General features: G+C 32.1%; 32 protein-coding genes and 1 long non-coding RNA gene across 50 annotated transcripts; 15 read left to right on the top strand and 18 right to left on the bottom strand.

Annotated features, from left to right (window-relative positions):
* Positions 1-15,444: 15,444 nt before the first annotated feature.
* On the bottom strand, positions 15,445-17,125 carry LOC114185836 (galactolipase DONGLE, chloroplastic). Its single transcript, XM_028073769.1, has one exon. The coding sequence runs from the start codon at positions 17,074-17,076 to the stop codon at positions 15,607-15,609; it is 1,470 nt and encodes a 489-aa protein (XP_027929570.1). The 5' UTR covers positions 17,077-17,125; the 3' UTR covers positions 15,445-15,606.
* A 16,223-nt stretch (positions 17,126-33,348) lies between these two features.
* LOC114183787 (vesicle transport protein GOT1) lies at positions 33,349-36,551 on the bottom strand. Its single transcript, XM_028070919.1, has 7 exons — positions 36,371-36,551; positions 36,151-36,212; positions 35,939-36,030; positions 35,766-35,846; positions 34,626-34,723; positions 34,466-34,539; positions 33,349-33,770 (listed from the first exon to the last, which is right to left on the bottom strand). The coding sequence occupies exons 2-7, from the start codon at positions 36,176-36,178 to the stop codon at positions 33,763-33,765; spliced, it is 381 nt and encodes a 126-aa protein (XP_027926720.1). The 5' UTR covers positions 36,179-36,212; positions 36,371-36,551; the 3' UTR covers positions 33,349-33,762.
* A 9,789-nt stretch (positions 36,552-46,340) lies between these two features.
* LOC114185665 (extensin-2-like) lies at positions 46,341-49,915 on the top strand. Its single transcript, XM_028073530.1, has 3 exons — positions 46,341-47,636; positions 48,036-49,456; positions 49,548-49,915. Exons 1-2 carry the CDS (start codon positions 46,418-46,420, stop codon positions 49,421-49,423), a joined length of 2,607 nt encoding a protein of 868 aa, XP_027929331.1. The 5' UTR covers positions 46,341-46,417; the 3' UTR covers positions 49,424-49,456; positions 49,548-49,915.
* A 5,379-nt stretch (positions 49,916-55,294) lies between these two features.
* Positions 55,295-62,817, top strand: LOC114185664 (clathrin interactor EPSIN 2-like). Its single transcript, XM_028073529.1, has 14 exons — positions 55,295-55,554; positions 56,227-56,309; positions 56,393-56,444; positions 56,656-56,735; positions 56,816-56,894; positions 57,148-57,231; positions 57,358-57,503; positions 57,864-58,205; positions 58,900-58,941; positions 59,036-59,131; positions 59,203-59,396; positions 60,262-60,467; positions 60,740-61,826; positions 61,952-62,817. Exons 2-14 carry the CDS (start codon positions 56,275-56,277, stop codon positions 62,461-62,463), a joined length of 2,955 nt encoding a protein of 984 aa, XP_027929330.1. The 5' UTR covers positions 55,295-55,554; positions 56,227-56,274; the 3' UTR covers positions 62,464-62,817.
* Positions 62,818-63,473: 656 nt separating this feature from the next.
* LOC114185666 (2,3-dimethylmalate lyase-like) lies at positions 63,474-68,645 on the bottom strand. 3 transcript variants are annotated; one of them, XM_028073533.1, is made up of 8 exons: positions 67,973-68,645; positions 67,548-67,829; positions 67,348-67,470; positions 66,867-67,020; positions 66,170-66,267; positions 65,445-65,481; positions 65,194-65,340; positions 63,474-63,865 (listed from the first exon to the last, which is right to left on the bottom strand). In XM_028073533.1, exons 1-7 carry the CDS (start codon positions 68,486-68,488, stop codon positions 65,222-65,224), a joined length of 1,329 nt encoding a protein of 442 aa, XP_027929334.1. In that variant the 5' UTR covers positions 68,489-68,645; the 3' UTR covers positions 63,474-63,865; positions 65,194-65,221. The 3 variants fall into 3 exon arrangements, with proteins under 3 accessions (XP_027929334.1, XP_027929332.1, XP_027929333.1); XM_028073531.1 differs by having other exon boundaries at positions 66,170-66,393; positions 67,973-68,642; XM_028073532.1 differs by having other exon boundaries at positions 63,474-63,837; positions 66,170-66,393; positions 67,973-68,642.
* A 993-nt stretch (positions 68,646-69,638) lies between these two features.
* Positions 69,639-71,653, bottom strand: LOC114185315 (carboxyvinyl-carboxyphosphonate phosphorylmutase-like). 2 transcript variants are annotated; one of them, XM_028072975.1, is made up of 4 exons: positions 71,172-71,643; positions 70,811-71,092; positions 70,264-70,386; positions 69,639-69,994 (listed from the first exon to the last, which is right to left on the bottom strand). In XM_028072975.1, the coding sequence occupies exons 1-4, from the start codon at positions 71,508-71,510 to the stop codon at positions 69,851-69,853; spliced, it is 888 nt and encodes a 295-aa protein (XP_027928776.1). In that variant the 5' UTR covers positions 71,511-71,643; the 3' UTR covers positions 69,639-69,850. The 2 variants fall into 2 exon arrangements, with proteins under 2 accessions (XP_027928776.1, XP_027928777.1); XM_028072976.1 differs by having other exon boundaries at positions 69,707-70,051; positions 71,172-71,653.
* A 223-nt stretch (positions 71,654-71,876) lies between these two features.
* On the bottom strand, positions 71,877-75,133 carry LOC114185314 (solute carrier family 35 member F1-like). 2 transcript variants are annotated; one of them, XM_028072974.1, is made up of 12 exons: positions 74,983-75,133; positions 74,507-74,667; positions 74,318-74,412; positions 74,081-74,138; positions 73,724-73,918; positions 73,494-73,570; positions 73,317-73,399; positions 73,032-73,083; positions 72,804-72,872; positions 72,489-72,575; positions 72,344-72,405; positions 71,877-72,196 (listed from the first exon to the last, which is right to left on the bottom strand). In XM_028072974.1, the coding sequence occupies exons 2-12, from the start codon at positions 74,625-74,627 to the stop codon at positions 72,058-72,060; spliced, it is 1,038 nt and encodes a 345-aa protein (XP_027928775.1). In that variant the 5' UTR covers positions 74,628-74,667; positions 74,983-75,133; the 3' UTR covers positions 71,877-72,057. The 2 variants fall into 2 exon arrangements, with proteins under 2 accessions (XP_027928775.1, XP_027928774.1); XM_028072973.1 differs by lacking the exon at positions 74,983-75,133 and having other exon boundaries at positions 74,507-74,864.
* A 3,995-nt stretch (positions 75,134-79,128) lies between these two features.
* LOC114185168 (probable methyltransferase PMT19) lies at positions 79,129-83,784 on the top strand. Of its 3 annotated transcripts, XM_028072733.1 has the most exons (8): positions 79,129-79,864; positions 80,535-80,745; positions 81,084-81,387; positions 81,475-81,882; positions 82,049-82,126; positions 82,217-83,389; positions 83,513-83,554; positions 83,650-83,784. In XM_028072733.1, the coding sequence occupies exons 1-6, from the start codon at positions 79,301-79,303 to the stop codon at positions 82,422-82,424; spliced, it is 1,773 nt and encodes a 590-aa protein (XP_027928534.1). In that variant the 5' UTR covers positions 79,129-79,300; the 3' UTR covers positions 82,425-83,389; positions 83,513-83,554; positions 83,650-83,784. The 3 variants fall into 3 exon arrangements, with proteins under 3 accessions (XP_027928534.1, XP_027928533.1, XP_027928535.1); XM_028072732.1 differs by having other exon boundaries at positions 82,217-83,554; positions 83,650-83,757; XM_028072734.1 differs by having other exon boundaries at positions 79,134-79,864; positions 81,493-81,882; positions 82,217-83,554; positions 83,650-83,757.
* Positions 83,538-86,667, bottom strand: LOC114185170 (putative S-adenosyl-L-methionine-dependent methyltransferase MSMEG_1480/MSMEI_1444). 2 transcript variants are annotated; one of them, XM_028072735.1, is made up of 7 exons: positions 86,221-86,667; positions 85,503-85,654; positions 85,261-85,381; positions 84,665-84,795; positions 84,414-84,542; positions 84,155-84,319; positions 83,538-84,073 (listed from the first exon to the last, which is right to left on the bottom strand). In XM_028072735.1, the coding sequence occupies exons 1-7, from the start codon at positions 86,393-86,395 to the stop codon at positions 84,002-84,004; spliced, it is 945 nt and encodes a 314-aa protein (XP_027928536.1). In that variant the 5' UTR covers positions 86,396-86,667; the 3' UTR covers positions 83,538-84,001. The 2 variants fall into 2 exon arrangements, with proteins under 2 accessions (XP_027928536.1, XP_027928537.1); XM_028072736.1 differs by having other exon boundaries at positions 84,665-84,789.
* Positions 86,668-90,663: 3,996 nt separating this feature from the next.
* On the top strand, positions 90,664-100,747 carry LOC114185025 (DExH-box ATP-dependent RNA helicase DExH9). 3 transcript variants are annotated; one of them, XM_028072510.1, is made up of 15 exons: positions 90,664-90,815; positions 90,887-91,153; positions 91,256-91,456; positions 91,665-91,883; positions 91,955-92,293; positions 92,395-92,499; positions 93,772-93,882; positions 94,391-94,641; positions 95,821-95,944; positions 96,846-97,128; positions 97,224-97,378; positions 97,874-98,023; positions 98,107-98,339; positions 98,876-99,140; positions 100,061-100,747. In XM_028072510.1, the coding sequence occupies exons 2-15, from the start codon at positions 90,899-90,901 to the stop codon at positions 100,337-100,339; spliced, it is 2,970 nt and encodes a 989-aa protein (XP_027928311.1). In that variant the 5' UTR covers positions 90,664-90,815; positions 90,887-90,898; the 3' UTR covers positions 100,340-100,747. The 3 variants fall into 3 exon arrangements, with proteins under 3 accessions (XP_027928311.1, XP_027928310.1, XP_027928312.1); XM_028072509.1 differs by having other exon boundaries at positions 97,206-97,378; XM_028072511.1 differs by lacking the exons at positions 90,664-90,815; positions 90,887-91,153 and having other exon boundaries at positions 91,256-91,460; positions 97,206-97,378.
* A 635-nt stretch (positions 100,748-101,382) lies between these two features.
* Positions 101,383-111,252, bottom strand: LOC114184918 (casein kinase 1-like protein HD16). Its single transcript, XM_028072318.1, has 16 exons — positions 110,713-111,252; positions 110,489-110,617; positions 110,321-110,394; positions 110,123-110,192; positions 109,985-110,040; positions 108,838-108,909; positions 108,607-108,701; positions 108,450-108,516; positions 108,188-108,317; positions 107,077-107,295; positions 106,454-106,584; positions 104,731-104,905; positions 104,543-104,633; positions 102,654-102,811; positions 101,890-102,078; positions 101,383-101,818 (listed from the first exon to the last, which is right to left on the bottom strand). The coding sequence occupies exons 1-16, from the start codon at positions 111,028-111,030 to the stop codon at positions 101,759-101,761; spliced, it is 2,034 nt and encodes a 677-aa protein (XP_027928119.1). The 5' UTR covers positions 111,031-111,252; the 3' UTR covers positions 101,383-101,758.
* Positions 111,253-118,293: 7,041 nt separating this feature from the next.
* Positions 118,294-121,923, bottom strand: LOC114183555 (transcription initiation factor TFIID subunit 10-like). Of its 3 annotated transcripts, none has more exons than XM_028070624.1 (7): positions 121,813-121,923; positions 121,591-121,720; positions 121,455-121,519; positions 120,222-120,284; positions 119,302-119,359; positions 119,171-119,221; positions 118,294-118,591 (listed from the first exon to the last, which is right to left on the bottom strand). In XM_028070624.1, exons 2-7 carry the CDS (start codon positions 121,681-121,683, stop codon positions 118,511-118,513), a joined length of 411 nt encoding a protein of 136 aa, XP_027926425.1. In that variant the 5' UTR covers positions 121,684-121,720; positions 121,813-121,923; the 3' UTR covers positions 118,294-118,510. The 3 variants fall into 3 exon arrangements, with proteins under 3 accessions (XP_027926425.1, XP_027926426.1, XP_027926424.1); XM_028070625.1 differs by having other exon boundaries at positions 121,823-121,887; XM_028070623.1 differs by having other exon boundaries at positions 121,591-121,852.
* A 4,368-nt stretch (positions 121,924-126,291) lies between these two features.
* Positions 126,292-143,520, top strand: LOC114185614 (callose synthase 3-like). The gene is given in 44 exon segments (XM_028073453.1): positions 126,292-126,428; positions 126,508-126,716; positions 126,807-126,907; positions 127,436-127,563; positions 127,636-127,729; positions 127,860-127,970; positions 128,050-128,166; positions 128,252-128,344; positions 129,134-129,225; positions 129,368-129,494; positions 130,251-130,388; positions 130,519-130,595; positions 130,675-130,771; positions 130,918-131,040; positions 131,153-131,273; positions 132,437-132,774; positions 132,893-132,945; positions 133,043-133,103; positions 133,546-133,627; positions 133,708-133,757; positions 133,836-133,922; positions 134,355-134,489; positions 134,579-134,673; positions 134,799-134,883; positions 134,974-135,134; positions 135,398-135,521; positions 135,625-135,731; positions 135,962-136,100; positions 136,181-136,332; positions 137,370-137,479; positions 137,580-137,708; positions 138,279-138,347; positions 138,502-138,688; positions 139,056-139,206; positions 139,812-139,931; positions 140,005-140,123; positions 140,199-140,282; positions 140,665-140,777; positions 140,866-141,095; positions 141,593-142,202; positions 142,205-142,392; positions 142,496-142,546; positions 142,722-142,907; positions 142,997-143,520. Coding segments are annotated over 43 exon segments (5,883 nt in total). The 5' UTR covers positions 126,292-126,428; positions 126,508-126,517; the 3' UTR covers positions 143,246-143,520.
* A 1,382-nt stretch (positions 143,521-144,902) lies between these two features.
* Positions 144,903-151,988, top strand: LOC114183279 (putative E3 ubiquitin-protein ligase LIN-1). Of its 3 annotated transcripts, none has more exons than XM_028070234.1 (9): positions 144,905-145,280; positions 145,414-147,087; positions 147,571-147,720; positions 147,847-147,874; positions 147,965-148,580; positions 149,106-149,250; positions 150,149-150,367; positions 150,568-150,874; positions 151,449-151,988. In XM_028070234.1, exons 2-9 carry the CDS (start codon positions 145,435-145,437, stop codon positions 151,565-151,567), a joined length of 3,237 nt encoding a protein of 1,078 aa, XP_027926035.1. In that variant the 5' UTR covers positions 144,905-145,280; positions 145,414-145,434; the 3' UTR covers positions 151,568-151,988. The 3 variants fall into 3 exon arrangements, with proteins under 3 accessions (XP_027926036.1, XP_027926035.1, XP_027926034.1); XM_028070233.1 differs by having other exon boundaries at positions 147,568-147,720; XM_028070235.1 differs by lacking the exon at positions 151,449-151,988 and having other exon boundaries at positions 144,903-145,280; positions 147,568-147,720; positions 150,149-150,332; positions 150,568-150,661.
* A 212-nt stretch (positions 151,989-152,200) lies between these two features.
* On the bottom strand, positions 152,201-155,125 carry LOC114185832 (protein NRT1/ PTR FAMILY 7.1-like). The gene is made up of 7 exons (XM_028073766.1): positions 154,992-155,125; positions 154,823-154,826; positions 154,577-154,639; positions 154,185-154,275; positions 153,841-154,058; positions 153,187-153,746; positions 152,201-153,077 (listed from the first exon to the last, which is right to left on the bottom strand). The coding sequence occupies exons 1-7, from the start codon at positions 155,123-155,125 to the stop codon at positions 152,225-152,227; spliced, it is 1,923 nt and encodes a 640-aa protein (XP_027929567.1). The 3' UTR covers positions 152,201-152,224.
* Positions 155,126-156,991: 1,866 nt separating this feature from the next.
* On the bottom strand, positions 156,992-160,196 carry LOC114185753 (inositol transporter 1-like). The gene is made up of 6 exons (XM_028073654.1): positions 159,861-160,196; positions 159,707-159,777; positions 159,242-159,577; positions 158,970-159,077; positions 158,671-158,856; positions 156,992-157,923 (listed from the first exon to the last, which is right to left on the bottom strand). Exons 1-6 carry the CDS (start codon positions 160,006-160,008, stop codon positions 157,276-157,278), a joined length of 1,497 nt encoding a protein of 498 aa, XP_027929455.1. The 5' UTR covers positions 160,009-160,196; the 3' UTR covers positions 156,992-157,275.
* A 2,084-nt stretch (positions 160,197-162,280) lies between these two features.
* On the bottom strand, positions 162,281-164,760 carry LOC114185456 (inositol transporter 1-like). Its single transcript, XM_028073184.1, has 6 exons — positions 164,453-164,760; positions 164,299-164,369; positions 163,863-164,198; positions 163,636-163,743; positions 163,337-163,522; positions 162,281-163,058 (listed from the first exon to the last, which is right to left on the bottom strand). Exons 1-6 carry the CDS (start codon positions 164,598-164,600, stop codon positions 162,411-162,413), a joined length of 1,497 nt encoding a protein of 498 aa, XP_027928985.1. The 5' UTR covers positions 164,601-164,760; the 3' UTR covers positions 162,281-162,410.
* A 9,640-nt stretch (positions 164,761-174,400) lies between these two features.
* LOC114183293 (pirin-like protein) lies at positions 174,401-176,228 on the top strand. 2 transcript variants are annotated; one of them, XM_028070263.1, is made up of 6 exons: positions 174,401-174,684; positions 174,766-174,815; positions 174,986-175,038; positions 175,126-175,188; positions 175,287-175,387; positions 175,473-176,228. In XM_028070263.1, the coding sequence occupies exons 1-6, from the start codon at positions 174,482-174,484 to the stop codon at positions 175,954-175,956; spliced, it is 954 nt and encodes a 317-aa protein (XP_027926064.1). In that variant the 5' UTR covers positions 174,401-174,481; the 3' UTR covers positions 175,957-176,228. The 2 variants fall into 2 exon arrangements, with proteins under 2 accessions (XP_027926064.1, XP_027926063.1); XM_028070262.1 differs by having other exon boundaries at positions 174,402-174,684; positions 174,971-175,038.
* Positions 176,229-180,122: 3,894 nt separating this feature from the next.
* Positions 180,123-181,782, bottom strand: LOC114185603 (ras-related protein RABA5e-like). The gene is made up of 2 exons (XM_028073436.1): positions 181,263-181,782; positions 180,123-180,779 (listed from the first exon to the last, which is right to left on the bottom strand). The coding sequence occupies exons 1-2, from the start codon at positions 181,597-181,599 to the stop codon at positions 180,457-180,459; spliced, it is 660 nt and encodes a 219-aa protein (XP_027929237.1). The 5' UTR covers positions 181,600-181,782; the 3' UTR covers positions 180,123-180,456.
* A 946-nt stretch (positions 181,783-182,728) lies between these two features.
* On the top strand, positions 182,729-190,356 carry LOC114185252 (signal peptide peptidase-like 2). Its single transcript, XM_028072873.1, has 14 exons — positions 182,729-183,041; positions 183,178-183,336; positions 183,589-183,700; positions 184,091-184,207; positions 185,136-185,293; positions 186,321-186,500; positions 186,873-186,907; positions 187,013-187,169; positions 187,901-187,954; positions 188,041-188,133; positions 188,577-188,719; positions 189,363-189,433; positions 189,753-189,836; positions 189,926-190,356. The coding sequence occupies exons 1-14, from the start codon at positions 182,886-182,888 to the stop codon at positions 190,021-190,023; spliced, it is 1,617 nt and encodes a 538-aa protein (XP_027928674.1). The 5' UTR covers positions 182,729-182,885; the 3' UTR covers positions 190,024-190,356.
* Positions 190,357-191,657: 1,301 nt separating this feature from the next.
* LOC114183551 (sulfated surface glycoprotein 185) lies at positions 191,658-193,165 on the top strand. Its single transcript, XM_028070609.1, has 2 exons — positions 191,658-191,924; positions 192,029-193,165. The coding sequence occupies exons 1-2, from the start codon at positions 191,753-191,755 to the stop codon at positions 192,640-192,642; spliced, it is 786 nt and encodes a 261-aa protein (XP_027926410.1). The 5' UTR covers positions 191,658-191,752; the 3' UTR covers positions 192,643-193,165.
* Positions 193,166-198,896: 5,731 nt separating this feature from the next.
* On the bottom strand, positions 198,897-199,825 carry LOC114183914 (auxin-responsive protein SAUR41). Its single transcript, XM_028071095.1, has one exon. The coding sequence runs from the start codon at positions 199,511-199,513 to the stop codon at positions 199,016-199,018; it is 498 nt and encodes a 165-aa protein (XP_027926896.1). The 5' UTR covers positions 199,514-199,825; the 3' UTR covers positions 198,897-199,015.
* A 1,551-nt stretch (positions 199,826-201,376) lies between these two features.
* LOC114185243 (serine/threonine-protein kinase PBS1) lies at positions 201,377-205,385 on the top strand. Its single transcript, XM_028072861.1, is given in 6 exon segments — positions 201,377-201,852; positions 202,043-202,260; positions 203,011-203,200; positions 204,177-204,568; positions 204,663-204,948; positions 204,951-205,385. Coding segments are annotated over 6 exon segments (1,398 nt in total). The 5' UTR covers positions 201,377-201,713; the 3' UTR covers positions 205,124-205,385.
* A 1,499-nt stretch (positions 205,386-206,884) lies between these two features.
* On the bottom strand, positions 206,885-208,599 carry LOC114185829 (bidirectional sugar transporter N3-like). The gene is made up of 6 exons (XM_028073761.1): positions 208,476-208,599; positions 208,177-208,213; positions 207,875-208,085; positions 207,622-207,783; positions 207,411-207,530; positions 206,885-207,319 (listed from the first exon to the last, which is right to left on the bottom strand). Exons 1-6 carry the CDS (start codon positions 208,519-208,521, stop codon positions 207,062-207,064), a joined length of 834 nt encoding a protein of 277 aa, XP_027929562.1. The 5' UTR covers positions 208,522-208,599; the 3' UTR covers positions 206,885-207,061.
* A 3,111-nt stretch (positions 208,600-211,710) lies between these two features.
* Positions 211,711-214,492, bottom strand: LOC114185890 (bidirectional sugar transporter N3-like). The gene is made up of 6 exons (XM_028073830.1): positions 214,342-214,492; positions 213,095-213,131; positions 212,792-213,002; positions 212,530-212,691; positions 212,326-212,445; positions 211,711-212,228 (listed from the first exon to the last, which is right to left on the bottom strand). The coding sequence occupies exons 1-6, from the start codon at positions 214,385-214,387 to the stop codon at positions 211,989-211,991; spliced, it is 816 nt and encodes a 271-aa protein (XP_027929631.1). The 5' UTR covers positions 214,388-214,492; the 3' UTR covers positions 211,711-211,988.
* A 5,598-nt stretch (positions 214,493-220,090) lies between these two features.
* Positions 220,091-221,421, top strand: LOC114186324 (NAC domain-containing protein 83-like). The gene is made up of 3 exons (XM_028074385.1): positions 220,091-220,528; positions 220,601-220,851; positions 220,945-221,421. Exons 1-3 carry the CDS (start codon positions 220,348-220,350, stop codon positions 221,209-221,211), a joined length of 699 nt encoding a protein of 232 aa, XP_027930186.1. The 5' UTR covers positions 220,091-220,347; the 3' UTR covers positions 221,212-221,421.
* Positions 221,422-226,345: 4,924 nt separating this feature from the next.
* On the bottom strand, positions 226,346-233,705 carry LOC114185251. The gene is made up of 2 exons (XR_003604777.1): positions 233,425-233,705; positions 226,346-226,610 (listed from the first exon to the last, which is right to left on the bottom strand). It is a non-coding gene; the product is annotated as an uncharacterized LOC114185251 (long non-coding RNA).
* Positions 226,985-228,345, top strand: LOC114185250 (NAC domain-containing protein 83-like). Its single transcript, XM_028072872.1, has 3 exons — positions 226,985-227,454; positions 227,527-227,777; positions 227,871-228,345. Exons 1-3 carry the CDS (start codon positions 227,274-227,276, stop codon positions 228,135-228,137), a joined length of 699 nt encoding a protein of 232 aa, XP_027928673.1. The 5' UTR covers positions 226,985-227,273; the 3' UTR covers positions 228,138-228,345.
* Positions 233,706-237,786: 4,081 nt separating the features above from the next.
* On the top strand, positions 237,787-243,242 carry LOC114185513 (pyruvate dehydrogenase E1 component subunit beta, mitochondrial). Its single transcript, XM_028073272.1, has 15 exons — positions 237,787-237,928; positions 238,157-238,194; positions 238,276-238,335; positions 238,418-238,498; positions 238,616-238,642; positions 238,732-238,794; positions 239,991-240,077; positions 241,143-241,268; positions 241,419-241,552; positions 241,679-241,751; positions 241,880-241,945; positions 242,077-242,115; positions 242,211-242,335; positions 242,418-242,532; positions 242,764-243,242. Exons 2-15 carry the CDS (start codon positions 238,171-238,173, stop codon positions 242,830-242,832), a joined length of 1,089 nt encoding a protein of 362 aa, XP_027929073.1. The 5' UTR covers positions 237,787-237,928; positions 238,157-238,170; the 3' UTR covers positions 242,833-243,242.
* Positions 243,243-244,841: 1,599 nt separating this feature from the next.
* LOC114183484 (uncharacterized protein At2g33490-like) lies at positions 244,842-249,887 on the top strand. 3 transcript variants are annotated; one of them, XM_028070515.1, is made up of 12 exons: positions 244,842-245,191; positions 245,319-245,391; positions 245,488-245,565; positions 245,680-245,741; positions 245,829-245,897; positions 246,087-246,115; positions 246,201-246,408; positions 246,501-246,743; positions 246,831-246,869; positions 247,338-247,391; positions 247,488-248,479; positions 249,594-249,887. In XM_028070515.1, exons 1-11 carry the CDS (start codon positions 245,036-245,038, stop codon positions 248,451-248,453), a joined length of 1,977 nt encoding a protein of 658 aa, XP_027926316.1. In that variant the 5' UTR covers positions 244,842-245,035; the 3' UTR covers positions 248,454-248,479; positions 249,594-249,887. The 3 variants fall into 3 exon arrangements, with proteins under 3 accessions (XP_027926316.1, XP_027926314.1, XP_027926315.1); XM_028070513.1 differs by having other exon boundaries at positions 245,488-245,741; XM_028070514.1 differs by lacking the exon at positions 246,831-246,869 and having other exon boundaries at positions 245,488-245,741.
* Positions 249,888-250,316: 429 nt separating this feature from the next.
* On the bottom strand, positions 250,317-252,470 carry LOC114183485 (leucine-rich repeat protein 1-like). 2 transcript variants are annotated; one of them, XM_028070518.1, is made up of 7 exons: positions 252,202-252,470; positions 251,967-252,099; positions 251,684-251,755; positions 251,418-251,561; positions 251,257-251,328; positions 251,082-251,153; positions 250,317-250,729 (listed from the first exon to the last, which is right to left on the bottom strand). In XM_028070518.1, the coding sequence occupies exons 1-7, from the start codon at positions 252,290-252,292 to the stop codon at positions 250,687-250,689; spliced, it is 627 nt and encodes a 208-aa protein (XP_027926319.1). In that variant the 5' UTR covers positions 252,293-252,470; the 3' UTR covers positions 250,317-250,686. The 2 variants fall into 2 exon arrangements, with proteins under 2 accessions (XP_027926319.1, XP_027926318.1); XM_028070517.1 differs by having other exon boundaries at positions 250,317-250,668; positions 252,202-252,465.
* A 4,896-nt stretch (positions 252,471-257,366) lies between these two features.
* Positions 257,367-258,510, bottom strand: LOC114185265 (GSH-induced LITAF domain protein). The gene is made up of 3 exons (XM_028072892.1): positions 258,241-258,510; positions 257,787-257,913; positions 257,367-257,681 (listed from the first exon to the last, which is right to left on the bottom strand). The coding sequence occupies exons 1-3, from the start codon at positions 258,480-258,482 to the stop codon at positions 257,598-257,600; spliced, it is 453 nt and encodes a 150-aa protein (XP_027928693.1). The 5' UTR covers positions 258,483-258,510; the 3' UTR covers positions 257,367-257,597.
* A 5,966-nt stretch (positions 258,511-264,476) lies between these two features.
* Positions 264,477-266,108, top strand: LOC114185263. The gene is made up of 3 exons (XM_028072891.1): positions 264,477-264,587; positions 264,701-264,964; positions 265,520-266,108. Exons 2-3 carry the CDS (start codon positions 264,716-264,718, stop codon positions 265,847-265,849), a joined length of 579 nt encoding a protein of 192 aa, XP_027928692.1. The 5' UTR covers positions 264,477-264,587; positions 264,701-264,715; the 3' UTR covers positions 265,850-266,108.
* Positions 266,109-277,461: the final 11,353 nt, after the last annotated feature.

The raw sequence follows: 277,461 nt of genomic DNA, 5'->3' as shown, positions 1-277,461 counted from the left end.
CTAGGTACAGGAATGTTAGCTGGGGTAATGTATAGTGCAGTTCGTGGCCCAATTATCTGAAGGTGTTTTGGATCATCTAATTAACAGTATCGTAAGTTTTTAACTAAATTGGTTTAGTTAACAATTGGATCAATATTGTAGGTTTTTTGAAATTTCGTAATTAAAATCGCGAAAAGAAATAGATCGAACAAACTGCATGTTTTCTAATATTTACGAATTAAAAAAATAGAAAAACTAAATTATTGATTAGAAAGTAAAAAGATATATAGAAAGTATAACTTTAAATTTATTTTTTACTCTTAAAATCAAATAAAAAAGTTTCATTCATCTGATTAATAAATTTTTTGTTTCTTATATTATACGTTTAAATAGAAAAAAAATGAAAAAGTGTTATACTAGGAGGGCGGTAAATACAAAAGAAATACCTAATCAGTACTTTGTTATATGCAATAAAATAAAATAAAAAGATTTGCATACATTGACATTTATTTTAATATTTGAATTTATATGAATAGTTAAGATTAAGAGCTACAAGATGTAATTGTTCTCTATAAAGAGGTTAATTAAAATAGGAAGGTGAGTCACACATTCAATCAAATGGTTTACATTTCTCTAATGGATAACATGATTTTTGTGTTACAATTTTGAAGAAAAAGTCAATAAGAATCAAAGGGTCAATTGAAGGGCCAGGACTATTTTACTGTAAGGAGCACTACATTCTTTTTTTAATACAATTATTAGATAATCTATAACACTATTTACTATATTCTTTTTTATACAATCAAGTTTTTTTTATTTGTAAAAAAGGTTAATAAAATATGACTACATATCACTTTAACATTTCAAAGATGCAATAATTTGTTCGAAAGGAGAATTATTATGTTTTGGTTGTTATGATATATTAGGTTGACCTCACTATTCCAATTCAACCACACTTACAAATGAAGTTAGATTAGATTTGGTTAATAGATTTCATTAGATTTTGGACACATTGCTTACAATTTGACCTAACTATATATATTAAAATATAAAGTATAATTCATATTAGTTTTATTATTAGATTAGTCGCTATGAGCTTTTGAGTTGAAATTGTAAAAAAATTCATCTCGTCAACCAACATAAACGACTCATTATATTCATTATATTCATCATGCTTCAGGACCCATCTTACAAATCTTAACTATATGGACCCTCACAAGCACCTCAATAAAATTTACATTTTTCTTTTAAATTCTAAAGCAAATTCAAACTTTGCTTCATTTTAGAACATCTTCATAAATTACTTAAATTCATTTCCAAAGTATTCGACCTCATGAAGTCTTTTAAAAGAAATTATATGAAGTCAAAATAAATGAAGTGCGTCAAGATCAATTTTATTTAAGTTTTACGCAACCTTTATAATTTAAGTAAATTTCATCAGTTAATATAAGTGTACGACATAAACTAAAAATTCGTAATTAAATTTAATATATTTTAAGTTTAAATTTATTTAATTACGAAGATAAAGTTTGTGATATATATGAATTATTTTCATATTTAATTTGTATGTGACATTTGTATTTAAGTCGAGGGGGTGAGGACATTAATTTGAGGATGGATTATAGTAAACATTGTGGGGCTTTTGTGTTTTCGACTGAAACAAATATAAACACAAAGTAGGAGTGGGCTTAGTAAGTGTGTTGGGTGCCCATAGTAATCTAAACATTTATTTTCTTACTTTCACACAAAAATTAAACCAAATTCATGTTTGGTTTAAGATTTATTGGTTGTAAGAAGTTTTTTATTTACGAATTATCTTGATATTATTAATATTATATGTTAATTGTTGATATAAATAGTATAAAAAATAATTTTAATACAAATTTTAAAAAATACTTAATTATATGGTATTGTATTATAAAATATAATTAATAAATTTATTTAAAACATTAATTATGAATACTATTTTTATAAAATATAATGTATCAGGGTTAGTTGTTTTTATTTAAAAGAATTATCCAATTTGAGTGAAGAAGAGATGGTGTATAGATGATGAATAATTCAGGACAAAAAGCTTCGTAAGATTAATGATGTGTTTATAATGGATAGTTCTGTCATAACTATTTAAAAAAATTCTAATTAGTTTATATATTTCAATTTTATTTATAATAAACTGATATGCTTTTGTTTTATCTATATTTAGTGATAATGTATTAACATCGTGAAATGATTATATTTCGCGTTTTATAAGTGCATGTCTAATTATTGCTTATTGAAATTTCATTGACATCTTGAATAAAACAATATCAGGTTCTTCATGTAGTTTCTTATAGTATATTTTTCACTTGTTTTTTATTTGTAATTTAATAATTAAAAATTAATTTAAATTAAAATATATATTCTTATTATTTACAAATTTAAATTAAACAGTACTTTTAATGAATAAAAATAAATTTGAATATTTAAAATTAAAGCAATAATTATTATTGAATTTCATATATTAAATTGTAACTTATCATATTTTTAAATTTTTTGCTTCTAAGTTTATTAGAATTCTTAAAATTTTACTACAATTAGTTTTATGAACTCTTATATTATTGTTTTACTTCCAAACTCAAAAATAAGTAAATATAAACACTCCTACAAATGTTAGACATAAAATAAACTTTTATTCAATGGATGTGATATTTCATTAAATTTTTTTTCTTTTATTGGTCAGTCAAAAAATCTTATACTATATCCTACAAAATGTATCCTTATCAAACACTAATTATCTCAACAATTTAGGGCTCAACAATCGCATAAATCCTAGCACAATTACCCTCCAACCAATTTTATATCTAGTTTACATGAATTATAAATAAAATACTTCTTTTATACTCTTAATTTAATTTTACATAATTTCCAAAGAGAGGACAAATAAATACTTTAGAAATCATCATAACCTACTTATGTTTTAATTGTATCAATCAAAATATAAGAATATATTGTCCTAAAAAAGAACAATCATTTGTTCCAAGCTAGTTTCAATCTTAAAAGGAAAATACATATACATGAACATTTATATGTAAAGTAAATATGACAACAAAGTAGATTTGTTGTGAGAGATTAGATTCTCTTTGTCTACATCCCATGAAGAATGAAAAAACCTTGAATTAAAAAGTGTCAACTTTATTATTTTTATATTCATCCTTATTCAGGTGTTATAGGATTCAAATGATAACTGAAGAGTCCATTTTAATTTAATTGTAATATACTTTTTTAAATGTATATTTTAAGTTTATTTTTTAAATTGTAATATATTAATACATTTTAATAATATATCACATTTTAATTTCCACAAGAACAGACATGGAACTATATATGAATAATGTAAAAAAAGAAAAAAATCATTATATGATTATCGATTTTCTTAAAAAGAATTAATCCTTGTCTATCCACGTGCTTTACCAGTTTTGTCATTCACCACTAACACCAAATATATAACTTTAAAAAATTAGAAAAGATAGTGAGCAAAAAACAGTGGTTACTCAGTATCTGACCCACAAAAGGATATATCATATATTATTATTAACTGCTCCTTTTGGACAGTACTGAAAAATAATTAGAATGTTTAGTCAAATCTTATACAACAAATTATTGAAAAATATTTATGTCCCAACTATGAAGAACAAAATATATTTTCAATCGAAAGTAATCAACCAATATATGATAACTCTTTGAAATATTGAGAGAGTCGTAATATAAAGAACAAACACGCAAGACAAATCAATTTAAACTAATGTAAGTTTGTTAAAAAATTATGAAGAAAAATTAAACTTGTTTAAATAATTGTTTTTACTTGAAAAAAGAAAAGAAAATCAAGCGGGAGGGTACTATAAGATGAATAAAAGAAAACATATTTTGTATTATATTAAAGTTTTTACTGTTTCACTTTAACATCAGCTTAATGTAGCAAAGTGTTTAGTCACCGATTTGACGTATTAGTCATCGTTTGCTGCGATAAAATATTGATTACAGCTAAATTCTTAAAAAGTTAAGGTTTAATGAAAATGAGGTTGAAAGGAAAAACATGTGCTTGATGTTCCTACCCTAATTTTCGACACATTTTGTTTTTTTTTTCTTTCAATTCTGATCGAAATTTTCTAATTCTTCGTGCATAAATAAAGTTGTTACTGATGAAAAAGGACATGTTACATTATAGTGCCAGCAACTAGATTTAGAAGATATATTTGGATTTGTTATAGCATGGAAAGAAATGATTTTTCGAGATGATTGATTAAAGAAACACAATATGAAACATAATTTATTATTTTCATCTCAAGTTTGAGTCTCATGAGATAATATTGTTAAGATCAATAATAATATTTATTTTAGTATAATTTTATTATAATTTTATCTTAAAAAGATATAATAGAAAGTTGAAGAAAATTGGATGAGAAATGTGTATTTAAACTCAAATATTAATAAAAAATGTGTATTTAAACTGAAATATTAAGATGAATTTTTAAGCAAATTGAGACGATCAAATGTATCCAAATATTTAAAATTTAAATGTGAGTATAAATTTTATATTGGATAAAAATAAGAAAGTTGAACATCATATAAAAATAAAGACTCATAAATTTATTGTCTTAAGATTTTGAGTTAGAGGTTATGTCAATCTTTTATATGTGAGTTAGACTAATGTTTCATTGGTATTAAATCTCTCTAATAATATTCTTTATGAAAGATCTAAAAGTGGTATGAGAGTCAAAGGTTTATATGATGATCGGCTCAAACGAGCCCCTAACATCAAAGTCTTAAATCAGGTAAGTGTATTCCTTTAAAAAAAAAAACAACGATAAAAGAAATGAGTACTCAATATAAATTTAACTCATATCTTATTAATATTAAATCTCCTCAATTTTCTTTCTAAAGATTCAACACACAAAAAATACACAATTAAATATTCTAACTTGAAGTGGCTTGAGATAATATTATTAGGATTCATTACCATATTTCTAAAATATTATCTAATCTAAACTTCTGTATCAATTTTATTTTTGAAAAACATCTTAAAAATGAAAGAAGAAAAATAGATTTAAAACAATGTTAATTTATAAATAATATAAAATTATTAGATTTGTGGAAATAATATTAGAAACAATAAAAAGAATAGATTAAATATTTGAATTGTTGAGTATTAGTTTATTTAGGAGAAAAAAAAGGGAACAGGTAATGAGTGGATTTTATGCACCAGCTCACTAATGTAAATCATGACGTCTCCCAATATAAAGCAATGATGTGACAACATTGATATACTATTTCTGTATCTCTATTATGCCTAATAATTTAACTTCTCTGTCACACTCATTTTTTCTTCCAATCATTTATATGCCTTCAGTTTTTCATTTACCCTCTCTAAGTTTTTAACATCTTCAACAGAGCTTCCATGATTAAATTATAGATCAAATTAGTATAAATAAAATATGAAGCAAAATTTCATCTCTCCCCACACTACATTTTTTAATGCTGAATATGACTTATTTTAAATGTCAAAGATTCCGGATTATGAAAAAAAAAGAAGCAAATATTGCACGATTTAGACATATCTGTTACTAAATCACTAACATCACATCACAATGATATGTTTTTTAGAGACTGATACGGTGGCAACACAAGAAAATGTCTAATTTGTCGATATTCTGGTACTGTTAATTTCAGAATGAGCTTAAACTCACCCCATTCTTTTCTATAAAATGTCAAAATTCTAAATTTTTAAATTCTGTTTGAAATATTTTTTTTAAATAATTATGAAAAATGGTTACTTCAGTGTATCTGTGTATTGTATTTATGGTTCCAAAATTGTATATATAGATCGAAAATAACGGAATATATACGGTCTTCATAAAGTGATAAAACTGAATTAATTTATTACTCTTTTAGCAGCTGCAAATAATTATTAATATCGCATAAGTGAATAGGGTAAGCATTAATATTATAGTTGTTTATACCAAATTACATTAACCACTCCTACAATTAATTGTGAAATTACACCATTTTTTTTTCTTGTTTTTGAACATTTACATCAACCTCTCCAATAGAAAAATTAGTACAGTATATAGAAAGTATCAGTAATGTTTTTCAGATAATTCAAAAAGGTTACTATTTGTGAAATTGATTTAAGATTTTATATTTTATCCTACTGTAAATTATTTCTTAAGTTTAGAATAATTGTTATATAAAATATTTTATGGAGAAACCAAAACATAGTCGTATGATTGTTTCTAGAAAAATGTGTTGTCTCTTAAGAAAAACTTATAGAAAAAATAAAGTGTATTTTAATATAATTGTGTTAGTTAATTATTGGGCATGGGGCACACACAGCCACCGGGTGAACAGTGTTAAGATTAAAAAATTGAATATATTTTGATTGCTTTTGGGTGTCTTTAAGGTTTGTGGAAGTCAAGTCAAGCAAAAGATTTGTGCAATGGAGGCATGTATTACGTACACAACAGTTTTCAATAAATGCTCAATTTTTATTTTTATTTTAATTATAAAGTTTCAATTTGACAATGATATGTTAGAGTTCATAAATGAGGCCACAAATTAAAACAAAAAAAAAGAAAGAAAAAAATGGTAGTAGACATCGTAATCAACCTAGAGTTCCGCTTTTAATGGAATCTAATAATTGAATGCTGTGTTTACACCACAAAATATCCTTCAAAAACTCATTTCTCTTTTATTCAATTATAATAATTCCCAAATCAAAATCATTGATTGTGATCCAAACAGTGATTAGTATCTCTAATAAAGTCATAATTGAGATTTTGGATGTTAATCAATGTTTTCTTCTTTTTTTTTTAATTAGAGATGAAACTAAACTTTTTCTCAGCAAAAGAAAAATATCTTACATTAAAAAGGTAATGCATATTTGATTTTGCATTAAAGTATTATAAAATTGATTAGAATTAATTTTCTAACATCGAATATATGTTTGATTTTTAAAATTAATTAAAAAGTAAAAAATTCACATCAAATAAAAAATAACTAAATTTTACTTTTAAGATCATTCTGAACCAAATACACCCATAATTACAGAATTAAATTGATTTTTTTATTTTGTCTTGCAAAAGTTTACCTCGATTTATTTTTAACCCTATTTTGATTTCTAGTATGACCATCCATTAATCTTGTTTTTGATTCCTTCATTTTTTTTTATTTGTCTTAATGTCTTAATTATCCACATACTACTAAAACAGAAAATGTGTTAAAATATTAATTGTAATAATAATTACTGATAGGATTTTATCTATACGTAAATTTATAATTAAATTATTTTTTGAGTAATGAAGTCTATACCGAACTGGTGAACAAATTAATATGTTGCTAGTTTATATACATATAAAAGTTATCCTTAAAATAATACGTTACTAAAATTATTCAGACAAATTTTATAAGTGATTTAAAAGAAAATCATTCAGATTTTTTACTTGACCCATTAATCACTAAATTATCTACCTTTTTATCGAAATTAATATGGAATTATTATTATTATTATTATTATATGTTGTGTTTTTCTATGCGTTCGATTACATAAAAAAATATTTGAAGACCTATTTTCTTAACTTGTATAATATTTTAGAATAAATATGTCATATTAGATTTTTTTTAAGGTTAAATATGTTTTGTCCCTCAACTTTTAGTGAATTTTGAAATTAGTCCATTTTGAAACTTTGAACCAATTTAATCATTTATCTTTCAAACTACGTAGATTTAGTTCTTTTAATTAAATTTTGTTAAATTTATTTGATATATCAAATGCGTTTCATAATAGTATTTGACTTAACATTAAAGCAAAAATGTGTCAAATATTATAAACAACTCAAATACAATATTGAAATGCGTACAAAACATTAAATAAACTTACCAAAATTTGATTAAAATGACTAAATCCACGTATTTCAAAAGATGAAAGACTAAACTGATCCAAAATTTTAAAATGAACTAATTCCAAAATTCAATTAAAATTAAGAGAACAAAAACATATTTAACTTTTTTTTATTCCACCGGTACATATTATAATTGGTTTTGTACTTCATTCCTAACGAATAATTATTGAATATTAAAAGTTTTGTTCTTTTTCTTGTAACCTCATTTGCATCCTTATTGGCCAATAAGCAATGTAAGATGTTTCTCCCGTGCCAAGAATGTACTTTGTGATTAGTTAATTAATTCCAACAACACTTTTTTTTAGTCTCTAAGCCAATATTTTTTATTTTGTTTTTCTTTTCTTCTTTTTTTTGTAAATTTTTATACGTGCAACCCACAAAGTATATTGGTTTGTACTCCTTAGTTTATTTTCACTTGACACTATAGTAATGAATAACCACTTGCGAATTTTCCCTTAGTTATGATTTTTCTTATAAGTGTTTTTCTTATATGTACCGAGTTTAGTTTTTAGTTATTTTGTATTTCTAATATTTCATGTATAAATACATTATAACCAACTATTAACTTTTATATATATATATATATATATATATATGTATATATATATATATATGTATATATATATATATATATATATGTATATATATATATATGTATATATATATATGTATATATATATATGTATATATATATATATGTATATATATATATATATATATATATATATATATATATATATATATATATATCGTTTTATCGATGGTTTGACCAATGTTATTTAAGTCGATTTTTCATATCCTCAAAAAATTCACGAGTCACTCTAATTAGAAGTGAGTCACACACTTACACAAACCCGATAATTAAATAGTGCCATAAAATTTTAGTACATTTTAATTATTATTTTTTTAACAAATAAACCTCTTTCTTCGTGTATAAAATTGAAATTTGAAACATGGATCACTTTATTTAAACATAATTAAATTTTTTGAATTTTTATGCACCAGTTGTGCTCTGGTGACAGGTGGTTCACCACAAATGAGGATTCTAGTCTAATTTATTATCATCATCATTATTATTTTCAAAAGGAAAACTTTCCAATCTCAGTGCTAAATAAAAACTTGATCTGAATATGCTGAATCGAATGAACTGAATAGAAAAGATAGAAAGAACAATACATGATGACGTTAACATGATTAATTAATTTGAAATAATCCCATTATCCACTTTTGGCAAAACAACAACCTTAATGGCAATATTATAACACGTCAATATTATGATAACTTTTTATAATGCATTGTGGAAATGCCTAAATACTAGTCCTATGAATGGGTCAAATCTAAATCACCGTCACAAATTTTAACTCTAAGATTGTATTATTAATTTTTATCACAATTTTCCTTAAAAACATTTTATTTTTTCAATAACACAAAAAATGTCTATAACATCATCCAATTAATGTCTGCCGAAAAAACACAAGACGTTAAAAATATCAATGATATTTGTAATTTTAACGTTGTCCAAAAAATTTTTGACGTTCCTTAATGTCTATTATTGACACGTCTGATGTCTCTCTAATTTGATGTTTGTTTCCCACGCGCTCGACGTCCGATAACGTCAGTTTCTTCACTAATCTGACGTCCCTTAACATCGGATAATACCAGAACCGATGTCTCCCTTCACATCACCAAAAATAACAGACATTATATGCACTTTTTGTGTTAGTGTTTATTGTTTGCAATTGTTTTAAATGTATTTTATTGTTTAATTATTTAAAAGATTCAAAAAATAAACTTAATATAAAAGTATGATAACAAAAGAAGTAGTATATGAAGAAATATTATATATGTTTACCACATCTCTAACACGTTTGTGCACATCGCTCTCATAAAAAAGTACATTGGTAGGTTTCTCACCAACCCATTAATTTCTTCATGCATGCTTACTATCTCATGTACAACTTAATACCATTGACTTGGTATTTTTCATATGCATTAGAGATATAAATTACTATCACACTCATTTCTTGTATGGATATTTCAAAGCATTTAAAATATGAAACCAAAACAGGAATTTTTAGAACAAAAAGAATGAGTCAATATTTATGTGTTAGACTTATATCTTTTGATTTATATTTTTAAAATGGATTAAATATGTTTTTAGTGTTTAAATTTGGAGGTGAAATTGAAATTTGTTTATATCTTAAATTTTAATATATTTGGTCTCTAAACTTAAAAAGGAATAAATATATTAATCCAATATCATCAACTTTTCTACATGCTAAATAATGTTTTATACTGAAATTTGAATCGAAATGTGTCAAATGATATAAACGATTCAAAAGTCAACATTAAATGTTATTTAACATTTCAAAATAATTTCATATAATTCAGTTAAAAGGACAATATTTATTTATTTTTAAAGTTTGAGAACCAAACTTTATCAATGTTTGTGATATAAACGTATTTCAATTGTATCTCTAAATTTTTCTAAATTTATGAACTAAAATTATATTTAACCCTTTTAAAAATGATGTTTTTTTTTTGTTAGCACGTTAAAAAGAAGATTCATCTTTACTTAAATTCTATATTTTCTGCTTTTAAATTAAAATCAACTTCTATTTTAATAAATTTGTTCAAAAGTAGATTATCTGATTACACAAAAAGTTCTTCAGTAATAATTATACCTTACCAGTCTTACATTGAATTAACATTTATTGTATTATTTATTTATTTTGAGAAAGATATAAAGGAAAAAAAATATCATAAAAAGTGGAAGGGTTAATCTTTTGATGTGGCAAACCAATGTTGAAAACTCATTAAAAGAAGTCACCACCTCATATTTTTGTTCAATTCTTTCTCGAACAAGATTATTTTCAAAGAACTAACAAATATATAACTCATTATTATTATTTTTGAATAAATTTAAATATTTTTTCTAGAATCGAATAATTTATATTAGTTTGTGATGTAACATTTTGAAACCGATCCAAACTAAATCAAATAATAATTATGTATTTAAATATTATTATATTATTTATTATTTTACTGATATATAAGCGATGTGTGTGGAAAAGAAAATATAATTAATATATTTTAGTTTATGCTTATAATTTTGTAGGAAGAGTAACAGAGTATATATAACACAAGACATGCAACATTTATGGAAGAATGGTTAAGTTTAAGGGGAGAAAACAAGGTTAATATTAACACAATTGAAAGTGTTTAATATTTAATGACTCTAAATCAGAACTAAAAAATTAATTAAAAGCTGAAACTGTTTTAGATTTTTTGAATCTGTTTTTTTTTTTCTTAATTGCAGTGTTATTTTCGAGTTTAAGATTGAAAATTATTTACATTTTTTTTATATTCGTTGGAATGACTATTCAAGTAAAAAGGTTCAAGTTTAAGATTGTATTTTCATTTTTTTATTGTATTCGTTGGAGTGACTATAATTAAAAAATATATAAATATGTAAATATACAATGAATTATAACAAGAAGTCACGAGTTTTATTATTCCATGTATATTCTAAAGGTAAAAATTCATTTTTATCTTCATATCTATATTTATATTTTTGTCTCACCCTTAGTCTTATTCTTATATATGTGTCTATATCCGTTTTTTTACTATTTTAATGTCAAACATTTTTTATGAAAAACTAAAAATTGCATAGAAAAAAAAAATAACATTATCAAATATTTAATACAAAAAATACATTCTCATATCTTCAATGCTGTCAAATATTTATAAAGAAATTATAATAATAATAATTATAAGTGAGAATACAAAAATAACAATTGTATAAAAGTGAAAGAATTAATAAAGTATTTCACAATTAACATAAATAAATTTTAACAACCAAAAAATATATAAATTTTGTAAACATGAATGAAACAAAGTTGATAAAGTTAAAAAACAATTTATAAAAAAATACAAATATTCAACACTAAAAATATTTTAAATGCCTCTTTAGTAATATCCTCTCTTATGCATCGATAAATATTATATGGAACGAACCATGTAGAGAAAAAATATTAAACCAATAATAATTTAGACATACATTTTTCATTTTTTCAACTTCAATCTATATGTTGAATGGTGTAAACAAAATTTATGACAATAACAACAATTTCTTATATTATAGGAATCTTTATGCAATTGTGATGGTGAAATTACACTCACAAAAAAGAATTAGAAAATATAAATAGTTATATAAAATTCATCAAAACAATATTCTACATAATAAAAACACAAATAAAAATATTAAAAAAATAAAAAGATAAAACAATTCGATGAATAAAATTGCACAAACAAAAAAAGATATATAATTAACGATATAAGAAGATAAAAAATACCTTGAAGGTCCGATAAAATTTTTCAAATATCAAAATAGTCAAAATGTTAAGAAATAACAAGAGTTGTTTCAACAAAACAAAATATTTTTAAATAAAACAAAAGTTAAGTACAAGAGAGAATAAAAAATAAAAGAAAAGAAAATTTTATATTATCTTATAAATGAATGACTTATGCGAATTCAAAACTGAGAATCAAACTTTTTTATAAAAAGATAAATAAACAATAAATGAAAATATTAAAAAGGTTGAAAATAATCAAATACAAAACTTAAATTCTATTTTATTCACTAAAGTTATAATACATCATATAATACATAATACAAAAAATGAAAAAAATCATAATCAAAGTTATGAGAAGAGAAAAAATACCTTTTAAATATTAAATTTTGTAAAGAAAAAAATATTAAATTATCTAATAAATAATAATAATTTTAATAATTTAAATAAATACTATATATATATATAAATAAAAGTAAGAAGAACGGATATGTATATGTTCATCCATCTCAATATCATAATAAAAATTCTAATAGTATATATATTCATATCTATTTGTCGGCTCTATATTTTTGCACACAGAAGTATCGGAAAAAGAACCAAAAGTGTCTGGCTCAAAGAATAACCCCATCGTACCCGGCAATTCTAATATTTCTGAGTTTTACCCCACTAAACATTTTTCTCAAGTACATAATCTACGCATGTTGGAGCAATACCCTGCATGGAAAATGCATAGCTATTTTCCGACCAATCTTGCCCAGAAATGTTGAGCAATCTAATTTTCAAATTTAGTGGCTTTTATCTCATTTTCGTTGGCTCTTCCCAACATGCAAACAAGCATGTTTTTTTCGACAAATAGTTTGTCAAACAATCAACTGTGGTCGTGTAACCGTCCATTGCTGGACTGTGACATTGCTGCTGCCACATGTAACCAGACGTACAACATTCAAACTATACCACCTTCCGTATGCTTCTTTAAATGCACCAAAATCAAACTCCCAATAAATCATTTTAAATCATTTCTAATCTTTATTCATGAATTCCTTCATTCTATCATGCATTGGTCCGTAAAATGTTGAATGGTGGTGGGTTAGTTTGTACCCTTCTTCCCCCTCATTAATGTTGATGATAAACAAGATGAAGAAGAAATGTTAGTTTCAATTTTATCATTTTTTTATATACACTCCAGGATATGTTTTAAAATACAGTTGTTTATAAAAAAAATAAGTAAAACTATTACTAAACATTTTAAGTCATAACATTTGACGTTTATGGCTGCAATAATTTGAAAAAAAATTCAAAACACACTGCGAGGACGAAAGGTAGACAGATAATGACTTATATTATTAAGCTTTCTATCAAATAAACAGTAAAAAAATAGTTATTAAAAGTTTTTCAGCAAGTATAATTAGTATTCGGTATCTTTTACACTCGTCATGTTTATTGGCTCTTTTTTTCTTATAAAACCCTACCCCATTATATTTTTCTTTCTAATTTTTTTATCACATAATTTATTTTTTATATGACATTTTTGCTTTTTCTATGTCCCTCTTAATTTGCTTGGTGATTTGATATACATTAAAAGGATAAGGAAAAAAAGGGGTGTAAAAACTTTTACTTTTCCACTTTTTATTTCTCATGTATTTTCACATTTTACAAGATAATTTTGATGTTCTCACACTCCTTTTTGTTTATCCACCTTTTCAACATCATTCTTTTAATTTCTCTCTTTCTTGTTAAATCAATCTTCATATCCCTTTCGTAGTTTTTCTTTCTCTACAGTCAAGGTGCATACACCCTAATTAGTTCATGTTCTTTTGAATATTTTATCTTACCACATTCTAATTGCTTACTTCCTAATCTTTTCTAGTTACGAGTTTCTTACAAGTAAAAAAAAAATATTTTAATGAATATTTCACAAATATAAATTACTTAAAACTGAAAAAGGTTACTTCTTTAAGAAATTCTTTAAAATAAAACACACATGCTAGTAGGATCTACGCTAGAATATTATTATTATTTTTTACTCTTATTAAAAGTATTCTTAGTATATATATTTATTTTTATTTGGGATAGAAATGAAATGAAAAGAAGAATAGATGTGATGAATGATAAAACTGAAAAGGAAAGAAAGACGGAAAGAGTAATTAAATAAAAAGAGTCTCACAATATCATAATTGATTACGAAATGTGTCAAAAAGCTCAAGCCTTTAGGGTGCAGATCGAAGGAGTAGTTTTCCATCTAGAAAACATGTTCGCATGAAAGTCATTTGACATGAAACATGTGATGTGAGTAAGTACGAAGTTCAGATTGAGACGAATAACTTCTGGGTCAAAACTGAAAAAATAAAAATAAATTAAAGTTACTGGAAGTAATTAAGAAAAAGTGCATGAAAAAGCAAAAAAAGCATAGAACAATGGAAAGACAAGTAACTTTACATGACACAATCTCAATTACAGTTGTAAAATTATGATATTGTGTTGTGGTGTTTGAAATTATTTGGTGTCTAATCATCCTTACAAAGAGCGAAAGTGGCTAAGTGGGGCAAGAGATTATCATTATATTTTTTTTTTTCTTGTTTGGAGTATCTATTTTCTACTGGTGGAACTTTTAGTGTTATCATCTGTTCTGTAAATTTTAGTGTCATCGTCAATGTATTTTGAAATCACGATAAAAAAATAACACGTATAATTCTTAGTGTTGTCATCCATGTATTTTGAAGTAACACAGAAAATTTCATTAAGGAATCAAATTCATTTGTTTTTTATTAACCTACTGTAATTTTGGCAAGAAAAATTAACTTCGGAAAACTTCATCCATTATTATATGATGCCCTACGGACAGTAATTCAAGTTTCGGTCTAAGTTTTACATTGATTAGAAACGAAAAAGTTCACATTAATTAGAAATGAAAAAGTACAGTATTATACAAAGACAAAGATTCATAAACCCGTTATCTTAAGGTTTTAGGTTGAGAGTGATGTTAATGCTTTATGTAATTGGGTTAAAGGTCTCATCAGTACTGTATCTCCCTCCCCGTTCCTACTTCTGCTTGTTTGTGAGAAAGATTGTTAGGAGAAGACAAAAATTGAGTGAACTGCACAGAGTTCAGTTGCTGAAAACTCAGTGTAGAACAAATATGGCGAAGATGATTATGTTATAAACTATGTACGTGCAAGTTAGAGGAACAAGGATTTGAAAGCTCCATGAATTTACAAGGATTTACATACATATATATTCAGAGAGAGATACCTAGCCGTCTTCAATCTTCATGTGACAATTTCTAGCTAGCTACTTCTACAACAGCATGTTAACTAATTACCTAGTTTCATTACTTCTACTTACAACAACAAAAGAACCAGGCCAAAAAGCAATTCATCGCTCCAAGAACACACTATGTCTCTTGAAACTGAATTCAGAAGATCATGGTAGTTACATGCAGTTACCACACCGGGTAAAATTTTCATGGTTTGCGAGCCAGAGAGAAACTCTCTCGCCTTCTCCAACAAAGAGTTCACTCCATCAAATTGCTGCTTCAGCACTTCATCGTTCTTTGGACGCCTGAGAAGGCCGATATAAGTGTCCAAATCGTGAACACAGGAAGGGTTTTGCACGTTGAAGAAGTCAAGCATTAGTTCAACCCCCACATGTGCATAACACGAGCAACTCCAAGGGAACTCGTATTTCCCTCCCAACAAAACCCTAAAATTCTCGTTGAACACCACACCCGGTAGTTTCGTGATGGGGTCGTTCACGTTCGCTATTCTCAGCACCTTCACACCCAACTCCTCGCACCGGTTTTTGAATTCCGAGTTTCCGACTCTTGGTCCCCCAAAGGAGAACACTGTCACTGGAACCACCTCAGTGGCGGTTTTTTTGTTGCTTTTTTTTTTGTTCAATCCAAGCTCCGCTATGTCGTAGGCGAGCAAAATGGCCAGGGCACTCCCCATGCTGTGACCAGCCAAGGATATGCTCAGCCTCTCGTTCTCCCCTCTGTACTTGTTCATCAACCTCGACACCTCAGAGAGAAGCTGTTCTCTGCAACTCTCGAGTCCAAACTTTGAAGAGCTTTCATCGGAGGTGTAAAGAGAGAGAAACCCTGACTCCACCTTCACTTCGGGTAGGGGATTATAAGGATCAAGCATGGCGGGTCTCAAGGAACTCATCAGGTTTGAAATCCATTCTTGATTCGTAACAGTTCCTCGAAAAGTTATCAGTATGTCTCTCCTCCCAAGTCTCTTCACTGCTTCATCCGAAGACACAGCCACGTAACCAATCCACCGACCAGAGGACGAGGAAAACGAAGGGTTCGACATGTTGGGAAGGTTTATGTCGGGTGTGGCGTAGATGTACTTGGTGACTTCGTAACCGGAGTTGGACATTCCCACCTCGCTCAACATTCTCTTCTTCCCGAACTTGCAGTTCAAGTAGCGTTTGGAGGTGGGGTCGAGGTCGAAGGCTTTGTAAGAGGCGGTTACGAACTCGCCGTAGCGAATGATCTCTTGCCGGAGAAGAGGGTGCAAGGGGTCCAAGAGGTTTTCCCAGTTGTTGCACCCTTGAACCTCTCTCCAAAAATTGGCAAGCGAGGGTCTTGCAGTGATGTTGGAAACATTATTATTAACGTTGTTGGCGGCGGTGATTCCTAGGGCGGAACCAGAAATAACGATTGAGTGGTTTAGAGGAGACAAGTGGTTTTTTCTGGTGGGAAGTGAAACCTGGCCGAAAGGATGAGACTTTGTGGGGTGAAAGGTTCGGGAGAATGTGATTTGGTCGGTGTTGGGTGTGGTGGGTGGGTGAGTGACAGAAGCCATAGAAAAACAAAGAAGAAGATGAAGAAGAATTTGAAGCAGTGAGGGAGAGAGAGGGTTGTTCGTGAATGAAAGGAGAGACACACAGTGTAGTTTTATATGAAGTGGAGAAGGGAATTGTGCGTGAAAGGAGACCAAAAAAGCATGTTAGGCGAGGATTTGACCGAGAACTTCAAAATCCTATTTTTCGATTAGTTTTTTTTGTTTATGTGGTCGGTTGGAAATTATGCCACGAGCTGGGTCGGGTTTTTTTTTTTTTTTTTTTTTTCTGTTGCGGCTGGGTGAGTGGAGTGAAGAACAAGAGAATGCTTTAATTAATGATGAACATGATCAAGTGGACCCTATATATTTTTTTCCCTTGATTGAGGTTGACTTCAACTCTATATGCCAAAGAAACAGTTTCATTCCTCTGCCACGAGTGAACAAAAATATAGAAAATTATTTCTGTAGTAATTCAATGAAACCGATATCCAATGCAGCTGTATCCATATTCATATTTCACGTATAGATCCTTGACTTTCTTCTACATATTTATTATTTTTTTTCTATTCATCTATTACCTCGTATTACTAATATACTTAATTTTTATTTTTCGTATTTTCTGTAATTTTTCCTTCAAATATTTTGTAAAATTTTATAAAACCCACAGAAAATTCGCTTTTCACAGATTTAAAAAAAAAAAGTGTTGCGTCAAGTAAATTTGCCGTGTCATCGAATCGTTAATTTTTGTTTTCTCCGAGAGTCAATACTTTGTTATTTGGTTTTACGTGCAAACATATAAGGACATGTAGTTACAGCTTGGAGGTTTTTTTTTTTTTTAATTGACTTAAACTAACATCTCTCATTTTCACACACTCGTTAAAATAGAAATAAGATAAGATATAAATAAACTTTAAATGGTTTTAAATTATATTTAAAAACTTAGTATAACAATTGTATAAATATATTTCTTTAACGAGTATATATAAATATGTGATATTGATGTGGAAGTGAGAATAGCTACAAAATTAGGCGAAATTAATATTAATAAATATTCATTTTCAGCACGTATACCTATATTTAGTTTTAGGCTGCGTGGCACTCTTGTTATCTCTAATGTTCATGGTAATTGATGGTCCTAAGCCCAATCTCTATAATTATGACACCTTATTTATTATAAGGAAAAAGGGAAAGAAATAAATATTGTTAGTTGTGTTTAATCATTATAAATTTATCTCTTTCTTAATAAGAAAAGTGTTATTTATTTTCAGGTGACAAAAGGTTATGGCAGCAGTGTGCTGCTCAACTACATATTAATTTTCTACTACCAAAGAGTTTCCTGAAGAGTTAATTTCCAGTGGGAATTTGGGTTAAATGAAATGGGAGCTAGGGTTAGGAACTTTTGTTTCTTGTATACAATAGTCTTCTTTGGAATCAATTGTATTGTAGACTATTTATGAATAAAATTGCATATAAAGTCAATGTTAGATTGAGCTTATTCATTTCATCAAATGTTTATGTAATTGGAAATCTATATTTTGAGTTATTAAAAGAAGATAATAGAGTGACCTATTTAAATAAATGCAAAACATAATTGTGTTCGGAAACAATCAGTCATAAATATATAATACCAATGAAACATGAGTTCAACATACATATAAAATATTAATACCATTCTTAATTGAAAACTTGATGACAATAATTTTATGACTTTTTATTCTTACATGTACTCAACCTCTTTATTTTTATTTAATGTGGGACTTTGATTTAAGTTTGGATTCCCAACCTACATTAATAATGTATTACACTTCTTATAAATTTTCTGGTATGATTAATGTGAACTATTTTAAAGGATTTAAAGTTTCTTGTTGTTTATTTAGATATAAAGTTTGAACTTATTTAATTTATAGATAAATTTGTAGTTAATTAAAAACCTGTTCTATGTACATAAACAAAACCTTTAAAAAAACTTTAAAGTTGTGTCAGTTATTTAAAAAAGTAAGACTACAAAGACTTAAAGAAAAAGAGAGACATGTATAAGGTAAATAAGTCAAATTGTTTCTGATATTGAGTACAGTATTGTGACATGGTGCATCTTTACTTACAATAATAATACAATTTTCAAAAATATATTCCTTTAACAGGGTTGAAAATTAATATCCTTGAAGAGTGCAATTCACACGATAAGAGTCAAATTTTGTTCAGCTAACAACAATAGTTCAATTATTTATCAATTACATCTGTTGAACTTTCTAGGCCTGTATTATATCAGATTTAAACTTCTTATCTTGAAGTTTTCATATTTAAAAATAACCCCGTTATCACACTGTTCGTAATCTAGAAAGGTCGCGATTATATAAGAATTAATTTTTTTATATTAAATTAAGAATAAATGAGGTTGTTGTTTTTTTTATCCCAAGAGTAAATATTGAACAGAGCACAAAAAGTACATGCAGCAGCAGCAGCAGCCCATAAATTGTTGAAAATGTTGAACGTTGCAGATGGGGTCTTATAAAGTTATTATTCCAATTACGAATCATTTACGAAGTATTTTTATAATCAAGAAGGGGGGCAATTGGAAATAGTAGAAAGAAGAGGGGGTAAGAGATGAATATTGAAGCGCCGACAATTTATTTATGTGGGGCTGAAGTATTGGGTAATTAGTGAGGAGTGGCAGTTGTTGTTTGACGCAGAGTTGATTATAATTGGGTTAGTGAGTAATGGGAACAGAGAAAGTGAAGCACACACGTACAATGGAATGAATGGACTTTCAACACGTACAATCTCACACACAACGCACACGTACACGTACACGCACACACTTATGACCGTAACATACGTGCTTCTCTCTCTCCATTGCTACGTATCATTCATTCATCATCTTGATGCTTCACACACACTTCCATCAACCACCTTTATCAATGTTCATATGCACTAACTTCTAATGGTTTGAATTCCGGATAAAATTCCGGATTAGACGAGGTATATAAATTAATGTAAATTTTATTTTATAATTAAAAATTAATGCAAATTTAAATGACCAAAATATAAATCTTTAAAAATTGATATTTTTAAAAATAACTTCAATTTTATAGGTTTAAATAAAGTCAAATTTTAAACCTTTCTTTAATAATTAATATTTCTTTACTAATAATTCTATTTTTATCACTTGATTTAAAAAAATACTAAAATAAAACTCAATAATAATTATTATCCAAGAAAAAAATTATAAAAAAAAATGATTATAAACTAATATCAGATATCCATAATTCAAATACTATGATATCTATACTCCTCCTATAAAAAAAGATAATTAAATATTCGTATTCATTACTTTACAAGTACCTGTGTTTTGAATACTATAATATTTATATTTGTCCCATAAAAAATGGATAATTAAATATTCATACTCATTACTCTATAAATATTCAGTAAATATATAAATTTTGAATCGGTTATAAATTTTACTTATGAATATCCGAATACAAATATTTTTGCCATTTTTAATTGTTCTTAACTGTATCTTTCACTATAGACCATTAATAATTTCTTGTTTCACACTTGAAATATGAAATATACATGATTCAACTTAAGAAAGTTGTGATGGAAATGATGCATCAGTTGAAAATAGTACGAGTCATAAGTAAGTAAATGAATTGTGTGAAACCATTTTCAGGAATACATGCTTCTAAAATGTACATATCCAGAAGTGAAGACTCACATTAATTTTGCAGCTGGTCCATAAACTGTGGATAGATAAAGACCAGAAGAGGGTTGGAAAATTATAATATGGATGATTGCTAGAAGAAATATAAGATAAGTTATACTCCACATAAACACTTTCACACGTAAACATAATGATATCATAATTTGAGAAAAAAGTAGCTCTTCTTAGTTATAATAATACGTAATTTTAGTTTTTAAATGATAGAATAATGAAGTACTGATGTTGAATTAAATTGCTTGCAAGTTATGTTTGTACATTTGTTTGACACGTTATAAAGAGTTTTTAATATTTTTAATTAGATTCAAATTTAAATCAGGGGTAGTAACACCTTGTTTTTTGGAAAAAATTAAGGACATTATAATTATAATTATAAACAAGAGATTAGCTTCGAACAAGTGTTTGTTCAAGTACTTGTGATGTTCTGTAACCGATGTTATCCAAATTCTGTGTTTTACTTAACATATATTTAAAGGTTTCTTTTTAAGGTAAGAGTTTTAATTCGTTTTATAAAAAGTCAACCAGTAGACTTTCCATATATGATGTTATTTGTAGTTATTAACAATGTACTCTTCCCAAACATGGTATTATTCTAATTTATCATATTTTTTATATATTTCTTTAATATCTGTTTGAAATATAATAAGATACAATTTATTTAAAAAAATGAACATGCTGAATCCATGTGAATCCTATCATTGACCATTTTCTATTTTTTTTAGATTTGCGACAATGCAAATTAAAATTAAGACGTCATATAAAGTATTAAAAACTCTATTACTAAATTCATTCGAGAGTTATCACATTGACAAATCTATGAAAACTATATATAAAGCATTGATGTTAAATAATGCTTTGTAAACTGTTGAACAGGCTGCTAAATTTGTTGAGGAACTTGTCAATTTTTAATGTGCTTGAAGTTAACTAGGCACGAATAAAAACTTGCCTTATAACATTTGATTCGGCATAAGCATAGAATATTCACTAAAAAAATACATCGCAAAACTCACTCATAAATTTTCTCTATTTTTTTAGGGGTAATTTATAATATTTATTGTTTCTTCTTATACATTTTAATCTATTTCTTTATTGCCATGTTATGCATAACACAATTTTATATAACTCCGTATATGTGAAACTAAAAGAAATAGACATTTTGCATTAATAAAAAATCTACGTTGATGTAAGAAAAGTTGATGTTAAATTTGCGTTACATTTAAAATAAACTATAGAATTATGAAAATTAGTTGACGTAACTTACTTTTAAGTTGTTTTTTTATTAAATCAATTGATTTCTACCAATTTGATATTAATGTGTTTTATTTTAAATTTTATTTAGTTTAGGTTTCTTATCCAATATAAAATGAAATTTCTTATCAATAATTTTAATTTGTATAAATGTGACTGACACTATAATTTAAAAAAAAAAATTATTTCTTCATTCATGGAATAACATCCTAATCAATGCCGTATACCGATTCTAATTAGCGTGATTTTATTGACACGGCCTTTTCTTGTTTTTAACGAAAAAAAATTCATATAAAAAAAAAACTTGGAGTACTTCATAACAAGCAAAAGTTTATATTCATCAACCCTACATTTTTTTATATACTCCCTTTCTCTCAACCCTACATTTATTATACATAAAGAGAACATTCTCCTTTCCTCTCATCTTAGAGAGCCTACAATCACAAGAAATTCGTAATTGCCGTCAAATTTTACTGAAAAAAACAAAGTTATCAATTTTAGCGACAATTTTAAATTTTTTATTACGAATAGATAATTATTGATAGGATTTATTAATGGAATTTATAAAAAAAATTGTAAAAAAAAATTAATCATTTTTCCCCAAGTTATATTTTACCAACGAAATGATGTATAGATTTTATTTATTAATAATTCTATTTTTTTATAATGTATATCAATATTCCTAATTTGTCTATTTCATCAAATTAAAATATTGTGGGTATCTAGTTAATATGTTCATGACAAATATATAATCAAATCACTTTAATAAATTATCTAATGAAATATGATGACCATAATATATTTAATTATTTATCGTATACATGTGTAACCCAAATTGTTAACACAAAATTGTGTAATGAATAGATCTAGCACAACAATATAATTTATTGTTAACAACCAATTTTAGTCATCCAAAATTGTTGATTACTACAGTGACCAATTTAGATCATAATTAAAAAAATAAAAATTAATGATTACTAAAATAATCACTATTATTATGATTAAAAATATAATTGGTTTGTAAATTGGTTTCTAAAATTTAGCTATAAAGATTTTGACTACCAAAGAAATTAGTTTATAAATTGGTCACTAAACATTAACTACCAAGGTTTTGATTACCAAAAGAGTTAGCTTCTAATTTAGTCTCTAATTAATTAATGACAAATTTAACAATTAATTATAATTTTTTATTCATAATAATGATTATTTTAGCAACAAATAATTTTTAATTTTATAAATTATTATATGAATTTATCACTATAATGAATAATAAATTTTTGTCATTAAAATTGATTATTAATACAAGTCTCATGGAACTAGGATAAAAATTGTATCAGGTTTAAAATTTAAATTTTGTGTAAATGTATCGGCATTCTAGATTGATGTATGGTAGTGGAAAACAAAAAAGATATATAAAGTGTTAAGTCTGAAATTTAAAAGATCACTAGGAATCTACATTCGAGATATGTATATATATCTTTATTACAATTTGGTATGCAATTAGTATATCTTGTTCCATTTATGAGATATCCAATATTGGAATATGAACTACTGCTTTTTTCGCTTTAAGAACGTTCAATTCCCAACTTTTTGAAGATGTGCTTACCAAAGCATGCAAAGAATATAGAAGCTTCCACAATCATACTAAAACGACTCACTCATACGATTCATTGAACTTTGTATTCACTGCTAAAATTTTCCAAGTAAAAGAACCAACAACAGTTATTCCATTCCTCCGACACCGAAACAAGACATTAATTAAGATTTGTATATTCATGACAGAACCAAGAAATTCAACACTTTGAATTTGCCAATAACGGAATAATCAGTGTTTCTGGTGTCTATCATGAGAGGTCTCAGCAATGATGAGATTGAATTCAATTACCAACTTTTTAGTATGCCGCCCACGATTGCATGCATATTAACCACTTTCTTACTTTACATTCAACCACATTCATCCTCTTCAAACCTCCATACATATTTATTAATAATAATAATAATAATAATAATAAAGAAATCTCGTTAGAATAATTTTTTTTTAAAATAATGATTTTGATATTATGTTAGAAGTAAGTTTAAAAATTCAATTTCACAAAATCAACTTGTAAAGTGAAGTTTGAATTTTACTTATATACTATGAAATTGTCTAGTCGATGTGGGATTTTCAACATTCATGTGATTGGTTTGCGATGGATTTCTGATAAATGTTTGGATTGTCTATGATAAATCTGAATATGATATTTATGAATAGATGCAGCTTATTATAAATGAATTAATGCGTGAGTAAAAAAATTAGAGCATGAAAATCGTTTTTCAATTATTGAAACCAAGATCACAAAATTAAAAATATCATATGTTAATTTATTAAGTGTGGGTTAGTGTGTGGCAGGCCAAGTTTAGTTTAAATTAGTTTTGATGTGCACATGTGCGAGGTTGCTGCTGTTAACTTTAGTAACAAAAGATTAGGTATCTAATTTATTTCTAACTACGTGACAGTGTAGTGTTTTCTTTTATGTGTGTAGAGTTATATTATATTCATCACGTACATTTTTACAACTATATCACATATTATTATTCCTTTTATATCTCACTTTTTTGTTTCTTCTTTTCTTACTTTTCTTTTGGTTGTAAAAAAATAAACAAAATTTGTCGTGTGAATGTGGTTGGTTCTGAGCGCATGCAAAGATTTCCTGATTCTTGGTTTGTTTTTAATAAACTATTAGCATGTGTTGTTCTTATTTAATGATGTTATTAACTCTTAAACACAACAATTTATAATGAAGACGGTGATGCATATGCAATAGGCTTTCACCTTCTTTATTCATTTAATGATACTAACAACTATTTCTAAAATTAATTTTACTAATATAGAAGATACATGTGTGAGATATATATTTGAATAATAATAATAATAATAATAATAAATAATTTGAAATATTATATTTTTGCGAGACAAATGAATAATATGTCTCACATTTTTGGCTTGTAAAAGTAGATGTAAACTGACATGAATTTCTACACTCATCATATTAAATTTGTTTTATGCGATTCAATATATAAGAGTTACACAATATTTTTACTAAGAAAATGACTTTTAGGTTGTTTTTTTAGGAGGAACAATGATAGTTTTTCTTCCTTTTTAAAGTTTTTTAAAATTAATTATTTATAGATTTACACTTAACATTTTTCATATATATAACGAAAATATTTTTGAGTATTTTTTTTTCTTCCTAAAGACCTAAAAAACAAAGATGGAAAAATGTTGTTATCATTATAATTAGATACTTTTCCACTTATAAAGATATTAATTAACTATCTTCAAATTGCAATATTTGATCATATATAATTGGGAAAGCTTCTGAAGCATAATTATAGATAATCTTTCTTCCTCATATCAGCACTCTTTATTATTAAGTTATTATTAGGCATTATAGTGTAAACTTTTACAAGTACATCTCCACTATGGTTGATTGCGTAATATTAAAAATTGTGATTAGATCAACCCTACGTCAAGTTTATAACAACACCTCAGACGAATAAATCATTAAAAACCAGAATATATTTTTCTCCTTATCTTTCTATTAAAATTATTTGAATTTTATTTATAAATGAAAATTTAAAAAGAAAATCTTAAAAATAAGAAAAGAGAATATTAAAGACAATGTTAAAAATAAAAGATAAAATTAATACTAAAGATAAACCCGTATTTGGTATCATAATAAATAAAAATTAGTTCAAAAATAATTTGATTAATTTTGCTACATGTATTAATGTTGCCTTCTCCAAATCAATAGTTTTCGATCTTAGAAAGTATTTTGAATATTCTAGTGTTTAATTCAATTCAAAGAGTGAAATCTACTCCATTAAATATTTCTACATGAAAACTGTGAAACCCGGTGAAAATAGTAAAAAAGAAAAAATCACTCCCTGGAAAAGGATCAAATGTTAGATTTTTCAGTTTTCTAGTTGTCACCGGTTTAACTTAGGTAAGACTTTTTTTTTTTCGGATATTAGTTTTATATAATTTTCATGTAGGTAAATCTGATAAGATAAATTTTAAACTCTAAAACAATAATAAAAAAATGGTTTAAAAATATTCTCCAGAGTAAAGAATTATCACCATTTCAAAATATCAACATTGATAAAGTGTAACATATAAAATACCTAAATAAATATAAAAGATAAAGTGTGAAATTTTTGTTAAAATAAATGACCATATTGAACCAAAAAAAGGTAATAAATTATTAATATTTTATTTTAGCCAAAAAAGTTTGTAATTAAACCTTCAACCCAGTTATAAGATTTAAGAGATCAGCAGTCAGTAAATTGTAATATTATAATTCATTGCAAGAGTATAGAGTTAGTTAAAGTTACACAATAAATTAATACAAAGTTTTTTTCTTAATGAGAATTAGTTATTAGAAAAAAGTTATGTTTTTATACATACCAAACGGGTACTCCTCGTATAATATACTCTTTTCATAAGCTAGCTAATAAAATAATAAAGTGATGAAGATGTCACCATTTTTCCTTTGAATTTGTTTATTGTTAGCATATCCACTATCTTATCCAACAATTATCAAATGATTTTTAAAACAGAAGATAAAAAATATATATATAATTTTTTTTTTCAGGAAAATGTTCTCACTACAGAAAAATAGATATTTAATGTCAATCAGAAGTTCACACTAACAAGTAAATGTAGTATCAAATTTGTGTTATACTCGAAAATCATTTACACTAACTTGTTAACGTTTATTTTTGAAAAAAAAAATTAAATAAAGAAATGAAAAGAAGATTGCAACAAAGGGAGAAGATAGTATGAACTAAAGAAATTAGTATGAATTAAGAATATGAGCAGAAGAAGACAATTATATAAAAGTGAAAGGGAGAAATAATGAGAATAAAGATATTTGCCTTTTTATATTAAAAATAATTTACGATTTTTATTTGTTCTAGCAAAGATATATAGATTTATAATATATAAATTAGTGTTGGTTGCATTAACTTTAATAAATATAAACATTAAAAAGTTAATCATTTGTGTTACATTAGAGTTAACTGAGTTAAATACATTCGATTAGCGTCTAAAATTAACCAAACTCTATTAGCATAGGTTAAAATGATGGTAATCCAAGAATTACATCATTATTTATTTACTAAAAAAAGATTTTTTTTTTCAGTTTTTAACTTTTGTAATAAAAATTATCTTTCTGCATTTTTTTTAACCAACTCTAATATAATTACAATTTACTCGATACTAATATTGAGGTAATATTTGAGTTAATTTTTTGTTTTCTTGTAGAATCTCTAGATTCCAATGTATGAAAACAATGAGTAGCATACATATTCCCTATTGTTTACATAATTTTTTGACGCATTCTCTCTTGAAGACACCCACCATAGATTAATTTAAAGGTAAGAACGAAAGAGTTCATTTAAGATGTAAGCATTGGAATAATTAAAAAGAGAATATACTCCAACACCCAATTTTGTGTAAAATGTTTTTTCTAAGCTTGCTTAATGATTTAGGTGATTCTTTTTTATTAATAAAAAAATTAATATTTTTTGTCAATTTTATTTTAAAAAAAATGTAACAAATATTTACAAATTTCAATTATAAAATAATTACAATAAATTGTTACCAATTTTTTTGCAAAATATTTTGTATAAGATACATTTTATAAAAAAACTTTAAAAAATACTTGTGAATTTTATAATTTTATAAAAAATAATTATCTACAAAACAATTAACTGTCAATTAAAATTTTTAGAAAAATGATAAAAAAATGTTTCTTTTTTGTTAAACTTTTTTTAGTAGTAGTGTTTGTTTTGTCATTTACATAAACATAACATTATTGTAGAGCATCATCTATGTCATTTGGTTGGCCTAATAGCACCAAAAAACCCACAACACTTTTTCACACTTGTCATATGCATCTTTCCTATTAAATAAGATCCCTCTTTCTTCAAACTTTATTATATACCACTCCATCTTCATTTTTCTAATTCTATTCTTAAATATATTTAATATTTAATATAGAATTATGCTATATTATTCACACTTTATGCTTATGCTATAAGGGCATGGTCCCATAGGTAGGACCTTATAGGGCTCTTTAAAAGCTTCTTAGCTTCACCCAACTTCGTATAGGCTTTTCTTTTAGAGGCTAAAGCATGAAATAGGTTTTCAACATTTTAACATTTTTTTATTATCAGTTGGTAAAATTATTTAAGATTTTAACTGTCTTTTATGGCAATGTACATAGATAATAATGTACCAATGTGCAATATACACACATATTAATTTATGTGTGAAACAAAGCAAGAGTATTTAATTTGACGCCAATAATTAAAACCTTCATTATCTTGTTATTATATGGTCAACACTCTTTTTTCTATGAATACCATCACTTGGAGAGAGAGATTATAAGAAGTTAAATAATAGTGCGATTTTCTACCAAGAAATTAATGAAACTATCATTATCAAACTCTATTGTAACTAATTTTTTAAGGACAGTTGTGTACATATTTATATTATGATATCTTAAATAAATTCTTTTATATATATTTATATATAGAAGGGCCATGTCATTCCAAGTTTTAGGAATGAGAATGGGTATAAACCCGATGAATACTAGTTTGAATAGTACTGAAATTATGATTCAAGCAAACATAAGTTTGAATACGTATTTATTAAGAAATTAATTTAAAGGCATTGACAACGACAAAATCTATATTATCATCCTATAATTACGCAATGATACGTGTGATAGGTTTATTAAGTTTATAATAATTACTTTATTTAGTTATTTTTTTCATACATAAAATAATAGAGTTAAATATGTTTTCAGTCATTGAACTTTGATGATAAATTGAAATTCGTCCATATATGAAACTTGGATATATTTTAGTTCCCAAACTTTAAAATCATGAATATTGTCATTTTAACTTAATTATGTTATATTGTTTTGATATATCATATGCGTTTTATATTAGAATTTGAGTTGTTTATATTATTTGATATATTTCTGCTTCAATATCAACTGGAAAACATACTTGACATGTCAAAAAAATAATATATTTCAGTTAAAATGACTATATCCATTCATTTTTAAAGTTTAAAATTAAAATATATCAAAATTTTGAACCTGGAAAAATTCAAATTTAGTGGTTGGCATGTGAATATGGCAAAATTTGAAGGTTTTAACGTAATGTGGACCAAAATGAATGAAAGTTTTAGCATGAGATGATAATGAAAGGAAAAGAGTAAGAATTCTGTATTTGAAACCGAGTAAAGCACTTATTTGAAAAAGGAGAAGCTGTTGAAAGTGAGCTTCCACGTTTGCCATTAATTTGATTTATTTAGCTTTTTTTGTTCCTTGGTCGCAAGAAGATGAAAACATTCTATTTAATTGGCCCACTTGACACTAATTTACGCGACAATGCACAGTTTAAGTACTTTTAAAATCTCAAATTATAGCTACTTAAGCATCTCATTATCAATTCTAAACTAATTTCCTTCTCATTCACAACACTTCTAAAATCATTTCAATCTCACAAAAAAGGACATAAAACTTTAAATACACACATGGGTGCGTGGCCACCACCATAGTCTTCAACAAAAATTAACAACCTTGTTATATATATTTATATTTTTTTCTCTAATACGAAATTAAAAACCCTAAACCAGTACATAACTTTTAATGAATATGGTGCTCTGTATTGTTGAAAGCAGCTTTGTGTTTGTAAGGCAACAAAGCATTACTCAGAAAAGTGGAATCTCCTTAAAAAAATAAGAAAAATATTATAGAAAATGTAGTGATTTTGGAAGGTGGTGGAGTTGGAAGTGCAAGGTTACAATTTTGTGTCTTTTTCTTCTTCTTTTTGCAGTTGTTTAAGTGAAAACTAAAAATGCATGTGAAACAGGAAATGCCAATGTTGACCTAAAAGGAAATGAATTGTGTTGTGTCTCCTAAAACAGGTACATGATGGGAATGTGAGACAAATGAAATGAGGGTCCCTTAGATGTTTAAAACATTAGTGGAGGTTATCGAAAATGGAACGCTCAGTGTAACTGTATTGTGCAATAAACTTGAAGTGTGTCGGATATCGAAAACAAGGGTTCCATCATAATCGGAACAAATCTTTTGCTAAGAAGATAGTGTAGTCACTTCAAGTGTGAATCATTGGTGGATCGACGGAGAAAAAAAAAAGATAACCGAAATGAAATCAAGAAGTATAAGTTGAAAGTTTTACGTAAAAGAAACAAATTTAGTAATATTAGTAATATTATTAAATTTTAGTAGATGATTATAATGTAATGTTATTAAGTTAATGTATAAAATAAAATTATATTTATTAAAAATGAAGTGAAATATATCAAAAAAGAGTATTAAAAATAAAGTGAAATATATTAGAAAAGAGTAAAGAATAATTGTTTATAGATCGAGAAAAAGAGAAGAACAGATAAACAATTTTATAAGAAAATTTATAAAAGTATTGATCAATTTTCAAAAATTTAATAAATAAAGAATAAAATTAATATTTTAAAATGTGGACACAAAAGAGAAAATTCTCTTTATATATTGTTATAGATGAAAAAATATATAATTTATGAATATTTTATTTTCTCATATTTTGTACATACATAATAAGAAAATCCAACACGAGTTGATGATTCAGTACGGCTGGATCACCTCCTTTTCAGGGAGAGCTAATGTTTGTTGGGTAGTTTGACACTGCTTCACACCCAAAAAGAAGCGAGTTATGTCTGAATCAAATTTGGAGATGGAAGTCTTGTTTCGTTTCTCGCTAGTGAAGTAAGACTAAAACCATGAGCTTATTATCCTAGGTCGGAACAAGTTGATAGGAGCTCCTTTTTTCACCCTCACCCATGTCACCATGATCACAACTGTAATTAAGATCAACAAAAGTATATTGAGATAACTTATTTCGATAAAAACCTATGATAAAATTCAATTCATATAAGTGAAAAAGTTTAATTGGTATTTAAAAAAAATCACAAATATTAAATCTTAAAATCTTATGTTAATATTCCAATTTTCAATTGGTACTTATAAATAGTGAAAATAATAATGAAAAAAAAAATTGTAATGAAGGATGAGACACAATGAATGTTGGAGTGATATCTTATAATTTGAACGAGTGATTGATGGTTGGTATCTTATTTTCCTAAAAAAGTTTTACATAATGATATCTAATTTTAACCAACACATTCTGAATGATTATTATGTACCCTCCTCAACATTTCTAATAAGGGATGAAAGTTATTATAATGTTATTCATTAAAAAAAATTGTGGTCCTCTAAAAATTTAAAATTGTGAATAAGTATTATAAAATTCAATATATGGTTTATGATTAAAATTCAATATTCTCAAAGAATAACTTTTATAAAAAAGTAGTTGTGTTTTGTAATTATGTACCTAATAATGTCTTATCATTTTACAAATATAAATTAGTTTTATAATCATCAGTGATGGAAATAAATGATAAGTTTGTGAATTTTTATAATAACTATCTTGACTAAAAAGTGAGACATGACATTCGTATTGATAGTCATGAGGATGTCACATGACACTAAAATTAGGTTATACTAAATCTTTTAGATCAAAAGGCATGTTTTACTCTTTTTCTCATTTATCGTTTAAAATGTTTAGTTACTATAACTATTAACTTACATATTTAATAAATATAAGAAATAAAGAGAAAATGAGGAAACTATATAATAATTAGTTGATGCATTAAGAAATGCTATTTTTAAATTATGTCAATACGCACAAGGTCGGTCCTGAAGTTAGTCTATAGGTGCTTTGACACCAAACTTATCAATGGAAGTGACACAATAAAAATGATAGCTTTAATATTTTTAATATTTTTTAATTTATTTTTCTTATATTAAAATTAAATTGTGTACATATGAAGTTTGTATCTATTATTTTTTATATTTTCTTTCGAAGGGATGTTTACGTGTTAAAATATATGCTAAAAGAAATGTTAAAATTAAGATTTTTATACGTAAAATACCAGTATTTATTATTTTTCCATAAAATAATGTAGGGATCAATTCCTTCTATATAGCTTATAACAAATTCAGACAAAAAAGCTTCAAAATAGAGTACATCACTCAACATCTTAAGAAGTATATCATTAAAAACATAAATGTTTTCAGAAGAAAAAATGGTTTTTGATTAACCAAACTGTTTAAGACGATTTGATTGGGTACATTATTAATAAAAAAGAAAAAGAAAAAGAAAACACCGACCCACGAGTATGAAATAGATAGTCGCACTGAAATACATCCAAAAGATTTTCTCAGATAAATCAGAAACATTTTCTTAAATAATTTGATTAATTTCGATACGACTTTTTAGAAAATCCAAAAAGAGCAAGAAACTCCATTTTACCATTTGCTGCCACAGTTTCTTCCTGAACTTTCGTAACTCTCTTCCTGCATTTTTATAACTTTTATTTATTTTGCTCTTTCTGATTTCTGAAAGTTGAAAATAATTTTTAAATCGCACAGAATTTTTTTAAAGTTATTTTTAAATTATTTCAAAAGAAAAAGATAACTTGTATAATTTGAAAATTAAAAATAATTTTCATATGTAATTTAAAAGTTATTTTTGAATTTTAGATTTTGCAAGTCACTTTTACTTTACAATTTATATCTGTTTAATAAAAAATATAATTTAAAATTCAAAATAATACTTTTAAATTATATAATCCAAAATATAGTGCAGAAATGGGTTCACATTCCTACTCCATAAATTTGATCAACGTACATTAACCTCACAAATCACAAATTTCTTCCTGCACATCCAAAATTTTCTATATCCCTAAATTACCCCTAACAGGCTTCGACTACAATCTTTTGGGTTCAAACCCCATCTCACCGTCTTCAAGAAAGCCTTATTATATAGTAAGCCCAAATCTTCCTTCATTCGTGGGCCAACGTATATTCCAAACAACCATGTCAAGATGCTTCTGGAGCAAATTCTATACTATTTCAAAATAATTATGCAATTATTTTTTTCCCCTTTAGATAAATGTTAACCACAATCATCTGTGAGTGTGTACTTCATTCTTGACCTAGAGTGGTAGACAAATTAACTTACAAAACTTTCAAACTTAAAGCCTATTTCATTTTTTACTTTGTATTATGTAAATTAAAAGTTGTCAAAAAAAGTTTTTAAACAGAATCTTTCTATTAAAATTACTTTTAAGAAAACCATACGTGGGCTATTGCATTGGGCGAAAATAATTTGCAATGTTAATCTATACATAACATCAACACTTAATAGGTCAAAAGATAATATCAAATTTTGCTAAAATTTAGAAGCACATATCTGATTTAGGTTAAATTCAGTTCAGAATTACCATGCTAAAAGCATGGTCGTTTACTGGGATTTTTCACTCTACGGTGATTATCCTAGTATAAAAATGGTTATTCACATTGGTTAATCCTGCACTTCGGCCTTTGGCCTAACATTAACAATCTTCCTATGTTCGGTCCGACATCAGTAACGAGCCTTCATGGTAGTAGAACTTAGAGGATAACTAGCTTGCCTCTTGTTTACATTGAAAGTTAAAACAAAATCTAAGGGCACCATGATCCTTGAATCAACAAAATATCCTTACCAAGTACGACTTTTTTACATAAATTACATGCTGCTTACATCTCACTAAGCTAATCAATCATGTCGCCATGTGACAATCAAGGAGCTGCAACACAGTAGAAACAGATATTAAGCACTAACAAAATCAATGTTTGTAGCAAACTCATTCATGCCATATAGACAAGAGGTAAAATATGTACTTAAAAAGTCCCAGAGCAAGAATATCAGTTATTTCAAATTTGATTAAATGCAAATCCTTATATTTTTAATATATTATTGGCCATCATACATCAATATGCATTTTGATTTTAGAATTACTAGACTGTTGATATTTGTTTTTAAGGGGTTTCCCCATATGTGGTACTTGTCATTGTCCCCTTGTCACAGTCTTGCTCATCATGAGTCAACCCTTGCGGGTAGCCAATACGAGACTGGCAATTAGGGCCGAAAAAAATTATGAACACCACAATCATTCAGGCCATACCAAAAATGCTACGGCCCTTTAACGCAATAGGATGTCCACTATTCCAAATTTTAACATCAGCTATATATATATATATATATATATATATATATATATATATATATATATATATATATATATATATATATATATATATATAGATTGTGAACTGATAGACACGCTTAGAGGACCAATACCATCATATCTTCATTTGAATTAGTAGTTAGAAGCCCTCATAAAGTTATAATATCTGTATTTAATCAAATTAACTATTTTGCTGACAAATATATTAATACTACCATGGAATCTTGATAATGAATTTTCAAAGGGAAACTTACGAGATATAAACTGTATAATCCATCCAACAACAGGGATGTGATAGAGGAACACTTTGATAGAAGACCAGAAACCACTGCAACCAAAAGCATCAATGTTACGTGTAGAATAAGCTTTGAAATCATGTAAAGTTCAAGAAGGATGTCAATGTCATGTACTAACCTGAAGAGAAAAAAACAACCGTATATTTGAAGTATTATACCAACTATTGGCCACCTCACAAAAATGAAAAATAGACCCAAAAGAAATGATGCAGTACCCTGAAAAAAAAAAGGCAAAGCAAACCAGTTATTCCTATTCTAATTTTTTTTATAGAGAATCTGGAAATTTCACATCAAGGTGGAGAAAATTACTACAGAACTAAATGAGTTACATCAGACAAGCATCTATTCAAAAGCATATGTTGGGCCTAATGTTTCATCACAGAAAGAGTTGCGGGAAGTCCAAAGAAAATAGTTCTTTAATTCATCGTGTTAGTATTGAATTAGAACAGATACTGACCAAACCTAACAGAATCGTGATTTTAGTAAGAATTACATTGGTTTCTGAAGACAACTGGAACTGGGAAACAATCTCTGACAGGCAAGTGGACAAGCAGGAACTAACTGGAGAAAAATTCCATTCTTTTGTTCCAGACTATCATTGTCCACAAACAGAAGACAAAACAATATGTTGCAAATCAACTGTGAACAGGCCCTCAATCCTTAAGGCATCAGAAAAAGTGGAAACTTTCAAGGATACAGTGCGGCAAAAATAAATGAGTTATTTCATAAATCTCAATTAGCACACGCATTTTCTTGTGGTGCAGGAAAAGAAGTTCTGAACATGATTTTGAATTGGACAACAGTATTCTTCCATTGTGCAATACACAAATATTGTTTGGAAACAAGAATGGTTGGGGGAGAAATTTATGCAGACTTTGTACAGAAATTTTACTTGGGTATCAACTATCAAACAGATAAATGTATTTGTGAAAGACAAATAAGGGTAACAACTGAAGACCTTCTTGTACAATGAATATATGCAACTATTCGTTACTATTAATACCAAACTATCACTGCTAAACTTTCACTGCTAAACTTTCACACTTATATGATAGGCGAGGTAATATATCTCGTTTAGCAGATTAACAATTAAATTTCAAGTTTAGGAATGACAAATAAATATGCTCTTTGATCTAAAACAAAGAGCTGAAAAGCCAAGAAGCAGCTATGTCCCTTGTGCATAACACTAAAAACAACTGTGTAACATGTGAGTGACATTCTAATACTGTACAAATGAGAGAAATGGATAGAAAAATGCCTTATAGTTCGCTCTATTAGTGAAAAGTGTCCAAGTAGAACGCCAGCCAAGCAAAATGGCTATCCCTGTCAAGAAAAATATCTGATTCCACAAAAATAGATTCCAAAACAAAAATTAGGGAAATACGAACGTCTCTATTCGAAGGAAATTTAGATTGTAAAAGTAAGTCTCACATTTCCCAGAGCAAGCAAACCACGGTCAAAGAAGAGAACTACGCCAAGAAATGTGAAGAAAATGCCGAAACCAATTAGTCCTATACCAGCCTCTGCGAGATCATGAAAAATTCCATTGTCAAACAAAAACACACGCAGTATGAGTCGTGTCGTGTTCCGACACTTGAAATACAATAAATTATACACAGAACGTGCATTGCAATGCTTCTTACTCTTTATCTCAGTTAACTCGTAAGCCATAATTGATTAGAAAAGCAACACCAGATGAACAAACCTTCACAAAAAAAAAAAAAAGGAAAGTAATCAGATCATGAATTAAGATACACTCACCCTAACCCTGATTTCTAGGGATAACTTTTAAGACTAGATATGTAAGAAATAACTTCAAGAATTAGAGAGAAAAAAAAAAAAAGAAAAACAGTAAAAATTCACCTCTATATCAATACATGAGTTGACGCAGAAAAAAGAACGTTGTTGCCTTATGAGAATCGAGATTGAGAGAGGGAGAGAGGGAGGGGAAATACATGGGCTTCAAAATTTTGGGCTGTGTGTTCAAGCCGAAATACACTCTACTAAGCCCAGCATTTTGAAATGAAGATTATTTTGAAAATGGAATGGTAACCCAATGCGGTATATATAGAAAGCAAAAAAAAATGGACGGGTGAGATTAAATTATCATAACGGTAAATTCCTGATACTCCTAACGGTAATATAAGAACGGTAATAAAACGGTAATATGCTAATGGGAAAGTGGTGAAAGAAGGTGCGCCGACGATCCCTTTGCTTTTGGGTTCGGATCCGTTTTTTTTTATAATTAATTAGGGGTGGGCATGGATTGGATTTTTAATGATCCAATCCACATCCATTCTAGATCCAAATAATTGGATTATATTTTCGACCCAAATCCATATTTTTAGCAAAAGTTGTTTGGATTTTTTAAAATCCAGATCCAAATATTTGGATTAAGATTTAAATCCAATCGAAATATTTGGATCAAGTTTAAAATCCAGAATCTATTTTTTATAAAAGAAATTTAAATTGAATTTTTTAAAACTTGTGTCATTAAGGCCAACATGACTCAGATCGTACAGGTTGTCAGGCACAACCTGTTTGAGTCGTCAAGCCGACCCATAGAGGTGTCAATTTGGCCCAGCCCACAGGGCTTAGCCCTGACCAATGTGGGCTAGGGCCAAAAAAGCCCACATTAAAAAAAAGCCACCATCAAAGAAGTCCACAAGGCCAAAAACCCTACAAAAGCCATGTGGGTCAAGGCCAACCCATGGGCTTTCATCTTCAACATGAAAAATATATTATTTTTTAAAATAGATCCAGATAAGCACGACGACCCAAATAGTTCAGACGACTTAGACGGGCCTTACGAACCGGACGGGCCCGACGACTCAAACGTGCCCAACAACCTGAACGGGATCGACAATCCGTCCGGGATCCGATGACTCGAACGACCTAGACGGGCCCGACGACCCAGACGACAAGGACATGCCTGACGACCTGGACAGGCCTGACGACCTACATGGGCTCGACAACATGAACGAGTCGGATGACCTGGATGAGGCCGATGACAAGAACAGGCACGACGACATCAACGGGCCCAACGACATTAACGGGTCATCGGGCCCGCTTGACCCATTCGAGTGTTCGTGCCCGCCTGACCCGTTCGGTTCTTTGAGCCCGCTTGACCCATTGGGGTCATCGGGCTCGCCTGGCCCATTCGGGTCTTCGAGCCCGCTTGGCCCGTTCGGATCTTCGAACCTGCCTGGCTCGTTCGAATCTTCGAACCTGCCTAACCCGTTCGGGTCTTCGAGCCCACTTGGCCCGTTCGGGTCTTCGGGCCCGTTTGGCCCGTTCGGGTCGTTGGGCCCACTTGGCTCGTCGAGTCAATGGGGTTGCCTGGCCCGTTCGGGTCATCGGACTCACTCAAATTTTATGGATTGTTGGGCCCGATCGACTCGTTTAGTTTGTCGGGCCCGCCTAGCCCGTTCATATCTTTAGGCTCGACCAACCTCTTATGGTCGTTAGGCCTGCCCGATCCATATAGATCGTCGAGCAAGGCTCGTCCTAATCTGAATTTAGCCTAGTCTATCTCAATCTTTAGTCTAACCCAACTAAAAATTTAAATTAAAAATTTGGATTGGATGTTTTGGATTATCCATATATAAAAATCTTTATTTATAAAATAGATATCCAATCCATAAAATATATAAAATGTAGATTAGATTGAAATCCAGATCCATTAAATGGATTTTAAATGGAGTGGATTTTTAATAAAATGGATCATAAATGGACTGGATTGGAGCAAAAGTGGATTGGATCACGAAAATTAGATTTTTTGCCCACCCCTATAACTAATCTCATATGAAGGCCCAATTAATAGCGGAAAACAATCTTCAATATATTATTTAGTTTTTCAATTTTATTTTTTAGTTATTATTTTAACTTTTACATTTTTTATAAGATGAAAGTTTAATACATGATTAAATTCATAATGATTATTTTAGTTGAAAAATAAAGTTAGATTTATCTATAACAATTTAAGTAATTTGTTAAAACTACACGCACATATTTTTTGTAAAAAATATTGAAATAAATTATGTTCAATAAAAAATTATTATTGTTACTAGCGTACATACAGGCGTTGTCGCGCATGTATGTACGCATTTTTTAAATATGTGTGATATTATATTATAATAGGTGATGATAATATAATGTTATTATGTTAATATATAAAATAAAATTATATTTATTAAAAATAAAGTGGAATATATAAGAAAATATGAGAGAATAATTATTGATAAATAGAAAAAAAGTTTGTAAAAATAACGGTCAATTTTCAAAATTTAATAAATAATTATATTTTAAAGGATAAAATTGGTATTTTGAAATGTGGACACAAAAGAGGAAATCCTCTTTATATATTGTTATAGATATCTATCTTATCAATTTTAAAATAATTATTTTTTAAATTAATTTAAAAAATATTTTTCAGGTTAATTTTAATATTGTATGATTAATTTTTAAAATAATAACTAAAGATAATACTGAAATAATAAAATGTGTAAAAAAAAGTATTCTTTATATATATATATATATATATATATATATATATATATTGATTATTATTGAAATTCATTTATTCCATATAAGGGTTGAAAATATTTCTATTGCTTTTGGTTTAATACATTAGTTTGCTTAAATTCCCCCAGTTTGAAAGAATATCTTTTTTATTATTAATTTAAAATAAATTATGGCAAAAAAATAATAATTATTTTAAAGTCGAAAAGGAACTTTGAAACTACAAAATAATTAAGATTGGAGGAACTTTTCAACACTTAAATAGAAGGAAAAAAATTAACACATTATATTTAAATAGAGTTCGTGATTATAACACGTGTATAACAAAAATTTTGTTCTTTTAGAGTTGAAGGTGTATTGGAGTTCTTTTAATAGTTATACAGAGAATTGAATTATACTTACTCTATTCAGTAAATGTGTTTTTCATCATTGTTGAGTTTTATTTCTTGCTTATTTTTGTTTTATCTTACATTGTAATTTTTTTTTTTTTCAAATGTTCTTTCCGTCTAAGTATGGTTAAGTGCACTTATGCCTTCAGTATGCTCATTTTGAATTAAATGACGATAGTTTTCATTGAGGTGTTTGTATGCTCACTTTATTTTAAATTTATGTTCAATAATATTGTCATTTGTGTTACAAGGTTTGTGCATTTACCTTCATTTTTGTCACATTATTTTTCATTTTGCGTCTCTTTGTTTTTTAACTACAAGCTTACCAGCCGAATAGAATGTCCTTTTTTTTTTTAAATACAATTTACAACAAATTAACTTTGATTTATGTGGTACAATTTTGTGTATGTTTACCTTCCCTTTTGTGACAATATTTTCTCTTGAATTGTTTATATGCTCACTCTATTTTAAACATAAGTATAAATTGTTCTTATTATGCTTTAAATACATCAAGTAATAGATTTTGTGATGGTGTTGATATTAACTTGTTTTTGTGATTGAGGTGAAGCAAATATAAGAGTTAACTTTACAAACTCTTTTTGAATAGAATTTTTTATTTTAACATTCTTTTGAAATACGATGACTATTATTATTATTATTATTATTATTATTATTATTATTATTATTATTGTTGTTGTTGTTTTTAAAATATCTCAATATTGTCTTTACTAAAATTTTAGTGATAGTATTTGTATTAACCTACTTTTGTGAATTTGGAAATAAACAATACATAGAAAAGGTATTAATGCAATTTGTATTTGTATTTCTTACATTTGTTTGAGATTGGATGTTCTAAAAACTTTTTTGCTATAGATTTTTAGAAAGAATGTTTTAGTAGTGTATTTGGATTGAAGTTGCCTTTGTTATGATTTTTGTGGTTGGATTTATATTAGTTTTTTTTTTTTTTTTTTTGCTTTTAAGATTGAAGTAAATGTAAGAGTATGTAGTCTTTGTAAGGCTAAAGCAAAACGTAAGAGGAAACTTATTAATTATCTTTGAATACAATTTATGATTCCAGTATTTTATAAATTTCTTGGTTTTGAATAAATTCATTACTATATAAGTTTTTTTTTTAATATGTTAGTCAAATCGTTATGTTGTTGTTGTTTCTTTTACTTGGACTCTATGGTGATGTTTAAATTAATCTACGTTTGTAAATCTGAATTTGAAACAAATGAAAGGATTTAGAATTATGTATGTTTGAAAGTTTAAATTAATCTACTGAAATTAAGTTAATTAAGTTATTGTATACTCTTCGTTAAGATCTTAATTTATGATTCATGTGTTTATATGTTATTTATCTCTTTTTATTCCTCTGTTAGATTATAGGCTTCAAATATTTTATATCAAATTTATCTCCCATATTTCTTCTTATGGAAGTCAAAACAGGTTGAACCAAAGTTGAAATGGGTTTCAGAAGATTTAAATCGATTTGATTTAGCTCTAATCCATGTTAGATTAAGTGGTATAAGGTTCATATTAAGTCAAATGGGTATAAGTCCAAGTTGGGATGAGACAATTATAGTCTTTGTTGACCTTAACCATGGGCATTAAGTCAAATGGGTATAAGTCCAAATTGAGGTATGTTTGAGCGAGTTTGGTGAGACCCAAACTAAGTAATGTTTGGTGGGTTCCAAAATGGGTTGAGCTGAAAAGGGATTACGTTGGATTGAGTAAGAAGTGTCTCGGGTTAGGCTTATTTAGTCGGATCCAATTAAATTGGGCACAGGTGGAAGGAAACAAGTTCAGTTAGGTTGTGTTAAGTTGAGTTGGATTAGGTTAGGTCAAGTCATGTTGGATTTGTGTTTTTGTGTCAAAATGGTTGTGCCTACATCATGTCAGACAAATCGAATCAAATTCATTTTGAGAGACTATTAAGCTCATACTAGGTCAAAACCATGTCAAACTGAGTTGGATCGACTTCATGTTAGATTAATGGAATCGAGCCTAGTTCAGATCAAACTTATGACAAATAGAGTCTAATCAAACTCAAATCAAGTCCACTTATATTAGACCCATATGAGACCAAAACCAGTAAATACAAGGTTAACCAACACAAATTAGGTTCGTATTTATTAAAACGAGTCAAATTAATACTACAACATAATCTTGATTTAAAACGTAAGGTTTATTGTAAATCTTAAATGAGTCAAATCAATATTATAACATTTTTTTGTTGAATTTGTTAAGTTATATCAAATGAGATTGAATTTAATTTAAGTCAAATCAATTTTAATCCACATAAAGTTAAATTTAAATTGATTGAAATTTCATAAAATAAAAAACTATATATGCATAAAAATTTAAATTCAATCTATTTCATTAAATCAATATTAAATTTTAATTTTGAAAAATCTAATTCGTAATCACCCTACATGGATACCACACACATTTGAAGAAACACAAAAATGAATTAAACAGCGGTTGAATGCTCATTCTTCAACTAGCCGTTGTATGCTCATTCTCTTCTCGCTAGTGTAACGTTTTTTTTTTTTTTCAGATTTTAAAATGCTATCGGATCTCAGATTTTAAAACTTGTATCAAACCCTTAAAATACTAAAACTAATCCCATTTTTTCTATGATTTCCCTGTTCATCCCTACCATTCCTCCACGTTGATCGCTAATCACGTGCCATATAAAGTGTTTGTCGTTTTATTGGAATTTTTCGAAAAGATCAACTCAATGATTATATACCAAAATATACAATGACTGTGTGCACATGAATAAAAATTATCTTAATCGTAATCAATTAATATAAGTGGAATACACTTGCGTGTTTTAATAGGTAAAAAAATTATAACTTTTTAAAAAATAATTATCTATAGAAAAATTACTTAACCAAATGCTTGCTGAAGTTTCCAATCATTTACTGCTATATTCTAACACGAGGAATAATGTAACAAAAAGACAAAGAGACCCTATAGAGTACTAAATAAGTTTTCTCTTATGGTATATTTGTTATCGAAGCAAGAAAATAATAAGCAAAAGATGCATCATGCATGGAACACGTATATGTTTACTACACAATAACAAAAATCATATCCTATCCCTATACTAAGTGGATATTTGTCCTTTAATTACATGCTTATTCCGGATTTGTTTATTTGTTTAATTTTTCTTCATTTGTAAGAAACATAACGGGATTAAAATTTGGTCATGACTCGTGATCTCCACCATATTTAAACAAAAACTTTATGACCCAAATGAAGATTTTAAATTATCAAACCTAAAAAATCCATTTTTACAAAATCCAAAAATGGATGTTTTGAGTAATTTGGTTTGGCAAAAAAAAAAAAACTGAGATCACGAAATTCGAACGAACTATATATCATGTGGCTCAAAGAGTGTAGGAATTAACAAGTGATCATAATTGAAATACGAAAAATCACCATGCTGTCTTTTGAAGAGATTGACGATGAAAATATGATATATATATATATATATATATATATATATATATATATATATAATTATAATTAGTAGAGATTTGAATTAGCACGAGATTAGACTTTATGGATAAAGCTTAAGACCTAAACAATATATATATAACGTGATTTGCGTGATTTTTTTTGAAAGTCTAACGCTAAGCAATCTCCAAAAGGTTGTGTAAAACATTGCTTCAAAACGCAAATAAGTGAAGCCAACTTGAATTTTGGATTTTCCTCGTTAACTCTAAATTTAATTTGTTGGATAATAATTAATTTTATTGCAACCATATGGTTAAATCTTTTGGTGCACGGAAACTTGAAGTGAGTGATAATAAATTATTAAGTATTTATTTGAAAACGAGATTGAGGTGTAGGGTGTAGTTTATAATGAAGAGGATCCTCAATTATGTGTGTGATTAATGAAAAGATGCACATGGAGTTTAGCATAATTGGTGGTGTTGAAATATCAACATCTCTACGTGGGAATTCAACATAGGCACCCAAACTATACTCAATTATTAATCTAATTTATGATTTATTACTTTTTCCCCACACGATTAGATCATGACCACAATTTTTTTTTCTTTTTTTTCAGTGCATGTATATTCTATTTTTAATATTTAATTTTACCGTTGTATCACTTTAAATTTAAAATATATTTTCTAATTTGCTCAAGAAGTAGTCAAGATAGCACAACTTTTACTTTTTAACAGTCTGGTAAAAAATTGCGGAACTTCAATTTATTTATTTTACTAATGCTCTTTAAATTTACTTTGTATGATTTTTTTTTTCGAGTTATCACTTGTTTTAATCTTTTACTTTTCCATACATTCTAACCAAATTATAAAAAATTTCAAACTTTTGGAGGTGACGTTATGAACCAGTCTCTGGCATAAGTTAATACGCAACATCGAATTCGGATCCTATGTTCGATTTTGTTGTGTTGTTCATCTATTGTGTCTTCATATATACTGATTACCACTAATTTTGATATTTTAAAATATATTAAAAAATATTTAAAATACCAATACAGTGTATTTTTAATGTTCAACAAATAAAAAAAAAACAATAAAAAATCTGATATTGTACACGATAAATGAAATTCAATGCTTATGTAGACAATAAAATGTAACTATCCTCACAAAATTTTAGATTGTTGAATTTTAATGAAATCTTTGTATTATTTATTTCACCCTACAAAATGTTATAGTCAATTCACTAATTGTCTTTATTTATGACCCGCCTGCAACCAAACCTAGGTTGTGATTCATGTCCAACTTTTAGCTTCTTTTTTTCTTGGTATTTTTACCTTTTTAAATATCAAATTAGTTCTTTCTATTACAGTCTAAAAAGACCAGAAAAATCATTATATAAGAGACATTTTCGAAACCCATACATCATTTTTCTCTGAAAACCTAATTAATTCTCTTAATACCATACAATTTCACATTAATTTCTCCTTTATGTACACTTTATAGATATCATGACGAACAAAAAATATCATAAATATATATATATATATATATATATATATATATATATATATATCGAAACACAATGATTGACTTTGCAATAATTATGATAAAGTTAGATATTATTATAAACTTTGGCTAACTGCACTATTTTCCTATAGTTAGTTAGGACTTGGGAGTGTTTAAGAAATATTATTATTTCTTACATATATAAAATTCCTCCCACAAAAAAAATGCACTTTATTTAATTTCTGAAATGCAAACTATATGACGAATTTCGAAGCTTTTTTCCTAATGGATCGTATATATATCCCTCATTAAATTAAGAGTAGTTAACTTTAGATTAATGGATTATTCAGTGTTCATATAATTGCAAAAACCTTTTACCAGTATACCTAAACCTGAGAATTGTGCAAAATGGTCCTCTGAATGACTTTAACATAATTACCTCCTCCTAAAGCTAAACTCTTTCTTTGACTTTCTCTAATTTTACCATATAATATAGATCTTGTATATACATACTATAAGCATAAAAAAAGGAGTTATGAATGACACCCCATCCACTTCTGTGCCACTATCACATTATTCTTCTCTGACACATAATATTTAATTATGGGGTTTAATTGAAAAAAAAAATGTCCAAATCAAATATATTGATGGTTCACTTTTCCACGAACAACGATCATTCCATGAAACATCTACACTTTAGGTTAGAGACGTAATGTTACACGCCATTGACTGCAATTAATAACAAAAGAAAGAGGATGAAAGAAAAGCAATAACATGGTTCTTAATTACAACATGCATGGTACAATGGTAGCTAAAAGCACATGGGGGACATATGAAAATTTGAATTCTAACACACTTAAAGTAAGCCTTATCTATATGATTTAGGATAATTAATGTATAAAACAATTATTATTATTTCATTCGCGCATTTCTTTCCCGTTATAATCAGAACTTAACAGGTAAAAATATAGTTTGTTCTGATTAGTTAACACTGCTTAATTGTACAAAGTAGTTTTTAGTATACTTGTTCAATAATAATCCGTGCAAGTGCATCACATGCATTAGAATATCTAATAAAAATTATATTAAGTAAAACTGTTTATTATTTTATTGGATGAATATATACATTCTAACTTCCGTTCCGTGTGATACGTTTCATTTTTGAAAAAGTTGCGTCCCTTTTTCTACAAAGCCGACACTCGAGTATCAAGTACTATATATATATTTATATTGTTCAAATACAATTATTTAAATCTTAATAAAGTTTCCATGTGGATATATAAACAATGAAATATTACAAAGTTATTTATTCATGGACTCTTACAGCTAATTATACACATATATATCCATTGATTGAAAAAAAATATTTGTATTTTATCAAAGATAATAATATCATTCCTATGCAAATTAATTTGTAACGTGTAGTTTTATTATACATTTATCTGCATGTAGCCCCGAACATTGTCAACACATACACATTAGTATGAGAAGGTTGTTAGGGTTTGTTGCCTGCAATATCTTCAACAAATCAAATGATCACGATTCACGTTACTCTATTCACTTTATTACCTTCGCTCTGAACAAAAAGCAATAGAAAACAAGAAGAAAATGAAAAGGATGAAAAAAGCATTTTGAATTTTCTGAGTCAACAGAGGCAGCTGAGTAGTAATATTCGGGAACCTTTTTGCTTATATTGTATAGAGTAGATCAAAAGGGTGATTAAATAGTTAAATGAGTTGTTGAAGTTTATATTTTTTTAAAAATGAGTTAGTTGAAATGGAGCCATATGGAGAAAATTAAGAAAATTGAATTAAGATATTGCCATTAGAAAGTCACAAGGCCAGCTGGGGAAGCTTCATTTATGCATTAAATTATAAAACGGTCTCAACTGGAACGAATTGGTCTCTCATCACATATGAGACATTCCACTATAAATATGCATTTGATGTAGCTTTCTTAATCATCACTGAACCAACCATCAAGGATCATATCTCAACATACACATTGGTTGGAGGCTACTCCTTCTACTCATGACCGCCGGTAGCTACGGCCCTAGTAAGGGTCGATTCAGGCCTCAAATGGCCATTGCATTGGCCATTGTTCTTCTTTCCTTCAATGTAGCATCCGTCGCCGCTGATGCTTACACTCACTCGCCACCGCCGCCACCACCGTATGTTTACAGTTCTCCACCGCCTCCTTCCCCGTCACCTCCACCTCCTTATAAGTACAAGGATCCACATTATGAATACAAGTCTCCTCCACCACCTTCTCCGTCACCTCCACCACCGTATTACTACAAATCTCCACCCCCACCTTCCCCATCTCCTCCTCCACCATACTACTACAAGTCCCCTCCTCCACCTTCTCCTTCACCTCCACCTCCTTACTACTACAAATCTCCCCCTCCACCAGACCCATCCCCTCCACCCCCATACTACTACAAATCTCCTCCACCACCCTCTCCTTCTCCTCCACCTCCATACTACTACAAATCCCCACCACCACCCTCTCCCTCTCCTCCACCTCCTTACTACTATAAATCTCCCCCACCACCCTCTCCCTCACCTCCACCACCTTACTACTACAAGTCACCACCACCACCACCATATGAACACAAGGATCCATACTACCAGTACAAGTCTCCCCCTCCACCTTCTCCTTCACCTCCACCTCCTTATTACTACAAATCTCCTCCACCACCTTCACCGTCACCACCCCCACCATACTACTACAAGTCTCCTCCCCCACCTAAAAAGTCACCACCCTATGATCCTTACTACTACAAGTCCCCACCACCACCTTCACCTTCACCACCCCCACCCTACTACTACAAGTCTCCTCCTCCACCTGAAAAGTCGCCACCCCATGATCCTTACTACTACAAGTCCCCACCACCTCCTTACTACTACAAATCTCCTCCTCCTCCATCTCCCTCACCTCCTCCACCATACTACTACAAGTCTCCTCCTCCTCCTTCACCATACCCTCCACACGTGCCTTACTACTACAAATCTCCTCCTCCACCGTCTCCTAAGCCTTACTACTACAAATCTCCACCTCCACCATCTCCTAAGCCTTACTACTACAGCTCTCCCCCTCCACCGGTCGCATATCCCCCACACTCTCCATACCCTCACCCTCACCCATATCACCACTCATTGATCGTTAAGGTTGTGGGTAAAGTCTACTGTTACAGATGTTATGACTGGAAATACCCTCAGAAATCGCACAACAAGAAACACCTCGAAGGTAATTATCGTTATTATTATTATTTCATTACGAGACTTTGACAATAACAATATTTATATTATTTTCCACTCAAACGTGTCGTTGTTTGGCAATATTTAACTGCATTTTTGTTTTCCTAAATATTTTATTTGGGGACATGAGTTGCTTATGTTCCTTTCATTGACTTTTCTTAGTCAAACTCATTTTCCTACTTTTATAACTCTATCGATATTGATCTCGTTGTGTGTGACTATTTGCATTTTACATGAACCCTACTTTTAAGTCATTAAAAACTCTTTTTTTTCCTAAATTTTTCATATATCTGTGCATTAAAAATACATCACCAAAATTAAAAGAAATAAAATCTTATTCTCTCATTTTATGTTTTAACATGTGAAATTCATGCATTTTTCACCTTAGGTGCCACGGTCGAGGTGACTTGTTCAGTTGGAAGCAAGACCATAACGGCTTACGGTAAAACTAAGAACAACGGAAAATACAGCATCACCGTTGACGGATTTGACTATGTTAAATATGGAAGCACAGTCTGCAAGGCCAAACTCCATGCTCCTCCTAAGGGCTCACGTTGCAACATACCCACCAAGCTTAACGAGGGAACCAAGCTGGAGTTGAAGTCAAAGGATAAGTACGAGGTTGTTCTGAAGGCTAAGCCATTTGCCTATGCCCCAGAAAAGCCATACGATTGTGAGAAGCACAAGCATTCACACAAACCATACTACTACAACTCTCCCCCACCACCTTCACCATCACACTCCTACCCTCCTTATTACTATAAGTCACCACCTCCACCTCCACCATCATACTACTACAAGTCACCACCGCCACCATCATACTACTACAAATCACCACCTCCACCATCATACTACAAGTCCCCTCCTTACTACTACAAGAGCCCACCTCCACCATCACCATCTCCACCTCCACCTTACTACTACAAATCTCCACCTCCTCCACCCAAGGATCCATATTATCCACCCTACTACTACAAATCACCTCCTCCACCATCCCCATCGCCGCCACCTCCTTACTACTACAAGTCTCCTCCACCACCATCTCCATCACCACCACCTCCCTACTACTACAAATCACCTCCACCACCAGATCCTTCACCACCACCTCCTTACTACTACAAGTCACCTCCTCCACCATCTCCCTCACCACCATCACCCTACTACTACAAATCACCTCCACCACCATCTCCATCACCACCACCTCCATACTACTACAAGTCCCCTCCACCACCTTCTCCGTCACCACCACCACCCTACTACTACAAATCACCTCCTCCACCGGACCCATCACCCCCTCCTCCCTACTACTACAAGTCTCCTCCTCCACCATCCCCATCACCACCACCCCCTTACTACTACAAGTCCCCTCCACCACCATCTCCATCACCACCACCACCCTACTACTACAAGTCACCTCCACCACCAGATCCATCACCACCACCTCCCTACTATTACAAGTCTCCTCCTCCACCATCCCCCTCACCACCACCTCCATATTACTACAAGTCACCTCCCCCACCATCCCCATCACCACCACCTCCCTACTATTACAAATCACCTCCACCACCAGATCCTTCACCCCCACCACCCTACTACTACAAGTCACCTCCTCCTCCATCACCTTCTCCACCTCCTCCTTATTACTACAAGTCTCCTCCACCACCATCACCATCTCCCCCACCTCCATATTACTACGTGAGTCCCCCACCGCCAACCAAGTCTCCTCCACCACCGGCATACAGCTATGCTTCCCCTCCACCACCCATCTACCACTAAGCTTTGAATTAAGCAAAACCGACTACAAATCATGTAAGTTACTAATCCAAAAACTGAAAAGTTTTTGTTTGACGTTCATTTATGGATCTTGAAAATATTGAACACTTTTAGTTTTTGCTTTCAGGTTCTAGTATTCATTGTGGAATAAAGTCAAGTTCCATTTGGAGCAGAGTTAAGCATCTAATTTGTTTTACGAGTTCTTTGAATAAGTATCTGAATTTATCGTCTCTAAGCTACAATCTTCACGATTCGGATGAGGCTGCTTCTATTTATTTGGTGGTCATCTTGCACGTCTTGTTCTTACTAAGTTCAAGGGAGCGACAAATGAAAACGAGCCAAGATTCGAAATCTTGATGCTAGTGGAGGCTGCTAGATCTCTTTCATTTGTTTCTTTGTAGATTATCTATCTATATATATATTTGATCGTGTAATGATTGCATTCAAATTATTGTGAAATTCTTTTGATAATATATCATCTTTTGTTGTTTGCAATAAAATTGTCAAAATAATTGACGTAAAATGACCATAAATAATAAATACACGTCCCCTAAACCTCGATCACATTTATTTTCAAAAGCATGTGAATGCAAATTAGACTACAATGATTCCAAAATAATTTCAAATAACTAATATTGTTACAATATATATCTTAGGACATGTTTAAGAGTCAAATATGAGAGTTCCGTTCTCAGTCCCATCTCTTTGACTTTTTCAAACATATCTACACCATTTCGCATCTTCTCCATCTCTTTTATTTAAGGTTGTTCTTCTTAGTTACGAGATACAAACCAAGAAATAAACAAGAATATAATGTAGGAGAAGAATAAGGAAGTGAGAGGGACGACAGGGTGACTTAACAAAGGGCATAGTTGAGATATTCAAATGTACAATGGAGGTGTGAAGAGTATAAACGAGTGCAAACAGCAATTCTTTTGAAATTTAAAAGTCTTCGTTGGGTTCGTAGTTTTTGTAATCATTTATCTTCTTTTTTATTTATTTTTTGTTTAATCTCTTTTATATTTATCTCTAAATTAACCTAAATAGTATTATCAGAATAAAAACAATTTAAAACCTCGTCTCATCATTTTAATAATCTATTTCAAATCTGTAATACAATTGATATATTTAAACATATTTATTTTATATGTGTTATGTAAAAATAAAATGCTAGGTATATTAAAGACAAGTGTCATAACATGTATGTCTGTAATATTAATAAAGAAAATTCTCCTTTTTTTAGTGTACATAACTTTTTACTATTTTATTTTGTAAATAATATTTTTGAATTAAAATAAGTACTTATAATAAGAAAAACTATCTACAAAATTATTTATTTTTATAATTATATTCTATGATTTTTTTATAATTTCATAATATTTTTTTTAATAATTATTATAATAATATTTTGTATCTTTTTTATCATAGAAAATGAAGGCGCGCGTGTTTCTATTCATTTATACTAATATATAAAGAATTATAAAATTTAAAATCTTATTAAAAGATTATTTTAAAATTTTCATTTTAATTTAATTAAATATGTAATTTAAATTTGCACTTGTTTCATATTTCAATTTTTCAAAACTTAAAGTATAACCTATAAAAAATTATGCATCAAATTAAGAGATACAAACAGTAAAACAAAATTGTTTGCTAATAAAACAATCACTATCGAAAATATTCATATTTCCTCCCAATTTTGTTTTAAAATTTTTTTTAGAAAAAACTTACAAATTTTATTAAGAAAAAAAAATTGCAAGAAATTGCTACCAATTTTCTTGCAAAATATTTTGTATAAAACACTTTTTGCAACAAATTTTGTAGGAAATACTTGCAAATTTTATAATTTTGTAGGAAATGATTATCCACGAAGAAATTACCTGTCAATTAAAATTCTTAGAAAAAATGACAAAAAAAATTCTTTTCTTGTAAATTATTTTAACAAATTTGCAAAAAAAATTGTATGTAATATGAAAATTTCTAGTAGTGAATCCACCTAATTGAAGTAAATTTAGGCAGTGTTCAAACTACTTGAAAATTATTAAAATGGAAAAACATGAATCCACGTATATCCAATATTTAACTAAAAGCAAATACGTATTACCATCAATACGTATTACTACAAATACGTATTGATCTAAATGCAAATACGTAAAAAAATATTTAGTTATACGTATTTGTATACAAAATTAATCTACATTCAATAAATTTAACAGTGTTTCAAAAAAATGTTTATTAGCATCATTCAAGTAAAAAAAAAAAAACCATAAAATATAAATAACTAAAACATAAATAAAAATGAATAAGTTAATTACAATAAGTATATATCTACTTACTAAATAACAAGAAAGACTAAGCGATTTTTTTTTCTTGCTAAATAAGTTTTATGTTGATAAGAATTTGAAATTTACATATAGACTTTATAGTAATCGTTAAAATTAATAAAAATAATAAAATATGAATTAATTAAAAAGTAGCTCTACAATATTTGCCATAATCCATCAATTATGGATGATGGTAAAAATAGGTTGAAAGTATATGTGAAATACATATTCCTCATATTAAAATTAAGCTATAATTAATTTCAAACAAATGGACTTAACTATGTCACTAGCCATTGTTGAGAAAAATATGTATCGGTCTTCAATTTATATTTCATCTAATCGTGAGAATATTTTCCACTCCATTTTAAATTGCCAATTTATATTCATCTACTTCATTATATTATATATAGCAATTAGAAATTCAAAACAATTGTTTTGAACAAAAAGACTTGAAAAGACAACACTCGTAACTTTCTCCATCACCTAAAAAAGACTTATTAAATTTCTTCTGTCTACAATCCTCGTACTTAGACAAGATAATTAAGTTAAATTCAAATAAATCGTTTGAACAAATTTTTATTTATTTCAGAATTTCCAATTAAATAACAATTTTTGAAATTAACATGTTAGAGAAATAACAAGTAATAAGTATGAAAATATAAATTTTATGAATTTAGACCAATGATAGGATTTCTGTCTATTGATTATTATCAAATGATATTTTATAGCATAATTGCATATTTTTATTTGTGGAATTTTTTATTATATAGTTTGCAAAAGCTAATTACAATGAGTAATGGTTACGTCTTATTATAATGATATAAGTATGTGTAATTTGTCAAAAATAATACGTTTCCATTATTCTTGCAAAATTTGGTACATTTGTATGATAAGATTTAATTAATTCAACGTGTTCTTCATTACGTCTATTAACCCAAATTTAATAAATAAATATTAACTATTTTTTTATAAATTCAGCTATAAAAAATAAATTATCACGGTCTCATTTTCTCTCGTATTTGAAAAGCTGAAATAAGAAAAACTGATAATTGATCCAAACCCAATCAGAAATTTGATATTATTTTATCGATGAAGTTTATCAACAAATAAATCTTTAGTAACAAAATTTATAAATTTTTTATAAAATTTACAGTTGAATTGTATACATATACATTTTTAAAATAAATATTTATTGATAATACAAATTCTAAATTATTGATATTTTCATTATTAGCTAATATTTTAATTAATAATTGAAATTCTAAAATCTGACAATAAAATTTATCGATAAATTTTATTTTACCGATAAATTCATTTGTTAGTAATTACGATAAATCTTGTAAGCAGAGTTTCCTATTTAATTATTAAGATTATCTTTTGATGATCATTATTTTGTAATTATCATTTATTATCTTTTGAGGCACTGTCAAAACATTCTCTATTTCTAGTCATTTGATAAACTAATAATTTAAAACTATTATTAATGGTTTGCATCGATCCGCTAAAATTAAGATCATTTCATTGAGATAGTATGTTCATAATTTCATAGCTATTATAATCCATTTGTTGTCTAATTGATTTTACAAAATTATTCAATATTTTAATACTCGAATTCTAAAATTTAAATTGCTACACCAAACATATGAAGATATTTATATATGACTAATCAATCGATTTAACTCAATTTCACAGTTTGTTATTTGATATTTGAATGTAGGTTGCCAAAATAACATACATTGTGTATTTAGTGTAGGTTGTTAAAGTGACATTTTCATTTACTTTTGATTGAGTCTCATTGAGTGTCCTATTTTTTTTTTATGAAATTTTAATTAAAAATAGTTTGTTTCAACTAAAAACAAATAAAGATGTTGTATTATTTTTTTTTTGTGGGTGTGCAAACTAATGATATGAAAATATTTTCAACTTAAATGAGTTAAACTAATTTTAATCATCAAAGAAAACCAAGTTTATAACATCACCTGATTCTACTGAAAACATTTTTATAATTATTTTTATGTAACATTAGTTATGTTTAAAGCACACAAAGCATGAAACTCATACATTACATTAAAATTATTAGAACAAATGATAAGAAAGATTATAATCTAGATTTGTGAAGAAAACATACTGGAACTAAATTCTAAATTTATTTTGTAGAAAAACTATATAAAATAAAATTTAAAGACAATGTAATGATAAATAGAAGAAAAAAGAACAACACTAAATTTTGAGAGCATCAACACTAAACAAGATTGAAAAGTAAAAACAAGCCAATAAATTAAATGAATAAGAAAAATAATGGGCAAAGGAAAAATAATTACCAAAATAAAACAAAATTATGCTTAGGAAACTCAAAAACATTGGTGCAGAATAACTTAAATATTAATACTCTCTTTGTCATTTCCATGTTTGACTTTTACAATCTTTTTTGTACACGTTGGTTTTGTCACTCCATAATGACAAATAAAATTCTATAAATAGATTATATTAAAACAATTATTCAGTTATTTCTAAATTTGAAGGGAAAGCTAAAATAAAATACCAAGATGTTAGCGTTCACTGAACTAAGTTTAGATACTCAAATTTCATATTTCAGCGTAACTCAAATGAACTATTTTAAAAATTTTGTCCGTGTGAAAATAAAGAAATGGTAATTCATCCTATAAATAATAAAAAGTAAATTCTTACCATGAAAAAGCAATGCAACTGTAAGAGATCACTTCCATAAGAGTTCATAGAGGTGGACGTATTATCCTTTTTTTTTTCCTTTAAATTTTAAATAATGACTATATTATTTAATATTTTCCTAAATTATTCTCTACCACTTTTGCGGTGGCATAAAAGAAACTAAATATTTCCTACTTTTATGCCAATTTGCGAATTTCTTTTATTAGATTAATATTACCCTACTATCATTCGCCTTTGTTTTTCTATATCTAACAAACGAGGGATAAACAAATAAATAAACCGTGTTACATGGTTACATAGGAAGAAAACACGTATCAAAATTAAACCGTGGCTGTGAAATGTTTACAGAAAACGTTAAAACACTAGTCTTATCCTACACACATAACATATCACAGAGCAATGCTATTTAATTATTATTATTATTACTATTATTACTGAGTTTGTAATGAACAGTGAAGGGTGAAAGTGATTGGATCCTATGCTCCAAAACTTGACAACCAAAAGTAAAAATATAGTTTGTTTTTGGTTATGGTGTCAACAAGGTGGCTTGGTTGCTTTGAACACGCCTAATTATTTTGACAAAAAAGCATAGAAAATAGAAAAAGGAAGATGGAAGAAGAAAAAGAAATAGAGGTAAGAATAAGTTGGCACATTGGTGTCAACAGAGAGAGGGACTTCAACCCATTCACCATCCACCATCATTATATCATTACCATTACTTTTTTCAAAAGTAGATGCCAATACTGAAATTATTTAATGGCGAATAAAAATATGTAAATAAAATAATTTAGAGTGATTATTAATTTGCAAAAAAAAAAAAAAGGAGAGAGAGAGAGAAAAGGTAAATGTTCTTAATTGTTCCCCGCGTGTAAGTTGCGCTGTCTTGCTCGTCCTTTATGCTTCCGTTTGAGATTAACTCCGAAATTGTAGAGAGAGGGAGAGAAGAGAGAGAGAGAGAGAGAGTGCGTTTGTTTTGTGTGTGTTTCTCTGTCGCAACGTAATAATATTATTATTTTCGGGACATAACAACGCAGAGAGTTCTTGCAATTTGCAACCTCTCTCTAACGTTGGCCTTTCGTTTCCCCCTTTCTGCCGACGATCTTGTTTGTCCCCGTGGATCAGGTTCGATCTCTCAGATCTGGATTTCATTCTTTCATTCCAATCGTTAGATTTATTCATTTACCTCTTCTCCGTCGTGCCTCTCTGTGTTGATGTGTTTTTTCTTCCTTCGGATTCGGCCTTGCTTCGATGGTGTTTGGATCTTCTCGTTTATTTTCTTTGATTTCGGTTAAGAGTTTCATTCAATGTGTTGTGGTGCACTTATCTCTGATAGATCACGGGGCCAGATTTGAGATTTGGAACGGGATTATGATCTTATTAGCGTTTCAGATTTTGGATTGTTCTCGGAAAATGTTTGTTCGACTTGTTTTGGATTCCTTTGTAGAGCTTTAAGTTTTCTGTTCGATCTTGTATAGCTGTATATGAATTTTGAGGTTTCAGCCTTGGATTTTCATTCCATTGTCTCGCATCTTAAAGCGTACCGACAATGAATTTTGGTTATTACTGTTGCCTCTCTTATTTATAAATATACCAGGTCTCTGACAAACTGGCATTTCATTTTTTTTTTTAAATTATCTTGAACTGCTCTGCTGAGCTGCAACAAACAGATAATAATGCTTGAAAATGTCCTTCTGGAATTCAATTAACCATGATATTGTTGAGAAACTCTTTGGCTTTTTCTTGAACCGGTGAGTGAATTTATTTTTTATGAGAGCGTTGTTTTGTACATTGCAGTTCGGGCCCTCGGTGCTGGTTTATAGCCTGTGCTGAATACCAGCTACAATGAAGAAAGCTATTGGTCAAACTGTTAGGGACCTGTAAGTATAACTGTTTATTATTTGTTACTATATGATTCTATGTATTGTGTATGAATGTCTTGCTCTTCATTGTGTTCTTGCAGTAAAAGAGAAGTAAATAAGAAAGTGCTGAAAGTTCCTGGGATTGAGCAGAAGGTAATTCCTTTTTTAAGTTCGCTATGAAATTATGGCTGTTTCTACGATCCTGGCAAGACAATTATAGTAATGGCTGTGCCAAGTCTGACTTGTTTTATGGTATTCTTAATCATGAAATAGGTGTTTAATATCGTTAATTTATGCACTATGATATATGATCCCCTTTTTCAAAACCTAAACCAGACTCATTATATTTTCTACCCTCTTCTAGGTTCTTGATGCTACCAGCAACGAACCATGGGGTCCTCATGGAACACTTCTTGCAGATATTTCTCAGGCAACCAGAAACCCGTAAGCTTGGACTCTTAATTGTATGTTTGACGTATTGTGTATTTGAGTACATTGAATCTCATTTTTAAGCATTCATGCAGTCATGAATATCAGATGATCATGTCAGTAATCTGGAAGCGAATTAATGACACTGGCAAGAATTGGCGGCATGTCTACAAGGTTTTGACAAACTATTTTAAGTTTTATATGCAATTGCTAGCGGATGCTGCTGACCTTTTCTTTTTCCACCATCAACACTACAACTTATCAGCCAGTTTGTGAAATCTGTTTTGATACTTGTTTATATCCTCTGCAATAATGATGGATTGTTGTTGCACATTAGCAATAATGTTTTTTGTCTACTGCATTTACTGTTGATCTCACTTTCTTAAATTATTTGTTTCTGTATTTACCATCCTTTCTTCAACTCCAGGCTTTGACAGTACTAGAGTACTTGGTGGCTCATGGGTCAGAGCGAGTCATAGATGAGATCAGAGAACATGCTTATCAAATATCAGTAATTCCCATTTAGTCAATCCTACTTAAAAAAAAAATTATGTACTTATGGGCCATTCAGGTCCCAAGTTTGGTAAGATGATCTAAAATTTATAATGTGACCTGATAACATTGATTATATGAACAGACGTTGTCCGATTTTCAATACATTGACTCCAGTGGAAGGGATCAAGGAAACAATGTCAGGAGGAAATCTCAAGGTCTGGTTATCCTTGTGAATGATAAAGATAGAATCATAGAAGTTAGGCAGAAGGCTGCTGCTAACAGGGACAAGTAAGTTTCCTCTCATTATTCTATTGATATTTTGTACTCTGTTATTTTCCAGTTGAAATGTAAATTTTATATATACCCTCTTGTTTAGCAAGCATAAGGCATTGTATTGTAGAATATGATTCTCCATATCTCCTCTGGGTTTCTGGAATATAGATCTAAAGTACACAGTTGGAGTATTTGAAATTTGTGAACGAATGTGTGTCTGCGAGTATCACAATTTCTAGGAGATATCAACTCTTTTATATGATTTACCAGGTTTCACTAAAATACCGTTCGGTATGTGAATTTTTTGTGAACGTATGTATGTCTGTGTGAATCACAGTGTCTAGGAGATATTAACTGTTTTATATGATTCACCAGGTTTCGCAACAATACAGCTGGTGGAATGCATAGACCGGGTTCATATTCAAGCAGTGGAGCCTATGGTGACAGATATGATGACGATCGTTATGGAAGTAGGGAGGAAGATCGAAATGGCTATGGTTATGGAAAAGAAAGAGAATGGGGATATAAAGATGATGATCGAAATAGTCGTGATGGAGATCGTTATGGCAGAGATTATGAGGATCGTCATGGCAGGGATGGTTACAGAGATGATGACTACAGGGGAAGAAGTCAAAGTGCTGACCATTACCAACATGAATCAAGAAGCAGGAGCTCTGATAGAGACCGTTATGATGATGATGGACAAAACTCATCTCGGTATGTACCTAGGCTTTGATCCTTTTTTGGAGTTTTTTTTTTTTTTTTTTTTGTTGAGTTCTGGCAGAATAATCTTGTATTCATGTTTGTTCCTTAGTGACTGGTGGCTTTCATTTTAGAAAGCAGGATACATTTTTAAGCTTCTCAGTTTGAAAATTTAACAGTTGGTGTGGAGAATCCAAAGTATTTGCCACCTTATTGGTTTTGATCTTTACAGTATTGAAGTAACTTACAAAATAAGAGCTGTATGGAAGGAACAGTCTTATCTTTACTGTATAGAAGTAACTTACAAAAAACGGCATGTGATTTTTAACCTGTTAACATAATTAGAGAAACAAAGTCTTATCTATGCATGATAATTTATAGAAAATGTTTACATTTGTACCAAATTAGAGTGGGGTCTTGTGAGATATTTTCTTGTTTGTCTTGTCTGTGGCCATTAAATTATCAGAATATGAATATGGCTTTAGGTCTATCCTTCTTGTACTCAAGATACCAGAAAGATAGAGTTGTGAACTGAACTTTTAGTTGGTCTTAATATCCTTCGGTAGCAGTCTGCTTGAAGGTGCAAGTTCTTTTCTTCCCATATTTTCTTTCCATTTATCATGAGAATATGGCGATTGATGTGATGTTATTGCTCTGTGTTGTGAATCATTTGCTTCTAATTTCATCTTGTTGTGCAATGATCTCTCAGCGGAAGCAACGCTAAAGCTGAAGACCAATCTCTGGAAGCAAGGTAAATTTGTCATTGAAATACACCTTTTCTGTCATTTGTGTAAATTGCTGCATGGCATTTTTAAGGTTAATAATCCACAATACAAAAATGGCAGGCTTGAGCGGAAAATTTCTGAGCAAAATATCGGTGTTGCTCCTCCTAGCTATGAAGAAGCTGTTGGTGAATCTCGCAGCCCTGTACGCAGTGAAAGGTAAGAACCGTTACACTATAGACAACACTTATTCCCAACAGAATCTATTACTCATGTTGTTTCGATTTCAGAGATGTGGAAACTTCAGCAGCATCTGTTCCAAGAGATTCCCCTCCTCATGTAAATGATAATCCTAGTCAAACATCTGCTCCTACAAGATCTTCTCCTGTAAACAATAATACCACAGAAGCAACTGCTGCTGCATCTGGAGCCCATGCAGCTGAAGCAACTGAAGATTTTTTTGATCCACGTGGTCTTCCATCAGGTGTTTATTACAGTATTATGTTGGTTGGTCTTCTATAATCAGTATTTCTGTAACAGTCCTTTCTTGTTTCTTGTTTTGAAGAGTTCGTACTTGTTTGAGTTGAATTTGTTCTTGTCAAATTACTATTCATGACTCCGCATATGCATATGCATATATCTTACTAATATTGTTTTCTTTGGATCATTGTTAGACATTTCTGAGTATATATGTTAATCTCCCTAGTCCTAGCAAACATGGATTTTGTCTTGAACACAAAATTGTTTAGCAATATGAAAAATTTAAGAAATTTCTGCTTACCACGTATTCTGGTGACCAGGACTCTGTAGTTTTAGATTTTTATCTTTTGAGAAGTTAGTCTTGTACAGACTTTGAAGTGGTACATAGACACTGTTCCAGGCATAAAATTTTGAAATTTGAAACTGAGTTCTAAGATCAATTAATAAGAATAGTTTTACTGCATCCTTTAGTGGGAAAAGGTGCCCATTAACTGATGTGGCTCATAATTGAAATTCTTTTCATTTATACATTGGGTGGGTGATATGAGACAGCTATATGTCATGATTTGTGGTCAATATGTAAACTAGTCAGACTTTGGTCTGATATACTTGTGAAACCTATGGCTGAACTGTAATTGACATTTGATGAATTTACATTGGCAAGATTTGGGAGTTCGATGTTAATATGAGTGCTTGTTTGTATTTGTTTATTTTGGAGAAACAATTAATTTTTTAGCCTGCTTCTTGAGAGAGCTTTTAAAAAAGTTATTATTTCCTTAAAAGTATGTTTAAACAACAATAATTAATGGTCTTTGAAAAATACCATTTAGTAGGTCTTGTACTCATGATATCTTTATATTTCTTCTCAGCATCCTCAGCTGCCCCAGCTGGTCCAGCTGCCCCTGCCACCGCTAATAATGTTGAAATGGACTTGCTTGGTTCCCTCTCAGACTCGTTCTCTTCAAATGCTTTGGCTATTGTACCATCTGAATCAGCAACTGCAGCCCCTGATGCAAATGCGGGATCTACAGCTTCCTTTGCACCACCATCATCTGGGTCGAATAATTTCAATCAGGCATGAATTTGTTCCATTTCTAAAACTCTTTAGTGAAAGCAATCTGACCTGTACTAAAAATAACGGATTTGTATCGGACTTGGAATTCTTATAGTTGTGAACTTGTCAGCTTTATGTCATATTTTTCCTTTTTGGTGTAGCATGTATGCCATCTATCTCATAACATAGCTTTGAATAATCTTTTTAATACATCTGCATCATGTAGTTTAAATCAGTCCCTCTGTCCGTCACATTTTGTTAAAATAATATATTTGTTGGTTGACTTCTTACAGTCTTTTGAGGATCCATTTGGTGACGGGCCATTCAAAGCTTTTACTTCCACTGAAACTGCTCCATCTCAACCCGTGACATATCAGAGTATTGAACCATCCCAATCAAATGCTCGTAATGTAGAAACAAACTTTGGGTTTGGGGACTCATTTTCTGTTGTACCATACACTGCACCTGCCTCTGACACTCAACCTTTTTCTACTAACTCTCAGTTTCTGTCTCAAGATGTGTCATCTGCACAGCTAGAAACTGATATTCTTGCAGATATTCTTCCTCCTGCACCGTTACCTGAGATAAGTTCACAGCAGAACATTTCAGCACCTGGTTTCGGCCATTCTTCATTACCTTCCCTTCCAGCTTCATCTGGTCAAATGGCATCACAACCATTTTCTGAACCAACTGGCCAATTTACCCCAAAAGGTTTCTCGGCTGCTACCAGTCAACCTGCACAAACCTTTCCAGTTCCTACAGATCAATTCTCTCAACAACCCTTTTCTGCTCCCAGTAGCCAACCAGGACCAGTACCATCCTTTTCATCTCCCTCCAGTCAATATGCACAACAACCCTTTTCATCTCACACGGGTCAACATGCATTTTCAACGTCTACTGGCCAACATATTCAGCCACCTTTTGCTTCTCAAGTTGGGCAACCTGCACAATCAGGTGGTATATATGGTGGATTGCACTCCCAAGATGGATCTTCTAATTCCCAAAATGGATATAATGGGCATATGAACAGCGGGAACTTCATGCCAACAGGATCTACAGCAGCTTTTCCTTCAAATGTGACTCCCCAGACTCCAACAGGACAGTTGTCAGCGGTCACCAACTTTTCTCATCCTGGAGGATCTGCTCCAAATATGTCCCAGTCTCCAACTAACCAGGCATCGCAGTTTAACAACAACTTCATTGGACAACAAGGGAACGCAGGACCCTTTAGTTCACCAATTACCAATCAATCACTTGCTTCGAATGCTTCACAATCAATTCCATTAGTTTCTCAACCATCCAAGGACAAGTTTGAGACAAAATCAACAGTGTGGGCTGATACACTAAGCAGGGGGTTGGTTAATTTGAATATATCTGGACGTGAGTGCCTAGACCTCCCTCCCCAAACCCCTCTGTTAACATTTCAGTTTCCACATATACTTGTTAGAATGTTGATCTTATATGGGATATATATTGTTAACTAAAATATTTTTCTTATCATGCAGCTAAAACGAATCCTTTAGCAGATATTGGGGTTGACTTTGAGGCCATTAACAGGAAGGAAAAGAGAATGGAGAAGCCCACTACTGCAGCTGTTACATCAACTATAACTATGGGTAAAGCTATGGGATCAGGTTCAGGTATGGGCCGTGCTGGTGCTGGTGCTCTCAGGGCTCCTTCGAATCCAATGATGGGCTCTGGCATGGGTATGGGTGTGGGCATGGGCAATGGTCCTCCTGGTGTAGGAATGGGTATGGGAGGAGGCTATGGAGGCATGAATCCATCAATGGGTATGGGAATGGGAGGGATGGGTATGGGACAAGGGTACCAAATGCAACCCCCAACTGGAATGCATCCTGGCTCCAACATGCCAGGTAATTATAATAACTCCATGATGGGTCCAGGTAGTTATGGTCAACAACCATATGGTGTTGTTAATGGTCAACCGCCATATGGTGTTAATGGTCAACAGCCATATGGTGGCTACGGTCAACAGCCATATGGCGGCTATAGATGAGATAGTAAGTGCGAGTATTACTGATTGTTTTGCTGCAAGTTGAGAAAAAGAAGTGCCAATACAAGTGCTACTACTAGTAGACTACATCGTGACATTTGGATTTATAGCAGTTAAAGCTGCAATTTTCTGTAAAGTGACCCAGTTATTTGTATTTTTGTTATAAATATGCTGTTACCATTCTTTTTCGGGTCACCCTTCTGTAGGTGCTTTGAGCATCACTGTTGTGTACCAGTGACTGGATGGAATAACCTTACATGGGTTATTACTTTCTTTGCATGTTCCACATTTTTTGAACACCAACAGGTGGTTTGATATCAATATATTTTTTTCATGTGTCAAATTTAAGAATTGAAATTCAAGGACTTTTCTTTAAGCTTTTTAATTTCTTGCTGAAAATTCGTGGAGAATTCATGACACTGGTACGAGGCTGGATGAATATTTTTTTTGGGATGCAGAACGTAGGACTAAGCAACTGAGTGTCTACTGGATAGGATACGTGTAATGGAAACCGCATCCTTACGCGAGTGTTCTTTAACTAGAGATTGGTTCTGGCTTACAACTTTATTTTCTCTGCAGTTATCTCTACAGCCTCCTATTGGATAATTTGAAGCCATTGGTAGACGTGTAACATCACTGACACGGAGCATTGCGAAAAGAAAGCACTAAAAGGTCACGTAAAGATGCATAGTTAATAGATGCTACTGGAGTTGTATGCTTTCTACCTTCGTTTAAAGTTATCTGATTCTTATTACTTTAGATGAATGGTGCTGACACCATGCTTTTGGGGTTGAACATTCGTGACATTGGTGGCGTCGATACCATAAAACACTGGACTTCGAGTGTCGAATCCGATGCTATGCTTTTCATCTTGCGTCCGATATTTCCTTTCACATATTTCCATTCACAAATTATACAAACTTTAATCACCTTTTTCAAAATTATTTAGCTTCCAGAATCGTCCCTAATTTATCCAAATAAATACCAGCCGAAGTTGTTAAAAAATAATTTAGTTCCAAGTCAAAATAAACGATGTAATTGTTGGTCATAACTAGTACCTAAAAACATCAGTCTACTTGTCAAGGCGGATTATAGGACTAAAAACGATGTAATTGTTGGACATTTTTCTCCTTACCAGAACAAGGATATAAAATTGGGTTGACAAATCAACGGAAAAGTTACTCTAGTCGTATTATATTCAAGTAGTTTCGCAAAAATGACTATAGTTGTAACAAAACCTTTTCTTTCCATGTGAATTTGAAACTCTTGGTTCACTTCCCGATGACAGAGCAGAGAGGACCATGTTTGTACCCCATCAACAACCAAGCTGAGCTGTCGATCCTTGTTCAGGTTTAACCCTTGCCTTTCAGTTACCACCTTCATGAATGTAAACCGTCAATATATCCTGAAACATCATTATCGACGAATATAACAAACAAGCCTGTCATGTCATTCAAATGTTCATGACATGATATTGCAGGAATTTGCTTCACCTCATCACTACTGACCTCAGACTTTCCCTACTTTAAATTAGGGTATAATGGCATAGTATTTCAGAATTGAAATTAAACAAGTCAACCTGTTCTAATTTTGTAAATAAAGTACAATTTATAACAAAAAAGATAAGATGCACAAAAAAGGTAAATGGACAAAGATTTAAGGTAGCTCAGATACCCAGAGACAGGAAGTCTTTTATTTCTTTAGGGAACAAATAAATTTTAACCGGGTAACATTGAAAGAGCGGAAAGAAATCAAAATTTTGAAAATGTAACACCGGTAACCCAGGAAGCACCAATGGACATAGTTTTCTTGTTGGATTATGATTTTACATGCATTTTATTAATGTAAAATAAAGAAGGGCGATTTTTAATGGTGGATGTAACATTAATTATGGAAAGGATAGTTGTTGGATAGGCATGATATGTCAGGTAGTTTGAATTGTGGGTCAATAGCAACATGAATAATTTGCAATTATCTTTTCTAATTTGGTCCTCCCGGGTCAAAAAATGTTCCCAACTTTCTATTTGGGTTCTTCATAGGCTAAATATAAGAGACAGTTCGGCTGTCAACCAAAAATCTCTCTTCATTATGGTTTCAGAATAAACTTCCAGATTTGCTTCATAGATTTATGGCCAAAATAAAGATTTTATTGTGTCAACAAATATCAGAGCAATAAAGTGAGCTAGACGATCTATACTCTACTAGCAGGGAAAAATAGGTTTCAGGAAAGGTTAATTTCTAAATCTTTTCATTTGCTCAGTAGACTGATCACAAGTTCAGTTGAAAAACTTAAACTGTGCTATTCATTATCAACTACAAAATGTAGAATACGACTAACAGATCGAAGGAGCTGCCAGACCCACACCCAGCAACCACCACCACCAGAAAAAAAATAATAAAAACTATAAAATCTGGACCATGGTGAATAATAGTGGGTGAGCAAGAATAACATTCAAAAATAGATTCTCATGTCTTTAAAGAAAGCTCTCCGAATGAGCAGCTTCTGCAGGATATAGCATTTTGTTCTATTCGCTGCAAAATCTTAATTTCTCTTTAAAACGAATTCCCTTAACAAATATATGTGTTTAAGGATTGAATATATTTTCTTAACTGACTTTTTTTATGATTTCTTCACAAGGAGAATCTCTTATTCACCAATCTCTAATATCATCGAGATTAATCTCTTTTTCTTTTATATCTCTAATAAAACAATAATGGTCAAAAGCATATTACCATTGGACTTGAGAAAAGCAATGTGGAATCACTCCAAAAATACTTGAATCCTGTCCCCCATGCTGTCTTTAAAATCTAACAAGAGTTTTCCCCCAACTTCCTCAGCTGCATCATCCAACAGTTCTTTGATGTTTACACCACCCAAAGCTGTATAAAGTTATGAAAATTCAATTAACAGAAGCATTGAATTGCACATTTGGAATTAATGTCTATTTATATAATATGTAATAATTTCTAAAGAGTAGTAGTACCAGGAACTATATCCGTGATTCCATCCAGAAATCCAGCCTGTATAACAAATTATATATGTATTATGAGAAAATGGAACAAGAAATTTTAATTGGAGCAACATTCAATTGAACACGCGCATAATTTAAAACAAGGAGAGGGGTTACACAGAAACTATGCATAACCACAATATAAGGAGATAAAGCCTTGGCATGATGCAGTACAGAACAAAATAGTTGCATATATGCATTTATAAAACAAATGTCGCATACTATATTCCATTTCTCTTCTTCCAAATAATAGGAGAAGGAGAAGGGCAAGCACAAAATGGTGGAAGAAAGGTGATTAATTTGGGATATTCGGACATCCAATTATACTACTTACACCACTATTAGGATTCCAAATAGATATGTTCAAATATTAAGTTGAATGCAACATATATTATAGTTCATGAGGTTTCAACTATGGCAGCAGAGAATGGTGACATAGCATAAGGTGCTAGCATAAAAAGTTAGAATAGATAGAAATACATGGATATTTACGTATGTTAGAAATCGTGCTAGAATAAAAAAGAAATAGTGTAATTGGATTTTTAGAGACAAACATGCAGCAACTTATGATAAAATCATTCATATAAAAACTGGAAATCAGTAGGCCCCATTTTTAACTAGTTCTGAGTCTTCTGAACAACTAATATGAATAAATCATTGTTCTTCTTTTAGTGCATCGGGAAGGTATGAGCACTTACAGGAATCCTAACATCGAGTCTCTCAAATCCATCTCTGCTCGTTAATTTTACTCTGATTGTTCGAGACCAGATACCAGAGAAAGGGTTCCTTGAACTATCTGCACCATATTTATTGTACACAGCATCAGGTGTTATAACATCCACAATGGGATCTTTGAAACTTTGACTTGTCTTCTCAGTATCAACTTGATCTCTCCCTCGTATACTGTATACGATACTGCTCTCTGACAAATAACTAATTACTATGAGAATGCAAGAATGGAATGCACAACGTATATTTACAACGTGAAAATCAGCACGAGACCTTTACCTCTGTCTGACTCTCCCTAGAGCTGAAACATTTAGATTTACTTATGAAAAGATAAAGGTCTAATTAAATGGCTTTTGTTTATTTTAAAAAAATAGTAATCAAATATTTAATATGATAGTCTGCATTGAACATCTCCATTTCACATAATAGACCTTGATAAAGTTCGAATGCTTCACTCCACATGCAGATGAATTCATAAGGTTATTCATCACCAATCGACTCCTCCCAAGCCCAGCACATTTATGAAAGTAAATTGCAGGAACCATTAATTATAATGTTAGAGATATTAATTGCTTACGACTCTCCATTACACTACAATGTCCCTTTATAGTAGAAGAAGGGTTAACATCTACTTTTTTTTTTTTCGTTAAGTTCTGTCTATCCTACCTCCTCCCTTCGAAAGCTGCGGATTAGCATTTGTAGCATAACGCTTCTCTTCTTCATAGTAAGCATTGAACCCTAAGATATCCTTAATTTCTTCAAAAGAAGGCATGCTTCCTGGAGGAGGAATACGACCTCCTTTAATGGCTATGAGTGAGTCCTACAAATGCGATCATAGATATTATTTATCAGCAAATAAAAAAAACATAAATGATACTGCAAAAGAAACATCAGAAAAAATAGATATAATATCAAGAATAACGAGTTCAACACTATGGCTTGTTATAATAAAGGAGTTGAAAAGATAAAGGGATATTGCTTCCAAAGTCCTCAGCACGAGCTGCAGTGCAGTGAAGAGCCGGGATTTGGTGGTGAATGTAAAAAATTTACAAACAAGTACTTAGTTAGCGTGTCTCATTTAAAACCTGAACTTATGCAGATATAATGTGAATCAATCAGTTCAAATGGGAAAAAGAAGACGAGTGACCTGCATTGCTCGTATAGAAACCCCGATCAAGGAAAGGGGATATGCAACGATCTTAAAACCAATCTCTTCAAGCTCCATAGGATTAAGTATTGGCGTCTTGCCACCACCTTCAAGCATATTGGCCTGCACAAGAGCACATACCAACAAATAATTCCAAGTACCAATGCATTCATTCATCTCTACAATTGACAGAATCGTACCATTTTGGGAACAAGCGGAGAAACTTCGCAGAAAGCCTTCATCTCTTCTCTGGAAGCAAGCGCGTCTATGAAAAGAACATCAGCTCCGGCATCCGCGAACGCCCTCGACCTAACAAGCGCTTCATCCAACGACACAGCTTGGCGAGCATCCGTACGCGCCACAATCACAATATCGCAACCGCTCTCCCTTCTCGCATCCACGGCCGCCTTAATCTTCATCACTGCCTCTTCTCTCGAGACCACCCTCCTCCCGCGAGTGTGTCCACACGCTTTCGGCGCTACCTAACCAACACCATAACCAACTCAATCATATCGATAAACGGAGTCCATGACAGAAGAAACCTAACTAACCAACTAGATGTGCGAAATGTGCGTCAGAGATTAATTTCTCGAAATACTGGATCCATTGATGAAACCTAACTAACCTGATCTTCGAGAATGATTCCGGCGAAACCAGCGCTGATATATCCCTTGAGAGTTCTCTTGAGGTTCATGGCGTTGCCGTAGCCGTTGTCGGCATCGCCGATGACGGGAATGGAGACGGCCTGGGTGATGAGGCGGCCTTGATCGAGAATTTCGCCGTAAGAGATGAGACCGGCGTCGGGCAAGGCGAGCCTAGAAGCGGAGATGGAGAAGCCGCTGGTGAAGCAGAGTTGGAAGCCGGCGGTCTGAACGAGCTTGGCGCTGAGAGCGTCGAAACATGCAGGGCCTTGGTGAACCCCTGGGGAGTCGAGGATTCGGCGAAGGAGCTTGGCGGGAGAAGAAGGAGAAGAAGCATCGTTCCCAGCCAAAGAACACGCTATGGCGAGCGATGATTTGGATGTTCGGAGGAACGAAACGGAAGAAGATCGGAATGGGAAGGGGCCGCCGCCGCTGCTGCCACCACCACTGAGACTGAGACTAACCGTAACAGAGACACTGCCAACCGCTGAAACCTTCATCGCTCGCTCTACTCTTCACTCCCACTCAATTCATTTCATTTCGATTCCATTTCCTTGCTCGCGCACTTTCATTCTTATCCAAATTAATCAGAAACAATTGTTAATTGAATTTACTTTTAATTGTCATTTATCATTTTTAAACTAGTTAATATGAAAATCACTCTTGTTACGTTTGTGTTAGAAAATGCTTTTTTTTTTCTTATAAGTGATTAAAAACAATAATGTTTCCCAATTTGTCTATTATGTTGGAGAACTTTATTAATCCTACCTAATGGACTTTTCTCTGCCAACCATTCTGTTATGATTCTCAGACTTAAGAGTTAAATATACAAATTGAAAGATTGAAATAACTTTCTCCCAACCTTTTTTCCACACTTTTCAACATATTTTGCTTGCCACGTAATTTGCACCTTGTTATAATCCCACGTGTCTATCCTCACTTTTATTTTCTGTTACGATTTCTGATACCGTATTACATTCATACTGAGATTTTGCCGAAAGAAACCTGGTTTCCTGTCATTATCGCGTTACTGGTTTTAAGTTCTATCTAATATCACACATTCATATTTTAGCATTTACAAAACGAACTTTAATTGGAAGAGATATTTTCCAATTTATTGAAGGATTACTTTGTTTTTTATGTCTTTTCTTACTCTCACTGCTTCAAAAGTTGGTGAGAGAAAATACTATGGATGTTTCAAGAGCTAATATCGGGCATGAGTAGTATTCACACGATTGAAGAAAGTCTATGTTTTAAAAGCTAAAAGAGATCTTCTATACCGATCTTAAATATAAGATTTATTATTTCCATAATCTGATATTAAAGAAACAGATAATAAATTCATCATTAAAAAAAATTTCTTACAAAAATTACAAATATTAAAAAAATCCTAATTAAAAAAATATATTGTAAGACTTGAAAGAATCATTTTGAATCTTTAAAAATAAGATCTATCGTTAGCACAAAATAATGGAAATATTGAAAGATCTTATATATCATCCTAAAAATAAAGGCTTTTACCAAAATTTAGTCAAAAATATTAAAATAGTATCTTGCAAAGTAAACTTTAAACACAAAACGGGTCCTTGTTCCACCATGAAAGTTACCTGAACTTTGTTAGAGCAGGAAACTTGATAAAATTTATGAAAATTATGAACGACTAATTAGACGGGTTTTATTTATTTTTGACAAATTACTAACCAGATGCATACACTGTCTCAAACAAATCCCATAGACATTCAAGAATAACAGTAACAACCCAAATACATGGCTCATAATACAATTACCACTTGGATAAGCACGTCATCGACACTAGAATACCCTTCTTCGTAAAAAAGTGTTCTTGTCTCTAAAATCTCCCTTTAAGCCTGTTTATTGGTGTTTGTAGCATAGCGCTCTTCTTCTTTGTAGTAAGCGTTGAAACCTACAATGTCCTTAATTTCTTCAAAAGATGGCATGCTTCCTGGAGGAGGAACACCGCCTCCTTTAATTGCAGTGAGTGCATCCTACAAATTCAGTCAGATATATATATATATATATATATATATATATATATTTATTATCTGAAAATTAAACTCCACAAAATTAAAACATCAAAAACGAACTCAAATAGGCTTGTTATATGCAAATTTAAAACGGGTAAAGGAAGAACTCCTCCAACAACAATTCAAGGAAGCACCACAAGTATCTCTGCATATCTGATCTAAAGCCTGAACTTACCACGCAACCAGATATCATAAACGTAGTAAAACAATAAATGGGAAAAAAGTTTTACCTGCATTGCTCGTATGCAAACCCCCACCAAGGAAAGTGGATAAACAGCAAGTTTAAAACCAACTTCTTCAAGCTCCTTAGGACTCAGTATAGGCGTTTTGCCTCCTCCTTCAAGCATATTGGCCTATACAACACGAGAGTATGGGTTAACAACCTCAACGAGTTTATACTTCACACCTTGAGTCGTAATAACAAATGATCACCAACTTAGTTACCAAGTTACTACAAACGAATGGAACTAATTCATTCTCAAAAGCTAAGTTAACAGAAGAAGATTGTCCAAATTGTAAGACTAGATATATGGGAAATGGTCCAACATTAAAAGTGAACTGATTTTGATACCGTAGTGTAAAAATTGATAGAAAAGAAATTAAACTTATCTGGTAAATGAAAATCAATTTATGCAGTTCAAGCTGTTAATTGGAACTAGTTAAATGAGAAACAGAGCAAATCAGGCATGCGGAAATCTTGCAAAGAGCATTTTGGGGAACAGTTTGTGTGCAATTGAAGAGGCAAGGCATGCATTGTTAGGAGAACGATGAATATACCAGTTTAGGAACATGGGGAGAAACTTGACAAAGAGCTTTCATTTCTTCAACGGAAGCGAGTGCGTCTATGAAAAGAACATCGGCCCCAGCTTCGGCAAAAGCGTTGCACCTGATGAGCGCTTCCTCCAAGGACACGGCTTGCCGAGCATCGGTGCGCGCCACAATCACAATATCGGAGCCGCTCTCTGCTCGAGCATCCACGGCGGCTCTAATCTTCATCACCGCCTCTTCCCTGGGCAACACCTTCCTTCCGCGCGTGTGCCCACACGCTTTCGGCGCAACCTGTCCAATTCGATTAGGTCATTAAGAACAAGAACAATAATTGAAGGTGTGAGAAAAGAAAGAGGAGCGAGTAAGTGACCTGATCTTCGAGAAGGATTCCTGCGAAGCCGGCGGCAATGAAACCCTTGACGGTCCTCTTGAGGTTCATGGCGTTGCCGTAACCGTTGTCGGCGTCGGCGATGATGGGAATCGAGACGGCGTCGGCGATGAGTTGGCACTGATCGAGCATTTCGCCGTAAGAGATGAAGCCGGTGTCGGGTAAAGCCAGCCTTGAAGCGGCGATGGAGAAGCCGCTGGTGATGCAATAAGGGAAACCGGCGGATTCAATGAGCTTTGCCCCGAGAGCGTCGAAGCACGCCGGGCCCTGGTGAACGCCGGGGGTTTGCAACAGTTCTCTAAGCACCTTCGCCTTCGACATCGTATCGCACTCTCTTCACTTCACTTCACTTCACTTCACTTCTCTACTGACCTAACACCATGCTTTATACTACTATTTTTTTTCTTCCTCTTTTTTCATTTCTTTTTTAAATTTCCATGAAATCACATTTTACCTTCCCCGTGCAACACACTACATTTATTTTTTTTCATCCTTTCCGATTCTTAATTCTCTTCTTTCCATGTTCATCTCCTTTCCAATATTTTCCATGCAACCTTAATTCAGAACACGCACATGCTATTGATTTCTTCACATTATTTTTGTGTTAGTTGTTGAAATGTTAAATAACAGTTTCAAACTAGTGTATGTATACATTTCCATGTTTTATATTTTTCTAATTTAGTCGTATATCTGTATCTTCGTCCGTGTTGTATTCGTATCTTCGTGTCTGTATTCACGTATGATCGAGGGTTTTTCAAAATTCAATGTAACGAAAATTAAAGCATCCTTTAAATTACAAAACATTTGAACAAGAGCAGCATCTGAAGGAACATAGATTAATGTATGAATAATAATATGCAGGTCTATACTAAGCTACCCAGGTCTTTGAGCTTCCAGCCATAGTTCCTTTGCTCCGATTTCCTGAATTGGCTTCCTCATCTTGTTTGAGTGCAGGGTGAAGATCATCGCCAGAATTTGGAGGGTTCTGATCCTCGTCTCTGTCCCCACTGCAATACGATGAAACACCAAACCTTAAAAATAATAATACTAAATGAACAAAACTTAATCTGTTACTGATGTTAAAGCATACACATTCATACTCAATTGTTCTAACAGAAACTATACCAGAAGAAAGTTTGTGCAGTGATACTTACCCTGAATAGATGACAAGCCCAAGGGTAACTGCACCAAATGCCACAAAGTACATCCAATCAACCTGGGAAACATAATTAGCTCTAGAAAAGTTAGCACTTTAAAATGTGGCACACATATAAAAAGGATGCAACATTACTCTCAGACCTTCTCGTGATAAGCAAAAATTCGAATTAAGACAGCCCACATGTCTGAGGTTAACAGAGACAGATTTAGCATGGTAGAACCATTGATCTGTGACAAACCAAGAGAGCTTAGTTTAATAGATTATAGAATCGGGTTAAATTTCTACAATGCTAGGGAATAATTTCAAGAATTTTGATGGCTGATCAATTTTTCACTGTAGTACATAACTGTTAAATTGTTTTGGTGCCTTTATTAGATCATTTTATTCCGAAGTCACAATACAAATATGATTTCTGAAAAAGATATAAACAGAGTAGTTATGGTTTGAATCCATACCTTGAGCAGAACAGGGACTAAAGAGTAAAACATAAACATGGCCACTGCAAATCCAACAAAAGGAAGTGCCTGAAATAAAAAATTGAAAGGAATGAAAATGAATAATAATGCTTGAAGGTGTTACATCACATCGGTTGACATGTTCTGACAACAACAACATGATAACTTGAATCAGACATCCTAGTTAAAGTGAAAGTCTGTCGTTTACTCATAGTGAACAGAGCTTACTGCCTCAGCCGACCAATGAATAGATTTAAGTTCATTGCGCTCAAGTATGCTTCTGTAATAATAATGAAGGATCGCAACAAGAAAAAGAAATGTAAATAGTTCTCGACTTTATTGTTCCTTGATTAAATTACATATCAGAATCGTCATTACTTCAATTCACAAAAAATCTCACCAGACTCTCAGAAAAATAAGTCATTAACTGAGATTTCATAAGTATTATTTGGCACAAATATTCAAGTTAGATGCATAAGTTATGCAACAGAACAGGCATGTGCTGAAGGATACATTTGAATGGCACTAATAATGCCACCAGAGAGACCTAACATTGCCATAAGCTCAACTCTATCAGCATTTTTCACAAGAAATTCCTGCAAAATAGCAGCAACAAAAGGACAATTGTACATAATGTAAAACTGCAAGAGAGTTGAAAAACGCTTTAAAGCAGAAGCAGAATCAGCTTACCTCGCTGACATTACTGATTGCATACAGTGTAGCACCAGCAATAACTAGAAGGTCACCTTTGCGAGGATTACTTCCACCTGTAACAGATGAATAATCAGAGAACTACTACCAATGGAATTCTTCATGTTAATGATGATATTAAACATAAGATAAAAACTTGCTAGCTTTGCAAGATTTCTAAGCATAAAGATAGGGAAGTAACAATACACAGTGCATAAAATCTCACCCACCTGCATGATCACCTGCATGAACATCAGAAAACACAACCAGGACAAGGCCAGAAACACAAACAACTACGCCTGTAATCTTTTTGAATCTATATTTAGTCTTTAAGAAAAGCCATGTAAGAAGCATCACAGACGGAATTGACCAGCAGTCAAGTAGCATCACACTTGTGAGTGAGGTGTATTGGTATGCCTTCACAACTGTTCAGTAGATCAGAACTAGTTTAGATAAAATTGCAAGTAACAAGATCATCTAATTCAACATATCACTTGCTTCATTCGAATACATAAATATATTCATTTCTGCAATGTTTTTTTTATAAATAAGATCATAGTCTTCATCCAGCAACATGAAACACTTACCAAGAAAATTTGCTTCCACATCAACCAATCCGAGAATTACATAATAGTACCATTTTGCCTGTTTCAGAACCATGTGAAGTTAGTGAAGTTGTGATCAACTGTTATTGTTTAGATAACGGAGGAAAATCAGAAATAAATAATATAATTTGTGTTTTGGATAACAGTGTATACCGATCTCAACTGATACTCATTCAAGATTAAGAACAAAATTGTGGAATAAGCATACAGTATTATAACCTTGAGTGGTTTCCTTCGATATAGGAGAATAGTTCCATAGACAAACGTCAAGAACACATAGTTGAGAAAGGATTGTGAAGTGGGAGCATTAATTCCTATGAAGACGAGAAAACAAAAGGGTGAAGAATTGTATTAGTGGTTTAAACATTAGAATAGAAGAAAAGAAAAAAAAAACAAGATGAAGGAAACCTTTTTTAGCCAATTCAGAAGAAGTGAAGCCTGTGGAAGTGATGAGAAGAGACAGAAACTGTCCCAAACCCAGACCAATAAGCGTGTTTGGAGTCCAAAGCCTAGTAAAACTCAACATCATATCTGGGAAGGGAACAAAACTCAACTCACCTCAACTCAATCTGAAACAGTGTGAATAAAAGGTTGTTTTTTTTATTAGAACTGTGTTTGGGAGGGAATGAACATTGAATGGTGTTGGGTGGGTGAGAAAGTGAGAGTGAAAAAGAGAGGTTTCAGCAGAATTTTAAGCAACCACTTTCAGCCGTCAATTATCACTGCATAGTCTACATCACTTCTTGCTTTCTCTTTCTCTCACCCCATCAACCATTCACATAACCACATTAAATAAATAAACCCAATTTAATATACTTTGACTTTCATTTATGAATTAATACTAATGTATGAAATTTAATACAACACTATAAGGTTTCAGATACCTGTATATGTGGCTGAAGGCAAACTTCATCATGATTGCTTCTTTTGTCTTCAGGTAAAACATCGTTGTCAAAACAAAAACATGAACTTCCCTCTTTGTCACACGAAGATCTTTTTCTTTGGTTACATGTATTTGAAATATGCAATCTTAAATTTGAAAAAAATGAGGTTTTATTTTATTATGTGAAAAGGTATTTTTCATATCTTTTTTGACGGAGAGTATCTCAACTCAGCTTTATCCTTCGAAGAAAAAGAGAGTCAAGCTCTTTGAGCCGCGTAAGGTGCTTTCCTTCTTTTTTTTTTCTCTCCCTTTTCGGCTGTTTCACGTCACTTTACTTTTTGGGTTGTTCTTCCTTCCACCTTTTAACGTGCCAAAATGTTAACCAAAAAGAAAAGGTCAATATTCAAAAACATGTTGGACACAATCGAATATGGTTCATTCGCTATTTTTAATACACATTTAAACATTACTTAATTGTTTTTGTCCTTTCATGATTACAAGTTAGAACACAGCATCTGTGAGTCTCTTTTAGTGCTTATTGTCATTCACTCAATGCCAGATCTCAATCTATTTTTCAATTTTTTTTTAGATTTAATTATTCACTTTCGTTGATATTGGTATCTGGTTCTAAAAGTGTGTCAATTTAGTCTCAACTTTTAAAAAAGTGTCTTACTTAGATCCTTTCAGACAAAAATTATTAAATTCGTTAACTTAATTCATGACTTTTATCATTTAATTTTATATAAATATCAATACTTGATTTTGTAAGTCATTTTAAATATCAATATTGGTAACGGTGTTAATGATTTTTTGTTGAAAAAGACCTAATTGAGACATTTTTTCAAAAGTTGAGACTCAATTAACATTCTTTTAAAAGCGAATATCAAATTGACACATCTAAAATAAAAATGAGAATCATCCTACTAATTAAAGATTTTTTTTACAAGTCAAACTTAAATCAAACAAAAACTAAAGGCACGGATTATAGTATCTCATGTTTTAAGAATAAACAATACTAGTGGAGAAATCATTATTCTTACGATGTAATTTTAAGGATTAATTAGTAAATTAATTTTTATATTTATATTTTTTATTTTTGTTAATTATATATATATATATATATATATATATATATATATATATATATATATATATATATATATATATATATATATCGACTAATTGTATCATATTTTAGAAGAAGAAAAAACTTAATCAAGTTCATATTTTCTAAAAAAAGGGACTTTGTCATATTAATGTTAAATTCGAATTTATTACTTATCAAATTTTAAATCATTTTATATTAAAACTTGATTGAGTAAAAAAATAAAAAAATAAAAAATCATAAACTTAAATATAGATGTCAAATTTTTAATTATTAGACGTCCCGTTTTGCCATTATCCGTTAATAACAAACAAAATAAAAACGAGATGAGTTAACTCGTTAAGACAATTTAGGAAGAAAGTTTTAGTAAAATCTATACAAAAGAGAATTTATGAACTTACACACCACTTCACCAACTTTTTTTTCTCTATTTTTAAGATTTATATAAACATATTTAACTATATAAATTTTTCTAAATCTTTAATTAACTAATTAAATATTTTAATCAAATTAATAAAATAATTATTAAATTATTCTATTATAATTAATAACTAAAATTTAATTTAATTTGTATGGCTTAATAATTTACATTATAATAATATTATACATTTGTATAGTATAAATAATATAATTAAGTTATTTTTTATTTTAATTTTTAATCTAAACCAACGGACTGAAATTCATTTTTGTCATCTATAAAATTTACAATAATAGATAAATTTGACATTAATTATAAATTTGGATAAATAATGTTTGGTAAACATAACTTTGTATTAAATAGTTTGAAAAATAAATTGTTTTCTTAATACATTCTGGATGCCACTTCAGCATCTTATAATTTGTTGAGGATCCAAATATTCTTAGGGCTTTTGCTTTTTGACACCTCAGAATATGTATTTCTTTAATTTAGTATGGATATATGATTCTTTCTAAAAGAAAAAATATAATAAATTAATCAAGAAGTTTACATTAAATCACGTCAAAAAAATAAAGAATAAAAAAAATGAGAATAATAATATTATTTTTCTTTTTTTCATCTTAAAGTCATTCCAACTAAGGTTATGTTTTTCCCTTCTGCTATTATGTTACAAATATCCAACGTTTTAAATATAGTTGGATGAAGATAAATTATAGACTTTGTTTGGATACTTGAATATACTCAACGATTTATTTTACAATGCAAACCAACCATGTAAAATTAAATATAATTGAAAGTCCAGTAATTCTAAAATGCATTATAAATTTTTAGGTAATTTGCTTTTAATGATAATCTTTACATTTATTAGATATTACTACATACTTATTTTTTAAAATTAAATATAGAGACAGATACACATTATATATTTTTACTTTTTTTTTGTAATTATTTAACATTTGTTCAATTATTATATAATACTCTTATTTGATATTTATATAATTGTAGTTTATTTTTTATATCTCGATATTTGTTATCGAAGAAAAATATATAATATTTCAATATTGAATAATATTATATTTTTTTCTGTAATTTTTATTTTAATAAAGATATTTAATTAATATTTTAAATGTAAATTAACAAGTACAGATGTAGTTACATTCTATGATAAAAATGAAAATGAAACAAAATTTTCATGTTTATTGAATATGAAGATGGAAATAAATTTTTACTATAAAAATAAATTTAAATAAAATAATCAAATCTACCTCCATCCTATAAATATTCTACCAAATCATTAAATAACATTGGAAATAAAAAATTGCAAATTATGTCATTTATAAGCCTTTTCCATACAACTTGAACCATTCAACATTTTAATGATGTGATATCGTAAAAGGTTATAGATGCTACCATCTAAATCATACTTTAGTTGTGATAAAGCAACTTCAAGTATTATGGATTATCCAATTGAAAATGTTTCCGACCACATAAAGAATTTAGATTTTTCCGCTTTTCATACAAGTTTATGGAGAAACCATAAATGACATAAAATGAAACCAAGATCTAAATATATTTATGTTAATTCTTAAATCGATATTTATTTCATGCCCCAACTATTTACAACTACAACTACTTAATTGCAAATTACAAATGTTACTTGTGTGTTCACATTCTTTTTTTACAATCAAGGATTTTTTTTTTTAATATTTCCTTAAAGTATTCTGATGGGTTAATCTAGTAGAATTTTTAAAATACTTACAGAATATTATATCGTTATCTTTGAAGTTTATAAAATATTAAATGATTTTTTTTAATAAAAATTACAGTTTTAAATTGTTGATAATGTGACATTACTTGCGCTGCTCTGCATGCTTCAGAATCTTGCAGCGCTGCAAGCTCATTGGCCTCCTGCATATATATATATATATATATATATATATATATATATATATATATATATATATATATATATATATATATATATATATATATATATATATATATATATATATAAAGAAATTAATGAAGTTTTATATTTTCATTAAAAAAAACCCATATAAAAATGTAAACGAAAGGTTCTATCTATCTTACCCACTCTAATTATTATTAAAAATTTGGCAATGGCATAATGAGAATTTGATATTTTTTGTCTCCTGACATTTCTTTCAAACTTTAAACTACACCATTAATTATTTAATGTTTTTGTAGAAAGTGGAGTATTTAATTAATGTTACATTTATTACTTCCCAATAACTTTCTTAAAATAGTTATAGGTATGATTCGAGTCATTCTATAATTAAGAAGGGTTTTGATCCAAAAAAGAGAAAAAAACAGGTTTTACACATCTGGTGCCGAGGATAAGTTACTTAGCATGACAGAACAAGCATAAACTTGTGAAAATTTAGGAATTTTGGAACCACAAACTTTGTTTCTCTTCGATCTTTTTTCTGAAACTCATTCGACTATTAACCTAAAATGCAAGTTCAAATCTCCGATGTAATGTTTGGGAGTTCACATGGCATAATATCCAAGGATTCCTTTTCTGGTCAATTTTTATTTTTATCACACAGCGCTTTCCATTGCGTGCATCATGCCGTTTTCTCCACTAAAATATTGATTAGGACTAAGATTCTGCATTAACACTCACTCACAGTAATTAACACCAACACTAGGATAATCTTCTTCTCACATATGTCACCATAAATAGCAGATAAAAAGATAAACTTTGATAGCTAGAAACAGAAACACACACGTTTGAAGAAGCCAACAACTGAAAACCACTGCACCTCGAAGTTGATGACGACGACGATGATGATGATGATAAAGATGAACAACCCGTGTCTCAAAATCTTGTCCACGGTTCTTCTCTTGGTCTCTCTCTTCATCTACGTCCTCGTTGCTCCCTCTTTCTTCGCTTCGCCACACTTCTACAAACACTTGCATTTGCAAGCTGAAGATTTTGAGCTCTGCCCAAGTAACTACACCAATCACTGTCCATGCCAAGACCCCATAAGGGCCAGGAACTTCCCCAAAGCCAAATGGTTCCGTAAAGAACGTCACTGCCCCGAGAGAACTCAAAGGTTGAGGTGCCTCATTCCAACCCCACCGAACTACCAAACCCCGTTTCCTTGGCCTAAGAGCAAGGTCACTGCATGGTTCAGTAACGTGCCTTTTCCCAAGCTAGTGGAGTACAAGAAGTCGCAGAACTGGGTTAGGTTGGAAGGTGACCGTTTTGTGTTTCCAGGAGGTGGCACTTCGTTTACCGAAGGTGCCAATGCTTATATTCATGCTCTAAACCGTCTTCTTCCTGTGTCTTTGAAATCTGGGGATATCAGAACAGTGCTTGATGTTGGTTGTGGGGTGAGCTTAAATATAGCTTAGTTATACATATATGTTGTATCTTGTGCTTTTTCTTTTCTTCCACTATCTTTCTTCAAACTGTTTCACTGCCTTATCTTTATCTTTATCTTCATTTTGTTTTCTCCTCTCTTGTTTGGCTTGTTGTCATAGTGGAAAATATGGTTCTGTCGATGGAGGAGTTCAATTATTTGGAAGAAAACATTGACATTTTAGGATGTCTTTGGTTAATTAAGTACTTATTATCTCGGTAAGCTATTATTGATGAGAGCTTATGTATAGCAGTAACAAACTTTTTCATGAACTGAAGTTTACTAAAGAACATAAGTAATAGGATTTATTGACATGTCTTCTTCGAACTGCACTTTTACTAACATAGGATTTGAATGTTCTATCATGTTTGATTTGCATCGTTTCATACTGAACCTGTTTAGTTCTACTAACCAGTCAAAAACTTGAGGTAACTCAATGTCGGAAAATTTTCACTCTGCCTAATGAAGCTTGGTTCATCTTTTTGGGTTTATTTATCAGCACTTAATTTAAATAAAAAAACTGATTTCTTTTCTAATGAATTAACAGTATGTGTTTCTTATGTTGATAATGTATATATAAAAATTAAACTCCTACTCATCTTTACTGGTATTGAATGTGTTCCAAACATGCATAATTGCAGGTTGCAAGTTTTGGAGCCTCTCTGACTGACTATGATATCTTGACAATGTCACTGGCACCAAGTGATGAGCATCAATCTCAAGTACAGTTTGCCCTAGAAAGAGGGCTCCCTGCAATGCTTGGAGTGCTAAGCACTCACAGGCTAACATTCCCTTCAAGATCATTTGATATGGTTCATTGCTCTAGATGTCTTGTCCCATGGACTGATTATGGTATTACTTTAATGTTTTCACTTTGACACTAAATGTATGCATTACAAAAAGGTTGTCTTTTTTTAATATACTTCTTCCATTCTGAATGTTGGAAAGAAAGTTCTATTTGGCTACCCCATTTATTGGGATGTGGGCATTTTACTTAACATTGATTGATTTACCATGGAATCTCTCACATGACATGGGATTTATATTATATATCTATAGGTCAACTTCATTTAATGCCACAATTAAGTGCTCTAATTTACGAAGCAGCGCTTGATTAATTCAGATAATTTATTGTAGAAAATTTGGTCTGCACTTATGATGCTGCTCTGATATTTCTTTAATTGTTGAAGATGGACTATACCTAAGAGAGATTGACCGGATTTTGCGTCCTGGTGGATTTTGGGTACTGTCTGGGCCACCCATAAATTGGAGGGTAAACTACAAAGCTTGGGAAACAGAGCCTCAGGTGCTAGAAAAGGAGCAAAACGTTTTGGAAAACCTTGCAAAGCAACTGTGTTGGGAAAAAGTTGCTGAGAAAGATCAGATTGCTGTCTGGCAAAAACGCATAGATCGCATCAGCTGCATGAAAAAGTTTCAGACTTTGAGATCCCCCAAGTTCTGCAACTCATCAGAGTCTGACCCAGATGCTGGATGGTAAGTTTGTTTTGCTAAGGTTTCTGTGATCAGTTTTTTTCATGGTTTGTTAATCATTTTTCATCGTATTATATTTATACTTCATAGTTATGAACCATTCAACAGGTATACCAAAATGACTCCATGCATTTTTCCTCTTCCAGACGTGAAAAATGTCCACGAAGTATCTGGTGGCGTTCTTGAGAAATGGCCTACGAGGTTGAAAAGTGTTCCACCAAGGATCAGAAATGAAAATGATGACGACTTCACACTCAAAGCATATACTAAAGATAATCGAACATGGAAAAGAAGAGTGTCCGATTATGGGGTCATGCTAAAATCCATTTCTTCCGGTAAATATAGAAATGTTATGGATATGAATGCTGGCTTTGGGGGATTTGCAGCTGCAATGGTGAAATATCCTATTTGGGTTATGAATGTGGTTCCCTTTGATGCAAAAAGCAGCAATCTTGGCATCATCTATGAACGAGGCCTTATAGGAACTTACATGGATTGGTGCGAATATTCCTTCCCCATTTCCCTTTTTTCTTCAATCTAAAGTTACTTGCAAATTGTCCTCCGAGTCCTTTAGCTACTGTACTATTTCGGGACATATTTACCTTTGTCTCTGTCTGCATCGAAGTGTGTGAATGATGAAGGAAAAACATTGTCTTGGTTGCAGGTGTGAGCCCTTTTCTACATATCCACGAACATATGACTTGATACATGCTAGCGGTATATTCAGCATGTATATGGACAAGTAAGCAAACTACTGAGAAAATTGCATTGTTGATCTTAAAAGTTCTTAATTTACAAGTTTATGATAAAAAATTGAGTTGGTCTGTTGCAGGTGTGACATAAGTGATATTGTTTTGGAGATGCATCGCATTGTTCGTCCGAAAGGAGCTGTGATCATTAGAGATGAAAAAGATGTAATTGTTAAAGTAAAAGAAATAACTGATAAAATAAGATGGAAAGGAACAGTAGTAGCTGGTGACCAAGATGGAACTTTTCATTCTGAAATGATTCTGCTCATTGATCTTAACGATACCGATTAAATTTGTATCTTGTTAAGTGATTTTTTAGTTACCATCAGAAGCTAATTTCTTTTGTTCTTTAAGTCTTTTCTTACAAAAAATCAACGAGTTTCTCACAATATACCTTCCTTAGATTATTTTTCAGTGTATTTTGAAATTTGATTTGAGATCCTCCATCCACGATGAAGCTTACTTATGTCCAAATACAACCAGCTAAGATGTTTTATTATTAATAATTTCAATCAACTCACGGAAGCTATATTACACGTTAGTTCATAACTGCACTCCTTAAAATATATACAAGAACACCATCAATCGTATAGAGGATAATGCCCCGAAAAACCCTTGTAGCAATAGAAGTATCCTTTTAAGGCTAATGAGGGTGAGAGGAAGCTTATATGCTTGTCTATAACTCTTCAAAACCGTCTTCGTCACCTTCATTCTCTATCCTTTGTCCCATTTTTTTATTTTCGCTAAGTTCTGGCAGAATAATCTTGTATTCATGTTTGTTCCTTGGTGACTGGTGGCTTTCATTTTAGAAAGCGGGATACATTTTTAAGCTTCTCAGTTTGAAAATTTAACAGTTGGTGTGGAGAATCCAAAGTATTCACCACCTTAGTGGTTTTGATCTTTACTGTATTGAAGTAACTTACAAAATAAGAGCTGTATAGAAGGAACAGAGTATTATCTTTACTGTATAGAAGTAACTTACAAAAAACGCATGTGATTTTTAACCTGTTAACATAATTAGTGGAACAAAGTCTTGTCTACGCATGATAATTTATAGAAAATATTTACATTTGTACCAAATTAGAGTGTGGTCTTGTGAGATCTTTTCTTGCTTGTCTTGTCCTTGGCCATTAAATTATCAGAATATGAATATTGCTTTAGTTCTATCCTTCTTGTACTCAAGATACTAGAAAAATAGAGTTGTGAACTGAACTTTTACTTGGTCTTGATATCTTTTGGTAGCAGTCTGCTTGAAGGTGCAAGTTCTTTCCTTCCCATATTTTCTTTCCATTTATCATGAGAACATGGCGATTGATGTTATTGCTTTGTGATGTGAATCATTTGCTTCTAACCTATCTTTTTGTGAAATGATCTCTCAGTGGAAGCAACGTTAAAGCTGAAGACTAATCTCTGGAAGCAAGGTAAATTTGTCATTGAAATAAACCTTCTGTGTCATTTGTGCAAATGGCTGCAAGGCATTTTTAAGGTTTATAATGCACAATGCAAAAAATGGCAGGCTTGAGCGGAAAATTTCTGAGAAAAATATGGGTGTTGCTCCTCCTAGCTATGAAGAAGCTGTTGGTGAATCTCGCAGCCCTGTACCCAGTGAAAGGTAAGATCTGTTACACTACAGACAACACTTATTCCCAACAGAATCTATTACTTTTATTGTTTTGATTTCAGAGATGTGGAAACTTCAGCAGCATCTGTTCCAAGAGATTCCCCCTCCTCATGTAAATGATAATCCTAGTCAAACATCTGCTCCTACAAGATCTTCTCCTGTACACAGCATCAGGTGTTATAACTTCCACAGTGGGATCTTTGAAAGTTTTAGGCTAATGAGGGTGAGATGAAGCTTATATGCTTGTCTATAACTCTTCAAAACCGTCTTCATCACCTTCATTCTCTATCCTTTGAAATTCTCGTCTCCATGATTCCATCTGCCATAATATCATTGCCTTGTTATGCTTTATACACACCATTGCGAAATACCATGTAAATCTGAATACAAAGTGCCTCACCTGATCATCAGAATGTAACAGCTGTTCTGCGGCAAACAGTATACTATTATTGTGCCCTGATGCAAAATCTTTACCATAACTCCCTGCAATCTCTTCATAGTTGATCATTTCCACCCGAAATCCCTTGCTCATGAATAGTTTATCCAACCATTGCCTTATATTGGACTATGCAAGAGACAATAAAAGATTTATTTTTGCTCACTTTTGCATGGTGAAGAAAATTATTTTAATGAATTAATTAAATTATTTGTGCACTAACCTTGATTTCTGGGTCTGTCTCAGCTAAGCATGCTGGAAGCTCTCCCAAAAAAAGGGATCCCTTCATGGCCAAACTGCTAATCATTGACAAAACCTCTTCAAAATTTGCCAGTGTCATCATTGGAAATCCCTGAGCAGGAATAAACCTACGTGACTAACCTCTCAAGCAAAGAATCCCTCTTACCCCAAAACCAGCATTGCTTTTGATTTCGAGAGTTTACTAATTGCAGAAAAAATGATAGGATTAATTACCTGCAGGACCCATATGCTTGGTCTACTACCACTGTAGCCCTTAAATTGCATAGCCTGCTCCATGTCAGATGATTCCAGTGGAATATGACAGAATATGCAACCTTTGGGTATCTTAGCCCCAACATCTGAAGCTTTTAAAAAAGACACAATTAGATGTTTTCATCACAGTGAATGCACAACACAAAATAAAAGGACCAACTCTTGCATCCTTTTCTACGGATTTTTGTGACCCCACAACGAACCAAGGAAATGATTTTGTTGAATTTATAATAAGAACGTTGTAGTCTACATAGAACAGTTTCCAATTGGATTTGGATTCTTTCCTAAGCTTTTCCCTAAATGAAAGAGAAATAAACAAATATTCCATTGCACATATTGAGTTACTTTGTGTCTACCTTGCTCTTTGTATGCTGTAATCATTTGAAAATACTTATCTGACTAAGAGAATCCAAATCCTGATCCATCTAGCTTGCATGTGTATTTACAAGGTTTTAGGCTCACACTATTGTCCCTATAATAAACATTGCTCAATGACATTTAGATTTGACAATGATAGTGCTTAAAAGATTATCGTCCACTAGTTCAACAAATGTCACCTTTAAGCTTCTCAGCTGCAAACTTAAATACAATTTCAGGGGATATGTCAAATATTATGGTCGAAGTGGGCCACTGAAGTCTGTATGGGCGTGTATCCATGCCATCAGTCAAAAAAACTAGCTGCGATTAAGGAAAATTCATATCAAACGATGCAATGTCATCCAATAAGTACTTAATGAAAAATAGTAATTTAAGAGGCTACAAGATTATCCTCAGAAGCATACATACACTAAGCAAATACCTGCTTTAGTCCATCAATAAGACTAACTGTATGAAGCAGCTTATCATCAATGAACTTGGCTGCAAGACAGTAGGGATGCAAGTCCGGAATCACATCCTCGGGAGTATTATCAGGGACAAAACAACCAGCATATGGGTCTAGAAACAGAGGCTCTGCACTTGCGAAGAAGTGATACTATGAGACACGTTGATCTTGTACACCACGGTGACATGACAAAATGCAGCATCTAAATAACAATGCTTTATCATTTGCTTCAAAAAAATGTGATATATGCAAACTCACACACATATACTGAGAGAGAGAAAATTAATGATACATTCACACCTTCCTAGATCAGACACTCCATTGCCTATTATTTTGTCTCTTTTTTTTTTTTTCTCAACAGATCATATCACCTATCAGAACTACATTTCTCGTTGCTTTTCTTCTCTCGATGTTAAAAAAACAAATCTTTTTCCAACAGTGAACTCAAACAACCTACTTTGAATGGTGACAATAAAATGCTAGCTTAGCACAATGAACCTACAGCTACCATTTGCTGGACTATTCCATGTAAAGATAAAGGCTTTTGTACTTTGAAGCAAGAAAATTCAACCATACTCATGCATTATTATCATTCATCATCAAGACCCCTGAAATGCCCGATGAAATGTCAAAATGAGATAGAATTTCCTAAAGAGAGTACAGTGGAATGAAAGGCAGAGATGGATTAATTTGCCTGGTCGAAGAGATTCGTGGTACCGAAGAGAAGCAGAAGCAGTGGCAGAAAGGAGTAATGGGTCATTGTCCGGGCTGAGTTTTGCAGTAGAAACACAGAGCTTCCTCTTAGAGATGCATACAATTGAGGGAAGGTTATTAATACAGGCTACAGGGAAAGCTTGTGAAAAACCCATCAAGCATTTCAAAAGGATAAGGGATTTGAGTTGAGAGCCTGTGCAAGAATGGGAGGTGACAACCGATTCTCCCCCATGACAATCGATTCTGCTGGTTCAGATCTGATTGTGGATGCGTTTGGAGGAGGTGCTGGTGGCCGTAGTTTGTTTGTTCACCGGTGCTGTGGTGCGTGGACGCCGGTGGTGGAGGATCCCTGATGATGCGTTTGTGGACACTGGTTCGTTGTCCCGTTTTGTGAGCTGGTGGAAAGAGACGAAGAAGAAGCTGGTTAAACTATTTAAATGAGAAAAGTTATATTATCTGAATTTATTAAGTGATTCCAATTAATTTTAAGAGATTTTTTTTTCCGTGAATTCTTTTATTTGATGTCAGTAACTATCTTTATAGGGTTTTGGTTTCTGGTATAGAAAATTTCAGTTTGTAACGTGCTACACATATATAGGTAGGGCCTGCAATATTTAATAATCATGATTATTTTTTCTAGGTATTTAACTTTTTGCCAAAAAAAAATGTAATCTTTGTAATTTGTAATATATAGTTGGCTATTTTTTTAAAAATAATTGATATTAAATATCCTAAGGTGAAAGCTTTCTTCGATAAGGATAGTTTTAAAATGTTAAAATAAACCAATACCCGTTTAATAAAATTTTTCCTTTTAGAAACATAAAAAAAATATTGAAAAATATTTTTATAAGAAAATATTATGGTTTCTTTAAAAAATTAACAATAATCTATATTTAAATTATTTAGTAAAAATCATCTTATGTAAATTGTTGAAGTTTCTATCTTTCTATTTTTCTGTACAAGTTAATTTTAACTTATAAAAATATTTCGTTTTCAAATTTTGCCTATAACATGAGTAATTGTTCTTAAATAGGCTAGATGTACTAGGAAAAGCCAATTTTCTTGCTCCTTCCATTTTTTCTTTCTTTTGCTTAGTGTTTTTAATAATAATAAAAAACTCTCTTTTTTTTTACAAAATTACTATCACACGTTTTTCAAGTTTTTTATTTATTTACAAAATTTCTCTGTTTAGTTTGGTGCAGTTATTTGCCAATATTGGAAAACATTTTCTATATATACACTAATGTAATAGTAATGTGAATCCATAAAATTTAGGAGCAATAGCTTCTGAATTTGAAAACTGAATTTGAGAAGAAAATAGGTACACTAGTTATGGTAATCAATTGTTGTGTTTTTACCTTGTAATCGGTAACTACATTTTGAAGTTCAATTTTTATTTTCTATACCTAAAAACAAAACCTCACTTTGTCCCTCACACAAGTTAAATTGGAATGAGTGATCTTTAGTTAACTAAAACATATCTCCACATTATTATTAGATTGGAACGATTTTAGTTAATGGTAACATATTTAAAAATTCAGTCTCAACATCATAAGTTAAATTAAAACAAAGTTAGAATTTAATTAAGTGGACCATATCCAAAACTCAATCTCAATCTCATACTTAAATTGAAACCAGTTATCTTTTGGCTAATTGTAACAATGTATGAATTGTGATAGATTTTACTTTATTTATTTACTTTGTTTTACAGAATGAGGAACAAGTTATTGATTCAATTTAAAATAGATAAGATCTTTAAATTCAGCGTCATTTTTTTCACTAAGTTCAGATCACTGAGAACCTGTTACAATACATATTTTTTTTTATTTCAATTTAATCATACAATCTTAAACAAAGCCCATGATAAAATTATTAGCTAATTTCAATTCAAATAACATAAAAAATTAACAGAAGCCTGAAAATAAATTTTAGGAGTAGTTACAATTTTGTTAGTGAATATTTTTAACTTTTTTATTTGTTATTTAATTAATATTATTATCATTTAAACAATTTAATATTAAAAATAGTCATCTTTTAATACACTCGAGATTTTCTTAAGTGCGTATTTTGATTAAAAAATTTGATGCATACTTTTTTAATTTTAGAAGTCACACATAATTACAATATAAAATATTTTGAGTCACATAATTATAAAAAATTTTAAAAACATTTATAGGCTATGAAACTATAAGATATATGATACACAAAATAGATATGGTAAACTTCTTATTTTATTTTATTCATATATCCTTTATACTCTATTATATTATATAAATAAAAACATAAATATTTCCTAAAATTTAATTTAAATAAAAATGTATTAGATAAATATTTTTAATAATGGGTCATATAATAAATCTTATATTTTTTAAAATAGAAGCTAAAAAATAATTTGTTTTTTTATAAAAGAAGATAAAAACACAAAATTCAAGGTTTATATTTGAATGATGATCATCAACGTTGAGATTTTTTTTTTTATTTGTCGTCATCCATGTGAAGTATTGATCATCGGATCAGTTTAATCAAATTAAATGTAATTTTTCACCCTTTGATGCATCTTACAAAATATCAATCAATAATTATATGTGAATGAATTAAAAATAGTTAAAAATGATTTTAATTTTTTTTTAATAAAATTATAAAATTATTGATTTGAGAATTTTTTTAACTTTTCCAATACATATTTACATAGGATATTTATATTAGAGTAGTTTCATAAACATATAAATATGCAAGTATAATTTAGTTTATTTTAATTTTTTTGGGAAATGAAGAAGGTAAGTTTAATTCTTTTTTATATTGTTTTATGTGGATTTTTTCATCCTTGAGTTAGGTGGTGAAGAGCTAAGACATCTAAAGATCAATCTGCAATCCCTAATTCAATTTAAATTCTAATTACAGCAAAATTTATTAAGAAGTAAACTGTAAAACCCATATAAGATGATATTTTATATTAATTTCAACTCAAAACTTTAAAACAGTATGGCACATTTTTTCATACTTTCATGTTTCAACATTTTATATCATCTAAACTCACTTATATTCTCAATAACTTTAAAACGTAAAAATCTACCCAAAGTGCATTTTATAATATAAATTCATATAAATTCAATCTTAAATGTAGAAACTCATCCAATACTCTAATCACAATGTTTATTTATTTTTAATTCTATTAATTAGTGAATTCACATATTCAATTGGCATACATCAATTGACTAAAGCAAATACATTTATTTAATTTGATGCATTCTATATTAACAAATAAAAGAAAAAAAAATCTTTTAAAAAATTGACAGGTTTTTCATTATTTTCCAAATTGGTATTTGAATTTAAGGAACACCTCATTTTTTCAGAAGTTTTATTGACAAAAATATATATTTAACAGAAAAACTATTTGTTTTTCAAATCAAACTTATTCAACCATGTTTAAAATATTTACTTCACACTTTTTAATAAATCATACAAGTCTTTCTACTAATCCTAGATAATTAACATATTTTTTTATATTATTTTTTCAGATTTATGACTTCATTATCTTCTTATTAGTAAAATTATAACTTAAACAATTGCTTCAATTCCATTTCGAAAAAGAAAGAGCAAAATACATATTTACTGTTTTTATTAAATTCTTATATTGAAAAGAAAAAACGCTTTCTCGTTCCATTCGATGATAAAATATTAATTTCATATTATAATACTTTTTATACTAATCTTTATTGTTTTTCATCAATTTTATTTATTTACAATAATGTTTGAAATATAAGAACTTAAATGGTAATATGTTATACCCTTTTTAAAATTTTAGTACAACTAATTTAAGTGTTTTGTTTTCATGCAAATTATGTCGATATGAATTTTATTTTCAGAAACACAAAAGTATCTATTAATTATTATGTGTTTTTTTTTTTATAATCCTATTTAAATATAACACATTTATCACATACTTTCCCTTTAATAATTAGGTCTCTTAAAATTATTCATAAGATCTGTTATTGATCAGTAAAAATGAAAATATTCATAAAATTTAAATATATTATTTTGTGTCTCCAAATTTATCAGTCAAAATCTTTCAAATCATATAACATGGATTCATTTTTTTTAATACGTTAGATAATGTGAGCTAGGAATATATTACCATTTAAAGATAATTATAGATTTGTAGGTACATGGGTGAATTTGACCTTTAATGATTAAATTTGTTAATAATTTATAATTTTAGTAATGTTCTAATTATTCAATCTACAAATTCTTAAAATAATCTTAGTTGATTCGTAAAAAGTAATCTAAAAGAGTAAAATTGCATTAAAGCCTATTTATTTTAAATATAATACTGCAGATTAAACAAGAGAATAAAGTTTCCCACTATATGAACATGGACAATATCAGTAACATTAACCTATTATCTTTAACATGGAAAATAATACTAATTTATTAGAAAAACATTTTAGGGCGTGGTGTTAACATTTTATAACGTAAACACTGTTTCCTCTTTCGCCGCGCATTAGAAGGCATTGAAGCCGTGTTGTGTGGCGGCGCGTAGCATTCCCTCTCCCTGCGGTCTCGTGTCACCGTCAGGTATTGAAATTTCTTTATGTTAGGTTTAGGGTTCATGCTTTCTACTTCCTTATTCTTCTGTACTTGCTCAGAGGCAGAAGCAGATGCAGATTGAAGGCATAGTAACTCAGCAACCAACGATGGGGTCACTGAAGAGAAAGTCGCCGGAAGAGCCTTCAACTTCATCTTCGCGGCCACTGCACGATTGTGTGCACCACGTCTCATATCCACCCGGTTACACCCACCCTTCTTCGCCGCCCACTCAAACGCACGCAGAACCCGCCAAGAAGTTCCCGTTCACTCTCGATCCCTTTCAGTCCCAAGCCATCACTTGCCTTGAAAACGGCGAGTCCGTCATGGTCACTATTCAAATTCAAACGACATTCTGTTTTCTTTTCTGTTTTGGTATTTTGATTATTGATTTTCTCACTTGTTGGAGCTGTTTGTGTAACTTAACTTAGGTGTCTGCACATACCTCTGCTGGCAAAACCGTGGTGGCGTCGTATGCTATTGCTATGTCCCTCAGAGATGGGCAGCGCGTCATCTACACTTCCCCTATCAAGGCTCTCAGCAACCAGAAGTACAGAGAATTCAAAGAAGAATTTTCTGACGTTGGCTTGATGACCGGAGACGTCACCATTGATCCCAATGCTTCTTGTTTGGTAGGTACGCTGCTCCTAGGTTTTAAATTGCGGTTGCCGTAGCTGTTTTGTCACGTGTTGTGGACAAATGCTGAGGTCATGTACACCCGACAAACCTTGTGTTGTGGTGACTGACGGGTTTTTAGAACCTTACGCCCGCTTTTCCGCTTTTAGTTTTCCTTAATATGGACCAATATATTGTCTCTAAATTGAAATTTAATTGATTCAGGTCATGACTACGGAAATCTGGCGTAGCATGCAGTACAGAGGGTCTGAGATCACTAGGGAGGTGGCTTGGATTGTTTTTGATGAGGTGCATTACATGCGTGATCGTGAGAGAGGCGTGGTTTGGGAAGAGAGTATTGTTTTGTCGCCCAAGAATTCGCGTTTTGTGTTCCTGTCTGCCACTGTCCCCAACGCCAAGGAATTTGCTGATTGGGTGGCAAAGGTCGTTGATTGATTTGCTCTCTATTACATTAATTTTGTGCCGTTTCTCTTATGTTTTTTGCTTACATACAGGTGCATAAACAACCTTGTCATGTTGTCTATACTGATTACCGACCAACACCCCTTCAACATTACATTTTTCCTTCTGGGGGTGATGGTCTATATCTGGTTGTGGATGATAAGGGTAAGTTTCGCGAAGACAGCTTTCAGAAATCTTTGAATGCTCTTGTTCCTACCACTGAGGGTGATAAGAGAAAAGGGAACGGCAAGCGGCAAAAGGGTTTGGTGCTGGGTAGAGCTGGTGAAGAAAGTGACATATTCAAGATGGTGAAAATGATCATTCAGCGTCAATATGATCCTGTGATACTGTTCAGCTTTAGCAAAAGGGAGTGTGAGCTTCTTGCAATGCAGGTAAAATTCAACTTGCTGTTCATTGTCAAAAGAACTATTTATTTTCTATTCATTATCTCTTATGTGCCACTGTATCTCTAATGTCCTTTGTGTATCTGTAGATGGCAAAAATGGATCTTAATGGGGATAATGAAAAGGACAACATAGAACAAATATTTAATAGTGCTATGGACATGCTTTCAGATGATGATAAGAAACTACCCCAGGCAAGATACTTCCTTAACTTGGTGTTCTCCTTACTTCTCATGGGCACATTACCACTATATATGCATATTGCTGAGTTTTAGCACTTCTCATTTCTCGAATTATTCAAAAATAAAAATAAAAATTAGAGGTTCTTATTGATTTTAACTCGGGGTCCTTCTTTTGTGAGGAAAAAGTTGAAACAAAGCTCTATTTCCATTTATCAGTTCTATTGCACCCTAAGAAAGCAAGAATGTCAAAAGGCGTAGTGGGCTTAAGATTTATTAGGCCTGGACTATTAGGGAACTTCACAAAATCCCTGTTGGATAAGCTTTGATGTAGTTGTGGTTCAAAACTCAACATTTTCTTTGCTTTGCACAATTGGATATGGCAACACACTTGAAACAATCAGTACATGCTAAGAACATAATCCTGGCCCAGATCAAAATTTCCTTCCAACGATGTTATTCCTTTTAATTTCCATTTATCTGCTCCAACCAAATGCACCAAACAATGTAAAGACTGTATGCTGATATTTTTTAACCTTAGATTTGCCAAAGTATTTAAAACTAGGTAGATAAAAGTAGAACTGCTCAAGGGTAGGCAGGAATATCCACTGTTCATGGAAAATTGAGAAGAGGGTTACTTCACAATAGTTGTTCTTTGTAGCATGTTTGATTTTGCTTAAAGCTAGGGAAATAGTTTCTTATTTCTCGAAATCTCAAAGTCTCAAAATCGTGGTTATTTGTTCAAAAAAATTGAGCCAAACACATGCCTCGTCTTTAGCAAATAATTGTTTCATTCAAGTTAAGCACTGCTGTACATAGAGCACATAATCTTGGAGCTTTGGATTTTTATCTATAGATAATTTTTTCAAGAAGGAATTTTTTGTGGTTAGGGGAGTGGGCTTTGGGGAAGTGTTTAAGAAGAAAGTCAGTGCAGTCCATGAGCTGAATTCTTGTCATGCCAACCATAGCTATCTGTCTGACCAGAGTAAAGTGACTGTAAGTCATTCACCTGTTGTTACTGAAGTGTAAATTCCACTTTTAATGAGGACATTGAAAATTGTTTATGGGGAATTATAGATTTTATGGTTGAGGAAAACCTATAGCAGGAGACGTTACTTGCCGCTGAATCCTCTTAGAACTTGTTTGATATTTAAGCTTGTCCTTTCTTAACACCTTTGCCTTCTGACTAACTGTCTAGAAATACAATAATATCAATGTCGTTGCATGTTGTGTCACTTATAAGGTATCCTTATCCTTTGTTTATTTTTTCTATATATTTATTTTCAGGTTTCAAACATGCTGCCTTTGCTGAAACGTGGAATAGGAGTACATCACTCTGGTTTACTCCCAATTTTGAAGGAAGTGATTGAGATCTTATTTCAAGAAGGGCTAATCAAGGTTTGTGGAAAGAAATCATGAGATACGACACTTTTTTCATCTGTCCATGAACCTCTGATATATCTGTGTGCTCATACCTTAGTTAAAGGCATAAAATTACATACCTCTGCTAAAAACATAACTACATGCTGGTAGACAATTTTATTAGGGGTAATGGTTGATTAGTTAGGAGCAATTATGGCAATTTGTTTGCAGACATCATATCATATCCACCCCTATATTATTTAACTATATAAGTCGAAAAGTGGGTGTTTTAATAAAATGTTATTTTTTGTTGTTAACCCACATGAGTTTAGTTTAAATCTCATACTAGTTGGGGGTTCCCTATCCTCTTTTTTTTTTTTTTCTGAATTGTTTTGTTCATAATTTTTAACCTACTGAGATTACTATTGTATTGCAAATATTTTTCTGTTCTTCTTCTGTCTTATTATTATTGATAGAGTTAACAATCCTTGTTTGGTTGAAACTATGAATTCTTGCAATTCTAACTAAAAATATTTTTCTTTAGTGTTTGTTTGCCACGGAGACATTCAGCATTGGTTTGAACATGCCTGCAAAAACTGTTGTTTTCACAAATGTCCAGAAATTTGATGGTGACAAGTTTAGATGGATATCCAGTGGAGAGTATATTCAAATGAGTGGTCGTGCTGGTCGAAGAGGCATTGATGAACGTGGGATATGTATCCTCATGGTTGATGAAAAGATGGAGCCTTCTACTGCTAAAAACATGGTTAAAGGGGCAGCTGATAGTTTAAATAGGTAAATTGTTGGTTTAATTTAATTTTAAAGAGTTTCATATCTTTCAAGGCTCTGCAAGATAAGGGTTTACCCTTCCATTTTTTTAGAAATATAGTGTCAATGATAGTGAAACTTTGCAAAATGGATTTCTTGTTGGTGCACTTCACTATCCACTACTTATTAGTGGCATAGCCTCTTCAGTGTTTCTGGTGAATGCCAGGTTAGGGAAGAGTCTGGGGCCTTTTATCTTATGCACATAGTTTAAATTAAAGGGACAGTTTATAACAAGACTTAAATTTAAATCTTCTTAAGGTGATGAAAGCGTGCTGTGTTTTTGACAATTCCTGCATCTTGAGATTTATTTTGATGGGTAGTATCTTTGGGGTAGATTAGGCGTCTAACTCCCAGTTGATGTCAAGCTCATGGTGTGTGTGTGAGAGAGAGAGAGAGTTTGTCTTACAAATACTTTGAAGAATCTTTATTGTTTGCTTTATTCTAATTGTTTGTTTCATTATTTCTTTTTTTCAGGAGGATATCATATCCTCTTAATTTTTGTAATCATCTTCTCTGTCTTAGTGATTTTCTTCTTCTTTTATAGAATAAATAAAGCATGCTTTATGCATTTTTAAATTAATGAATGGACATTCTAGAGCTCTTTACTTATTGACCGTGCTGATGCTGTCAGTCATTAGTTTTCCTATTCATTTAAAAAACCTGCTAATTCTACATCTTGGTAAATTCTCTCTTAAAGGAGAGAAAGATAAACCAAAAGGTGAAGAATGGAGTTAACATCTTGTTCTGATAGTTCCTTGAATTGTGGCAAAAGAGCTTGTTTTACAAGCCTTTATTGACATACACAATAATTAAAAGAATATCACTTCAAGTAACAGATGAAAAATCATATAATAATGGAAATATACTTACATATCTTACACTCCCTATTTTTCTATGACAGCTTATTGTGTGAGTGACCTTGATGTTTAGTAACTCAAACCAAGTGCAATATAGGTTTTATTGGTAATTGGAAAATCATGCATTGTATCTGAATGTTATGGTGATGTAACTTGTGGCATAAAAGATAATGCCACCATAATGGAGACTGTTTAAAACCTAAAGCATTTTTTTATTTTTCATATTATAGCTTGCATAAATAAATTATCTTTATTCTGACATTCACATTGGCCTTCATGTGCGTTTCAGTGCCTTTCATTTAAGCTACAACACAATTTTAAATCAAATGCGGTGTGAAGATGGTGATCCTGAAAAGTTGATTCGTAATTCTTTTTTTCAGTTCCAAGCTGATCGTGCCATTCCTGATCTTGAGGTTTGTTTAAATTATGAAGGCTAGAAATATGAGTTGTTATTTTTGCACGGTTGGGTGTTTTGTAGTGTGATGAGGTTATGCAGATCATTTGCTATTTGTAGCACTAACCTAGAACAAAGTTTTTCTTTCTTTTACTATTGGTTACAACAGTGGAGTACTTAGAATTACAAATCATCTCTGTTTTCTACCCATTTGATCACGCATTTGTCTTTACTGATTTCCTATCTTAGGAATAGAATGTGTACACCTTGTTTCATTATGTTAGCTACGGGTTTGGAGATTCGAAAATGGATTTTAAGAACCTGAGATACCACCCACAGTCCAATCTTTCTCAGGGAAGAATGTCGCTGGTCTTCTGTCCCTATCTCTTTATAGTCTCTCTGCCAAATTCTGTGAAATTACTGACTTTGACTCTCCCAACCCAACTAACAGAAATCAGGCCATTGGAATAACACAATGTTCTGCATCTTAGGACGGGATGTGCTCAATGGTTCTAAAGAAGCCCTTGTCAAAAGCGCGGGCTATATGCCATATGAATAAATGAACTTCTCATTTGGCTTCTGTGATAGCAATCTGTACTATATATCCCTTTCCTTCCGTCTTTTAAACCTGTCAGACTCAAACTTTTTGGTTGAGTTGGTCTAAATCCCATTTGGTTGAATTAGTTCTTGATCTATCTTACTCATTGATCACATGGTCTGAACTTTATCCTTCCCTCTTTCAATCTTGAGAAGGTGCTCTCTTTGTCAATGCTTCAGGTCTAAATTGTTGTTCTTGATGTAATACTGTACTAGTACTACTTAATAAAAGTTAACCCAGTGATATGCCTCTATTTTAAGTTGATTTGGGTATGATATCAAGAAAAAAGTATCACTTTTCTTTCTGTTTTTTGTCTGTACAGAAACAAATAAAGTTGCTTGAAAAAGAGAGGGAATCAATTGTTATTGAAGAAGAAAACAGTCTAAAGGATTATTTCAATCTACTGGAGCAGCATAGAAATTTAAATAAGGAGGTCCGTGACATTGTGCTATCTCCAAGGCACTGTTTACCTTTTCTACAGCCTGGGAGGCTTGTTTCTCTTGATTTCACTTCAAGTGATGAAGATCTAACCCCCGTTTTTATTGAGGACCAGTTGACTTGGGGGTTGGTCATTAATTTTGAAAGGGTTAAGAGTGCTTCTGATGGTAAGAATTCTTAATGATTTCTAGTGATTTGTATACACCTTTGTATGTTGAAATTTAGTCTGTTTATATCATAACAGTAATAATAAAAATTTCAGATGATGCAAGCGTGAAACCTGAGGACGCATCTTACAATGTTGATGTTCTCACAAGATGTGTTGTGAAGAAAGATAAAATTGGAAAAAAATCTATTAAGATTGTTCCTCTTAAAGAAGCTGGAGAACCTCTAGTCGTTTCAGTTCCTATCTCTCAGGTAAGTATTTTTAAATTGTTAACAGATATAATATATCTGCAAGCTTGTGACTTCAAAATTTTGATTTTTTTTTTATGAAATTGCACTTCAACAAAATATGATCTTTCCAAATCTATCTGAAGGTTTAGTTATGGTTGAAAAATAGTAATATTGTGAACAAGTGGAAAATGGAAGAAACATGAGATGGAGAGATCATAGTATTTCATATATGACTTGGAATCTCCATGGAGAACAGAATAGCAAACCCACATTAACACATATTTCACTTGAAAAGGAATAGAAAAACCAGAAAATTGCTCCCACCATATTTGTAGTCTGTAGTTGCACTTCAGAACAATGTGAATGCAGAATAGATCGTACTTCTATAAGTGGAATTACCACCAATGACATTTAAAAGTACCAAAAATGTGTCTTAATAAATGTGTGTCATACTGTCCAATCTATACATTATTTTTAATTATGATTAATAAATTATTGATGTTTTATTGTTAACAGATCAATTCGATAAGTAGTCTGCGTTTATTTATACCGAAAGATCTTTTGCCATTGGAAGCACGAGAAAACACACTGAAGAAAGTGTTGGAAACTCTTTCTAGATTTGGTGATAAAGGACTGCCCCTTCTAGATCCTGAAGAAGACATGAAGGTATTGTGATCATCTATTCATTCATTAGATTTTTTTTCCCTTTCTTTCCTGATAACACAATCACCATTTTAATTTTTTTTCAGATTCAAAGCAGCTCATATAAAAAAGCATCTCGTAGGATAGAAGCTTTGGAGAGCCTATTTGAAAAGCATGAAATTGCGAAGTCACCACTTTTAAAACAGAAATTGAAAGTTTTACAGAGAAAGCACGAACTTACTGCAAAGATAAAGTCCATTAAGAAAACATTAAGATCTTCTACTGTTTTAGCTTTCAAGGATGAACTTAAAGCAAGAAAGAGAGTTCTTCGGAGGCTCGGGTAAAGAAACTTCTTTAGTACTTTATTTTTTCCCCACCCTTCCTCTTTCTATTATTATGCTGCTAGACCTAATAGTCCTGAAAAGAATTAATTATTCCCTTGGAATATGATCACAATTTTTGTGCACAAATGCAACAAAAAACTGTTTGTTTTCTTTCTATTTTGTCATTTGAAGGCTTCTATTCCCCCGATAAGTTGGATTAGCCATCCTCTACTCTTTTCTACTATTTTCTTATAGTGTTTCTTATTCCCCTCCCCAAAAGAAATGCCACACATTGGATGTTAGTACATAACCGTTTGCTAATTTGTTTTTTCTTTTGTGCCTGTAATCACTTTTCTTTGCTTTAACCTCGTTAAGTCAAAGACACCAAACCATCTTTACATCAACAGTTCCATATGTGTTTGGCGAATATTTCTTAGAACTTTGAATAGATCTTAATCACTTACAGCCAACTTTTAAAGTCCAATTTGTGAATTTGGAAAATTTTGTATGTTTTGTTGATGAAAATGATATTCACGTCAGATCTTCCTTGCAGATATGTTACAAGTGACAATGTGGTCGAGTTAAAAGGGAAGGTTGCTTGTGAAATTAGTAGTGCAGATGAATTGACTCTAACAGAACTAATGTTCAATGGTGTATTTAAGGACATAAAGGTGGAAGAGATGGTTTCTCTCCTCTCTTGTTTTGTCTGGCAGGAAAAAATTCAGGATGCTGCCAAACCTCGGGAAGAACTTGATCTGCTTTTTATGCAATTACAAGACACGGCACGGAGAGTTGCCCAACTTCAGCTGGAGTGCAAGGTAATGACAGAATAATAATGCATTGCATATCTGGCGTCTAAATGCACACTTTCTTTTTCAGGTTTTATTTTGGAAAATCTAGGTCAATGATTGTATAAACTGAAAATTAGAAAAGTTTTATACAAGTTAGTTCAATTTTGAGGATGGATGACTAGGAAAACCTTATAGACATTTTGATCTCTTCATTTTTTTTTCCAATGCAAATTGATCTGATATTCAGTTATGGTTCCACTTGATTTGACAAAATGGTGGACTTGTCCATACTTACGTAATGGGGTTCCTTTTGGTTAAATGCGCTCTTTCGTCCTTCTTTTGGTACATCCTCTGCCCCATTTTCTCAGTCCTTTTGGAGGGTATCTTTCCTAACCTGGTACAGGATCTGATTTTTCATTTAACTTTTTAACAAATTACTCCCACTGACCGTGACATCTTCAACTAAAAAATCATTGATTTTCATCTTTGATACTCCTAATTTTGAGTTAGGTCCTTAGTTTTCTGTCTGTCTTAGCCATTATGTTTTCTCCCTCCATTCCTTATTGTAAATCATTTTTAATTAATTCGCATACATGAAAATCCTATATTTGAAATACTCTCCAAAATTACCTTTATTTGAAAATCCTATAAATTTTATTAATTTATCTTTTCAATATTAGTGATTGAGGGTAGACTTGGAAAATGATATTTAATGTTTGAATACTTTTATATACTGACTTGTGAAAAGGAATGGGGTATATCCTTTTATCCTTGGTTAATGTCCAATACACACTGCTTTTCCTTGAACACTAGATTTATCTCAACTTTGTAAGCGTCTCAGTGTGTCTGTTCACTATCTTGTAGCTTTCTGAAGTGTCTCTTTATTTTCAGTTGTAAAATGCGTTGACAAGTTCTTTTTCCTTTGACTTTTTTCTGAAAATAAATAGGTGGAAATTGACGTGGAGAGTTTTGTGAAGTCGTTTAGGCCTGACATTATGGAGGCTGTTTATAGTTGGGCGAAAGGTTCAAAGTTTTATGAGATAATGGAAATCACTCAAGTCTTTGAAGGTAGTTTGATTAGAGCAATTAGACGACTTGAGGAAGTCCTTCAGCAATTAATAGCAGCAGCTAACTCAATTGGGGAAACTCAACTTGAGGCAAAGTTTGAAGAGGCTGTGTCCATGATCAAGAGGGACATTGTCTTTGCAGCATCCCTGTATTTGTAGTTCCTTCTTCAAATTATTTATTACAGATTTCGAAAGAACGCACATTGATAGAGGCAAATGCAGAGAATCATGTGGAAGGACACCAACTACATGAAATCACCCTGCTTGGTTTTGATCTCCACTAACACCTGAAAATATATAAACCCATTGTATTAGATTTAACTTCAACGACATATTTGCTCCTCTTCTGTGAAAATGGAAGGGAATACTCTGAAGTGTTCAATTAAGTTAGATGTGAGTTTAGATGAGAGCAAGAAATCAACCTTTAGATTACAGATTGCTTGAACTCGATTGTCCGATATAGATCCATGTAAAATAGAGTCCATTTAAAGCGGGAAATCAATTTAGATGATACATCGAGTTATTAGAGATTGATAATGGAAAATTAAAGATTATTAATGTGCACAACCACGAAATGAGTTAAGTGAAATTTCTTTGTTACGTCATTCTATTCTCCAAATTCTCATCTTAAAATATTTAAACCTGTACCTGCAGATTAAGAAAAGAAGTCATTAAACCTATCAAAGATGCAATACATTTTACATAAGCAGTCATTTAAATATTATCAAGTGAATATGCTATAATTTATATACATGGTTATAATACAATTCGACAAAAGTACCTTACAATGTTACATAAAAGTTGTAACAATTTTAGGAATACATTTTTATTGTTGTACCAACAAACTTAGTTAAATTGGTGTCTAAAAATCACTAATAGGGTGCACTTGAATGAGAATATTAAAATTTCAGAAAATTTGAAAAGCTTGAAATTGAAATGATTAATTTAAAGTTTCTTAAATTACAAATTTTTAGTTCAAAAGAACTAATTCATACTATTTGCTAAAAAAACATACTTAAAAATTGATAACCAAAATTTATAAATATTAATTTTTTACATCAACATTAATAGCGATAAGATAGATACTATCAAGAATTTTAAGTTCCTTTAAAATTGAAATTCTATAACTTCTTCAAATTAAATATTTTCTAAAATTCTTTACATGAATCATAATCACATTTGTTGAGAAGATACACAGGGAATAGCCATACAAAGTTTTATTAAGAGTAGTCAGGTAAACAATCTTGACAAAAAATTTGATAAAAGCCATATACATATATTGGAGTAACATATAAAGCTAAGCTGTATACATTAACTGCCACATTCCCCACCCCAAGAAACTTGTAATAGATACAAGAATTCTCAGCCAAGTTATTACATGATTGGGCCATTACAAAATGTATAATTTTACAGACAACAAAATACTAGATCCAACATCCTAAATCTCTTTTGCCACTTCCTATTTATTTCAGAATGAATGGACTTTTTGGAATGTAAAAAATACATCACAAAAAATCGCTCCCGGAACCAATAGGAAGTGGCGCAAAAAGATTTGTACGCATTTGCCTACAAAGCAAATCAGCATACTGTGCGCCCATAGCACAAACAAGCAAGGTAAAGGTTTTTTGACCATTTTTCCTGTACACAAACAGAACCCAAGTTAAAACATTTTACAAACGACATCAACTACATCATTCAACAACCATTACCTTAACATGTGTGCTTGGAAATTGAGATGTGCGCAGAGTTTCCTGCGTTTCATCACCTGGCCTGCGCCTGGGAATGCTCAGTATGAGAGCAGATTGATCCCATGTAGCAGCAGTTGCTGTAATCCTATAACCATTATCCCATCTTCTGTGGATTCCCTCACTAGGATAGAGAAAATCAAGTTCAATAACCTACATTTGAAAAGTGGATAGTTAGAGAACAAGTATTAGATCCAGTGACAGATTCAATGACTGCATTACAGACTATTTCATCAAAAAAGAGCAGTTGAATTTTGTACATAACCACTAGAAAAAGCAATGAATATATGAGTAAGCAACTTAAATAATTTAATTTCAGAAGAAAAATTCGAGCCAGACTCTCAGAAAGCATGAATGCATATCAGGCCGAACATGAGACAAGTTATCAAATATATATCTTTCCCCTCTAACTTAACCACATAAAATTTAACCAATTGGCTCTTAGAAAATCAGTATCAAGCAAACTTGAGATGTTTAAAATGTACTAGAGTTTCTTAAAGTCGTAGTTTGTCGACAAATCTAAACCTTGGAACTAATGAAACAGGAAAGTGTAAGCTAGCCAGAATTTTCTTGACAAAAATCAACCCATTTCAATGAGAATACTAGCCCTTTGAATTTACAAACAGCTCTGGTTTATTCAATAATATACAAACATTCAGAACGTAGAAAAACAAATAATTAAAGAAAAACTTGGTTACATATACAGAAGTACAATATGAACAACAAACCTGATCAGTGTATCCAGAATTTCGAGACATAACAACACCCCAGCGACTTCCAGCAGTGGCCATTGAGGTCACATGAAAACCTTCTCTCCACTTCTTGTTTATCCATTTGAATGGGAAAGAATCACTTACTTTGTATGATTGTTGTGTATAGTGCGTGCCTGCATAAGTTATACCACACATCACCAAAAATCAGATCTAGCAACAGGAGAAAGCTTGTAAGTAGAGATCTGCAGAAATTCAAATCTTTGTCCACAGAGAACTGTAAGCAAAGCTCACAACGTAAAGACACAATCAATCATTACTAAGAAGTGTTGTTCATCCTTTACAATGTAAGGCTAAATTCTCCCTCTTACTCATAAATTTGCAAATAAAGGAAAAACATTAATGTTGTCGTAATTGAATTAGTTTACGACAGCTCTACTACAAGTATTAAATTGATAATTTGGTTGTAAATACTGTATAAATATTATAGTAAATACTGATTCGCTTATGTTCAGACACAGCAGTTATCTTTCACCCTCTACTTATTCACATCATGTTCTGCTAGCACAAGCAAAGAAACCATGATCTGTCCACAGTAACCTATCAGTTCCCACTTCTCACCAATAGCACCCCCTCTTCCATTGACTAAAGATCATCCGTGCCACCTTTTCTTATGCAACCCCCAACCTTCCCTCAACCTCTTTCTGAAATCCCCAATCTAACCCAGACCACAAACTAGACAACACAGTGTTCACTCCTATCTCACTGTATTAAAACAGACAAACCCAAATGCATGTCATAACAAGTGGAAACTAAATATGCGGTCAAGTTGAAATCATGGTTATTGAATTGAGATTCAAATCGTGAATAACTTTTTATGTATTTTAAAAAAATCCTTAAACTTAAACAATCACTTATTTTTATAAAAAAAAAATAAAGAATATAACAAAAATTGTATATTAAATTTTTTTTTCTATTTCCAAAAAATGAAATAAAAAAACCTTAAATAACAACTACTGAAATATAAAAAATATAATAAATGTACACTGATATAAATAATATTGAGAAATTCTTATAAAAGAAAAAAAAATAGAAAGAAAATATTAAAGCACTAATTTTATATAAAAAATAAAAAATATAATAACACTTTTATATTAATTTAAACAATAATTATCCTTTTCTAAGAGATAATATTAATTTTTTATTGAAAAGAAAATAAAAAATAAAAAATAATATATAAATTATGACTGTATAAAAGTATGTTGGTACCATTAAAGTTGTCAGAGATAAATAAAAAAATAAAAAAGAGATGAAAAAGCATTTTATATTTTAAAATATTACTCTTAAAAGCCTACTCAGAACTCTCTAACGCTTGATCTTCACACTCTTCTTCCTCCTATGTCCATCTTCTGTGGTTCATGGGTTCATCTTCTCCCAAGTTGATTTTCTGTCCCTTATCTGTTCATCTTGTCTCATCCTCTCCCTTCTCACTATTCATCTTCACCTGTTCTCTTTTTACTGTTTGTCTTCTGTGTGGGTTCTATTATCTGATGTTCAGCTTCTCCACCGTTCATCCTCCCTGCTGTTCATCTTCTCCAATGAACTTTCATCTTCACTGAGTTTCTTTTCCTATGTGTTTCTGATTTTTTTCGGTTTTTTGTTTCTTGGGCATGAATAGCATGTAACCAAAACAAATAGTGAATCACACGATTTACATCCGACGATGTGTATCGCTAGGGAGGAATTATGTAACGAATCGAGATTCAAATCATACGATTCTTACAATTCTAACTACACTGATTGAAATTATTCCAAAAAAATCATAGTATTGAATAAGATACATCATCATTTTAAGGGGGTAATAAATAGTCCGTTATCAACCATTCATAAAAACATAAAAAGCATACCTTTTGACATCACAACAAGAGAGCTCCCATTATTAGCTCCTGCAATAGAAGTAATGTAATAGTTTTTTTCCCACTGCTCCATGATCCATTCCTGAAAAGAAAGAGTCGCATTGGTAAGATTCATCATATGAAAACAAATAACAAATTATAGAACATGTCCTGATTTATATTATATCATATAACTTCACCTTATGTAAGAAAAATGGTGACAACTTATAAACTTGACTGGAAAAACCAGTTCCAGCATCCATAATAAGTGCCCAGAGATTGGAACAAGAAGCCACACAACTAATGAGAAGCCCATCTGCAATCCCTCTCTCCACATGTTGCGCTAATCTTGCATCCGCTACATTATAATGGTACCTAATTACAACAAATTCAGAAGTCAAAATCACACTCATGAAAAATGCTCGAGCAGTAGACACCATGGTTATCCAAATCACAAGTCAACTCGACAAGTTTACATTTCTACATCATATTATACAAGTTTGGTTGGATCTTCAGTTGGAAGTTGATTTTGTGGTTCTCATTCATCTCTAACTTGTTGCATAAACGTTTAAAAGAGTCACCCACAGTCGCAGATGTGTGGAGTAGAGAAAAATTCACTCTTGAAGAACCAATTGCATCACGTGTAATCAACAGTGAATATCATGAAGAAATTGCATTACTGAAAGGAGACTTCATGGCTATTACAATTATTTCACTTGACCTTAAAACGCATTAATAGTGTAGTTGCATTAGGTTAAGCTGCACACGAGGAATTGGCAACGAAATTGGTGGGCGAGGCCACAACTAAGGCCCGTGTGATTTTTTTTTAACATTTGTTGGGTCTTGGCTTCATTATTGTCAGGTCATGATTACTTGGTATCGTATTGAAGTCCAATATATTTTTCAGTGGGTCGGTTAAGAAAAGGTTTAAATGAATTCTTTACTTGTTAACTAAGAATTGCTACTTATTATATAATAATAATAATTAAAAAAAACAATAAAAGTATTTAAAAGCATAACATACATAATATAACCAAGCAATTACAAACTAAATAAAGAATAATATATGATATATAAATTAAAAAATAATAAACTTAATAATATAGTATTTTGTTCCTTCAAAATTTGGGTGTAATGTGTTCACTCTATTGAGATGCTTTAGATTACTATTTTGCTTTGTTATGAAATTAAAATATTGAATATTATTTTACTATTGATATTTTAATGATTTTCAAGATTAAATAAACTCTTGACGGTATACGGAAATTAAAATTAAAAATAATATTTTGCTTTACTAAAAAATATATGATATAAAAATTAAATAATAATTAACTTAATAATATAGTATTTTGTTCCTTCAAAATTTGGGTGTAATGTATTGACTCTATTGAGATGTTTTCGTTTACTATTTTGCTTTGTTATGAAATTAAAATATTGAATATTAATTTACTATTGATATTTTAATGATTTTCAAGATTAAATAAACTCTTGCAAATTTACGGAACCTCCAAGGATTCACGTAAACTCCCAATTTTAACAACCTTGGTACATACTTTTGCCTTCAAGGTAAAGCAGAAATTTAGTTCACATAAGTTCAACTACTAGAAGGACTCAACTTATGCATACAAAAAAAAAAAAAAAAAAAAATCTCCAGTACAAAAAGGGTTCCAAAATGCACTTAAAATCGGGCCTGTACATAAATATATGCCAAACTGTGATAAAAAACAAGTGAAATCAAATTAAAGGTTGAGTTGAGCCAACGTAAAACTAAACCAAACATTTGTCTGACTTAGAAAACATTTTGTTTGACTTGGAAAACCATTTTGTTAAAATATTAATTTAAGCAAAGTGCATAAGAAAAAAAAATCAGATATCTATTTACTCAATTAAAAGAAGGCCCTACAAAAGAGACTGCTGCTCTACCTTTGCTTCATTGGCTGTCTTGCATTGTAGACTGAAATCCATTGTGTTGCAGGAACCCCCAAACGGACCTTCTTTTTGGGCTGTGAATCATCTTCTTCTTCAATATTCAATCTACCCCTCTTCTGCCCAACCTGGTACGTTTTGTTTGAGTGAACAAAAGTATCACACCATGAACACAGACCAAAATCATGATAATAAAAATAGTGCCAAAACATAAAAAAAACTCTACACTATGTTATAGGAGAGGCTGCACCACAACAAACAGAGTTGCCACATGCTCTACTACCAGCTGTTTAATAATACAAATTACATAGATGAATGGCTGTCAGCGTGACAGTGGGTGAATTTACTAAAACTTCAGCCAAGCCCATTAAGCCTGATATGGTTTACTAGTAAAATTTGCTTGTGTCACACTGCACCATACAATATAACTTAAATAATTAACTTTTCAAAAGAAGAACATTTATCTTAGAGAGTAAGAGAAATTTCTGTTTGTAGACAGGAAAAATTCCCCAACTTGGTTCCATATAGTTTCCACACATGCGCACACATGTACAAAAAATAATAGAAGACTGATCACTCAGAAAAACAGATAATCTAAAACCAGACAGTAATGATTATACCTTTTGAGCACCTTCAGTATTAATTGGCCTCAATGCGGGATTTGGTCCAAGCATACCATCAAACAAAGAAATTAACTTAGAATAGTTAGGTTCTTCGTCAAATTTCATGTTCACTACAATCTCAAGGAACTGCCTAAAAGGAACAGGGCAGAAACAGCATAGCATCTCAGGTGATGTTCCCATCTTCTTTTTGCAGACAAGGAAGGATTTATTATCACCCTAAAATTAAAGGAAAATCAGATTAAGACAGTATATGTAGAAAAACTCAATCACCACTCTCCATTCTAAAGTGTTTGCAAAAGGATAATGAAAAATCATAAATTCTATATATAAAAATTCGACCATATGACTAAGCATGTTTATGGATAAACACCTTACCTAAACGCTTAGAGTACAACCTCTGATCTCATCTATAACAAGAAAAAACTAACTTCACACAGATTAAGAACAGTTAAGAGCATGATACTTAACTAATCACTTGATAATCTTTCTAAAATGTCCTTTTAGTAAAACAAAAAAAAAAACATTATGATGTTACCAAAAGTCAGACATCAATTAAAGTTAAGGTATTTCAGAAAAGAATCACTAAATAAAATGAAGTAAAAATAGTTCACAATTCCTTATATTCAGGAATATAAAGTACGATTTTTTTTCTTATAAATGAGAAAGGAGGTAGTAACATCTATACAACACTTATTTTTTTAGCTTTTATAAACGAAGAGGACATATGGTTAAATTACTTTTATACAAGTTATAAGCTGTTTTCATAAGCTTGAGAGCTTATGGAAATAATAAGCTGAAAATAACATGCGAACACATTCTAAGTTACTTTCATAAGCTCCTCCATACAAGGTTATCAAATTGAGATTCAAATCTTCATCCTAAATTTTGAATCATGAGTTGTAACTAGTACTGAACTGCAGTATTCAATTCAAGGAAAACAAAATAAAAATAACTTCAGATACACCATACAGATTATTACATAAATAGTGTTCAATATAATAGTTTTCAAAATTGGAGAAATGAAATAAATGTTTCCTCGATATTGTAAATGGAGATGATTGGAATAAAATAAATTGCTAAAACAACACTTATTTCACAATGTATATACCTGATAACCTTGCCAAGGTAACCTGCCTTTATGAAGGAAAATGAGTGTGTAGGCAAGAGATTCAAGATCATCCCTTCTACTAGCAGTTCTTCCCAGATGAGCATGAACACTGGCATAACGAACAGTCCCTCTACAAAAATTACAAATGCAAGTCCGAAGCAGTTTGATAACCATGTCCATGAAACAAGAACCGCTATAATAGAAAATAAGATAAAATAATAATATGAATTCAAGAGAAAAAAATTGAAAGAGAAAAGATAACCTAAACATATCAGGACGTTGATCATATTCAACATGCAGTCCACTGGACGTGTCTCTCCACTTTGTAGCTGCAAAACAAGTGCTAATAAATAAGAAAAGTCAAAAAGGAAAGTGCAGATACGGATGAAGTGTATCATCCTTGAATTGAACCTACTAACCTAATCCAAGGTCCACAAGATACAGTTTCTTTTCTTGTGGTGTAGAAGGCTGACCTAGTAAAAAGTTCTCCGGCTTTACATCACCATGCACATAGCTATAATGAGCAACAGGAACCAAATATCATGTTTGGAAACCAATAATCAATATAACAAATCAAAACACTCAGATTATGGCAAACAAATCAATAAGAAAAGGATTAATATAAAAAATAAATTGCTTTGCGAACATACCCTCTAGAGTGCATCTTCTCCAAGATTGACAGAGACTCCACTGCAATGCAGGAAACCATTTCTGCAGACATCCTACACATTCAAAAGACAGCTGTCAACAAAACTTCAAAGAATAAACAACAATTGACTTAGTCACTCTAGAAAGGAAGGAAGAAGTGAAGAACAATAAAACGAACTGCTTCAACAATAATAATAAAAAGAAAGAATGATTTGGTTCCCCATATTAGTGAATAGCCAGTCTACCTAATGACATTTCGTTATTATTTGTCGGAGAAGTAATAAATTAAAAAATAGTAGGTTCTCTTAAAGGTTAGCTTGAGAATGAAAACATGTATAATATCTAACTTTTTCACTGTTTTGGCATTGAGTATTTTTCTCATGGTTCTAAACAGAACAACGTATGCTAAATACGGATTCCAACTTTTCAAAGTGGGCTTCATGACATGAATACCCATAATTCCAATAATAACTTTTTGTTGCAACCTATAGGTTGAATACTAATAAGTCTTGTAAGTATCACTTGTGATAGAGAGAGTTTATAGGATTTATGGTAACTGCCTTTGCTATTTTTCCATTTGTGTCTCTGTATAGTATTACTCAAAGATTGACCAAGATAAGTGAACTGTGCGCTGGTTGCAGTTCAAGGATGGTTCATAACATAAAAAGAGTGGCACAGCAAGTACGGCAATAGAGATGGCAAAATACATAATGGAAGAGAAAAAATATGCATCATATTACCATATACGTCATTAATAAATGTAATGGATCAAAAGTTAAATTCGGTAAGTATTTACTTAAGTAGTCATTTATATAAAAACAAAAAGGGAATCAAATTTAGCTCAAGACAAAACCAACTTTTTGGATAAAAGAAAACCAAAAGATGACATCACAAAGAATTTAATACAACAAACAGACCATCAACAACTATTGCAACTCCAACTTCTTTCAGTCCATTCCATTAGTATATTTATTTAATATTTAGTAGTATATGCATGTAGAAGAAAATGAAGCTAAAGAAGGGGTCACCTCACTTCCATATAAAAACTTTACAATAAATACACAAGAACAATTACACTAGTTTTTTTTTAAAACACGGCACCAATAAACAACACAGCAGATATAATATGTGAGGTTAGCTTATACTCACGCCTGACTTGAAGAATTCCAAACATCCCACAAGCTGGGACCAAGCATGTCCATAACCTGCATACATAGCCACCCAAAAAAAAGGTTATGTAGGTAAGTTGGTGATGAAAATATGAATTGGCTGTTGTGTAGACCATACCATTACGTAATATTCTCCTTGCCTCCCCTTATAGTGTACTCTAGGTATTCCATGACTGCCACCAAGGGTGCTTTCGACATAAACCATTAAAAGGGTCAAATCCCAGGTCAATTAACTTCGACGCAAACCTTATACATAATCAAAAGCAATTGACAACATATATATTTCTTATAACATAATAATAAACAGTGCACCTACTTGTACACTTGCCACTCATACGGAGGGCCATAGTTACATCCTTTGCTGTTCCTATGCTCAAATTTCAAAGCTACCTGAAACATGAAAGATAACAAACATGCAATCAGCTTAAAGCCATACAGTATTCTTTAATGTATACAACAGCGAGATAACAGGATAAGCTCTTGCCTCAGTGGCACCGGGACCAGCGGTACGGTCGTTACCACCGGTAACTCGCCTGCCAACAAAAACCTGTCCAAATCCTCCTTTGCCAAGTTTTCTCTCCACTTTGTAGACAGGCGACCCTCCCACTTGAACCTGCGGAGTGAAAACAAGTATTATAAGTATTCATATATTAACATCACTAAATAATGGTCAAACAAAAATTTAGTAATTAAAAAGCAATAGAATACCCTATCCGGGAAAGGAGCTGGGTTAGCATCATCTTCTTGCGCAACACCCTTGTTTGCACTCAGGCCACCACTCTCATCCCCCATCGCGCCGCCTTCAACTTCCTTCTTCGTATGATCGGATATGACAATGATCGGCTTCTCCTCTTCTAATTGTTTAGCCGCCAAACGAGTTCTTGGCCTCTCCGCCGCCGCCGCCGCCGCCTCCCTGGCAACTGCAGCGCGAGTCTTCACGTATCTCCCCCCCGAAGACGGTGGTTCCGAGCTTCTACGACCAACCGGAGCACGACGTCGTCGCGGTCCACTACGAAGCTCCGGCATTCTCCAAACCCATGCAATCGATTCGCAACGCTAAGATCATTATATGCTCATGAAAGCTTCGACTGGCTATTCATAGATGGAATTGTTGCAAAGCAAAAGCAGAGAGAACAGAAGAAATGGATGGAGGATTAGGGTTAGGGTTCGGTGGTGGATGAAGAAAGTACAGCATACAAGATTAAGATGAAAAAGGGAAAAAAGAAAAAAGCAATACAACTGATAAAAGAATAAATATTCAAGATAGAAAAAATAAATACAAATGTAGCAAATTTTCATTAAGGAGTACGAAGGTGAAAAACCAATTTACTGGGGACCCCACTTGATCATAGGACATAAAGATTCATAGTATTTAGCAGACATTCACATAAATTCATGGTAAAGATGTACTAAATTAAATTCATAATTCATTGTTCATTTCTTACATAAAAGTAATTGTATCTATCTACTGGATTGTCCTATCAGTATCAATAAATTAATTAGTGGACTCCGTGTGCATTTTTCTGTTACTATTTTAATTTTAATTGTATATATTTGGTAAAATAAAAATGTTATTTGCTATTATTAGTATGTGTTATATGTTTACTTTTATTCTATGATAGTAAAATAATAATTTTAATTGACTCTAGGTAACCGGTCTCTTAAAAACCGGTTTAACAAGTTACAGGTTTCAAAATTTATCTATAAAAGAGTTTTTAAGTCTCTTATGCCGGGAAAGAACTCTCAACCCCTCTCTCACTCTACCTCTGCCTTCTCTCTACTTATCTCTCTTGTCTCTCTTCACCTTTCCTCTATTGTATACTCTGTTTCCAACATAAATAAACGAGGAATTTCAGATCTCTCCCCCCTCCCTCTGGAATCTAAGTAAGTTTTTATGGAGTAGTTTCTTTCTAGGCATTTACGGATGTCTTGAGTAATATTTATTAAAAGATGCGGTAATCATTTAAAGGCTTAAAAACATTTTATGTACAGAAATTTATTTTTTCTGCTTTTACTTTCCTGTTAGCCTAAAAGTAAGTTTATGAGAGAATATCTAACTGGCTCTGCTAGATTTATATTCTCATAAACTTACTTTTAAAGGTTTTATTGAACATTCCCCAATACATTTCCCCAATATATTCTCAATAAAACCTTTAAAAGTAAGTTTATGAGAATATAAATTTGGCAGAGCTAGTTAGATATTCTCTCATAAACTTACTTTTAGGCTAACAGGAAAGTAAAAGCAGAAAAAATAAATTTATGTACATAAAATGTTTTTAAGTCTTTAAATGATTACCGCATCTTTTAATAAATATTACTCAAGGCATCCGTAGATGCCTAGAAAGAAACTACTCCATAAAAACTTACTTAGATTCCAGAGGGAGGGGGGAGAGATTTGAAATTCCTCGTTTATTTATGTTGGAAACAGAGTATACAAGAGAGGAAAGGTGAGGAAAGACAAGAGAGAGATAAGTAGAGAGAAGGCAGAGGTAGAGCGAGATAGGGGTCGAGAGTTCTTGCCCAGCATAAGGGACTTAAAGACTCTTTTATAGAGAAATTTTGAAACCTGTAACTTGTTGAACCGGTTTTTAAGAGACCGGTTACCTAGAGTCTAAGTCATCTGGTGACGTAGTCTATAGTTGAATTGTGTGTTTTTACCCTTCAGTCTATTACTCAGTTATGAGTAAAATTACTGTGTCACAGGAAGAAACATTTTACTATCATCTTTTGGAGACTACCGTAGAAATCAAGTCTTCGGGATCTTCCTCAAGTATTTGGTATGAGTCTTCGTTGTCAGAAGGGAAAGAAGATCCAGGAGTTCCTTGTCCATGGTTTCCTGTTTCTTCATAAATTTCTCTGTATATCCTTTCTTTTTCAAATCTTTTAACCAGTATCGGATTGGCTTCTATAGGGAAAGGATGAAATTTGTTTCCCATAAACTTTTTCCAGTATATTTTGGTGTTTATGGTTTCTTTTAAAATGATATATTCTGTATTATCCTTTCTGGAGAAATTCCAATTTGATCCTTCAATGTAAGCTTTCCATAGTTGGTACTGGTATAGCTTTTCTTTGTTGAGTGACAACCCTTTCAAGGAACCGTGTTCTAGATGGACATGGGCCTCTCGATTTGACTTTGTGAATAGTTTTATGACATGTGTTGCCACACTATCAGGGGTTGTGGCGCTTTTTGGAGAGGAGATGATTTGTAAGCAGATATTGGTCATATATTCTGCCTGTATTTCATTTACTACCGAGTTTATTTCCTGGGTTAGAGAGTTGAATTTTTCGGTTGGTGGGATAAGAAGTGTTTGGAGACATCCTGCCTCTAATAATAGTGAAGGACATATCACTATGTCTCTATATAATTGATTTTTAAAGGTTTTTAAATCAATTTGAGCCTTTCTAAAAAAGAATTTTATTTGGCATGTGCACTTTGTGGTTACTGTTTTGCAATAGTCCGAAGACTCTTGGCATGGTGTTTTAGTGTCAAAATAGGTTTGGGGTTTTACAAATAATCCATTGTAATTTTGTGTTTTCGCATGAACTTCAAACAAGAACTCTTGTATGACCTCGAACTTTGCAAGGAAAATGTTTGGGTTCATTTGTGGTGAGAATCTACAGGAGGTAGCATAGGTATGTGTTTGGGTCCTTGGTTCAAATGTCAACCCTGTTTTTATTTTTTCTTCTTCAATGGTTCCCATCTTTCAGGCCATCTGGGCTTCTTCTAAAGAATTAAAGCCTTTGTAAGTAGACCAAAATTGGTCTTGTTTTGCCTCAGAGAGATATTTGAAGAAAGTATAAACTCCTTTATTTGGCCCTGTAATTAGGGCATAATGTGTAAATCCTTTCCCAGAGGGAGAGGCTGGTGAAGTTAACAGAACTCCTTTGTTATCTGCGTTGCAGAAATTGTATAGTGCGCTAATGATGCTTTGTTTCACCTTAGTAACTTGGTGTTCATTTTGAACTGTATATTTTGGAATATTCCAAATGTTGTCAATTAAAACATTTAATTTGACATTTGTATTATCTCTACCAGGAAAATGGTAGGTATTTGTGAGTATTGGCAATTCTTGTTTGCCATACTTTGTGTATTGTTCCACCACAAAGGGGGACTTTACTGGTTTAGGACCTAAAGATCCTTTCTTTGTGTTTTGTATAAATTCCATTTTGCAATATTTGTACCTACAATATAGAAGCAAACGGGTTAAGCAATAAAATTTTTGAGCCTTTGTAGATGATACTCCAAAACTCTGATGTTAGCTTTGTAGGAGGCAAGTGTAAAATAATATTGGAAAGGATTTTGTTGGCATAATTCTGTTTTTTGTAGCCTTAGGCAGAATATCCTTCTTTTAAACCTTTTTATTTGTTTAGTGATTTTAATGGCAGGGTTAGGACTAAATATAGGACTAATCCCTAATGGTTGTATTTGTATTCTGACCCGAAATCCAGGAGGGATTTCAGGATCTTGGATACGCAAGATATTCATGTATTATGGTTGTATAGAAGACTTGTTGAGTCTCATTTTTGTATGATGTACCTGGAAAGGATATCAGTAAACATATTGTCAAATCCTTTGATATGTTCAAAATTTATAATCTTTCCATAATTTATGTAGTCTCTAAAAAGTAACCATCGTCTGTGAGGTTTTTTGTCATTATTTATTTGGTTTTTTCCATAAGAAATAATTGCTTCACAATCAGTTCTAATGGTTATTTTTGGTTTATTTATCAAAAATAATTTAAATGCTTATAAGGCGTGTATAATTTCATTGACTTCGTAGTCAGTGCTGGTCTGGTAAACCTGTGGTTTAACAGTATATTTTCCAGAAGCATATCTGCATATTTGTTCATTATCTTTTGACAGTTTTTTTTTTTTTTTAGGATAGCTCCCCATCCTGATTCACATCCATCACATTCAACTACTAAGTAATCTGAATCTAATGGTAATTGTAAAGTAGGTAATTTGCTTACCTTTTGTTTTATATCCTAAACCAATTTTATATCTTCAGAATTAAACTTTCTTTCTCCTTTTAGAGAAGTTTTATTGTATAAAGGGACAGTGTATTTTCTCAGATCTGGGATAAAACTTCTAGCATAATTTAAGAGTTCTAAAAAGGATTTTAGGATTTTTATGTCTTCCATTTTATTAGGAAAGTCTTGGATTTTCTTAGAAATGTGAGGTTGAAGTTTTATGGTTCCATTACCTATTTCTGTTCCAAGGAATTCTATGAAATTTTTACAAATCTCCATTTTTGCTTTTGATACAATTAAACCATATTTTTCGAGTTTATATAATACCTGTTTTAAATAAAGGTAATGATCTTCTTTTGTTTTGAAAAAAACTAGTATATCGTCTATATAGACACATGTAAAAGTTTTGCAGTCATTGGGTCTGTACTTGAATTGTGTGTTTTTACCCTTCAGTCTATTACTCAGTTATGAGTAAAATTACTGTGTCACAGATAGAAACATTTTACTGTCCTCTTTTGGAGACTACCGTAGAAATCAAGTCTAAGGATATTTGTTACCATTGTAGTTCTATCATAGATATTTTTATTTATTTTCATAGATATTTGTTATTGTAAATATTTATTTTAATTTTGAAAATAGCTAAACTTTAAAAGTATCACTTAAAAAAATTACAAACAAAATGCGTATATGAAAAAGAAATGTATTTTATGTAGTTGTATAAATGCAAATTTTTGTTTAATTTAATTATATAGGGTCATTAGAGAATTCAATTTTTTTTTCCATAAAGTTGTAATATGTAATAAATTAATAGTTTATCCATTTTATTTGTTTACCACGTATGTTCAAAATTAATAATAGCAAATAAAAATATTTAAAACATTTTTACGATTTTTAAATTACCATTTGAGATTATAATTATTCAATTCAAGTTTTTTTTTGTCGTAAACTAAAATTGGAACATGAAAAAAATTGAAATAGGTTATTGTGATAAATTTTTAAAAAGGTTAAATATATTTTTAATCATTTAATTTTATCTAATTTTATCGTGGAATTAAAATTTGACATGTCTCAACTTTTCTAATTTTAATTTTCAAACATTTTAAAAATTTTACATGGGTGTATTTTGTGATAGTTGAGTATTATTTGTACACTAAATTGTCTATAATATATGTTTTTTAAGCACATGAAAATATGTTATCAAATTGTTTGAAGCGTATCAAACAAGTACATCAAATCGTAAATTACATTAAATTATGAAGTAATCAAATTATTTAAAGCATATAAAAGAAGTACACCAAATCGTGAATTACATTAAATCGTTTATGGTACGTCAGACAACTAGTTTGAAAACCATTAGATCATGAAAGTACATCACATGATTTGAAATTTAGTAATTATTATTTTATTATTGTTAAATTAAAACATGTAATCAAAGTCCTAACCACAAGATGTTTTATAAGATAAAAAGAAAAACATATTTGGTAACAATGAAACTATATGACGTGGTTTAATTGCAATAAGTTTCGTATAAAAGGAATTTATCTTTATTCATGGTATAACATTGAAAAGGAATCAAAATAATCATGATATGTTATTTATATTATGATATGTAATTATATTTTATATTGATTTGTGTTTGAATAGTTTTCTTTCAAAAAAAAAACCTTCAAAGTTTTCAACTTTTTTATTAAGCTTTTAATCAACATTTATTAAGCAATGTAGTGCTGAAATAATATGGTTCACCAAATTGATTGAAGAATGTCATATCATAACAAATTTGATGAAGCAATAATTTAATGAGATTTAGCCTCATGTATGATATGAAGAAACTCATAATGATGAGTAGAGAAAGATCCTCTCTTTGAATTCGAAATTCAATGATAAAGACAAAAACTTATTATGAAACATTTAGATGGAATTGTCACTCTTGGAAAATGATTCAAATCAAAATATAAAAGAAAAAAATTGATTACAATAGTTTAGAAGAAAGTTTATGTATTACAAACCTCGTACTCATAGTCCAAAACATAATTAAGGTTCATCCTACAAGCCTTTTCAAAGTTAAAGTTATCAAATTAAGATAAAAAAAAATAAAAAACACATTCAAAGCCAATACAAACAAATAGGCAAAATAACTAAAGACACGAAACAAAAATTTACACAAAAATTATTATTATAGTTTCAAGTCTACTACACAATCTTTAAGAGGTCTTATTCATAATGTCATCAACAGTCATAATTAAAATCATATATAAAGAAAATAACTTGAAGAAGAAAACACACACAAGTGTAAGACAACCTAAAAGCTTTTATATGATTTTTGTAGGTGAGAAAATTTTTTGTAATATCTCACCACGTGAAAAGCTTAAAGTGTTATCTCTTTCAAATTCTGTTATACTTTGATCTTCCAATGTGTTGTTATGTGTCTTGCATTTTTTCTCTTTGGGCCTAAATTTTCCATCGAGGGACAACATATTAATTATATTTTTGTTATAAAACTCAAAAACACCACCTCATGTTATAGTCAACATCTCGTGCTTCCAAAATGTCAAAATTTGTTTCTTGTGTGACCTTGCATTGTGTAAGTTTTTATAATACTTGTTTGATTATGTGAAAATGATTCATTTAAAACCGTTGACAACTTCATTGATAATTGAGGTAATTGTTTGTTCATGTATTGATTTTTATTGTGCTTTAGGTCTAAAAATAATATCAACGACAAAACTCTATCTATTTACTTGTTAGTTATAATTTGCATAAGAGTGACTTACCTTTTATTTTCATTGCATGTCATTATCACGAGAACATTATATTTAGTCTCATCATCACTTGATGACGTGCATTGAATTAAAACTTGGACATTAGTCTCTCTGTCCCTGTCCTGAAGGTCGAAGCATAAAAAATTCATGAACCAGGAAAGCATTATTACAGTGAGCTATGAGAAGTGACAATAAAAAATGTCGTCATATCTAACCCAAAATTTAGTTGGAAAGAGTTTTACTCACACTCCACGTCTATAAAAATCTAATAAAAATTCCATGGAAATGATATTGTTATTGAAGTAGAATAACTAAAAACAAAACACAATCAAATGAGAAAAGGTTTTATGTGTATATAGCAACTTCTCCTTGATTCAGTCAAAGTTATCCCATGGTTCGCCACTAACGTTAATGGTGCTTGTAGTAATTAATTTCTGAATCTAGTCTATGAAAGTACTCTATCAGCAATGAACTTATCTTAAGTTATCATGTTTTCCTTTGGTTCTCAATTTTCAATGGGTAAGGGTACAATGCATTGGACACTTGTTAAAAACATGGAATTAAACACAAATCCAGGACAGTAAAATAACGTGTATCCAACTACATAAAATAGGCATGCCGCACTATACTTCAGTATACTGAACATAAAATTAGAGGTACAGAACTAGCAACATATCAATAAATAGAATATACTTAATTCAGTTTTGGCATATAAATCAATACTTTCTACACATGAAACTTTAGAAAGCCAGAACACACAAATAAACAAGATAATACTCATTCTTCTCGCGTAGCAGGATCCATTCCAGTAGAAGGGCTGTCGGCAAAATATTCTTGATGCCTTAGATTCACGCCATACTGTTCATAAAAGATAACGAGTGGATTCAATGTGAAGGAATGTTAACATAGCAGCAAAACTAACCAACATGAACGGTATATTATCTTCTATCATAGATCTCAATAAAACACATAATATTGATCTAAGAAGAAGCTTAAAAACATTTATTATACATGGATGGATACACCACCGAAATGGGATAACACGATTATTTGCAGTTTGTTTCTCTTGGCCCAGAAGGGAATGGGATCCGAGAGCTGGCCATGCTTACCCATGGCATGTGTCTGAGACTGACTGCCCCAAACCCTTTGTGAAGATGTGTAAAATGTCATAATTGGGTTAAGACCTTCTGCGCACTATTGAGTATTAGCCAAAATCACCATTTTCTATAAACTTACAACAGAGCAAAAAAAAGATCTAGATATGATAGCAAAGCAAAGGTTTAAAAGATGAGTGATGGGCTATCACAGACTTCAATGGAAGAGAGCGAATTATTCGTATAGATAGTCAGGAGTGTAGAGTGGACATTATATAGTGAGAGTAAACATCCATAATACAACAATGGATTGCAAAATGAGGAGATAGCAAACTATTCTTACCTCACGCAATGCTTTCGATAGGTCTTCCATTGTCAAAACTAAACGTTTATCCTGTTATACATGATGAAATGTAAGTACTACATATACGCATAATGCAAGTATAGAGAAAACCAATTATAAGCTGTCAAAACCTTTTGCTGCTTGTCCCTTTTGTCTTTTGGAATTGTTGCTTGTCTTGCTTTGCAGTGCCTACAGTTAACATCTAGTCAACTCATCATCCAGCATAGACACATAAAAGAAAGACAAGGCAACTACATGACTAATAACAATGCACGTATAACTTAGCCAAAAATAAAAATAGTAATGCACTCGTGGATGACTAAAAAAGGGAGAAATTTGAGGGATTCTACATTGGCAAAATTAAGAAAATCAATAACACTTGGACAAGAACAAGCAATAAAGAAAAAGTTGGCCACTAATATCCCTATGAAGACATTAACACTTATTGTCTGAACTATAGGACACTAGGACTCTGCATACATATGTGAGTAGAGAGTGACATGAAATCAAATGAAATAAAATATAAAAGATCTAAGTTGATAAATAATATTTTTACATCATCTATTCAACTTTACTTATGATGAGTCTAAAAAGGAATGTACGTTGTTTACAAAGAAAGTGTTGGACTTCCTACATGGATAATACCAAATTGCTACAAGCTATGTCCCACGGGGCCAAAAGTTTGTAAACAGCCCTAATATTAAGCTTTTGAATCACATTTGTCCGTTCATTGTAGTTTCTACATTTATGGACATTTACATAAGTAGGGATAAAATCACAAAAAAGTATGTGCATTAGCACAAATAATTCCATACACACTCATTAAAGAAACTAAATTCAGACACACTCCTAAACTCCTCTCGCAAGCATGAACTAACATTTGAAAAAATTTCAATACTTTTAGGAAACCAGAAATCAACTTCAACAGAAGAATATGTCTAAAGGCAACTAACACACACAGAGTTAGTTGTGATGGCGTAATTCAAGGTTAAAAATAAATAAAAGCTAGAAGGTAAAGATTCAACCAAAAACACAAGTAAAATGAACATACTGAAGTGCATCTCCTGCAACTTCAGCAACAAACTTTTGAGTGGCAACAGCTACCAATCTAGTCCTGAAAAAATTATAAGTGTTTCAGGTCAAGCTCACAGTATATGAAGAAGAAATGCAAGGGTCAGGAATCCAATAAATCAGTCAGCAACAGTCAACCAAAATGCCAAAGTGTTGAAAAGCAATTTAGTTTACAACAAGCACTTATTATCCACCGTATTGGAGGTCGAAAACAACAATGCACAACACGAAATCCAAAATTAAGCCAGTAAGAGTAAAAAGAAAAATAAAATAGCTAGCGTATTTCATCATTTTCCCACTTAAATTGATTAACAGTGGGCACTCGTTTCCAATATAATGACTGCACCATGTTAAACAATCCCAATGAAAGAGTGAGACACATTAACAATAAATAAATACAAGAGTTGTGATTTGCACAAAAAACATAAAAGAAATATAAACTATTAATCTTGAATCTTTGTTTGTTAATCCACTTATCTGTAAACATCTTAAAAACTCTAAAATTGACAGCTACAAACCAAAGGGATACAGCAGAGACGGGTCCATGACATATTTGGGTTCCTAGGATGGTGATTTTTTATTTCCTTCTAGAGATCGATTCTGCCTTTGATTTTTTTACAGAAAATATCGACAAGCTATCATAATATGAAACCACGCTAGCCGTAAACATTATGCAAATGAATGGGTATTTTCAATTGAGACCCTATTAAGTTTCTTGGTTGATTGAATACTCAAATTTTTTATATTTTCAATAATTCTTTTCTGTATAACTTTTCTGTTAACTAAGTGATTTGAGTGTTATCTTTTTCTGTCATCTTGATCACTTATATCTTGTGTTAAGAGATATAAAATTTTGTTATTAATATAAAATAATACTGTGATTAGTGTTAACCTACAAACGTTCTACCAACAAAACCTCAAAAAAAAAAATTAAGTAAACAAGAAGATGGGACAAGATAATTAAATAGAAACTCAACCAAAAATACCTAAATTTATTAGGGAATTGAAACATAATTAACCCCGAAATAAATAGATTTCCCAATAACTGCCACAAAAAGGCAAGGGAAACCAGCAGAAACCATGGTAATCGATAATCTGTTTCCTCACCAAAAAAAAAAAAACTTTGCCTAAATCGAATTCCACGGACCCTTATTTTCTGAGGCAGAGCACAAAGAAAAATTGATAGTGAATGGAGATAAGAGGAGGAACCCACAATCGAACGTCAGGACACTGAAACCCGCTCTTGGCCAAGTAATGCTCCACCAATTCATCAGGTATCTAAACAAAGGAAACAGTGATTAAATTGTGCAGAATGGAAAATTAAAAGAACAGAGATAAAGAAAAGTTACAGTGGGAGTGTAATCCATTAAGGAAGCAAGGAAATCAGAGAGAGCAGTGTCATCGTCGCCTCTTCCATCACTCGATTGCGGGTTCTGATTCATCCTTCTTTCTTGCCGATCAATCGCTACTCCAAAAAAGCTTCATAATTTATAACAACAAACTTTATTTGATTCAATAAATTAACAGTGACACATCAAACAACACAGAATGAAGCGCTTCGCAATTCAAACCTCAACTCACTATTCGTGTCTTTCGCTCCTCCCTTTCTCTCTCTCCTTATATCAGCAGAGCCCACATTTTCTTACGGACGAAAAAACTCAACGCATATTTTTTGTTATATGCACCCCCTTTTTCTCTTATTTGAAGAAATGACATACTTTTCGCGAGTTTTTAATTCATTTTCAAAGATACTTTTCACAAAATAAAATATATTTCAATTTTCTTAAAAAATTTTAAAACATGTTTTTTTAAACATTAAAATTAATTAAGTGTATAAGAAAAGTACTTTTTAATAGTACAAATATATATTCTTTAAAAAAATTAAAAAAATTAATTAGATAAATAATATATTAGACATACTTACATAAAAATTAATACAATTTTCAAGTCAACAAAAAATTTATAAGTTTTTGTTTAATACGATGTTTTATTTACTTGTCTCAACTCAACATAAAAACATTTAGATTTGGATTTTCAACCATCGAAAATAAGATGACAAAACACATGACAATAATGTCATTTTATGAACAAATTAAATGATAAAAAAGATATACAAATTTTGAATTCAATCGATCATAGAAATCTAATAAAATTCAATAAAAATGCTCAATTTTATAAATAACTTAAAACTTTATTACACCTTAATTTTAGTATTCAATATTGTAGACATTAAAATACTGTTTATTATGAAAAAAAAAAAACATATCCTTCCACGATTTAATGTTATAAAATTTGAAAGACCGTACATTTCATAAATAGAAACACAATATTTTGAGTTTGGATTCTCTATTTATTTTTATCTGTTGTTCCTTTATTATGTCTTCAAAATACAATGATGGTCATTAATTTTAAAATATTAAAATATATTAAAATTATCTTTACAATATCAATACAATGTATTTTTAATGCTTAATAGAGTACCACACAAAAAACTCAGCAGTCAAATTACACGTATTTTCTATTAAATCCTTGAATATGTTTTTATTTTTCTTTTTATCTTACAAATTACACGTATTTTCTACATGATTATGTCATAACATCACTATAAACCACTACAAAATTCTAGATACTTCATGTTATCTAAATTATAAGAAATTTATTTACTTTTTAAAATTATTAATTTAGTTTAATTAGCATCCGATCATTATACAAAATCTATTAAATAATTTATTTTTTACAACAATTAATATACAAATATACTTGTGTACCTTTCTCACATTATTCATTAGTAAGTGAAACACTTGTACACAATAATCAATCGATTTTAAATGTAGTAAGTGATTTTATAATGATTAGATTAAAAGTGTTAACAATTATGTTATTTTATTTCTTGAAAGAGTAGATTTTACATCTTCAGTACATGCATATTAAATTTATATTTAAATATGGTTAGGTTTTAATTAATTTTAAATTAAATGTAGTGAAGTTGTTCCTATACACTTAAAGAAATGTATTAATATATTGAAAGAGCAAAAATATATTTATAAGTAATATGAATGAATGTAGAAAGAGTATTAATTTAGTATTATCGGTCTTTCATATATATATATATATATATATATATATATATATATATATATTATACACTGTGTTAGGTTATTTTTATGAACAAACATTTAATATGATTAAATAATACGAACTTTGCACCTAATGTAGAAGACATTTAATAATGACAAGTCAAAACATAATTTTGGGAAATAAGTTGATTACTTAAAGGAAAATGATATTTTAACATATTTTTTTACTTATTTTTAACTTAGTATTTCAATTATCATTAAACTATCTATTTTGATTCTTTTAATGATATGATGTGATAATTTAATAGTAATTGAAGTGGTAAGTTAAAAATGGATGAAAAAAGTAGATTAAAATATCTTTATCTTTACTTAAATCAGAAAATGTATAATCAACGACGATTGTTATTTCATATATTTGCATTTTATTTTTTGGAATGTGTTTTGGCACGTTGAACTGTATTTTTTTCTTTATTTTCAATGCACGTATAATTCGATTTAAATACCACCTCTTATGGATATTGTTGCCAGGTTACAAGTTAGTAATGTTCAAAATGTAAAAATACTATTTTTTAAACTATAATAAAGATGATATTAAGGATATTTACATAATTGACAAATAAATATTTAATGATTAAATAATATTTTGGGTTATTCGGAAAAGCGAGCCGATAATTAATCAAAAAAATTTGGACCAATAAATTACGAACTAACCTAACTTAAAAAAAAATCTTTCTCATTACAAGAGGACGAATGTTTGAATATAAAGGAATTCAAGCAAGGTTTAAAGGTATGTTTACAAAAGTCAACACACGAAAATAATGGTTAACAAACAAACATAATACATTGTACGAACAAATGAAAGAAAATATCTCAAAACAATATCTTTACCATTTTAAAAAAATATAGCATATACTCATTAATTAAACAAGCTAACTTAAAAGACAATATTTGATATTGATCACTCTTTAAACATAACTTATTAAAAAACAAACTTTTCAAACTCTAAGATTTTTTTTATTACCCATATCCGCTCATACATACAATAAATATAATTGATTTACTTACTGAATCTATATCTATATATAAGTTAAAAGTTATCTTTTTAAAATATTCTATCAAACAATTGATAATCTACTTTTAGATGTATGATTATTAAAAAATAATTTTTTAAATTTTAAAGAAAAGAGAGGAAGACGGATAAAATGTTGTCTGTAAAGTAACGGTAAACATTTATTAGATGTCAAAATGCTATAAACTTACGCAAATTGTAGTAAAATTATTTTTCCTTTACCTTGAATATTTATCGTAATAATTAATTCTACCGGTTTGTAATAAATTTCAACAAACTTATATTAAAATCAAAGGGATAGATAACCACACGACATTAACCGTTAATGCCAGGTGGATAGAGTTTTTCTTACCGTGGGAGTGCTCGCATTGGATAACTAGTTTTCAATGTTCACGTACCTATATATACGTGGGTTGGGTATCGTTGAATAGCAATTACAAATCCGTGGCGCGTCGACTTAGTGTTGTGTGTGCTTCTCCTCCAAAAGAAGCACCACTCACTCATGCTCGCGCTGCGTGCGGTGTTGGGAGAATCGGAAGAATCCAAAACCGAAACGTACTCGAAGAAGATGAAGTTGAAGATTAACGTCAAGACTCACTCTGTTTTCCGAGTGAATCCTCAAGATACGATACTATTTTTTCCAGAATATTTGATTTTCTTTCAGTTCTTTTGTGTTTCTTGAATATTCTTTTTGTTCCTGATGTGTGGTTGCTTTTGCGTCAAATGCTATCGAGCCTCGAGTTGAGCCTACCCACCCCTCCTTAGTTGAGGGAAGATTCCAATTACCATGTCAAAAGACAATCGCTTAATTCACTCTTCTGGTTTCTGCCATTGAAGCAATCCCGGGATCTTTAAAATTTCTTTTTGTCGGGGTGACCATTTAGCTCATCTTAATAGAGGGGTTAACCCTCTCGGAGCATGTATCAGAAAGAATTTTAGAAAGTGACAGTGAAAAAGGTGATTTTTTGCTATTTCAATGAGTATGGAAGTGGGCTCAAATCAGATGATTTTAGTGCAATATCTATTGATGTGCTAAAGGCTTAAAGCTCTCTTCAAAAAGAGAGATTTGACTGCCATGACATAGGCTTCATACCTAAAATCAAACGAAATGAAAGATTAAATCGAGGAATTATTTTGTGGATTGTTAGTTTTATTGGTTGATTTTTTAGGTTGCTGATATTCGAAGAAGAATATAGAAGCAGCGCAAGGTGCTTAATGATACGTTTTAGTTTGACTTGTTACATTTCTAAACTTTCTTGATGTTGTTCTTTATAAAATTGGGATTCATGTCTTTGCTTCTGTTGAACAGCAAATTCGTGGAAGTGAACAAAGGCTTAATGACGACGGTTATCTCCTTTATGGGGCTACCTCCAAAAGTTGAGCAAAAAAGATTCAAATTTTGTATTTTACAAATTTTGTTAGACTTCACAAAATTATTTTAAAACTTTAAATATATCCGTTACTTAAAAAAAAAAAACTACAGGTTTATAAAATAAACATAAACGTACTAGCATAAATTTTGTTATTGATGTTATAAATATTAGCTTTGAAGTTCATTTTAGTTAAACACGAATTGTTTCCATGCAAAGTTGACTGTTATAAAGTAATTGAAAATAATGTCATACATTTGAAGCACACAATTCAAATGGTATAAAAAAAGTTTTTACGTGATTATATTATTTTATGGGTGGAAGAATATAAGGTTAAGTGTATTTTGGAATCTTTGTCTTTCATGAAAGTTGACGATAATAAAATATGATGCGGTGAAAAGAAAATAAAAGAAGAGAAAAGAAAAGAAAAGAAAAAAAATAGTATCTGTTTGTTTGGCAGTGCAGCACAGCGAAGCATATGTCAGCAACTGGCAATAGTAACTCCTTTCTCTTTTTCATACAAATCTCAATTCCTCACTCACTCTCACTCTCACTCACCTTTTCCTTAGCTTCGAAGCACCTTGGCTTCAACACTCACTCTCCGTGCTAGGGTTTTCCTTCTCCCATTCCCAATCAGAATCCGAATCTCAGCTTTCCCTTCTCTCTGCTCGGTACCTTTTTCTTCTATCGTACGCCTTTATGCTTCTGCATCTTTACTCATCATCACCATTTTCTTCTTTCTCTACACAGTGTGGTCGGAATGTCGGCCTCCAGAGGAGGGGCGGGGCCGTCGTCTGAGGCGCCGCCACCCAGGCGGATCATACGGACGCAGACAGCCGGGAACTTGGGAGAGTCGGTCATTGACAGTGAGGTCGTGCCTTCCTCTCTCGTCGAAATTGCGCCCATTCTTCGTGTCGCTAACGAAGTTGAAAAGACTCATCCCAGGGTTGCTTATCTCTGTATGTTTATTTCTTCACTTTCTTCACTTTCCACTTTCATCATCCTTCCTTCTATTTTTGCGTCAATTTTATGTTGATCTTGCATTGCAGGCCGCTTTTACGCTTTTGAGAAAGCTCACAGGCTGGATCCCAACTCAAGCGGTCGTGGTGTTCGCCAATTCAAGACCGCACTTCTTCAACGCCTTGAAAGAGTACCTAACCATTCTCCTACTTCATTTCTTTCCGCCTCTGCTGCATACACTCTTTCCCACTTGATCTCCTCCAATATATCCTCCGCACTAATTGTCGTTAAATATTTTGGCTAACCTGAAGAAATGTATCTCGTACACATGCTCTGTGCTTGTGTATGCGTGTGTCATTTGCTGTTCTCGTTAAGAAAGTATGGAAATAATCAATGAACTATGGAAATTCTTTAATTAAGAGTGGAAATCGGTCATCATTGATGGTGCCCAGTTCTTTCTTATCCGTGGGACCGTAGAATAAATTTATCAGCACGAGTTGAAAGTTCTGTATATGTTTAAGATTTAATGCTTTCTATCCGCGTAAAAGATGACAGCAGTAGAAATCCAAGCTGTTAAAGTCTCCAGAACGAATCATGTATGAGTAGAACGAGTTGTTTGTTGCCAGTATGAATTTTATGATCCTGTGTGTTAGTTTAAATGACTTCATTCTGAGTCTCTCTATGTTTTATTTTGGTCATTTTGTTCCATAATTGTTAGGAAAATGATCCTACTCTGAAAGGAAGGGTTAAGAAGAGCGATGCTCGGGAGATGCAAAGTTTTTATCAGCATTACTACAAAAAATATATCCAAGCTTTACAAAATAAAGCTGCCGATAAAGCCGACCGGTAGATTCTCTAGATGATTTTCTATTGACATGTTATCCTGCTATTGTGTGACTAATAGTTTGTCTCTTTCAGTGCGCAGCTCACCAAGGCATATAACACAGCTAATGTTCTTTTTGAGGTTTTGAAGGCTGTTAACATGACACAATCTATGGAAGTTGATCGTGAGGTTATTTTCTGTGACTCCTTAGATGTCTTTTTTCTATTGGGGTCCCCTTCTTCCTAGGATTTTACAGGATGGTACATTACTAGTACGCATGATTGATTTGCCATTGCCATTGCCATTGCCATTGTTACAGATTTTGGAGACCCAAGATAAAGTTGCTGAGAAAACTGAGATCTTAGTTCCTTTCAATATTCTTCCTCTTGATCCCGACAGTGCTAACCAGGCTATAATGAGATTTCCCGAGGCATGAAATTCAGTTCCATACGTTGTAATTCTGATCATTTTACTTAGAATGAAACATACTTATTTATTACTCTTTATAGATCCAAGCTGCTGTGTATGCTCTTCGCAACACTAGGGGTCTTCCATGGCCTAAGGACTACAAGAAAAAAAAGGATGAAGACATTTTGGATTGGCTTGGGTCAATGTTTGGATTTCAGGTATAACACAATCAGAAACTATGTAATTGAATTGAACTTGTTTACCTCCTCTTGGTTTTAATATATAGTTTTATACGTACTGCAGAAACACAATGTTGCAAATCAGAGAGAGCATTTGATCTTACTGCTTGCTAATGTTCACATAAGACAATTTCCAAAGCCTGATCAGCAACCAAAGGTCAGTTTTAAATTGAACTTACGGATAGTTCTTTTGTTGTTTCTTTCTTCATGCTACAAATCCTCTGCCTTCCTACTTTATTTCTTTTATTATGAGTCAGAGGTCCCGCACATTTCATAAACATTCCGTTCTGAATCTCTGATGGCAATCAATCTTCATCTGTGAATTATGAACAAAAAAAACTAGGCAGCATTTGACTTGTTTTTTCTTTTTGTGTTGATAATTTTTCCCTTAGAATCTAAGGAAAACTCATCCTTGTTTTCATTGTTTCTTGTTTCTATGATACCGGGAAGGAAATGGTGAAAACTAGGGAGCTGTTGAGTTTGAGAAATTAGAGCATTATTTCGTTTTTCACGTACTGTTTCGTACTTAAATACAAAAATGAACCTTAATTTACTTTTGGTTCTTGCTTTTGACGATTTGTACTGTAAATGGTGAAAAACATGCTCCCTATTTATTTTATCCTGTTTCCACCACATCTTAGTACAAATTTTTGAAATCAGGAAACAAGGTGAAAACAAGGTAACATTTTTGTAATTATTTGTGAAAACAGGAAACAGTCCCTAAATTTTGTTGCTTTCACTCCTCCCTTTGGATATCCTTGATTAGAGGCAACAAAGTGAAAATAAGGTGATATTTTGTTAATTGTTAGTGAAAAAACATCTAGAAAAATTGAAGAAAATAAAACAAACACCATTTAGTATTTTTTTACCTACTTATCATTAATATAAATATAATACTGTAATTTATATTCTATCTACTTGTGACTAGTTTGATTTGTTTGATTAGTTGGATGAACGTGCTCTGACAGAAGTGATGAAGAAACTTTTCAAGAATTACAAAAAATGGTGCAAGTATTTGGGTCGGAAAAGTAGCCTTTGGTGAGTGTTTTTGCTTTATGTTGAGTGATAAATATTATACTGTGTTTTTGCTGACTGGCACCTCATAGCTTTGCTCATCTACAATGAAAAAATATGTATTTTAAGTTCTCCTTGTAACATGTCTTGTGGATGCATTTGGCAGGTTACCTACCATACAGCAAGAAGTACAGCAGCGTAAACTACTATATATGGGACTGTATCTTCTAATATGGGGTGAAGCTGCCAACCTACGATTCATGCCAGAATGCCTTTGTTATATATATCACCATGTATGCATTGTAACTTGAATAGATTTGTGATGATTATCTATTTTTCCCAGCATGTTTGGTTGTTTTTGATGCATTTGCAATGAAAAGCTAATTTGTATACGCAATGACGTGTGAATTCATTATCAAGCATATTGATCCCTACATATATCTGTGTGGGCCTGTTCTTTTTTCGGTAGATTTCACTTAGGAACAAAAATAAAAGTCTTTCTCTGTATCTGTTCTGTGGTTGGTGTGGGTGTGTTTTGCACGAGGGTTTGAGTTTCTAGCTCTAAGAAACCTAACAGATGCTGTTTTAGATGTATATGGAATAAATTTTTGGGAGAGCTGATGTTTATACTTTCTTGATGTTTAACCTAAGCAAGACAGTTATTGAGAGTATTATAATACCGGCATTAGTTGCTGACACTATAAATTTAATGAATGTAAGTTTCATTACCCATGGTTTATATCTTTAATTGTTGTTTCTTCATTATATGTAATGTCTGTCTGTGACTGTTTGCATTGAAACATGTCGTCATCATATAGATGCTTTTTGTCATGTTGTGATTTTGTTATATTTTTTTCCTGGCGTTGCATAATCTAATTTCGTGACTGTTTAGGAGGCCATGTGCATGTGTGTGTTATTCTCCCTATGGTTTTGGGTTTTACTCACGTTCTCACGCATTGTTGGTTGTCAATGAATGAGACTTTGATGGTAACTTGCTACTTTTTGTGAATGTTGACATGAATTGGTTCTTTTCAATATGGTTCCTGTAGATGGCTTTTGAATTGTATGGTATGCTTGCCGGTAATGTCAGTCCAATGACTGGAGAGAATGTGAAGCCAGCTTATGGAGGTGAAGAAGAAGCTTTTTTAGGGAAAGTAGTCAGTCCTATCTACGACGTGATTGCTAAGGTTTTTCTTGCATTGATTGCAGTCTGCATGTCCTTCTTTCATTTTCTGTTTGTGGCTGTCAGATCCATATAAACTTATTTTCATTCATTTTTCACATTGATGAATAAATTGATATTTTCTTGGTCAAAAGGAAGCTGCACGCAGCAAAAAGGGACGGTCAAAGCATTCACAATGGAGGAACTATGATGATTTAAATGAATATTTTTGGTATGGTTAATGTTTTACTTTTTCTCTGTATTGACTGTCGTACCTGTCAATGATTTAATTTTTAAAAACATACTTGTAGGTCTGCTGATTGTTTTCGGTTAGGTTGGCCTATGCGTGCTGATGCTGATTTCTTTTGCCTGCCTTCTTCTGAAAAGTTGTTTTTTGATAAATCTAATGTAAGTATTGTAACTTTAGACTCTGTCCTGATTATATTAGGTTCTTCTGATGATTCTATATACGCAGTAAATGAAATTGTGCATTTGCTCTGTTTTGAATGTTTGTAGCTACATGTTATATTTACTGCTGTAACTTGTATGTACAGGATGACAAACCACCTAGCAGAGACAGATGGGTTGGGAAAGTGAATTTTGTTGAGATAAGATCATTTTGGCATATTTTCAGGAGTTTCGACCGAATGTGGAGTTTTTTCATTCTGTGTTTACAGGTTTTAAATATTCTTTGCATTTTGTTGCTCTCCATCCTTGTCAGTTATTTTTTCCCTTCAATGCTTTGCAGAATAGAGTCTATCTCTGAAAAAGGTTATTTTTTTTTATTAGGCTATGATTATTGTTGCTTGGAATGGACCTGGTGGTGATCCAAGTGTGATCTTTAATGGTGACGTGTTCAAGAAGGTGTTGAGTGTGTTTATAACAGCAGCTATATTGAAGTTTGGGCAAGGTAGGCAAAAATCAATTAGTTGCATTTGCATTCAATTTCCAATAATGGTATTGCGGCTTACCTTGTTTTGATAATATAGCATATGCTTTCTGCATTTAGCTTAATTGTTTCTGTGTGAATTTGTAATCTATTTTGTTACTTTAACCTCCTACGTTTTGCATTGTTCATTATTTACACGTGTCAAAGCTATAAATTCCATAGCAAGATTGAATCAGTGAAAGTCAATAGTTTTTTATTTACTACATAGTGGATGAGTAGTCCGTTCTCAAAAGTTTTAAGATTGATGCAAAGTAGCCAAAGGCTAGCATCTTTCAGCTAAAACTTTATCCAAACATCTTATTTAAGTGCATTACAATTACAACAGAGAGATGAGAAGGCCTCTGGTGCGCAAATGGTTGTTTGGAGGAGTTTCTTTGATTTACTGTGAGGTTGGAAGACTTCTCTTGAGCAAATGTCACATGAAGTGCACTACAGGAGTTTCTTATATTTAACCTGAGGCAGTTTTGTTGTATAGTCTTGTTGTATCAAGCTGTCACATGATCCAATGCCCTTGTTGAGACAATTCAGCTTGAAAACCATTGAGGGCTTCTTTGGTTTTAAGTTGGATAGATTTTGATAGAATTAATTTTGAACTGCTGAGCACTTGAACATAGTTTAGCTGTGCCAAGTTAATCTCAATTATGGATCGTATATTGGTTGTGTTGCTGTAAGAGGAATTGCTTTCATGTGGTAGCCAAATGGGCGCTGTGACTTTGAAATAGTCCATCATTCCCAATGTTCATTGTGTGCTGTCTTGTTTTAGTTTTTTTATCTTTGTCACTCGATAACATCCTGTTCCTGTATAACTGCTCAAGTGTTTTGGAGTATTCATTTACTTAAGTTGTAGTTTCAACATTTCTTTGTTAAATAAATGACCTACTTGTGTAAATACTTTGGCTAATTGAAGGTATGCACATTGTTTCCTTGGCTGAACAGTTTATATAATATGTTGAGTTAAGATTGGGTTTGTCTTGAAAATGAAAACGAGTATTGGGGAGTCAAAATCTATTTCATTTGTTTTTTTCTCTTCGTGTTGAGAATGTATTATAGGAGTGAGTAGGAATGCTTCGTTATTTCATATAGTGTTGTTACTCTTGTTAATATTTTCTCCCCAACTATGACAGCTGTTCTTGATGTGATCCTAAGTTGGAAAGCACAATGGAGTATGTCGCTGTATGTGAAGTTAAGATACGTCCTAAAAGTTGTTTCAGCTGCGGCATGGGTGATTGTTCTGTCAGTTACTTATGCATATACTTGGGATAATCCTCCTGGGTTTGCTCAGACCATTAAAAGTTGGTTTGGAAGTGGTGGTTCAAGTGCTCCTTCATTGTATATTTTGGCTGTTGTTGTTTACCTGTCACCGAATATGCTTGCTGCAATATTCTTTCTGATCCCTTTTATTCGTCGTCATCTCGAGAGGTCAAACTATAGGGTTGTGATGCTAATGTTATGGTGGTCACAGGTAGGCCATAACCATCTTTTTTACTATATTTTCTCTGTTTCTAAGAACTATTGTGTCATTGCTGCTGGGATATTAGTATTGTAATAACTTGGTGTTTCTGATGCTTTATAATTGCCAGCCTCGTTTGTATGTTGGTAGAGGAATGCACGAGAGCGCATTTTCCCTTTTCAAGTAAGAAGTTTAAGTTGAATAGTTTCTGTTATATGTGAATGGTACAATTCGACAAGCCTAGCATATGATATTAATTTATCAACGTTTTTGATGTCAGGTACACAATGTTTTGGGTGCTTCTCATAATTACAAAGTTGGCTTTTAGTTACTATATTGAGGTTATTCATTTTAATCTCTTAGTATAAGCTATCATTTCTTTCAGTTGTCGCAGGAAGTCATTTGAATTTGCATATTTAGCTTCACAATTTCACATAATGATGGTTATGAAATATAGTCAATTCTTTTTGGGTTCTTGGTCTCATTGTTACAACAATTATTGAATTCTAATTTTATATTTTTTGTGAATGATGTTTAGTTGGGATTTTAGCTGCATTTTCTGTAATAGTCAATGAATTTTACTTGTTCTTAATCTGTGCTGCATTAATGAAGCGTCACAGGGAAATACCTTTACATTACATCTTTAGAATAATTAATTATTTTTCTTTTCTTTTCTATTTAGGAGGTTCTCTTATCTTCCAGCTTCAGATCTTTGACTTTTTTTCATAATGGTCTTTAGTCAATTGTTTTTACATGTTTTAACCTTCTTCCATCTGTCCATAGATAAAACCTCTCGTGGGACCTACTAAAGCTATAATGAATGTAAAAATCACAACTTTCCAGTGGCATGAATTCTTTCCTCATGGTTAGTAAGCTTTAATGTTTGTACTTTCATTTTAGTTAATTTTTTCATAGAAATTTTTAAGTTTTTTGTATGTTTTGCAGCAAGGAACAATATTGGTGTTGTAATTGCACTTTGGTCGCCAATTATCCTGGTATGGGTTTATGATGTACTTCATTTATATCCTATTTTAAACATTAGTAGTGTAGTTGTATAATTTCTTTTTTGTCAGGTATACTTCATGGATACCCAAATTTGGTATGCCATATTCTCAACATTATTTGGTGGTATTTATGGTGCCTTCCGTCGGCTTGGGGAGGTTAGCATATTGTCCACACTTCTGTTGTCACTTAGATTGTGGGTTGTTTTGGATAATTAATTTTTCATGTTAATTCATTGTTTTGTCTTTTTTGATATACTTGGGTGGAAAATCTATCTTGAAGGTATTGTTACTCCATTACTTATATCTGGAAACCGCTAGATCTGAATGACTACCCACTAACTTTTAGTTGCTCTTAATTGAGTCAATTGACTTTTAGACTCTTAATTATGGGATTGAACCTTTTTGTTTTGATTAACTTTCGTAATAATTATTGTGCATTACTGCTTATCCTGTATCATGGTATCTGATACAGAAACTAGGAATGCTAAGGTCTCATTTTGAATCATTGCATGGTGCTTGAATATAATATCTATTTCTTTTAAGTAATAATTATTGTGCATTACTGCTTATCCTGTATCCTGATATCAGATACGGACACTAGGAATGCTAAGGTCTCGTTTTGAATCATTGCCTGGTGCCTTCAATGCCAGTTTGATTCCTGAAGAAACAAGTGAGCCAAAGAAAAAAGGACTAAAGGCCACTTTGTCCCGCAGATTTCCCAATGTTAGTTGTTTTACTTTTATCATCACTTAATTTAGCTTTCAGGTTAAATGGCATAACTTTGAATTACAATACTTGATCGATTGATGCAGATCTCATCTAACAAGGGGAAGGAGGCTGCAAGGTTTGCACAACTGTGGAACCAAATAATTACTAGTTTCAGGGAAGAAGATCTTATTAGTGATAGGTAATGTGAGGGATACTTAATATGTTTGTGGTTCTTGATCTTATTTATCTCTTGATCAATCAATCTATCAATGGAGTTGTGTATTTTTTCAACAGTGTACGTGTTAATGTGGTTATGTTTTTCAGGGAAATGGACCTTTTGCTTGTACCATATTGGGCTGATACTCAGTTGGATCTTATACAATGGCCCCCGTTTCTACTTGCTAGCAAGGTTTGTTCATTTTCACTTTGATAGACTTTGCTACTATCATTTCCATGTCTAATCATTCAGTAACTGCGTTTGTGGCCATTTGCCTTTCAGATCCCAATTGCACTAGATATGGCTAAGGACAGCAATGGAAAGGATAGAGAGCTAAAGAAAAGAATTGGTGCTGACAACTACATGTCTTGTGCTGTCCGTGAGTGCTATGCTTCATTTAAGAGCATTATTAAGCAGTTGGTTCAAGGGGAACGGGAAACAGCGTAAGTAGTTGTACTTTGTGAATGATGGTCTATGTAAAATTCCCACCTAGCTCCAAATATATTTATTTCTAGGAAATAGTCAGCTTTATCACCTCTGGTTGATGAATGTTTTCAAGTCTTAACTAAAATCTGAAAGATTCTTTATCTATCTATCTCTTGAAGCTTTATCACCTTGTGGATGTATTTTTTCAAGTTCAACTCACTTCTGAAAGGTTGTGTCCATCTATTTTTTGTTTATAACTTTGTTGTGTTGCTTATTTCAGGGTTATAGAGTACATGTTCAATGAAGTGGATAAACATATAGAATCAGATAAACTGATTGTTGAATTCAGAATGAGTGCACTTCCTAACCTCTATAAACAGTTTGTTCAGCTAATAAATTATTTGGTAATATTTCAGAACTATTTTATGCAATTTTTGTACATTTTGTTTCTCTGTGACAGTTTAGTATATTTGTCAAAATCTTACGAAGTTATTTTAATTATTGTAGCTGGATAATGATCCAAAAGATAGGGACCAAGTTGTGATTCTATTCCAGGACATGCTGGAGGTTGTGACGAGAGATATAATGATGGAGGAGCAGGATCAAATATTCAGGTAATGTACACATAGATTGTTGTCTCTGCTATCTTGTTTCTCATGTGTTCATTTAGAAAATGTGCACGTCATATTCTTACCTTTTAACCTAGAGGCTAGTATTTCTAGCTTTTAATTTTCATGTATTTGGTGTACATGTTGGCTTTCAAACTCAATACCAAACACGTGCCATATCTTTTAGTTGCATCCTTTTCCCTCCCCTGATTTTGATTATAACCATATTATTTCAGTTTGGTGGATTCAACCCATGGTGGTACAGGACATGAGGGGATGCTTCACCTTGAGCCCGAGCCCCATCACCAATTGTTTGCATCTGTAGGAGCTATCAAGTTTCCAATCGAACCAGTTACTGCAGCTTGGACAGAGAAGGTTTGTTGCTAATTAAATTATTCTGCTAAAAGTTGAAATGAAGTGCTTTTTTAATGACATGTTTACACTTTTTGGGGTAGATTAAACGACTTTTCTTGCTGCTTACGACAAAAGAATCTGCCATGGATGTGCCATCTAACTTAGAAGCAAGAAGGCGTATTTCTTTCTTCTCAAATTCTTTGTTTATGGACATGCCTATGGCACCAAAAGTTCGCAACATGCTTTCATTCTCGTAAGGAATCTTTTAGTCCCAAGTACTTTGCAATGCTTTATTGTTGTAATTTATTGTTGCCTGCGCCTCATCACCAATTGTTTGCAATACAGAAATCTCCCCTCTTGATGTGATTTCCATCATCTTAGTCAGTTCCTTCCCCTGCATTATTGACTGGAGAGTCAAAGTTCCTAAATTTTTTAACGTCTAACAGGATGCACAATTAAAGTAACTCTTCACTTTGGTTTGTGATGCCCAGTATTTTAATTTCATAGAGCACTTGCATTTAGATGGTAAAAGCCTATGGACTACTGTAATGTTGTGAATGAAAGACTTGATACAATTGAATGGCTAGTCCAGGTTACTCAAAGATGTTCTCAAGAATTATTCTTTTGGGAGGGGTGTAAGAAACATCCTCTCTTATGGAAAACGAAAAAGCTGGAGATCAAGTCATTAAATAAGTTGTGATACCCATTGAATTTGTGATTTTTAATAAATTAACCCATGACTGAATATGCTCTAAAGGATGTCTTATCCGCATTTCTCTTTTTAGTAGAATTAGTAAGGAAGAAAAAACATCTTTATGTAAGAAACAAATTAGAGTAAATTTTTGGTTCTAATTATAAGAAACATGGTATCACTTTCAAATGAATTAACTGCTAACTTTCTTTTATATTCTTAAATTATTACATAGTCTACTAATGAAATATCCACTCATTTCCCACGAAAGTGGATGAATGTAATCATCACTTAATCTCTTTTTGGAATGAAATCTAAGTTTATGAGTTTATTAATTAAAATGAACTAACTAAACTATTTGTATTCGTGTTGTGAGTTATGTATTTGTTTCTTATATATAGGGCACGAGGTAGTCTTTTCGATGTGTTTGACTAAAGAATGCAGAATTTTATCTTGTAGTATATCTGCTTGAATTATACCCCATATACAAATGTTAGTATATTGATCATGCACTAAACATTGTTTAAAATGGTTTAATTCCTTTGTTTTGGTGTGTTTATATCTTTATTGTTAATTTAGTTATTGGATTTTGGTTATAGGGTTTTGACACCATACTATACAGAAGAAGTTCTATTTTCCTTACTAGATTTGGATTCACCTAATGAGGATGGTGTTTCAATACTGTTCTACTTGCAAAAGATTTTTCCTGGTTTGCCAATACTCCCAAATCTCTTTCGTTCCATAAATATAAAAATTTCTGAGGATATCAAATGTATTCTTTTATACCTTTTTGGTTATCAATGCAACAGATGAGTGGAACAATTTTCTTGAGCGTGTGAAGTGTACTGAGGAGGATATTAAAGCGAGTGAATCTGACGAGTTAGTAGAAGACCTTCGGCTTTGGGCATCATATAGAGGGCAAACATTGACCAGAACTGGTTCTCTCTCTCTCTCTCTCTCTCTCTCTCTTTCACCCCTCCCCTGTGCATACACTTATGATTTCAAGTGGTTAGTGTTAAATAATTTTCATTCATCATGAATACCTAGTTCTCTAGGATCCCAGTCGGAAAATTACGACACCAAATTAATGAGACAATATTCATTATACAAACCTCTTGAAGTCACTGTTCTTCAAGTTGACTTCGAGTCTTGTTAAATGCTGTTTACAACTTCCCTTGGAATGGTCTGTCCTTGCGTAACTTTCAATTATAAGATAATGTGTTCCTACTCAAGTCTTTTCTGTCTGCCCCAAAGACATTATTTATAGAAAGTGAAGAAAAGGGGACCTACCCTTTCACGTACACCATGGCTAACTCATGTCTCGTTATCTAGAGTTATTTTATTGAAACCTATGTACTGAATAAATCAGTGGAAGATTAATACTTTAGAGATACAAATCTCTAATACTAGCATATATTCTATTTACTTATGTGCAGTTACGTTTTAGCCTCCTTGAAGAATGTAATATATCATTGCAATTGACTTACATAAAATTCAAATTAATGCAGTAAGAGGTATGATGTATTATAGAAAGGCTCTGGAACTGCAGGCTTTTCTTGATATGGCGAAAGATGAAGGTAATGCTCCTTCTTTTTTGAATGATTAAGTGAAATTTCTTTATTTATATGTACTGTAGTTGCCGCCCAGTTAATTAGTTATTCAAATATACTGTTTTAAGGTTTTTGGTCTTTTTCTTTTGATTCGTGTGGCTGAATTGTTACCAATGGGCAGATTTGATGGAAGGTTATAAAGCCATAGAAAACTCAGATGACAATTCAAGGGGTGAAAGGTCATTATGGACACAATGTCAAGCAGTAGCTGATATGAAATTCACATACGTGGTATCATGTCAACAATATGGCATTCACAAGCGGTCTGGTTCTCCTCTTGCACAGGGCATATTAAGGCTTATGACAAGGTAAAAAATAGAATTCAGTATTTTATGTTTCTTTCTTAAAAGTAGAATCTCTGTACAGAAGTTCTGAAGTATATAGGTGTTAGTTTTGGGAGCTTTTCCTTTTTCTATTACATTTCCCCAAGACCCATCCCTATGAACATACCAGCCAAGAACTTTTGACTTAGTAGTAGCTTAAAACCCAAACATTCATGAAATTACTGAAATATCGACTTCAATTTTAGCTATATAGCATTTTTTTTAAAACCGGCGCAAGAATCAGTGCAATGCATTGGCTAAAAGAGCTTCCTCATTAATGATCCTTTTGGCAGAGGAGAGAAATATGAGGTAAATAAGAAGGGTGTTTAGTTGATATGTTTACATTTGGCAGATATCCGTCTCTTCGAGTTGCCTATATTGATGAGGTAGAGGAACCTGTCAAAGACAGTAAGAAAAAGATCAACAAGGTTTATTACTCATGCTTGGTTAAGGCAATGCCGAAATCAAATAGTGCTTCAGAGCCTGAACAGAATCTGGACCAGGTATTTGGATTTTGATGAATGTGTTACTTATTTTTTCCCAACTAGTAATGTTTTTGTTTTGATTGGAGAAGTTCTACTAGAAGACGGATGGAAATTTCAACTAGATGGGCGGCAGGAATTCCTGTAGTATTAGGAAACATTCAGACAGAAAGCGAATGTAAAAACTAGGGTTGTAGCAAGGTTGCACAATACCTCTGTATGTCAAACATAAAATCTTGGGTTTTAAGCAAATTGCGAAAGAGTATTGATAATCTTTTGATGCCATGACACGTGTTGGTTGCATAAGGAAAAGAATGTGCGGAGTGTGTGGTGTCAAATGCCTGTTTTGTATATGAATATCTTCTATAAAGGAACACATGTTTCTGTTTTAGTTTATTCAGGACAGGAAGAAACAATGGGGGCCCCCTTTTTCTTTTAACTTACACAAACACTGGAAATAAAATTGAATACGCCCTTACATAAGGAGGCAATTGTTGGGTTATTTAATTTTAAGAAAAAATGGCGGAGCCATTTCTATATAACTAAATGCAATTATTAACCTTGACTATTTTCTAAACTATCATTCACTTTTTTAGTAATATACTTTGTTTGATTGTTTCAATCAGATTATATATAAAATAAAGCTTCCTGGACCAGCAATTTTGGGTGAGGGCAAGCCTGAAAATCAGAATCATGCAATAATTTTCACACGTGGAGAGGGCTTGCAAACAATAGATATGAACCAGGTATGATGATCATATATGTGCTCATCATTGTGAGGTCTCTTAAGGCCATGTGATTAAGTTGCACATTTTATAGGATAACTACATGGAAGAAGCTTTGAAAATGAGAAATTTGCTGCAAGAGTTTCTTAAAAAGCATGATGGTGTTCGGTTTCCTAGTATCCTTGGACTTAGGGAGCATATTTTTACCGGAAGGTAAATCTGTATTGGTCTATTTGCAACCATACAATTTTTTGTGTGTTTCTAACTAGTGTTTGGCTCTGGCTCCAGTGTTTCTTCCCTCGCATGGTTCATGTCAAATCAGGAGACAAGTTTTGTGACAATTGGTCAGAGATTGTTGGCTAATCCTTTGAAGTAAGTTGTTCTGTTCTACTGTTTTTTTTTTTTTTTCTGGGTTCAGGATAATATGGACGGAATTTTGGAAGAAATGCACTTCCAGTTTTTCACGAGAGAATTGCTAACTGCATAGAGAGTGAATTCTTAAACATAAATAGAAAAGGAATGTTAAATGTCTGAAATTGGTAGATAGATTTTATTAGATAATTGTCATTTGTTCTTTGTCAATAGGGTGGAGAGTAACAAATCACTCTCATCTTGGTTTAAGGCATTGCTTTTGACTGGCTTTGGTCTACTGATTAATACATTGGATTTATGTAGGAAGTTAAGCTATTACTCTCTTGGCAGTATGTAAAAATAAATAGCAGTGTCTAAACTGTTTTACTCTCTACTTATGTAGGGTTCGTTTCCATTATGGTCACCCTGATGTCTTTGATAGACTTTTTCACCTCACAAGAGGGGGTGTGAGTAAAGCCTCCAAGGTTATCAATCTAAGTGAAGATATTTTTGCTGGTATTGTGTCTTCCAATTGCTGATTGTTTGCTTACTTTTGTTTGATTGAATGTTTCTTTATTGGTTTGGCTTTTTCTGTTATTTTTAGGCTTCAACTCTACCCTACGAGAAGGAAATGTTACTCACCATGAGTACATACAAGTAGGGAAGGGAAGAGATGTGGGTCTCAATCAGATTTCTATGTTTGAAGCAAAAATAGCTAATGGCAATGGGGAGCAGACACTAAGTCGAGATGTATATCGACTTGGGCACCGTTTCGACTTCTTCAGAATGTTGTCTTGTTATTTCACGACAGTTGGATTTTATTTCAGTACCCTTGTACGTTATCACCAAATTACCTTTCACTTGCATATTATGTAGATTATTATTATTGTTGAAAATCCCACATCAACTAGAGATATGGTCAAATTATAGTATGTAAGAATGAGTTTGACTTAAAGTTCACTTATTTTAAAATGTCTAATTCTCTGTGCGGGAGGGGGTATTGGATATACCAACTAAAATATGACCAAATTTAGTATAATATAAGTAAGTACAAATATTTATAAGTCATTTTATGTGAGATTGAATTAAACTTAAAATTTACTTTCTAAAAGTTATTATTATTATTATTTTTTCAACATGCAAGATCCTTGTTGGAATCCAAAGGGATTGAAAAGTGGCAGTTGCGGGGTTGAACTACCTACCCAACTTGTGCCTCCTAATTTAGGCTGGGGGAGGAGGGGTATATTTTTGATAAAATGAGCTAAATGGTCAAATTTTGAAGTTGTATACCATGGAATTTTGAAAATTTTCCCCTCTTCATTTTTATGCAGATAACTGTTCTCACTGTGTATATATTCCTATATGGTCGCCTTTATCTTGTTCTTAGTGGGCTTGAAGAAGGTCTGAGCACTCAAAAAGCCATTCGAGACAATAAGCCTCTTCAAGTAGCTCTTGCTTCTCAGTCATTTGTTCAGATTGGGGTTTTGATGGCCCTGCCCATGTTGATGGAAATCGGTTTGGAGAGGGGCTTCCGAACTGCTCTCAGCGAGTTCATATTAATGCAACTGCAGCTGGCCCCAGTATTCTTTACATTTTCACTTGGGACAAAAACTCATTATTTTGGAAGAACATTGCTGCATGGAGGTGCTAAATATAGACCAACTGGTCGAGGATTTGTGGTTTTCCATGCTAAATTTGCTGACAACTACAGACTTTACTCTCGTAGCCACTTCGTCAAGGGTATTGAGCTCATGATACTGCTTGTTGTTTATCAAATTTTTGGTCATTCTTACAGAAGTGCTGTAGCATATATCTTGATTACTGCATCAATGTGGTTTATGGTGGGTACCTGGCTGTTTGCTCCTTTTTTGTTCAATCCTTCCGGGTTTGAATGGCAAAAGATCGTTGATGATTGGACTGATTGGAATAAATGGATTAGTAATCGAGGGGTATAGGTGTTCTACCTGAAAAAAGTTGGGAATCTTGGTGGGAAGAGGAACAGGAGCATCTCCAATATTCAGGAATGCGGGGAATCATAGTAGAGATACTGTTATCATTGCGATTTTTTATCTACCAGTATGGTCTGGTATATCACTTGAATATTACGAAGAAAGGCCAAAAAAGTTTTCTGGTAATTCTTAACCTAAGCTGTTATCTTTTCCTGCATTTTTATCTCAGTAATTATAATTTGGTAAGCTGAATGGAATTATCGATAACCTTTCCTTGGCTTACAGGTCTATGGCATTTCGTGGTTGGTGATATTTGTAATATTGTTTGTAATGAAGGTTAGTAACAAGCTCTGGGAGTATATTGTATGGGCATGTTTGTATTTCTATTCTTCCTCAGTATACAATATTGAATCGCACTAATGGGCTTGTTCGCTTCTCTTTCCTGAAAAAAAAAATGCAATTTCTATGGTCTGACACATTTTGGTATTCTGTTTTTCTTGTTGTCTCTCAGACGGTATCTGTTGGGAGGCGTAAATTCAGTGCAAATTTTCAACTCGTCTTCCGACTAATCAAGGGACTGATATTCCTCACTTTTGTCTCGATTCTAGTCATTTTGATTGCGCTTCCGCATATGACAGTGCAGGACATTGTTGTTTGCATTCTTGCTTTCATGCCAACTGGTTGGGGAATGCTGCAGGTATAGTGTATATAATGTTTTAGTATAGTGTGCTTCAGTTGCATTATATATGTTGCCTTCAACTTGTTTGTGGTTTTGATTTCTTGCAGATTGCTCAAGCATTAAAACCTTTAGTACGCCGGGCTGGGTTTTGGGGATCAGTGAAAACTCTTGCTCGAGGTTATGAGATTGTGATGGGTTTGCTTTTGTTCACTCCTGTTGCTTTTCTGGCTTGGTTTCCTTTTGTTTCAGAATTTCAAACCCGTATGCTGTTCAACCAAGCATTCAGCAGAGGTTTGCAAATTTCTCGTATTCTTGGTGGACAAAGAAAGGAGCGCTCTTCTCGCAACAAGGAATAGTTTTCTAACTATGATGGCTTAATATTCGGAGCCCCAACTTCTTGGTCGCGCTATTAGCTGCACCAAGATGATATTCTGTATCAATTGTAAGTAGTTGTAACTATGAATCACACAGATTCTACTCTTCGCTTTCATTACAACCTTAAGTTATCATCATCAATTATTCAAGTTATCAAGTCTTTCACCTACAAAATCGAAAAGATCGATCGATCATACTAGTAATTAGTTTACTATTATAATATAGAATGGTTGAGAGGAGATATGATTTATTAATATCAATTCTTCTGTACAATATACGTTAGTTTAATCATCAGTCCCCGACTTTTTGTAATTAAAAATATTATAGAAATGGAAATGGTTAATCCGGTTGTCTTTGAATCTTTCCTGAAGCGTTGAAAGTGTCAACCTGAGAAATCGAAGAGGGAAGTGTTCTACCGCAAATCGGTAACCTCTGTTGTCGACAAGAGTTATTTCGTACGCTTCGACAATATGCTTGGCAGAAACAGCCTAAAATGGAAGCTTTTTAAAAACCATTAAAACAAACTGTCACCGCTTAACTCATCCTATTGTCCCTTGGCAACTAAATTTAGAGTAGATTACTCATTACTTGGATCCAGTGTAAAACCATAAACTAAATGCATTCTTGTTAATGTTAAAATAAATTGGTAAGACATTGTTAATGTTAAAATAAATTGGTAAGACAATGGCTGATTGGTATTCCTTGATTAATTTAGCATTCAATTATGATATAATGAAGGAAGAGTTGAAACAACTTGCATGACTTTCAGTATAAAAATTCGGTAGCGTATAGCCATGCTCAATTTCAAGATTTATGCATATAACCCTTTTCTTTTAACACATTAGTATATATATGCATGTAAAAAAAAACTTTTCTCATTAGAACTAATATTTGTCCATATAAAAAAAAGATACCAGCCAATGATTAAAAGGTTATTTTATCCAATTAAAAGAGACATATTTAGTAAAAATAAGTTACACTATGATTTCACAATAAATACTTTTTTTCTTTTACTTTTGACATACTTTCCTTAATATTTTTCAAACAATTAAGGAGCTTAATGTAACAAATAAAAGATGTCAATATAATTTAAACCATTGCAAAAGATAGAGTATAAATATTTTTGAAGTAAGCTACTATCGTCACATTATTGCAGCTGGAATAAGTCTCTAGTCCAATGAACTTAGAGAAGCTCATGCCAGAACCAAACATACTAAAACATCTAAGTAAAAAGAACAAGAATCATTCTAGAAAGAAAGATTATAGCTTTGCATGTTTTATAATGACTACTTCCTTTATGGTGTGTATTTGAAATACTTTTTTAACACAATGATTTCCCTTTTTTCGTGAACACTGAGGATTTTGTCTTTGGATAGTAGAAGACAATTGTTGGGAGACGACTGAGCCGTACTTTGTTGGTGTATCATGTTTCTTGTGAGATTGATGTTTCCAATTGGAAAGTAGACAGAGTGTGGAAAGATAAAAGCAGTTTGGTGGGACCGGAAAATGTGGCAGTCCAATTGGAGATAGTGCTTAATATTATGAAAGAATATGATGTTGTCAAGGCAACAAAAAGGCCTGCATTGGTAAAAGGAAAGACAATGTCTACCGTTCTTGAATTGAAACATTCAAATGTCAGACACTCAAAACTCTTCTCATTCTCTCATTTGTCGCCTTTCACTTGTCCACTGGACTCGTGTTGCCAAATGTTGTTCTTTCTTACTTTGTTTTTAATAAATCAACTTGTTTGAACTCTTAATGTCCATGTATATTTATGTTTCATATTCATGGCCTTTCACCAGTCAACATCTCTATCGTTCTCCTTAATTTGTTCGTATTCGTTCATATTTGTCTATTCTTATGAACTTTGTATGCATAGCCGGTTTTAATATGACAAGAACCGGTGGTGTTAGGCTCATTCGTTCAGTTGGTGATGCTTGTTGAAAAAGTCTGATTCTTAAGCTGTTTAAAACCAAAATCAACAAAGGCAAATAACAAAAAAGAGAGAAAACTCAGGTAACCTGTTATTGCTTTGCATGCATATTTAAATGTTTGATGGTTGTTCTGATTATTCTTTTTCAGTTCCTGCTGGTTTTCTAGTTGATAAGCATGATTCGCTTTGAATGTTTCTGATTCTTACCTTTAATAGTGGCGGAGAGGGCATACATAAATGGCTTCATCTTTGGAAGAGCTTCTTGCAGAGGAGGGGTTCAAAGGAATCAGAAGAGTGCCAAGGTCTAGATCCTCCTTCCACTATGGTGCTTCAAGTGAACCTCTTTACTCTATGGAAGGTAGACTTTGTGTATCAAGTGAAAGAATTCGACCGCAGAGACAAAAGTCTGATGCCTCAAGATATCAGATTACAAGTGGGCGTTTGAAAACCGACACTCATACCGCAAAGAACCCAAGATCAAGGGATAATGTTATTTTGAGAGAAGTGGATGAACGGTTGAAGGTTGAAGCCGAGAAAAATTCTTCTGGAGATACTGATTCAAGTGAAGAAGTTCCTACCAAATCGTCAGAATACATGCCAAGGGATGAAATCACTGAGGTGATTGAACAAGACGCTAGCAGATTTGAAGATACTTATTCAAAAGAAGTGTCTTCAAAAGGAGGCAAAGAAAATAATTTCCATGAACTTGTGGAGGAAAAAAAATGGGGGAAAAAGCCTGTCAAGGATGCAAAGGTGCAAAGCAGAAGTTCCAGCATACACACGCGTAGACATTCGAGCGAAACTGGAAAGAAAATAAATCCCCAGAAGAGCTTTGAATACAGCAGCAGGAACAAAAGTAGCAATCTTGCCCTGCAAGTAGCTTCTAGTCTTGCTCTTGATGAAGTAGCTGTTCAAGCCGTAGTTTCCATTCTAAATGGGTATATAAAGCGTTTTCCAAAAGATGAGGATTTTCGGTCTACATTGCATCACAGATGTTTCTCTTCCTTGAATTTTGTTGAACTGAAAGAAGAGAAAATTACTCAGACCAAAGTCATAAGAAGTCTTGAGCAAGCAATTGAGGCCATTGAACAATCCGTGGAGGAACCTGTATCTGCCATGTATCTGAAAAGAACAACGATGCAGCTAAGTATCATTACAGGTTTGAGTTTAAATGATTTGAAATACGAGTGTACGTGTGGGATTCCGAATTATAAGTTGTCAGCATGTGCTCATCTTTACCTCAGTGTGGTATACATGATGCAGAAAAAAAATAAGGTGTCAGCAAAGCATCTCTTGCAAGTGTTTTGTGATTCACCCTTTCAGGCACGGACGATGTTGTTGCCTGAACTGTGGAAACATCTATTTTCTCCACAACTTTCTCATTTGAAGGCATGGTACAAGAAGGAAGAAGGAGTTCTAGTAGACACACCAAACAAAACAAGAAGGCTAAAACTTCTTCAAGAAGTGTATAATGAGCATTTGGATTCTGGAACTCATATATTTGCTGTATATTACAAAGATTGGCTTACTGAAGGAGTGGAATCTCCAACAGTTCCTTCAATTGGCATTCCATCAGTTTCTGTCTCAGGAAGTGAAGAGGGAGGTTCACTTGGTCATTCTTTTGAGTCTGCTAGCTCCATTGACCCATTCTCACCACAGCCAATGGTCAGCAAGAAACTGTATGATTCTATGTTTGGTAGCTTTAGAAGACCAGGAGTTTACCAAGTAAAAGATGTTGAGGATGATGGTAACCAAGACAACTGCGTGAAAGGCTCTTACGGTTCAACATTTGTTAAACAGACATTAACATATGAATCTGAAACTGTTAAATTTACAGATCAAGATATTGAAGGTTTCTCTCAAGGTGTAGCTATTGATACAATCAAACCTGTAAGATATTTCTGTTTTCCGTATATTTTTACCTTGGAAAATCACAAGCAAGGGTTAATTATGTCAGTAGGTAAAGTTATTATTCATTACTATTCTTTGAACAGGGTAAACCAGTTGATTCATTCACTGTTCCTTAACTGAAAACAATTTTACCATAAATTCTTTTAGGTAGTCTCCCTCTCCTGTTTTCATCTCATCCTTTGATCTGCATCACTGTAGTAGATTACTCTTTTATCACGTTACCTCGAGTCCTCTTCAGTACCTTATATACCAAAGTCTGAATAGTATATTTCTGAAATTGTATCATTGGTGTTTTAGTTTGGAATCATTACCTTTGTAGATTTTGAGTCATATAGGTTGAGGAGTGAATCACCGTATATAATTTACAAAAACTGTTTTATTCTTTGAATGGCATTAACATACGTGTTTCTGTTTTTGCTTTACATCTCACTTATGTTATATATCATCGACATGTGACAGCAGAAAGGAAATTCAATGGCAGCTACAGAAGAATGGAGGAAAAGGAATGTCAGTGATGAAATTAATAACTCTTTCCCTATGCAAACTAATTTAAACAATCGCATTGTTGATGCTGTACCATATGAAAAAGCAAATGAACTTGGTCTTAAAAAGGTGAAACATTTGTTTTGGAAATGTGAAGCATAATCTTTCAGTTTTACTACTGTTTCACTGTGTATGTAGTGTTTATGACTTTATACATCTGATCTCCTTCTCTAATTTTTAATCTTTCAAGTGCAGCCAAATAAGACAAGTTATGCTCTTCAAGGTGAGAAAAATCACATGTTTGACTGATGTACCTTCCTTCAGATAGCATATTCTATTAAAAATTGGATTGTACATGAACATATTGGTGCAGGATCAGATTTTCCAAGCACTCCACGGGAATTTATCTGTTCTCTTACTGGAAATCTCTTTGAGGAACCGGTCACCCTAGAGACAGGTCAAACCTTTGAAAGAGAGGCCATCAAAGCATGGTTTGAAAAGGGAAATAGAACATGCCCTGTAACAGGAATTGCTTTGGAATGCATGGCCATTCCATTTACCAACCTTATTTTGAAGCGTTTGATTGATAATTGGAGGTCAGAACGTTTTGATTATCTTCTTGGTCTTGCTTCCCAAAGAGTGGAGAACTCAGAGGATCTCAAGTTGAAAGAAGGGGATGAGGCTGCTGTTTTCAAGTTAGAGAGTCTTTTCTCCTCTTTGAAAGCAGAAGAGAAATCAACTTATGTTAAGCATCTCATGTCTTTAGGATTTCTTCCATTTCTCTTTAGAAGGTTTGAACAGGGAAATGTGGAAGAAAAGTCACAAGTGGTGTCACTCTTGCTAAATTGTATTCAAGTAGACTCTGGTTGCATATATAAGATAGCAAGGAATGTTAACAGAAAGTGTCTTCTTGAGCTTCTTCACAGCACGGAGGTTACCCCAACAACAAATGCAATACTATTCCTTATTGAACTTTTATCAATGAAGAGGTGAACCTTATCAATTTTGTATACTCAATTACATATTTTGATGTAATTGTCTACCATTTCGATGATAGAAACTCCCACTCTTGTCTAAACTTATCTGAATTACAGCAAAAATAGTTTGCAGCAATCTTAAATGTCCAAATTGAGTGTTAAAAATGAATACGTTAAAGGTGTTTAAATTGTTGAACGAAGGTCTAAAATTGGATTTATAACACCTAGCATCATTGTCTTGAGAAGCTAACTGAGTACAAACTTAGAACAACATTGTGCTAAAGGTAAGCAATATTTTACGCTAGAAGTGGTTTAAAAGACTGAAGACAACTAGGATGAATAATTTAAACCACTTGAATAAGAATAATATCGTGCTTTAAATAGTTAAAAAAGAGATTCTATTATGGTTTTGATAACTAATAGGATCATTTTGGCTGGTTATTTATCAGCATATTGTAAATTTCCAGAAAAAAATTGTTAAGGACATTTAATATATACTACCCTTGAAATATTAATTACTCGATTACTTTTTTGTAGGAGAAAGGATGTTACATCATTCATAAGTGGCTTGGCGGGTGAAAAAGTAGTTACTATAATGCATATTCTGCTCATGTACCTCGAGAATTCTTCTCCATTTGAAAAGCCCCTGATTGCTGTCCTTTTGTTACACTTTGATCTGCTGGTATGCTCAAGTAAAGTTACCCCAGTGTTCCTAGTTTAATCCTTTCGTGTCTATTTTCTTGTATAATCATTAGAAATAATCTCAGCTGCTTTAAGATGAAAGGTGAATGAAGTAATCTAACAGAACTAACAAATGACTCCTCTAACTTGACAGGTGAACTTTGGAAGGTAAAGTCAAGAGTTATAACCATTCACTGAAAAATCAACGATTTATATTGATTTTCTTAAATTTTACCTGTGTTTTATCACAATGACTAAATCTTAACAGCTGAATTTCCAATCAAAGATTATAAATCTATGAACTTTACCCTCTAAAGTGCACCCTCTACTTGTCAAAACTTCCCTTATTTCAACACACCTTTTGTATTGAACTAATTGTAGAAATTAAATTAGGAAAAGCAATGAACAGTATTCAGTTTTAGTACATAATTTACTGCCTCTAAATCTGGACATATATAATTGTAGTTGATAACAGCATACTGTAGATTGTGCATTTACATATAAAATGATTACCTTTAATCACTTGTAACGTATAATTTGTGTCTGGAAACTTTTCATTCCATCCTTGTGTTTCAATGCATTTAAGGGATTCTGCTGCATTTGAACTTCTCTGCAACTTCTGTAGGAAAAGATGTAAATAAAGTCAGATATTGGTAATAGAACAATCACTTGGAATATTCATGCTTACTCTCTTCTTATTCAATGTGCTTACCATCACTTGGAATATGCAATCCTAACCTAACCCAAAATCATGCATTTTTCTTCACTATCAACCTTTGCCTCCAATATTTAGCCCTCTTCTGAACTCTTTTGTGCATAATTTTTTCTTAAATTAAGTGATAAAAGAAAATCAGTTTTTGCCTTGCACACTTATAGACTAGAGCAAATTTGCACTGCAGGTTGAGCCGCAAAGGTTTAGCGCATACAGAGAGGTGGCTGTGAATGCCATTGCAGAGGCACTTGATGGCAGCTTAAACGATGAAAAGGCCCGAGAAAAGTGTTGCAGAGCACTTCTAATCTTGTGTGGCCATTTTTCTTCTACCGGAAAGATACCAACCAAGACTAGCATCTTAAAACAAGCAGGTTATAATCATGATGAACGACTCAACATTTCATTGGTAAGACAAAACATTGTTTAACATATGAACGACACAATTAGTATACCTTGTCATTTTCCCAAAAAAATTCAATTGAAACTCAAAAGAACATAGAAAAAGCAAGATGTTACACTTTACACTAGTTAGTCCCCAGTTCAGTGCCTTAATAAACTTTTTGTGCACTGAATGTATCTTGGCTGATAAATCACTGACAATCATAGGAAGATGAAGAGAAAAGGGTTGAAGAGTTGCTAAAGAAGCTGTTAGAGTCGTTGATTGGTGATGGAGAAGGCCCATTTTTGAAGAGCTTATCCAGATGTTTAGATTGTAAGCACATAGATTTGGTGAGGGCGTGTCTAATAACTGTGACATGGTTGAGCTCTTCACTATCTACACTATTTGGTGCTGGATTGCCTCTTCCGTCCTTCTCATTCATCATCTCTCAGTTGAAACGAATCTTGGAAAATGGAGAACTTGAGCTCAGGGCTCTGGCTTCTTTGTCTTTGCTTAATTTCAGTAAAATATCAGGTTCACCATTTTCTGCACCTTTTTTTGTTTAAAATCTTTCCATTTTTGAAATTATTGAAGGCAGTTACGTTTAAGATGTTAAAATGTGATGGAAAAGACATGATAGGCATGGGATGTAATGAAAAATGTTAAATTAGTAAATAGGTCTTTGATTTCCGAATGGATCACTAAAATATTTTTTCATTTGGGTTCTTAAATTAAAAAAATTAGGTTCTAAAAATAACTTTTGTGAAAGCTTTTGCACTTCAAAGTTTTCAAATAACCCTCTGTGTGTGTGGATGCCTATCAAGAATGCCGTTTCTTCTTTCTTAATAATGGAAATGAAATTTCATAAAGTTGTCCTTCTAGGACCTTTCAGTTGAGCTAGACTAGTTAATATTTTACACTACATTTTTGCATAACTATTTGTTGTAGAATCATCTGCCAAGTTCATATCATGCAAGTTCATACCATTTTCCGAATTTCTCATATAATAATTCTTTGTTGTGTTGATTTTAGTTAGATAACCAATTCAACTGCATTGGCGTGCAAATTTGTGTTGTGCTGTTTAAGACATTGTAAATTGTTTTAACAGAATGCAAAACGCTTTTGAAGACTATGGCAGAAGATGTTGCCCCCCTTTTTCATGGACTTGCTGAGATAACATGCACTGCAAAACAACTGCATGCCACTGTTTCTAGAGAGAATTTGTAGTGTTCAAGAAACAGATACTCGTCTCCTCGTTTCTGAAGTTCAAATTTTGATGCAGTTCAGCTTTCTTGTTAGAAAGTTTTTGCTGTATATATGTCTTTGGCAGACTCTTTCCAAAAGAAAATGCCTCCACATGGTTTATTTTTATCTAGAAAAAAATGTAAATGGATCTCCTTAACTTCTTTATGTTTTATCCGACTGGATAACCACATGATTTGTGTTGGTTGTGTAGGGATAGAAAATTTCGAAAATTTGTGAATGAGACATGCTTCACACCATAAAGAATGGTGTCAGAATGATGCATTGTTAAGAGGAGTTGAAAAATGAGTTGGGAATTTATAGTTTGATCCTCTCTCACATGTGGACTGGCTTCAAAGTTCAAAACCATTACATAGAAACAAAGAATGCTTACTATGTTGATTTATATTCTATGAAACATTTTCAGTTGTTCATATTGTAGCTTAAATATAAATGCCAAATGTAAACTGTCTAAACCAAAGCTCTAATATTATCAAGAAAGCACTCATTCCACCTTTATTTTGTGAATTCTTTCCCAAATTGAGATGGTCATGCTTTGTGTCACTCTAAGGAATCATCCTTATTAAAATGACCTAGATAAACAAATGCCTAGAAAAGAAATGAAAAAAATGAAGAACTTAATCAAACTCTACTTATATTTTCCTGCTGGTCCTCTTGGTTTTTATCGTCACCTTCTTCAATCTTGATGCTCTTATACCAGCGAGCACAGAATAAATAGAGCACAAAGTCAAGAGCAGTTAGTATTGCAACGAGGAAGAAAAACCTATCCATGTGTCCCACGTTCAAGTTATTGGGAATCCATCCTGGTTTCTCTCCTCTTTCAGTGACTTCCATGACCATGTACACCAGCATGCTACTCACATAGTTTCCAAGGGAAATTGATGCCATGCAAAGTGAGCTCCCAAAGCTTTTTATGCCATCTGGGGCTTGCCCGTTGAAAAACTCCAACTGACCCACATACATGAAGACTTCTGAAGCACCAACTAGAACATACTGCGGGATTTGCCATAGTATACTCAAAGAACTAGCCTTTTCCCCAGGTATAACTTGCTTCAGTCTTGCAAACTCTGTCACACCAGCTGCAACCATAGAAAGCATTCCAATAATTAGACCAACTCCCATTCTTTGAAGTTCAGTTAGTCCCCCAGGATAGCCACTGAGTTTTCCAACCAGAGGAACTAAGATATAGCGATAAATTCCAGTGCATACAAGGACACTGCAGATATCAAACACTGACATGGTGGCTGCTGGCAAGTGGAATTTTCCAACCTTGTTGTTCATCACATCCCCTTGCTCCACAAAAAGAGAAGCCATTTGTGTAAACACGACCGAATAGATTATAGTACACAGCCAAACTGGTAGCATTCTCATCACACACTTGGCTTCTTCAACTTGAGTTACAGTACAAAGCCGCCAGTGATTCTTGAGATCATCTCTATCTCTCTCCGTTATCGTTGCTGCCTTGTCCATGAATCTGCTCAACATCAACGAACATGAGCCAAGCCAAGGATGTAAAAGTTTCAATTCCACACAACCAAGTACTGAAATGAATACAATAAAAATAGCTGGTTGTTTTCTGTTACCTGAAATCGTTGCTGTGCATAATCTTTCTACTTCCTTTTATGGCAGACTCTGGACCATCAACCTCATAAAGTTGGTCTTCATTGCCTGCTTTAACCTTAAACTTTTTAAAAGCAGCCACAAACACCTGAACTACCCTTATAACCGGATTCCCGTATGCCTTTACATATCTATATTTTCTAAATCCTGCCAAGTATAAAAGAAAAGCAATGATAGCTGAGCCCAAGGATACTAAGAAACCTAGTGTCCACATCCCTGTATCCTCAAAGTATACTAATACAGTGTTGGAGAACAAAGATCCAACGTTGAGGGCAAAGTAAAAATAACCGAAGTAAGCATCTCTGTTTTCCTTGTGGTTTTTCTTCTTCTCATCGAATTGATCTGCGCCAAAGGTTGCTAAGGTGGGTTGGTGCCCTCCATATCCAAATGCCACTAGATATATGGATAAGTAGAACACGCCAACACCCACTGATGATGCTTCCCTGCATTTTGTTTCTTCACTGCCACAACCAGCTGGTTTGATTAAAAATCGCCAAGAAGTCAGGGACAACATCCCCAAGCCCTGTTCATGTTCAACATGCATATTTATAATTTTGTACTATTACTTATTTGTTGGTTATAGTAAGACGTAAGATGAATTCAACACAATACAGTACCAGAATAAAAATGATCTGAAAGATTGAGCAAGTTAAATATCGGCCCCAGTAAGAATCACTGAGAAAAGCTCCAATCAGTGAGAATATGTAAACGGTTCCGGTCCACTTGCTCACATTGTTAGCAGCATCAACAATGTCTTGGCGAAGGACTCGAGTCAGAAACAAAACCAAGTTTACTCCAACTCCAAAGAAAGCTAGTGTGGCCAATGCTTGATTCGCTGCATTCAGTACAATGTCAAACCAAAACATGTTGTATCCAACTTACTTATGTGTTGCCATTCATTTCTGATTTTTCAAAAGTAGAAAGTGGTTTACGAATGAATTAACTCATTATTTTTCAGTACCTAGCAAGATAAATACAGTGTTCCACCCTCCTTTGCTCTCTCTACCATTTGTAGGTGACTGCTCTCTGTGGCCATCATTTTCTCCTGTCACCTGCTTTTAAAAAAAAAAATAAAGAAAGAAAGAAAGCAAGCACATTATACATAAATAAAATAACAAATTTAGTTTACAACTCTTTTTCCATTCAACAAAAGAATTCAGCCTTCCTATCCACCTATCTATGATATTATTGGTATGTGTATTATTTCCCAATTTCAGCTGTGACATGAAATATTTATGCAGATCATAAATTGCTTGTATAATTGCTTTCTACTTAACATCAACACAGAGAACCCATTCACTTTTTTTTTTTAATGAAACCCAAACTAAACCTGATCGACTAAGAATAACTGACCTCGATTGCGTCAACATTGCCGGTGGAGTGCGCAGTGTGTGAATCGGTGATTTCCGGTTCCATCTGCGGCATGAAAAACTCTGTTTAAAACAAGTGAGCACCATTATTGGCATGGACAATGACGGAGGGAGAGAAAACATAATGATTCAAGTCTAGAATATAGGAACAGGTAACACTGAAATGTTGAAACACGTTAAGTTCTACATATAATACAACACACTGCCACAAATTTCTCCCTCAGCTTACTGAGCTGATCAATCAGAATAATACTTATCAACAGTAATAACATAACAAGAAAAAGGTATCATGGATGATAATTTCTGATACAGTGTTACGAGATAGTAATAAAAAGAAAAAGTTGTTGTTGTGCTGTGATGAATAGTAAATAAATAAACAAATAAATAGAAAGTGTAACCTTTTGCGGAACTTGGTGACAGAAATAACGAACTCTTCAGGAATAGTGTCAAATTCCGGTGAAGGGGAAGAGCAAGTAGAAGCTACTAAGGCAAATGTTCCCGGAAAGTCTGCCAGGTTAAAACTTTTTGTCATTTATGGTTCAGAATCAAGGATGTCACTACTTCTTTCTGTATATCTAAACTCTCATGCATACAACTAATACAATCTTTTTTCTTTTCCTAAAATCTCACACTCAAAAGCTGCCTAACAATGATTACCAATACTGCAATGCAGTGACCATGAGGTTGAATGAGCACTGCACTAACCACTTCTTTGTATGCTCAATATATATAAGGAATGAACGAGCGTACTGAAGGTTTAAGATGTAAAATATGATGAATTTGTTGCTGTAAGTAAATCACTATAACTTAGTGATGTTTATCTTAATAACGATTGTAATAACAGTTTTCACTTAAGAACCGGTCTTGTAATATGATTTGATTTCATGTGATTTCGGATTGTGCTTTGCTCACAGCCAAACCTTCACCCTTCTTTTTGTGATTCATTTTCATTAAATAGATTCATAAAATTAAAATACACAATAATTCATGTATTTATTTTTAAATCAGATTGCTTTTCTGTTTTCTTTGTGCAGACTAGTCCTTTTTTCACATTAAAATAATTACTTTTGAGATTTTAAATTCAAATTTATATCTTTTAAGACTAGTACTTTACTAACTTTTGCCACTATCCCAAATTCGCACTTTGTGAAATAAATTTTTAATTTAAATGTCAAACCCTGAAATACTAGCAGAGTAGTTGTGTATAAAGAAATGTTTATATCTTAATTTAGGTTTTAAATAATAAAAGATGAAGTAGAAAGAAAAAATAAAACCATAACACAAAAGAAGTTGTGTTTGTTGTTGTAACTGAAAGGTGGTCTCCTCCTAAATCGCCTTATTCTCGTACACTTAATGCTATTCTTTTCATAGACTTTTTCTCCACTTCTTATTCATTCATTGACTACATCCACTTCGTGGCAACTCCTCCCTTCAAACCCACATTACTCTAATATATTGTCTAATATCTAGAATAAATATTTATTTTATCTAGCTTAAATTTATAATATATGAACTCTTTTTAGTGTATAAAATAGAACTCAATATATAAACACTTTTCAACAAGTAAAGTATACTTTAGATACATCTTATATAATTTATATTATAGTATCATAAAAAATATTGAAAAGAGTAAACACTAAATCTTCAATAATAAGACAATGTTGTGGTTATAGTTTTCATTTGAGAACCGGTCTTGTAATTGTTTTGGTTGAGTTGAGAATGATTTTTCCAGAAAGGAAAATTAATTAGGTTGCATTCTAAGGAATTTTCGAAAGGTGTTCGGAATTAAAGTTAGTTTGTTGTTGAGAATGAAGTTTATCTCCAGAGTTGAGAGTGGTGATTACTGTAATCTTTATATTCCGCATTTGCAGATGCTTTTGTCCATGGTTGTCACCTTCCCTTCCACCCGTCGCAGTGCAATGAATGAATCGTGGTCCCATAATTCTAATGTCTGTCACAATCAATAATTCTACAGTCCAGGTATGTATGCATGTCTATGATTCTACTCAATTTTCATGCAAATTGTAGAAATAGTTCTTGGATATGTTTATCCTTGTAATATCTAGCTTCATCACACAAACAAATGTAAAGGGTCGGTAACAGAGATATTGTGGTACGGATCAGGGATGGCAAATATCTGTGCCGGAAAAGGTTACAATTTCAGGTATATTACCCATTCATTCAAGTTAGCTACTATTGTGCCTGTGAAAATAAATCACCATAATTTCGACAAAGACATCTGATGGAAGGAAAGAGTTATTATATCTCTAAAATGCTGCAACAGAGAAAATATTAAATGACTGAGGATTAACATAAGTACATAACACATTAAGATAACCATGTAAAGGTATTAATCTTCTCACACCTATCACCCAACAATATCCTGTAAGCCAAGGTATAAGATCAGATAAGAACAAGGCTGCAATCTTATTTTACGACTGAATAAGATCGGCCACCATATTCATGAAATTAACTCACTGCTATCGAATAAAAGTGAAACTCTAGAAAATGATGATATGATATTCCGTTCAGGTAAGGCAAGAGAAGATTAGACACATGAATACACACAAATAATATAACAAAATATAATATAAAAAGACATAATTTGTTTATGTGAACTGTACTCAAAATGCTTTACGATACATCATGTATTTAGGCCAAGAGGCTGTCTCCCAAGCACACCTAGGATTGACTTCCCTGCTCAAGAAGGCTGTGTGTGTTGGGGTTCTTTCCCCAAGCCCTCTCCCTCCATATTACTTCCACTTCATCAAATGTCAATCCTTTGGTCTCAGGAACATACACAACCACAAATATAAAAGCAGCCACAGTTATACCACATATGATCAGGAAGGTAGGACCAATCCCTATGCCGTCCGCAATTGAAAGAAATGTCTCGGAGACGATCAAATTTGAAACCCAACACACAGTAGCTGACATGCCACCACAGATGCCTCGATATTCTTCTGGATATATCTCAGAACTCAGAGTCCACGGCACAGGCCCCATTCCTGGCGAGAAAAAGCCGATATACAAGGCTAAGCCTACAACTGCAAGCCATCCATACAACCCATTCGAAGATGTTGATTGCTTATAAAATGCAAAGGCCAGGACTATCAATGATACAGCCACTCCTGCCAGGCTACAAAGAGCTAATTTTTTTCGCCCTGCATGGTCGATAAGGTAAATGCCAAGAACGGTTCCAGCAGCGTTCATGCCAGCAACTATCAGGGATAGGAGAAGGGCCAGTTGATTGGCCTGGAACCCAGCCATTTGGACAATTGTAGGGCTGTAATACATGACTGTGTTTATACCTGTGAACTGCTGAAAAGCCTGCAGAACCATTGGATGCCATAAGAATACATTTTATACATATATAATCTAATGTTACTTATACTCAATTTCAAAAAAAAAAAAAACAATTCCAAAATGCACTTAGTCGCCACTAAAAACAGAGTACATGGGAAGATGGGGGGTTGGGGTTTTCTTTTATCAATCATAAAACCAGAAAATTCAAGCCAAATCAGGGCCACACAATAATTGGAAACAAGAAAACAACCACCAGTGTGAAAACCTAATTCAAAGCTGAAATTAAAAAAATAAATAAACTGAAACTTAATTTATTTATGCTTATTTTCTACAGTTACATTACAGAAAGTAGTGAAAAGAGTCAGCATGATAGAGATCAATGAGTGTATTATTATCTTAACCATGAAATGAAAGTAGTTTCATCAATACAAATTCAACTCTTCAAATGCCTCAAACCTTATGATTCTGAACTTTAGTGCTAAACATTTCAAATTCAATACTAAATTTTCAATCAAGTGCAGACCATAAAGTACTTTGATGCTAACTTGTGTCACAAGGATCGTTGCATATGCAATCCCTACAGTAATGTGAGCAAGACATGCTCATATAACTTCAAAGTTTTGAGCAAGACATTCGAATTCTATAATTATTTGTAAATATGTTTACCAAAGAAAAATTGTTCTAATTTTCTAGCTTATATAATGGCAGAAAAGAGCATTTGTGTCCTTTAGGAAGTTTGCATGAAAAGTCTCTTTGAAAACATTTTATTACCAGAAGTCCGCCACCAACAAGGAATGCTAGTCGGATTTCTTTTGATTTGAAAACATCCCAGAATTTGATATTGCTCCTCCTTTGGCGCTCTTGCTCTGACTGAGCAGTTAGGAAATCGACTTCGTCTTCTAACCGAGCAACATCATAGATCTTAGAAAGCACATCAACGGCTTCACTTTTCCTATTCTGTACATGAAGATAGAATTATATGCTGGCATCATAAACTAGTAGCTTGTGAAGGTAAGGTGACTTCTTAGGTATAATTCTAGACAAGAGCAATCAATCACACAACCATTTACCTTAATAAATAGCCATCTTGGGGATTCAGGAAGGAAGAGCATGAGAACAAACTGAATAACAGCTGGCACACCTGAAACACCAAGCATCCATCGCCATGTCCCAGGAACCTGCTCATAATTCGATAAGGTGGTTAGTGAGAAATAACACCCAAAAGCAAGCATATGGATAGATCGAAGGACGTTTTCAGAACACTTTTGGGAGAAAAACCGAAGATGGGAGAACTATATCCTTCATTGTTAATAGTAACAACAACAGAGAAAAGAATACTGACCCCTGTAAAAGCAAGGTTTACAAGATAGGAAAGAAATTGTCCACCAGTTATCATGAGCACATTTGTGCTTACTAACGATCCCCTTATTTCGGAGGGTGATGCCTCTGCAATATATACAGGAGCAGTGACCGAAGCTGTACCAACACCCAAACCAACGAGAAGACGTCCCAGTATGAGAACGTAAGGATCTGGGGCAGCAGCCATGATAATTGCTCCTAAGCCAAAAATAACATCAGCAAAGAGGGTGGCCTTCTTCCGTCCATAAGCGTCATTAACCCAACCACCCGCTGCTGCTCCAACAATTGCTCCGGCAATCGCCATGCTCACAATTGTTTCCTGGGATGATCCAACACAAGACAGTAAGCAAAAAGTTGACTCAAGCTTGGTTGAGATGAAATCCATTTAGAAAAGGATTGAAGTTGAGAAGCCATTTAGAAAAGGATTGAAGTTGAGAAGAGAAGATACCTGGAGAAAATAACTGTCCCTAACTTCCTGAAAATCATCTTTAATGTACAAAAGTGCGCCCGATATGACACCTGGAAGAAAAAGAGTGAAGATGAGATGAAAAGGAAGAAAAAATGGGGGAAATGGTGCGGAGAGAAGAGGAAGTGAAGGAAACCAGTGTCGTAGCCGAAGAGAAGACCACCGATGCCGGCGACGGTAGCGAGGCCGAGAATGTAGGGATTTTTGAAGAATGACATTTTCCGCTCCGGATACAAATCCAAATATCCAGAGCTCCCAGGTGTCGACTGCATGGTTATCGTCATCTCAGCTTCACCCACCACCAACAACTCACTCTGCTTAGTTTCTTCTTCTTCTTTTTGCTCTGTTTCTTCTTCTTCTTTTTGCTCTGTTTTTCTTCTTATTCTTCTGCAATTCACTCTTTCTTCCCCCAATTCTTCATCACCCGCCAACTCACACTGATCCAGCTGGCGATATTTTAGTACTCTTATTTTCCTACAGACAAAAAAAAAACCCTAGTAATTGTTTTGTTGATAATTGAATAATATTATTGGCATGCGTTTGTGAGCAAAAGTATTATTGGGACAGGTGTAGGGTTGGGATGAATGGAAGCGAAGAAAGAGAAATGCGTGCCATGTAAGACCATCCCACGTCGTACGCCAAACCTGGTCCCACCCAAACCTTACCATTATTATTACAATTATTATTTTCTCTTCTTTGTTTCTTTACACTTATAATAAATATATTCACTTCATTTTATTACGCTGAAAAACTTTGAAAAATGTTAACAGCTATGAATTTCGTATAGGGTTAAGTTGGGGAAATGAAATTGTGGTTAAAATTACGCCACGTGTGTGTTTCGTTACGTATTTTGTTTTGATTTCATTTCATTTCAGGTGTTTCTTGTGCTTTGCTCACGGGCACGCCATCAGTCCCTCGCTATTACCACACCTTTACCTCTTCATTTTCACAAAATAAATTCATAAAATCAAAATACACAATAAATAAATTTGCTTATTATTATTAATAATGTATTTACTTTTGAATCAAGCTGCTTTTCTATTTTTTGTTGATCCAGAATAGTATTTTGTCACATTAAAATAACCAACTACCGATTAATTTTAAGATTATAAAAGAAATTTTTAATTTAAATATTAAATCCTGTAATATTAGCACAGTAGTCGTGTATAAAGAAATGTTTATGTTTTAGTTTGGGTTTTAAATAATAAAAGATAAAGAAGTAAAAAGAAAAAATAAAACCATACAAGTGATACCAAAATAAAGAGATATAAAATAATAAAAAATAAGGAGATGTACTCCCAAAAAAAGTTGTTGAGTGTTCTAGAAGCGTTATTATAAGATGAAGGAAAATTATGTTTTGGTATATAAAACATTAAAATTGAGTTCTACAAAAGTGCAAACAACATTAAAACTTATCCTCATCTTAATAAATGTTGATTGTATAATTTATTTATATCTTAAATCTAAAGTAATTAGACTTAAATTAATTAATTATAATCTCAATTACTTCACAGTGTAGATCAGGAATTCAAAACAGGCTTGATTAGAATTAGCATACTGTAAGGTTAAAACAAAAATAAACCAGGTTTGTAGTTTTAATTAAGTATATAAACAATTATTACTTTTTCTTTTAAATATAGCTAAATCATCGATGTTAAAAAGTTAAATGTATAGATTTTTGTTCCATGGACACCCATAGAAATATTTTTAAAGCTTATCTGAATATTATCTGCATATTATTTGTCCTTTACTATCTATTAGTAATTAATGCTTTGGTTTTTCTTTCTTAAATAAGGAATATTTTTGAAAAGATAATATATATATATATATATAAATAAGAAAGTTTAAAATATATTCCAAAATTTTTATATTAAAAGATATTTTAAAATATAAGTATGTATTTCTTATAAATTTAACATTATTGTTAGATATCATTTAATATCCTTTCGACAATGAAATGAATAAAGTTAAAAGTGAGAGAGAATGTATTTTTCAAGACCAATAAGCACATGGTTAATCATTGACAAACAAAACAATGTGTCGTAGTAACTTTAAGTAAAACATTTAATACCTTTTTTCTTTTACTTTTTTAAGGAGAACAATAGTAAAAGAAGGTAAAAATATATTTAAATGGCAACTACTTTTTAAAAATAAATATAAGATAGATTATGTTATTTTGACAATTTTTTTTATCAAGTATTCCATAATTTACTTTTTAAGGCACACTAAATTTATATCTTTTCTTTCCAAATTTCATCAAACATTTTTTTTTCATCTATTGATATATTATCAAGTGTGTATTGTCCAAAATTTGTCAACATCAATTTGTTAAAGAATAATTTTCCTAAAAAAAAAAGGTAGTTGTGATTATTTAGGTTGTAATTCCAAAATTTTATTATAAGTAAAATTATTTAAGACTGCCCTTCAACCCCTTTTTACTTCCATACAAAAAGTTTTCTATGCACGTTCTTATATTGAGAAGTTTCTTGTATCAAACAATCATAATATTTGAATTTGTGATTGAAATATTAAACTTAAACTTAAAGTTAAGTCACATTTTTGCACTTGTCTTAAAGGTGTTTAAATTTATAGCATTCATATTTGAATCTGTGTGTTAAAACATTTCTTAATAATGTTTAAGATACATCATGTACATTTAGGCCAAGAAGCTGTCTGAGAAGCACCCTTAGGAGTGACTTCCCTGCTGAAGAAGAGTGTGTGTGTTGGGGTTCTTTCCCCAAGCTCTCTCCCTCCATATTACTTCCACTTCATCAAATGTCAATCCTTTGGTCTCAGGAACATACACAGCCACAAATACAAAAGCAGCCACAGCTATAGCACATGTAATCAGGAAGGTAGACCCAATTCCTATACCGTCCGCAATTGAAAGAAATGTCTCTGCAACAATCAAATTTGAAACCCACATCACAGTAGCTGACATGCCCCCACAGATGCCTCGATATTCTTCCGGATATATCTCAGAACTCAGAGTCCACGGCACATGCCCCATTCCTGGCGAGAAAAAGGCGATATACATGGCTAAGCCTACAATTGCAAGCCATCCATACAACGCATTCGAAGATGTTGATTGCTTATAAAATGCAAAGGCCAAGACTATCAATGATACAGCCGCTCCTGCCAGGCTACAAAGAGCTAATTTTTTTCGCCCTGCATGGTCGATAAGGTAAATGCCAAGAACGGTTCCGGCTGCGTTCATGCCAGCAACTATCAGGGATAGGAGAAGAGCCATTTGATTGGACTGGAACCCAGCCATTTGGACTATTGTAGGGCTGTAATACATCACAGTGCTTATACCTGTAAACTGCTGAAAAGCCTGCACAGCCATTGGATCCCATAACAACACATTTTACACATATATAAACTAATGCTATTTATACTAAATTTTCAATCAAATGTAGACCGTAAAGTACTTTGATGGCAACTTAAGTTTCACAAGGATCGTTGCATATGCAATCTCTACAGTAATGTGAGCAAGACATTCTCTTATAACTTCAAAGTTTTGAGGAAGACACTCCAATTCTACAATTATTTGTAAATATGTTTAGCAAAACAGAGTTGTTATGAAAAGTCTCTTTGTAAAGATTTTATTACCAGAAGTCCGCCACCAACAAGGAATGCTAGTCTGATTTCTTTTGATTTAAAAACATCCCAGAATTTGATATTGCTCCTCCTTTGGCGCTCTTGCTCTGACTGAGCAGTTAGGAAATCGACTTCGTCTTCTAACCTTCCAACATCATAGATCTTAGAAAGCACATCAACGGCTTCACTTTTCCTATTCTGTACATAAAGATAGAATTGTATGCTGGCATCATAAACTAGTAGCTTGTGAAGGTAAGGTGACATCTTAGGTATAATTCTAGACAAGAGCAATCAACGAGGCAACTATGTACCTTAATAAATAACCATCTTGGGGATTCAGGAAGGAAGAGCATGAGAACAAACTGAATAACAGCTGGCACACCTGAAACACCAAGCATCCATCGCCATGTCCCAGGAACCTGCTCATAATACCCAAAAACGAAGGACGTTTTCAGAACACTTTAGGGTCAAAACTGAAGATGGGAGAACCATATCTTTCATTACTAATAGCAGCAACAGCAGAGAAAAGAATACTGACCCCTGTAAAAGCAAGGTTTACAAGATAGGAAAGAAATTGTCCACCAGTTATCATGAGCACATTTGTGCTTACTAACGATCCCCTTATTTCGGATGGTGATGCCTCTGCAATATATACAGGAGAAGTAACTGAAGCTGTACCAACACCCAAACCAACGAGAAGACGTCCCAGTATGAGAACGTAAGGATCTGGGGCAGCAGCCATGATAATTGCTCCTAAGCCAAAAGTAACATCAGCAAAGAGGGTGGCTTTCTTCCGTCCGTAAGCATCATTAACCCAACCACCCGCTGCTGCTCCAACAATTGCTCCAGCCATCGCCATGCTCACAATTGTTTCCTGGGATGATCCAACACAAAATAATAAGCAAAAAATTTATTCAAGCTTGGTTGAGATGAAATCCATTTAGAAAAGGATTGAAGTTGAGAAGAGAAGATACCTGGAGGAAAGAACTGTCCCTAACTTCCTGAAAATCATCTTTGATGTACAAAAGTGCTCCCGATATGACACCTGGAAGAAAAAGAGTGAAGATGAGATGAAAAGGAAGAAAAAATGGGGAAAATGGTGCGAAGAGAAGAGGAAGTGAAGGAAACCAGTGTCGTAGCCGAAGAGAAGACCACCGATGCCGGCGGCGGCGGCGAGGCCGAGAATGTAAGGATTTTTGAAGAATGACATTTTCCGCTCCGGATACAAACCCAAATATCCACAGCTCCCAGGCGCCGACTGCATGATTATCGTCATCTCAGCTTCACCCACCACCAACAATTCACTCTTCTGGGTTTGTTCTTCTTCTTCTTCTTCTTCTCCGATTCACTCCTTCCCCAGATTCTTCTTCACCCGCCACTGACACTGCTCCAGCTGGCAATATGTTTTTTTGTTGTCTCAGACTTTCACAAACTACACAAATTTTAATGTGAAACGTATTGTTATCAAACACTTTATTTTTATATAATATAATAATACAGATAAATTTAATTTTATTGGTATATCTTAATATAATTTGATTTTCTCTCGAGTATTTAGCTTTTAATCTTTCTCTTTTAATATCAAGCATTTAGTTATCTAAATGACCCTATGTGCTTATCCTTATCCAATTTCTCCAAGGAAGAAAAGTGTGAGATAATATGATGCACAAATTTAATATAAGAAATTTGAAAGGGACTGTTAGTGTAGTCCAAATTGTGACCAAAAAAGAAAGATAGTTAAAGAAGCATTCTAATTTATGAATTGGTGTCTACCTACTCGACCCCTATCTCTGCTCATTCGTTTTCAAGTATGAGTATTATTATTGTTCATTACACTTAACCTTTCTCACAAACATGTCTCAGAGACATGTATTATCACCGCACATAAATACAGTGACAGCAACTTCTGTATAATAGACTTTTAACAAAACAAATTCACCGATCTTCACAATTATCTCTGCCTGAGATGAGTGGTCAGGAGAAAAATAAGGAACCATGGGCCAAGCCTCCACAGGGATAAATTTGTTGTTATTATTCGTTTAATACAAAATCATACAAGAAATGCAATTTTTTATGTCACGGGTCTTTTTTCATGTAAATTAAATATATTGTGAAATTATTAAAAGATTTCAAGGATAATAAATAATTCGATACATCCCTATAATTAAAAAACGTTTGAATCCAGGGCAACTTTGTTAAAACAATTTTATTTTGGAATAGAAGGATGGTGAAGTTGGTGAAAACTGTGAAGAAAATAGAAAAGCCCAATAGATAATTGTATATGCTCACTTGGAGTCTTTTGCTTTCTTCACCCCCATAATTGTTATCTGCATCCAAAGTAAAGAAGAAAAAGATGAAAATACCCTTGAATTATAATTTTGCCCCAAGTCTTCCTCTTATTAGGGATGGTAATATAGATATGACCCGACTAGACGACCCACATGTCCGCAGAAAAGTACGGGACAGACTGATATATCGAATTCGTTGACACGTAAAAGTCCAACCCACAATCTGCAGTTCGCACATGCTGGCATGTTGACTCATCATAAAAAAATAAAAAAATAAAAAAGAATTTGCACTTTTGTATATTTATTATTTTTTTTATGAACTTTTGCATGAACGTTCCAAATTATTGTATAAGTGGAAAAGACAAGTATTATGTATTTTTGAATATGCTAAAATTTGAATAATACATACATCATGTAATCGTGTATGTTAAAGTACAAATATGAATATGATGAAAATGCTGAATTATCAATTTATCATTAAACTCTTTAAACTCTTTATTTCATAGTGTGAACTTGTTAAAATTTTTCAATTTATTAAACATAAAAAATTTTATCATAAGAATTAAAAAAACAAACTAGTCCATGAGTCCTCGGACCTATACTTATGTGAGGCAAACCAGATTTTTTGGTCCGCATTGGTGGAGCTTTCAGCTTTCAAATGCAATGCTAAGGATGAAATGGGTAATTTAGATATTATGGAAGTGCGGATAGAAACTGGGGAGGCGTAGGAAGGAAAATCCTAGTTGGAAAGATCCAAAACCCAACTCGGAGAGTCCAAAATGACTCCTATTTATAATACATCACAATGGTTGTCAGCTAGTGTCATGCATTGCTACGGTAGACGGTACGCAATTTATGGAGAATTGATGGGTCAACAATGACACACTTCAAAATATACTTTTTTCTTTTCTTGTCTCCATGTTATTCCTTACAAACAAATACCATTTCAAGTTGTTGTTTTACTTGAATTCTTGAGCAAGGAACAACATTATTCAGATTTCTTTATTTTTAGATTCCAAACGCCACAGGGTTTCTTGTTTAGAAACATTAATTAAGGCATGTGATGAAAAAGAAAAAGTCAAATGATAGTTTTATTATATTTTATGTATTCGACTTTAAAATTTAAGTGTAGAGAGTGTGTGGGCACGCGGAGCAACCAAATGAAGATTATGAGGGGCGGCAAAGTGGTGGATCTCGCCAGGCTGCTATGTTATTAACTACTACTACATATATTTTTAATATGTGAATTAAAATGATTCAATAAAAAAATAGTATGAATATTGTATCATTTATAAAAATTAATGTCTATTTCCATCAAAAACAAAAAATATATATACATAATGCATAATAGATATAATAGATATAATAAATAGTATATAGTAAATAATATATTATATAACATTATAATATATATATATATATATATATATGTATATATAATGATACGTAATATACATAATATATTATTCGTGGTCAAATATATAATTTCCACAATTACTCTAATTTAACGTTTATGAAAAATAATATTTTATTTTCTTAAAAAAATATTTAATAAATATGTGTAAAGAATATTGTAGAAAGAACAAACAATCTAATGATATATTTCTACCACAATATTAATCATAAAGTATTATGAATAATACAACCCACAAAATCCACAAATTATCTGTGAAGAAACTTGGTTTCGTCCATTTATCGATACGACACGTCGGTTAATAAACTAAATCAAAGTGCAATCCACAATATTCTTTTAATAAATATAAATTATATTATTTTTTTCTTTTAATATTTGAGTCTGAATTTATAATTGTATTTTAAGACAGTATAATTGTATCTAGAATTATTAAATAGTAATTAATAATATAATTACTACTAAATTGTGAATCAGACTTTATCAATTAATATATGATATATGAAGAAGATAATTAATGTTTGGTTTTTAAAAAATGTAATCAAATTTAATTAATTAAAGAGAAAATTAATCATACAATTAATTTGTATAACTCTTAACATTAATAGTAATAAAAATATACCTCATGTTAATTAGTTATTATAACAATTATTTTTTATTAAATAATAATTTGTCAATTCATAAATATAAATTAAATAAAAAATATTTATCTTTTAAATAAATGATAAAATATCATTTATCGTTAAAATGATTTGATAAGGAAAATAATAATAAAAATAATATATTATTTGTTTTAACTACTATCATTATCTTTCTAATTAAGGTCAATATGACATTAACAATTAATGATAGATATGTACTACTATATACATAATACATAGTATATATATATATATATATATATATATATATATATATATATATATATATATATATATATATATATATATATATATATATATATTTGAATATAAAAATTCAATGAAAATTAATAATTGAATAGTTAATAATAATTGTTGTGTTAAATTTTATTAATTAATAGACGAGATATTAACATTAACTATTAAAATATTGTAAGTATTATAATTATTTTTTTATCAACACAAGACAACGTTTGATTATTAAAAAGTTAATTAACATAAGTTAAAATAATTAAAGAAATTATTTATATTACGTATTAAATTATATAACTACTATTATTAATAATATTAAAAAATATATACTAAACTTGAAGTCGTAACATTTCAAAATAATTTCTTTAATTTTATATTAAGAAAATATTGATATTTTTTAAAATTTTATTAATTTGAATGATCTATTTTATTATTAATGGAAAATTATTTTTAGATATATCATATAATTAAAATATTAATAAAAGTAGAAAACCGTTTTTATATATACGAATATATTACTATAATTAAAATATTACAAAAAAAAAATCAGATTTATGTTAAGAAAGTATTGATTTGATATGTTTTTTGTACTGGACCAGAGGAGTGATTCGGTTGTAGACTGAGAGGACAAGTGGATTTTGGTATCGGGTCGGGGAGACACCGACCGAGGAAGAATATTAACCGAATTAAGTTCTGGGTTTGGTGACGTTTTTAGGAGTTAATGAGGTTGTTATATCCTTAAATATTTTAGGAGTAGAAGATAATTTTGTTTCTGAGAGATGTTGTTATTTTTAAGAAATATTTTAGAATTAGATAAGGGGTTTTCTTTTAGTTATTATTTGGTGAATCTTGGGGATCAATATTTTGTAACTAATTATGATATAAATAAGAGAATTACTCCCATGGTCAAGGGACAGAGATTTTTTGACCTAAGCAAGTCTTAAGCTATGGTTAAGAATATTTCTTTCTTTTTGTTTTTGGTTAAGAATTATCTGGCACTTTTCTTGACCAGAACATTGGCGCCCACCGTGGGGTCCGGTAAAACTCGATCCCAACTCCACCAAATTTCAATAAGAAACGCTACAACAAAAAATAGAGATGAATCACGCAAGAAGGCAGAAGAAGATCTACGACTCTTAAGGGAAGAAACACTCAAAGAAAGGGAGATACTTCGGAAGGAGACCGAGGATACCCATCATCGGCTGGAGGAAGTCCTTCGTCATCAAGAGCAACTGAAAAAACTCAATGAAAACATGCAGTAGCAGATTACGCCTCTACAATATTCACAAGAAACTTTTGACATATGCAAATCATGAGAAGATGATCGATCTATGCTCAGTTTCTACTTACAGATCAACAATTATTCATTGCGATTGAAGTTCACGCTCTTTCTCGATACAGGTACGAAAAAACCCAAAGTTCCCAGTATGTTGCTATTTTTTGATATAAAAAAAAAAAGATCACAATCATAAATCATTCAACTCTTCTTGTATTATGTAGGGGTCACAAGTATAAATTTAATAGTTTTACAAATTTGATTAAATGATTTCTTTAGGGCACTAAAAATAAAAAGCTAGAATGATTAATTTTAAAATATATATATATATATATATATATATATATATTATTTTTGTAATTTATAAAATATACATTGTTATGTTGTTTTAACTTAAATATATTGTCGGATAATGTAATCTTAATTGTGTGTACAGGAATAATAAATTGATTTGCTAAAAGATAGTAAAATATATTTATATAAAAGAATTATTATTATCGATTGTTCCTTTTATTTTTAACCATTTTATTAGAAAAAGAGCAAAATAGTGAAATTAATGAATAATACAAGTTTTATGAATTAATTACTCGTCGTCCTTTTCAATGCATAAAACTAAATGACTTTTACATTAAAGTTTGCCTTTGAAATATGTGTTGTGTTATTTATATTAAAATGTATGTTTCTCATTAATACTTTATTTAATATTATTAAATAAATAACTTTTAGTGTGAAGTATTTTATATTTAGAGGAGTTTTAAGAAAATATTCTTAACAATTTAGGAAGATTTAATCTACCGTAAAGTTGTTTCAAAATATCAATATAATTATTTTATATGGTGCTAGAATTATAAAATAAGATTGTTTAAATATATAAACTAAGATTTTGATACATATGTTAAAATGTGAGTATTATAGTAAATATTACTAGTTATCTTTAAAATAAATTTATTGTTACTAGATATAAATGTGTTCTGGTGTTACTTTATTTAAATAACAAACATAATTATTTTATAATAGTATGTTATTTTAATCAGCTTAAATTTTTTGATATCTTATAATTTACTATTTATTTGGTATGATTTTTATAAGTGAAAATTATTTAATTAAAATTAAGAAATTTATAAAATGTTTTATATATAAATATTACAATTGTCATATATATACATGGGATGTTATGTGAATTATTAACGGGAATTTCGTAGATATATTAAAAGTTCATTCATCATGTTTAAATCAATAAAGATTGGCTTCATTGGAAATAAGATGAAAGAGCCTATGTGCTCGAGGTTAAAAGAACCTATGTGTTCTATTCCGAGTTTATACACTCGATGTTAAAATTCCGAGTTTATACACTCGATGATAAAATTCCGAGTTTATACACTCGATGATAAAATTCCGAGTTTATACACTCGATGTTAAAATTCCGAGTTTATACACTCGATGGTAAAATTCCGAGTTTATACAATGTTAAAATTCCGAGTTTATACACTCGATGATAAAATTCCGAGTTTATACACTCGATGATAAAATTCCGAGTTTATACACTCGATGATAAAATTCTGAGTTTATACACTCGATGATAAAATTCCGAGTTTATACACTCGATGTTAAAATTCCGAGTTTATACACTCGATGATAAAATTCCGAGTTTATACACTCGATGATAAAATTCCGAGTTTATACAATCGATGTTAAAAATTCCGAGTTTATACACTCGATGATAAAATTCCGAGTTTATACACTCGATGATAAAATTCTGAGTTTATATACTCGATGTTAAAATTCCGAGTTTATACACTCGATGTTAAAATTCCGAGTTTATACACTCGATGATAAAATTCCGAGTTTATACACTCGATGATAAAATTCCGAGTTTATACACTCGATGTTAAAATTCTGAGTTTATACACTCGATGATAAAATTCCGAGTTTATACACTCGATGATAAAATTCCGAGTTTATACACTCAATGTTAAAATTCCGAGTTTATACACTCGATGTTAAAATTCCGAGTTTATACACTCGAGGTTAAAATTCTGAGTTTATACACTCGATGATAAAATTCCGAGTTTATACACTCGATGTTAAAATTCCGAGTTTATACACTCGATGTTAAAATTCCGAGTTTATACACTCGATGATAAAATTCCGAGTTTATACACTCGATGATAAAATTCCGAGTTTATACACTCGATGTTAAAATTCCGAGTTTATACACTCGATGATAAAATTCCGAGTTTATACACTCGATGATAAAATTCCGAGTTTATACACTCGATGATAAAATTCCGAGTTTATACACTCGATGATAAAATTCCGAGTTTATACACTCGATGATAAAATTCTGAGTTTATACACTCGATGATAAAATTCCGAGTTTATACACTCGATGTTAAAATTCCGAGTTTATACACTCGATGTTAAAATTTCGAGTTTATACACTCGAGGTTAAAATTCCGAGTTTGTACACTCGACGCTAAATTCCGAGTTTATACACTCGAGGTTAAAAGAAGTTTCATTTTGGTGTTTGCAGGATTGAGAGCTCGATTTGTAAACGAGTTCTTATTTTCTTCAGTTGGGTGTTTCCAGGATTGAGAGCTTGGTTTATAAGCAGGTTCTTATTTATTTTTGTTTGGTGTTTAACAAACTTGGTTTATAAATAAGTTAGTGTTTGTTTAGCTTGCAGGATTGAGAGCTCGGTTTATAAACGAGTTATTATTTATTGTTTGGGGTTTAACAGGCTCGGTTTATAAACGAGTTGGTATTAGTTTCATTTTGGTGTTTGCAGGATTGAGAGCTCGGTTTATAAACGGGTTATTATTTTCTTTGGAGTTTTGGTGTTTGCAGGAGTGAGAGCTCGGTTTATAAACGAGTCATTATTTGCTTTGGAGTTTTGATATTTGCAGGAGTGAGAGCTCGGTTTATGAACGGTTGATTAAATTAATTTAAAAGGTTGAAATTGTGGAGCGTGAAGATAGGGAGTAATGATGATTTTACGGAAAGTGGTGAGAAGTAGTTATTGACAAGACAAATTCTGCTCGCCTCGTTTTGAAGACGAGACCGTGCAAAATTTGGAGAGCTATGTACTGGACCAGAGGAGTGATTCGGTTGTAGACTGAGAGGACAAGTGGATTTTGGTATCGGGTCGGGGAGACACCGACCGAGGGAGAATATTAACCGAATTAAGTTCTGGGTTTGGTGACGTTTTTAGGAGTTAATGAGGTTGTTATATCCTTAAATATTTTAGGAGTAGAAGATAATTTTGTTTCTGAGAGATGTTGTTATTTTTAAGAAATATTTTAGAATTAGATAAGGGGTTTTCTTTTAGTTATTATTTGGTGAATCTTGGGGATCAATATTTTGTAACTAATTATGATATAAATAAGAGAATTACTCCCATGGTCAAGGGACAGAGATTTTTTGACCTAAGCAAGTCTTAAGCTATGGTTAAAAATATTTCTTTCTTTTTGTTTTTGGTTAAGAATTATCTGGCACTTTTCTTGACCAGAACATTTTTAAAATTTATTGTAGAGCATAAAAATGTTATAAATGGAATAATATATTTATTTTCATTGTTGATATTTTTGAAGAAAAAATTGAGAAGCTGTCAAAATGTCCAAAAAGTTTATTATATTTGTACAACATATAGATATAAATATAGATTTGATAGAAAGAGTTCATATTTTTCAATATACTAGTTAGTATGGTTGTTGTCTTTAATTAAAAATTAAAATTAAAATAATTTTAAAATTTGTATTTCTGTTATTTAATATACAACAATATTACAATTTAAAAATATGAATTATAATAAATTAATCTAATATACTACTCTAGTTATTTTGGAGTTGGATTTTTGTACAGTTATACAAGAATAAGTTTATAGGAAATAAACAATACCAAAAAGCCTACTAATAGAATTAAGATGCACAACATAATTAAGAGCATATAGAACATTTTTCAACGTTAAATATACTAATTGAACGTCAACAACAAAAGAAAGCAGTGCCAATAATGTGATTAGGGAGTTTAACATTTATAAATTTTACATATGGCTTGATACACCTTTATCAATGATCTAAAAAAGATGATTAGAAGTAATAGATGAATAATTAACCATGGAATTATGAGCATGGATGACAAAATATAAATGATCTTTGTATTGTAGAAAAAATGCTAAATGATTTTATAATGCTTCTTTGAAAAATTAAAGTTACATTGACCAAAACTTTTTTCTAAGTTGACATTTGATGAAGCTCTATAAGAATCTACTTTAGCTAGACTAACAAATGGTTCGAAATTGGAAGAATTTCCTTTGTCTCTTGGTCTTTTATTATGTAGAAATCCATGAATGTAGAAGTATGTTTCAACATGTCTAATTTTTAACAATAGGTATAAAACTTGTTTCCTTACTCATTCTCTTTACCACCGTTATTCTTGGTTTTGATTGAAATTTCTTTGTTGAAAAAATTGTTTACTTTCATCTTCAAAAACTGCAAAGGTAACAATATTTGGATGTGACATTAAGAATTGTCAAGAAATTTTTGTTCATGTTGAAAAATGAGAGAATGTTTTGTTTTGTGCCTATCATTCAAAATGAAATTATGTGTACTTATCATTAAGGTCACACAAGACCTGGATGATAATTATATTTCCATTCTTTCTTTAATTTTGAAATAATTTCCTAGCAACACAATTGTTGAACATGTATAAAGAAAAAAAGTATAAATAAATATTTAACTCTTTTAACATGATCTTGAGATGATCTTAAAGCTTTTTTAGATGATCTTAAAGATCTATAATGTGAAACTTATCACAATGTGAAAAACAATCTTGAAGGTCATTTCATATTTCAAAAATTATGCCATGTCAACCCACATGATTAATTCATTGAAATCTCACATTAGAGACCAATTGAATTGGATTTAAAATTTATTTATGAAATAAACAAATATATTTGTATACTTTTTGTGATTTAAGAGATTAACGAGGATGAGAGATTGACGATGATTTGGTAAAATGAAGGTGGTAGAAGAGAATGAATGAGAGGAGAAATTACATTACATAGGATAGGAGGCGAGAAGGAGACAATCATCACGATGACAGGGGATTGATGTCATGTTTTTTTGTTTATGTTTTTGTTTATGTCTATGTTATGATTGCTGAAAGTGGATCCCACCCTGTATTCCCAAATGTCAGTCGGTCACACCCAACTAAGCCATCTTTCTTTTTTCTGCGCCTACGACTTCTCTTCTCTTTCCACATTCTCCATTCCTCCCTCACTCCAATCCAATGTCTATATATATATCCAAACCATGCTCACAACTCTCACACGCTCTTCCCTTCTTCGCCACCTTTCGCTTCTCGATTGCTTCAGCCATGTCAAACTCTCTCCATTCCTCTGCTTTCGTCACACCCAGATTGGTCCTCAAGAAGGTTCTCGCCAAATCTCAACACGAAGGCGACGGAGCCGTCGTTCGAAGAGGCATCGGAAGGTATGTATATTATCTTCTGCATTTCATCAATCACCTTTCTTCCATTCCAAAACTCCTCCCTCATTTTTCTTTTTCTATCAGGACTGAGTTGAAGAACTTGGATCCCTTCCTCATGTTGGATCATTTCTCAGGTACATACAATACACTTATTTTATTTGTCTTCGTGTGAAACCTTTTTCGACCAAGCTTGCTTTGGTTGACCTCTATCTCTCGTCAATGTTATCCAACATTACATTGCATTATATTACTGCAATTTTAACATCACCTTAAGTGTTTGACTTTGCAGTATCTCCTCCCGCAGGATTTCCCGATCACCCACACAGAGGTTTTGAAACTGTCACCTACATGTTAGAGGTATAGTTAATTACATTTATTTATACTCGAATTAAATTCAAGTTTTGGCCAACCCTATGTAACATGTTTTTTGTTTTTGGATTCCAGGGAGGTATTACTCACCAAGATTTTGCTGGGCATAAGGGTACAATCAGAGCTGGTGATGTTCAGGTATGGATATGAACTGGTTAATAATGGTGTTACTGAAAGGAGAGGATTAATTGGTTTGTTAGAAATTACAGAATATGTATATCTGGTTTTGTGTGCAGTGGATGACTGCAGGTAGGGGAATTATTCACTCCGAAATGCCCGCAGAAGCAAACAACAAGGGATTGCAATTATGGATCAATTTAGCCTCCAGAGACAAAATGTAACGTATAATATAACTGGTGAAATCAATCAATTGCCAAGTTTTGAACCATTTTTAACCGCTCTGGCGTTTGATTTTGATTCAGGATCGAGCCCAACTACCAAGAACTTCCGAGCGAGAACATTCCAACAGCAGAAAAAGATGGGGTTGAAGTGAGAGTGATAGCAGGAGAATCGATGGGAGTGCAATCCCCCGTGTACACACGAACTCCAACCATGTTTCTTGTTTTCTCCATGATGCCAGGGAGTGAGTGGCATCAGAGCATTCCAGAGTCGTGGAATTGCTTTGTTTATGTGATTGAAGGAGAAGGGGTTTTCGGGTGTACGAGTTCATCTCCATGTGTGGCACACCATGTGCTTGTTCTGAGTCTAGGTGATGGCCTTAGCGTATGGAACAACTCTTCAAAGCCTCTGAGATTTGTTGTGGTAGCAGGACAACCACTGAACGAACCAGTGACTCAGTATGGGCCTTTTGTGATGAACACGCAGTCTGAGATTGAGAAAACCCTTGAAGACTACCAATATGGAAGGAATGGTTTTGAGATGAGGAAGTATTGGAGGTCTCAATAGTACTGTAATTCAGAAAAAAATTTATCAGTGTCAGTGTCAATCTGATAGTGAAATCAAAGTGATGTGTATGTATTTATTTAGATCAAATAAAGAAGCCTGTGTTGTTTTCCTTCCCTATCATTTTCATTTCATGTGTCACTCACAGCCGTAGCTATCAAAGTAGTAGGAGCTGAATGAAAACAAATATTGCTTATTCTAGATCCCTTTTTTTTCATTTCTATGTACCAAAACATTCTAGAACATTAAAATTGCTGCTCAAGTCATGATGGTTATCAACTTATCTTCATTCCCCCCCCTCATTTTTCAATGTATCACTTTCTTTCTTGATATCTATCAATATTTGGGGTAGTTGAGATTATACAACATCTATGTTTTTAGGTTCATCTCTTATAAAATAATGAATTGCTGTGGAGTTTTCATTGATTTACAAAAGTTGGATTTCAGCACATAAATAAAATATCACTTTTGAAAAGGTTTTCCTCGAGAATTTGAGGAATGAAAAAGGTTTAGGTAATGGTTGGGGAGTGTGACAGAGATGGGTGGGGTGGTATTGCTTATTGGGTTCACGATTGTGTTAAGGTCCTCTCCACTCCACGATATCCCAATTTTAAGATTTTCTAATTAAACTCATCCTCACTTCATCCTAATTGTGGTGCCACATTGTTGAGTGGCACCTTCTCATGTCTGGTCTATAAAAATTACATTTTAAAAATAAATAAATGCCACTTCGACCCAACCACTAAACTTTACCCCTTGTATGAAAATTTACAAAATTGTGCTATTAGACATATTTTTATAAATTTTCATCGCATTGTCCTATTTTCTTAAATTCTATACTTTGAGTTGTGGTGGTATCTTACAACCCTACTCATCATTTTTCTTTTCAGAAACTGGGTTGTGGAAAATTTTGGATACGAGGATATTGCTTTGACGAACGAGGGAAGTTTTCATAGGTTTAATTTATAAGTAAATGTTACATTGAAGTTGTTTTACTAAGTCTTTGTCACTTCCCTTCTCATTATTTTTCATCCAAATTCCTAGGCAAATAATAAAGTTGATAGATATTCTTGTTGTAAGTTGTGATGCACCAGATATAGATACTTAAATTATATATATATATATATATATATATATATATATATATATATATATATATATATATATATATATATATATATATAACACATTAAATTTGAGTTCTACAAAGGCAAACGACATTAAAACTTATCTTAATAAATGTTGATTATATAATTTGTTTAGATATTAATTTTAAAGTAATTAAACTTAAATTAATTAATTAGAATCTCAACTACTTCAAAGTATAGATCAAGAATTCAAAACATGCTTAATTAGAATTAACATATTGTAAGGTTAAAACAAAACAAACAAGGTTTATAGTTTGAATTAAGTAATAAACAAGTATTACCTTTTTCTTTTAAACATAACTAAATCATCAATCTTAAAAAAATTCAATGTACTGATATTTTTTCCATGGACAAAAATAGAATTAGTTTTTAAAACTGATCTAAATGATTATTTGTAGTTAGTACTATATCCTTTATTATCTATGAATAATTTAATGTTTTTATTTTTCTTTGTTAAAGAAGGAATTTTTTGAAAAGATAAATAATATATAAGAAATTTCTTTTCTAATATAAATATGTACAAAAGTTCTAATAAATTTACTTTTGTTGTGTTAGGTATCACTTAATTTAGTATCCCTTACAAGAATGACGTGAATAAAATTAAAAGTAAGAGAAAATGCATTTTTCAAGATCAATAACCACATGCTTAATTGTTAAGAAACAAACCAATATATGCGTACCATTAACTTTAAATAAAACATTAATACATTTTTTTCTTCTAATTTTTTTCTCGACTTAATAGAGGAACAATAATGAGAAAAAGATAAAAATATATTTAAGATAACTACTTTTTTGAAAATAAACATAAAAAAGAGAGAAAAAATTATCAAAATTTATTATAATCTAAACTCATTTGAGAATGATTCTTTCAATCCATTTTACTTCAATACAAATATTTTTTTATACACATTCTCATATTTGTGAACTTTCTTTTAGTAAACAACCATAATATTTGATTTGTTACTGAGTTGTTAAATTTAAGCTTAGAGTTAGTTCACATTTTACATTTGTCTTTAAGGTGCTTGAATTTTTAACATTTATATTTGAACCATTGTGTTCAAAATTTCTATAAAAAGTTTTTATTGTGCAAATACAGGATGACTTATCTATCTTTAAAGAATACATGTGGTTGTAAAATCTTAGATAAACTACAAAAATAGAAGAGAAACTACCAAAATAGAAGTAAAACTAAACATGTTGTCAATAACTCGACATTGTTTTGGATAAAAAAAAAATGATGCATAACGTGTATCGGATACGACCTGTATCTGATATGCTGATACGCTAATTTTGAAAATAATAAGATACAACACGTGATATATACATATTAAAAACATACAAATTATTTAAAAAACATGAGAAATATATGATTATTCTCATGTGAATCCAAATTAAAATAAAATGTATTAAATATTTCTAACATAAAAATTTAGAAATTATTGTCATCATAAAAACATTATTGGTTTATATATTAAATACTACATTGATAAATATCAATAAAACATCATAAAGTATCATAGTAAAACATCCTAAAATATTGGATATAGAAACGTGTCAGACGCAACTACGTAAGATAAATTGAAGTGACATAGATTGAAGTATTAATGAATCATACATTGAAGTATAAAAACTATGCATTTGTATTTAATTCCTCTTCATCATTACTTGTTTCATTATTCATTATTAAATTGAAATTACAAAGTGTGATTTTAGTGTTTTAATATATTACTTCAAAATTTAACTGTATGTACATTTTTCATAAACTTAACAAATTATGCCTCACATTAAGTTCGAAATATCTTTCTTTGTACTCCTTTTAAGAGTATGAACATTTTTAAAATACAATTCAATAAACTTTTAATGTCTTTTTTTTTTTAGTTTCACACATATCGTAAATATTAATTTAAATTGGTTGATCTCAATAACATTCTATATTTAAAAAGCATTTTTAAATGTCATACAACTAATTCCTAATTGAAAAGTCAAATTATTGAAGTTCATACCATATTAAATACATAGAATAATAACACAATTGAAAATAAAACTTTGATAAGTTTAAATAAAGTGATTATATGAGTAGAACAGATTCTCATTTAAATAGAAGGGAATTCCTAATGAGTCTGCTACCTAATCTCAATACCCTCCTTAAAAGGGACATGAGGCCTTCAAATATTTAGGGATAATATATAATAAAATATTTTGGGATAATCATTAGCAGAAAAATTGGCAATCAAATTTGACCATTAGTCAATTCTAATTCATCAATACCTGTTGGATTGTTAGATTAGCAATGCAGTTGACTGTCAAAACTAGTTATCTAAACGTACATGTATTAAATAATTTTAGATTTCAAAGATAATTATAAATTTCAAACGACGACGACTATTCTAGAATCGAATATATAAACATTACTAGTTGATATAATTTTCAATATGTCAAGTCAGGAGATGTATGAACCATCATTTTTGCATCAAAGTATAACCAAGAGATGTATGAACCATCTTTTTTACATCACAATATGCAGGCAAAAGCTTTAAGCGTGTGGTTGAGTTCATATAAATGCAGTCTCTTTTTACGGTCATATAAATCACAAGTCATAGACTATATTCGTCAATTCAGAAGAATCTAATGAATTGAAGGCAACCAACTTCCAGGTACATTACTTGACCAAATCCAACCTCCCAATACATGTGTGATTCATTTGAGCTAAGAGACAAAACATGTCTACGCAGAATGGTATGAATTTAAGATTACATTTACAAGTTGCTTGCTTTTATTGCCAATTTGCCATTCACCAAGCAAATCAGCTGAAAAGGGAAGCCCTGGTGTTCTAAACAAACCCAAGTGCTAAACATCAGTCAAAAAAGAAAGACAAAGCAGTCGTAAATCATACCGATTCAAATGAAAACTAACCACGCCCAGTTCAGCTCAGCTAACCTGCAGGAAGAACAACCTTTGACCCAAGAATCGTGGAGAGCAGATAACATGAGGACTCAAAAAGACAAAAGAAGAAGAAGAAGAAGAAAAGAACCCATTACCAATAATCACACAGACGATAAATAAATAGATGTTCGCTTTCATTTGCTGCAAATCAAATTACAAGCTCCTTTTCTTTTACCCCCGATTATACAATTATACCCGTTTTGGTTTTCTTAAAATTGAAGACAACATTTTGGCTACTATATTTCTGTCTGTCTGACTGTCTTATAGTTGTAACAGATGAACAAGCTTTGAAATCATAGCGAGCGACCAAGGAAAAATCCAACCAACCCATTTAATTAATTAATAAAGCAACAAAAAAGAAATTGAGGTGAAGTGACAAAGCTGAGTTGTATGTGGTGCATTGCAGTGCAGATCATCTGGAACAGCAAGAAAAATAGGACTGATTTTGCTTGGATGTAGCAGGGCCATTGTTGACGAGGCTCACCCTGTTCACCGACAACTCTGCCTTGTAAGTATCGGAGTTGAGGACCTTCCTGCTCACGTTGTTGTATATCTCTCGAATAACCATCTCGAATGCCGTCTTCACGTTGGTGGAGTCCAACGCAGACGTTTCCATGAAAAACAATCCTTCCGCTTCCGCAAGGCTTTTCCCTTCCTCAACGCTCACCGACCTTATATTCTCCAAATCACATTTGTTCCCCACCAGCATCATGGCCACCGTCGTATCGCAATGAGCTGCATCAAATCACACCATACAATAAAATAGCTTCGTTAGCATCCATGAATGGCCTTTGCTCTCACAAAAAACACAACTTATTTTTTTACACTAAACTCCATTATTCATTTGCTCTCTCTCTCTCTCTCTCTCTCTCTATACATGCATGTATTTATCTAAGTACAATAGCTGTACTTGAGAAGATACCAACGTCTATTCTCTAATTACGAGTTTTTACTTTTATGATTGATTTCTTTGAATCTTTATGAAGAAGTATAGAGAGTGAGACGAAGCTACAAGAGAAGTTGCACAAGAGAATCGAGAAATTGAAAGGTGCTTCTAGGTTAGCCTGTGAAAAAGGTGATAACAGAGAAAAGTAGAGAGCAGAAGACAAGTATAAATAAAGAAGCGTAGGAGTGCACAAGAGGAGAATCAGATCGGCGAAGAGGAAGAAGACCAGATCTGGCAGTAGAAGGGAGAGAGAGAGAAAAAAAAGAGAGTACTTTTAAGCTCGTCTAGCCAGCGACCGACGCTGTCGAAGGTGGTTCGGCGGGAGATGTCGTAGACAATGAGAGCGCCGACAGCGCCGCGGTAGTAGGCGGAGGTAACGGCGCGGAATCGCTCTTGGCCGGCGGTGTCCCAAATCTGAGCCTTGACTTCCTTGGAATCGATCTCCAAGCACTGGGTCTGGAACTCGACGCCTATGGTGGCCTTGGAGTGCATATTGAACTCGTTGCGAGCGTAGCGGGAAAGGAGGTTGGATTTTCCGACCGCCGAGTCTCCGATTATGACGATCTTGAAGAGGTACTCTTCTCCCCCCTCGTCATCCGAACCCCACATTTTGGAACTCTATTTCCTCACTCCTCCTTCTCCGACCCTCCTCCAACTCCAACTCAGAGACAGAGGCAAAAGGAAAGGTTTAGTTTCGGAGACTGAATGCTTCGCTGTGATGATACTCCACACAACCTGGCATCCACAAGCTCCGTTACTCTACTCTCCTGCATTCATTGCCCTTCTTGTCCCACTCCTTTCATTTTTTTTTTAATAAAATTCAAATTATTATTATTATTATTATTATTATTATTATTATTATTATTATTATTATTATTATTATTATTATTACTGTTAACGCACTAACGCGTCCTAATCTAATTCATAGCATTATTATGATCGCTAACTATAATTAACTCCTGCTTTTATAATTCTCTTTCTTCTGTTTAATGCATTTTTGACTCGAATTTACATTTTTTATTATATTTTTTCTGTTTTGTGTCTTTGATATATTAATAAAGACTGATTTTAATATTTTAAATATATTTAAAAATTTATAACAAGTATATTTTAATATGAATAATGATATTTTAATCCATTTTTAACTCATTATTCTTATTTTAAATCATCACATTTTATCACTAAAAAAATTAAAATAAATAATCTAAAAATAATAAAAGTAATAGATTAAAATTGAATAAAAAAATAAATTAAAATATTATTATTCTTTTAATATTAAACTAAATACACTACACACAAATCCAGTAGAAGATTTGGGTTCTTTCACTCCTACTATTTTCATTTCTTTACTGTAAAGTAGTAGTTTCACGTTAAAAAATATTCGATTGTAACTTTTAAATTCAAGAGAAAAAAAGGACTAATTTAGTTTCGTGTGGCATGTGTTTAATTGAGTTCATTTAAAGGAATAATCATCTTCTTAACAATTTTATAACAAAAATAAATGATATTATTTTTGAAATAATCGGAACCTTGGATAGAAGATGATGACGTGGGGAAATGGGAAGAGAGAAAGAGGGAATAGGTAAGTTGCATGGGGTTGGCCGTATTGGATAAAGCTGAAATAAATGGTAGCCGTAGGATGGTAATTGCAAAGTTTTGGTGACGTTGAGAAACGGCGTCGTTTCGTTTAATTTAATAATTAATTAAAAATAGAATAGAAGACAAGTAAAGATGGAACGGTTGTTGTTTTAATCGGCGTTGGAGTGCAGTGGATGCAGTGAAGAGAGCCTCGAGGACTCTGTGACTTACCTTATTGAATTGAATTGAGTTGAGTTGAATCCCTGGTTCATGCAACGAACAAAACAATAAATCTTACAATTCTTTATCTGCTGCCAATGCAAACCAAAACGATGTCGCCTCCTCGCTTCCCTGTGTTGCTGTTACTGCTGTTTCTCATTGCCGCCGCCGCCGCCGCCGCCGCCGATAACGATGCCAAACGCGACGACCAGAGGGCTCCCAAGTCCCAATCCTGCAATAACCCCTTCCAATTGGTATTCTCTTTCCATCAATTATTCTTTTCTTACTTCCGTTCGATCTCCCGATTTTTCTTCTCTTCTACTCGTGCGAGTCGCTTCCACAATCCATCACAATTTTATATGATTTTCTTTATTCACTGGCTGGCTGCAGGTGAAGGTGGAGAACTGGATTGATGGCGTGGAAGGGAGTATTTATAATGGCGTCACTGCCAGATTTGGCTCTCTTTTGCCTGAGAAACCTGAAAACAGTGTCAGAACTCCTGCAATTTTCTCTAATCCTGTAGACTGCTGTTCCAATTCAACTTCTAAGGTTCTTTTCTTCCTCTTCCACCCTGCTTCTCTGCACCTACGATCTAATACATTTATGCCCTTGCTACGTGCCGATTTACAAACACACTTGATAAACTTTCTATCTAATAAGGGACCCCATCCATGTTCTATCTTCATGTTTCAAAATGTTTTTTGTTATTCTATTTTTACCCTCCAATAGCTGATAGTTAATGTGGTATATTGTTTTTCTCAAGAAACATACCCAGTGAGTTATGCATTCTTCTTTTTACAGTTGTCTGGATCAGTTGCTCTCTGTATGCGTGGGGGTTGTGACTTTACAGTCAAAGCTGAATTTGCACAGTCTGGAGGTGCTACTGGCATGTTGGTAATAAATGATGCAGAAGGTTTGTTTTAGTGCTTCACACACTATGAGACTTCCATACTCATTTTCAATCATTGGTAAAGTGAGTTGCAAATGTACTTTTTTATACTAAAGCATATTCAATTTATATGAAGATGCAGACAATTCTTGAGTGCATTTAATACGTAATGGAAAGATCAAATGAGTACTAAGTAGTAAAACAACTGGCATAAGCATGGGCAAAGTTACACGGCAGTTTTCACACTACTGCTCTCAGCTTTGAATATTCACTAAATGTTTTATCATACAATTTACTTATTGAATCATTGCTTTTGTTGCAATTAATGACTAGCAATGTTTTCTTTTTTCTGCTCTGGTCGATAAAGTTTTATATGATCGTATTTAGTGTAATATCAACTATTAATTTTTCCAGATCTCTTTGAGATGGTTTGCTCCAATAGCAGTGAGGCAAATATTTCAATTCCAGTTGTAATGATAACAAAGTCAGCAGGAGAAGGTCTCAACAATTCTTTAATATCTGGAAGGAAAGGTCAGGACTTCAATTCTTCAAACATCTTTTGGTACAATTGTTGTTTTAATATTAAGCCTTGTTTATCTATTAAACGATGCTGTATACTTCTAAGATGCAAATAATATATTTTTTTCTGTTTTTTCTTCTTTTTTGGCCATTGCAAAATGTGTATTTGAGTTCAATGGTGCTGCCTGTGACTATAGACCTGACTGGGCCTAGTGGGATATGTATTTTGCTCCTATGGAAGTAACTTTAATGGACTCCTAACAACTCACAATTATGTATTTTTTAATGGTTGTTAATACTAGATAATCAATTTTTAATGTTAAGAACCCATTTCTCATATAATATGCACATCTTATTTTAAAGGAACACCTCTTGTCCGGAGTAGATTCATTTCTTGAAGTTAAGGAATTCATTAAGAAACCACCATTGGAAATGCTCTTAGTAGCTCTTTTTTTTTATGCATTGCATTGAATGGTTTGAGCAAGAGTTGAACCTAAGCTTTTCCAGTGACAGATGGAGCATGCCACTGCTAAGCCAATGGTTCTTCTGAATGATTCTTGTACAGTAATTTGATATATTAACTTGCTTGGGAAAATGAATCTATGTTTTGTCCAAATCAAAGAACTGCACTGAGATATATTTTATTCATGTTAGATATTTATTTTTGTTTTTTCCCCACGGTTTAGAGTCTATTAGTATGTTATAAATGTCCAATTAATTCATTTGACCTTGAAACCTTAGCTGATCTCATTTTGTGGTTCATGGATTGTTTAAGTTTTAAAAATATTGATTAATACTAATAGTGCCACAATGTGTTATTTGAGTAAATAGGATGCGAAAGACAAACATGGTTTCGTTAATAAATAAGCTTATTCATCTAGATGTCAGGTTTATTTTCTAATTGACTTACAGATTGTTAATTTTGAGTTGTCTATTGCAGTTGAAATTTTGTTATATGCTCCACCTCGCCCACTTGTTGACTTCTCAGTTGCATTTTTGTGGTTGATGTCTGTCGGAACAATTGTATGCGCTTCTCTATGGTCGGATTTTACTTCTCCAGAGAAGTCTGATGAGCGCTATAATGAATTATGTCCCAAGGTTTTTTTTCCTTGCAACCCTATATTATCCATGAAGTTTGTTATACATAAATGTGCTTTTGTGATTCCTAAAAAAACACTTTTCTAAATGTGAGGACATACATTTGTCGAGAAAGAATCTACTAATATTTGAACAATGCTAAAATGGGAAATGTATAATCACAGTTTGACCTTAGCATGTGTATTGATCTACATTTGCTATTTCATTTTGTTTAGCCACTGATAATTTTATTAAGAGTGTGTTTTAAGATTTGCAAAATTGTTCCTGGGAATGAACTTATGAATGTAAAATTCCTGGATTTGTTATATGTTTTAAATTATTTTTGAGACATGGCTGATTCCTGTGAATGTGTCATCTTTATATTTTGCTTGGATTTTGTTTCCATGGCCGATTCTCATATTAACTAGGATAAACTACTTGATATGGTACTTAAGCCTTGAAATTCTCCCACTTAATGGACTAGTTTTTTACTAGTAGGTGAGTAAATCCATCAAAGAAAAAAAGCTACCATCGGGTCAGTGTCAATTGATTGAAAACCATCATGAACATAAATATGGGCCTTTAAAGGTAACAATGTTAGGAGTTCCACGTTGAGTAGAATAAACTACTTGATGTGGTACTTAAGCCTCGAGATGCTTTTACCAAATGGAGTCATCTGAGTTGTACTTATGTCCTATAGGTGGGCATATTCATTCCCTCGGGAAATGTTAGAAATTTCAACTTATCATACATCCGGCCATTAACTTCGATTCCCACTGGTGTTTTGTACTTCTATCAGTTGATTTTCTGTAAGCATTCCCATAAATGTTAAACTCTATCCAAACATGTTTAGTTTGATTTACTGAAGATAATATTCCTCATTATAATATTCCCAGGAATAAATAATACCACCTACCTTCTATGAACTTTACAATGGAGTATAAGAGTGTGCCTTCTTCCTTTTTGTTTACTGATACAATTTTTTTCACGTTTACTTTTAAGACATGTTCAAGTGTATTAATTTGTACCTATATGCTTCTTTTGTTAGGAATCTTCCATTGCTGAAACAGCCAGAGATGATTTTGACAAGGAAATTGTTCATATTGATTCAAAGGGTGCCATCATATTTGTCATAGCAGCATCTGCCTTTCTTGTACTATTGTTCTTCTTCATGTCATCTTGGTTTGTCTGGGTGCTTATTGTACTTTTCTGCATAGGTGGTGTTGAGGTAATGTAGCTCATTTACATGGATATTTGCTGTAGTTTAGTTCTCTTGCTAATTAGCCAAAAATCGTATTTCATGGTGTGCATGAAAAAGGAGGTATTGGTTCTGAATCTTCCATGTTGCAGTCTATAAATAAATTCAATTTTGAACTAGCAATTTGAGTCTTTGACACGTTTAGTAATCAGATTATACTGCATTAGTTTTGTTGATTACATACACAAGTTATTAAAAGGTAAGAGAAAAAAGGAAGAGAGTGAAAGTCTCTAGAGATAAAGAATTTAGGAGCACTAATACAAACATCGTTATCGTCATCAACATGTGAAATTTAAATCTCCAATATTCCTCTGTAAGTTATTTTTTTTTTTTGAATTTCAGGGTATGCACAATTGTATTGTAAGCCTGACTGTAAGGTACAACCCATGTCTCTTTGTTTTCTGGCCTGAAAGTGTGCTCTGTTTCCTCTGCATGCCATGGTTTCTGTTAATTTCTGTTTTTATTCTAATTTGAATGAGCAGAAAAGGCCAAAGTTGTGGTCAGAAGACAGTAACCGTACCTCTATTTGGGGAGACTTCTATTTTCTCACTGGTAGTATTGTTATTCTGTGTGGCATTTGCAATATTCTGGGCTGCTACGCGACAGGAGTCATATTCATGGATTGGCCAAGATATTCTTGTAAGTTTCATTTAGTACCGGCAGGACAGGTCTTTCTATTATTATTTCAGTTTCTAAATTCAATCTTACACTGTTAGAGATGCCTAGAATAAGAAATTTCCTTCTTTCTCAAAACTTGTCCATGAATACTGACTGTCTTTGGAAATCGGGAACGTTGTATGAAGAACTGCAGCAGAAATTGCAATGGCTTTAAGTCTTGGTCTTTCTTAGTGTTTATTTGTGGAAAATTCCTATTTCATTTTTTAAATATATTTAACTGAATTCATCTCAATATTTACATTGATCTGCTCAAATCCATATGTATTTATGTTAGAGAAATGACAAAAAAACATATATTCTTGGTATAACAGCCCCTCTAGTTTTGGAATGTTGTAACTATCAAGTAGTTTATTATGTTAACAAGCAGCTATCCATTTGACCATAGTTAACTACCCTAGTGGTTGGTAGTTCATAAACTATAAATACTCTTACTAATATTTCTTTTGAATTTCCTTTATTCCTAATCTTTATATTAGTTTTTCTCAAATAATTAAATAATATTTGTTTAAATCTGCACACAATGGTCAAATACTGAATTGGGATCGTGGTTGGTTCCACAGTGTGCTTTCTTAGATGTCAATCTAGAAGCTTGTTTATGTCAATTATTTTTGAAACCATTAGCTGATGATGATAAGATTGTGTGATCTTTCATTGTGTGCTATACACTTGAATTTTTGCTTTGTTCTTCACAGGGCATCTGTTTGATGATAACAGTCTTGCAGTTGGCTCGATTACCTAATATTAAGGTACCTGCATGGATTCTTTATCTCTGCAATCAATTTGTCTTGTATATTGGAACAGCTCTAATAGTTTCTTGTGCATGATATTATAGGTTGCCACGGTACTCCTTTGTTGTGCCTTTGTCTATGACATTTTTTGGGTATTCATATCTCCAGTGATATTCCACGAGAGTGTTATGATTGCAGTAAGTATTTACTTTCCTACTACTACTACTATTATAGTACTTTAACTTCTTTGTCTCAGCCACGTTAGCATCTTTAAAGTTAGAGTAATATAAGTACTTATTTTCTTTTACTTGATAAAAATAAAAGTTTCATAGAAGGAAGAAGAGAAAGTAGAAGCATTAAGTTACAGGATACATCATCTTCTGAAGAATATCAAGAGAAATAGTTTGAACACAAAAATTCAACGACCACTAGCTGATTAATCTCTTTCTCTCTATTATTATAATATATATATATATATATATATATATATATATATAAATAAATTAGCTACCCTATGAACACTTGTAGTTGTATATTTTTCAGAGGGACTTCTCTCTCTAATGTTGCTTTATTAAAAAGGAAGTGATAATTGTTGTGTTTTATAGATTTTTTATACTCTTACATGGACTTTAATTTCTAGGTTGCTCGAGGTGATAAGGCAGGTGGTGAGGCAATTCCAATGCTTTTAAGATTTCCTCGTCTTTTTGATCCCTGGGGAGGGTATGACATGATTGGGTTTGGGGATATTCTCTTTCCTGGGTTGCTTATTTCCTTTGCTCATAGGTACTTCACTCCTTATTTAGTCAACATCATATCGAAATGCTAGACTTGCAAAATTGAAGATGTACATTTGAATGAATACTGTCTATTTTTGCTCCCACAGAAAACAGAAACCAAAGAATAATGGCTATTTATTGAGTTATTTTGATGTTTCTTATCTCCATCATTTTTCTTCGCCCTGTTTGCATTCCACTGGGGAAGCTACTGTTTGGTTAAGTGAATCGTAGGCTTTGGAACTTGTACTCAGTTTACGAACTTGATATTTGCAATTTGATTGCACTTTGCCTGCTTCTGGCACCGTGTGATAACCAATCCTGTTATGGATATCAAAATCTAATCCTGTATTTCATGAAAATACATAGTATATTGGCAAATACTGCCACCTTTTATGCAAAAAGATTCATCAAGGTCTTATCAATGCTTAATACATGCAAACTTTTGACCTATGTACAAACATCTTTACCAAGGTCCTTAAAGGGAACAGAACAAATTCCAGTTATAACAAGTTTAGCATAATTTATGTGCATGCTTTAGCTTTCTTGGGCTTGCAGAACATCGGAAAGTTCATTTTTAATATTTATTTATGTACTTTATAGAAAAAAAAATGCTGTTTTAACATATGTATTCTGTATTTTGGTTGTCATAGATTTGACAAAGATAATGGGAGGGGAGCATCAAATGGATATTTTCTTTGGCTGGTAATTGGCTATGGCATTGGTGAGTTCTTTGTTTCATGTTTAGATTGAAAGACTCGTAAATTTATATCATAACTCTGGCTAAAACTGTGTTGCTTATGTTTTATTCATCTACATTCAATTCAAGGCCAAGTAATTTTAGGATTTATTCAAGTATTGATTGATTAGAGTTCAGAATTTAAGGTCTGTCGTACACTGCTTGAAAACTGAAACTTGCATATGCTTCCAGTCACAAGGAATCTAAAATAAGTTACCAATGCTGAAGATCCTAATTTGTGTGTCACATCACAACCTCGTTTCAATGCTTCTATGTCGTGACGGATAATCCTTTTCTGTTTTAGGCCTCGTTTTCACGTATTTGGGACTATATCTTATGAACGGAAATGGACAACCTGCTCTTCTCTACCTTGTTCCTTGTACACTAGGTAACTAGTTTTGTGCTGAGATTAGATGCGTAACTCGATATTTAAGTTAAACCTATCTGATTCCAATTGTTGTCTAATTAAATGAACAGGTGTCACTGTCATATTGGGATGTATAAGAGGTGAGTTGAAGAGCCTTTGGAATTATGGCACTGACCCATCATTGTCAACAGAGCATTCTGAAGTTTAAATGATTTCATAATTAATTAATCTTTTGAGGATTGAAGAAATTGACCTGCAACTCGGGAAATGTTCTCAGCATCTCAATGATATGGAATGAATGCAGAGGTCAGGAAAAACAGCAGGTGTACAGTACAGGCTCGTAAACTATCTTCTGTATTAATGATTGAATGCTTTTATGATTATGACTGCTTCATAGTTCACTTGTAAAAGGAATGATAAACAGATGGAAAAGTAGGTATAACAAATTTACCATCATATCGCCTCTGAAGATGCCATTGAACTTTCACCTTTTCAACTGCCACAGTGAATTCAAGAAGAATTTTTTATACTTTTTAAGTCCCACAAATTCAAGATTATATAACAAATGACAACTGTATTGTGCTCTAAAGGAATATATTAGAAAAAAGCTATTTACATAGTAAATGTTTACAAGAGGAATTTTGTAATTATAAAATGGTCTGATATTTGAATGTTATTTCAGGTTTCAAAACTGTACAGTCACCTTGGTCTAATTAATCTGGAGCCAGTAAAGAATATTAATATGTTTATTTCTCAAATTACATTCAATCATCATGTAATTAATGAAATCAAATTATTTAAAGAATGGGTAAGTTAAAATAAATATAAACATTGATTTAAAATTAAAAACAATGTGCGTTTTTTATTTTTCAAAATAACTGTTGTTAAATAAAACAATACCTTAACATGAATAAACAAATTTAAAACAAAATCCAAATGGAATCGTGGTACAACAAATGTCAATTTATAAGAAATGTATAAAATCTAAAATTGTTCTTTTATATATATATATGGCAGTGCAGGAAATTTCAAATTAAAACTACAAAATCAAGTCATATATTTATCCATTTAATTTATATGGCAGAGGATTCTCCAAAATTAAAAAGTTAAATGATTATTGTTAATGAAATTGAACATTTTGATTGGGGGAAATCACATGTGGGCTTATTGGGTCTACTTTGACAAAAAAATTTTGAATAAAGCTATCCTAAATGGTTAAACCGGAACTTAAGTTTTATTTCCATAGATCCCTCAATAATTGTTTTTTTTTTTGCTATATATACTGAAGACATTATTCTATCCATGAATTTATTTTCTTTGTTAGAAGTTCTGTTTAAATTTATGCATTAATTTTTACCGTTCATATTTCATAATCTACTTTGGATAAAATGGTTAGTCAATTTAGAAGAAGACAAATTATGGTTTTCTTAGTGATCAAATGTTGATTACTGTTCTTAAATCCTGATTCCATTCCCTGATAATTTGAAGATACACCACACAACACATGTTTTGAATAACTTAGTTTTTCCACCACTTTACTTGACTCTCCCATTGTTCTTTACAATGAGGTCTGAGTGTGAGTGGTAGAAAAGTTTGGATGGAGTAAAATATTTGAGTTGTGCATTTTGTTGCTAAAATAAAAAAAAAAAAAAAATTCGATCTCTTTTGGTACACTCACCTCTCCAACCCCCAGCTTCTTTGCCACCCCATATTCTGCCAACAACATCTTCACATGTCTTTGTTTGTAGTGAACACATTAAAAATTTCAACTCTCTTATTGCTCTTGGTCCTACCACTACACACTCACGGGTTCTTCTATGCACACTTTCTCACTATAAAATATTGTTCCCCTTCCCTTCCCACTCCCAATCATCACACAATTCCAAATGCTTTAATTTTGTAGAACCTTCTTCATCCTCACTCTTCTCTTTTCATCCATGGATCAATTTCTTATTTTTCTTCTTTTTGTCACATCTCTCTTCACTTCCCCTTTCGTGCTCATTGCTCAAACTCCAACTCCAATTATCTCTCACATCAGCGTAGTAGGAGCTGTTTATTGTGATACCTGCTCCACCAGCACTTTTTCTAAACACAGCTACTTCTTGCAAGGTAAGAAATTAATCAATCAGAGCAGAGATGAATGGTCCGTGAGTTTTGATTTTGCAATGCACTGTTTCATTGGATTTGTTCTAATTAACCTATCAATTAATCAGGTGTTGAAGTTCACATACAGTGCAGATTTAGAGCAACCTCACCAAAAACCAGCGAGCAGATAAGCTTCTCAGTGAACAGAACCACAGACCAAAATGGAGTGTACAAGTTGGAGATACCATCAGTGGATGGAGTTAACTGCATGGATGGTTCAGCAATTGTGTCTCTCTGCCAAGCATCTCTGATAAGTAGCTCCACTCCCACTTGCAATGTTCCTTTTCTCAAGAGCACAACACGCGAGATATCAGTCAAATCGAAACAAGACAACATGTGTGTGTACACCTTGAGTGGTCTCAGTTTCAAGCCACCTCAAAAGAACACTACCTTGTGTGGACATCATCAGAATGAGCAACTGTCTTCAGCAAAGTTCTTCTTCCCTTGGCCGCCGCAGCTACCACCGTTCCCTCCCCTTCCACCTTTTCCATCCTTTCCTTTTCCTCCATTGCCATTCCCAACCTCACCACCAATCCCTTCTCTGCCTTTCCCTTTCCCACAATATCGTCCAACCCCATCTGCATTTTCTCCACCTGCATTTAACTTAGGAGATCCTTCTACTTGGATCCCTCACATTCCTCCCTCACCTTCTCCTAATATACCACAACACCAAACTCCCTAAACTCCCAAGAACTCCCTACTCTTTTATTTATTTATTTATTTTTTATCAGCAATGGTGATTATGAGATGAATCCACAACCTCTTTAGTCTGCTCTTTCAAACCCTTAGAACCAACTTTATATCTTCTTTATTTATTCCTGTCATAATTACATTTGTATGGAAGCATGTGATTCCTGTCATAAACAACATGATATAGAAACTACAGTGCAATTCAGTAATTTTCCGAAACTTTATTGGGTGGTAGCACAACCCGGTCTGTGATGTCTTGTTCAGCTCACGTGTATGCTGTGCTGTGCTATTGAGTCAAAAAGTAAAGCAGGTCACAAGAGAATAATATGTGGATGGATGATCACAGAAAAGGGATCATAGGATTTTACTTCAATCAAGACATGTTGGTTCCTAGTGTAGTAACTTGATGTGCTGCTTTGTTTGATTAATTTATGTAAAGATATAATGTCATGGTTAATTCTTGTAAATTTTCGATTCAATAACAGAAAAAACAAAAATGGAAGTGTTTGTGTTTTTCCAGGCAGAGTAACTAACCATATTGATTTGATTGTACATCTCATAGATTATCTTAGGTTCAAAGATAATCTCCTGCCATAGGTTTCTGTGAAAACAGAATTTTTAAGGTAGTTAAGGTTAAGAACCAGAAACCATACAAACACAAAGTTGCATTATGTGTAAAAATTGTGTCATCACTATTATATATAGCTTTTAGTTTAGAATTAGGTGTTTGATCCTATAAGAATGACAAAACTAAGTCTGACAAACATAATCTACTACCAAAGGATATCAATTTGTACTTCCAAATTCTAAGTTTGCTATGAAATTTCTATGTGATAGGCTTCCATGTCATCATCTTCTTGGGATTTATCCCAATAAGTAATCCCAAGTATTAAAGGGGAATTTGAGAATAGTACACTTCAAAATGTTAGCATATGTTGTCCTCCGACATTTTTAAAACCTTATTCAACATCTTTTATGTTTTGAAAAATCATTAGCAACATGTTTTCTTTTTCTTTCATATACGCTAGATTAGACATCTTTGTCTTTTCCTTGTCTCTAGGCAACCTGGTATAATATGCAGAAATTTAACGACCAAACTTATGACATATTTTTCCTTATATATGTCATGATTCTTTCATTTGTTTTTATCTTGAATTTGATCATTATGACTTTAGATTTTGTTATCCAAATCTTTAGCACTTTGTTTCTATCGTCCTTAGCTTCTACCTCTATGTCCTCTAACATTATTGTATTACCATAAGCTTTCAATGCTTGCTTCCACAGCTTCTGATTATTTAATCTTTTTGTTCTTTCACCAACCATCAACTTTACAATCATCAAGTGAAAGATCATCGATATCTTTGGATTCTTCTATAACACATACAACAAAATTAAAATAATTAATTCTTCAGACTTCATCTGATTGTTCAAACCCAGCACGAAAAGCATAAAGTTGTTGCCTCTTTGCTCATGCATATTCTTGAGTGTTTCTTTGTTGAGAAGGTTTTCCAAAACATATGGATCAATGACTTAAAATAAATAATTTTTTTTTGGGAAATGTTATAACTTCAGTGCATTTAATTTCTTTCTGTTGTTCATGAAAATACTACTATATACACGACAGTTTATTCAATTACCTATCAGTACTTCTCGGATCTTAGAAATTTTTTCATCAACATACACCAATGATTATACTGCTCATCAAAATAAGGAATTGTTACTTACACAAAAAATCCTTTTGATGTTACGAAGGAAGTCGCATAAAGGAAGAACTTTAAATACTAAAATTAAAATTTTTTCTCATTTGAAATTACTTGGTTATATATGCTAAGACAATTGATCATTAAGTCCACTAACCAAAAACAAAAATAAGCAATTCAAAAATTAATTTGATATTTTAGTATACTAACTATATAATTATTAAACACTATTTTCCTAATCATTAAACTATTAATAACTTAATTTATTAAATTAAAACAAAACGAATAAGCTTTTCTAACCTCATTTGGTAATCCCCATCCCATAAATTATTCTTTTCACAAGAAATCAAATTATTGATGTTTTCTTTTATTTATTATAATTGTTTTTATTTCCTGATATTATTTTGATAACATTCGTGGTGCACATCAATGGAGCTATACTACTAAGTTGTTTGAATTGACCCCACCAATAATCACTCTTACACAAATGAATTTATTTAATCCACATTTTATCCAAGTTTAGCACGAATATATTTGCTAATTCATGAGCATCTGTATTTCATTTCCTTTACACATGTATTTCCTTTTCTAATGGATGGATTTAGTTTTATAAAATTTAGTCAATTAGATTATTTGATATCATTTTATGATCCTACAATAAAATTATTGAATAATAACTAATTTTAATAACAAAAAATAGTTAATCTGTAAAATGATTAATTTAGATATCAATTTATAAAAATTATTCATAACTAAAATAATTTCAAAAAATCATAAATAATATCTAAATTGGTAACTAAAATAGTTTTTATCATGAATTGATTAATTACATTAATTATTAAGATTATGACTATCAAATAAATTGGTCTATAAACATATTTGTAACCATTATTTCATAAAATTTTTTTTAAGGAATAATTCAAATTTCACTTAAAGTCAGATCTATATTTTTTGATAAATCTAAAATTTCCAAGTTGAAAACTACAAACCTAGCCATGTGTTTTTCGGTAGGAGTTTTGAATTGTTGCATTGCATATGTGATTATATTGTAGGGTTGAAAAAAATAATCAGTAAGTTTTGTCTTTCTTTTTCCTTTTTCCAAAATGTTGGTTTGAGTGAGAAAATCTTCGGCATGCAATGCATCCATAATCAGTGTGAAAATAATATATGTATAGAACTATATTTTTATTTTCAATTTATTTAAATAATCCTTAAATTCTTTGCAAATAACACTAAATAAAAAGAAATATCTAAAAGTCAGTATTAAATATTTGCTATCGATAAAAATATATTATTTACAAAAAGAGCGATATCATTTGCATTTCAAAACTCTCTTGACAACTCTATATATATAAACAATAGTTTTTTATTTTCATACTTTTAAAGTTGATTTTATTGCTTTTCTACCCTATTGAGTTGTGAATTCAATTATATTTTGTCATATTTATTAACATTAAATGTCAACTAATATAGAGATCAAAGTCTTACGATTTACAAAATATATAAACAATTAAATTAAGCAATTAAAACTTAAAAATCACGAGTCAACACTTCAGTTTCACAACATTGTAAATCAAAATACGTATCCCTATGTTGTTGGACATGAACCTAAAGGACAAATAAAAGTTATATAATTTAAAAATATGAGAAGTCAAAATTGAAGAACTAAAAAATAGAGAGATAAAATTAATATCTATAATTTAAAAAAAGTGTTGAGGATGAAAATAACATGTCAAAAATTGGATTTGATGGAAACAATTAATGTACAGGTGGGATGGGTTAGAGGAAGAAGGATAAATTAATAGACATATTTACATCATTGCACGTTTTATAATCTTATCTTAATAATAAAATAACAACTATTAAGAACTATCCCCAATCCTAATATTAATCTTAATCTCATATATATCTATATCACGCCTCCCTCAATTTATATTTAATTTAACACACACTCACAAATGTACAAAATTTATGATTAAAATACTACACACACACACACACTCACTAATATGCTTTATGCAACTACGCTTATTTTAAACATACCTAAATCTCATACATCATGTCAAATAAATAATTACTAGTCAAATATTATTTTGGTCTCTATAACTTGAATGCATGTTGGTCATATTATATGTTAAATGTTATTTACAATTCTTAAATGAAACTCATTTCTCTTTTATATTAAGTATTTTTAGATATATTTAATTAGAACGAAAAACATTTACTTTTATATTCTGTAAATTTAAAATTTACTTCAGTTTTAGGATATGATAAGAAAAGTAGTCACTTATTATAATAAAATTTTTTAATCAGAAATTAGACTATATTCTCCAAGAGGTATGAAATGATGACAATGATATTATTCTATACAACTATTGTATACATATTTTTATTGAATAATTTAATTTATATTTTAATTGTATATCTGAATTTAATGTTTTTTTATTAAAAAAATTGTGGAGTAATTTTTTCATTTAAAATGTGTTGGGAAAACGTTTTTATTTTTCATCTTCCAAATGCAAATGCAAATTATGAGATGTGACTTTTCAATTGTCAACATCAGAAATGGTGTACAAATTAAGTCCACTATCGTCATAATCATAATCATAATCGCAATTAAGCTGTGAAAAAGTCAACAGTTTTGTGCTGTGCCTCCTATTAAATAAATAAAATATTATTATTATTATTATTATTATTATTATTATTATTTGATACGTCAAAGCTTCACAAAATACAAAATGAATATGACCTTCTTATCTCCGTTCCACCGCCCAATACAGACATCCATCATGCTTGTTTTCTTTTAATATCATCAAATGCTAATATTAATATTTAATATAATTAAATTTGTTTAGACCAAATACTTCCAAATAACATCGATGTGAGCACCAGAAGTCCTAAAATAATATAATAAATAACATTAATATAGTGAATTTAATTCTTCATTAAATATAGTACTAAATGTACTTCAATGTTAAATTTCATCACCGTGATAATATGTTGTAATTGATAATGGAACCTATACGTACTCCATTAATTAGTTGTAGACACAGTTGATACGAAAGAAAAGTGTATACATTTTTAAAATACTATTAAACCGTATCATGTCGTTTATATACAATATTAACACTGAAAAATATACCTTTTTATTTGTGTTTATTTCAATACAGATTCAATTTATTTATAGTGTTTCTTTAATTTTTTATTAACATTTCATTACATTAGGGTAAACTATGACTTGTATTATATTATAGTTTATTCCTGTCTGACAACACTATCACCATATATTCGAATAACCTTTTAGTGGTTTTTATGCTTGATATGTAGAAAATGAGTGTTGAATTGGACAAATGATAACTAAATTAATTACAGATAACGAATATAACTCTACAGAGAGATTTATAATAAAATAAATGTAAAAGGAAAAGAAAAAAAATATTTTACCTTCGAGGTAGGAATTAAATTTATATATGTTAGACTAAAAGAAAATAAAAATAAAGAATTAAATTTCTCTGTAGCTGACCCATGAAAAGTACTGGTTGAATGAAATTTGCAACAATAATGAGTGAGGTTTAGAAAAAAAAAAAAGATGAACAGTAATAATTGATTATGTTTAATTTGAAAAAAGTTGGTTGCACACAGATTAACAGTGTAAGGCAATGCAATGCAAGCCGTAAGCCACTAATTACTAATTGTGGTATATGTATATTATAAGTGTTCAAAATATTGTAAAATATCTTAAGAAGCATTTTTCACTGTCCCTGATTCCAATATAATAAATAATGTGTTAAAAACATTATAAAAGTTTTATGGATTAAAATTAACTTTTTTAGGTGTATAAAAAATTACTTTAGAGAGAATAGAAAATTTTAGATTTGAATTTAAACTGTACATCAAAATTCTAGCATCATGAATAGATCCATCTTAGCCCCATAATGCAAAATGCAAATGTAAAACAAAATGTTACAATCACATAAAATTTTAGTATATTGAGTAATTTAATCACAATTAACTTTAAAAATAATCACTTTTTCCAAATTTTTTCTTAAAATTTGAAGGTACGATTTTTCTAAATATATATATATATATATATATATATATATATATATATATATATATATATATATATATATATATATATATATATCACCTTTCAACTTTTTCTTTAGAATATCAGATAATTAAAAAATTGTAGTTATTACATAGATGCAAACATTATGAGTATAAAAAATTATTAATACAAGATAACAACAACTTATATACCTATTTAGAATCAAGAAAAGAAAATACATTTATTTTCAAAATATAGTGATACATGGTAATATATGTATAAATCATCATCATAACAACAAGTTGCTTTTTGCTAGTTCTTATTCATAAAGAACAGCAATTGTGGATACTAGAAGATAAAGAAGAACAAAAACCTTTCCAAAACATGATATTCATTTTTATTTTATTTTTTATGAAACTCCTATGTATAGATCTTTAAAGTGTAATTTATGGTTTGAGCGTTGATTGGAGTGTTGAGTAAGTAGTTTTCCCTAAATAAAATTAAAGAACCCAGGCATATATATATATATAAGAAGAAGCAAATACATAGATAGATATATAGGATGATCGATTACAGTATTATTATTGAGGAGGTAAAGGAAGTTGAGAAGAGGTTTATGGTTTGACGGAGGAAGAACGAAGAAGACGATAAGCGGAGGGAGAGCGGTTAAGACAGACACAACCAGCAGAAGCTTTACGAGTTAGTTTCTGTTGCTCCTCTTCTTCTTCTTCTTTAGAATACTCCATTTCCATCAACACCTTGTAGAAGATATCAACGTGGCAGGGAAGAGCCAAAGGACCTTGGCTGCTGTACCCATACTCGGATTCTGCTTCTTCCAGGAGAATCTTGAACAAAGGATGATTAGCGTACTCGGTCTTGATCACGAACCTCTGCATTTGTGGTCCGACGTAGACGGAGAAGCAACCTTCGGGTGCCACACCAACGTTGCTGCTGTTCTTCTTTGGTCCCTTGCGGCTGGGCCAGGATCTGCTCCTCATCATCATCACGCTGCTTCTGCCTCGTCCTATCCACTTGCATCGCTCCCACGTTTTGGTGATCAGCCCTTTTCCCACCTTCTTTTTCACCACCATCCCATCATCCACTTCACTCATCTCCGAATCGATTCACACACAATACTAAATATATAGCAATTAATGAGGGAAAATATGGGAACAGAAAGTCAACCCCTGTCGTAAACCAAATAAAACATCGCCTTATTCCTTGGCCTCATTGTGTTGCTCATGTGCGTCCGATGAGAGCAGAAAATTAATGTCGGAACAAGTTTTGACGGTAAGACATGAGCATGAAAAGATATCAAATCAGAGGAAAATAAGGGTCGGAAGATAAGAGATGAAGAAGCCGCAGCAGCAGCAGCCACCACCTATATACACTCACGCTGTATATTTGTCAACGCCACAATTTCTTTCCTCCAATTATTATATTATTGCTTACACTGACACGAAGGGTCTACTTTCTATGCACCAAATAACTTAATTAACTCTTCGTTTTTTCTTCCCTTCAATTTCTACCTTAACGTGTAAGGACATGTAATGTATCACACGTCAACCTAATACATTTCTCTATTAATTGTTAATTTTTTTTTTTACTCCCCAGTTCGATCTTTCATTCTATTTTATTTTATTCCAATTACAACTCCCCTAATATTCTTCTCCTGTCAACATTATCTAACTACTTTTCAGATATACCTTTTCTTCTTTCTTTTTTTCCTTTTTTAAATCTCTATTCCAATGTATATCTAATTGTCAGCTAACTTCCTTTATTAAATATTTAATAATAATCTCCACAATTTTAAGTCAATGCCAATTTTTTTTTAATAATATCCCCACATTTTTAAAAATTATTACCGAGAAAAACTTATGAGATTCTGCTACGCCTACAACCTTTTCTCTAGAAAAATCTTGTTAAACTTTTTTTTTTCCATATTGCCACTCTAAAATATCCATGGCAGAGATAATATATAGTAAGTCAAAGTATAAATAAACTAATGTCAATGAGCAACATTTAATTTTAGGGCTAGTTAATAGGTATATATATTAATTAATATACTTTCCGATCTTTTTCATTTACATTTATATAATATTTTTTATTAATTAATATACATTTATATAATGATATATTAAATTTTTTAAATAATCATAAAGAAACTTTGACATTGATATTTTTGCCATGGTAAAAAGAAAGAAAGTTAAAATATTAAACAAAGATAACTCGTACAATATAAACTATATATCAAATAAAAATCATAATATGATAAAAGTAGTAAACGAGAAACAAAATATTTTAATATTTGATGCATGGTCTATTTATATGTGAACAACAGATAATGTATTCACTACCAATAAAATTTGTCCATAATCAAACTAAAATCGTATATATGCTTTAGCTAAATATTATAACTTGGCACAAAAATATTTAACAAGTGTAATTATGACAAAATATTATATGTTCGTGGGAAATAGTTTAACATATTTCTACCATATTAATATAGTATAGAACTTGAAGATTATACTTATTTATATACAGAGAAAGAGGTAGGCCAAAGATCAAGTATTTGTAATATGTATTTTAGACTAATGACACAAATTAATTATTTAAACTTGATGAAGTTTACGTGTTTTGTTTCCTATTACTGGTTTCTCATATTCTCATCTCTAACATGCTAGACACAGATTGCAGCAAATATGATACCAGAAATTTAATATCATAATCTTAAAATAAAATTTTCAAAACAAACCATTTTTAAATTAACAGCTTATTTTAGGGAACATCTAGAATTTACTTATTTATATTTTAAAATTTTGAATATCGAACAAGTTTTTGTTCAAACTTATTCTCTACAACAATTATTACTAAAACTGTTTTTCAAAACTAAAACAAAATAGACCAATGTAAAGCTCAGTACGAAAAAAAAAGAAAAAAGACTCAGTGATGTTGGAAAATATGAAAATGGAGTGTGTTTATATTATAATATATGAAGGATGAGTGGTAATGGTAAGATGAATGAAGAAATTAGTAATGGAGCGTGGAAGGTGATTGGGAAGATCGGGTGTCTTGGGTTTCATAATTAGTGGAGTTTGGTGGACTTCACCAAATTCTTTCACCACAATCTGTTTGTTTGTAAATAAAATAATATTAATAGAGAATAGAATAGAATAGAAACTCTAACCCTCACTGTTACTATGTGTTTTGATTCTCTTGCAGATGATTGCGTTGAGTTGCAATTGCAGGTTTATTGTTAACTCTGAATTTCACTGAGTGATTGATTGATTGGAATTTGGGGATAAACATTAGATGGGTTGCTTCCCCTGTTTCGATTCGAGTTCAAGTTCGAAGGAGGATCACAACCACCGTTCTCACCACCACCCACAACCCAATTCCAATCCCAATCCCAATCTGTCACTCCCTTCTCAGATTTCCAAGTTGCCCTCTGGTCAGTCTCTTACTATTTTTTTCATCTCATTTCAAACTTGTTCTTAATGATCAATACCCAAATCAGTTCACACTCACTCACTCTTCATTCAATTCAAACTATCAAATCAATTGCCTATGAAATAAGTTGAATTCTAGGGGATCCACAACACAACTCATATCAATTCTTTCTGTTGCAATTGGAATTGCAGGAGCAGACAAGTTACGGTCCAGAAGTAATGGAGGTTCCAAAAGGGAATTGCCTCCTTCCAACACCAAGGAAGGACACGGACCTCCCGTCCAAATCGCTGCTCAAACTTTTACTTTCCGTGAACTTGCAGCTGCAACCAAAAACTTTAGGCCAGAATCCTTTGTAGGGGAGGGTGGTTTCGGAAGGGTCTACAAAGGCAGGCTTGAAACCACTGGTCAGGTACAGTCACTACTTTTCACTCTCTCCACACATCCGATGGGGAAGAAACAGAGTAAATCATCACCAATCACTGTGCTTTCTTGGAATCAATGGTTCTGGTCCACTGTCAGAATATCAAAATTATTTCTTATCTCAGACATTTCCTTTGATTTGGTTCCACTTCCACCAAGACCAATGAATTTGATTTTTCCTGGTCCATCATTTTACAATAATGCTTTTATCACTCTCAATAATGCTTTACAGAGATCCATGGTGACTGATCTATATCATCATATACTACCATCTATTCTAAGGGGATAAGGCCTAGTTATAAAATAGGGAAATAAATATGGTTTTTATGAGTATTTGGATGAACTTAATTCCGTCGATGTCCTGAAAATGTTGAATCATCTGTGTTTAAATCTGAAATATCTATTATTGTGCTCTGCCAAATATTTATGTTATGTGCACAAGTTTGTATTTGGCCGTTGTCTTCTGAATGATCAAGTATACATTTAAATTCATGTTTCTTCTTGATCAGATATCTTAACATTTACCACCCCCTGTGGAGGGGCCCACATTTCATTAGGTTCTTTTTGCAGCAATTGAAATGGTTTACTTTTCACACCACTAAAGTTCTGTCTAAAATTATAACTCTCCTTTTCAAAGATACAATACTTAACTGTAAATGCAGAGTAATCAAAGAGTTTTTATGTGGTTGAGACCTCTAGTGATTAGTGAGTCCTAACATCTGATCATCTGGCTGTGCAGATTGTTGCAGTCAAACAGTTAGACAAAAATGGTCTGCAGGGTAATAGGGAATTCCTTGTAGAGGTTCTCATGCTCAGTCTTCTGCATCACCCTAACCTTGTGAATCTCATTGGATACTGTGCGGATGGGGAACAACGCCTCCTTGTTTATGAATTTTTGCCTTTGGGGTCATTGGAAGATCACCTTCATGGTATGGTTGTTTTGCTCTCTTCTTAGTTATTACAATTTTAGCATTTCCGATACTGTCAAATATTACAGAAACTTACATCCTTTAATGAAATGATAAAAACATTTAAACTACTTTATGTGTTTTGGGATGCATAAAAGTGTAAATAATGCCTGAAATGACATTAAATTCTGATACTGGTCACTGTATTCTTTGACACACTTGACTTTCTCTGGTAGAATGACATTTCTAGGTAGTGAGTGAGCCGTTCTTCCAGGCCAATGTTGCCTATGTTCTTCTATTTACCTACAAAGCATGTTGTTTGTTTTTTTCTTACCTACTATCTACTTAAATTGATAGAATCCTTCTCGAGGTTTTAACTCTTGCAATGGTTTTTTGTTGTCTTCGTATCATGATTAAGATTTGTGTGCGGCTTTTACAACCTGGCATGAGAACATCCATGCTCGCTATGTTATGCCCATCTAATTTTTATGTTCCAAGCATTGCTTCTCTAACACATAATTACTGAATGAGTTATTGATTTTCTTATATCATTATTTTAAGGGTTCCATTCCATCATTATAACATTCTATATTTCCATTTCCATAACTGTTTTGTGGATGAGTTGCATAGAAACTTTAGAATTCTGTACAATAAGATAGCATGAGCATACCTTCAGCTTGTAGCTTCCACAAGAAAATCATCATTAACTATGACCGGATGTTTTCTTGTAGTTTTCCTTTTAAATGTATTCTTCCTAGTCTTTGTGTGGTAACGCCAATCAAGTAATAACTGCAAACTCTTTAATGTGTGAGTCCTTCCTCTAAGCAGCATAACACAATGTAGTGGTAATTTATACACTCGTAACCATGTAATTTTTTGATAGAAAATTACTTATACTTTAAATTGCATGCTATATGTAAACTGCCTTCTTAAACAATATGTAGTTGTCATAATAATTACAGTTGATGTTTAAATTTGTTTATTGATCTCTGTGCAGATGTTCCCCCTGATAAGGAACCACTAGATTGGAACACTAGAATGAAAATAGCTGCTGGTGCTGCAAAAGGATTAGAATACCTGCATGACAAGGCAAATCCCCCTGTCATTTATAGAGACTTCAAGTCGTCTAACATATTACTTGACGAAGGATACCACCCTAAGCTTTCTGACTTTGGTCTTGCGAAGCTTGGTCCTGTTGGTGACAAATCACACGTTTCTACCCGAGTCATGGGAACTTATGGTTACTGTGCTCCTGAGTATGCTATGACTGGACAGCTGACAGTGAAGTCTGATGTATATAGCTTTGGGGTTGTGTTCTTAGAGCTTATTACTGGCCGAAAAGCAATTGACAGCACCCAGCCCCATGGAGAACAGAATCTTGTCACATGGGTTTTGCTCTATTCTCTCTCTCGTCATTGTAGTTAGTTGAGATTGTAGATTAAAATGGTGTGGTGATTGTGGTTTTAATTGTATGTTTGTGCAGGCACGTCCACTTTTTAACGACCGCAGGAAGTTTTCAAAGTTGGCTGATCCTAGGCTGCAGGGACGGTTTCCCATGCGGGGTCTTTACCAGGCTCTAGCTGTTGCATCAATGTGCATTCAAGAATCAGCTGCCACACGCCCTCTGATTGGAGATGTGGTGACAGCCCTCTCTTATCTTGCCAACCAGGGATATGATCCCAACAATGGTGGGCATGGTTATAGGGGGTCTAGCGATGACAAAAGGAACAGAGATGATAAAGGTGGAAGAATACTGAAAAATGATGAAGCTGGGGATCTGGGCGCAGATGGGACTTGGAAGGATCCGAGAAAGATGACTCCCCGCGAGAAACTGCAAGAATGTTAAATAGAGATCTAGATAGAGAACGTGCTGTGGCTGAAGCCAAGCTGTGGGGAGAGAACTTGAGACAAAAAAGACAACAAAGTTTGCAAGAGGGCAGTTAGTTATGGTTCTGACTAAGCCACAGTTTCCCAGCTCAGTCTTTTACAACTTGGATTGCTTAGTTTTATACTTTGAGACTATGGAATGTGGACAAAAAAAAATGGGGAACATACTCGACCAGCCAATTTCGGCCAAAAGATTAGGTTCTAAATCTAATTTGTTCAGAATCTGCCTAGAAGCCAATACTTGCTATAGCTGAAATATGTATGAACCTCGTTACAAAATCTTTTCTAACATAACCTTTTGGCACTCTGTTTTCCCTAATTTATTTTCTGTACATTTTTTTTTTCCAGAACTAGTCATGGTCGCTAGTTGGAACACCCTTAGTTTGGCTGATGGCTGCAGTAAACATGCACAGACAAAAAGCTTCTCCCATGTGTTTATGATAATCTCAATATCGGCTATAATTGTTATCAACTAGTAACAATCGTAATTAACGTAGCCTACTTTGGCTTATGGTACAAAACTTTTAACTCTTACTTCTTTAGTGAAATAGTCTAGGTAATCATTTTAGTTATGCAATTCACAATTACGTCAATTTACCAAAGAAGTGCAATTTTTAACTGAGTTTTTCCATTTTTTTTAATTACCTATATAGTAAGTCGGGCTTGCATGATATATGACTTCATTCTGAGGAAGTCATGTTACCTACATATGGTTTCATATTGGTATTTCGCCCCTTAAGTTGTGTTGGTAGAGAAGTCCTGTGACACAAACACAACTTTAGTATAATCTAGTTTTACTTTTCTTTTTCCATTTTCAATAAAGACGTGTATGGGTGAAAGGATTTCAATGTTGTGTGATTAAAATTGTCGTGAATGGAATACATAATTTCAATGTGATGTAACTAAAACTAAAGTTGTACAGGAAAAAAATCACTTCAGTTGTTTTTATATTGTACTCTGAAATTGTGCACCACGTAAATGATTTTATCATTCTACAAATGTGTATTTTTTTTTTTAATTTCGTTTTGTATTTTCTATATTAGCATTATGTTATTTAAACAAAATGATTATCATTACATTAAGAATTGTTTACATTTAAATATTATTCCTAAAAAATGTTATTTTATTTTTGAGAAATTAATATTATTTATTAAGAAAAAATAATTATTTTTTAAATTAATATATAAATACCATTACATTTTTATTTTTCTATAGACTTAGTTAACGATTCTCTTTTATTTTATTCCTTTGGTAAGAGTTTCTAAATATTATGTAAATTAGTTAAAATATATTTATTCTTATATTTTTTATATAAAATTAGTTGCTATATAAAGATTTTTTATTTAATTGTTTAAAAAATATAATAAGTTTGAACTAATAAAACATTTTTTATTAGTTTTTTATCATTTTTACAACAATTAGTGATTATTTAAGAATTTAGTTTATTTTATCTTTTTAAATTATGCAATTCATAATAAGTTTCGATTTACGATTTCAAAATTATAAATAATTCACACATCCATTCAATAACCATCAATATAATGCTTAGAAATTGTTCTTTGGTGTATGTTTCAAAGCCTTCATAATGAAGAAAGAACAAAATTAATTATATCCTTGGTATCTTTACCCTAAAAACAAAGGAACATGTATAAAAAACTGTATTTAAGTTAAGTATGCTTTAAAATAAATGTCTTTTGTTGAGGAAAAGGTGCTTCGTCAACATTTAACACGAACAAGTATTGGTTGTTAATGGTTAGCTTGGTTTGTTGAATTAATTAAGAGATGAATTAGTAATTGTTATATGAAAGAGAAATTGGAATATCATTGATGGAGAAGTTGATTTATGGTGAGAAATGACAATGGTTAGACTAAATTAACAAGGTAATTAAGTTATAAACCTAGACAGCTAGAATACAAAGTTAACGATAGATGTAGATTTAAAGTAGAAAGGGTTATGGCCATGGTGGTGCCCACCAACATTGGCTACGCTTGCAATTAGACCCTGCTATCGTTAGGTTCATCACTTTTCTCCTTCTCCGCCATAGTCTCTTCCTTCTTCTGTCCTTCCTCGTTTTCCTCCACATGAAACACCTCACCACTTTCCAAAGCACCAGCGCTAGCTATAACAACGCTTTTCAGTTCCTCTACCTGTGCCTTCTTTTGCATTTTATCAACCTTCTTGTTGCCATTCCGGTAAATGGCATAAAGCAGCATCTGAATCAATCCCAGTGCAAAACCAAGTACATTTGGAAGCTACACAATAAGAACCAAAGTTGTCATCATTATTAGTATATACATGACTTGAGTGATTAAATTCTTGTTGTATTATTAAAACAATACTTACAGCAATGCATATGTCCTTGAGAAAGAGACCATAACCAAACCACATTATAGCACTCAATGTGAGGGTGAAGGACAGATTGAAAGGCATAAACTCAACACTCCTTGTTCGAACAACTTGTGCCTTCAGAACAAATCACCGCACAATAATCAATTAATTAATACGCATGCATCAAATTTGTTATAGTGAAAATAGTGAATAGGGATTTACATACCACAATGCTGAGTGGTGCTGCAAAGACGCTAATCGAAAGGGAAACACATATCCATCCAAGGACTTGGACACGGAGGGAACCATGCACAGCAAAATGTGTGACTAAGAGGATAAGAATGAAGGAGCTCACATTCATTGCCAAAAATAGCTTTAAAGTTAGCTTCTGCATAATCAACAATATGTATATTAGAAATCAGAAAGGAAACATACACATAAGTATATATGTGCTCAGTTGTTAAATCAACAAATCGTACCCTAGCATCCCTTGTGGCATAGGTGATGTACAAGATGATGTAGATGATCTCAATCACACATCCAAATGAGTTAATGGTCAAGAGAAGAAAAGCGTCTTTTTTTAGTAAGGCATAGTATAACCAAAGCATCGAACTGAATAATGCCACCAGGTAAGGCAGTGACTGAAACCCCTCCGTTGATTTCTTCTTGACTATTCGGTAAAATGTTGTTCTGCAATATTTTACGTAAATGTATAAATCAAATCGAAATCCTTTTGGTTTTCAAAGGGTAAGTGATGACAAGGGTTCATGCATATACTTACATTGGAGCCAAGAATACCAAGAACGAAATGACGTTACCTGTGCATCATAAACAGAAACAGTTAATTATTTTGTCCAACGCAGGAACAAGGTTAATGCATGACATACGCATGAAAAGTGTGTGTGTGTGTGTGTATGATAAATGATTGATGGAATTGCAAGAAAAACTTAAATGATAGTAAATAGTATAATTCTCAAAATGAAAGGAAAGGAATTAACAGTGGAAGGAATAAAGTCGTTAAAGATTGAGATTAGAGAGGCATATAAATGATGTATGCATGCATTGATTAATATTGTTTACCTAGCATGCCGAAAGCAAATGCCAAAGTACTGTGGCTGATTGCCATTGATGTTGGTTGTGCAGAAGCTTACTAGTTTCTATGGAAAGCTGAATCGCTAAATCTCATGCAGGAACTGACGTTGCTGATGATCTCTTTACATGCCCACTATTTATATAAGCAAAATGGAGGAGTGAGCTAGCAAAGTAATACTAAAAAAATAAAAGCAAGGAGGAGTATCTGCAAATTATAATATACCAAACATAGGTACGCATCACTGTTATTTCCCAATATTAAATACCGTATCATACATGCAGTATAAACTTGGGAGATTCTTACTTTCCATCTTTATTTGTTTACTTTTATGGAGGGGAGGTCACAACTGATCGCACCAAGTTGCAAGATTCTTTAACGTTACTGAGATGAATCGATAGTGCAAAAAACCATGGGATCGATAGTGCAAAAAACCATGGGCATATATATGGCAGGTACGGTAAAGTAAAGTCGGCACCGATTACAAATTTACATTTCGAATTAGTATGGTTAAACATAAAAGTTACATGTACCAATTATAATTTTTTAAAGGGCACATTCTATAGTTGGAGAATCATGGCAGAAGCTACCAGCTGAGAACATCCTCAGCCACCGCCCACACTATGAGGTTGGCCGGCCAATAATGTCAGGTCATGTAATGTAACTGCTTCAACTCCACAATGCTACATTGATACATTAATTATTATTCCTATGAATTCAGATGTGCTACTTAATCATCAATCACTTGATATTATTAAGATACAAAAAAAAAAACAAACCTACACCTTTTATATCACAAACATCTATAGTATACTTTGAAGTTTCTTTTTTCTTTTTTCTAGACACAGACATTGATGATGGTGCAATGTAGGAAATAGTTATTAGTGTCATACATAGAGTGGAATCCTATTTGATATAAAAAATGATTCACACGGTATAGCTTTTATTGGGTAGAAGAGAGAGAATTAATGAGAGGTTTTGGTTTGTGTTTGACCTGGAAAGAGAGGAGGATTCGTATATAAACGATGGAGAGCAAACGCAGAAGTTGAGAGGAGGAGGAGCATGGGCGAGATGTTAAAGAAATGGAGATATGGGTCCCATAACTAATTGTTTTTCTAAATGCTTCATATATTTTATTCATTTTTTTCCTCGGAATTTTCAACTTCCCTTTTCCACAATCAATGGGAGAGAGACGAGTTTGTTAATGAGCATGATGAGGTCCATTTTGGCGCAGAAAGGTGATTCAGTGAGGTTCACTAATCATGTGAACAAGTATATCTGCATATGTAATAAGCTTTGATTTAGTGGTGGGCAGAGAGGAGTTGAAGTTTGTGATGCAGAATAAAATCAGGGGTTACAGTGAAACATCCATGAGTGATGATGCTTTTTGCGCTGTAAATGAATCCTGATTCTTGAAAGAATAAAATCTGTGGTTAGTGATGAATAGCTAATTAAGAAAAGGTGACCATTAAACGTTAGAATAGTTCAGAGAATCCTGCATATTCCACTCTAAACAACAACACATCAAGGTTTGTTTACAATCATATAGCAATGTTTACTTTCCCATAGAGCTTCTCCACCATCGCTTTCATGCTATAGCTTCTTCTACCACTCTTCTAATCACTAGACACGTAGTAGGAGCTATGTCTTGCACTATACAAAATAAATCATAATCAACTAAAGCAACATCTATGGTAGCCACATGTCTTCCCAGTCAAGCACCACATTGCTTTTATACTACCATATAAATACCTATGCTTTCCCTTCTCCTTGGACTAGTTAAAGCTTACATAAATCATTTTAAAGTAGACGTATGCTGTATATCATTTTTGATAAAAAAAAAATGAATTTCCTTTTATAACGTGCATGTGATTTATATATGTTGCATTTTTTTTAATTATTTTGATAAAATGAATTTTATTTGTAAATAATAATACTAATCTTGCAATATTTTATTTGATATAGTCTCCCATGTTAACGACCAAAAAATTATGTTTGATTTTTCAGACTGGAATGTTTCAAACTCAACTGGAAAAGAAAATCAGCTCCAGAAACGTTGTTCTTAAACATAAGTGACTGAGTTAAATTGACAAATTTCAATTCGGATTTTAATTACAATAGTCAAATCAACTGAGTTTTCATTCAACAAGGTATCAATATATTTGACATTTTTTGACATCCAAAAAAAAAGAGAAATTCACTTAAAGCTATAATAAATTGTTTTAACCAAAAAATACAAGGTAGTTTTAACCTAGAATGACTAAAACTTGAATACTCTAATTTGAAACCACTTAAACTTTGAACCGAATCACTCTACTTTTGTTTTACTCCCTTAAGCGGTCCTAGTCTTACTGCTTACGTAACATTGCATAAAGAGAAATTTAAATCATTACTTACCAATTTATTCATAATGAAACATGAAATGTAACTGAAAAGTAATGAATCCCAAAACTTACTGAATTTAAATTATTTGATGATTTATTGATGTTGTTCTAATGTATCTTTAAAATATACTGATTTTGAAATATTAAAAGATAATTGTATTATATTTTAAAATATCAAATATTAAAAGATACTAATATTTTGAAGACACATTTATTTATGTTGGTTTGAACTTTTGTCCCATTTATACAATCCATCCAATTAATCTAAATCCTAATTTAAATTGATTTATTTCATTTATATATATATATATATATATATATATATATATATATTCCGTTTAAAATTAATCCCTAATATTCATTTTTTTTCTTCATTAGTCGTATAGGTGTCCAACTTGCTATGACCGAGAGGAGTAACACAAACTATATATTCAATTATAAACTATTGGATTTGATGACTTGCTAAAATTGATGAAACTTGTTTATTTAATTAAACAAATAAGTTTAAATTTAGTACTGAATTTATTTCTTTAAATGATCAGCTAAGTTCAAATTTTACAAACTCGACATTAGCAACATGTAAATAATATGTTTATTTATTTGAATTGATCAGATATTATGAAATTTTTTTTACTTAATTATAAAAATATAATAGTATAGAATGCTTGGATATTTCACGTACCACACTGAGCACGTCTTTTTTTTCAAGCATATTGAGCACATATTTATCTGTAGATTATTATATGATACACTAAATTATTTATTAAATTTTAAATAGAAAAAATCAACTGAAGAAATAATGCTATGACAATACAAGCACCAGAGTTAAACAAGTATAATTCAAATCTTATTTGTTTTAAAATGAGTCAAACTATAGCTCAATTGTCCATAAGACACTTTCAAACAAATAAACCAAACCGGAGGGACGAAATTTTTACAAACCAAACCTAAAGTGTAAGCATGGCTGGACTCTCTCACACACGCATCAGTGAATTAATTAACCTAAGCAATAAATAGCGTAGCCGTAAGTTTGAAATCGCTATTACATGCAGATAACTACAACTTAATGGAACACAAGTACGTAGATATAGTGAAGTCATGATCCTCGTAATGAATCATTCAGACCTCGCACTCTTGGTTCTTTTTCTCCTCTCTTTCAACAACTTGGCTCTTTTTTGTTTCTTCATCTTCCTCCACGGGAAACACTTCTCCAGTTCCCAACGGGCTCGCTACAACAATGTTCTTCAGTGCCTCTGCTGGATTCTTTTCCATTTTATTACTCTTTTTATCTCCTTTTCTGTAAATTGCGTACAGCAGCATCTGAAGCAACCCCAGCACAAAACCAAGCACATTCGGGAGCTGCACAGGAAGAAAAAAAAAAATATATATATATATATATAGTCAGTGGCTGAATGTTAAAATAATTCATCAGTGGTATTTGTACGACAACACTTACAGCGATGCATATGTCCTTGAGAAAGAGACCGTAACCAAACCACATTATGGCACTCAATGTGAGGGTAAATGACAAATTGAAAGGCATAAACTCTACGCTCTTCGTGCGAACAACTTGCGCCTGCAACCGCCAGAAAATAAGATATGAATAAAGTGTGCGATTAAATCATTGGAACAGATGGATCAAGTAAGGAATTCTGCGTACCACAATGCTAAGTGGTGCTGCAAAGACACTGACTGAAATGGAAACACAAATCCATCCCAGGACTTGTACACGAAGAGGACCATGCACAACAAAGTTTGTGACTATCAATATCAAAGCAAAGGAACCCATGTTCATCGCCGAAAATAGCTTGATGGTCAAGTTCTGCAGTTCAAATAAATGAACAATTTTAGTGTTTAAATTACCGACAATCATACATATATATAGTTTTATTAATTTGCAAAGCTTGTGCGTGGTTGAATACCCTAGAATCCCTGGTTGCATAGGTGATGTACAAGACGATGTAGATGATCTCTACGACACATCCGAATGAGTTAATGGTAATGAGGAGAAAAGCGTTTTTTTTTAGCAATGCATAGTACAACCAAAGCATTGAACTGAATAATGCCACCAAGTAAGGCAATGACTGAAAACTCTCGGTCGATTTCTTCTTGTATATCCGGTAAAATGTTGGCCTGCAATATTCAAACATGTTCAGTTTTAAACAGTTAACTAACTGCAATTAGTCACAATGAATTCGTTGATCGATAGATAATCAAGTACTTACACTGGAGCCAAGAATACCAAGAACGAAATGACATTACCTGCATGTGCATCAATAAAGACAACAATTAGTTAGCAAACTTTTTTTTTCTGATACAACCCTACCACAGAAGTTGAAAAGGTCTATTCGCGAAGCCCTTCTAAAGAAATATATAATAACAAACAACGTAAACAATTAGGGTGAAGAGAAAAAAAAAAAAAAAAGACATGTTCAGTTAAATATTGAATTGTGTTGGGAATAGTCCAAGTGTGAGTCAAAAGTCCCACATTGGATAGAAAAGACAAAGTTAAAACACTATATAAGAATAAAGACCCATAACAACATTGCCTTAAGGTTTTGGTGTAAAAGTGGTGTCTAAGGTCTTATATGTGTAAGACTAATGTCATATAACCATATAGAACCACAATCTCTCAATGACCATAACTATGCCATGACAATGACTAATCATAACCATATATGAAAATATATATAACCTATATGAAATATATATAAACCTATCAGTGGTATCAGAGCCGATGGTTCGGAGTGACTGACCGCATAACCACCACCATAAACAAAAAGGGGTCACCGATGTGACTGACCGCATAACCATAACCAAAGGGGTCACTCATACCTGAAGGGAAATATACCATATGAAAAAGAAAAAAAAAAACAAGGGACTCACCCTTGAGGGGAGATGTTGGGAATAGTCCAAGTGTGAGTCAAAAGTCCCACATTGGATAGAAAAGACAAAGTTAAAACACTATATAAGAATAAAGACCCATAACAACATTGCCTTAAGGTTTTGGTGTAAAAGTGGTGTCTAAGGTCTTATATGTGTAAGACTAATGTCATATAACCATATAGAACCACAATCTCTCAATGACCATAACTATGCCATGACAATGACTAATCATAACCATATATGAAAAAATATATATAACCTATCAAATTGTGTCCAATCGCTAAAGCATCAGAATAACCGACAAGCTGGTCGAAAACGAAGAGACACCGCAATTGGTGTTTGGTAACAACTGGTGTGAGAGGTATCTACTCACAATCTGATATTTTTACGAAAAAAGAAAAAAGAAAAAAACTCTCGCGCATATAATTTACAAAAGGTAACTAAAAAATCAGAAAAAATAGGAAAAATATAGGCAAATAAATCATATTATATATTTCAAAAAAATTGAAAAAATGTTAGTATGGAAATATGTACTGTGAAGTGTCGAATGAGTAATAAAAAGAATGGGTGGTAGGTTGATACATACCCAGCATGCCAAATGCAAAAGCCAAAGTATGATGAGTGATAAGCATGTTAGGTATGTTTTTGAGTTTGGGGGGAGAAAGGTTGATTAGACAGAGGGAGAGGGAGTTGAATTGAATGTGAGGGGGAGAAGGTGGGTGGTGATGGTGATGAGATGGTGTTACAAGAGAAGTCTATATATACAGAGAGTTGATGAGAAAGAAAGAAGCTAGAAAATAAAATATTTATGTTACACATTGTTCCTAGGGCATTTTTGGTTGGCATGGTAGATTCCATGATTTAAATTTGTGTCATTCAGTGATTATGTATGATGATTAGTCAATACGCGAAGAGAGAAAACGTACGCCAGGACAGAATCAGCATTCTTCCATTCCACTTTCTACATTCCTCAATCAACGTATCCATTCACGTCACTACCATTAATTAAGACTTCAATCAAACAAAAAGCAAATATAATGGTCAAAAGCTGCCCATGCAAATTATGCATTCAGTACAACAATCAAATTCATTTCTATATTCCTTAACTATTCAATAATTGACACCAAACCAGTGTTTTACTATGTATGTAAAATAGAGCAAAAATAGAAGTTGCTTTAACTGGATTCATGGAGTCAAACACTATCAATTTCATTCCCAAGTAATATTCATATTCATCCTATTACTTTCCATAACTATCATTTCCCATATTTCCCAACAAATGGTTCAAAGTCATGTCTTGTTCCATATGGTGATGAGTAAGTTTTAATTGTGATACAAAATTATTTGGATACCGTTGGGTGGGAAATAGACATGTGTCTTGAAGGAGCACCATGATTAATATAATAATGGGAAGAAAAGAAAAGAGTATAGTAAGACGCAGGCTTTGAACACGTACACATGTGGTGGTGGGTCGACACAGATACGTGAAAGTAAGGTGATGAACCATAAATATTGATCCTGGAATAAAATCGGGGGCAACAGTCAAAGCAGTACTCTGAACCATATATATGATGATACTCTTTTGCTGTAAATCAATCATGTTTTCTAATAGAAGAATAAAATCTGGGGTTAGTAATGCCTGTGTTCTGGGACTGCCTTAAAAGCCGTCCACAAAACGTTAGAAAAGTCAAGAGAATCTCGCATCACCTTAATAAATATATATGTGTATATCTACTTGGTTACCCACAATGGACCAAATGAAGCATTAGGCTCATTCATCATAAACACTATTTGTTCAATAACTTAAGCAGCTAGGTACAAAATAAAAACAGTTGATCCAACAAAATTTTAGTTTCCAAATGTGTGTGAGAAGCAAGCCAGTCAAAGGGATGCTACAACCATACATATTTCAAAAAATACTTTAGAGTCAATCAACTTTGGCTTTGTCAGTCCCACCATAAGCATAGCATCATTAGAAAATTTGACTACATTAAAGGATTCATGTCACAAACTCAATGTACATGTAGTATATATGTCTGCGTCGTTCAATATAATCCACCCGCATGTTATTAGGATGGAGTACATATATGTCCGAATTTCATTATTTTATTTTTATATTTAATTGGTATTAAATTTTATATTATTTTTATTTTCATCGGAGAATGAGTTTAATTATAATTGAGTTTATACATGCATTTTTACCATTCTAAGTATTAATTAAATTTTTTTCTTAACAAAAAATAATTACAGTAAAGAAAACAGGACATATAAATAAGTATTCAATGTAATATATACATGTTTTTTATTCTTTAATATCAAATATCAAACAATAAATTGTAATTAAATTAGAGTACAAACTACCGATTGATAAAAGTCAAACAATTATAACAAGAAATAAATTTATCATTCCTAAATATTATAATTCAAGGACTTCACTTCGCCAAACAAGCAATTTATTATCATGTTGAATTATAGGATAATATGCGTTCAGACATTTACATGAGCCCAGCAGTGAAAAGACACTTTCGAAAAATATGCAAAGTCTAGTAAAACACTAAGTAGAACGAAGAAGAAAAAGAAAATAATTAAAAAATGAATATATAAAAAGCGTACATCTTTTCTCAAGGTCGCTAAAGCTTCAAAAATGTTAAACAACTATCTAATTGTTTATTTCCACTGTATGTGTGAATTATTTACGTTGGTTTTATCAAAAAACAGCAAGGTTATAATATACAGAAGTATATGAACGAGGAGAGTACATAATTATTCATCAATTACATAGTTTCATTGAAACAGAAAGATTAAATTATCAGGATTTAGCTATATTTGATAATCAACTATTTGTTGTTTAAGTGTAAGCAACCACTTATTATATATTGACTAAGTCAAAAATCTGATGTACTCATAAGATATGTACCAATAAATATTATGAGTCTCTTTATACAGTCATTGGACGAGTTTGTAAATATATTTATTTATCTAAATAACTATGTCATTTCATAAACATGCATAAACTTAACTGTTATTATAAAGTTTACTGTCCACAATTTTATTTATAATTCAATATTTTAAAATTTTAACTTATAATAACAAAATAAATAATATAGTGCATCAATTATTTATAACTATGTATTTCATATATAATTCAGTAATCTTAATTAATTTTTGCCCTTGGTACAAAATGGTCTAAGAAGAGTGGGATCTGAGTACGAGATCCATACTTAATATTAACCTTTATGATATGTGTCCATATAGAAAAATTCAGAAGAAGAAAAAAAAAACACTTTAAAACATAAGAGCTCATATTTATGACAGTGAGATGAGAAGTATGGGAGTGCAAAAAGAAATCATCCAAATTGGAAATTGATTGTAAGGCGGGCCTGCGTAAGCGAGAACAGAAATGGGCTGGGTTCAGAAATTAGAAGATAAAAGACTAATATTTTTTAATTTTTGATCCGTAAGCTTGGGTTTCCAACTTTTTTTGCGATTTTAATTTTCGTATTTTAAAATTTCGTAATTCTATTTTAGTAATCAATTTAACATATGTTTTCTTCTTTTTTTTATGGTATCTTATTTGAGGATTGAATTAAAATGACCGGTTTTTAATCTATAAGGACTAAATTCCTGAAAAAGAAAATGTAAAGATCAAATTTGCGTGTAAGAAATTGAGACCATAATATACTTCAGCATAACTAGTTTAAATTATCACATAAATTTGTATTAAATGAAAATGGATAGACAGTTGAAAAAAACAAAATAAAGACATGATTGAGAAAAAAATTATGAATCCGAGAAAAAGGTGTGTGAAATGTAGGTTTTTTTTTGAACGAGAAGTAGTGAGAATCTCTTATGAGGAAAGTAAAGATGTTTTTTTAGTTGATTTTTGTGAAGAATTTTGTAATTGTCAATAAAGTAGATATTAGATTTATTTGATGGTATTTGAAAGTAAATTTTGAATTTTGCGAAGTTGTGCGTATTATTTAATCTTATTATATTGAGATAGAAGAGTAATGAAGTAAAAGGTGTAGTGTTGGAAATGAATGAGTGTGCTGAGTAAATAATGTGTGGGTGTTGAAGGCATCCAAAGTAAATAGAAGAAGAAGATGGAGTGTGAAGTGAGTTGTGGTAACTTGTGAGAGGTGAGTGCAGTGGTGTTTCTTTGACCTCGTTGGAATTTGTTGTCTTCACGGTTACGCTACCTTTTTTTATTTTTATTCTTATTCTTATTCTGGGATGGAGGGGATAAAAATGGCTACCAGCGAGGCTCAGAAAGAGGAATAAAGTTGGATCTGTAGATGTCTAATTTGTTTACACAAAGTGAGTGGAATTGTGTAACTTGTAAGTTACCTTGGTAAGAGAAAGATGGGTTATTCGAGAAAAAGGATACAATATTTTTATTTAAATTATATATAATTTAATTTAAAAAAAATGAATTGAGATAGAGAAAAAAGAAGTTAAGTTCTGTAAATTGTAGAGGGAGCAGAGCCATGCCAATGGATTCCATCGCCCTTTTCAGGAACTTTCTTTGCAGCTACCTACCTACTCCTGCTTCAAACTTTGCTTGCCAAAAAAACATCATTAACAATCTTCACATTACCCTCTCATCTTTTACAATTACCACTACTATTTAATCCCTGCTTTTTAAAAAAAAAATAACTTTTGCTTTGTTTTCGGACACATATCTTATTCTTTCGCCCTTTTGCAAAATTTGGCTTTCCGAGTTGACAAATATTTGGCTTCAAAATCAAGGAACTTCCTTCTTTCAAGTGCCCAATCACCAAAGCAAAAGGACCACATTCTCAAGGCATCTCTATGCGTCAACATCAAAATTACAATTAAAGATAAATAAATAAATAATACCGAGGTCAACTTTGAAATCAATGCGGACTTTTGAAATTTTTGTTCTACTCTTATTTATTTCATCCCAAATTCTATACTCCTATCTTATTTTCTACTTTCTTCCACTCCACACCAATCTAAATATCCACCGTCTTACCAGATATTAATTCATTTTAAGATATTCATACGCATCACACATCATGCAAATGCTGCGTTTCTGTTCTCAAAATAATTAAATCATGTCATCTGTGTACAAAAGTTTATTTAAGAAGCAACTTTCAAACATAGCAATTGATGCCTAAACAAAATTTTCCTCTCTAGACGTAAAATAGAGCACCATGCGTCACTGCTTGACAACATCTACACTGAGGTGTTCCGCACCCTTTCGTTTCTTCTTTTTTATTTCAAATAAGTCAGGTACATGTAAGATGTGGAATTGGTTTTCCTTCCACAACTCCTAATCCTAACAACAGCTTTTTAGTCCAACATAAACCATAAAAAAGGACATACCCAACACAATTTGTTTCAATAAATTAAACTAAATTTGAACATAACTAACATCCAAACATGCACACCATGATCTATTAATTCCATCTGCCAGCGAAAGAGTTGGTGAGTGTGTTGTTTGTTGTCTTACTATGAAAACTACACATTATTATTTTTTCCGAAAAAATAAAAGAAGAACGGAAGCTCTTTATTAGCATAATTAGGTAATGTTGTTTTCACGATAACATATGTGAAGAAGTGAGAGCAGGAAGTAGTGAGTGAGAGATAATTAAAAGGAATGATTGAAAGCTTTTAAACAAGAGAGATATAAGAAAAGAAATGAATATGATAAGAAAATGATGAGATGAGTGTAAAAGAAACGGAATATAAAAATAATGTTAAAGAAACTTGTGAAGAGGGGAATTGAAGTGAAAGAAGAATTTTGAGTGAAAAGACAATAATTGCAGGGTTTGACGTTTGTGTTGTAGTATTTTAAATCGGCGATGGCAATGCCCACACGCAAACTCCTTTGACCCTATAGGAAGAGAGAGAGAGAGAGTGTAGGGAACTTGAAATGGGAAAAATCAGAGCCGCAATGTGACATACGAAACCCTTTTTCCCTGCTCACATAATTTATAATAATAATAATATGCAATATTTTGCTTGTGGGAATCTCATATCATCCCATCCCATCTTAATAAAATAATAAATAAATATGAACAGGAGCATCCTTGAAGTTAAGTTTAGTTTTATATATTTATTTTTGAGGCGAAGAAGGTTCCCCTTTCCCCACGGAAGTGGGCTTGGTGAATTGTCAATGTTTGGGGCTCCGGCTTCGGAAGAAAGAGACAAAGGATGTGAACCGTCCCACGTTTCCATGATCCCCCAGGTTTTCCATATTGCGTAAGCGCCCCTCTTCTCTTCCCGCATCCCACAATTGTCCCATGAAATGAATTGCATTGCATCAACAGATGGAAACAGTGCGACAACAAGATCGACCAAATCTTCAAATGGGGCATCTCTCTCATCTACCCTTACTCCCATCTTACTATAAAACAACCCACACTGCATCTTACTCCATACATACCCTTTTCCTTTCTTTATCTATTAATAATAATAATATAAATATAAATATTAATATTAATATTAATCATTTCTTCCCCTGCGCTTGCTTTCATGGACTTCTAAGAACCCCCCACCACTGCCTTCACCTGTCTGCTCTGCTCGGACATACAAAACTATTCTTACTATATACAGACAACAAGGAATGGAGAAACTCAATTTTCTGAAGAATGGGGAGCTCAGATTGCCTCCGGGCTTCCGTTTCCACCCAACGGACGAGGAATTGGTTATGCAATACTTAAAGCGCAAGGTCTTCTCCTGCCCTTTGCCAGCCTCCGTCATTCCTGAGTTTGATGTTTGCAAGTCTGATCCTTGGGATTTGCCAGGTTTCCATTATTCCCTTCTTTCCCCTCTCTCTTCTTCTCAATTCATTAAGTCTAATTGCAATGTCTCCTCAGGTGATTTAGAGAAAGAGAGGTACTTCTTCAGCACCAAAGAGCCCAAATATCCCAACGGCAACCGTTCCAACAGAGCCACCAGTTCAGGTTACTGGAAGGCCACTGGGTTGGACAAACAAATTTTAACTTCAAAAGGGAACCAAGTAGTGGGAATGAAGAAGACACTTGTTTTCTACAGAGGAAAGCCGCCTCATGGATCCAGAACTGATTGGATCATGCACGAGTATCGCCTCCTTAACTCTCCGTCTCAGGTCAGGGTTCAGAGCAAGCAAATTAACTACTAATTATCCTCACGCATGCATTAATTACTCATACAATATGTTTGGTTTGTTTGTGTGGTTCAGGCTCCCATGGAAAACTGGGTTCTGTGTCGCATATTTTTGAAGAGGAGAAGTGGTGGGAGAAACGGGGAGGAGAAGGAGATGGAGAGTTTGAGAGGCGGAGTGGAGAATCGGAAGGTGAGGAAGTCGAAGATGGTTTTCTATAACTTTTTGGCGCAGAGAAAAACCGATTCCTCGTCTTCTGCCGGCAGTGGAATTACCCATGAATCAGATGAGCATGAAGAGAGCAGTAGCTCCGACACCTTCCCTTATTTTAGAACAAAACCTTGACACCCTCCACTTAAATTCTAGTACTACTACTTGTTTTTCTTTTATTGTCTTTCCCTGTAATTATCTTCTTTCCACCGGCTCTCAGGGTAGTCTAGGTCTCCAGAGTAGTATGCTACTAAAACTAGTGTGTAATCCAGTTCTTCTTTTCTCCTTCAATTTCTAATACCCTTCTTCATCATGCAAATGGAAAGGCAATGCTTCTTTTAGCTACCTAAACCAGCTAAAAGCTACTAATTTTGAAGATGCTTTCACAGAGCAAAAGAGAAATGATCCACGATGGAAAGCATAACAAAAGAGCTTCTAAATACATATATATATATATATATATATATATATATATATATATATATATATATATATATATATATATATATATATATATTTATGTCCAAAAATAAAATACCATTTTCAGGAGAACAACCCTAAAATTAGAACATAACCTTTGCCAGATCAGCGTCGCACTAGTTACTACCGGCCTCTTCTTCCTTTTCTTCACGGAAACAAGAGGTTACAAAACAAAGCTATGGTCATTCTTGTCGGATCCACCTAAATTTCTGTTTTCTTTTTCGGGTATTCCCTGAACAGAAACGCTATTTGTGATCTTAATCACCTTCCACAACTTAAAAAAAAAATAAAAAATACTCAATAAGGAATGCAGACATTGGAAGCATTTTTTCCACAACATTTTGCGAATTGTCATCCTATTATTGACTAAATGGGAAATAGCAGGGGAGAGTAGGAGTAGTCGAGGGAAACAGGGTTTGTGAAATTACCACCTTGCAGTGCCTATCATATACTGCTGCTAACACTTCATTTGTTGAATAAGAATTGCTTATAAGTTTATATGTTAACTTATTTTACAATATGTGCACAAAATCAATTATAATAGCTTCAGTTTACCTTTTTCAATTTCCAAAACCCCATTTCCACCTTCACAACTATGCGCATCTTATCCATATCTCCTTTCTACTTGTAATTCTCAACAATTCCGCTACTTGATTTTTTTTTTCAACTTTCCAAATCACCAATGTTGACTTTATTAAACATTCGATAATTGCCTGTCCAACATATATCACACTTCCCACTACTCAATCCTTCACAATCACAATTATTTTTCTTTTGTCAGGTAACCATAAAATACTGTATGTATGGAATGCAAAGTGAATTAGCCTAACATTTCTCAACATCAAAATTTCAAAACAAGTGATTAAGTTTGTCGGGATAGCTTCATAGAATTGAGTAGAGAATCCACAAGTGTTTTTATTTTAACACGTCTAGTTTTGAGATATATAGAAAGCATGACAGCTACGTTTCCCTATTGGTTAAATTTGTCCACCTCATGCATACAACACTGTCGTACACCAGTGCCACTACCCAGCTTGGAGTTGACCCATATTTCCACACACAACTCATCCAATTTGCACCTTTTACAAAACAATAAAATAATATATAAAATATACGAATAATTATACAATTTGCAGATTAAACTATAGCACCGTGTTATAATCATCTTCAACTAACAAATGCAGACACTCATAAAATTATGGCTCATCTCTCAATTGCTTTATTTATTGATAACGATTTAGTGCTATAAAACATCACTTTAAGGCCACTTGGTCAGAGTGTGTCGGACCCAAAACTAAGTAACCAATACAACATACGAACCCTGCTTAATGGATTCGGGAAAAGAAGGGACCGCACAATTAAAACTTTATTATCGTTACCGATTTTCACTCTTTTTTTCACAATTTCAAAAACGAATTATAAAAAAAGTATTGCTTGGAATGATAAAAATATCCAATGCATGTAACTGTTTGGTTTTTCTAAAACAAGAAAACATGAAGGAATAGCGGTTATTGATGAAAAAAAAAAAGATTGAATATTTGAATGCATGATGAGATGGAAACAGTGAGACAAGAAGATCGTGGAAATCTTGAAATGGGGCATCACTTGAAGGTACCATATTTGTCATCTACCCTTAATCCGACGTGGTTGCCCCTCGTTTTCCAACCAACTGGGTCCCTTACCTTTATTCTTTCACCCACCTTTCTCCTATTCTTATTATCATTTTTATTACATTATACATATCTCTCCACCTTTTCCAATTTTTCATTCTAAAATACTACCTCATATATTCTTCATTTTCTTTCTTAAACCCAACCTCCCTCACTATCAAACCACTTTTTCAAAATAAATAATTCCAAGAGTACTAATCAGTTAACATCTTATCTTTTTTTCATGCTACTCTAAAGTTATTGTGCGTTTCATCATAAACAAAACAAGTCACTTAACAATCACAACTTACTTGAGCATCTCACACTCTTCTCCACGATTCCTTAATAGCGGCAACCCTTTTACCAACTTCTAACCTTAATTCTAATCAAGTTGCAAACTAATATTACCAGAGTAGTTTAAGTTATCTCAAATTTCATTTATGAGAGATCGTCGTATTTTCATATATAATCAATTTCACATGTTTATAAGTAATTAACTAAGCATCTAAACCTCCCAAAGATCATGCTATTGTTGAAAAGTATTAAAGTTAGCGGTTTTTTAAGACAAATAAAAATTCTGTCATGAGAGGGAAAAAAGATTCCAAAAATACTAAGAAAACTAGTCAAAATTCAATTATTGAAGGTGTGCAGATGTCACCTATGATATTACTGATTAACATTTAACCCAATTCCATTTTTAACATACTGTGTAACAAATCGAGAGCAACGTGTACAATTTTTAGCTGTTTAAATTCAACTCTAAAATGGAGTTCTTTCAACTTTATCATCTCTTTATTATTTACATGATTTTTGTTCGAATGACACATAAAAGAATTGTCTCCTACAAAGAGACAAAGAAATATTTTAAACAATCCAAGACTTCACAAACAAAGCACACATTCCAAAAAAATTGTATAATTTTCTTTTGATGAGTATACAAAAATCACCACTATGGTCGTGAAACCTTTGTTTTTAATAATAAAAAAATTACATTTTAGAATAATTTTTTAATAACTTTTCTATTGCACCGGTCTTTTAAAAGTAACCGGTCAACTATAACTAGCTTTTATAACAACAATTACAAAATCTTATACTGCACACTGAGGTCGATATTAGCTCAAAACTTAATAAATTAGTTCTTAAATAAATAAAAAAACAGAGAAAAGTGTATATATATATATATATATATATATATATATATATATATATATATATATATATATATATTGGTTTGTTTTAAAATGAAAAACTAAATTCGATATATTAGCTCTTCTAACTTTTTCGTCTTTTTTTCAGTCACTTTGATTTTGAAATGCATCATTTTATTCTTCGAATTTAAATAACGTTTTATAAAAGACAAAAAATTGTCTAGACAACGTTTGAAGAATGAAAAGTTCTGCCTTCAAAAGTAGAAGGAATAGAAAGAAACAATGTTTTTGAAATATAACTAAACTTTAGATGTTTTAGAATGTTAAAAGAACATATTTTTACATTTAGCATTGATATGAAATAATACATCTAGTGTTTTTTATAATATCTTTTGTTGAAATAACAGTAAATAAAAGCAGGAGTCTAGTTACAAATAAAAAAATATTAAAACGTTGAATTTGTGAAAGAAATATAATCAAAAAACATCTTGCCAATTATAACTAAGCTTAGATATCAGTAAAATAGAGACGGATGTTTCGTGTCAACGTTACGGTGGTCTGACAAAAATAATGCATGATTTTTTACCCTGTCAATTTAAGTTTTCAATCAACAATTTAAAAACAAATGTGTATAATCAAAAGTAATTTTAGTCTGAGTGTCCGATGTAAATTACTTATCAATAAAATCAGATTTAACTGGTCGGATAATACCCAATTTCGTTTAGATGTGACAGTTTGATATTCGCTTTTAAAAATATATCAATCCAGTTTCAATTTTTGAAAAGTATTTCAACCTTTCAGAAAAAATTTATTAACATCATTAACTTTATTCATGATCTTTACCACTAAATTTTAATATAAATATCAATACTTAATTTTGTAAATCATTTTAAATATCAATATTGATAATTACGTTAATATTTTTTTTTAAGAGACCTAATTGAGACATATTTTTAAAAATTGGAACTCAATTGTTATATTTTTAAAATCGAATATCAAACTGACACATTTAAGCGAGAGTGAATACCATTTAACTAATTAAACCATAAAATAAAGTAGGCAGTTAGTAATATGAACCAATGTGATCAATGTGATAAGAATATTGAGAAATTCGTACACTATTTTTACTGACCTATCCAAATAATGTTTTTTGAATTAATAAATTTAAAAAAAGTTCTCCACAATCAGACAGACTCTCCTGATAACTTATTATCTGCGAAATAAAGGAATTAATCAACTTATATTTTTCCCGACACAGTATACTAAATAAATAAATAACGAGTGTTTGACTAGTACTTAATTGAATTTAAAAACACTTGTTCTACACTCCCAAGTAACATGGACGTTTCCATTATTTAGTGGGAAAATAAAAAAGAAATTAGGCCCACATAGAAATATATTATGACAATTGAGACTGCAATACATAGGATCATGTCTGTCTGGGATAGAATAGATTTTCTCATTGGTTTTATATGGCCATAGTTTTTATGCATGTTGCTTTAATAAGAATATATGCCAATTTGTATGGTTAGTCGATTTCAGCGTGATTTAGACCCTTAAGTTATTGAAAAGCTAACAGAATATTTTAATTGATTTGAAAATGATTTCGCAAGTGTATGTTGTTTACGTTCACGGCTCCTCAAATGAATGTGGCATAAGAAGAATTCATAAATACAATCAATTCAATTTTCAAAAGTGTCCCAGAAACATAATTAACTATTTCTGATCTAAAAAGATCTTGAACAAGCGTGGACCTTAATTGCATTTAAAAATGAAAACCTTACAGAAATCAAAGCTGAAAGGTAAATTAAGTACCTACAGATAGTAAATAATGTTAGAAGAAATTAATTTACTATGAGTACTAGACATTTTAGTGAAAGTTATTATAAAGATAGGAAAAAATGAAAGGGGATTGAAAAATGAGATAAGAATAATATTAGTGATGTAAAGTGGAAAGGGAGGGAGAGAAAAGGTAACACCGACAGAATGGGATGCGTCTGAAGTGTGAAGAAGTTACTTACTAACAAAAGAAAACCAAAAGAGTTGAGTTTCCTCTATTCATTCATATTGGTTTGCTCCCCGTTGAGGGATAGAACAGAAATAGAAAGAAGTTAGTATGAGAGAGGGAGAGGGTTAGTTGAGTACTTTCATCAAATCAGTGCCATGCCACTGATATAGCCTCTTTCTTTGTCTTGCCTTGGGTCACCTCCAGCTGTACCCCATCACGTAACTTCACTCCAAGCACCTCTTCATTTCACTTCAACAGTAAAACTACCCAAATCAAAATTCAGTAAACTCAAGACAAATTTTGTTTCCAAGAAAAAAATGGAGAACTTGTTTTGTTTTATCCAAGGAAGGGACCGAGGACTGCTTTTTATGGAAAAACAGAACGGAATCCTCCTCCTATCTAATTCCAAGTTCCAACCACAACACAAGGAACAAGAGGTCGACGGAACTAGGCTTTGTTTTCTTAGAAGCAGCAGCAGCAGCCACTCTGGTCTGGACTAACAACTTTTCTCACGAACAAACCAAAATAATAATAATAATAATAATAATAATAAAACCTTAAACCATAGTTAATATAACGTCAAAGTAAAAGAAAGGTTGAGTCTGGTTTACGCAAAATGTGTCGTCTTATTCTTCTCCTTCCTTCCTGTCAGACCCATTTCTATAAAAGAAGCCACACTGCATCTTACTCCATACCCTTTTGCTTTCTTTATCCAATAATAATAACCCCCTTTTCCCTCCTTTTTCTTCTTTCCTTTCCCCTTCTTCTTCAGCCCTTTTCTTTATTTTCCTCAACGCTTTAATGGACTTATAAGAACCCCCACGAGTGCTTCAATTGTCACCCACCCAACTGCCCTGCTCTGGTCTACTCGGACACACAAAACTATTATTACTTTATACAGACAGCAAGTAAATGGAGAAACTCAATTTTGTGAAGAATGGGGAGCTCAGATTGCCTCCGGGCTTCCGTTTCCACCCAACGGACGAGGAATTGGTTGTGCAATACTTAAAGCGCAAGGTCTTCTCCTGCCCTTTGCCAGCCTCCGTCATTCCTGAGTTTGATGTTTGCAAGTCTGATCCTTGGGATTTGCCAGGTTTCCATTATTCCCTTCTTCCCCCTCTCTCTTCTTCTCAGTTCATTCAGTCTAATTGCAATGTCTCCTCAGGTGATTTAGAGAAAGAGAGGTACTTCTTCAGCACCAAAGAACCCAAATATCCTAACGGCAACCGTTCCAACAGAGCCACCAGTTCAGGTTACTGGAAGGCCACTGGGTTGGACAAACAAATTTTAACTTCAAAAGGGAACCAAGTAGTGGGAATGAAGAAGACACTTGTTTTCTACAGAGGAAAGCCGCCTCATGGATCCAGAACTGATTGGATCATGCACGAGTACCGCCTCCTTAACTCTCCGTCTCAGGTCAGGGTTCAGAGCAAGCAAATTAACTACCAATTATCCTCACGCATGCATTAATTACTCATACAATATTTTTGGTTTGTTTGTGTGGTTCAGGCTCCCATGGAAAACTGGGTTCTGTGTCGCATATTTTTGAAGAGGAGAAGTGGAGGTAGAAACGGGGAGGAGAAGGAGATGGAGAGTTTGAGGGGCAAAGTGGATAGCCGGAAGGTGAGGAAGTTGAAGATGGTTTTCTATGACTTTTTGGCGCAGAGCAAGACTGATTGCTCATCTTCTGCCGGCAGTGGAATTACCCATGAATCAGATGAGAATGAAGAGAGTAGTAGCTCCAACACCTTCCCGTATGTTAGAAGAAAACCTTGACTCCCTTCACTTCATTCTAGTACTACTACTTGTTTTACAACCATCTCAGATCAACCTAAGCTTTACCTCTTTCTTTTATTGTCTTTCCCTGTAATTATCTTTTCATTTTCAACGGCACTAAGGGTAGTCTATGTCTGGAGAGTATGCTACTAAAACTAGTGTGTAATCCAGTTTTTATTTTTACTTCAATCTCTAACGCTCTTCATCATCATGCAAATGCAAATGCAATGCTCCCTTAAAAGTTACTAATTTTCAGTCCTAAAGGAGATGCTTTCACAGAACAAAAGAAAATCAGAGTTTTCTTCACAAAATTAAAAAAAAAAAAAATACACAAAATGATAAAAATATGTAACGTAATATATATATATATATATATATATATATATATATATATATATATATATATATATATAACATTATACATGTCAAGATTTGGTTTTTTCTCGAATGAGAAAAGATAAAGTAATTGCAGTTATTAACGAAAAAAAAATCAATATTTCAATACATGTATGTAATAATGTTATTCTAAACGTTCATTTTCTTTTTATTTTTAATTAAAACTATTTACTTGATCTATTAAAAGAGGAGTTGAATTCTAGAGGCAATGTTATCATGATGATTGAATTTATGTTTTAGTATGTCATCATTGACTAATGGGTTAACTGAATAAATTAAAAAAAAATAGTGATAGTTAGATATCATATTAAAAAAAATGCCAAAAAGTAAATAAGAAAATTGCAAAAATTATTGGTATGAAAATGTACCATGTAACTTTATTCATAACGTTTTAAAAATTGTATCAAATATGTTTTCCTCTATTTTTAAATGCCTTAGAACAATTTTAGAAGAGTACTAAATAAAAACAAAGAAAAAATTTAGAAGAAAATGTTATATGAATTATTGTTTTATAATTAAAACTTAGTTCTTTACTAACTTATAGGAACGTTTTTTAGTTACAACTTAATTACGATATTTTGTTCAACTACTTCTGATTAATATTTGAAATATTTTGTATCCATTATAAGTTTCGTTAAATTCTTATCACACCCTCATCTTAATAAGAAAGCATTACACTTTCCATTATGTATAAATAGATAGCTTAAAGATAAAACTAAGTAAAAATGATTGTTTTAGGAGAGATAATGAAAATATTTTAAGGATCATACTTTTCCTGACAAATACCATTTTGGCTAGTTTGGCATTTTTGCTTACAAAAAGTGTATCAAGCATACCACTGTGCATAAGAATGGCAAGAATTGCAGACTGCTTTGTTTCACGTAATGTTTGGCCAAACCCAATCCACATAAACGAATTTAAAAAAAGAAAAATACTATATTGTAACATTAATCTTATTTAAATTTTCCATATCTTCATTTCATTATATAGATTTACAATTGTGATGAGCTATATAAACCTAAGATTAACACCTACATCAAATAACTATGTAAAAAGTTAAATCTTTAATTACCAATAAAAAAAATAAAATTATTAGTTAAGATACTAAAAAATTATAATAATTAACCATCATTTTTTCTTGACTTTCAAAAGCATTTTATTTTATTTTATTAACATTGAGTTTATAGGCTAAGAAAAACTTCATATTCTACTTTTTTCATAATTGTAATTAGTTACATATTTTAACAATGACAATTAATGAATTTAAAATAAAGATAGGATCGGATAAAAATTCATACTTCCAATCAGAAGTACAAATAATTGTTCTGCATTCAAGCAACGGATAATTGCTATACGGTTAAGGATTTGAGAATCAATATTAAATGTATGCAAGAGAATTGACCTAAACATTTAAATATGTGGTGAAACAATAACGAAACAAAAGAAAATAAAAGTGGATTGCGGACCTTCTTGTAGCAGGTTATGCAGATTAACTTGTCATGTCCTGTCATTAGCTTATGCAGACATTATGCAAGACGGACTTAGGCAACATACTCGATATTTTCAATCAATTTAACATACGAACCTATATAAACTGACCTACATTGTTATCCTAAAATATTTTAGGGTAATAAGAAATAAACAAACTTAAATTAAGATAATACTTTCAATTTAAAATTTTAGAACAATTTTGTTAGGATGAATTTGACAAGTCATTTGAGATCTTCTCGAACTCTTAGTTTCATCATTACGTTTTAAAGGTTTACAAGATTATAACGTTTTCACGTGGATAATTTGTTATCCTTTTAGCATGTGTGAGTTTAAATCTTCTCTCTAAGAATTCACCTAGAGCCATGGTTATCATGTTTCGTGTTTCTTCTATGCTCGTGTTTGTGTTCCTACCCCTTGGGGAATATATCCAAATTCTTCATACTGTACTGAGATGTATTGAGATTATTGTACTATAATCTTTTGAAGCTTGTTGTTAACAGTTTGGAATTTTTCAAACACTTCATCAAGAGTTTCAATACAATTCTTCCTGTGTTTGAAGATTGGTGGTTTTTCTCAACTAAACATATAGTTTGTGCCTTCATGGATGATTCTTAATAGCATCCCATAATTGTGTTGCTTTGTACCCATGATATTTATTATATTCAAATTTAGGTAAAATACAATTTATAATATATTTAGCCTAAGTTATTTGTGTCCGTTTTCCTCGTCTAACTTATTTGAACACGAGACAGAATAAAATTGGCCAATAATAAACTATTAGAACATTAACATTATAGTTTATTTGTTGAACGATGTATCGAATGGTTCACATCCTCTGAAACATCAAATGAAACAGATATCTATTTAGAGGAATTTATCGTCTAATAAGATGAACACAACTGTTTGGATTTTAAAATAATATTTTTATTTATTATAGTAACTGTGAAGTTAACTTTTGAACAAAAGTGAAGTAAAATACTTCTTAAATCGTTGTTTCTAAAATTTAACTTCTATTGTTAGACCTAAAATTGTACATGAAGTCACATCCTAATTCCACGTCAACCAATCATGATAAAGACAAATTTATTTGGATCATATGTAATATAGGACCCCTTTACTTAGTAATTCTATCATTTAACCACGGTTCTAATTACTTAAAAGTGTTAGCTCTCGAACATTTAAAAAAGGAAAAATAGCAGTTCATCAACTGCAAATGTTAAGAACTTCTGTATTGTCAGCATGTTTTTTATTCAAGTAAAGAAAATAGTATATTTTTTAATCATGTCTAAGTTCGATTTTGAAACTCGGACATGTCTAAGTTCGATTTTGAAACTCGGATGTATATTTGCCATCTAACTATATTTAAAAAAACTAAACTTTGCCTGATGCACGAGAAATGAATTCCTTGAAAAATGTTTGAAATAAATCTTAAATATTAACTCTATATTAGAAAAGATAATGTTATCATTACACTCTTTTATCATGAAGTAAAATTTTAAAGAACTCAAAATTATCAACGGAACTCCCTATAAGAAGAACGAAATTCACTATTTCACAAGTCCCTATAAATATAGCTAATATACTAAAAGGGTGCTAGGAAAAACTGTTAAAAGTATGTATGGTAACATTCTTGAATTCATTAAACTAGAGAGGACTATAAAAGCTGAGCCGTAGGAACTAAAAGATGAAGTAAGAAAAATAAAAAAGAATTAATTGGCGAGCGGAGTTTGTTGTTAATAAGGGTGTTAGAGTTCTTCACGACACATTTTCTATTTAAGTTTCATTTTCATGAAGAAAATAAAGGATGACAACGAGTGTTGTGTGAATTGCTGACTTAGAACAATGCAAAACTTTTGTCAAATCACGTGGGCAGCCTAACATGGTAGACCACACATGACCCGACCCATTCACTCCAATCCAAGCTAAACTTGGTAGTAGGCTCACCTGATTAGGTCAATCAGGTTCAGAAGGTTTCCTATTAATTATTATTTCTCCATCCAAAATTGTCTTGCACAAAAGGCAACATGTGCATCCATCAATTTTGACTATGTCTATTAATGTTGTTTACCCGCAGGGATTTACAATGTTTGCTTAGTACAACTGCAACAAACAAGACGTGTCCATTTCTTATTTCTTCTCCTAACCAAATAAATCTAAGTACATGGACCCCAGTTCCCAAAAGAGATCCAAACTCGCCTTCTCCACCAACACTATAAGGATGGCAAAAATGGATTAAAATAGACTGCCTTTCTATTCATTAACAATAATCTTTTGCTATCATTTTATTAAAACTATTGACTATAAGTTAATACTTTGATCTTTTGATCTTCTTTAACCTTAGGATCTTGTTAATAGTGTTCAAATGATTTGAATAGGATTTAATTGTTTATCTAATTGTATATATTTATACTTAATATTTTTATAATATTATTTTCTAATTTTAGTTGATGTTTGATAATATAAATAAATACCTTAATTATACTTTTATAAACAGATACATCAGATCAGTCTACTTTGCTTCTACTATATAAAACAAATTGAAAGAAAAAACAAAGCGCTTACCCACTAAAAACCGAATCAGTTCATTTGACTCATTTTTATCTCATTAACGAGTCAACCATTTGGAAATAGGTTGGCTTGCATCGCATTGACGTCAAAACGCCAATTCAATTTCAGCCCTACTACAAGTTCACGGGCCATAAATTAAGAGCCCCACAACACTACGGCCCAAAACACAAATCTCCCTCCTTTACCACGGTTACCTATATTGACAATTTCCTTTTACAACTTCTTAAAATTATAAAAAAGGATATTCACTCTGAATTTATGACACATACAGTTCAATATCAAATCTCATCGATCATGATAACTAAATTAATAAGGATTCGTTTATTTGACAAAAATGAGGTAGAGCGCCACTGAAACAAGATTTCACGAAACGATAGTTTGATTAAGAGCTCTATGAAATAAGTTAAAAAATGTTTTTGGTTGCCTGTAGAAATTAGATAAAGAAAAAAAAAATTATAGGGAGGTTATATGTAAGCTAGTACGTTGAAAGCTGTTTAAAAATTCCTAAGAATCATATAGAAAACAAAAAGAGAGTGGCATTACTGTGCAATTATTAAGTAAGAATAGTCTAGAAAACAATATAAAAATAACAGTGGCGAGCACGTAAAAAGAATATGGCAGGCACGGCATAGCTAGATTGATAAGAGATAGAATTGAAGCATAGAATATATTAGAGTAATTGAAGGAAAAATGGATAGAGTAATTAAAGGATCCTGCAATGATGCAAGAGATTGGGTTCAGAAGAAGAAGAATAGAGATGTGATTGTCGAAGAAGAAAAAGTAGAAGAAGAAACCCTAAAAAGGAGGAATAGAGGGACAGAGAGATGGGAACCTGCCAAACCCGGAGGAGGCGCTTCCCAGCATTGGCTTTGCGGGTGGTGGTGAGTTTAATTCAGTCCTTCAGTGTCATGGTTCTTCACGATCTCCGAGTCCCCCACACTGCACCACCCATCTTTCCAATTCTCTTCTTTAGATTTCAAAACTCTCTTTCTTTCTGTTGCCCAATCACCACCACTTCCAACCCTTTTCTCATTTCTAATTTGGGCTCAACTTTTCATTGTTTTGGGCTTTCTTTCTCCCTACCCATTTCCCACTTTTCCATTCTGACGTTTTACTATTTCCACTCTTCCAATTTTGTTATTCTTTCTCTCTTTATATTATTTTATCCTAATAATAATCTAATTTTACCTAATAGTTAAAAATATATTTATAGTACAAAACAAAATCAATGAATCATATGCGGAGACCTAAAGCAAATTTAATAAATGAGATTTTTTTATTTAAAATTTATTTTTTGTGTTTTTTTAGCATAAAAAATTAGTCCTTTGAATATAATTTGGTGAAGAAAAAGTGTCTAGAACGAACATTTTTTTACAAATAAGTTTCTCAAATTTGTATCGATATTCTTCCATTGACTTGAATTATATATATTCTTGCCAAAAGTAAAATCACCATCTAATCTTTTAATCTCCTTCCTCCTCGTTATCATGGCTTTGAAAATCAGAATTATCCTTATCACTCACTACTTTTCTTTCTCTATTTCTCTATTGTTGGTTTCACCTATTTCTATATTTTTATTATCTTCCATTCAAAGAGAACTTACATGTATTTTTTAATTTATTTTTCTTATTTATTTTTATAAATTTATTCATAACTCCTTTTTGTCAAGCAATTAAAGTCTCAATTCTTCTCTTCTTCCGGATTTTGAAATAGCTGATTCAAATTTTCTAGTTGAAATATCTATATATTTTTATATAAAATAAAAAATTATAATATATAAAACACTACTAAAGATAAGTATATGAAACGAGTAAGTTAAAACAATAAAACCTAATTTAGGTTGTCAACAAAGTAAACTCGAAAGTAAACTTGTAGTGTCTTGAACTCTCAAGTCTCTTCCTTATTCTCAAGTCTCAACTTTTTCACAAACTGCATATGTTATTTTAAGATTAATCATTATTAAAAAAAATATATTGTTCTTCTCAACTCGATAGTAAATCTTTTTTTTCTTAAACTTAAATTATCTTTTCTACAAAAAAACTTATATATGAATTATGCTTTGATTAATCTATTATTACCGAAAAAAGACTAAACCTCAATCTAATTATGTTGTAGAAAATTTTCAGTCCCTAGTCAAGGTAAGGACAAAAAAACTTTCAAGAACACATATAAATCTAAAAGTACTGAAAAGTAAAATTGAGTAAAAAAATGTATTTCTAATTCTAATACAAATTCAACAAACAGAATAAAAACAACAAGAATACAAACATGAGATTCAAAATTCAAAAATATAATATGTCAAAACCCTAACTCTAAGACTTTAGAATACAAGAAAGCAATGAGAGACAAAGGTCAAAGATGGAGAAAAGAAAAAAATAGAATTAAGATTAATTATAAGAAAATAAAGATAATTAATCATTGTCCTTTTTTCATAAACAAAAACATAATTTACTAAAAAAAAGTGAACTCATTAAATATCATTTTTAATTCCAATAAAAAATAATAGACACTAATAATAATTTAATTAAATTGTATTATTACATATAAACTTGTAATTAATTTAACTTTAACAGATATATATTAGTGATAAAATATTATTTTTGAGACTTTTTTCTTAAACAAAATTTTATAATTAACTTAATAGAGGTATATTAGTAATAAAAAAATTATTGAGGCCTTTTTTCTTAAATATAATATTATAATTAATTTAATAAAATAATATTGATAGTAAAATTTATTTTAGGCTTTCTTTTCTTAAAGACCTAAAGCAAGTGCTCCACTTGCTTTATCCTTGAGTCGGGCCTGTTAAAATAATATTTTTTTACAATGCTAACAAAAATTATCAATACTTACTACACTAAACTAATTATTCATTTAAACATTAATTTATCAAAAAATTTAAATCTATATAATGTAAATCAAATTTGATAATGAAGACATAAACATGTTTTAAACATATAAACAAGTACTTGGAAAAAAATATGCTAATATAATTAAAGTAATTAAAAGGTAAAAAGTTTATGTATATGATTATAAAAGTTAACTTACTTAGTAATACAACAAAATACATAGTCCACCTACTATTTTCTCTAATTTAATCATATGTGTAAGGTGGTTTTAGTCTCCTCCAAAGACTCTATTAAAACCCAAATTTTTATTGTTTGTCCTATTCCTTTTACATGTGGGGCACCTTTTGTCATATGTTTGTTTGAGGTAGTTATGCCTTTTGTTGTTTTGCTTCATACATAATTTAGATTATGTCCAAAGGTAGTTCCATTTAAGAGTTGGTAGCACATGCAACAAAAGCACTAAAATCCATATCCTAACACTTCCATGTTATGAAAGATGTCATGGCTGCCGTTGTAGGAATTAATGAACCTGTGAGGAACCATTAGAAAGATTGTATTTCCCATTTTTCTGTTTTAGCACAAAACAACCATACTAGTAACGACCTCCTAGATTAATCTATGGTAGTTCTAAGATTAACAATAAGTGCACCATAACTCAACATTGGAAGAACTTATCCAACTTTATTGTACTATAACCAACAAAAAATTAAGAAGGTCAAACCAACAAATTAAACTCTTAACACCATGTCTCAATTGCTGCAAAGACCTCATATCTCTCTCCTACTAGGTACTTCACATAGTTTTTAAACACTCAAAAGGACACCAATACCAATCAGAGTAAGAGAATCTAACAGTAGATATTTTGTTTTTCACCCATAAGCAAGCATTTAATTGTGCCACACTGAAAATTTCCACTACATCTACCTTCTCTTGCTTAAAAATAATGTTATTTATATGAATCTGAATTGCCCGAACTATTGCTACCCAGACAACCTTCCAAACCTTGTTTTGTTTTTCATTCAAGTTCGAAAGATGGAAGTGTTTGAAGTTTGTCATAATTTGTGCTAGATTGTCCTTAGTTGGTACCTTATTCAACAAAACTCGTCGTGCAAAATGTTTTGCAGTTGGAAGTACTTTCAAACTCCAAAAGACATTAAATAGATATGTGTTTTCCTCTTTTAAAGTATCTTGCAATGTATTATATACACATCTCGCACCGAATACTCCTTGCTCCTCTTCTTTCCAAAGCCAAGTATCTTCACTATCTCTTTCAAAATTTTGGTTTGCCATAATTTGGTTGAATTCCTATTCTAAGACGGTTATCGTATAAATTTGTACAAAATTATTATTTACACATGTTAGAATTACATCTTGTAATCAAAGATAGAATAAGTTTTACCTTTTGCAAATATCTTAAATACTTACATATTCTTTAATAGATATTGCACTGTAAATGAGAGATATAAGACTTATTTAAGTTTTCTTTTATATGAATATACTTATAAAAAATAAAAATATAAAGAAATAGCAAAATTACATAGTTGATGACAAAATCAAATGACAAATACTAATTAATAAATTATAATTTTTTTGAGTATTTAATAAAATGACTTTTTATTAGAGACTTATATGAAAACATTCAAATTTACGATAGGTTTAAAATTTAAGTTTCTCAAAATTAAAAGTAGAATATTTTAAATTGTAAAAATATTTTATGAAAGATCTCTAAATTAAAAAAAACAAAAATCTTAATTAAACTTTTTTAAAAATTGACATTATACTCTTTTGTATAGTCTTTTATTTAATAAAATTGAAAGAAATTTAGGAAAATAATAATTAATACTTGGATAATTTAGTATATTTTTAAAAATAATTGATTTAGTTAGAAAAATATATTATTAATTTCCTTTTTAATTATTAATGTGAAGTTTACAAATATTGTTTGTGAAATGGTTATGTTTAGTGTGAGGGGGGAGGAACAGCAGCCTGTGCCTGCCTCACCTACCTACCTCGCTCGACCCATGTCCCATGTGGTTGGCGAGTATATTATTTTTTATAATTAAGGTTTTCCTTTCGTTTATGTTTTTTAGTTAACACTTTAAAAAAACATTTGTAAGGGTATTTAAAAATATTATTTCATTAGATTCTAAAATTATACAAACAAATCTCATTTGGACAATTAAATTTTTAAAAAGATTGAAGAATATAATACTGGAATTTTACGTAAATATTTCATCTTTATCAGTATCATTTTCTAGTTTGAGAATTTTTCTTATTTTAAATTATTTTATAATATTCCAATAAAATCGAGTTTGAATAATAAATAAAAAAAAGTGTAACGATAAATAAATAATTATATTATATAGAAAAGAAAAAGCGAAAGGAGGAAGGGCAAGAGAAAAAGGGTGTGGGTTGTTTGGTTTGGTTCATACTTGTTTGTGTGGGTATCATCAGGCTACTGGGGATCGGATCCAGCTACAGTTACAGGTGCGGCTTCTTCTTCCTCTGCATCCTCTTCCAGATCTTTCTTTGAATCCTCGCACGCGCCTCTTACTTAGTCCTAGGGTGTTTGTTTCCACCGTAGATGTTGTTTGTTCATATCTGCTTCTCGCTTTTGTTGTTGATTACTTTTTTTAGTTTTTGATATAAAAAAATGAAATTCGTTGAGGGATTACGACTTTGGTGACTTTCTTGTTTTTGTTTGCTTGATTGAAGATCAAAGAAGAAAGATGTGGGGTGTAATAAAGCACAAGGTACGACTTTTGTCTGTTTGCAATTGCATTTCACTCTGCTTCATACGATGAACACAACAGAACGCACACTCTTTTTTGCAGACTCAGAGCATTCGCCCTGCCTTCTCCGCTATCAGGCATTTTTCTTCTGCCGCCAAAGAGGTTCGTATTATTGATCTCATCTAATCTCTTATCAGATATCAACCAAACTCGCCGTTTCTCTGATTCACGTCTTTCGCTGCAGATCACTGTTCGAGAGGCTCTCAACACCGCACTCGATGAGGAAATGTCAGCTGATCCTAAAGTCTTCTTGATGGGTGAAGAGGTCATCCATTTGCATTCTATTATATTGTCTCTTTCCTTTTACATTCTTTTTAATTATTTTCGCCCTTGCCCTCTTCTCTTATGTTTGTTCTTTCATTTTCCTTTTGTTTAAGTGCAGGTTGGGGAATATCAGGGTGCATACAAGGTTAGTTTACTTGTCTTACCAACCTCTGGATTTAAAAACTCGATACCGTTATGTATTACCTCTTAACTTTCTTTCTTCTTTCATTTTAGATATCCAAGGGGCTGCTCGAGAAGTATGGCCCTGAGAGGGTTCTCGATACCCCAATCACTGAGGTCATTTTCCTTCCCTACATTTCCTGTCTCTCTCATACTTCATACTTTTCCACCCATTTTGTTTGCAACTTATTTACATCTCCTTCCCGCCCTCCCTTTCATTCTTTACACCGCTTTATTGGATTTACTTTTAGGTAACAATTGTTGCAAATTGGTACACATTTGGTACTTCTTGAGGCTGTAACCCTCTCCCAGTTTTAGTCTATTAGATCTAGTACCATTCAAGAAAGAAAAAAAAATTGCATTGAGAAATTCATCGGTATTCAATTTTTGGTTAATAACCTGTATTTGATTATAAAACAAATGATGAACTCAAACTATATTTTTCCACCCATTTTATTTGCAACTTATTTACATCTCCTTCCCACCCTCCCTTTCATTCTTTACACCGCTTCACTGGGTTTACTTTTAGGTAACAATTGTTGCAAATTGGTACACATTTGGTACTTCTTGAGGCTGTAACCCTCTCCCAGTTTTAGTCTATTAGATCTAGTACCATTCAAGAAAGTAAAAAAATTGCATTGAGAAATTCATCGGTATTCAATTTTTGGTTAAAAACCTATATTTAATTATAAAACAAATGATGAACTCAAACTATACATTAAGCAGACCCTTTATTGTTATTTGTTGCTATTCTTCATTTTCTGAATTAGTTGGTATGACTAACCCAAGCACAATGTTATGAGTTAGAGTTGGCGATAAAGCACATGTGTTTCACCCTGAATCTTCTCCAAATGAAATTTGTAAGATTTTGGCATCTAACCACCTCTGAATTTCTCTCTGAACTTGCCAAGGTCCAACTTTAATATGTCCAAAGAGTCATTGATGGAATCAACCTATAAAATAAATAAATTGAAGCTTTAATAATATGATGGCTTTGGGATGCATTCCTTGGAATTAGAATGGGATGCTACTTTTGGCTTTTTTGTGTTTTTCATGTGTCCCGCTTTTCACTTTTTGCAACAAATTGCTTATTGAACATGAAAATTAATCTTTTCAGCTTCTCGCCACAATATTGTACTCTAATATCAATAATGTTTTCAATACCATGGTTGGCTCTCCATCTTAAAAATGAGATTAACAGACTGTCTTTTATGAATTGAACTTAACTGCCTATCCCTAGCCAAAAAAGAACAGGATTTATACATGGTTGCATATGTTGGATTTACATAATTTTTTGTGAAATTATAATACAGGCTGGGTTTGCTGGTATTGGAGTTGGTGCTGCTTACTATGGTCTAAGGCCTGTTGTGGAGTTTATGACTTTTAACTTCTCCATGCAGGTAGGATTATATCTTTATTGCATCATTTCTTTGTTAAATTTAGTGTGGAGTTAAGTGTTACATTATATATATATATATATATATATATATATATATATATATATATATGTGAACCTGGCTGTACATGAAGATGATTATATAACATTGTAAACATTGTATGAGTTTTCTCTTTAGTGATAGGAATACCTGAGTTGAGTTTTTGAATACGTGATGATGATTCCTTAAGGAGAAATGTTGACTTCACTGTGAGGCTGTGTTAATGATCAGGATATAGGTGTGCCTACCCAACTCAAAAAATGCTTGGCACGAGAGCAAATTTAATGTATATAAGATAAATGATATAATTAATTTCTAGCAGACATATAAATGCTCAAAAAATAAAAATTACTCTGTAAAAACCGTAGTCATCATTCATAAATAGAAGTCATGATGATATTGATAATAGTCAATCTCAAACTAGAGGGGGTGGGGATGTGAAAAACAATGCATGCTAGTAAATGGCATGCTGCTAGAGGAGTCACATGACAAATCACCAATAGTTGTCAAGATATTACATGTTTTGGGCTTGTGATTGCTGCTCTAGGAGAACCTGAAGTGATTCTCTGCTCATTGCAGGGATGACATACTTAATGCTTTTGAAATTCCGTGTCTGACTAACCTGTTAAAGATATAAAGCTAAGGATTTGTTGTTGGGCCAAGCTGCCGATCTCAGTATTCAAAAGAGGGATTCAGTTTATTGTTAACAGTGTCAATCATAATTGACTTTAAAAATAAAGCAATTCTGTAGTGTTTTAAATAATTGTTTTAACATCACTTCAATGCCATACAAATCAATTTAGTTTATTAGATGGCAGGCCTTTTTGCTGCAATTTGGTTACTTGACAACGCTGCATGAAGTAGGGCCTTTTGTTTGCAATCTTAATGTTGTTGACCACTGGTAGCTTGAATATTGCTTAGTTTTTAGCTTCATTTGTCTGCTATACAGCTGTGTCATCTTTGTTTTATTAGCTTGCTGATTAATTATTTAATTTTTATCCACTCATTGAATTTTAACTATTGTTGCAGGCAATAGACCATATTATTAATTCTGCTGCAAAATCCAATTACATGTCTGCTGGGCAAATATCTGTACCTATTGTTTTTAGAGGACCCAATGGTGCTGCTGCTGGGGTTGGTGCCCAGCATTCTCAAGTATGGTTCTCAAAGATACTTTCTTTTATTTACAAACTTTATTTCACTATTTCGTTAAATTCTGCATTGAATTTACTCTGCTTTACAGCTGTGGAGAACTGATAAATGCTTTAGATTTCATCTATGTAACTGCAATTTGCTTTTATGCAGTGTTATGCATCTTGGTATGCTACATGCCCTGGGTTGAAAGTCCTAACACCGTATTCATCAGAAGATGCACGTGGTTTGCTTAAAGCTGCTATAAGGGACCCAGATCCTGTTGTTTTTCTTGAAAATGAGTTGCTGTAAGTTTTGCTGCTTGATTCTCACCCCACACAACCTCCCCACCCGTGAAATAGGTTGCCATAGTTTTAACACCAGTTGTTATTATTATTCCAAAGAATATTTAATTTGTATGTTATGTCCCCTAGGTATGGTGAGTCATTCCCTGTTTCAGCTGAAGCTCTTGATTCCAGTTTTTGCCTTCCCATAGGAAAAGCAAAGGTAGCTAATTATATGTAGTGTACGAATCCTTGTTTCTAGAGCCATATTTAGTTATTTATTACACAATAATGCTTTCTTACTGCATCTAACTAAATTCATGTTTGCTTCATGCATTTTACCACTGACAGATTGAGAGGGAAGGAAAAGATGTAACTATTACAGCTTATTCAAAAATGGTTGGCTATGCTCTCAAGGTTTGTTTACCGGAAGATCCTTTTGTGGTGTAGATATGAATATTATGTTGTTCTAAAAAGTTAAAAGTCTCTAACCCGTCCTGTACTACCAAAGTAGATAACATTCTTAAATATCTCTTCTTGGTTTTTAGGCTGCTGAGGCACTGGCTAAAGAAGGAATCAGTGCTGAGGTAAGACTTGCAAGAGTTTGTAATGAACTTTCCCCTCTTTCTGAAAAACTTCATTTGGGTTATGATAATGGTTAGTGACGTTTTTATCCACATAGGTTATTAATTTGCGTTCAATCCGACCGCTGGATCGGGCCACGATCAATACTTCTGTCAGGAAAACCAACAGGCTGGTGACAGTTGAAGAAGGGTTTCCTCAGCATGGTGTTGGGGCTGAAATCTGGTTTGTCTCTTTACATTGACTTTCTCTGTATCTTTCTGGTTAACTCTTGCCAATCATGTGAGTGTACACTTCTCTTGAGCAGCACATCTGTCATTGAGGAGAGTTTTGGTTATCTTGACGCACCGGTTGAGAGAATTGCCGGGGCTGATGTCCCTATGCCATACGCAGCTAACCTGGAGAGAATGGCTGTCCCACAGGTAATGATTGTAGAATATTAATTGTTTCTTCTGAATATGTCAACTTGTTTTGGAAGATCCGTTTTCTTTATTTTGATCCGGAAATCTATTTCTATTTTGAATGGGTGTAATGATAGCCTGGACATAATGGTTTTGTGTGACACGAGTTTTGATGCTACTTTGTTTAAGGTTTTGGTACATGTGTATAGAGAATTTAAATCTGATTGCTTTCTGGTATATGTGGATGGACAGATTGAAGATATTGTTCGAGCTGCGAAGAGAGCATGCCACAGATCGGTGCCTTTGGCTGCAGCTGCTTGAAAGTTCTGAAAAAATTTCACGTCCTGATTAGTTCTTTGGTAATCCTTGATGTACCAAAAACAATTTTTCCCCAAATTTCCACCATAAAACAGCAGGAAGAAATTACAACCAAAGAATGCTGGTTTTAACTCGTGGGTTATGCTAGGCTTTGGTTCAAAAATTCTGTTGTATATTCCTAATTTTCAGGACTCACAGATGCCATACATTTTTTCCCCATTCTCAGCCAGCATATATATATATGGGAGGAAGTTAAGTTTAATAACTTGGAAAACAATAACACAGGGCGGGAAGTCTTCTGTGTTTTGGTTTCTGATTGGCAATAACTAAGTAGTCAATTTTTTGAATACATTGTCGAGTTTCTTTCCAGTGGACCAGTTCTATGCAAGATCTAGCTTACTTTTTTTATTCAATTCTCTTTACTGTTTCAGTTACTTGGCAGGCCAGAGATATTTAATTTGATATGATGTCCGTATCCTTGTGGAGAGCAAGGCTGTGGGTACCTGGTGTTGTGGATGGTGCTTGGTCTAAGTCACCGTGAACCCCCAAAGCTTGTCGTTTTTCTCTGCCGTTCTTTCGGTTCACCAATAGCCACGAAATCATATTGGCTGCTGTTAATGTCAATCGAAGAAATTTCTTCATTTGCCATTTCCTCCTACTTTCTTTGCGAATTTTACCTTTTCCAGTTATCTTACCCTTTGCGTAAACGAACTTAACTTTTATCTGTGAACCTTTTCACCGTGAATCATGAGAAATCAGTTGGAGGTTGCTTTTAGATATAGTTGTTGTAGTCAACTTCATTTAGTATCATGTCAATGTATTAACCAGGGAAGATAATTTAGCAAATTTATGTCGTAGACCTAATTATATGCCATAAAATGTCACTGGCAATAGTAAATTATATTTGTTGTTGGAGTATATTTGAGAGGGAAGGTTTTGAAGGACAAAGATGGTGCTAATTTTTTAAGTCTTTTTTGGATAAATATTTAAAATGAAAGGAAAATATATTAATACTTTGTCAATGTATTATTTTCAACCATAACTTCTCGGTTTTATTTTATTTGACGTTTTGACATGATGAAATGTTCTATTTTTTCTTTTTCTAGAATATTAACGTTGTATGTGGGGATGAAAACAATATTTTGAACACAAATTCTCGTTCCCTAAGATTTCATCCAGGGTTTGTTTTATTAATACTTAATAATCTCGATTTGATAATTTAAATACATTTTTCCTTTCATCCTTTCGACCACTTTTAAAAATAAAACTGTAGAACTTTAAAGCAAAAAAAAAAACCTCACGTACAAATACTGATTATAATGCGTGTATAAACCTTAAACAAAAACTTAAGTGATGATATTTTCATAAAAAATCTTTCATAAATTCCAAAATATGTTTTCTTAGTTCTTTTTGAATGTTATTTGTATCCAAGACTTTTTTAGAACAAAATCTCACTTTCGCAAAGCAAGTTATGATATCAAATTCGATTACATTATTCTTGGAGCGGAGTCAAAATGTGATAAATAGTTGAGTTTTGCAGACAAATGGAATTTAGAAGCTTCAGTGTCACTTTCCATAAACGAAGTATTTTTAATTTGAAAAACGTGTCTTTGTTTTAGTTAGGGAACATAATTTTGAAAAATAGTTTGGCAGTCATTTTAAAAGTCAAAGTTGAAAAGCTTACATTTTGGAGAAGAACATTTTGTATTGATTCTTGTTTGGAGAAAAAAAAAATATAGAAAAAGTTGTATGCATGGAAGGTGCGGCCTTGACTTTTGACAAGTGAACGAAAGTATTTTGAGTGAGTAGTTTTATAATATAATTCAATGATTAGAAGGGTGGAGTAACGAGAAGCAGAGAATTGAGAGAGGGAGGAAGAAGGGAAGACAGAAGAAGGTCAGGGAAAATTGTTCTGTAGAATAATATAATAGTAATGGTAAATAGAAATACAATATTATTAAAAATAAATAAATAATAATAATAATAATAATAATAATAATAGAAATAATGGAAGGTTGGGGGTGGTGGAATTTGCGTGGGAGGAGTTGGTGGCGTAAGCAGAGGAAGCGGTTGAAGAAAGAAATGGTCTGATTGGGATGGGGAAGGGGATTTGACCACCTCCTGGTTGTCGTTGTTGGCGGCGATTTCCTTTTGCTATTCTACACTCTAATCTCTCATTCGTTACGAACAAACAAAGCAAAAGTTAATGGCAGAGAGGAGGAGAAACGATTGCAAGGCATCGATGAAGAACTCTCTGAGGAAATTGCGAGGTCTGGCGCTTCACAATCGCACTCGCAAGCATGACTCCTCCAACTCCATCCAGCCCCTGGGCCAGCTTGACGAGCTCGCTCGGGCCACCCAGGCACGCACGCCTCCACATTCGCATTTCTCTTTCCATCTCTGTTTCTTCAACATATCCTACCCTATCATACAATACATCTCTACTTTTAGGGTTTGACGGATGGAATTGATTTGGAATTGGTCTTCAGGATATGCAAGACATGAGGGACTGCTATGACACCTTGCTTTCCGCCGCGGCCGCAACCGCCAGCAGTGCCTATGGTAGGGTTGGGACGTTGGAATATCGTTCATTCATTCATTCATTATTTTCTTCATCATTTCAGGCTTTGAATATGATCTATTATTCTCTTCTTACAGAATTCTCTGAGTCCTTGCGGGACATGGGTTCTTGTCTTCTCGAGAAGACCGCTTTAAATGACCACGGAGAAGAAACTGGCACTCTACTCTTCTTTTACTTCTTCTTCCACTTCCGCACACACCTCATCACCCTTCTCATTTTTCTCTCTTCACTAACCCCTTGCCCTGTTCTTTTCCATTATATTATTGCAGGAAAACTTCTCCTCATGCTCGGCAAAATCCAGTTCAAACTCCACAAACTCATTGATGACTACGTCTCTTCCTAATCTTCTCTCTATTTCCATTTTATCTTTACTTCTTATTATCTCTGCTTTTCATCACTCTTTTCTTTCCCATTCCAGCGTTCTCATATTATTCAGACAATTACCATTCCCTCAGAGTCTCTATTGAATGAACTTCGAATTGTTGAGGTTTCTAATTCTAATCTTTTTTATATCTCTATCTGTTGCACTTACACAAACCTACTTATGCATCACTCTCCTTCAACTTTCAGATTCAGCTTTTTCTTATTGCAGTAACCTAAAAATATCTTTATTTTTATATTCTGCATGGATGACTTTTTGTAATTTTTATCTTTTTTTTTTTTAACACTCGACCAGGAGATGAAGCGGCAGTGTGATGAGAAAAGGTTTGAAATGTTTTTTATTTTTGGATCTGGTCTTGTCTTTGACTGTCACACTGATATACTTGTCATTGTGTCATATGATATGCAGAGACTTATATGACTATATGGTAGCAAGATACAGAGAAGGAGGCAGGTCTAAAGGCGGGAAAGGGGAAACTTTTTCTTTGCAGCAGTTGCAAACTGCTCATGATGAATATGATGAAGAGGCTACTTTGTTTGTTTTCCGATTGAAATCTCTGAAGCAAGGACAATCGCGTAGTCTTCTAACACAGGCAACGCGTCACCATGCTTCTCAGGTTCTTCACATGCCCCTGTTTCCTTGCAAAAATTGGAGTTTCCTTTTTTTTTTTAATGTTATTACCATTGCTTTCTTTTGTGCCCAAAACAGTTGTGTTTTTTCAAGAAAGCAGTCAAGTCCCTTGAGACAGTAGAACCACATGTAAAATCTGTAACTGAACAGCAGCACATTGATTACCAGTTCAGTGGTCTTGAAGAGGAGGATGGGTATGAAGGTGACGATGGAGATGATGATGGTGGTGGTTATGATGATAATGATGATGGTGAGCTGAGTTTTGATTATGGACAAACTGAACAAGACCGAGATGTTTCTACGTCACGAAACTCCATGGAGGTGACTACCTTAAGTAACTATGATCTTCAATTTTTTTCTTCCCCTTTGATGATTTTGAATTTATTTAGAAATGGTTGTCTAATGAAGGCTGGGAAATTACATCTACTGACACGCAAAAGGGAACAGGTGAATGATTGTGCACTCATGTGGTGGTCGTTGAAGGGTTTGAATCCTACTGCATGCTATGGTGTATATGTGTGAAAGCAAAATTAATGAGTGAATGACTAAATTCCTGGAGAGAGATTATGTTGTGCGCAAAGTTGTTTTTACAGTCTTAAGCTCAAAAGTTTTGCATATTTGTTTGTTTAATTGTGACTAACTGCTCTATGCACACGAGTAATACAGTTTAATTAGAATGCCACTAGATGGATGGGTTGAGCAAGAACCTCTTCAAGTAAACTTCGGGGTTTTAACTTCTTTGGTCAATGCATGAAAATGCTATGGAAGTTTTCAGTAATGAACTTCTGATTTTGAAGATTTTGGTTCTGAACAATATATATATAGTTTTAATTTTCAAAGTTTATAAAAGACTTCAATTGGCTTATATTACTCATCTTGATGACATGGTGCTTATCCGTGTTCACCTCTTTACAGCTGGATCAAGTGGAAGTTACACCTCCTGGAGGTCTTACATCTGAAGCTGCCAAGGTAAAAAATACATCTATTATCTTCAGTTTTTTTTGGAGCCTATAAAACTTAAAGTACGCAAGGGCATGCACAATGAATCTTTTGCTCTGTTTGCAGGAAAACTTAGACAAACTTCAAAGGAATTTATTTTCCTTTAGGGTTAGGACAGGGAGCCAATCTGCCCCGCTTTTTGCTGATAGTAAACCTGATGCAATTGAAAAAATGAGACAGATGCGCCCATCTTTATCTCGGAAGTTTAGTTCATATGTGCTACCCACACCCGTTGATGCCAAGAGTTCAATCTCTTCAAGTTCAAATAATCCAAAACCTTCCAAAGTGCAGGCAAATTTAAGTGAACCTACAAAGAACTTGTGGCATTCATCCCCATTGGATCAAAAGAAACATGAAAAAGATAGTGGTGATGAATTTTCTGGTTCTATTGTCAGAAGTGCTCAGTCAGTACACAAGGAAAGTAACAGTAATACTGCATCCACGAGATTGCCTCGTCCTCTGGCAGATAATTTTTTATCCTCGAACCGTGATTACATTTCTGCTCACTCTAAAAAGATTAAAAGATATGCCTTTTCTGGCCCATTGACAAGTGATCCCGGGCCTACCAGGCCGGTTTTGGTAGAAAGTGTTCAACTATTCTCTGGACCTCTTTTGCCAAGTCCAATCCCTCAGCCTCGGTCATCATCTCCAAAACTATCTCCCACTGCTTCTCCCACTCTCGTGTCTTCACCCAAAATAAGTGAGCTTCATGAACTTCCTAGGCCTCCAACCAGTTTCCCATCGAATTCAAGGTTTTTAGGTTTGGTGGGTCATTCTGGTCCCTTGTTGTCTAGAGGTCAAAAGGTTTCCTCTGCAAATAATTTGGCCGCATCAAGTGCTGCATCTCCATTGCCAATGCCACCTCCGGCCATGACTCGTAGTTTCTCCATACCTTCTAGTGGCGCTAGAGTTGCAGCATTACATGTTCCTAGAACACTAGATTCTTCTCATGGATCATCTATATCCGAGACTAATGCTTCTCCTCTGATACCACTAGCGTTATCTAGTAGTCAGCCATCATCAGATTGCTGAGGTTGCTGTGGATATTTAGACCAGAGGTATTTTTTTAAACCAGGGCTTTTTGTTTACCTTTTTTCTTATTTTCTATTATTTTTGTTTTCCTTGATTTATTTGAACTTTTTTTTAATTGTGAAATTTAGACAATGTAGAAAGTGTTGAAGTTTCATTTATAGATGGCAAAACCTTTGTCTCCATTTGCCTGGTTTGGAATGGTATAAAATGGAGATAAAGATCCGTACCCACGTCTATAACATCAAGAACCTGTAAAAGCCTTTGGTATAGGACACCTATTTCTATCTTCAAAGTTCTTGCAATATATAAATGATTTCCAATTCCCCCTTGTGGAATAAAATTGTTAAATGAAAAATATCCAATACTTTTTATTGTATCCTTAGTGTAATTTGGAGTATGTGAGTTTATCTCTTTGGACTTTATTAATTAGGATTATAATAAAAAATTAGGATAAATAAGGGTTAGTGCTTTATGTATTGCAATTGCAACATTATTTCATATCATATGAAGTCAATTCTAATGTCATAATATTCAGTTTTTATTCTGTCCTTTTCCTCCGGAAATACCTTAATCTCTCTTAGTCACTTCCATTCTTCTAATAAAGTGTTGAATTTAATCACAAGGCATTTGGATGAAGGGATGTGTTCTAAATTTTGTCTTTATCTAACCGTTTAAACTTTTGGAATAGTTTGCCATATGACAAAATAGACTATGTAATCTATATGCAAAATACTCTCTACTGGAAATGCACATTGGGATTGAGAATATTTTTGGTGCAAGCATCATCTATTTTAAATGGACTTGACATTTTATTATGCACAAGTACTTTATAATATGAGGTCATACATGCAGAAGCTCACTTGCTTGCTATTTTTTTCATCTTGTCCTTAAAATAACATGTGCAATAGGTGGAAGTGTTTATAATGATGGGATGCATAATTTAGGACATGATGGGGTAGTTTTTATAATGCATTGGAGAATTTTCAATTCTAAACTAATTGGTATTACCATTGTAAGATTTAGCAATTGCTTTATTATTGTTCCTGTTCCTGCTACCAATACTGTGAGAAATTTTAGTTTAACTTACGTATGATTTAATGTTCCCTTTCTGTTTTGACTAATGTTATGCGATGAACCCAGGTATAGTCAATGGATACTTGTGCAGACTAATTCTACTTACGTCTGAAGTTAGCCTTTACGGCCTGGCAAATTAAGCTTGGGGCCAAGAAAACTTAGGTTAAGTTTTGCTTAGTTGCAAAGATGTATATATTCGTTTTTACCTAGTATTCGTGTGTCTGTCATAATCATTGTTAATTCAACTTTATGGGCTTTTTGTTTTCTTATTTCGAAATAAATGCCCATCGGCTTTATTGTTGAGATATGCATTTAAGCAATGACGGTAACCAATCAATCACGCCTCCTCTTTACGAGCAATCCAATTGTCTAAATTAAGTTGTGTACCTTTCAATAAGTGCAGTTTGCTTTCATATGTTTTCTTAAGTAAACATTTCCACGAACACATGAAATCAATTCTCGGAGAATTCGATTTATTTCTGGATTTGCATGCATAAATCATGCTTTTGATTTGTCTGCAATCTGATGGAGCTGGACACGAAGAGAGAGAATAGAATTTCATGTAGTGTAACAATGTCGCTTTTGTTGTTGAATCGCTATTTGGTTAATAAAACACGTTGCAATAATAAAAAAAGAAGAGAAGTGGACCTTCTTGCAATTATGCTCTAGCAGGTGCTGATCACTACCTAGGTACCGTGGCATTTTCTATGATCTGGTAGAATTAGTTTAAGTCAGACAAATGGGTACTCTTGTGGACTTATTGGGGCAATTTTGTTTCGAACATGTATGTAAATTCCAAATACCCAAATTTAAGTGGCTTTTGTCATTATCATTATAATTAATCTATATCTATCTATATATTACAAATGGACATCACAAACCATCCGTACTAGCTGTACAGATTTGGAAACCAAGAAAAGAATTGCCGATGTCCTAATTAGAATGCAATGCATAATATTGGTAATTTGGAACGGATGCAAGGAAAATAGACATTTCCTATATGATACGTTGTTTGGACGATAGAGATTGACTTCCTCCTGGTTATTTGGTAGATATAATCCTTCATTTGCAGCTTTCTCCAGTATCATATCTGACGAATCCCATTAATTCCGGTCCTTTCAGTCTTGTGTTATTCTTGAAACTGCAGGAATATAAACTATTATCCAATTCTCTCACACACATAGATCAACTTGGGCATGGATCTAGAGGTAAGAGAAGCATGAAATCATAACAGGGGAATGCCATTATCAATGTTATATAGAAGCATGAAAGTAATTGCTAAATTCTACAAATGATCAGCATTGAAAAGTCAAAAGAAAATTATAATCGCCATTTTCCTATTTTGATGGTATTTATATATTTTCTTGTCACCAATGAGTTGAGTTCAAGTCATCTGTTATTACTACTGTCTGTTATCACCCTGCAGAAATAGCGGCTTAAACTTACTTACAGAATCTGTGACAAAATTTGTGCGAGTAATAATATCAATTTTGCAAGTAGTAACGAAGTGGACCTTGTGAAGTACTCGGATTATTAAGTTTTAGATTGACTCACCTTTGTTCAGAGAACTTGGAAAAAGAGCCGGATGTCGGGAAAGTACCACACAGATCGTTGTTTGATAGGTCTCTGCATAACATAAGAAAAACGAATTTAAAACGTGAGAAATTAGAATTTACGGAGAAGAATGAAGAGATGTGTGATATTGAAAAGGTAGGACAGAGAGACTCACAAGATCTTGAGGTTTCCCAACTTAGTGAGTTCCCTCGGTATTCTTCCAGTGAGCATGTTGCTGTTGAGCCGCCTGTAATATTGTATCATAAAAGGCTTAGGCTTAGGCTTAAACTTAGGCTTGGTGAACGGTCCACTTACTATTTATTTTAATTAACTTACAAGAATTTGATGTTGGAGAGGTTGGACAGGGTGGCGGGAATGGAGCCAGTGAGGTTATTCTGGTAGAGACCCAAGCTAACCAGGTTCTTGAGGTCTCCAAGTTCCTTTGGTATTGGACCCTTCAAATCATTCTTGTACAGTTCTCTGCACATACATTGCCAAACCAAATCTTAGGTTCTATCTTTGCATAACATATTTGATCTTTAGTGATGTCTGTCAGACATTTTCAGAAAATAGATAAATACAAACTTCGCTACGGCGCTTACAGAAATTGAAGGCGCTGGAGCTTCCCTAGCTCTGGAACCAAATGACCAGACAATTTTGCATGTCCGAGGTCCCTGCATGAGTACGCACGCAATTATCAGACTTAACCCATATCAAACAAACATGTTACAGGTCCTTCTCCTGATAACTTATCGTGATTATGGTGGTCGGACGAACCTTCCTGACTTATTCTACACCCACACACACATAATAAAATAAAAAATACAAAGAATACATTCCAAATAAAAACGTGAGAAACTGAAAGGACAAGATGGAGTTAATTACAGTCGGGTCACTCTCTTATCATCATCACAGGTAACATGGAACCATGTACAAGGATCCACCAAAGTTGGATCCCAGCTCTGTAGAACGTTATTTGGGTCTTTCACAGCTCTTCTGAACGCGAACAGAGCATCACCTGTTCGTTTTCAAGTTCAAAAAAAAAGAAGAAAATACTATTGTGACAAGATTCTTCGGCTGGATACATATGGAACGCATATATACAAAGGGGTGGGTTTACCTTCAGAGTTTGCATTTATAACAGCGAAAGGGTCTGATAGGAGAAGAAAAATGGCAAGAACGTAAAAAGGTACCCTCATGCTCCTCTCCATGAAGTAGCAACCCTGAAAGTTGGTAGAGAGAGACTTGACTGGAGTAGAGATTTTAGACCCTCACCCCTCACACCATCTGACACCAGTAGATGGTTCTATTTGTAGTCGAAGTGCGCCTAATAGTAATAATACTAATAACAAAAACTTGTATTAGAGACCAAATCTTCCTCTTTCTTTAATGCAATTATGCTTTTGGAATGGAATCACAAATATATGGAGAATTTTTATAGTGCCCGTGAATGGATATGAGATGCTACCTCTTTAGTTTGTCTATTCACACTCAACTACCAATGTAGTCTTGCGTTAAATATCCTTACTCTTTTTCAAAACATAATTTTAAACGAACAAATTAGTCATTCCCTATAGGCCTCTATAAATAACTATTATATAATTGTTATTCTTGATATATTTAGTTAGGTCAAAGAATATAAACACTATTTGAATTTTAATAAGGAAAACATTTAGGATATTGATTAATTATTCAGTATTCAAGCAATAGAGTTTAAGTCTATCGCAGTAGGTCGTTTTATGCAATAACACAGACTAATTAAACTAAGTTGTTCTTCCTCTTGTCTGCTTGTATTTGAAAAAAAAAAAATTATGTGAGATTCGGTGATGGATGGTGTGATTTCAAAGAAGGAGAATAATTGTTCATTCTGTTTTCTTTTATTAGAAAAAATTATCTCTGACACAAAGCAGCAAGGAATATTAGTAATGATATTGAAAACCGTAAGTAATAAAATGATAAAGATGATAAAGTTAAATTGGTTTTTGATTAGTCAACCATGATGTCAAATTAGTTAACTGGAAGCATGATAGTAAGATTTGTGATTGGACACGTAAAAGTAAGGCACTAGCTAGGAATGAAGAAAGTGAATAGAAAGATTATAGATGCTACTTTTGTGGTTTGGCATTGCATGTGAAACGCAGATGCAAATGAAATACTCGTCTTTTAATGCATGTTATGTTAATGGGTCCAAGTCCAACACTATAATTTTGACTTGGGAGGACTCAATGGGTTGAATTGGTTGACAGCATGAAGCATGCATGTTGATGTTGGTTTGTTCTGTTTCAAGTTACTGTACTTTGTATCTTCTTTTTTGATAGTGGGAGGGACACAAAAGCATGAAAGAGTCCCTTTGTGTGATCTTAGACAGATAATGCAATGATCTCCTCATTAAAAGAAGTGACTTGGAGATTTCAGACTTAGACCACATCACTGTCTCTTTTTATCTGTCTCTCATTACCCACGTTAACTCCTTTTCATTCTCACACACTCTCCAACCATAAGCTTCGGAAAAAGTTATGATATTATTACTGTACAAAACAAAAAGCCGTTTCTACTTAACTCTTTCTCTTCTTCACCAAAGCGATAAAAGCTTTCCATACGCATAATTATTGTTGAGTGTATAATCAACACCTCACGTGTAAAAGAAATTATATTGGTTCTTTGACCATTGACCACCACATTTAGAAAGATGTAGTATTATGCCCCACCACTCCCCATCTACAGTTGTCTTTTGACGCTTAAGAAAGGGGAAAGGGAGGGAACAAAATTTTGAACTAGAAAGTAATTAAAATATTTATTCCGTTAATGTATTCTAATATTTTATAACTAATCGTTAATCTCTAATATTATTATTTATTGTGAACATTTTGGTTAGGAGTGGCAGAGGAAGAGTGTTAATTTACTTTTTTAGGATGCAAATGTATTAATGTTATTCCCGCCATTGCTCCCTTCAAATCAAATTCAATCCAACATCTTTTCGAAAGCCACTTTTTGTTCTTTATCAATGGCTATACAATTTAGGGACTTTAACATCATCGTCATGTGCTCTCATAAACATTGAATTTCAATTCATAAATTAATTTCGACGAATTTCATAAATAAATATTTATTTCCCACTTTGAGATTGATGTCTTGCGCAGGCCTTAACACAAGATTTCTGGACTTTCTACAGGTGGGCCTTTGAGCCCAAAACAATATTGGTACAAATCTTGGCGGTATGTGTTAGTAACTAAGGAACTAATTGAGACATCATAATTCCTTTATATATTTATATATATATATATATATATATATATATATTTTTTTTTTTTTTCTTGTATCATAAGTTTCACTCATTTTATTTTTAACTTTGCATTTTCTCTTCTATTCTTCATTGTTCGCGTGATTGTTATGGAAGGTTAAACCTCTAAATGAATTCAAAATTTCAACAATTTTCGTTAGAAATTGAATTTCTTTTTCATTTTCTTTTTATCAATTCTTTTTTATATTGATTAATATGATATAATCATGATTAAATAAATGATTGATCGACCCAATCAATTATTTAATTTACTTGAATTCAATATAGTTAGTGATTACAATTGTGATATTGGTTTTTGTGATTGAATTTTCGAAGGATTTCTAATTATAATTGGGTTTATATCGATTTATACCCCAAATAATTTCACTACATGTGTTTAAATTTTTGGGTTAAAGTTATTCATTTTTTATTTTTCAATTTTATTTTCTAATTCATTAAATTTTTGGCATTATATTATTATGTACACAAATATACCCATTTCAAATTAGTTGGTTGTGCATAATATGTTAAAATGAGTCAAATTGGAATTAGAGTATTAGTGAAACATGAGTCGATAATAATACTTATGAAGAAGAACGAACAAAAACAAAATATTCAAAGCACGATATGTGAATTCATTAGTGCAAGAAAAAAATTTGGTACCAATTATTTTGGATATTGTGCTTTGGTTCAACAACAAAAACATATCCAGGCATGATAAAAAAAGTGGGTTTTGGCTTCGGTTATGAATTGAAGCCTAAACTTTCATATTAGGATTCGGTTCCATAACTGAAGCCTAATCTCCCTTTTTTTCCATTATTTTAACATGTCTCTCCCATTCACTGTTTTGTTCTTCCTCTTCTTCATCAACCTTTGTTTTCTCAATCATATTTCCACCTCCATACACACAAAAAAAAAAAGCAAAGGTACAAGATCCATCATCCTCATCTTTGCATTGAGAACCTAACTCACGTCGCAAAAATCTATATTTGCAAAAATCCCAATCCAACCACAAATCCCAGTCTACAAAAGTTAGGGCAACAAAAAAATCCAATCAAGGCCCACGTGGGTCACCTTCACCATTGTGGAGTCTCATAAAAACAAAAACTCAACAAAAAACACAAGAAAACAAATTGAATGGGGAAGTAAGAAAACCCACTCACTGTTCACTCGACGTTGAGCAACGACGGTGAGTCGGGTTTGATGGTGTTGGGTGGAGATGCTCAAGAACAAAGAAGGAAGAAGGAAGGAGGGAGGACTCATGATGGAGGGAGGAAAACAACTTATGCAAGGACGAAATGTTTGCCACAAATGTAAAATTTCAGAAAAAATAACCCTCACCCGATGTTTAGGCTTTGGTTATTCATAAAACCAAAGCCTAAACATATTTAGGCTTCAATTTTAAAAATAACTTAAGCCTAAATGTCTGCCCAAAATTTTTAAAAACAAATACTAGTGGGATTTTTAAAATTAATGAAAACTTTTAGACATCAATTCAATTCTCAGACAACTGAAGCTAAAACCTATACATGCTTCAATTTTTATTAGAGCCAAAGCCTAAATGTTCTCAATAATTTAAAAAATGTCACTGTATTTTGATAGACTTCAATTTTCTTAAAATCGAGGCATATTGGGCAAAGTTAAATGAGCTTTTTGTACTAGTAATTGGCATCTCATATTATTACTTTATATAAGGTATACATAACAAAGTGAATTTTAAATTGAAGTCAACTTTAAAAAATTAATTTATAAGAAGGGATTTGCACTTATTTATATAATGTAATTTGATTTTATCTTTACTTAACGTGAGTTTTTTTCAACACACTTTCTCAAGTAATGAACTTGTAAGAATCCAATAAAGAGTGACATGAGATTCGACCAACTTTGTTAGGATAAACTCGTAATGACTTTGATACCATTTAAAGAAAGAAAAACATGCAAAGATTACACCAAACCCATGATAAAATTACATCACACACATTGATAAAAAAATATCTATTTTGAAAAAAACAATCATGGTTTCTTTCACAAAAACTATTCTATACTATCTTATTGTTGGTTCATATTATTGTGTTCTTTAATAATTTCAAAATGTGTGTATATTGTGTCTTGATTTGCTCTTTTTATGATCCAATTAGTTAAAACTCATTATTGGATGATTATAAGATTAATCCTTCATTACTTGTTTCATCTTGATTCTTGAACTTACCTTGGAAGATCTTATTTCAAGATCCATTTTGATGAAAAATTTTCTTGGACTTAGGAATATTCTACTATAAAAATAGATTTGAATCCAACCATTTTCATATTTTTAGAAAAGAACAAACAAAATAAAAAAAGAAAAACAAAGTGGGTTAAGAAAAGAAAATTTACGGGATCTCTGGTTATGCATGATTTTACAAACCGTTTCATTTCATATCTCCAAATTATTCTAATTGACAAACGGGCTGCAATAGAAAAATTAAGCTTTCCGTAATAACAAAAGGAAATGCTAGAACTGCTCCACGAAATTAGGCATATATTTAAAACAAGTTTTGAACTTGAAGTACCTCCTATAGCAGTAGTGATTGTTGCAGTATACTAATTTCAAAACAGATGCATTTGGAACAATATTGAAAACAAAGGGATGTGAAATAAAAGTTGTCTATCATGGCCGACAAATAATCTTTCAAGAAAAAATTGATTATTATATTTCTTAATGATGATTTTGAGAAAGACAAAAAATTAATATGATTTTTAGTTATTTTGTTGGTATATAACTCTATTAAATGAACAAACGGGATATTTTATACCGGGTATGGCAGGGTAGTAGTTGCTGCTGAGATATAAATTGCTTTGAGGTATACAAAAGAACATGAGCACTTGGACTGTTACATAACATAGCCAAACAACAGCTTTATTTTAAGCATGCGGTTGAATCTCCTCATCACCAAGCAACTCAATTCAACCATTTTCTTAAATAGGCGAAAACAAAGGATGCAGATCATGGATGCCAGCAATTCTCCTTGAAGTATAATATTAACAAAAGATGAGTTTATTATAGCTGGGTTTATTATAGCTGTGCAACAAAAGATGTACAAGTAGATAATTCTATTTTCGATGAAATTCGAGAATGGTAAATAACAAGTATTCAATTTTTGTCCAATGCTCACGTAATAGCTAATTCTTAAGATATGTCTATGAAGTTACAGGTTGCAGAAAATGCAAGCGCAAATGGCAGAAGCAGAATTATGATCCTACCCAGCCAATGCAAAGCTGTCCTGAGTCCAGTGTGGTGGATCCATGACAGCACAGGGATCTGATTTCTCAAAGTCAGCGACCTACAGATGAACATTTCAAATAAAACCATTGAGTTGCAAACGTACATTTGAAAGAATGGTATCGATTGATATTAAGGCCAGAGACAGAGAGTCCATTAGAGGTACCTTTTCTTGACATTTAGGACAGTAGTGATATTTATGCCAAAGGCAGTCCATTGAGGGGAAAAGAAAGCAAACTCCAAGCATCATGGGCATCAAGCATCCAACAAATGCAGCTAAACTGGGCTTTGATCTATTTTTTGCAGCAAAGTTTCAGAACACGTAGTGATGTATGTAAAAAATTGTCAATGTTGGGAATGAACAGAAGTAAGGCAATCGTTCTAAGATTAAACCTAAATTAACAAATCCCAAATTAAGTAATTGGTGGTGAAGTGAATGTGAAGTAAGGTTGAAACCTAAAATCTGAAAGTGAAAGCCTAAGCATAACTAACAAGATCTTAATAGAGTCGAGGCGAGGCGAGGCGAGGAAGGGGAAATTGTTTCGTGAAATTGTAATTTGATCGGATAATAGAGAACTGATTTGATTTGATCAGAAATTGAAGAGAAGAGAATAGCATACCTGACGGTAGTGAGAGCAGTAGCACCACAGTAAGGGCAGTTGAACGGAGCAGGAGTGTCCCTGTAAATTGTCTGGTGGATGGGGATGCCCTTGGGATCTCCGACCACCGCATAAGGAGGGATCATCCCCCTCTGGTATTCGTTTTCATACACCGGCACACCAACCACCACTTCCTCCTTTCTCTCCATCCTCTTCTCCTTCCTTAGCCCTAATACAATTTTTTCAACTCTTTCATTATTCATTTATAATTGTAAACACGTCGCAATTACAATTAACGTTTTTACTCACTTTATTTTATAAATTCATTCTCTAATCTTCACTTGAACTTAAAATTTCATTTTTAAACACTTACTCCTATGTATTTTTCTACAAAAATATTAATTAATATAACAATAACAATTTTTATACACTAAACAAATCTACCAAAATGTGCTAACAGTAAATATTAAACTATATGCAAATATACACTAAAATTATTATGAAATTTATATCTATATTAATAAATAAATAATAAGGCGATTATTCCAACGCGTTTTTTCTTCTTTCTAGACCAAATACCTGTCCGGCACGCCAAAAGTACAGATATTATCTTTTATATTATATATACTCAAACAATGACTATATTCAACTATTACGCAAGCGTTTTCAAGTATTTTCAGTCTTTTCTAAACTTCTTTTATCTTTAGTTTAAGTTATATTAAATATTTTCAAAATTATCAATAATTAAAATTAAGTTAATAATAATTTTTCTAATTCCTGACTTATAACTTTAATTTTCTTTCCTAGTTTAAGTTTTCACAATTTGAAAATAAGTTGTAATTTTCATCAAAATTTTACTTTTTATTTTACTTATATTTTTGTTTTATCCAATTAAATGTTACAATCAAATTATTTACTTAATTTATTATAACATCAATTTAATTAATTAAAAATCAAGACATTTTAATTTATGTAAGATTAAATTGTGAATTAAAATTACGAATTCTTAAAAACATGGAAACTAAGATTGAAAAAATAGAATAATAAAAATCACAGCTGAAAAGCTAAAACACAATTATAATACATTGTCAAAAATAACATTATGTTTTGGTATAGTTATTTATCATAGATATAAAATACAATTTTTATGTTTAAATAGTATTTACTTCAATTTTGTATATGTAAACATATATTTATATATTTAAACATATCTTTAATGTACATTTTAATTATATAAAATATACACTGGTCATTTGTATTATACTACCGTGAGTCGTACGTAGATAATTCTTCTAGTAACTTAATCCCGTCAAATGAAAATTCAGCGCACCACAAATTCTTATGCATAACATAGAAGAGGAAAATACCTGGAAATTGCTGTATTTTTTTAGATAACATTCTCCTTTTGTTAACCTGAAAGAAAATGTTTATGGTGATGAAAAACATGAAAACTTTGTTTAAGAAAAAACTTGACAGAAGCAAAATAATATATATATATATATATATATATATATATATATATATATATATATATATATATATATATATATATATATATATATATATATATATATATATATATATATATATATATATAACAATAAAAATAAGGAATGATCATTTCCGAGAAATAAAAGGGTAACATATTATAATTTCACAATCTTATCTCAAAATAAATTCATGTGCTTTTTAGAATTTAAATTTTAAAAATTAAGATACTAAATTAATTAACAAATATTTAAAATACAATTATTAATAAAAACATTAATCCACGATAAAAAAAAATACTAAAAGAGCACAACTAAAAAAAATGAAAGAAAAAATTTAGATGAGTATATAGAGAGACATTTAAAAAAAAATCAAATTGGATGGACAAAAGTTTTATTTTTATTTTCCAGCTCAAATCAAATGAATTTTAAATTGATTAAATTTTTAGTTTTAATATATATATATATATATATATATATATATATATATATATATATATATATATATATGATCCAAAATTCATTAATCATATATTATTATATAAAATTTTAATATTATTTTCTTTTACACTATCACTTTTTCTTATTATTTTTGAAATTTATTTTTTGAAATACAATAAATAATTTCTGAATTTTTTTTAGAAAAAACCCCTCTTTGAGGTAAAATATTTTCCAAAGTATTTAATGGATTGGGAGGTGAAATTTGATGGGGGCAGAGGAAGCTCTGTAGGTTTAATTAGGGCTGAGAAAAAAACTCTATCCGACCATAACCATGTTACTCGAATGAAAAAATAGATGTGTGGGTCGAGTTATTTGAATTCGGATTACATGAACCCAAATATTTGGATTAAAACGGGCTTAGATGGTCGGGTACAAAATTTAAAATTAAAACTCGTGGATATCCAACCCGACTCGTTACACTTCGAAAACCCTAATTCTTTTTTTGATATTCAACTACTCCCCCCTTTCCATCTCCAGAAAATGCTGCTACACATAACCATCACCTACTACTTGTGATCAATGAAGACACCATTGTCTTCCTCATAAGCTTCACAATCACAAATTGCCTACTCAAACCTTTCCTATTTTCTCGTCCCCTTTCACCTTCAACAACTCATTACCCCTTCGTGCAAATCTCCACTCCTCTTGTCGTCAATATGGTTCCATTGTGTCGCAATACCGCATCTGGTTTGTTTTCAATCTGGAGAAGAAGGAGATCTGGGTTTGGTTTTTTCAATCTGGAGAAGAAGGAGATCTGGGTTTAGGTTTTTCGATCTGGAGAAGAAGGAAATCTGGGTTTGGTTTTTCGATCTGTGAAAGAAGATGATTTAGAACTTTACATAAATTCGGGTAACCCATATCTAGTCATATTTAACCGTATCCACGTTTAACCGAACCCAACTAACCTGGCCTATTAAATGGTCGGATATGAATTTTAAAAAAAAGATGGTTTGTGTGGATTAAGGGTATTGGGCCCGAATTTAGTCCAACCCAACCGATGCTCAGGCCTAGGTTTAATTCCATTAAGCCAAATATACATGTTCAAAATTATGTTTGATGGACATTGACCACAATATGTTGAACCATTGTATATAAATTAAATGAAAATTTAATCCAAATTAACCTAAAGTCTATCATATAAATAGATTTATCATTAATACCGTATCAGTGGGTGCAATATTTCTATGGAAACTAAGTGCAAAATCAAGACAAACCAATTTATTCACATAAAGTGAAACACAAAAGGCCTTAATGTTTAATAAAACTAAAATTTATAATGGTTGTCTATTCATCAACTTTGAATCCTCACTTAGGCCTCCACTTAACTGTCATATTTTTAAACTTTTCAAATTCATTCAAACTATGCCATGTAAACTCCGATGTCTTTTAATCATATTGTGCGTTTAGGTCAATACTTACTTTATTCAATACAAATGTTTTAGTTATATATTAGCAAGGTTTTTCATTAGTTAATGCACTAAATTATTAGAACAGGAAAACCAATTCTTTTTTATTGTTTCTTATTATACATGATCATTATTATACATGATCATTGAACTCAAGTCTAGGATGAGTATGCTTTGGAGTCTTTCAGTAATAGTTTTATTCTAAAAGGTGCATCGGAAGAAGAAAGAAATATTTAAAATACCTTAAGTTTTGACTTCTAAACTATGTGTGACTATTGGGTACAGTACTATAATATACCGATACTTCAACTTGAGTCAGTATCTGTGTCTGACGCGTATCCGTGTCCGATACTTTAGGATATTTTATTGGTACTTATCAATGAAGTATCTAATTTATAAAGTCGTAGTACGCTACAATAAAATATTTGAATAATGACAAATTTTAGTGACAAAGAATAATTAGTCACTATAGCGACCAATTTAGGTACCAATTTAAAAACTAAAAATTATTGACAACTAAAATAGTTTCAAAAAATTATAATTGGTTTCGAAATTGATAATTAAAATAGTTTCTATTATGTATTGATTTCTAAATTGGTCACTAATATTAGCTACCAAGGTTTTGACTATCAAAATAATTGGTCTCTAATTAAAAATTATTCTCTAAAATATTTTTTGTTACTAAAATTGATAATTATTTAAGAATTTTCTTCTAATGGTACTTTTATAATGACAATAATTTATATTTTGTATGTTGACAAATTTTGTACATATAATTTTAATTTGAATTCAAATAATAACAATCATATATTTATTATGTTTTTAAGAATTATTATACAATTTTTAATATTCATATATCACGTATCTATCATGTATCATATCTTATTATTTTGAGAATAGACGTATTGACGTATCAGATACGTATTGTATCCAATACACTTATCATATTTCTGCATTATAGGTACAATATGAACAAAACTTTTATCAAAGCGAACAATCACCAAAAGTTTGGGTCATATATAATGAACACCATATTCTCAAAAACACCCTCAAGTATACCGATGTTATCATGGTTAGGTGTGAACATTATATAAAATAAAATGTAAAATGTGGAAACAAGATAAAATTTTACATGAGTGCACGACAAACACCAAATAATTTTATTAAATTGGACGTGAGAAACTTTGGATAGATAATAATATTTGGATGACTAATTTAATCACGTTGGATCACATTATCTAACATCATTTATTTGACCGAACATATAATATATATATATATATATATATATATATATATATATATATATATATATATATAAAGTGGTGTAACTTTAATGAAGAGATTCATTGGTGAAATTTGATCTCTCCTGATATATGTATCGAGGAGGAATATTTGAATGAAAATAAGTCTTAAAATGAGTATTAAAAAAGGAGAAGTGTGAATTTTAAGTAGTAGAATTATGAGATGATATTTAATTGATTAATTTAAAAATAATGCACTGAGATAGAAGAAAAAGTGATGTTAATATTAATGAATAATTTGAATAGAAGTGTTAAGGAGGAAATTGTTAATAAGTGTAACAGTAAAAGTGAATAGTTGGAGAGAAGAAAATATAGTTGGAATGGTATGATCCTGGGTGAGAGAAAGAAGAGTGGGGGCATTACAGAGGCATTGTTGTCAGATGACCCGCAATAGTTCAGAACAGATTCCACAAACAGAATAAGTGCAGACGGATGTGCATTGGGCCTCTCCTACGCCACGCATTACCATTTTCTCACTAATCCAACGGCTCCGATCCAATCTTTTTTCCTTTTAACAGTACACATGCTTTACCCTCCATATTACTTTATCAATTAAGATCCATCTTTGTTATTTTTTTTCCCTCCTATCCTAATCCTATCCTAATTGTCCCATGTATTTTCTCTCTCACTTTTCTTCTTCTCAAGTTTACCTATTAGTTGCCACCACCCACAGCAGCAGCCCCGATACATTCGGCCATGCTCCTGTCCGTTTCTGTGCGTCCCACTCTTGCACTTTCTTATTCTCACACCCCCAAAATTCTCTTATCTCTCTTTATTTTATATATTTCTCCATTTTCTAACAATGACTTTAATTATACTGTGAGATATGAAAGACCATATTTACTAAGTAGTTTTATGAAACTTATTTATTTTTAATACTTAAAATGATTGAATTTGTGTTTTTTTTTCAAATACATAAATTAAATAAAAATAAAATGAAAACTAGGAAAATATTATAGAATTAAATTATATTTTAAGTTAATATATATATTTTGTTGAAAGAAACTATTAACAAAGATTATAAACGGTTTCGAGAAAGTGCCGGCATTCTTATGGGTAACCACGATTCTAGTTCCACTTTATATTATTTTATCATTAGTATATTGTGTTCAGTTCTTGGACAATCTCAATGTTTCCCAATCCCCTCAACTCTCTCACGGGTAATTTTTGTGATTCTGATGATGTAGTTAATTATACTGAAGCAAAATTTGCACACAAAAATGAGGTTTGAGTTGTGGAAATGGATCGTTAGATTAATAAATAAATAGAAAAATAAGAATGGGAGTATTATGATAGTTTAATTGAGTTAAATTAAAGGGTGGTGGAAAAGCGCGTGAAGTTTGCAGCGAAAGCAGCGAAGCAAGACAAAATGCAACCCACAGTGGTTCCCTGGAGCTGACAGCTGCTACCCCACATCGTGAAGATGAGCGTCGGACACGCGCAGAGGGAGAGCGTGTGAGATGTATGTATTTCTACCCTTAAATGAACAACAATGTGAATATCTCAAGCCTCCCTCCGTAACCAGTTAGTTCTCATTTGTATTGCCTCCAAAATCTCTCTGTGGGGGGGGGGGGGGGGGTATGTGCGTTGTTCAGTACAACTAGTTTTGGTGCAGCTGTTCATTTGATTTTCCCTCGCTGGCTGGCCAGCTTCGCAGTCGCAAGTCGCAGGTAATAACGGCGCATCTTATCCGATCAGATAAATTTATTAATATATGTATATATATGGTGGTGGCTAGCTTTGTGTTGTGGTTTCCATTAATTGTTGTTGGCAACAATGACAGCTCCAATCAAAAAATATGGAGGCGATCACTGCTTCCTTAGAGAGGTCTCTTCAAAACTGTTCTTTAAACAACGATAACCACCAGAGCAGGAGGGAAAACGGCTCAGCCGCAGATGCAGCACTGCCACCAGGCTTAGGCATCTCATCCACCTCCGACCATCTCCCGGACACGGATAATAATCATAACTCTAACTCCGACACCACCTTAGAGCTCAACTCTCACATCTCACTCCCTTATCACTGGGAACAATGCCTAGATTTAAAGGTTCAATCCCCCCTTTCCTTTTTCTCTTTTCCCCTCCTCCCCATTTATTATTATTTTTTTCTTCTCTTCTCTTCTAACAAATCCCTGCATGAAACTGGATCTTGCCTCTCGCTCACGTTGTTGTTGTTGTGTATCCCTTGCCCTTCTTTCCAAGATAAAGTTTTGCACATGCTCACCACCCAAAACCCTAGAAAAAGGATTTTTTTTTTTTCATTTCCTTCTTTTTCTCTCTACTCTCTATTAGGGAAGCAAGATGCAACTTTTCCGAGATAGACCATCCTCAAGTCATAGACAGCATTTATTGTTTTTTTTTTCTTCTGTTATTGGGGAATTTAATTTGTGAATACGTATATACACATATGTTCTCTCTAGTGATTCGCTAGTCTTGCAGAAGAGAAGGACCAGGGGAAAGAGTATGATTTTCCTTTAATATATTTGTTTGATCCTAGGTATTTGAAATTCTGATCCGGATAAGAGGGGTGTGTTTTTGATTTGTTATTTGGTGAGAAGAAGCTTGTACGTTCTGTGTAATTGATATATGTGTATATGCAACAGACGGGGGAAATTTATTACATTAACTGGAGGAACGGAATGAAAGCAAAGGAGGATCCAAGAGCAGTAGCAGTGGCAGAGTATAATAGTGTAAGTAGGGATTGTGAATCCGAAGAAGAGAGCTGGTACGACAGCGAAGAGTCTTCATCGGAGTCATGTCCTTCTTCATCCAAAGAGAACTATCAGGGTTCGGTAGAGAAACAGAATGTTTTGGTGGTGGCCGGGTGCAAGGGCTGTCTCATGTATTTCATGGTGCCCAAGCAGGTTGAAGACTGCCCTAAATGTAGTGGTCAACTCCTCCACTTCGATCGATCCGAAAATGGCTCTCCATGATTTCCACTTCTTTTTTTTTTCCAATTCCTTGTGTTTTTTCTCTCCTTTTCTTCCCTCTTCTCAGTGTGAAACTATAGTTCTTTCTCTTTTTTCTTTATTATTTTTAGATGAAATTTTCAATCTTTTCAGCTAAGACACCCTTCTGCACTTCGATCTTCACCATAGGTTTTATTTATTTATTTTATTAATTACTCTTATTACTTTAACATTTTGTGTTTCTCTCGGTCCTCAATAAATAAAATGACATATATTCGGTCAATATCTACAGTGCTGGCAGTAAGGTCAGTTTTAGAAGAACGAAAGAATAATATTTGTAATGATTGCGACGTGTAGCGTTCGTGCCTTTTCATGTATTACTTTTACAAAAAATTAAATCAATGTATTGTCTCTTATAGATTTTTGTTTTACCGTCTAGGTCCACCTTGCTTATTTAGCGCCATCAGTTGATTATTTCATTTTTGTTATCATATCATATGCATGATTCTCTTCGTTAAAATACATTTTAAAATATTTTAAGGTAATTATTCATTTATTGTTTTATTATTTAATATTTGAAAAACTAATCCATATGAAAGAGTTAAATTGAGATAGAGTTTCTCTCTATGAATATAATTGTTAACACATTAATTTATGTAACAGGTTAAGTCGAGAGGTGAAAAAGGCAAAGGCTGTTAAAGAATGAAAAAAAAAACAATATCAGAATATTCATTAAAAAATCACGTTTATGTTTATGCTTAACACGTGCACTTAGTTTCAAGGGATTTTCAAACATTCTTTTCTGTGAATAAAATAAGTTATCCCAACAAAATAGCTTAGAGAGATTCAGAATTGGTATCATTTGACCTAATAAAAGTTTTTTCTCACCCTTGGACAGTTTATGTATGCACTCATAATTCGATATTCTCGCCGTATGAGCAGGGTTCGATTTAAATTAAGATGTGTGTATTCTAATAACAGTGATCATTGTTGAATGTGATTTATAAGATAAGATACACGTTAGATCAAAGTCACAGTTTATGAAAGTGACATAGTTTAAAGTTAAGTTTTTGGTAAAGTAAGGGTTTGGTCAACTGCTTAGGCGTGTTTGACAGAACTTTCTGAATAGAAAAATAGGAGAAAACAAAATTAAAATAAGGAGGGTTCGCGATTGTGGCTGAGTCGTGAGTGGGTGTGATTCTATGATTGCCCGCTATGAAATTAACAACAAAAATATTTAACAAAGCTTGCCACATAACATCATTTTACATAATTAAACTCTTACACAATTTAAGCATAAAACTTTACATAATTTTCAACATTTGAATACGGGTAAATTTATTTCATGTATATAAATAAAATAACTTCCAAGATAAATTTTTCCGTAATCAATTTATGTGAAAATTGTTTCAAGTATATTTTCATCGCACACAAAAAAATGAAAAATTTTCATTTTACTTTATTATGTAAAAATCTTATGATCTTGTGAAATATCAAGGATAATCCATTATTATATATTTATAGCGTGTTTGGGGACAACTTAAAAATATACTTTTCAGCTGTTTTTATTGTTAAAAGAAATTATTTATATTAAAACCTATATATTTGGGAATTTGAATGGAATTTATATTTCTTAAAACCGTTTTGACTTACAAATTTATAACTTATTACGTTTTTTTTTTCAACATGTTTTCATTATTTTATCATATAGAAACATTTTATTTTATTCCAAATAATCTTAATTTAAACCTCAATCCATTATAATAGTTATAGTAATCAATTATCGGTTAATGTTAAAATAACTTAATATCTATGGATATTTCAAACCATATTATACTTCTTTAGTTCTTCCATCTACCTACGCAGTATGCATATAGGTGGGGTAATGAGTAATTAACGTTTCTGAATTTTTTTTGTTCAATTATCCATTGCCAGCTACATACCTTATTGGATCAGTGCGTGCCTATATGCATAATATTTTCTATCGTTTTCTCCATTTTTGCAACATTTTTCCTTTTTAAGGAGAGGTTTTGGGTATTCGTCATAGGATCTCGGGCTAGTCCTGTAAAAGAAAAGGGATATTCGGCTATTAAGTAAGTATAGAGATATGTTGATTTTTCAATCCATCTTAAAAATGCAATGACTACTTTCATGAATGCCCAATCAAACACATCACATTGTCACTACCCAAGACAACCACAAAACAAATGCAATATTTTCTCCGTATCTCTACCAATAAACTTCCTCTACAGTTTCCTATCTTTCTATTTTGCTTCACCAAAATAAATTGATAGAAAAAATGCGTCACGATATCTAAGAGTTATTTTATCAATAGAAAAATAAAATCAACACAACAAAAAAATAACATTATGCAAATTTTTTACAATATATAAACAAATTTTCCGTTACAAGACTTTACTACCACCATTCTATTACAAGAGTATAAAAAAATCAAATACAAACTTAACATGCGTTTGAATTAAAACATCCAAAAATCATCTATCATAAGTTTATTATATAGTTACTATTATTCACTATATTTTTTGTCCTAAGTGATGTGAAACATTTTAAAATGTATTATTTTCATCAACCCAATTAACATAAAAAATAAATAAATACACCCTAATTTGGACACTTTTTAACTAATTTTATCTTATATGCTTACGGTGTATAATGTTTCAACATTTTAAAGCAATAGAAAATTAAAATTTGAAATTAAAATATATCAAAGTGTAAAATAAAGATAAATTCTAGTTTTATATCCAATAAAGAATATCACTTAGACAATAAACTTTTTATTTTTAATAATTCATATTAAAATGAAAATTTTATTTATAAACACATATTGTTAACAACTCATATTAAAATGATCTTAGGAATCATTTATAAACGTGATACACGAGTTTGTCCGCTCATTTAACTCAGAAGTTCACATTAAAGTATTAAAAAAATAAAGTTTAACTTACCAACATCCAAATAAGAAAGCTTACATTTAAATTAAATTATAAATATACATATCAACAATGTTCGATTTTGAATGATAATAAATATTTAAGGCCAAATTAATAAAAAAAAAGAGTAGCATGTAATGATATTAAAAAGTGTAATTGATGTATTTGTGATTTGTGGAGCGGCAGGGCATTGGGCCTTACGATGCACAGAAATAATGAGGAAGAATGAAAGTGAAGGAATAAGTAAATAAGGTTGGAAAGACGTGGTAGAGTAGAGAGGGGTTAATAAATATATGACTTAAATATTTATTAGTTGTAGGGAGGGAGGCCCGCGGGTGGGAAAGATTCGAAATTTGATAGAATGCAGATGAAGGGAGGTCCAAAAGGACAGGACTGTGGGTGTGTCTCATAGGCATAGCTGGAGTCTGAGAAAACAAAAGAATCTTTTCTTTTATACAACAGTGGGGAATCTATGGATAGAGGCTGTGGTGACAGTGGCAGCAGCAGGTTGTACAGATAGAAAAAGATAGATGGAGAAAAGTAAGTGTGTTTATTTACTTTATATCTTACGCGGTCAATTACTTCACTTGGTCAAAGACAACCTCAGCCTCATGCTGCTGCTCACAAACAAATGTTGCTTAAAACGAAAAACGTAATCACGGGGCATAACATAACCCTTCCTTCGTCTTCTGTGTTATATCATTCTTAATTGGGTCTGGTCCCATGTTCCAGCTACCCTATTCTCAATTTGAAGCCTTCAAGCCGACCACCCCAATCCTTTCTCTTCACCATCGCTCTAACCAAACATGCTTAAAACATTCTATCTGCTCCCCGAGAGATTCAACCTTTCCATTTCACTTTCACTTTATATTAACTCTTTTTTATTTTAGATTACCCTATGAAGGAAATCCTCCACTCACCACTCTTCATTTGATTAAGATTAATTTCGAATCATCTAATCTAATAATAATAATTAGTTCAGATATTTAGATCGTTTATGACCAGTACACCAGTGTATGAATTGCTTTTTCAAATTTGTCTCTTTAAAATCTAATATCAGCTAAGATCGTGATAATTAATTCAGAACCAATTTAAATTTTAATTCATAAATTAATTATAATTATTTTATTAATAATACATACTGTACTTTTAATTTATAAAATTATGTCTAATTTAATCAATATAATAAATTAATTATATTTTGTCTCTAAATTATTCTTATCTAATGATTTTTTGTGGTGCTTTTTAATAGTAATAATTTGATTTAATGTACATATTTATTTTAATTTTGCATTTTTAGTTAATATGACATTTATCTACTATTTTAGTTATAAATTTTTCTCTAAATATTAGTTATGACCAGCTTCAATAGCATTAAATTTTACATTTTCGGGGCTTCAACATATACACATTGTCTAATTTTGAACTTAATTACTATTTTTTATGATTTTTTGAAGTCGAGAGAAATTTGTTGCGTTGTTGTAAAAAAATTCATACATATTCAATTTTTTTTATTAGCTTAATTTTTTTTTTTTTAAATTGGACTTATGTGATGTTCTCTACCAAATCAAGTCAAAGATACTAAGTTTATTTAACTTTTTTCAATAGAGAGCATAATATAGGTAAAGTCACAAGAGATGCATAATGAATTGCCTTCAATATTTATTATTGTTCTTGTACAAATTAATTTGGAGTTTAGGGATTAAAAAATATGAAACACAAACTGAAAAGCAAATTCAAAGACTATGAAAAAAAAATTACTCAACGATTACAAAGATTCACATTAGTTTTCTAATCAAGTGAATCATTTTAAACAAATTAAATCTCAATATTATTCAATTTAATTCAAATTCAACTATCAAATCAAGATTCAAATGATTAGAATTCTAATTTCAAAAACACAAATTAATATCTCAAAGAGCAAAACTGAATTCACGGAAGAGAAGAACAACCTTTGAATAAAGAATAATAAGTGCAAACATCAATTTATAGAGAGATTTAGTTCACCATTATTCAAGAAAAAAAATGCAAGATAAAAAGAAGATGAAAAAAAAAACAAAATAAAGAGAAAATAAGAAAAACTAAAACTCTTAAAAGTTGGTAAATGATTTCTTTTTTAAATATGATAAAAATTATATATTATATAGGCTCTGAAAGCTAAAATATTTTGGACCTAATCATCGATTCAAATAACTTTTATAAGCCCAATTACTAAAAGGTAAGATAATACAAGGAAAAGTTAATTCCCAAGGTTCTTTCAGAAGAATTCAAATCAAAATTGACACCTTCCAAAATTTTATTAGTGCAATCATCTAATATCTTCCTCCTCCAGCGATAGTGGTAGTACAAAATATTTTTCAACAACCAAATACTGAACAAGGAAATCAGTTGAAACAAGAAGATGAAGAACCCCAAATCTACCTCATTCTTAATTGTGATTATTAGTATTAGGCAGTTTTAGACTTTCTTTATTACTATGCTTGGATTTTTTGGGTTACACATGACTTGATGTGTATTTAGATAATCTTGCTACTCACATGACTTGATGTGTATTTAGATCATTGTATTTTTATAATGTTTGGGCTTTTGATCTTGTTAAACTTATGTATGAATATTGCATGTTGACATTATTTGCTTAATGACCATCAAAGTATGATATGTAGTATCTACTTTCTAAGTTTGACAACTGTAATACAAATTTATTCTCTATTCAGTATCCATGTAATTGCTTTCATGTGCAGTTACAAACGAATAAATTCGTATGTAACATTTGCTATGACCACTTCATCTACGGATATTCGTGCATAGATAGTTTGTAGGTAAAATTGTATTTCTTACAAATTTTCTGAATTACATACGAATTTTTGTTATACGTGATGAACATTTTTCTTGTGGTGAAAGTCTTAAAAAATAGTAAAAAAAAGTTGAAATTTAGTAAACCATATATTTGATGTTTTGAAAATTTAGAATCCAATGCAATTCGAATTAGAGAAAAATATATGATTTGTATAAAAAATTATGATTAAAACAATCAACTAAGGTCAAATGAATTGAAAGTACAAAATTAAAGCAAATTTGTTTTATAAAATAAAATAATATATGTAATGACATTTTGAAATAATATTTTTCGAAAAAAGGTAATTATTATTTAATAAGGATATTGCAAATTTATTTATTTATATTATATTACTAGTTAAAAAATAAAATATTTAAATATTTTTCTTCCAAAATAATTAATTGCATTAATTAATTAAAGGTTTAATTATGCCTTTGGTCTCCATTTTGGACTCAAAATCTCAAAATGGTACCTGTATTTTTGAAAATCTCAAAATGGTCCCCTTTTAAGTTTAAAAGTCTCAGTTTTGCCCTTTCCGTCAAGTGTGGGCAAACGGCGTTAGGTGAACAGTGACATGGCAAGGTTGACCACTTGTTGAACAGTGACTTGGCAAGGAAACGTTGACGTGGAATGGGCAGCTGTAATTAAATTATGTTTAGGGTAAGAAAAAATGTTAAATTAAATTAGGGTTTAGGGTTTTTATAATTTAAGGTAGGATAATTATTTTTTAAAAAAATCAGAATTGCGAAATTAGGTTTAGGGTTTTTAAAAAAGAAAGGTGGGGTAAAATTGGGGAAATTGATCCAGAAGGTTGTGAAGTGCGATCGCTGTCTATCTCCATCGTCATCACGCGTGCAATCTGAGGATTTTTACTTCATCGCATTCATCTCAAACGCTGGAGCAATCTCAGGTTAGTGAGTTTCCCTATTTTGGTTCGGTGCTTTTGTTGCGTGCATTTGTTCGGTGCCTTTTGTTTGTCGGTTGAAAAGTTTGCTTTTTGGAAAGGAAATGGTAGTGTTGTCGGTGAAATGCAGTGTATTATTGATTAGTGTGCTTATTTGAGCATGGGTCTGTGTCATAGCATGTGGTCCTTTATTTTTTCGTTTGTGGTCCCCCTTTTTTGAAAGTGATCTCGTGTATTTCTGTACTTTGTATTTTTAAATTTTTTTAATGTTTGTCTGTATATGAATATTATATAGGTGTAGTTGGTGAGTATTATAAATGGACGAGGAAAAGTTTGATGTTGTGTTCCATCACGGAGGGAAATTTGTGAATGAGGGGAAACTTATATATGCTTATGGGGAAAGTAGAACGCTTTCTTGTGACCCGGATCGTTGGAGTTATTTTGAGGTCTTAAGTATCTTGAAAGAGATGGGATATGTTGGGGGGAATGATTTGTGGTATTGTGTGGGAGGTGGTTCGGTTTTGGAGGATAGGTTAGAGCTCTTAAGTGATGATCGTGGGGCCATGCACATGGTAACCATTGCTAGGATACTTGGTGAGGTTCATCTTTTTGTTGTTCATAGGATGTGTGACGAACCAGAAATAATAGAAATGTTGGAGTATAAGGTTGGAACAGCAGATGGTGGTGAGGTGGGCGAAGTTGGTGAGTTGGGTGGTGAAAAACAGGATGTTGTGGATAAGGTGGGAGATGCAGGTCAATCGGAATCTGTTGAAGAGGCTGAGTGTGAGTTAGATAAGGTGGGAGTGGGTGGTCCTGCACATGTTGAAGCTGAACCTGAAGGTGTTGAAGGTGACCCTGTTGAAGCTGAAGCTGTTCCACCTGAACCTTTAGAAGATGAACCTTTAGAACCTCAAGGTTTAGAACCTGAAGCTGTTCAAGCTGAACCTTTACAACCTCAAGGTTTAGAACCTGAACCTTTACAAGCTGAGCCTCATGGGCAACATACTGTTGGTACAAGTGATAGAGTTGCTCATGTGGACAGTTGGAGTGACTCCGGCCGTCATGGAAGTACTCAAGAGAGTGTTCATGGTATTCATGATGAAGGATTAGTAGATGTCTCCGTTGATGCGGATGTGGAACACGAACCTCATAAATGGCAGGGTACTGTACCTGTTGAGGTGGGAAGCATTGGAGAGGAATTGGGTGGTCCATCCACCAATAACATGGCTTCTGATTCAACTAGTGAGGAGAGTCACATCCCCCCTGTAATGGCAGATAGAGGGTTATCAGATAATGAGTGGCATTCAGAGTTCTTGGACAGTGATGCACCTATTGGTGAAGGTGATCTTGATGACACAGATGATAGTGAGGAAGGTTATGGTAAATTTGACACATTTTCGATGCCCAAATCCATGAGTGAATATAAGTGGGAGGTTGGTACATATTTCGCTGAGAAGTCTGAATTTGTGGACGCCATTAGGACCTATGCTTTGGAAAATGGAAGAAGTCTGAAAATTTTCAAAAGTGATAAAAGAAGAGTTAGAGTTAAATGTTTGGGTGCAGATGGAAAATGTCCGTGGTATGCATACTGTGGATATATGAGTTCAATGAAGATGTGGCAATTGAGGATAATCATTGACCAGCACACCTGCAACAGAGAGTTCAATATTCGTTTAATTAATTCTAAATGGCTAAGTAAGAGATTGGAGAAGACTGTTAGATCCAATCCAAAAACCAAGGGTGTGGAAATTAGAGAAAAGGTTAGCAGGAAATATAACATAGGTATTTCTAGGTGTATGGCCTATAGGGCAAAAGCAATGGCTGAAGACAATGTTGAGGGGTCATTTGCAGAACAATACAAGAGGCTTTATGATTATGCACATGAACTTCTCAGAACTAATCCTGGATCAACAGTGAAATTAAAAGTGCATGAGAATGAAGGTCAACCTATGTTCCAAAGGTTTTACGCATGTTTCCAAGCTTGCAAAGAGAGTTTTATGTCTTGCAGACCCATAATTGGACTAGATGGATGCTTTTTGAAAGGGAAGTATGGAGGAGAGTTATTAACTGCTGTTGGAAGAGATGGGAACGAACAAATGTTACCTATTGCTTATGCTGTGGTGGAGGTGGAAAATAAGGATTCATGGACCTGGTTTCTGGAGCTCCTTATTGAGGACATAGGTGGGACACAATTGTGTACAGGATGTACTTGGATTTCAGACCAACAAAAGGTACACTGATATGTTCATTAAGCTTTTAGATCCAAAGTTATAACTTAATTGAGTAATAACATTTATTTTCTGTCATTCAAACATCAGGGACTATTACCAGCTATTCAGGATCTACTGCCTGGAGTAGATCAAAGATTCTGTGTTAGGCACCTATATGCCAATTTTAGGAAAAAATTTCCAGGTAAAAATTTGAAGAGATTGATGTGGAAGGCAGCTGCTTGCACACATCCAGAAGGTTGGGAGCAAGATATGAGGGACATCAAAGAGCTAAACGAAGATGCCTTCAAATACTTGCTGGCCATTCCACCCAGGTATGTTTTCAAAAATGTTATTGTGTGTATTTGTCATTACAAACTGGGATAATATTAATGTAATTATTGTGCTGCAGGTTTTGGTCACGATCTAGATTCACAACAACTGCCCAATCTGATACGTTAGTTAACAATATGTTTGAAGCCTTTAACAGTGTCTTAGTGGAATGTAGGGGCAAGCCAATAATCACCATGTTGGAGGAAATAAGGCTATACATGATGCATAGGTGGGCTAAGAACAGAAAGAAGGCTGCATCTTATGAGGGGAACATCTGTCCCAAAATCCTGACAAGATACTTGGAAGCAAATTTGACAAGGCATTGGATTCCTAGGTAAACCTCTTCCTGTGGTTCTGATTTTGTTGTATGTACCCAGTTTTGTATAACCACTTATATCATCATATGCCAAAACCTTGTAGTTGGTCAGCAGACAAAATTTTTGAGGTGAGACATGCATCACATGTTGGTGATAAGTTTGTGGTCAATATTGATGAAGCATCATGCACATGCAGGAAGTGGAGCATCACTGGGATACCCTGCTGTCATGCCCTATCAGCCATGAGGTTTCTAAACATAGATGGAAAAGATTTCATCTCCACATGGTATAAGAATTCCACCTACGAAGAGACATACACATCCATCATATACCCAATCAATGGCCAAAGGGTGTGGGAGGTTACACCATATCCAGATATTTTACCTCCTCCAAAAAGATCATTACCAGGCAGACCAAAAAGAAAAGGAGGTTGCAGGAATGGGAGCTACGCAAAGATGACACACAAATGACCAAAGCAGGCTTACGCAAGAGGTGTCGCATATGTAGGGAAGTTGGCCATAATAGAAGACATTGCCCTCAAGCACCTGCAACTGAAGCACCTACTCAACCATCCCAGCCACAATCACAACAACAAACCCCTGGAACTGAAGCACCTTCTCAACCATCCCAGTCACAATCACAGCAACAAACCCCTGCAACTGAAACTCCTACTCAGCCATCCCAGCCACCATCACAGCAACCAACCCCTGCAACTGAAGCTCCAGGTCAGCCATCCCAGCCACCATCACAACAACCAACCCCTGCATTATCACAGCCAAGTTCACAACCTGCACAACCTTCTACTACAGCACCAAGGACTTCATCTCAACATTCTCACCAAGGAACACGTGGGCGTGGAAGACCAATGATGAGACCAAAACTGAATGCAAGGAGGGGACGCATATGGAAACCCTGACTACATGTGCTTTCCATATTATAATGTTTTGTAGCTTTGGTCTGTAATTACTAGGGATGTCAACGGGGCGGGTAGGGTACGGGTAGTAGCTCCCCCGTACCCTACCCGCTGGATAAATATTTGCCCCGTACCCGTACCCATATCCGTCGGGTATCCGTTATGCGGGTACCCGTCTATTTTTTTCGTATCCGCGGGTATCCACGGGTATCCGCGGGTATTTATAAAAATATTTTAAAAAATAAATATTTAACCATAATTAGTGCTTAGATCAACAAGTTCCTTTTCTCCGATTGATTCTTGAAAAACAAACAAATAAAAAATCACTACCAATTTATATTGTAGTTTATTTTTGAATAAAATATTAAAGAAATTACTAACTTCATCAATGTCCACCTCTTGCAACATTGTATAAAGTTTCATGTTGTCCAATTTTAATCTAGAAGAGCCTTAAAACATAAGAAGTTCAGTAAAAATTTCTTACAATCACTTAATTAAAATATCTAAGTAAAAGTGTTAATTTCATTACCTTCCATGTTGGTCCATAACCAGTCTTAGAGACACATCAATACCTCCACAGTATATGGAAGTAATTTACTCATTTGTGGGGTAAGAATCTGACCACCATTATTGGATGAAGACTCATAATGTTGTTTACTAATATATATATATATATATATATAAGGTAAAGTTTAGTGGGTACGGGTATCCACGGGTACGTATACTATGATACCCGTACCCGCCTCGTTAACATGCAGGTATCAAAAATACCCATACCCGCGGGTAGCGGGTATCCATTTGTAATATCCATTTCCTACCCGTTGCGGGTTTTATCCGCGGATACCCGCGGGTACGAATTTTTTTGACATCCCTAGTAATTACCTTTTTGAAAAACAATTTAGGTACTAGTGGATGAATATATTTTGTCAATCTGTGTAATTGGTATTTGGGGGACCACTTTTTTGTCCGTTTCAGTTATGTTGTAGTGGTCCACTTTATTCACAGATGTTAAACATTTGCTGCTGAAATCAAAATCTGACTACACCTTATTTATATATCAAAATCTGTATTCATGTCCAATTATCATATTCAGTACTGGCGCATAAAAAGGTTTCCTGCCAATTTTACCTAAACAGATACTGATATCATTCATTAACTTTTTAAACCTTATACAA

The sequence above is a fragment of the Vigna unguiculata genome, chromosome 5, assembly GCF_004118075.2.
Source record: "Vigna unguiculata cultivar IT97K-499-35 chromosome 5, ASM411807v1, whole genome shotgun sequence".
NCBI classification, from domain to species: Eukaryota; Viridiplantae; Streptophyta; class Magnoliopsida; order Fabales; family Fabaceae; genus Vigna; species Vigna unguiculata.
Note: the sequence above shows the minus strand (reverse complement) of the source record. Positions and strands in the feature narration are given on the sequence as shown.

What these genes read in the sequence shown, in the direction of transcription:
- LOC114183293 (XM_028070262.1), top strand. Translation starts at nt 174,482, where the DNA reads ATGTCTATATATATATCCAAACCATGCTCACAACTCTCACACGCTCTT. An exon ending in TCAGAGCTGGTGATGTTCAG is followed by an intron (nt 175,189 to 175,286) that starts GTATGGATATGA and finishes TTTTGTGTGCAG; the next exon opens with TGGATGACTGCAGGTAGGGG. An exon ending in TTAGCCTCCAGAGACAAAAT is followed by an intron (nt 175,388 to 175,472) that starts GTAACGTATAAT and finishes ATTTTGATTCAG; the next exon opens with GATCGAGCCCAACTACCAAG.
- LOC114185513 (XM_028073272.1), top strand. Translation starts at nt 238,171, where the DNA reads ATGTGGGGTGTAATAAAGCACAAG. An exon ending in TCGATACCCCAATCACTGAG is followed by an intron (nt 238,795 to 239,990) that starts GTCATTTTCCTT and finishes ATTATAATACAG; the next exon opens with GCTGGGTTTGCTGGTATTGG. An exon ending in TTCCCATAGGAAAAGCAAAG is followed by an intron (nt 241,752 to 241,879) that starts GTAGCTAATTAT and finishes TACCACTGACAG; the next exon opens with ATTGAGAGGGAAGGAAAAGA.
- LOC114186324 (XM_028074385.1), top strand. Translation starts at nt 220,348, where the DNA reads ATGGAGAAACTCAATTTTCTGAAGAATGGGGAGCTCAGATTGCCTCCG. An exon ending in TGATCCTTGGGATTTGCCAG is followed by an intron (nt 220,529 to 220,600) that starts GTTTCCATTATT and finishes ATGTCTCCTCAG; the next exon opens with GTGATTTAGAGAAAGAGAGG. An exon ending in TCCTTAACTCTCCGTCTCAG is followed by an intron (nt 220,852 to 220,944) that starts GTCAGGGTTCAG and finishes TGTGTGGTTCAG; the next exon opens with GCTCCCATGGAAAACTGGGT.
- LOC114183787 (XM_028070919.1), bottom strand. Translation starts at nt 36,178, where the DNA reads ATGGCTTACGAGTTAACTGAGATAAAGA. An exon ending in GTTTGCTTGCTCTGGGAAAT is followed by an intron (nt 35,847 to 35,938) that starts GTGAGACTTACT and finishes TTGTGGAATCAG; the next exon opens with ATATTTTTCTTGACAGGGAT. An exon ending in GGTTGTTTTTTTCTCTTCAG is followed by an intron (nt 34,540 to 34,625) that starts GTTAGTACATGA and finishes TTTTGGTTGCAG; the next exon opens with TGGTTTCTGGTCTTCTATCA.
- LOC114185832 (XM_028073766.1), bottom strand. Translation starts at nt 155,125, where the DNA reads ATGACAAAAAGTTTTAACCTGGCAGACTTTCCGGGAACATTTGCCTTA. An exon ending in CACTGTATTTATCTTGCTAG is followed by an intron (nt 154,059 to 154,184) that starts GTACTGAAAAAT and finishes TACTGAATGCAG; the next exon opens with CGAATCAAGCATTGGCCACA. An exon ending in TTCAGATCATTTTTATTCTG is followed by an intron (nt 153,747 to 153,840) that starts GTACTGTATTGT and finishes GAACATGAACAG; the next exon opens with GGCTTGGGGATGTTGTCCCT.
- LOC114183484 (XM_028070513.1), top strand. Translation starts at nt 245,036, where the DNA reads ATGGCAGAGAGGAGGAGAAACGATTGCAAGGCATCGATGAAGAACTCT. An exon ending in CGGCAGTGTGATGAGAAAAG is followed by an intron (nt 246,116 to 246,200) that starts GTTTGAAATGTT and finishes TATGATATGCAG; the next exon opens with AGACTTATATGACTATATGG. An exon ending in CGTCACGAAACTCCATGGAG is followed by an intron (nt 246,744 to 246,830) that starts GTGACTACCTTA and finishes TGTCTAATGAAG; the next exon opens with GCTGGGAAATTACATCTACT.
- LOC114185456 (XM_028073184.1), bottom strand. Translation starts at nt 164,600, where the DNA reads ATGACGATAATCATGCAGTCGGCGCCTGGGAGCTGTGGATATTTGGGT. An exon ending in GGGACAGTTCTTTCCTCCAG is followed by an intron (nt 164,199 to 164,298) that starts GTATCTTCTCTT and finishes GGATCATCCCAG; the next exon opens with GAAACAATTGTGAGCATGGC. An exon ending in TTGTTGGTGGCGGACTTCTG is followed by an intron (nt 163,059 to 163,336) that starts GTAATAAAATCT and finishes ATGGCTGTGCAG; the next exon opens with GCTTTTCAGCAGTTTACAGG.
- LOC114183279 (XM_028070233.1), top strand. Translation starts at nt 145,435, where the DNA reads ATGGCTTCATCTTTGGAAGAGCTTCTTGCAGAGGAGGGGTTCAAAGGA. An exon ending in TGTTACACTTTGATCTGCTG is followed by an intron (nt 149,251 to 150,148) that starts GTATGCTCAAGT and finishes TTTGCACTGCAG; the next exon opens with GTTGAGCCGCAAAGGTTTAG. An exon ending in TAATTTCAGTAAAATATCAG is followed by an intron (nt 150,875 to 151,448) that starts GTTCACCATTTT and finishes TTGTTTTAACAG; the next exon opens with AATGCAAAACGCTTTTGAAG.
- LOC114185250 (XM_028072872.1), top strand. Translation starts at nt 227,274, where the DNA reads ATGGAGAAACTCAATTTTGTGAAGAATGGGGAGCTCAGATTGCCTCCG. An exon ending in TGATCCTTGGGATTTGCCAG is followed by an intron (nt 227,455 to 227,526) that starts GTTTCCATTATT and finishes ATGTCTCCTCAG; the next exon opens with GTGATTTAGAGAAAGAGAGG. An exon ending in TCCTTAACTCTCCGTCTCAG is followed by an intron (nt 227,778 to 227,870) that starts GTCAGGGTTCAG and finishes TGTGTGGTTCAG; the next exon opens with GCTCCCATGGAAAACTGGGT.
- LOC114185025 (XM_028072509.1), top strand. Translation starts at nt 90,899, where the DNA reads ATGCAGATTGAAGGCATAGTAACTCAGCAACCAACGATGGGGTCACTG. An exon ending in TTCAAGAAGGGCTAATCAAG is followed by an intron (nt 93,883 to 94,390) that starts GTTTGTGGAAAG and finishes ATTTTTCTTTAG; the next exon opens with TGTTTGTTTGCCACGGAGAC. An exon ending in GCAGCTGATAGTTTAAATAG is followed by an intron (nt 94,642 to 95,820) that starts GTAAATTGTTGG and finishes TGTGCGTTTCAG; the next exon opens with TGCCTTTCATTTAAGCTACA.
- LOC114183551 (XM_028070609.1), top strand. Translation starts at nt 191,753, where the DNA reads ATGGATCAATTTCTTATTTTTCTTCTTTTTGTCACATCTCTCTTCACT. An exon ending in ACACAGCTACTTCTTGCAAG is followed by an intron (nt 191,925 to 192,028) that starts GTAAGAAATTAA and finishes TCAATTAATCAG; the next exon opens with GTGTTGAAGTTCACATACAG.
- LOC114185829 (XM_028073761.1), bottom strand. Translation starts at nt 208,521, where the DNA reads ATGGCAATCAGCCACAGTACTTTGGCATTTGCTTTCGGCATGCTAG. An exon ending in TTGGTATTCTTGGCTCCAAT is followed by an intron (nt 208,086 to 208,176) that starts GTAAGTATATGC and finishes AAAATATTGCAG; the next exon opens with AACAACATTTTACCGAATAG. An exon ending in TCAAGGACATATGCATTGCT is followed by an intron (nt 207,320 to 207,410) that starts GTAAGTATTGTT and finishes CTTATTGTGTAG; the next exon opens with CTTCCAAATGTACTTGGTTT.
- LOC114185666 (XM_028073531.1), bottom strand. Translation starts at nt 68,488, where the DNA reads ATGAAGGTTTCAGCGGTTGGCAGTGTCTCTGTTACGGTTAGTCTCAGT. An exon ending in CTCCGCTTGTTCCCAAAATG is followed by an intron (nt 67,471 to 67,547) that starts GTACGATTCTGT and finishes GCTCTTGTGCAG; the next exon opens with GCCAATATGCTTGAAGGTGG. An exon ending in GCAGCTTTCGAAGGGAGGAG is followed by an intron (nt 66,394 to 66,866) that starts GTAGGATAGACA and finishes GTTATTTGTCAG; the next exon opens with AGAGCAGTATCGTATACAGT.
- LOC114185265 (XM_028072892.1), bottom strand. Translation starts at nt 258,482, where the DNA reads ATGAATAATGAAAGAGTTGAAAAAATTGTATTAGGGCTAAGGAAGGAG. An exon ending in ACTGCTCTCACTACCGTCAG is followed by an intron (nt 257,914 to 258,240) that starts GTATGCTATTCT and finishes TGCAAAAAATAG; the next exon opens with ATCAAAGCCCAGTTTAGCTG. An exon ending in GTCCTAAATGTCAAGAAAAG is followed by an intron (nt 257,682 to 257,786) that starts GTACCTCTAATG and finishes GTTCATCTGTAG; the next exon opens with GTCGCTGACTTTGAGAAATC.
- LOC114185170 (XM_028072735.1), bottom strand. Translation starts at nt 86,395, where the DNA reads ATGGGTTTTTCACAAGCTTTCCCTGTAGCCTGTATTAATAACCTTCCC. An exon ending in TTATTGATGGACTAAAGCAG is followed by an intron (nt 85,382 to 85,502) that starts GTATTTGCTTAG and finishes CCTTAATCGCAG; the next exon opens with CTAGTTTTTTTGACTGATGG. An exon ending in CAAGCATATGGGTCCTGCAG is followed by an intron (nt 84,543 to 84,664) that starts GTAATTAATCCT and finishes ATTCCTGCTCAG; the next exon opens with GGATTTCCAATGATGACACT.
- LOC114185890 (XM_028073830.1), bottom strand. Translation starts at nt 214,387, where the DNA reads ATGCTTATCACTCATCATACTTTGGCTTTTGCATTTGGCATGCTGG. An exon ending in TTTTGCATTTGGCATGCTGG is followed by an intron (nt 213,132 to 214,341) that starts GTATGTATCAAC and finishes ATGCACATGCAG; the next exon opens with GTAATGTCATTTCGTTCTTG. An exon ending in TTGGTATTCTTGGCTCCAGT is followed by an intron (nt 213,003 to 213,094) that starts GTAAGTACTTGA and finishes TGAATATTGCAG; the next exon opens with GCCAACATTTTACCGGATAT.
- LOC114185315 (XM_028072975.1), bottom strand. Translation starts at nt 71,510, where the DNA reads ATGTCGAAGGCGAAGGTGCTTAGAGAACTGTTGCAAACCCCCGGCGTT. An exon ending in CTCCCCATGTTCCTAAACTG is followed by an intron (nt 70,387 to 70,810) that starts GTATATTCATCG and finishes CGTGTTGTATAG; the next exon opens with GCCAATATGCTTGAAGGAGG. An exon ending in TTTGCATACGAGCAATGCAG is followed by an intron (nt 69,995 to 70,263) that starts GTAAAACTTTTT and finishes CTGAATTTGTAG; the next exon opens with GATGCACTCACTGCAATTAA.
- LOC114185664 (XM_028073529.1), top strand. Translation starts at nt 56,275, where the DNA reads ATGAAGAAAGCTATTGGTCAAACTGTTAGGGACCT. An exon ending in AACATGCTTATCAAATATCA is followed by an intron (nt 57,232 to 57,357) that starts GTAATTCCCATT and finishes TTATATGAACAG; the next exon opens with ACGTTGTCCGATTTTCAATA. An exon ending in GCTGCTGCTAACAGGGACAA is followed by an intron (nt 57,504 to 57,863) that starts GTAAGTTTCCTC and finishes ATGATTCACCAG; the next exon opens with GTTTCGCAACAATACAGCTG.
- LOC114183555 (XM_028070624.1), bottom strand. Translation starts at nt 121,683, where the DNA reads ATGAATCAGAACCCGCAATCGAGTGATGGAAGAGGCGACGATGACACT. An exon ending in CAGTGTCCTGACGTTCGATT is followed by an intron (nt 120,285 to 121,454) that starts GTGGGTTCCTCC and finishes TAATTTTTTCAG; the next exon opens with GACTAGATTGGTAGCTGTTG. An exon ending in TATCGAAAGCATTGCGTGAG is followed by an intron (nt 118,592 to 119,170) that starts GTAAGAATAGTT and finishes TTTTATGAACAG; the next exon opens with TATGGCGTGAATCTAAGGCA.
- LOC114185753 (XM_028073654.1), bottom strand. Translation starts at nt 160,008, where the DNA reads ATGACGATAACCATGCAGTCGACACCTGGGAGCTCTGGATATTTGGAT. An exon ending in GGGACAGTTATTTTCTCCAG is followed by an intron (nt 159,578 to 159,706) that starts GTATCTTCTCTT and finishes GGATCATCCCAG; the next exon opens with GAAACAATTGTGAGCATGGC. An exon ending in TAAACCTTGCTTTTACAGGG is followed by an intron (nt 159,078 to 159,241) that starts GTCAGTATTCTT and finishes AATTATGAGCAG; the next exon opens with GTTCCTGGGACATGGCGATG.
- LOC114183914 (XM_028071095.1), bottom strand. Translation starts at nt 199,513, where the DNA reads ATGAGTGAAGTGGATGATGGGATGGTGGTGAAAAAGAAGGTGGGAAAA.
- LOC114185168 (XM_028072733.1), top strand. Translation starts at nt 79,301, where the DNA reads ATGACGACGACGATGATGATGATGATAAAGATGAACAACCCGTGTCTC. An exon ending in TCTGACCCAGATGCTGGATG is followed by an intron (nt 81,388 to 81,474) that starts GTAAGTTTGTTT and finishes TATACTTCATAG; the next exon opens with TTATGAACCATTCAACAGGT. An exon ending in ATAGGAACTTACATGGATTG is followed by an intron (nt 81,883 to 82,048) that starts GTGCGAATATTC and finishes TCTTGGTTGCAG; the next exon opens with GTGTGAGCCCTTTTCTACAT.
- LOC114185836 (XM_028073769.1), bottom strand. Translation starts at nt 17,076, where the DNA reads ATGGCTTCTGTCACTCACCCACCCACCACACCCAACACCGACCAAATC.
- LOC114185252 (XM_028072873.1), top strand. Translation starts at nt 182,886, where the DNA reads ATGCAAACCAAAACGATGTCGCCTCCTCGCTTCCCTGTGTTGCTGTTA. An exon ending in GTTCCAATTCAACTTCTAAG is followed by an intron (nt 183,337 to 183,588) that starts GTTCTTTTCTTC and finishes TTCTTTTTACAG; the next exon opens with TTGTCTGGATCAGTTGCTCT. An exon ending in ACGAGAGTGTTATGATTGCA is followed by an intron (nt 188,134 to 188,576) that starts GTAAGTATTTAC and finishes TTTAATTTCTAG; the next exon opens with GTTGCTCGAGGTGATAAGGC.
- LOC114185263 (XM_028072891.1), top strand. Translation starts at nt 264,716, where the DNA reads ATGGAGGCGATCACTGCTTCCTTAGAGAGGTCTCTTCAAAACTGTTCT. An exon ending in AACAATGCCTAGATTTAAAG is followed by an intron (nt 264,965 to 265,519) that starts GTTCAATCCCCC and finishes TATATGCAACAG; the next exon opens with ACGGGGGAAATTTATTACAT.
- LOC114184918 (XM_028072318.1), bottom strand. Translation starts at nt 111,030, where the DNA reads ATGCCGGAGCTTCGTAGTGGACCGCGACGACGTCGTGCTCCGGTTGGT. An exon ending in TACCTTGGCAAGGTTATCAG is followed by an intron (nt 107,296 to 108,187) that starts GTATATACATTG and finishes CTTTAATTTTAG; the next exon opens with GGTGATAATAAATCCTTCCT. An exon ending in AGACAGCCAATGAAGCAAAG is followed by an intron (nt 104,906 to 106,453) that starts GTAGAGCAGCAG and finishes TGTTGTAATTAG; the next exon opens with GTACCATTATAATGTAGCGG.
- LOC114185314 (XM_028072974.1), bottom strand. Translation starts at nt 74,627, where the DNA reads ATGATGTTGAGTTTTACTAGGCTTTGGACTCCAAACACGCTTATTGGT. An exon ending in TTCATTGGTCGGCTGAGGCA is followed by an intron (nt 72,873 to 73,031) that starts GTAAGCTCTGTT and finishes TTTTTATTTCAG; the next exon opens with GCACTTCCTTTTGTTGGATT. An exon ending in TAGTCCCTGTTCTGCTCAAG is followed by an intron (nt 72,576 to 72,803) that starts GTATGGATTCAA and finishes GGTTTGTCACAG; the next exon opens with ATCAATGGTTCTACCATGCT.
- LOC114185665 (XM_028073530.1), top strand. Translation starts at nt 46,418, where the DNA reads ATGACCGCCGGTAGCTACGGCCCTAGTAAGGGTCGATTCAGGCCTCAA. An exon ending in CAACAAGAAACACCTCGAAG is followed by an intron (nt 47,637 to 48,035) that starts GTAATTATCGTT and finishes TTTTCACCTTAG; the next exon opens with GTGCCACGGTCGAGGTGACT.
- LOC114185603 (XM_028073436.1), bottom strand. Translation starts at nt 181,599, where the DNA reads ATGTGGGGTTCGGATGACGAGGGGGGAGAAGAGTACCTCTTCAAGATC. An exon ending in CTGGCTAGACGAGCTTAAAA is followed by an intron (nt 180,780 to 181,262) that starts GTACTCTCTTTT and finishes GATTTGATGCAG; the next exon opens with CTCATTGCGATACGACGGTG.
- LOC114183485 (XM_028070517.1), bottom strand. Translation starts at nt 252,292, where the DNA reads ATGGAGAGGAGCATGAGGGTACCTTTTTACGTTCTTGCCATTTTTCTT. An exon ending in GATAAGAGAGTGACCCGACT is followed by an intron (nt 251,756 to 251,966) that starts GTAATTAACTCC and finishes GTACTCATGCAG; the next exon opens with GGACCTCGGACATGCAAAAT. An exon ending in CTCTCCAACATCAAATTCTT is followed by an intron (nt 251,329 to 251,417) that starts GTAAGTTAATTA and finishes ACAATATTACAG; the next exon opens with GCGGCTCAACAGCAACATGC.